Source organism: Pholcus phalangioides, unplaced genomic scaffold (genome assembly GCF_987345545.1).
Source record: "Pholcus phalangioides strain wild (caught in Gottingen) unplaced genomic scaffold, Ppha-v1.0 ptg000015l_1, whole genome shotgun sequence".
In the NCBI taxonomy this organism is placed as follows: Eukaryota; Metazoa; Arthropoda; class Arachnida; order Araneae; family Pholcidae; genus Pholcus; species Pholcus phalangioides.
This window is the reverse complement of record NW_028301608.1, coordinates 18,663,531-18,926,838: the sequence shown is the minus strand read 5'-3', so window position 1 is coordinate 18,926,838 and position 263,308 is coordinate 18,663,531. Positions and strand designations below refer to the sequence as shown.

Sequence of the window (263,308 nt, the reverse complement as noted above, 5' to 3'; positions counted from 1 at the left end):
TCACCCTTACTGTCATGATATAAATAAAAATGAAAAATAGTCAGTTATGCTCTCACATTATGATCTATGTCTTTGCACATGCATACCTATTGGAAACTTAGTGGAAACCTTGAGCATGTGGAGATTGAAATGAGTCAATATATCCAAAGATATTCATTCTAATAGGCAGTGTATGATTGGGCACAGCTTAAAAATATTTAGTGCTTTTGAAAGCATTTGATTTTAGCACTTTATATTTTAAAACAAGTGAAAGAGAGAGCAGATAATTCACCATCTGTAATAAACCATACCTTATATGAAGAGGCTTATTATAATTTTTATTATATGTATAAGGTAGGTTGATAGTATCAGCTGTTCACTATTGTTATATTCTGGGTGTTCTATTTGGTAATCTAGTTATTCCCACGCAGGGTTGAACCATTTTCACGAATTTATTTACTTGAAAGTGTCCTTCATTCATTGCAGTAGCATTTCAAACGGAGGTGGATATTCAAGAAGTTGATGTTTGTTTTTAGTTTATTTAATCGTTTATCTGTGTAAAATGGATTTTGCAAATGCAACATGTCTTTAAACTTTGTAGTACAGTCATTTTTTGATATGTTTTCCTGGTTGAAACAATATGTATTTATTAGATAAATGTGGTTGTCAAGTTTTCCATTCAATTCATAGTATCAAGTCCATTGGCAGATACAGGGGGGGGGGGCAATAGGAGGCAATTGCTCCCCCCCCCTTCACTAAAGAATAGTATTTTGGCAAGGGCAGGCTGAGGTGGTCTATCACCTCCCTTCACTATATATGCCCTTTGTGATAAGCCCCCCCTCCCCTCATTTGAAGAACACATACTCGTCAATGATCAAGTCATTTGCGATTTTTATTTCTATTCAAAGAACTTATTAAATGTTGGATGAAAGTTAGTTTTTTATGAGATAATCTTGTGCCTGTGTGACTTTACTTATTGTTGCTCTGTGCCTATAGTCAGCTGATAACAAATGTAAATTTGTGCCTTAAAGTACTTACTATAGCAATGTATTAATTTGTGTTTCAATAGGAAAAAAAAAGTGTATTCATTCTAGACATTTACTCATGTTATGGATGTCGATATATTGGCTTTCCTTATTAAATAAGGAGTTCATATTTCACTATATGTATTAAGTATAAAGAACTTACAGATCTTCATTTATGTGGTTTTATTTAAAATATTACTGTTGTAAGAACTTAATTGGAATACTAAATATTTTATAGCTAATGTGTGAAATTTCCAAACTTTGTTGTGACATCTGTTTGCTAAGACGAATGTGAAAAATTGGTAATTATGCACAATCACCAATTGTCTCGGTAAGTTTAACAAATTTCACTGCATTTATCACTTTCAATGGCAGGTATATTTAATTACCAAATGAAGTTGGCAAGTTTGATAAATATGGAAAAATCATACAGAAATATCAGTGAACCTCAACCACTTATCTGTTCTGCCTGAACGTGATACACACATTACACAGATTTTATTATAAAAATTATATTTAAATAACAAAGCTTGAAGAAGGTTGAAACGTAAAATTTTTTATGTGTCTTGTAATGTTGGCTTTTTTCCATAAACTTATTTGCAAACATAACCAACATTACCAATCAAATTCATGGTCCTAGACTAAATGTCTGTATTCATGTATAATGCCCAGTAAATTTAGGTATTTACTAAGATAAAGTCCAATATGTAATAAGATAAGTCCAATAAGAACTGTAGATTATACATAATTACCATTGAATGTGATAAATTTGCAACATACAACAAAAATTTATCGAACTTGCCAAAATGGTCTAAGATTATGCATAACCTCAATTATGTATAATCACCAGATTTATTAGATTTACCTTGACACGAACACTTATTTATATAAATAGCAGTCACACACATGATCACTTCGAGGTGATAAGCTGTGTGGTACAGTGCTTGCAACATGTTTGATTGTCTACATCAGTGTTTCTCAACCTAAGGACCAGTAAAATGTCTGAAACAGTTTTACGGACCTCTTGTGTCTGTCCTGTATTACTGGACATTTCCATAATTTTGGTGGTTCTGAGTTTTTTATGTATTTGTTCTGTTTTTTCCACAATGCTTTTATTTAAATTTATAAATTTACTAAAGTCATAAATACAGTGTTTTAAAAAAACAGTATGTAAATTTGATTATTCATTTCACATATTTGTCAGGTTCAAAATTTTTTCACAGTTTTTCAGCAATTTTAATAAAAATTAGTGATTGTGTCTACTTCTGGTGACATTTTTTATCACAATTTCTTATGTCCCGTATTTTACCCTATTCAAGATCCTAGTTTACCATATTTTTTTTCAATGAAATATGGTCACCTGATCATTTGAATATTTTTTGTCCTGAAGTACATTATGTTCACCATTATTTGTAGCAGCCCTTTATTTCCCCACCCTTCAGCGATTTTAGAAATAATTAAAAAATTTCATATAAGGCAATAAATTGAATTTTTTCTTCAAAATTTAGCATCTTTCCTGCATCTGCATTTTCTTTGATGATCTATAGTGGACCTAAGTATGAAGGCATATATGTAATTGAACCCATATGGATATGACCAATATCAATTACAATGGTTAAGTAATTTTTCATTCAGTGAGAATGAAGTTATCAAGTCTGCCTGCAGACAACTCATGATATCGCCCTGTCGTTGAGAAATGCTGGGCTACATCAATAACATTGCAATTAAAAACAAAAATGTTGGTCATATTCTTGAAAATCAAGCATTCGGGCTCAGGCATCTCAAATAGAATTCACAGATGCCTCCGTAGCATTATCTTCTAATTCCTTTATAATATTTAGGAAAAAAATAAATTTCTCTTGGATTTTTTGCATGTAATCAACTCAAAACTGCCAGTCTTTTGAGTTCATGTTAGTATTTACGTGATGGAAAGTATGTATTATATGTAACACTGATAATTTTGTATGTTTGTACAAGTGTATAATATATGTACTGTATATCTGGCTGTTTGAGACATGAAAATCATGTGAAAAGTAATGTGGTTTCTGGAAATGTAAAGTGCGTATAGCACCCGTATTTTGAGAAGTATATTTTTCTTTGATACACATCAAGTAAAGTTTTACATTGTCTGAATATGGAGTGTATTAGTATATATGGTATGTGAATGTGGAAAATGTTTATAGAAGAGACAGATTTATTTATCTTCTGAAGCAACGAATCTTCTCAGAGTTCTTTCTGAAACTATGCAAGAAAAGAGATCTTGGATTGATAAATTCTTTTTTATTAGTATAAATACATGGTTTTCACATACTTGTAGGTTCTTATATAGTGAAACCTGTATAAAACAGAAGTCAAAAGACTGAAATTATTTTCTGTTCCAGACAGGTTTTCGTTTTATAAAGGTGCACACAAAAATATATGCAATAATTTATTTCCGTCTTTTTTGCGAAACTTAAATTTTGAATATGTCACCCTAACTAATATAAACCGAGTATAAAACAGAGATATGCACATTATTATTTTAAATTCTTTCATGTTTGCTGTTTCAAATTACTATACATTTGAAATTTCATATTTAATCTGCTAATATTTAAACTTCAATATAAAATGTTCTCTTAAATAGAAATAGAATGAACACTTTTATCCAAAATGAAAATTTTTCAATATTTAAAATAAAAAAAAGATTGAGAAATTGTGTACCTTTTTAAAAATAGCGACAATGAGATCAACAACAAATAATTTTTTTTTTTTTAACTGAAATCCAGTCAAGTATAAAACTAAGTTTTGAACTGTAAATCCGCTTCTATCCAAGTTCAACCCCTTACTTCCAGAACCAGTTTGGATAGATAACAAGCATTCATTGTTTTTCTAAGAAGTAAAAGTTTCCTAATGAAATGGGGATAAGTATGAGAAATCTGTATTAGAGAGAAAAAAATGCTGACAAAAACTTGCACTTAGCCAAACATTCTTTCCGTTTTAGCAGGTTTTTTTTAATAGACTGAATATGCTTTCCATTTCTGCGTTAGATATTTTTTTAAATAGGCTCCCATAATTGAAAAAACATTAATTATTCACTAGACTATTTTTCTGTTTCACTCTCAATTCTGGTCTTCATTTAAGGGATTGAAAAAGTTGATAATTTAGTTACTTATGACACCTTGTAATTAATTTCTTGTGACAAAGGTTAAGGGTTTTTTCCAGCAAAGTTAATTTCATTTAAATTAGTAGGAATTCCTTCATTGAGTTACGGAAACAAAAATATGCTGAAGCATGTAAACTATGATAAGCAATCATATTTAACTTAATTGTGACAAATTTTTTAATGGAGTCTTCCAGGAAACTGAGGAGCAACTAGGATTTAAATTGGATTGTTCTTGAGAAAAATTCTCTTGCACAATTCTGCTCGATGATTTGTTTGGACTTTTGTTTGTTTGTTTCTATTCGCTTTGGAATTAAACTAAATTTTACAGTTCTCTCAAGCATGCATCATAGAATTTCAGTGATTATGAAGTGCATGTAAGAGTACACCTAAGTTTCTAGTATTGCAAGAAGTGGGCGAGAGAATGAACACAAATTTAAAATGCTGTATAAGAGTTATCTATGTCAGGGATCAGTTTTTTCTCATTTGTCTGTTATATGTTTACATATGTAATATCCAGTGAATGTTTTTATACAGTTTTTGCTATTTTTTTTTAAAATTATAATGTAATGTAAAGTATGATATTTTTTTCTGCATTTATTAACGTAAATAAGAATTCCAAAAATCTTCCATTCTTTTTATCTTCATAAATTGTTATGGAATTTCAAGTTCTGTAATTTACTGTGAATAAGTTGCTTGTAGAAAATCACAGGAGGAAAGAAAAAAAAATTGAAATACTGCCAGTTTGTATATGCCTATTTCTTTTATCTTCTTTATAAGGCCGCTGTATGCCTCTAGGGGCGGGACAGCAATATATATGATTGATTGATTGAGCTTCTTTATAAGGACCAGTAAAATGTCTGAAACAATTGGACATTTGCAGTATGTGGTTCTAATTTTCTATTTAAATCTTTTTGTTTGATTAAAATTAAATTTTTAAGTCTGCCTGCACACCACATCTCATCTGCCTGGCCTATAGCTTTATTAAAGCAGTTATGTGCCATACATGATTATGTAAAAGATGACAAAGTCTCTTTTAAGTGTGTGCAATAGCTGCAGTTGCACCAGGCCCCCCCTTTTTGAGGGAGATGGCCCACACTCAAAGTAAGAAGTGAAAAAAGTATATATACCATTAAATAAAGAATCACCAAATTTACCCTTTCTTTCTTTTCTTTAATCCAAAATTATGGAGATCAGATGAGTAGATGTTTGTTCTGATCACCAGATGCATTTTTGTTTCTAGTTGTGGGTTGAGGAACCCAGAGCCCCGAATCAAACAGTAAGTCCCAAAATTATTGGAAGCTTTCACCAATTCTGAAATTATTTCTTTCATTAAGTTCCAATTTTCAGGAGTTTTCAAGTTATCTCTTTCTCTCATGAATTTAAAAATTTCTTCAGTTCTTAATTTTTATCAATTCAAAGTTTTCATTGATTTTTGCATTAATTTGCATTTAATTATGTGTTCATATTTTTTTGAATGAAATATTCTGTTATTGTGTATGAATTTTCAGATGACTATTCCCTTCCCCTACAAAATATATAATCATCATCATCAATTTTAATCCACTACTGGATGAAAGTCTCCTCTAAATTCTTCCATTTTATTCTGTCTAACGACATCCAGTTGAATCCATTTACTTTTCAGATCTCGTCGATCCATCTCGTGTAGGGACACCTTTTCGGATGTTTAATACCACAGGGGTACCAACCCAGAATACTTGTGGCCCATCTGTTGTCATGTCTTCTTGAAATACCTGTATGTCCAGCCCATTTCCATTTCAAGTGTTAAATTCCTCCCATGATGTCACATACCTTTGTGATCCAAGTGATTCCTTATCCCAGTGATTCGTTTTCTGTCTCTCTTTGTGATGCCTAACATGCATCTTTCCATGCTCCTTTGTGTTGTCTGTAGCCTTTGCTTGTGAGTGTCCATGTTTCAGCTCCATAAGTCAGTTCTGGTAGTACACACTGGTTAAACACTTTTCTTTTCAGGCATAATGGCATGTGGCTCTTCAGAATTAGTTTTTACAAAAAGTGCTCCATCCGATCCCGATTCTTCTGTTTATTTCATGAATGATTCCATTGTCCACTGTAACTTCTTACATAGCTTTCTACTTCTTTTATCTCTGTGTTGTTGAGCAAGATTGTCTTCTTCAAAGCAAAGGAGTTGAACATAACTTTAGTCTTTCCCAGATTCATTTTCAAATCCACCTGGATACTTGCCTTCGCCAGTTCTTGTATCATTTCTTCTAATTCGTCTGGGTTACTAATGTCGTCTGCAAAATGCAAATGGTTGGGAAATTCTCCATTTATTTTAATTCCTTTCTCATTCCAATCCAATTTCTTGAATACAACTTCTAAAACCGTGGTAAAGAGTTTTGGTGCGATAGTATCATCAGTGTCTGACTCCTTTTCCAAATTTAATCTTTCCTCTTCCTTTATCCAAACGAATGGTTGCTATTGCTTTGTCATATATTTTCTTAATTATATCGATGCCTTCTTTACCCCAATTATACATCTAGAGCTTTCACAACAACAGATGTGAAGACAGAGTAAAACATTTTCTCGAAATCAATGAAGGTCATGCACAATGGTATTCGTGTTCCTTGTGTCACTCTATAAGTTCTCTGATTCATTGTACTAAATCCACTTCAAAAACCTGCTTGTTCTTTTGGATGGGCTTCATCTAATGTAGATTCAAACCTATATGTCAGCACTTTGGTGAAGATTTTATAAATTACTGATAAAAGACTGATTGGTTGATAATTCTTGATATCCTCTTTTTTGTAAATGTTGTAGTTGGTGAACAAATCCTTGCTTGTGTGTGAAATTTTTCCCTCCCCATACATTCTTATATGTCAATTTGCATGTATGTCTGTATCATCTACATGCAGCACAAATTCTGCTTCAACCAATGTTCTTGAAAATTGCATAAGCTGTAAAAAAACAGCATCAGACATTGGCAGGGCTGTCACTATTTTATATTTTTTAGGATAAATCCGAATTCTTAAGAAAGTGAAGATGAGTTTGTATTTTTCCTTCAAGTTATTTGGATCTTTCAATTGGTTTTTCTTATTGCTCACAGTATTTGCCATAGATGCAGCCCTAAGCATCAAGAGATTTTTGAACCCGAAATTGTTCTGTCCTTGCCGATACTCAGAGCTTATCAGTACTCAGCAACAAGTAAAAAAAAATGTGGCCACAGAGGCCAAAAATTAATTTTGAAAATACAACTCAGCTTTTTTACAGGAAATTATGGTAATTTCTATCGATCCATTCCATCTTAAGCAGTACCTTATTTTTCATATTCCACTAAAATCTTGATCTAAACCATTTTTAAGCTTTTTCGTTTTTTATTGTTTTGGTTTTTTTTAATGCTCTTCAGAAGCATTTTGTATTTTTATTATATTATTTCATGGGCAGACATTTTTTTCTGTTTGTGTATTTGAATGCTCAGCAGTATTATGTGGATATGTATTTTTTTTCCCCAATATAAGAGTAGTAAAATGTTCTTGATGCGAACTTATATTGATTTGTTTTGTGATTTCTAACAGAAACATTCTCATACTTTAACATTACAAATAACTAAGGCTAGTGACACACACACATAATAAGTTTTACACTTTTCAATACTTTTACATTTTTCACACTAATAAGTTTTCAGATAAATGTTCTAATATTCCAAATTTATTTGGAATGAGCATTTTTTGTATTCAGCGCATTTACTACTACTTAACCGTATGTGCACCTCGTTAATATTCCTGTGGGGATTTCTAATGAACTGAAACATGGCAGCTGGAACGTGCTCTGAGTGTATGTGTGACTGTAACGTATTCATATTGTCTAAATTATAAGTATTCTGTGTTCATGTGGTGCTGTCTTCCATATTTTGAAATTAAAATTAAGGCAACAGTGATAAGCTCAGACAAACTTTCTTCTGATGAGGCAGTAAGGAATAATTGTTTGGTTAAGGCAGGGGTGTCTAACTCACAATTGAGTCCCGGGACACTTGTTTTAAAATTACTGGTCAAGTGGACCTCCAGTTATTAAGAATTAGGAATCAAAAATCTACTAATTAGTAATTAAATTTTCGTTAAATAGCAATTGAAATTTTGTTAAATATTAATTAAAAATGAAAACATTTGGAAAATTATTCAATAGGAAACGAAGGGAAAGTGCAAGAATTATAAATAAACCATAAAATTAATTCTACCTACTTACCAACCAACATTTTTATTGATAAATTTTTATTAAAAAATGTGTTAGCTGATGTTTCCCTTGTATATTGAAGTCATTAAAATGCCCTGTACTATCAATTAAGGATGCTAGGTATCGCACTTGCGTCCAAGGATGTTTTCAATTTCATAGCAGTGCGCCTTCCGACATGGAAATGGGTCATGAAGTCTCGGAGAAGTCAATTAACATCATTAAGGGGCGGTTTCATTGAGAAAAAAACATGTTTAGCTTCAATGAAATTTGGGAGGAGCCTAAATTTTATTTCCGATTGTCAAGCCCTGCCTTTAACCCATCTGCATCATCTCTCTGGATTTACTACCAGCTTTTTATCACTACTAAACCACACATGCACCTCTCCATATTCCTCTTAGGAATTTCTAACGAATTGGTACATGCTGGAATGTACGTGTTGTGATCCTAACGTGAAGTTTGTTAGTAAAGCTTGTTATGCGTAGTGCTGTCATCTGTCGCCAAATTTTCTAATTATGGGTGAAGTGTAAGGATTGAATAATTGTACCGTTGTAGGCCTGTTGCTCTCTTTGGCAATACTTTTTTTAACGGGGAGATCGGCTCGCATTCGCACCTCGTAGTTGGGGACGACGGAAAACCAACTTCAGCTGACCATCACTGCAGCCTGGACCACCGCTGTGTAAGCGGCTTTTTATCACTGTATATCCATTAAAGCAGTGTTTCTCAACCGCCGGGCAGCGGCCCGGTACTGGGTCCTGACATCATTCATACCGGGCCGCGAGTGATTGGCCGTTTACGTTTTCCTCACTTGTTTTCCGTTAGTCGTTTGTTTGACCGGGCCTTCCAGTCGCAAAAATAAATGAGACCGTGCCGCGGGCTACCAAAGGTCGAGAACCACTGCAATAAAGAAACATGTTTTATGTATTATTACAGCGGACCATATTAAGATGGAGCTTTAGAATTCAGACGGATAATTATGTCCAACTACTCTAGAATTCTTAATAAAGAAGTAATTTGGTTCAGAAATTCGTTAATACGAAACAATTGACTATATAATATCCGTGTCCGAAAAATTCACCGCCATGCAATTCACCGATAAGAAAATTCATTGCTGACAAAATTCACAGACAACAGATCGACAATGAATAAATAAGCACTCACTCACTAGGTCGCTCATTATATCAGTCAGTCACAATGTTGCGCACTGTCAATCAATCTCTCAGTAGGTTGCTCACTCAATAACTCGGTCGCTCATTTACTTCCTAGGTCACCCATTCTATCACTCACTTGGTTGCTCACTCAGTTACAAACTAAATCATCTGGCCACTCTAACTCACCGGGTCGCTGTCTCAGTCAGTCACTCACTAACTAGGTCTCTCACTATGTCACATACTCAATCACCAGTTCCTGCACTTACTAAGTCACTATTCACTCACTAGATTACTCAGTTTACCACTGTGTGACATGGCCCACTCACTCACTGAATACTGTACATTTACTGACTGACTCATTAGGTCATTCCTGGTTAACTCACGGTTCGACTCGTGTCGAACTGTTGTTGGTGAATTTTCCTTTGCTGAAGTGTTGGTCGGTGAATGTTCTGGCGGCGAATTGTTGGTGGTGAATTTTTTCTTGTACAGCTATAATATCTGATATATCCAGAATTTTGAAAATCAGTTCAAAAATTGCCGCAGAATTTTTTGACAAAACGAGAGGATCACTATTGCAGATGAATTTGTGAGCAGATGAAAAAAAAAAATATATATATGTGAATTAACCACACCCTAGATCAAAACAAAATAAATACAAACGAAATAAGCCGTACGAAATAAGCCAGTGTGTGCAAGAGCTTTTATATTCATAATTTTTAAGCACGACACGGAAAAACGATCCATATTTCTTTTCATACATTGTCTGTTTCAGACTCTTTCCATATTTTGGGCTAAATCTGACTTTATTTTACCCCTAAACGAAGATTTTGAGTAAATGGATTGTGCTAATGAAATGACCAATTTTTAGAAGTTTCTTCACCACCAAAAATCCCATGTATAAATAGTAATAAAAAGACGCACACAAAATGTCTTTGTTATGCCAAGTTCTCGGAGTTATGAGACACTTTTCGAGGAGGTATTAAAGTTTTAGGAAACGCTCCTTGAATTCTTTTTTTTTGTAATGTAAAAAAAAAAAGGAAAACATTTTTCTCTTGAATATTTCTTGAGAAATGCTTTTGAAAAACAAATGAATGGAGGCATAAAATAAATGAAGTAAACGTCGTTGTATCGGAACGACTCAATTTTGCTTCGCTCCATAAAATTCGTTTATTACCTTCAGGAATGTCTTTTTTCTCATTTCTTATTTTTCTTTCAAGGTATTTCATCTCTACGTACACTGAACATAATCTGAACGTGGTAAACACTTGGTCTCCATATATTGAGGGTTTTTTTTCCTCTTCTTTAGTGAATGAACAGTATAAAAAAATAGAGAGAACAAAAGAGTAAAAGAATAGGTAAGATTTATTTATTTGTCTGCCCTTATTCTTCTCTTTTCCTACCGATAACACAGCGAGAAAGCGAAAGAAAAAGAGCGATTCATTGATGGTCTGCCATTTTTATCGGAAAGCTTCATTCGCCCCAGGGGACAATGAATATATATCGATGATGTAAAGGAAAAAAATGAGATCTTTTTCCTTTTTTTCTCCTCCTCTTTGAAGGCAGTGGCGTATATATATATACACGACACGTGAATCATTTCTCACGCTTCGTTGTTCCAAAGAAAAGATCGAAGAACGGAGTTCAGGTATTGAGCTGTTGGTATCAGCTATATAAGACAAATAAACAGTATTTTCTCTTTGGCCTTTATATATATTTTTTAGGTGGTACGTGAAGCAAATTACATGATCAATTAGTGTTACCAGAATATCGACTCGATAGCGCAAGGAAGGATTGAGAGGTTGAAAAACGCCATCATTTTGTGCGCCATCGAGCGGAGAAATAATTCGAGAGGAGAAAATTCTGTAACGAAGATGTTTAAGTTTCAATATTAAGTTTTATTTCACTATACGTAGTGTCCCACAATCGACTGACGGTTTTCAAAGGGGGATAGCAAGAAAACAGTGACAGATATTGAAGTTTTTCTTACGGAATATACCTAAATGTGTGATGTCAAGAATTTCAGCTACGTCATTTATGTTGCAAGATGTTGCAGTTATTAAAATAAAAAAAAAATTGACTTTTGTTTGGACACCATGTGCCTAAAATCCCAATCAGAAAGTTGTTCCTCTAACTTCTGATGCAAACAAAATTCCTGCGTTTTTAAGTGCAATATTGGCCGAGATATATGAATTCCAAAATCAAAGGAAAGTTGGGAAAGAACAACGAAAACTAACGGACAGCGCTTCTTTCCCAATTTTTCTCTGATTTTTGAAATCATTTATCTTTGCGAATATTGTACCTGGAAACGTGGAAACGTGTTTGCATCAAGAGAAACAGGGGAAACAACTTTCTGATTTTGGTTTTTGAGCACAGGGTGTCCATATAAAAAACAAAATTTTTTTATTTCAATAACTATACAATATCTTGCAACGTGAATGACGTTGCTTAAATTCCTGACTTCGTACATTTATATTCCGAAAAAATGACTTCAATATCCGTCACTGTTTTCTTACTATCCTTTTGAAAACCATCAGTAGAGATTGTGGGACACTATGTATATGAGTATCTTTAAGAAAACTCTCTCTCCTCCCCACTCTCTCTCTCTCTGTATACTTTACAATCTTGGGAAATGCATTTAATGTCACGGAATATAAAAATAGGTGCAAAGAAATATGAAGGCGATTTCCGAATGAACAAAAGATATACACTTCACTCATATATTTAACATGTATCAATTATTAATATAACAAACTTATCCAATACATGAATAATTAGCGTGAAGAAAAAATACTATTTACATGTGAATTAATTTATTTAAGAGTATGATTTCAATCTATTGGATGAAATGTCTTATGAATTTATCTATCTCTGTTAGTCAAACAAAATTTTTTTTTATTCTTTGGCCTTGATATACAGGATGCATAGCAAACGGGGGGTGGTGGGTGGGTATGGCCTTTTACTGGCGAACCAAGGAAAGATTGAGAGAGGCTGAAAAACGCCATCATTTTATGCGCCATCGAATGAAGAAATAATAATAAGGGGCCGTTCAAGTATTACGTAAGCAAATTTTTAGACATTTTTGACCCCCCCCCCCTTGTCAGCAAAAGTCAGCAAAACTCTGACCTCCCCCCCCCCTTGTCAGCAAAATTTCGTCATCAGCTCTGCCCCTCTGAATCCTAACTCATATTTTCATAAAAGGTGGTTGGTGACGTATTATCCAAACCCCCCCCCCCTGTCAGCAAATCGGACCCCCCCCCCCATCGATGATGACGTAATACTTTAACGGCCCCTAATACAAAATAATAATATAATATACAGAATTTCTGAGGGATCGCAGAATACCGTTCAAAAGACCAATATGCGATAATAATTTATATTAAGTACTGAATAAGTAAGCGGGAGTCAATGTGTAAATGTGCTAATGATAATTAAAATTAAGCATTTACGTATCGCTCTAAACCTAATTATCGCCTGCCTGAAACGCGAAAATGTTGCGTTTTGCACTTTTTTCTGTTGCGTGTTCATAGATTGAAGAATGATGATATCGCTTTTGTATTACAATATCTCAATACAACGATAAATTCATGTTTTGAAGTGCAATTCTTTGATTTTCTGCTCTGCTTATTATGATCTCGAACTTATAAAATTACTTCGCAGTGTACTATTTTTTTATTTATTCAGCTCATATTATCTACGATAACACATATGCTTAGTTTCCGTCATTTTCAATGAACCAAGATCCATTGTAGCGAATACAAACGTGAAATTCGAACTATCTCCAACGTAGTTCGTGAAAAACAAAGGATCCTAAAATGCAGAGAACAGACGAGGTTCAAAAATCAACCGATTCAATCAATTCTTTGAATCCAGGCTTTTGAGAATTTTCCGGATTTCCCGGCATGCCGGCTGTGGGGGGGGGGGGATATACGGTTCATGGAATCAATATTTTGCATCAACAAATACTTTTCCCTCTCGCGCAACCCGGTAGTTAATAACCACCTTCTATTTCGTACAGTTTATAATATGCTTTTATTGTAAGATTCATTGTAAATATATGTTTCCCGTATCTGGCGAAATGTAGTTGCTGGTATATATATTGAATCAGTTTTAAAATGATACAGTTGAAATTGCGTTTCGAATTTGTTCATCCTGAATTGCGGCGCTATTATTTGATCAACATCAACTGTGATTCCGTGTACCATAGCCAAGAGTTTCTGCCAGACTTTTCACGCGTTATCGTTTGTGTCGTTGTATTTTTGTTTCTTCGAATAAAACTCGAATATTGTAACGAATTTCGCCAATGACAGTCTCACCCATTACACATTGTATTATACGTGCTTCAAACACGCAACTAGGCGATCAAGTGTCTTGAAAAGCACCTACGTATCACGAAGTAAGATCACTTGATGTCCGAATCGGAAATATAACTCAGTCTTCGATATTGAACTTATAACTGTAGAAATAATGATTCGGTAAGAAGTACCGAATTCTTCGTTACAATACGTGCGTTGTGAACGCACGTATTTTCATATGCGTAATGTAAACAGCCGCGTCTATGACAGAAACAACACTTGAAAAAATTTCCCGAATTTTTCTCAATGAACTTTCATACAGTGTCCACCGCAAAAAGTTAAAATACGGAAAAAATTCTGGGGCTGAGTGAAAACTTTGACTCAAACATATATTCGAGCTATCGACGTTCGACTTATCGATAATTGACTGTATTTTTATATACTATAAAATTAAATGTATTTTCTAAGCTTTTAAATTCAACTTCTATTTTCATTTCTGCTTGAAATGAAGTCCTTTATATTTAAATAATTGATGTTTAAAATAAAGTGATACAGTAAAACCCCCTGTCAGCGGACACTCCTCAAATGCGGTCGCCCCTCTTTTACGGCCAAATAATAATTTCACTTTGTGTAATAAAACTATGCTTTTCAAACCGGTCACCCCCTCTTTTACGGACGAATTTCTTTGTCCCACCGGTGTCCGCAAAAGAGAGGTTTTACTGTACAATATTTCTATAATACCAAGAACATTTTTTTCCTTGAAGATACTAATACATCTTCGTTACAGAATTTTCTCCTCTCGAATTATTCCTCCGCTCGATGGCGCACAAAATGATGGCGTTTTTCAACCTCTCAATCCTTCCTTGCGCTATCGAGTCGATATTCTGGTAACACTAATTGATCATGTAATTTGCTTCACGTACCACCTAAAAAATATATATAAAGGCCAAAGAGAAAATACTGTTTATTTGTCTTATATAGCTGATACCAACAGCTCAATACCTGAACTCCGTTCTTCGATCTTTTCTTTGGAACAACGAAGCGTGAGAAATGATTCACGTGTCGTGTATATATATATACGCCACTGCCTTCAAAGAGGAGGAGAAAAAAAGGAAAAAGATCTCATTTTTTTCCTTTACATCATCGATATATATTCATTGTCCCCTGGGGCGAATGAAGCTTTCCGATAAAAATGGCAGACCATCAATGAATCGCTCTTTTTCTTTCGCTTTCTCGCTGTGTTATCGGTAGGAAAAGAGAAGAATAAGGGCAGACAAATAAATAAATCTTACCTATTCTTTTACTCTTTTGTTCCCTCTATTTTTTTATACTGTTCTCTGTTCATTCACTAAAGAAGAGAGAAAAAAAAACTCAGTATATGGGGACCAAGTGTTTACCACGTTCAGATTATGTTCAGTGTACGTAGAGATGAAATACCTTAAAAGAAAAATAAGAAATGAGAAAAAAGACATTCCTGAAGGTAATAAATGAATTTTATGGAGCGAAGCAAAATTGAGTCGTTCCGATACAACGATGTTTACTTCATTTATTTTATGCCGCCATTCATTTGTTTTCCAAAAGCATGAAAATTTCCCGCTCAAAAAAAAAAATTCTATTAAAAAATAATTTTTTTCTTTTTTTTTCAAGTTGATGATGAAAAAAATTCTGGAAATTTCTTTTAAGAAATTTTTAATACCTTCTCGAAGTGTCTCATAACTCCAGGAATTAGGTATAATAAAGACTTTTTGTGCATGTTTTTTTATCACCATTTATACCCAGGATTTCCCTGTAAGAAATTTCTGAAAATTGATCATTTCATAAACGGTGCAAGTTTTTCCTGTTTTGGAGAAAAGGGGAGTAACGTATAGCCTAAACCAGCGGTTCTCAACCTTTTCTACTCGCGGAGCCCTTTTTTAGAAAAAAATTCTATGGCGGAGCCCTGTATTGAAATTTTTTAATTATTCATCGAAGTTATTGATTTATTTTTACTATTTAAGAATATTTATTATTATTATTTTTTAATTTTATTGTATTTTTTATTTTTCTTGAGCGGCCGCGGAGCCCCTGGAGAGTGCACAAGGAGCCCTAAGGGCTCCGCGGAGCACCGGTTGAGAACCGCTGGCCTAAACTATGACAAGTATGTAAGCGTGATTAGGTAGATCGAATTATAAGCGTTACAGTAAATGCGATAAATAGGTTATTATACATACTTTGCTAATTGTCTTGGTAAGTTTGATAAATTCACTTTTACCGGTGATTATGCATAACACCCACACAAGCGTCGTTAGTAAGTTTGATAAATACTGAAAACATCATCACTTTTATCGGCGATTATGCATAATATCCGTTGGTAACTTTAATAAATACTTGAAATTTATCTCATTCCTTTTTAATTATGTATAGTAATAAATACTTGAAATTTATCTCACTTATTTGCAATTATGCATAGTGCCTTCGTGTAGTTGATGAATTTGATGAACATGAAAAAGAAAATCCAAATGAGAGATTATTATGTGGAATGAACTCTATTCGGACTCCGATATAATTATAATACATTGTACTCTCGTACCCTGATATAAAGATACAATGCATGTATGTTATGTCATACATAGCATAGTTTCCCAAACTTTTTGTTCCATCGGCCTCCTTCTTCAAAAATTGTTTCTTCTCATCTCCCCCAACTCAAGTCAACCCATAGGATCCTATACTAAACCCCTAAACTTTTACTGCCCCTCAAGACCCTTCCATCATAACCCAGGGGGTTGCCGATATTGCCCACTTTGGTAAACACTGATGTATATTAAGCCTATATCATATAGTACGATATATCATGTTTGCTAATGATGCGACGGCATATATCGCACGGTTGAAATATACGACATCCATATTCTTATGGGCATCTTTTTTTTCAGCCACCTCGTTGGGCATTTTGCCTGTTGTGGCGTTGTATTTGTATAAAAGCGATAATCTTTTTAGTACTTATTAAATTTATCAACGACGCTTAGGTACTATGCCTAATAACAGTAAAGGTGACAACTTTTTTAGTAGTTATCAAATTTACCAATGGTGCTTGGGTATTACGCGTAATCGCCGGTAAAAGTGATAAATTTTTTAGCAGCTATCAAATTTACCATTGACGCTGGGTAAGTATGCATAATCACTGGTGAAAGTGATTAATTTAGGAGAATTTATCAAACTTACCAAAATGCTTGGCAAGTATGCAAAACAACAGGTTACTATATACATTACAGCATTTATCATATTAACATATACACCAAAAAAGTGGTGAAACATGCTCCAAAAATATGCAAATATGCACTGAAAAATCCTGAGGAAGATAAAAAATCCGAAACATGTACCAAAATGAGAAAATATGCATTGAAAAAAAAATCACCGTGCAGAAAAAAGCAGATATGTTTTCAAAATGCATATTTTCTATCTTTAGTAGTGCATATTCATTTCGAAAAAATATCCCCACGTATGTATATTCATCATATGCAAATAACTTCTACATATTTTTTATTTGGCATTTTTAATTTCTAGTTTGTTGTAGCGGCGTCTCAGTAATGAAACACCAGTAACTAAAGATGACACAGATCTCCAGAAATAGCCTTACAATAGAACGGGTTGATATTTGGCAAATACAGTATTGCAAATATCTCTCTATTAATTCACTAAATCTCACCTGTGGGAAAAATACCCCGATGTTAAAAAAATATTATGATCAATATGTATTTACAAAAATTATAAAACAAAATTGATTGAGATTAAATAAAAATTCTAAAAAAAATATGCGACTGTTTTAAAAATTCTTAGATTTTACGCATTTATATGCATTAATGCTAAAAAAGGCCGAAATATGTAAATGCATATGCACATACATAGGCGTATTTATGGTTTGGCCACCTGGGGGGGCTACACGAATTTTATCGCCCTTCTCTCATTCTAGTCCAATTTTGTTAACCACTCATTCTTTGAATTCGCCGTCCTGTGATATAACACACGCCCAGCCCCCTCATCCGGGCAATGGCTAAAATTGACAATGGTCGATAGAGCTTGGGCGGTGCACGGAATGAAATGAAAATGAAAATGTGATATAACACAGCCCGCCTGTAAACCTGCCTGTGTCTCTAAGGGTACGTCCATAGTGCACCGCTTCCAACTTCTCGCTTTACTGCTTAAACCGCGGCAGTTGTAGAAAGCGAGATGATCCCGCGCGATTCTAGCTGGCGGTGGTTATAGTGCACGACTCGCGGGAGCGTCTGCCTGCATGAGCAGTTGGCATCATGGAGCTATCCCGTGGGGATCTATTGTGTGTTTTTGTTGACAACAAAAAATATTTATCATAAAATTAAACATGAAAGAATGACGAATGTACATGAAATGAATAGAACTCGCCTTGAAGTTGCAATGGGATAGTGTAATCACCAGTTATAGTTAATTAATTGATGATAAATCAGCGATTTTTCGCTTTTAGTGCCACAACAAATTTTCGATTAGAAAAACGAGAATTAATCGTTACAAAATTCCGTTTAATTTAGTTTTATCGTTAATTAGTTTATTAACGATAAAATTAAATCATGATCGATAATTAGTTAATAAACTAATTAGTTAATAAAGTTAATTAAATTAAAATTAGTTAATAAACTAATTAACGATAAAACTAAATCAAACGAAATTTTGATTAATTAGCGATATCATTTTTATTATGTCAACTAATTAACGATTAATATTAACAATAATTAGTTGTCATAAAAACTCCGTTGGATTTAGTATGATCATTAATGATCCTTAATTAATTAACGATTTCACTTATTATTGTCGTAACTAATTAACGATTAGTATTAGCAACAATTATCCGTCACAAAAACTTCGTTGGATTCAATATAATCGTTAATTAACCTTAATTAATGATTACTTAATGATATCGCTTTTATTATGTCATATCTAGTTAACGATAAGTATTAACAATAATTATTCGTCATAAAAACTCCAATTGGATTCACTATAATTGTTAATTTTCTTTAATTACTTAATGATTAACAATTTCGCTTTTATTATGTCATAATTAATCAACGATTAGTAATAACTATAATTAATCGTTACAAAAACTCCGTCGATTTACTATTCCACTATAATACGAATAACGAAACGAATACGAGGAACATATCCGTTTTAAAGTGCAAGCGGTGAGCCGGTCAAGCGAGAAAAAGAAATAATGATTAATTCCGGTTAAAGCGAGTAAAAGCAGTTTGAGCCGGTAAATGCAGGTAGGCGGGCGCAGTATGGCCACCCCAATGAGTTTTCACGATCTTTTTTCAGCCGCGATAAAGCGAGTAGCGAGAAGCGGTTCACTATGGACGTACCCTAACTCCTTTTGGTCATTCACATGCTTGCATACACTTTTGGTCACTCACGTGCTTGCGTAGTCTAGTAACTTTCATATTCACTCACTCTCTAGGTGCATAAGTACAGTAGAATAGCGGACACGCATGGGACCGTAAATTTTGTTCCCTAAGGGTAAGCGTCCGCTAATATGAAGGTACGATGTATAGTGGAACCTCGTTTATACGATTTTCACATTTATACCACGTTTGGTCCCAATTGGTTCCTATAAATTTAAAATTTAAAATCAAGTGCACACACACTGGTGCGGTGGTTATACATAATCAATTTGATAAATATGGAGAAAAACCTTTCTTCTCTTCCTAAAACTTATTAATTATATTTACCCGTACATGATATGTGCTCTACGCGTATTTTGCAATAATAATTGAATTAAATTAAGTGTAATGATAAAACCATTATCAGTCTTGTGATGTTACCTTATTTGTTCACACGTATCAACACATGCAAACAAAACCAAAGTTACCATCCTGAACCATAGTTATGCTTACTTATCACCTCGTTGGGCATTTTACCTATTGTGGCGTTGTATTTGTATATATCTATCATTTATTAATTGACGGATTATCATATTTACCAATAAGAGCTTGGGATTATACATAATCACCGTTGAATATGTTAAATTCTCGATTTTTGAATAAAAATTAATAAATTAGAATTTGGAAAAAATAATTAGAGTTTACCTGATTTTGCTATCAAGAGTGTCCGTTAACGGAGAAGCGAAATACACTGCTCAAAACAATTAGGGGAGCAAGCAAAAAAGTGAAGAAAACCGTGCGAGACAGCCACGTATTGGCATACAATGGATAGTACACGCGTATCAATGCGCAATACAGAAAAAAGACGTAAAAAAATTTGGAATTAAGCTTTAATTCTTTGAAAATATGAAAAAAACATGAAAAGATGATTTAGGGCAACAATTTGGTTACATGTAAACGATAAAAAAAAGTACTGTTTAGACATGATGCATGAGTTTTAATAGGGCGTGTGGTCTCCTCGAACAGCTAAGACTGCTGCACACCTGTTTGCCATGGATGCGATGAGGTTATCGATCAGACTTTGGGGAATACTGTTCCACTCCTCAAGAAGTGCAATCTACAAGTCTCGGACAGTAACAGGCGGCCTTGGTCGCGCAGCAATGCGTCGTCCGAGCATGTCCCAAACATGCTCGATTGGATTCAGGTCAGGAGAGCACGCGGGCCATTCCATACGCTGTATTGTTTCAGTTTCAAGCATGTTCTCCACCAGACGAGCTCTATGCGGTCGGGCATTATCATCCTGGAAAACAAAGGAATCTCCAATGGCTCCAGCGTAAGGGATGACATGAGGTCGCAGTATCTCGTCTGCATACCTTCGGGCCGTCAAAGTGCCATTCCGAATGATATGCAGGTCCGTACATCCGCCTATGCTGATTCCACCCCATACCATCCAACCAGCTCGTCTGTATTGTGACCTTTCACGAACGAATGCGTGGTTATTTCGAGTGCCCCTGTCCCTCCATACCAGAACACGTCGGGTGTCGCACTCCAGACTGAATCGGGACTCGTCTGTAAACAGTACTTGGCTCCAATCATGTTGCTCCCAATCTCGATGTTTAGCAGCCCATCTTCTTCGGGCCGCACGGTGGCGTGGGGTCAACGGAATGCAGGCCATTGGCCTACGTGCATAGAGCCCTCCCTCATGAAGCCGATTAGGTACTGTTTGGCTGGACACCCTTCCTCCTGTTGCCAAGAGCAACCGTCTTTGCAGCTGCGTAGCATTCTCTGTTCTGTTTCGACGGGCTGTTAACCGTACATACCGGTCATCAGTTGCTGTAGTGGCTGACCATGCCCTGGTCGACGTCTAACATTTCCTGTTTCTTGGAATATATTCCACAGCCTTGCAACAACACTTCTGGCGACTCCAACAGCGTCCGCGACACTACGTTGTGTTTGCCCGGATTCCAGTCTGCCTATAACACGCCATGCCATGGATTCCGGTAAATCACGTTGTTGAGACATCCTCAAGTCACCTTGTCTCAAAAAAAAAAAATACTGCGCAATCGAATTTCACTGTTACGGCAGTAAAACAGACGTTTCTGCAACATCCCGATTTCTGCCCTTATCTCCTTTTTCTGGTTTTTAACGTCATGAACTTTGATTTGCATATGAAGCTTTCTTCTTCCGTTTACTGCTAGGCTTTAAATTATGGATGATTCATTTTATGTTACTTATCGGTATACATCTTTGCGTAATTTTGTTAAAACCATGTGCTCCCCTAATTGTTTTGAGCAGTGTACATTAAAGCCCTATTCAACGGGACCGAGGATCAGAAAAGCGTCCGTAAGTGGGAAGTGTAAGTTAACGGGGAGTGTCCGTTATAGGGGGTTCCACTGTATCATAAACAACCAGTAATATTTTCCTAAATTATCATGTCACGAAAGTGCCTTAATCTGAAAGCTGAATTTTCATTCTTTTTTACAGATATTTTAATATTTTATATCGAATATTTTAGAGAATCAACCGTTGAATTTTTACTCCTTTCGATCACTTTCGAGAGACACTCCCTTATGTCTATGTTTCGTCGATTCGTCAGAGCTGCCGACATAGGACCCATCATCTTTCTCAACTCAAAAACGGTTCTTCACTTAACGTCAGCATTTCATGCAGTCAGTGTGTGAATTTTTTTTTTCATAGCACTATTTCACTCCCTCGATCTCTCGTGCCATCAATCTCATTTGCTGCCACTCTCATTCGAGACATCGTGATCGACCAGCCGCCAGGGCGGGATTCAAGAAATATCATATGGACAACAGATGGATTTCTCGAACGGAAGAATCAATCTCTTTCTATACCGATATAATAATCGCATCAAACGTGACAGTAGATTTTCCTCGAGATTCTTCTATTCAGGGCGTCCTGCAAGTCTTGATTCGGCATTTATCTCATCAACCGTTCGTTGTAGAGGCACGGTTTAAATTTAAAAAATGCTTAAAATGTTTTCAGGAATCACTCTGCATCAGTTACGAGAGTAGAAATACGTGTCAAAAAAAAAAAAAAAAAAAAAATCGTTTTTTTTTATACAGCCTCCCCAGGCCCTCTTACTTCCAATTAAAAAGTTGTTGCCCCGTCTATCCTGAGAATAAAAAAAAAGTCCATGTTTCTAAGTGTAATATTCGATGAGATATTCTCTCTGATTCAAAAATCTGAGAAAAATTGGGTAAGAACAGCAAACATGAGGGGAAAGAAGCATTGTCCGTAATTTTAAGCTGTTTTTTCCCCTTTCTCCGATTTTTGAATTTGAATGTCTCAGTGAATATTGCAGTTAAAAAGATGGAATTACTTTTGTTGGGCTCGGAAAAGACAGGGCAACAACTTTCTGATTGGAAGTTAGAGGACAAGTTGACTTTAAAAATTTAAGATTTTTTTTTTAATTTTGTGACACACAGTATTTTCACTCTCAAATCTGGTAGAGGGTAATCAAATTAATTACTCTCTACCAGATTTGAGAAATTTTCTGAACACATTCTGAGCATTTTCTAAACTGTAACCATACCTCTACGAAGGACGGTTGATGAGATAAAGGCCGCATTAGAACTTACAGGACACCTTATATAGCATGTGTCCGTGAACAGTGTGACAAAAATGACAAAAATTCGAATTTTATTAAAGAAATTAGTATTTTTATTAATTAATTTTTTTTTTAAACTGGACGTTTTCGCGTTTGAGAGAAATTTACAGGTTTGATAATGTTCTGCCATCTGTAAGAATTCAAATGAACTCTTCAAAGATTTTTTTTCTTGGATTTTGCAAATAGGAGTTTTCAATATTTTGTAGAGTGACAAGAGAGGACTCTCGGTATTCTTTTTAACGCATGAGCCTCATCCGGAGGGGGTGGGGACTCGGATGTGTAGGAGGATCTCATGATTATTTGAAATCCGGCAGTATGATTTAGGAGATAAAAATGTAAATTAGTAGGCCCTTCTTCTGAATTTCAACCAGACAGGGGCACCCGAACAACACTTGCCCGAGATACACATGATGCCCTAAAGACGATGCGTAGCCATGATGTTGCAGCACTGTGAGCCTATTTGGAGGCATATTCACGAATCAAGAGCTTTGATTATAACTAGAGCCCCGGATATTGGGTTTTTGTGCATAATATGCATTTGCATTTTTAGGCCTTTTTTTTAGCATTAATGCATATCTTCTATATATATAAAATTGATTTTCTGTGTGTGTGTGTGTGTGTGTATGTTCTCTATACAAATCTACAATTTTAGATCGATCGTCGCCAAATTTTGCATATATACCAAATGGGACCCGACTTGAACGATAGACTACTTTAAAATTTTGTCAGCCCAGGGCAAATGCCCCAAATGGGCAAAAAACTGTCCGGCAACAATGGTTTTTGGGCCTCAACAATCACTTTCCGAACGTTTACTTTGGTTACCGTGGTTCCCTAGCGATGAGTTTCAGACGTGTTTATGTCTTTACAATGGTTTGTCACTTCTTTAATGCTGCCAGTTATGTATAATAGTTTATGCCTTTATAATGGTTTGCCACATTTTCAATACTCTCAGTAATGAGCTTTTTTGAATAGAGTTTATAATCATCACCATCATCGCTTTGATGGTCAGGAAAAGGGTGATCCTCATAGAAATCAGTATTAAAATTGCCGATTTAACTGCAAAAATACGGAAATTTAGTGGGGGGGGGGGTTTCCTGCCTCATCAATCATTTTAAAAATTAAATATTGAATTCTCGATTTTTGAAATATTGAATTCACTTGGAGATACGAAGCCCAGAAAATTAAAAATATGAATAATTTGCCGGATCTACTTTTGAGTTTGATATCCATGTAATAACATTGATTTCAACTTTTTATTTATATCTTCTCAATCATGAAAATTAATGTCTCCGTATTGTCTTTTAATATTTATTTGCATAAATTCATATAGTTTAGGATGTTTTTAAAATTAGTTATGGGGCCCCGTTAAGTGCATCGAAAAACTTCCACAGCTTTAATTAAGCATTTTTGGAAGCTGAAACAGGCAGAGACGGGGATAACTTGAAGTTCAGGGGGAGAGAATCGAAATACCTAGCACCCATCAAAAAAAAAAGGGGAGGGGACTATTAATTTCTACGTTTCTTTAAATTTAGATTTGTTTATTTCATGAGTCGCGCAGGACGTCGCCATATTGGTTAACTTAGATACGGTTTGCATGTCCCTCAAAGAAAGAGGGAGATATCGCATGATCCAAAAAGCCTCATTGAAGAAAACCCGGGCAGCGCCGGGTATTGTAGCTAGTAAATGCATAAAATCAAAGAATATCCAGAATATAAGTGCATATTTTTGAAGGTTTATTTAAGCGTAATCACTGTTTTTATAATTTTCCAAATACATATCGCTAAAAATACAGTAAAACCTCTCTTTTGCGGTCACCGGCGGGACAAAAAATTCGTTCGTAAAAGAGGAGGGGGGGGTGACCGTTTGTTGATGAGGGGTTTGAAATGCATACTTCTATTCTACAAAGGGAAATATTACTTGGCATAAAAAAGTGGCCGCATCTGGTGGGGGGGGGAATGCCCGTTAAGAGGGGGTTTTACTGTAAATATTATCGGTTTAAACATCGGTTTTTCTGCGCAGGTAGAATTTAGTGAATTAATAGCGATGTCCGTATTTTGCAAATATTAAGTGCTCTATTTTTAAGGCTATTCCTAGAGCTATGTCAAAAGCGTTCAATTTTTTTAGAAATTCTTTTGCTACTGGTATTTCGTTACTGAGCAGCTGCAACAAACTAGAAATTAAAAATGCCTAAGTAAAAAATATGTAGAAGTTTTTTCCATATGTACTATTGTACTATATACATATGTGGGGATATTTTTTGTAAATGAATATGCACCAAAAAGTAGAAAATATGGATTTTAAAAGCGTATCTGCTTTTTTTGTATTGTGATTTTTTTAATTTCATATTTTCTCATTTTTGGTAATTTTTAACTTTTTCAGGATTTTTTAGTGTTTTATGCATATTTTGACACTTTTAAGTATATATTTGCATATCTTTAGAGAATATTTCGTTACTTTTTCAGTGCATATAATCCGGGCTCTAATTACTATAACCATCACCACAAGAAAAGCACCCGTACGAGAACTCTGACTAAAACTGAAATATTCATGATGCGAATCATTGAAAAACTGGGTGTTCATTTGAGTTGTCGGTGAATATCTCCGGAGTACGAAATCAAGCATCCATCCTCAATGGTTTAAGTGAGCACCATGACCCCCCCCCCCCCCGCCCCCACATGGGTCGGGCTGTCTTTGAAACTGAGCACAACTCGGGTCTATCGCTATAGGCAACTTACTGCCTAGTGAATTGTACCGGAAGTGTAAGTATGTGTATCTAACAGTCTGATCTAAGTGCGTATCTAGTGTTGTGTCTGATTTTTCAGTGCTGTCATCTATATTTCAGAAATGCAGCGAGTGAAGTGTAATGATTGAATATTTGTACCGTTTGCAGGCCCGTTGCTCTCTGTGGTGAGACTTTTTAAAGGAGAGTTCTGTTCGCCTTCGCTCCTCGAAGTTGGGAACCACAGAAAACCAAATTCAGCCGACCATCACTGGCGACGGGGGGGGGGTTACGTGGGTAGGCCGGGCTCTGGTACAAGGGCCGCGGCAAATCTTATTATTTTTGTTTGTCGTTTTACTCTATAAATTCACTATACAGGAGTCACACCAAAGGTATCAGTCTAGGGAGTCTGGGAGCAGGTTGTTGAGGGGGGCCACGGTAAGCACCGAAACGCCCGCGGGAAAATGAAAAATTTTATTCCTACATGACATACGCCTTTTTTCAGATAGTGGGCATATTCTCTTTTATTTCACCCGCACAGACGTGTTGTTTTCTCCTCACAGAATTTTGATATCTCGATATCTGTGCGTAATCACAAAATGAAATGCTACCTTGTACAATTTAGGGATTTTTGTTCTACATAGCAAAACAATCTGTACACGGAAGCATTTTCATTCTCAAACCCTAAACTTCCATATATTTTGTAAACTTATTCCCCATTAAGAAATAGTATCTTTCTCACTGACTTTTGTCCCTAACAAATAAACGGGTAAAAATAACATTTTATTAGTGAAAAATCAGATTTTGTACAGTATAGTATTATATTATGCAAGAAACTTCAGTGAAGTGGAACTACTGCTGTCACCTATAAAAAAAAAGCAACTGTTGCGATTTTTCGATTGAAATTGGGGACAGGTTTCAGATTGATGACTTGCCTGATGATTTTTTACATTTTTCTGCACAGAAAATTTCAGTTTTTTTTTAATTTCTTCATTCTATTTTAGTCTATGGCTAGGACCGCGTTGGTGGTCGAGTGGTCATAGTGATGGACTTGCACCGCGAGGTCCCGAATTCGAACCCCACCGTCGCCGTTCAGTTGAAGTAGGTTTTCCGTGTTCTCCTCCCAACTCCGAGGCGCGAATGCGAGTCGACCTCTCCTTTAAAAATCTCGACACCTACAAACGGTACAAATGCAATTCAATCATCACACTTCACTTCGGAAATATAGATGGGAGCACTGAAAAATCAGACTCACACTTACTTTCGGCACAATTTACTAAATAGTAAATTGCCCATAGATGGCTTGTCGCTGTGGTGGTCGAGTGGTTATAGTGACGGACTCGCGATGCGAGGATCCGGGTTCGAACCCCACAGTGGTGGTCGGCTGAAGTTGGTTTTCTGTGGTTCCCAACTTCAAGGCGCAAATGCGAGCCGATCTCCCCGTTAAAAAGTCTCGCCACAGAGTGCAACAGTCCTACAACGATAAATCATTCAATCATAACACTTCACTCATAGTTAGAAAAACTGGTGGCAGATGGCAGCACTACACATAACAAGCATTACAGAGAAAACAAAAAAAACTTCACGTCAGGTTTCACTACACGTACACGCACATTCCCGCATGTACCGATTCGTTGGGGGTTTCGCGGGGTGTGTGTGGGCGGGGTGCATGTGTGGTGTAGCAGTAGTAGGTAGGGCCTCCAAAAAAAAAATGGCTCGGGGATACATGATGTTCTTAAGTCAGCCACCTCGTTGGGCAATTTGCCTGTTGTGGCGTTGTATTTGTATTTGTATAGGCCTGAGTTGTGCTCGGTGTGAAGGAAGGAAAGTCTATGGCTAGGTATATACAGTCGAATCCCGTTTTAACGAATACCGTTATAGCGAAATTCTCGTTTTAACGAAATCTTTTCTAATCTTCCAGGTAAGTTTAAAAAGGAATAATGAAAAAACTGGAATTCTTTTATAACGAAATTTCGTTTTAAAAGGAAGTGATTTCTCCGGTCTTTTGGCGTTCGTTATAACGGGATTCGACTGTATATATATATATATACAGTAATGTATATATATATATATATATATATATATATATATATATATATATAACAGGCAATTACAGAAAATCGTCTTAATGTTTTAATTAAAAAATCTTAAAAAAAAGTTTTGATTCACTTATTAACTTTTTAAAAAAAAAATTATTACTATTTTAAAAATCTCTAGTTTGAGTTTTTTTGGTGTGGAATATAAAAATCTAGTTTCTAGATCGATTTTGTAACTGAACTAGATTATGTATATAGATAGCTTTATATTGTCGTTGCATGAAGCCATAGCGTTTGTGCAGATTTAGGTAAATGTTCACTTTTAGTTAGCGCCCTCTAAGGGCAAAGATTACGATGCCCGTGACAGGCACAAGTGAATTTCGGAAAGAAACGGAGTGTCTGACAAGGGCGAGTGGTTAATGTGCCGCATAAAAAATTCAACGTAATATGATATTAATAAATATTTTATACGCAATAATATCAATTGAATATGATAAATTTAGATGTGTTATTGAAGTATCAAATTTACTTTAAAACTTTAGTAGTTGTTTTTTGTGTGCGGTAAGTTATTATGGATACATGAAAAAAAAAAAAAATTATGTGTAAATCCTCGGATATTTTCTCCTTTTCGAGCCGTACGGTTTCGGCGGCAAAATTAATTGAACCTAATCTGCATTGAGAAATTAATGTTGAAAATTGCATAATTATACACTGCTGGCCACCCAAATTGCAACACCAAGAAAGACAAGAGATATCGCAACAATATTTATTTTGTAGATAACATGTTGACCAAGCATCAAATGATTAAATTTATAGACTTCTGTGAAGTGTGGTTCCTGCCAAAATCAGTGGCCAGAGTAGCCGCCATTGTTGGAGATCACCGCTGCCACATGCCTCGGCATTGATTCAAAGAGACTTTGGATGTGTTCTTGGGGTACAGCAGACCAAGCAGCTTCCACGCGTTGCCAAAGTTGATCTGGTGTGGCAGCTGGGGATGTAATCTGGGTCAATCGTTGAGCAACCATGGACCACATGTTTTCTATCGGCGAAAGATCCGGAGAGCGAGCTGGCCAGGGAAGCAATTCAATCTGGCGATTGACGAAGAACCTTTGGACAATGCGTGCCACGTGTGGTCGCGCATTATCCTGTTGAAATATGGCTGTCGGCAAGCCCTGAAGGTAAGGAAGGACAACTGGCTCCAACACCTCGGAGATGTAGCGCTGGTTTTTTAAAGTACCGGCAATGCGTACTAGAGGAGTGCGAGAGTGATATCCAATACCGCCCCATACCATAATACCCGGTGGAGGACCAGTGTGGCGGTGCATAACGCAGCTGTTCAGCATCCTCTCTCCACGGTGTCTCCAGACTCGAATCCGACCATCGTGGTGTTGCAGACAGAAGCGTGACTCGACAGTAAAGACAATTTCATTCCATTGTGCCGTCCACATCCTTCTTTCATCGCACCATTGGCGGCGGAGACGTCTGTGGTTCTGCATCAAGGGTAGACGAAGCAATGGACGTCTTGCGGACAGACCACTCTACTGTAAACGGTGTCGAATGGTACGCGCAGACACTGGATGATGCGGTAGAGACTGAATGTGCTGTGCTATGGTTCGTGATGTGGCTGAGCGATCCGTCACTGCCATACGCACAATACGCCTGTCATCACGTGAAGTGGTGCACTGAGGTGGATGCGATCGACCACGTCGGTCCGTCGTACCCTCCTGCATCCAACGATCACATATCCGCATTACAGTTGTTTGGTTTCGTCCAACACGACTACCGATTTCCCTGAAAGATAATCCACAATCTCGGTAGGCCACTATCCTTCCTCTGTCGAACTCGGATACTTGATCAAAAGATGATCGCTGTTTTCTACGAGGCATAATTGATCGTTTTTTTGAAAAAACCACAAGAAAAACACAATTGCCGTACTTCAAATCGTCGAAATCTCCAAGCCTTAAATAGCGCTTTGAAGTGGCGCCACAGGCGCGCGTGATGTGCGTCTGCGCTGAAATTCTAATCATTTGCATATCTCACCTCCGCTAATGCATGTTGTAAATTTCATATTATTTGCATGCTTCCTTCAGGGTGTTGCATTTACGGTGGCCAGCAGTGTATTTGAATTTATAAAGTGTGTTCGGATATTGTGAGATCCCCTTTACTAACATAAGTAAAATTACTAACAACCTCGTCCAAACATGTGGCTTCGAGATCTCCTACCGAAAACTGGATAGACTGGTTTATCCAGATTTCCCGAAAGCAATTACCCACTGAATAAAAGCGAAACTGACCTGGCTTGAGAAGAGCACTTCGGTGCTCAGAAAGTTATTTCAGGAAAATTTTATAAATCTTTTCTATACACACTCTATCTAAGTACATATGCCATTCGAAATTTTTCCTTCCCGCCACTTTCTCGAGAGACTTAGGGAATACCGAAGATTCAACCCTACCTTAAGACCCTACCTACTATTAGCTCAGTAAGCCAGCTCGTGATATTTTGGAATTGTAATCGAAAAACATGTAGAGAGACTAGAATCGAACTGATTCTTTTGATTATAATTACAAAATGCTCTAACTATATTGACTTTTTCTGTGCGGCACATTGAATTACAACAGTTTTATTTGATAGGTGGCAGAAGACGTTCCAGTTCATTGATGATTCTCACATGTAATACGATACTGTACTGCAGTAGTTCTTAAACTTTTGTCAGCCGCGGCTCCCTTACCCGATTCCTGGTTCAACTTGCCCGATTACTGGTTAGGGGTCATTCAAGTATTACGTCAGCATCGAGGAGGGGGAGGGGGTTTCGGATTTGCTGACTTTAAATGACAACGGGGGGGGGGGGTTTGAAGTTTGCTTACGTCATCAACCACCTCTTTTTGAAGATATGAAATATTCTAAGCTGCTGACGAAATTTTGCTGACGGGGGGGGGGGGGGGTGGAAATGGCTGAAAATCTGCTTACGTAATACTTGAATGGCCCCTTACCCAGAATAATTTGGTAGATATTTTCTTGTATGAAAGAACCATTTAAAAGAACCAACAGGCACGGAAACCAACATATCCAGCTCACCGCGACGCCCCTGACAAAGGTTGACGACCCTAGGAGCCGCGGTGCACACTTTGAGGAAAAACTTCTGTACTGCACCATGCCCGGAAAATTCCCTGTCGGAAAATTCACCGCCAAAAAAAATTCACTGACCAACAATTTTCTTAGCGACAAAGGTGAATTGCATCGCGGTGAATTATTGGCAGTGAATTTTCTGTAAACCGGACTTAGAAATTTTTCAATATTTTCTAGAAGCCACATTTTCACTGATAAAATTTTATTTTTACAGTTTATTGGCTATGGAGTAAAGTAACTAAGAAAAAGGCACCATTTTTTGATGGTGAGAAAGTTTACGAAAAAAAAAAAGGACGTTTATTAAGAGTCCAAGAAAGACCGAGAACGGTTCTCCTGCACACAGAGTTTTTTGCTCAGCGGAGAAAAATTCCCTATATTGCACAAGGAAGCATTTTATTTTGTCATTTCGCACAGATATCGAAATTCTGTGCGCAAAGAAGCAATAGGTCAGTGCGGGTGAAATAAAAGAGAATGCGCCCCCATTAGATAAAAATTATCCCTCGTATACCACCGTGACTGTTTCAGCAGGGGGTTCCAATGTAACGATATAATTTATTGCTCACGTATTCAGTATGCAAGTGAAAATGTTGAAGCAGGATTACCAGATATATTCCTAAACTTGGACATGAGGATGCATGCGCACTCATTTTTGACTATGTTCCTTACACGTATTTGTTACAGAAGGCGCTACTACACCAGTAATGAACGACAATTGTTTTTCAACCAAAACATAACCGCTTTTAATATGTATACATTTTTTAAAACGGTGCTTTTCAACAGCGTGTATTTAATTATTATCAGGCACTGAGTGTAGTTTCACTCATTTTTTTTTTGTTTCTGAGTTGAAGAATATGAAAGAAGATATAATGCCTCATTCTTTAACAAACCATCCCAGAACCGTCTTAACGCAAGGGCTCGCAGGTCACGGGCCAGGAGGGGGGGGGGGCTTCTCGGGTGCATAGGAGCACTCCACGGTAATGGGATCAGGTGCCGCTCGGGCAAACTCAAACTTTTCATTTTTCCGCGTGGAAATTCCACAATTGCCACATAATTTTAGGGCCCTCCAATTAGGGCTTTGTCCCACCGGAGTAGGATTTATGGTGTTGTTGCCATAGCCATGTCGGCTATACAAATTTTGTCATCCTTCACCCATTCTAGTCTAGTTTCCTTGACCTCACATTCCTTCAAAGTAGCCGCCTTGGACTACCGCGCGTTGCCACCCCCAACACAGTAAATATGACTCTATGTCTGAGTCACTCTTTTGGTCATTCACATGCTTCATACCCTATTAGCCACTGTTTTCATCTCTCGCTCACCAGGTTATTCTTTTGGTTACTCACATACTTGCATACTCTCCAGGTCATGTTCCCAACGTAAAACTTCTCGTGGAACCCTTGATGATAATAAGACTGTTCCACTTAAGGAACTTTAAAATGTTTTGAATATTTATAAAAAAAAGAAGAAAAAATTGCGTCCCTACTGTCGTCTCATAGTCTCAGGGCAAAATAAAAGAGGGCTTAAGCATAACCTCTCGATTTACATATTTATTGTCATAAATCATCGTGCCAGATCTTATCGTGGAAGCTTCTATGTAACTGACGTCACCACGCCGTGTCCGGGTGGGACTCATGCGTTAAAATGGCCGTGGGTGTCTCGTAAACCCCGTTTACATGGGAAATAGAAAAAAGCGGGTTTAAGAATTTCACCAATGACTGCTCCCCATTTCTTTCCTTACGCATGACAAAAAAGTCGTCAAGCCGGTGCTACAACTCTCAATGCTACCGCAATGTTGCACATGTAAACGGGTCTGCAATGTACTCGTAAATTCCGCTATTGAAGAGTTCTCACTCTCAAGAAATATCTCATTAGTGGATAAAAAATTCTCCAAAATACATCGTTTTTACAACTTACAATTTCTTGATGAAACGCAGAATGACGTTCATGAAGTTCTGGAGCTTCTGCTTTGAAAATTTGATGCTTTAAAAAAATGTAATTTTTTACTATTACTAAGTTGTGTTTAGACATCCAAAGAGGACGGACTTTCTTAAAAAGGACACTTAAGGTTACTTAAAAATTAGTAACAAGAAAGTTTTCTTCTCTCAAAAGTTTTCCGGGTTCCGGGATTTTTAAGGGTTCCGTGGTGTTTGATCATGCGGAACCCCTCCCCCCCCAAAAAAAAACAACCTTCCCATGCTGTATAGTGTGTTCCTTTTACATATTATTTCACGCTCTCTGCTACCATAATTAACATTCATTGGGCTAATTCTAGTTCGGAATTGCATTTTTGTATTTTTAATCAAAAATGTCAAATTCCCATCCAATCCTTCTCCTGTGGCTTGACAGCATTATTTGAACCCATTCTTTCTTCAAACAGTTTGTTTCCGGTACCGACGCTAATGTCAGAAATATTCACTGAATTGAAAGTATAAAATTATTATATTATTATTAACATTATTAATAATTATTAATATTAATTATTATTAAATTATTATAATTGAAGATTTTCGTCGTACTGCCCTTATTCCTAAATTTCAAACTTTAAATGTACTTAATTTTGATCAGGTGGTTCAAATGCAACCATTGCCGTTGCCTATGGAGTATTATAGTTCGTGCCGTTGTGTATGGAATATTATAGACATTGCCGTTACTAATCGTCTCCGCGAAGCATATCAGAATGAAATTAAAGGTGATTGTGTCGCTATATTTACTGCATATCAAGTATTTCTCAAGATGGCATCTATTTTTTTTTAATTGGATGTATCATGCATTACTACAGATGCATTGGTTACTGCGAGGATAATTAATCATATTCCAAGGGGATGTTTAGTTATTAAAATAAAAATAATTTGTTTATACCGACATCCTGGCTCAAAACCCCAATTCGAAAACTTTTTCCCTGCCTCTCCTCAGGCCAACGAAAAAATTCACTGAGATATTTGAAGTCAAAAATTGGAGTAAAAGTTGAAGAAAAAAGGAAAGCATAAACCACACCTTTCCTCCGACTAAGTATCTCTGCGAATATTGCACTTAGAAACGTGGAATTTCTTTCGTTGGTCTCAGGAGAGACAGGGCAACAATTTTCTAACTGGGTTTTTAAGCACAGGACCATATAGTAAGCTAGTTATTTTATTTTAATAACCATACAATCCCTTGTACTATGAGTGACGCATCTGAGATGGACGTATGCTTTTAAGATGAACGGTTCGCCAGTAAAATGCAGTAAGTAGAGATTAAAGTAATCAACCCGTACAAATCTGATGGCAGCATCTTCTGTTTGATACCTTTGATAACTTTTGCTTGATGAATTTCCTTCAATGAATAAAATTTATTGATTGAATCGGTCCAAGAGGAAAGAATTCAGTTCATTTTTGGTTACCATTAAGTTATTCGCCAAAAGGAGTTCTTCACTGATTCTTTCGTCGACGTGTGCAAAATAAAGATAGTAAAATGAAAAAAAAAGAAAGAAAAAGTAAAGAAAAAAAAATAAAGAGATAGTAAAAGGAAAAAAGAATCCACTTACACATGTTTATAAGGTGCTGTTTGTTTAAGGACAACCGAAAAATTACCGTATCTTGAAAATCTGTTGATGCAAATACATGAAAATTTTAGATTAATAATCACAAATGAAACTAAACATTTTCCACCGGAAATATTTCTGATGAGTGTTGCAATTTTACAGAAAACAAAAGTTGTTTAAATTTTAGTAAAGGTCAAAAACTGAAAAAAAGTATAAGGACACAAGCGTGTTTTCTGACGTCGGGGAAGAAATTTGCATTTTTCTCACGTTGGCCCAACAGTTGAGACTGTTTTGATTAGTCATGCACTGCGAAATTAATTTTTTTTTTTGAAAGTGTGAAGATGGAAAAAGACAACATAATTATTGGACATTGAAAAGGCAAAATACTTGCTTTCAGAAAGACTTGCGATGCCTAGTCATGAAATTCCAAGAAGGATTAAAAGAATGAAGACCGTTGGTTAAATTTATACAAAAATTGCCACGTTTTTAAGACAAATAAATTCAATTGGTCGAATGGTCGACGCGTTTCGGCTCTTCAATGGAGAGCCGTCATCAGGACTTCGTGGTCAGAATTCACACGAATGAATCGTGGAAGAGTGGCACTCTTCCACGATTCATTCGAATTCAATGGTGAAACGCGTCGACCATTCGACCAATTGAATTTATTTGTCTTAAAAACGTGGCAATTTTTGTATAAATTAAAACCAGGCAAAGTTACTCATAGCAAAGCTCTCTTTTTTGTGATAACGTTGGTTAAAGTTTCATAAATAGGCCCGAGAATTATGCAGTGAAAGCTGCCATGCACAAGAACGCTTATTTCTCTCACCATTCATCCAAAAAAAAGATGATTACTCACTGTTTTCACGTGTAAGAAAATAAAAAAAATCTCAATATAATTCAGAAGAAACACAACTTGCCTTGTACACTTTGAACTGTTCCTAATGTGATAAAAAAATTCAAATGTCTGGTATATGCAAAACCGAAGTACAACCTCCCCTTAGAAAAAAAAGCACTTTCAAAAGCGAGTTCAGTTCACCAAAAACATGTATTTTTTTCTGCCAAATGTTATGGTGTTGTTTTTTCTGATGAGAAGTTCAATTTAGATGGACGCGATGGTTTTAAATGTTACTGTCATCGCCAATTTCGAAACGCCAATTCGGAGGTAGATCAGTGATGGTTTGGGGAGGTTTTAGTGTCGTTAAATTTTAGTGTCGGAGCTTTTAGTATAGTTATATTTTCGTGTATCCCAAGGAAAGATTTGCAAAATCATCTCGGAGGCGTATTAAGACATTCTGGCAGAAAATCTACTAATTGAGGCACCTCTTATAACTTCTAGACAGTATTTGTTTCAACAGGCCAATGATCCTGTGCATGTTTCAAAGTCTACAAAATCTTTGTTTGAAGTCAGTTCGGTGGAACTCGATGACTGGCCAGCCAGACGTTCTGATCTGAATCCTGTAGAGAACTCTTGTGGAGCATTTTGGCACGAGAAATGTATAGAAATGGTACGCAGTACGAAAATAAACATGACCTTATGGCAGCAATCAAACAGGCTTGGAAAAAGATTCAACTACAAGTTATTTATGACTTATCTCGATCGATGACATCAGAATGATAGAAATTATAGAGGAAAAAGGGTGATTTTGTTTTTTTTTGTAATTAAAATGATTTTGTGCGGTAGATTTTTTTGGTAGAGGTTTTTTTTTTAGACAACAACACTTTTCCAAATGTAAATATCATATTTTTCTGACGGATTTGCTGCAATCAGCCATTCGAGTGTGCAGGGTATTGTAATATGGTAGGCCTCATGGTGCAACCCGAGCAATGCAAATTTTACCACAAGTCACTGTATCGCTTGATCATTGTCTGGCGCAACATAAAACATTACCTTAATGATCGTTACACCAATGAAAAACAAACTCCAATCCAGTCCGAATGTGCATATGTACCCTCGAATGGTTGATGGCACATATCGCAGAGAATCCGTCGGAAAAATATGATACAGTAAAATCTGTCTTAACGGAGTCGCAAGAGACCGAGATTTTTTTTCGTTGAACACAGGTTTCCACTTAATAGAGGTTCAATTGGCATAATGTGTAAAACTATGTGACGATCTCGTATGTAATTGGAAAAACAGTATAGTAAAAATATAAACAAATTGGAAATAAACTAATGTACATAATTTAAATGTACATAAAATAAAGTACTAAGTACATTATTTACTCTATAATTACTAAATATTTATGTTTTCACAGCATCCGTATGAAACTTCATCCCACACTGTTCTTCATCTGAAATGACTATATTCACGTTCTTTTTGACTTCTGAAATTTTCAATGTGGTTTTAAATATCTGTTGTGTTAGATTCAAATTGTATTGTCGTCAATGTTTATGCAATCCCGTGCATCAAGGCCGTAACTAGGATTTTTGGAGAGGGGCAACAGGATTTCGTTGTCCCGACCACTGTAAAGTTCGATGATTTTCCCAAGTAAAATCCACCTCCTAAATTTCGCCGCTAGAGCAATTCCCCCCCCCCCACACACTTTGCCTCCCTCTAATTCCTACCCTGCTCAGCACTTGCAATCACGGAAAGCCGCTTGCATACAATTTTGTAAATGTTGTATATCATTTGGAAATCTAACCATTACACTGATTTCTCTCGTAAAAAAGTCTGCGTTATAGAAAAATTTTGTTAAAATTTCACAAAAAGCAACTGCTTCACTACATCTAGCTTTTCGAAAACCATAGCGTCAAGTATGGTAGAAGCTTTATTACAAGTCTAAGGGCGAGTTAAGTAGTACACGTATTGGCAAGCAGTCATTGCATTAAAAATTTCGACAGAATGTACTAATTTTGTATGATCCTTCGGTCAACTTGTCACGAAACGTTCGAAGTGTTCGTGTGAAATTTTCCGTTTTTTTTTAAAAGATAAAATTTTACTTTCCGTTTCCACGTGAGACAGGTTCCGTTTGATCCACTTTTTTTAATTTATATTTTGGCGTTGAAATCACGGGACCACGATTTTTTTTCCGTTAAAGACAGATTTCCGCTTAATACGGAGGTTCCGTTGAAGTTAGGTTTTACTATATTCGTTTTTGGTGAAGTGCTATTGAGCATTCTCCAAAAACACCCTCTACCACCTTCGCTATTCTATGCTACCGCACATTCTATGATGAAAAATGCTTGTTTAGGAGTCTTATATCACCTCTTGAAGTTTGTCCCATGAATTTAGATGTACATCCATCACCCTGTCGATGTACCACTATGGTACTTTTTCATGACTTCGTAATTTGTGTTTTGTGACTACAATCCTGTCTTTAAAAAATACAGCGAAAACTCAATATAACAACATTCTGCGGATCAGGAAAAAATATCGTTGAAGAGGGATCATCGTTACATCAAGAAGCAGTAGTTTAAATGCAAGTTTTACGTTGTAACACATTGAAGTAATAATAAAAAAAAATGATTTCGTCTGGGCTTTAGAAACAAGGGGAAACTTAATTTTTTGGTGACCCTTAAATTTCTAGCTCCTCACTCAACATCAAAGTATAAGCATTTCCAAATAAGACTTGAGAAAATATCGTTACAGTGGGATTTATCCATGCATCAAGTACCGTTATATCGAGGTTTCCCTGGACCGTATTCTCTAAAGTCTATAAAAATGAGTCACGAGTGAAACGCATTGAATGTTTTGATTACATTATTTGGTCCATAGGAAGTTTTCTCCTAGTGTCTGAAAAGTTGAAGAACCCTGACATAGTGTGAGATTAATGTTATATTGCTTCGAGATTAATAGTTTGCTCTCTGGTTATCGCCAACGTCTTCAAGTAACATGAAATTAAAACTATGATCATGATGATAACACTTCGCGGATGAATAACGACTTCAATATACATCTGGAGAGCATAAAAATCATAGCGTAATATTATAAGGCAATCTAATATGAGCAGACAGAGAAATAAGTGTTATCATATTGGAAAATCAATTTCTATTAATTTTATCTATTATAAAACGGTACATAAAGCAGATCGACCCGAGACTGGAGATAAGAGATGTTATCCAGATTAAAAACATGCTCTTTTATATTTAGATGAATTCGTTTAGAAATTGAGAAATTTCGATTCGAATAGTTTAGTTATTTCAACGCCGATGCATATTTATATTTAGACATATTTCTTATTTTTATAGTGAAAGTTACTTTTTATATTTTCTTTTTTTAAATACATTTTCACGCTTCTATGAAATTTAATTTCTTTAAACTTGTAAAATACAGTCGACACTTGGACTCATGGAGCGGTGGCACATTATTTAAAATCATGGATAATGTTATCATTCAGGCACGGTCATCACTTTTGCAAACAGCAAAACGGACCAATATCGTAACATGGGAAAAAATTCGTTTTTAGTTATCGGAACTTCGGATAATGTTATAATTTTTTTTCCCCGTCAAACGTTTTTTTTTTTTTGCGTATTCTGAAATTAAGGTTTAACCAAACTTAATTTTTTTTCCTGTAAGCGATCGTTATCAGGCTGGCTGCAAGACTATGTAAGAGGCTAGAAGGTGTCCCCCCACCCACTCATTGATGAACATTTTCGTTCCTAATGAGTCCGTAGTATTCGTTGTGATTCGTGCGCGTGAGGAGTTGCTTTTGCAATGACTTTCCCATATTGAAGGCTAATTCTATGACAAAATAAGCCTTTTTGCTTCGTTTCTTGATCAGTTTCTTTCAGTTGACTAGATAAAATTTCTTTTTCCTAGAGACTTTCACAACGGATCAATGAAACGCATTACGCATTAAAAAAATATTGTAATTCGTGATATCCATTAGACCAGGGGTTCTCAAACTTTTTCCACCCGTGGCGTCCCCTTTCCCTATTCAATGATTATCCGCGAGCTCCGTCGGCTCCCCAGAGCGGTTTAACAAAGAATCTCTTCGAAAAACCTTTTTTAGGGTCACCGCTTCCAGGCGCCCCTGATAAAGCTTGGAGGCGTACCAGAGCGCCGCGGCACACAGTTTGAGGACCTCTGCAATATAAAGATGCCTCACAATGGCTGAATTAAAAAAATAAAGTAAAAAAATGCAGGGTTTTTTAGCAGCTTCTATGGAAAAAAATGGCCCCGTTTTAGAAGAATATAGGGGGGGGGGGGAGGAAAAGAACGAGATTCTCTTTCTCTCAAATATTTTGCAATCAAATTATGTGGGGAAATAAAACAGAGTTTTATTGTCTAGTTGCAAACGGGACATTTTGCGGATGCGGTTATCATTCGGTTATTGTTATAAGGAACTCCTAGTCCCGATGTGATCACATTAAGCGGCATGAACTGTACATGCTGATTCTCTAAACTCATCGCACAAACAGGGTGTGTGTGATAGAGAACATCGAAACAAACATTTTACTAAAGAATATAAGAGCAAAACTTTTTGTATTCAGTTTCTACAGGGCCATTTAAGCGCTCTTGAATTAGCGTGTTATTTGGTGATAGTGATAAGAATCGAGAGTCACCCAGGGTTTGTCACATTAGGTGATCTAAGCACAGTGTCCCACGGCACTCCGTTAAACCTAGCCATTTATTTTAGCTTGAAAAAAAAAATATATACATGGTCAGCAGAGCCGCCCTTGGGGGGGGGGGTGTGCGATGGGGCGATCACATTTACAGCAATAGAAGGGAAAAAATATACAAAAATCCAATAAATAAATTGTTTTCGTACTAAACAAGGTGTCTGAGCTTCAGCGGATTTAATACTGGAATTTGCATAAATTCTGGAATTATTTGTTTCGTCATTATGGGTTTTTTCTTTCATTAATAGTGAATTTGCATCAAAATTCTAGAATTTTTTCTATCTTTAATGGGAATTTCTCTCTTTAATGGAATTTTCTCTCTCATTAATTAGGAATTTTTATCATCAATTCTCTAGGATTTGTTTTTTGCATCATTAATTTTGAATTTTTATCATCGATTCTCTCTCTGGGGTTTTTCTCATTAATTTTGGGAGGTTTTCTCATTAGTTCTGGATTTTTCTCTCAATAATTACGAATATTTTCTCTCAATAATTACGAATATTTTCTCTCAATAATTACGAATATTTTCTCTCAATAATTACGAATATTTTCTCTCAATAATTAGGAATTTTCATCATAATTTCTATGTTTTTTTTTTCTCTATTATTCTGGATTTTTATAAATTCTGGGATTATTTTCTTTCTGAATGCTGAATAAGTATACGAATCTAAAATACTGAATTTTTATCAAAATTCTGGGATTTTTCCCTAATTAATTTCACATTTTCAACCACTCTGGGGGTTTTCCTCTTTCATTACTTCTGAATTACCATTAGTGAATAGATATTTTTCAGCATTCCGTATATTCTCAGATAATGCATGAATCTTTGGATGCCCATTCCCCTCCCCCTAAAAATATATAAAATTGCGGCTTGAGTCCCTAAATTATTTTCGTACCAAGCCTCGCGAGTTATGGACAGGTGCATAGTAATGATGGTGACAATTATGGTGCATGGGCAAGTGATAGTGCCAAGAGACGCCCAGGCTTTGTCACACTAGATGATGACAAATCAAAGCTTTTTTGAAAATTTTTAACTATAATTTGAAGAGGACCCGAATAGTTTTCGATAACTCTTTATCGAAATAAATTCCTTAAGAAATTATTAAACTATAATTTGAGGAGAAAAGGTTTTGCCGTAACCATTATCTAATGGAAGCCTTTGGAAAAACTATTTAATGAATTGAAAAGAAATTTTTTTTTTCTTGATGACTGTTGTCAAACCAAGGTGTTTATGAAAATATCAACTCTAACTAGAAGAGAAAAAATATTTTTCGATAGTCCTTTATGAAATTAAGGTGTTTTGAAATAATTATCCGATCATAATTTGAAAGAAGAAATGTTTTTAGTGGTCATTGTCGAATTAAGGGGTTTTTAAACAAATTATTTAACTATAATTAGAAGAAGAAAAACATTTTTCGATGGCCATATGTCAAATTAATGGTATTATGTAAAACTAATAAGTTTTGAAGTATAACTTTAAAAGAAAATATTTTTTAATTAACATTTGCCAAATTAAAGCCCTTAAGAAATTATTCGAATAGAGTTTGGATAGAAATATTTTTCAATATCTTTCTTTAACCTAAGAAGTTTATAAACCATTATTGTGAAAGAAAATATTTTTAGTCGTTATTGTCAAAATAAGGCCTCGTAAGAAATTAATTGATCATAATTTTTGAAAGGAAATTATTTCTGATGATTGATTATCAAGTTAAAGTCTTTTATGAATTTATTTATCTATAATTTGGAGAGAAAAAATATTTTTTGATCACAAATGTTTTTGCTAAATTAGGGCTCTTCAGCAAATTTGTATTCGACTATAATTTGAATAAAAAAATATTTTTCTATGCATCTTCACTAAATTAAGGCTTTCAAAAATTATTGAATCATAATTATAGAAGAAAATATTTTCTGTCACCATTGTCAAAGTTGTCTTTTCAAGAAGTTATTTGACCATAATTTAAATAGAAAAAATGCCTTTATGCAACCATTGTCCAATTAAGCTCTTTAAAAAATTAATGAACGAATAGAGAGATAGACGGATTTTTTCTTAGTCCATCATATAAAGGAAGCAGATATAATGCATTATGTACTATTATTATAATGTATTATATATTAATATTATTCTGGAAAGTATGCCGAGTTGAACTCGGAAAAAAAAGCTACCTGGTCTTCGCCTGGAATGGTGCCTTTCGTAGTTACTTTTGTCCGTAAGCAAAAAACGGGTAAAAATAAAATTTTATCAGTAAAAATATGCCTTCTGGAAAATATTAAAAATAAGTATACAGAGAGTACAGTGTTATACATGTTACATGTAAGAAACATCAATGAATTGGAATCTTTTCTGCCATCTATCGAATAAAACTGTTATTATTTTTTGATTGAAATAGGTAACCGGTTTTTGATTAATATGCCACATAGAAAAAGTCAGTACAGTATAACACATTAACTAATATTTTATAAATAATAATATTAATTAAATTGTCATGTTTGCTTCATAATTTTAGCAAGTGTTGTTTTTTGTCTGCGGTAAATTACGTTTAGTAAAACGCTCAAAACAAAATTGAGAAATATGTCTGTATTAGCTAATGTTAAATTTACATTACAATCATGCAATGTGAGTGGTTACTGATTTTCGTAAACTTAGTTTACCGTACACAGACTACTAAAGTTTAAGAACCAAACGTGGCAATTTAACTAATATTATAGTAGGTTGTCTTTCTCTTTACGAGACATTAATCAGAAACTGGCTACCAATTTCAATCGTAGAATCATAACAGTTTTCTTTCATAGGTGGCGGAAGAGGTTTCAGTTTTTTTATGTTTCTCGCTTGTAATATAATACTGTACTGTATACTTATTGAATCATAATTTTAAAAGAAAATATTTTCTGTCACCATTGTCAAAATAAGGCTTTTCAAGAAGTTATTTGACCATAATTTAAATAGAAAAAATGTCTTTATGCAACCATTGTCACACAGAATATCACTACTTATTTTCAATATTTTCTGGGGAAGGCACATTTTAACTCTGATAAAATTTTATTTTTACCCGTTCACTAGGTTTTGGACACAAGTAACAAAAAGAAAAGAACAATTTTTCATGGTGGATAAAAGTACAAAGTATATATGGGCGCTTATAGTCTGAGAATGACGGTACGCCTCCCTGTGTACAGAGTTTTACACGTAGTAAACACAGATTATACAGGGTGGTAATAAATAAACTGACACTACGCAGACGTATGTAGTGCCATTCTAATGGAGGTATCAAATACTTTAACTTTTGATCACCATGTGAAAAATGTCGACTTTTATTGCAGTTATCTTTTCCCCATTGTCCAAATAACGTATATACCAAATTCCGATAAAATACGTCCATCATAACCGGAGCTACATAGGTCCGAGTAGCGTTAGTATAATTAAGCTGAGTAGTCAGCTGGGTTGTACTGACAGAATCCTCTCTCCAGAATATCACTAGTGGATAAAAAATTTCCCAAAACGCACTGTTTTTACACTTATGATTTCCTGATGAAACGTAGAATGACATTCATGAACTTCTGGAGCTTCTGGTTCAAAAATTCGAATCGAAAAAAAAATGTCTTGTTACTATTTCTAAGTTGTTAAGTCATTCCAAGAGTGATCTGATTTTTTTTAAGAAAGACGTCATCTCGTTAAAATTCAAAATAAAGATAGATAGATAGAACCGCTCACAACTCCGGACTGATGCAAAGCATCTTACTTCCGTTACCTCAAAAGAGGCAGAGTTGTGTCGGAAAAGTTATCAAAGATTTATAGTGGTGGCTCCTCTTGCCCCGTGCTCGCAAGTTTCGAATTACTCGCTTCGTTCTCCCCATGAAGACAGCCATCAACTCAATGCAACATACAAGCCATTTGACAAAAATGGGTGACTGAATCCAATGGCTAGGGAGAAAAATTGCACGTGCGCCCAGTGGCACATAAGGGCCGGAGACCGCAGCCTGGGATTTCAAAAGAAGTGGGGAAAAGACTTGTGGGCAAGAAAAAAGAAGGAGCTGGCATATGTTGAAGTGGGAGAGCTTTGAGAATGGTCAAAAAACAATGTATACCAATTACATATATACAGCGCCTCGACTGTGACGGGAAACGAAGAAACAAAGCCTCCGTTCACAGTGCTGAGCAGTTTTGTTTGCCTTTCCTATTACAGAATATGCAATATACACACACACACACACACACACACACAGAATACACATAGAGCCTGCACTGCGACGGGAATAATCAAACAGAGCCTCCGTTGACAGTGCTGGGCATTCACATTTGAATTACATGCATACATTATTTACTTTGCAAAAATTTCTTATTTTTATACTATTGGTAATGCATATAAACATTACTATGAAGGTATTATTGGGCACAAATATCACCAAAATAAATATTATCAAAATAAAGAACAGCTCTGCGAGTTATTAGTAACAAGAAAGTTTTCTTCTTTGAAAGTTCTCCAGGTTTCGGGATATTTAAGGGTTCCGTGGCGTTTCATCATGCGGAACCCGTTGGAAACCCATGGTGTAGCATGAGTGAAAGAGGGCTTGGGTTCGAGTCCCGATGGAAACCACATGACTTTTCTTTCCGCGTTCTTCTCTCTGCATAATATCCAGAAAATATCTTTTTCCTTGATATTGAACCAACAATTTCAAGTGACATTTTTTCAGATACCATCGGGAATTAAGGTTTCTTAAAAAAATTATTTTACTATTGAAGAGGAAAATTTTTTTCCTATTGTCAAAATAAGGTCTTTAAAACAACTATTATTGTCAACAACTATTTGACCAAAATTGAAAAAGAAGATCCATTGGCAATCTAAAGCGTTCTAGGATATTATTTGACCATAACTTGTGAAAATAAACACATATTTTTGTGACCCATTGTCAAAAAATAAGGCACACGAAAAGTATTTAACCATTGCCAAATTAAGGATCTTCAAGAAGATATCGGGAGAGAATAATCATCTTTCCGTTATCATTGCCGAAATGAAGAATTTTAACGAATTATCAGACTATAATTTCAAGAAAAGAATATCTTTCTACATTCAAAGTTAAATTAAGGCTCTTACAGAAATTGTTTAATTAAAGTTTCAATAATTTATTTTTTTCAGTTACCATTGTAAAATCAAGTCATTCTCAGAACTTACTTGATCATAATTAAAAAAGAAAAATGTTTTCCGTTTACCAATGTCAAATTTGTGTTTTTAAGAACTTATCTGGGGGTAAAAAAATCTGCAACCTTTGTTGAAATAAGGCTTTTAAAGAAGTTATTTGACTATAATTTTGGAAGAAGAAGAATACATTTTTGCAACTATTGAAAAATGGAGGTCGTGAAAAAATAAACCACACAGTAGAACCTCAATTATCCCGACTAATAGTGAGCGAAGTGGACACGGGTAATCGAAAAACACGGTTAAACCACCGGGAGTAAAAAACAAAGATTTAAAATGACAAAATTGAAAAAAAAAATGAAGTATTTATATATTTTCAACTAACAAACAAATTTTCAACAAATTACTATTCACTGTATATGTTACTGCCAAATCCCGAAGTTGCCTACTTCGCGAACTGGCTGGTCCAGTTGATCTGGCCAATGTCCAAAATTCGGGCATTCGTCGGGTTTTGGCTTTCCCCTATACGTCGATCCCTATACATGGATATCTAAGATATCGATATTCAGATTCCTTGGATCACTAGGGTTGCCATACCTAACCATAATAATTATGGTCAAAGAAGGCTAATTATAAAAGGCTATAATTATTACAAGAAAATACGCCAACGTGGCGATGATCCTAAACCCATAGGAATATAGAGGGATCGGCCAAAGCATGGCGAAATCCCTATACTCTGGCTTTTGAAAGCCAGAGTATAGCGCCAAAGGCAGCTGTATACACATGACTAGAAATTATCAAATTAGAAGAAAAATAAAAAAAAATAAATGGAACAATGAGGAAGTCGTTCTCAAGGGGGAAACCTCCCCACATTGTCCATATAGAGGGGCGCACTTGGGCTCCTAAACCATAACATTTGAGTAATACACCCTGTATAATTTATGAATGTTTTTGTATATACAATTTCATAGTATGATGGTGGTTCAGTAACCTTGAATATTGTATGAGCTCATTATGGCATTTGTTGTGAATATGTGACGTACATAGTAATGTTTATGTGTATCAACAATTATTATAAAAATGGGAATTTATATTTTGTAATTAGTGTATATTATATAAATATATCATGTAATTAGCGTATATTATGTAAATATATTATATAAATATGTGTGGGTAATTCAAATGTGATCGCTGCCACCCAGCACTGTGAACAGGGGCTGTGTTTGATTGTTCCCGCCGCACTTTTATAGTATGATAGTAATTTGTAACCTTGAATATATATATTTGTATGAGCTCATGGTGATATTTGTGCCCAATACTACCTTCATAGAGTAATGTTTTTGTGCATTCCCAATAGTATAAAAAAGGGAAATTTTTGTAAAGTAAATAATATATGCATGTAATTCAAATGTGAATGCCCAGCACTGTCAACAGAGGCTCTGTTTGATTATTCCCGTTGCAGTGCAGGCTCTGTGTGAATTCTGTGTGTGTGTGTATATTGCATATTCTGCAATTGGACAGGTAAAACTGCTCAGCACTGTGGACGGAGGCTTTGTTTCTTCGTTTCCCATCACAGTCGAGGCGCTGTATATATGTAATTTGTATACGTTGTGTATTGTGTATTTTGATCATTCTCAAAGCTCTCCCACTTCAACTTGCCAGCTTCTTCCTCTTCTTTCTTGCCCACAAGTCTTTTCCACATTTCTTTCGGAATCCCAGGCTGCGGTCTCCGGCCCTTATGTGCCACTGGGCGCACGTGCAATTTTTCTCCCTAGTCATTGGATTCAGTCACCCATTTTTGTCAAATGGCTTGTATGTTGCATTGGTTGATGGCTGTCTTCCTGGGGAGAACGACGCGAGTAATTCGAAACTTGCGGGCACGGGGCAAGGGGAGCCACTACTATAAATCTTTGCTAACTTTTCCGACACAACTCTGCCTCTTTTGAGGGAACGGAAGTAAGGTGCTTTGCATCAGTTCGGGGTTGTGAGCGGTTCTATCTATCTATCCCCACATTGTTCAAAACAGCAAAAATGTTTCTAATGATGGTAAGCCAAGAATAGGCATAAATTTACCATCAGTTCCCCCGACATTTTTGCGAAAAACAAGCTTTGTAAGTCGAAAAACAAATATGAGGAAATAAAAAAATTTAAAAAAAATAAAAACTAGAAAAACCCGAAAAAATACATTATATAGTAGCACAATATTAAATGGACACCTCCATAAAAGTGTGTTTAAAAGTTGAAAAATATAAAATAAAAATGTAAAACCTAACCTGAAATTCAACTTTTTAATACTAATGTCACAAATAATGAGCCACATGGCTCCCCCAAATGACGGGCCTGCAGGGTAATTTTTGAATGCCTTTTGAGCATCTTTCATATTGAAGCTATACCACTACGACGGACGGTTGATGAGATTAAGGCCGCATTAGCAGTCACAGGACACCCTGTATAGTATAATTTGAATCGAAAATTAAAATAAATTTTTCCTCTAGAAAAATGTATTTTGTAGCTCAACCGTAAAATGATCTCCTCTGGTTACGCACAGACTCACGGAAAAATCATCAATAATTTATTAACGTATAAGCAAATTTTTAGAACATATTTTTAGAATGTATTTTTAGAAAAAAACGTTCAAAAAATTCATTTTCCCTGTAGGATTCGTTTTTCCTCGCCGTTATTCCGACAGATGGCGCTAAGAATCATCCGGCAAGAGATCATCTCGATTTCCCACCGCCGGCGGATGGAGAGGAGGTTAAAGTGGGCAGCAGCAGCAGCAGCGGCAGAATGCAGTGAGATAACCCCCTTTCATTCCGTAGCTGATGTCCGCACCGAAAGGATAGCACGTCGGTGCTCTTCAATCCCGCGATTTCTCAATACCCCACACACACATTGATATAAATTTCTTTCCCTGCTGTGCTCTTTTAGAAATCATCCCCTATGTTTTTTTTTATCGACGTGAAATACATGTTTTATCGAGAGGGGGAAATACACGGAGAGATGATCAGAGGAAAATTTCAGAAATTTGGAAACTAAAAATGAAAGAAATAGTGGAAAAAAAATGAAATTTTTGGATGTGCGATGGAAATTCCCGTTTTTTTTTTAATGCGGTGAATGAATCATTTTGAAGAATAACAAGAGACAAGATCTAATGGTGAATATAATATATATTTGTTTGGATTTTTGAATATTATTATAATATTCTCTCACTGAAATTATGAACTGACTGGATTGAGATTATTTAGAGGTTACTATAAATAGCAACTGGACGGTTCTTTTCAAGGTAGATTACTTTTTCTACCCGATATATTAAGGAGGAATTGATTTATGCATATTGGGGTGCTTAAATAGTAGATATCGCTATTAAAATTTTTTTCTTTCTAAATATTTTGTGGGAATATATTCGAAGATATTTTAATGCTTGCTTTGTGTGGTTACCGTAATTGATGGTGTCCGTGACCGTCCAGTTAATCTTTATTGTATTTCCCGTGCTTCTCACCTGCGGATAAATAGTACAGTGGCGTAGATGTTGTCATGATCTGTCAAGGATAACTCCGCGTAGTATCTCCAGCTGCCGCTGGTGAAAATAATAATAATAATAATAAAAAAGAAACCGTGGAACATTTTTTTGGATTATGCGGTACATATCTGACATTTCCGGACACACGCGCAGAACGCGGTGCGTTTGAATCTCGGATGTACAGTGACGGTCACCTCCCCGAATAGTGTTGTGGTGCTTCGTATCCTCGGATACTAAAGAGAGGTATGGAAACGTGAGATGTGAGTATAAGTGTATTTAGATGTGTGCGGTTTTTTTGTTGATTTCCGAATAAGTGTTAAAAAAAAGTGTGAATTCAACTGAAATCGACCAATCGTGGAGGAATTCAACGCAGCCAAAACGACAACCGTGGGCGATTACGAGTGCGACTGCTGGAGGGCGGACCCGGCCCTCACGGGTGCCGCCGGAGATGTCGGCACCCCGGTGGTCACTTCAGCACACATCTCCTCCCCGTGTGTCATCGAACTCGCCCTGGAGAACAAGACGCCTCCCTCGAAGACGCTGGCAAAGTCCGGCAGGAGGACAGGCAAGAAGAACAAGCCCCCGCCGGGTAAATGCCGGCACTGCTGCCAGAGGTTTATGGCTTTCCTGTTCTCGCACGTCGGCCTGTGTGCCCTCGTCGTCGGCTATTCCATCATGGGTGCTTTCACGTTCAGGGCTTTGGAAGCACCCTACGAGGAGAGGAAGGCCAACCAGGTCAGCCTGCTCAGACAGGAGACTGTCAGGCGACTCTGGGAGATAACTGACAAGTTGAACGTGCTGTACAAAGACAACTGGACGGGACTCGTCGAATCCGAAGTCAGACAATTTCAAAAAGACCTCATAACTGCCGTCAAAGACGGATACGACGGTAAAGAAGGAAGCAATCAGCAGTGGTCCTTCTCTGGCGCATTTCTCTACTCACTCACTGTCATCACTACTATAGGTGAGTCGATAACTTCTCTGTCGCAATTTCTTGCCTAATCTGTTTTCGCATGTGTGAGTGTGTGAAATTCATGTTAATTTTTTTTCCAGAGACATGCATTCAAGTAAGTTTCACGTTATAGAAATGCACAGATTCACTATTTCATGTGTTAATTTCATTTCAAGCTTTCATGTTTTCAGATCGTGAAATTTATTTTCGAATTTCTCAGAGTCGATTTAAATGTTTTCTCTCATTTATATTCAGTTGGATCGCTTAGCGAACACCAGAATATTATACAACGACTGTCCATTTAAGCGAGTAGCGAATCACGTTCAAAGACTGCAGTCAAACTAATCAGATCACAATAAATGTATCCGTCACAAGACCGATGGCGAACGTAATATAAATTGAATCGAAAATAAATAGCACATTTAAAAATACTGAAACAATTACGTTGTGCGCAAACATTTAATTTTAATCATTTATTAAATCTCCACTTCATCATATTAAAAAATATTACCGATTAAACTCTTCAATGAAATATACCCTTTCAAACAATTCATTTCGCATTAATAGAAATTATTCTCGTAAACCACTCAGTATGAAATTATAGTAAAAATTGATGAACACGAGACCAAAAAATAACTTAACCAAAAGCCACCCAAGATACAAAAACACAACAGTGCACTACCATCATCTTCGGCACTTGAGAGCACCTCGTGTGATGGGAAAACTCTTACTACATTCTAATTTATTATATATTTATAAATTGCATTTTAAAAGTTACTCCAGCCATGAAGACTCGGACCTCCCTACCCTTAACGTCCCGCGAAGAAGTGTGCGACACATCTATATTTCGAGCATTCAGAGATGCTACCTTCTAATTGGTCAATACCCTTTGGAAATGCCTTTTTGGATTTCGTCCAAATGTAGGAACCAGACAGGAGAGAATGTTTATAATTTGACTGCAGTAGCTAAGTGAAAAATACAACAAATTGGTATATTAACTTAATAAGGCTTTCGCCCAAACGTAATAAGTCAAAGACAGGCTGATCATCTGCAAAGGAAAGCAATGCGAAAAAGAAATGTCAAGTTTTACGATGATTAAAAGAAATTAAAAGTTCTTTACATTAAAATGTTCTTAAAACATGTCTGTTACGGTAAAAAAAAAAAATTATTAATAAATATATGATAAATTCCGTGCATCGACATTTTGGTAAGTTTGATAAGTAATGGAAATTTATCACATTTACAGGTAATTATGTATAATTCCAATGAATTATGTATAATAGTCAATGGATTAATTAAATTTATCGGACATTATGCTCAATCTTCAGTGAGGTCAGGAGGGTGAATTTGATTGATAATGTTGGTTGTGTTTGCACATGTTGATAAATATGAGGAAAGTTAACATTAACAAGACGGATACAAAAAAACTTATTTTTCCCTTTTTTCCCATTCATCGTAATTTAATTTAATTTTTATCTCGAAATATCTATTGTGCATGCACCACGTATTACCAAAACTGACCTGTGATCACGAAACTGACAAATTGTCGAATGATTGATTTCTACCATATTTACCAAACTGGGACGATTGATGTTACGCATATTCACGTGATTTATCAAATTTACTGTAACATATCGATAGACAAAAAATTCTAAATCACCGAAGTCCCGGACAACCTTAAGACAAAAAATAAGAATCCATGTTTAAAATTATCGAAGAAGAACAGAGAAAATCGCCAGCAATTTTAACACAAAACTTACCGTTTGCTTTCTATTCAAAATTCGCTTTTAAAAATGGAAACTTTTTGGAAGTCATAAATTTTGATTATAAAGCAGTTCTGAGCTTTAAGCAACTCTATTTAAATAGGCCATACATCATGTCAAAAAAGACTTCAACAACGAGAATATATGCATTTGTTGAAATAACGCTTAATGGACTTACATTTCCGTTATTTTTTTCATCACTCTCAATGGGCTTCAAGTATACGCATACATTTGCGTTCGCACTAGTAGTAGGATATTAGAGACCTTTTCTCACCTTCACCCTCTATAGCAGTGTTTCGCGGAACCACAGGGTTTAATGAATCGTTGCCAGGGTTTAAAAAAAAAAAACCACAGTCACCCTCCTCACCTTCATCGGATAATGGATAAATGAATACCCCGCTTAAACGGATAAAATCCTTATAAAATTTCTCCCGTAGACACTGTTAAAATTTCCTGCTCAATATGATAATTTCAACGACTTTTTCCTACTTCTTAATCGAGTATCACGCTGAAATATTTTGAATTAATGGAAAATATGTTGCTAAGTTAGATGAGAGTAGGTTCTGGCCTCCAAATATTCACACGCACGCACACACACACACACACAAGTTGTCTTTAATACCTAATTTAATTATTTTATTCTTGTTCTTCGTTGAGCCAATAGAGGGCGCTAAATTTTTTATTGAAAAGTAAAAATCTTAGGTATTGTGATCTCTCTCTCATTGTAATGCAATTAAATAGAATTTCATTTTATTTTTGATGTCTGATTTACTTGAGAAGCTTCATCAATATTGATCCTTCATCAGTTTGCAATGTACAAACTATACTAACATCGTAAAATGGCAGTAAATGGAATTGTTCCTGGCGTATCGGATAATCGGATACCCGGCTTGATCGGATATTGTGTGCTGGAATCGTTCATATCCGATTAAACGGGACCAACTGTACTGACAAAAAATAATGGTTGTGCAGTTCTATTAATGTTATAAAGAAGATTTTTTCAGTGTAGAGGGTTCCAGGGTTTTTGATGGCTTAACTTTCTGACACATTGTTGTCTTTTAAGGAAACCGATCGAAATTTTTCATGGGAATGGTAAGAGCGTTATTAGAAAAGGAAATGGAAGTTTAGGAGGTTTTCTATATAGAATAATGAATATTATTTCAAGAGTTTTACAAGAGCAAAAAAGTTTTGTAATGGATATGTAGGTTGAAGGCAGATACGTTAAAATCCCTCGCTGGCAAGACAATTTTTTGTTTGAGCTTCGGAATCTAAAGCATACTACAGAAAATAAAACTTGATACAGTCATACAGTCAACGCCCACCTTTGTTCAACGGAGAACGGACCTTGTATTGCAGGGTCATTATATCGAGCGTTTTGAAAAAATATTAAATTTAGCTTCTCCGGTAAATATTATTTATATGAATAAAAAATCTTTCATTTTTTCTCAGGGGAGGGGGCTGAGCTGAGTTCGATCGTTTTAATGGATTCTATGATATTCATTAAGCGTCATATTTGAGAAAAAAAAACAACATGGTGGAAATAGGAAAACATCTGGAGCATGTAGTACCAGTCGTTATAATGGAGTGATCATTATAATGGAATGATCGTTATAACGAGCGTCAACTGTAAGAAAAATATTTATTAAACATGGAACAAAGTTAAAAATATCCAAGATGTAAATTAGAGGGCAAGTAAAAACATGGTTGCAGTATGTCGACTTTTAACCGACCAGTGGGGGGGGGGGGGGGTGACAAATTTTAACGCAGCTCAAAATCTTGGCGTCTTGCATATTTATATTCAAGGTAGCACATGCATCGGTACTGTTGAAAACGCTGCTGTATATTACACTACACCTCTCTGTGGTATAAAGTGTCGTTTTGTTAGTTATCGTGGTATTAAAGTTGGAGTGTTCTAAGCTGTCTACATCCTCAACTAACCATCCGGAAGATATGAAGCATTGAGGATTACCTGATGATTTCTCAATGAAGAGATGTGAAAAAACTTTGAGAGAGAGGAAGTAAAAAAAATCAGTTCCAACATTCACCTCCATAGAGCTTCACATGCTAATTTTTTTTTTGTAAATGCATGATGAAACTACTTCATGGTACGGTATCTAAACATCTCCATCATAACTATTTCCCCAACAAAGCAAGTTTTTTCAATAATTTTTACTGAAGACATATTTCTATTTTTCTTCAGTAAAGATTGCTTTTGTTGGTAAAATTTTTTTAAGCATACTGTGATTCCGCACCAAAAGCTATTCAAAACTTTTCGGTATTCGAAGGAGAGTTTCGAAAATTCCACACGAACCTCTTTATTAAGACAACCTTAAATATCCATAATTTTCTGACGGGCAGATAATGTGCCGACATTAATTACAAACGCACTGTATGTTTTGTGTTTTGGTGTCCAACTGTTTGAGTTTTTCGAACCAAATTAAACAGAAAAACCTTTTTTGGGCCTCACTGATGTAAGGGAATCTACCTGAAACAAATTTGGAATTTGAGTAAAATATTTGTTCACGTTAAGTTTGAAAATGTTTCTTAGGTCTACATGTGGGCTATATGGGATCAACATCTATATAACACAGGGTGTCCGGATCAAATGACCCTAATTTCAAATAAAGGTTAGAAGTTAGTCACGTAGGGTGACGATATTAGAAAAACTTGGCTGCCCGACTCATAGAGTTTGACGACACATTTTCTGGAGGCGTTATTACTTACGCTGTCATCGTTACGAGCTAACAAAGAGAAAAATGGTGCAATAAATAAGAAAAGGGGAGATATTATAGATTGTCCGTGGAAATGTTAGCTCTCACCGACGGAACCTGATTTCCTCTCTACAATAATTTTTGAGATAAGGCAGCATTCAATATCTTTAACTGGGCAAATAAGCGCAATTGTCGAATTTGCGGTTCAGAAAATCAGCGTAAAATTTTTTAAGTGAGGATAAACAAACCCAAAATCATTGTGTGGGTGCGCACTTTGAAGTGATATGGTCATTGGACCATTTTCATTCGGGCAACAAAAGAAGCACGTCTATTTATAAGAAAACTTTGTGAATGTTGCTCTATCGATTTATATACAAAGTGCGTTCCGTAAGAACTATGAGTGTAATCATAAAAAAATCGAGATATATACACAGCAAAAATCGTTCATTCTTTTTCATTAATATCTTCCATCGGAATGATATCGTCCCCCTTATGCCAACGACTAAATTTTCACTTTTTGGAAGCAGTTGGTGGGATAACTTATTTTGCCACAAACGTGAATGTGCACCCCCTATTGCAAAAACATGTTGCAAAATATTTTAGGAAAATGACATCCGTAGACTAACATGAGGTAGAGTAAACATTCAAATTTCATTTCCCAATTTTCTGAAATTTGCACATTCGTGTTTCTAGCATAACGTGGACGATATTTAATTGTCTCATCGTTCGATCCACTTTTGAAAGCAAGTGAATAAGGCTCTTTATGGAAGTTGCCACAGTGAACCTTACACAATTGAAATAACGTTAGCAACTTCATTAAATTTTCTGCCACAAGGCTTCTTGTTTAATGTTGGATACAACCAGAAATCACATGGTTCTAGACGTGGACTAATTTTTTAAAGGAGGTTGTGGTGATTTTTTTTAACATTGCATTTTTACGCATTATGTTTCAGTTTCGAATTGATGCAAGCCGTATTGAGAAAAAGTCGTGAACTGTAAGGAAATTGGACGCTACATCACGATAACGCCCATCTGCATGTCTCTATTTCTTTTTAGCAATATCTTGGTATGTGCGATATTAAAATCATGTCACAATCCCCTGGCCGTCCAGACCTTGCACAATGCGATTTCTGGCGGTTTCCGTGGAAGTTGTTGGCCTTATTTCAGTTGTGTAGGGTTCACTGAGGCAGCTTCCAGAAAAAGCCTTCTCTTTACTTTGCTTTAAAAAGCTATGTGGACGTTGAGACCATCGCATACCATTCTGAACAGTGTTATCCAAAAATATAATTTTGAAGATTAATATCAATCCTCTCCAAAATTGTAAGGAACAATTTTGTAAAAAAAAAATAGGGATATTTCTTTTATCAGTGAGAAATAACCATTAAAAAATTACCTAAAATTTGAAGCATTATTTTTCACTCAATGAAATTTGGGGGAGTAAAACTGAATTTTTATGCGTGAAACACGCATCTGAACATTGATTCTGAAGGCATTGCTATACCCAATGTTCACCAATATTCATCTAAATGCGGGATTAACGCATCAAAACTCAATTTTACTCCTCCAAATTTTGTTGAGGAGAGAATATTTCTTCTTACTTGAGTTAATTTTTTTAAAGCGTTATTTGATTGTTTTTTTATGAAAAAATACCCTGTTTTTACAAAACTACCTCTTAAATTTTGGACAGGAATGAAATTACTCTTCAAAACGATTTTTTCGAAAAATACTGCCGGTACCGTGTATTTCTTGATTTTTTAAGATTTTACTTGTTATTTAAAAATGGTCAATGGTCAAACTGTAAAATAATTTTAGGTACTGGCATTTACATCGTATTTCCTTCTTTTTTTTTACTCGCAGTTTTTATGGAACACACCTGTACTTTTCTTATTCTTTTGAACTTCTTGTAAAGTGCAGGAACTGCTCAAAAAGTTGACATATGAACCGCACGTCCTGTATATCAACTTGGTATACTCATACGACTGCATCTCATACTTAAACATTTTCCCCCCCTAATATTTCGTTTGTACAAACTTTTTACAAATTTTGCTACAAAATTTTCTTTTCGACGTGTGAATTCGATCCCAAACACAAATCAGATCATCTCTATCCAGTTATCCATCGAATTATCTTGGCTGACATCGCATCCAGCGATAAATTTTTGTGGGCGACTCGTAGTTGCGACGATACCAATCCAAATGTCACACAATCTTTTCGCAAAATGAGGTTGAGCAACAGCCATTAATCTCCACCCTCCGTCTGACCTCAACTGCGAAAGCTGCTGAAGTAGTAAAATAAAAAAAAAATGAAAAACTTGGAAAAACATATCTTATATGCATGTACATTTTATATTTAGAAAGTAATCTCACACACATCTCAAGGAAAAAAAAGAACGTGCGGCAGGGATATGATGGTGTGTGGTGTCGGGACCTTCTCCCCACAAACTTCTTCCGCAATTATAGCGGATATGGAAAATGATCCTCTCTTCACTTCACTTCGTCATCAGTTTTCCTTAAAAAAAAAAAAAAAAAAAAAAACTAACGGCTTCGAGGTTTTCCGTAAATAGAAAGTGTCAGGGGTAAGGTGGCGCGCGTGTGTTGGGGTTGGTGAATCTTCTAGAAAACTCTTGAGTTTTGAAAAATTTTTCAATTTCAACATAAAATGAAGCGAAGTATTTTCCCCACTCGCGAGTTTTGACAAGTTCGTATCACCTTATAACTAATATTGATAGCTCCGGGGTAGTTATAAAAATTCAGTGGTATTAGCATTTTAATACGAAGCTGCGAAACATTGATTTCGTCGTCTTTCCTTCCGTCTCCGAACCAATTTCAATGTTTGATGAGGGAATGGGATATTAATAACAATAATAATAATAATAAAAAAGTTTGTTTGGAAAATATTCTCGAATATTTATATTTCAGGAAGAACGTTCTACAGAATCACATAGAGTTTAGAAGAGTGTACCTATGATCTTGACGCCAATGACTTAAGCGTTATAGATATTCAAGGACTATATTTTCAGTTTTTTTTTCAACAATACATGGTTGAGACATACAAATGTCCCACCATGTATTGTTCGCCATATTAATTGAAAAAAAACCTGAAAATATAGTCGTAGACATAGAAATGTCTCAACAACCTTTTTTTCCTTCGCTGTAACCTCAACCATTCTACTCGTGACGTCAGACTTCTCTGCAACCAAACTTATATTTTTCCCGTTCTTTCTTATGCAGCTGAGGTCTGGGACCCCCCACACCTCTAGTAACATCGACAAAGTTGAATCTATCCAAAATAAATCCGCCCGCTTTATTCACGACTGCTGGTCGTCTTTTAGTTGAGTTTCCGATCTTAAACTCGAATTTAATCTCCACCCACTCGCAACTCACCGACTTATCTCCCGCTTAGCCATACTTTACAAGATTACTCATGGCCATTTAAATTTGAATACGTCCGGTATTTTGACTAAGCCTTCCTATGTTTCCAATAGACTTGACCACCCCAAAAAATTAAAACCTATTTTTGCCTCTACAGATTGTTTTAAATTGAATTTCTTTCCTAGTACCATAGTTGAATGGAACAAGCTCCCCCTCTACTATTGTTAACTCCCCCAAGATTTCAGATTTCTTGTCACATGTTTCAAAGCGTATGTGTAATCTACCGCATCCTCTTGTATAGGCATTGAATGGCCAAAAATATTGCATAAATAAATAAATGGTAATTGTATGCAGACTGATGTCTGACGAAGTGTTTGATATTTTTGCAACAAGCTAGCGAGTAGCTTGTTACAATGAAAAGGTGGTTTTTGAAGGAGGCGGAAGGAACTAGGTTTTGGTGGAAAGTTTTGGGAGAAGGTTGGTGGGAAGACGGATAAATCAGCGGGAGAAGCGGAAGGTAACCAAAGCTTGGGGTAAGTCTTGACCTATTGCTTTCTCCATTCCTCTATCACTCAAATAGTAGTAGCATAAAATATATGTACTAATTTATAAGTGTGGAATTTAAAAATATCCTCAGATATACATTATTTGTTGCAGTTGTAAATAAATAATCTTTTACTCCGACTTGAGGACGTAATGATTGAATAATTCATAGTCAGAAATTGGTATTACGAGTATACGATCATGAGCCAGCCCCAGATGCTGAGAGCAGCTCTGGGGCATTTTTCGAAATTTGGAAAAAATGCAGTACGAATAAATTTACGGAAAAGGTTTCTCCCTCTCTATATTTGATGCTGGTTTCCCCCCCCCCCATTTTCTCTTCGATTTTTGAAATCAAATATTTCTCAGTAGAGACAGGACAACGACTTTCTGTTTTTTTTGGAGATGGATGTCCGTATAAAAAGTTAATTTTTTTATTATAATATCTATACAACCTCTTGCAATATGAAAGACATAAACAGTATATACAACTCAGACCACAATACATGATATACAATACATATCAGATATACAGTTGTATATCTGATGTCCACACGTTATTTCAATATTTTTTCTTCATTGTAAAATATATTTCTAGGATCAACGGTTCACCAGTAAATTGCGGTGTCAGCTGTTAGCTATGTATCCTGTATAATACTCCTACGCGTCAAGGGGGGTTGGTTAGCTTCCTGCGCATTTCTATAATTAACCAAATTTCTATGCATTTCCATGGGTACTTGAGGCAAGGAAGCTTGCGAGCGATTGCATAGACCAATAAATATTTCAATTTAAGTACAGTCAACCCTCAAGTAGGTACTAGTGATACCGAAAGCACAATATCAAATTAACCGGTTTATTAATTTATCTAATAATGCAAGATTCAGTGCAATTGCCTCATTTTATTTGCTTATTATGCAATCTATTACAAAAATACGCAAATATATATATTTTTTACAAGTAAATTTCTACTACAAACACTTTTTCTACATGATTTTGTGTAAACAGATGGACAAGAAAATAAATAGATAATTAACGGAACACCTATTCGGAAAAGACCCCAAACAACAGAATTATTATTCACAAACTAAACAAAACATAGACAATTAGGATGAGAACAAAATTTCTTGTTTAATCAATGAATATTCAGTTTAGTTGTTTGTCATGTTGTATACCATTGTATGCAGACTCATATATTCAATATGTCTTACGACATACACACGCACCTTCGTAATTTATTCATGTATAACGATACGATAGAAAAAAATTGCTTGACACGAAGGAAAAAGCGTTTTAATGCACCAGCAGCAGTTTTTTTGCGACATAATTGGCAAATCTGCAATTACGCATGCATTTTTTTTTTGCTTTCACGTGCCTTTACATCTTGATCAGCTGCAGGCATTCCTTATACTAATTTTTGCCTTTTTTTCGCTCAGCCCCGCCAATTATGTCCGTTCATCTATGAAAAAAATGTCTAAAAATTAAATAATAATAAGCAAAGGGGGGAAAAATTCTTTAGCCTTTTATGTGGAAGGCAGCTAAGAAAAAAAGATGGAATTATTTTCGCTCAGATTATTCTAATTTATTATTATAATTTTTCCCGTCTTCTTTTTACTTTTGTTCGTACATTTTTGTCGGATTAAGCGTGGAATCTTCTTATTTTTAATACTTTGTTAATTATTTCGTTCCGATGAGCTATTTAAAAACTTCACCAGCCTCAACGTATAAAAATTAAAGGTAATTTAAGGAAAAAGATAGAGGAAGCATTTGTTCGATACCATTAGAAACGAAGTGGTAATTATTTTTAATGTAAAAAATATATAAAATACTTGTTTGTTTTGTTTTTAACGATTAGTTTTCGTTCATCGTAGACATTTTATTAATCTTAATTCTAAGCAGTTGAAAAGCATATAAAGAATAAGAGATTACTGGTATATTCATTATCAGTAAGCCCCGTGACATAGCAAATAATGGTAATTTTTGAAATAAAAATACGAAATTCAAGTAATGCTTAAACAGCAATGGCTATTTAAAACAATTTTCTGTTTTTAAGGCACAAATCCTGGAAATGGTAAAGTCTTTAATGTGCCATGGAAAAATTAAAAAAAAAATTAATCAGTATATCTGTGATTGGTGAAAAATGATTAGGCAACAAGGCTGATTTTTGTAAACAACAACAGTTTCTGATCAGACAATAATAGGCTTTCTGTCTTTTTTTACGCACTAATCTTGGACATTTTTTTGGTCTTAATGGTGGAAAAAGGAATAAGATTATTCGGCATATCCATAATTGGTAAATTATTACCGGCAAACACAATTTTTAGTCTTTCATGGAAGGCAACTAAGAAAGAAAAATAAGAATTAGTTTCGCTCAGATAATTTTAATTATAACTTTTCCTGTTTTCTTTTTACTTTTGTTCGTACATTTTTGTCGGATTAAGCGTGGAATCTTCTTATTTTTAATACTTTATTAATTATTTCGTTCCGATGGGCTATTTAAAAACTTCAACAGCTTCAACGTATAAAAATTAAAGGTAATTTAAACAAAGATGGGGAAACATTTGTGTTCGATAGTATTAGAAACGAAATGGTAATTATTTTTAATTCTTTTAAAAATAAAATTCTTATTTGTTCTGTTTTTAACTCATTAGTTTTCGTTAATCGTGGACATTTTATTTATTTTAATTGAGAAAGCAGCTAAAAACATATAAAGAATGAGCTTAGTTGGTATGTGTGTATTGGTATATCCCTTATCAGTAAACTATGACCAGGCGAAACAATGGTAATCTTTTTTACAACACAATACTAGTCCATATATATAAAATTGATTTTCTGTGTGTCTCTGTGCGTATGTTCTTTATACATATCTACAAGTTTAGATCGATCGTCACCAAATTTTGCATATATATGAAATGGGACCCGACTTGAACGATAGGCTACTTTAAAATTTCGTCAGAGCAGGGCAAATGCCCCAAATGGGCAAAAAAACTGTCGGGCAACAATGATTTTTGGGCCTCAACAATCACTTTAAGAACGTTCACTTTGGTTACCGTGGTTCCCTAGCAATGCGTTTCAGACGTGTATATGCCTTTACAATGGTTTGTCACTTTTCTGATCCTGTTACCATATGTATAATAGTTTATGCCTTTATAATAGTTGGCCACTTTTTCAATCCTCCCAGTAATGAGGCTTTTGAATAGACATCATAATCATCATGAGCATCACTTTGAGGGTCAGGCAAAGGAATGATCCCTATAAAAATCAGTGTTAAAATTGTCGATTTTACTGTAGAAATGCGGAAATTTGGTGGGGTTTTCCACCACATCAATAATTTTAAAAATTTTATTGAATTCTAAATTTTTTGAAATATTGAGTTCGCTCAGATATACGAAGCCCAGGAGATTAAATATGAAGTAATTATCTGGAGCACTACTTTTGAGTTGGATATCCATGCACTAACATTGATTTCAACTTTTTATTTACATCTTCTCGAGCATGAACATTAATGTCTCTGTATTATGTCTTAATATTCAACTGCATAAATTCACATATAGTTTAGGATGTTTTAAAATTAATTACGGGCACATAGAGTACATCGAAGAAATTTCACAGCTTTAACTAAGCATTTTTGGAATCTGAAACAGGCAGAGATGGATAACTTGAAGTTCAAAAGAGGGGGGGGGGGGACTCGAAATACTTAGCGCCCCTTAAAAAAAAGGGGGAAAAATATATATATATTCATTCTATGATTCTTTAAATCTAGATTTGTTTCTTTCATGAGTCGCGCTGGAAGTCGCCATATTGGTTAACTTAGACAGGGTTTGGATGTTCCTCAAAGAAAGAGAGAGGTATCGCATGATCTAAAAAACCTCATTGAAGAAAACCCGGGCAAAGCCAGGCATTATAACTAGTTTCCTATAATTCTCAGACAACAATGGCTGTTTTTAGATCTATTTATTCGAATATTGGTTACAGCTGCTGAATGCTATAAGCAGGTCTGTTTATTTTATGCTCATGCTGTATTTTGATGTTTACTTTCTGATAGGTGAAATTAGAGGTGCACGCTCTGATATTAAAAAAATAATAATTAGGGGGGGGGGGCAGTGGTTTTAGGAATATCAGACGTACCATACATACAGAAATGAATTCGTACCATGAATAAAAGATTGAAATAATAAGAACATATGACAACTCACTTCATAATCTTCAACAGCAAAAGAAAAGAAAAGAAAGATAGTAAAATTTATAAGAAATAGACAACATGCTGACGCTGCTACAGACCAAATACTGCAGTATATAAGTAATAGTATATGACATTCATCGAAACAAAGTCGAGCAAAGGACAGTCTCAGGACACCAATAAAGACTAAAGATGGCGGCAAAAGAAGAAAACAATCAAATCTCCAGGAGAAAGAAGTGAATCGATGGGTGCCAGAACAAATAATTGCACTCAGGCCAGATTACTCAAACGGACTTCTATTTCTCTCCTTTTGTTTTATTCTCCTCCACCTCGTGTGTTACGCGTTATTTCTTTTTATTTGTTCCTGTTCGGCACCCGATGTAATCGAAGGACTACATCAAACGTCATGTGTTTGATGTTCCTGAGAACAAGCAGATAAAGAAACGAGAAAAAAAAAAATTTATACCCCTCTCTTTCTATTATTATTATTATTTTTTCGTTTCTTACTTACTTACTTACTTTACTATAGTTCGTTCTTTTATTGTCTTCAGTGCTTAAGGAGCTTATCGGATGCATTTAAGCGTGAGAGTTTCCTTCTGCTTTCTGGAAATATCAGGAAAAAATCAGTACGGGTTCGTACTTAGTTCTTATTCTTCTTCATCCTGGACAGATGATTGGTGGATCGATTTGATTTTTTTTTGTTCGTTCTCTGATGCGCAGAACTGATTCATTGAAGTATACAATCTTACCCTAAATCTGTTGATTATCCATCTAAATCTCGACATTGGCGTGGTTTATACTCAAAAATGACTGAAATCTATGTCTATTTCTACTGTGCATTTGCTGTTGATTGATTTCAAGAATTGGGAATTGGTCAATATACTGGTCAAAAGTTTTTCAACATTTGCGCAATTTTCAGTAAGTTCCATAACCGGAATTAGCGGCCGTATCAGTAGTATCCAATAGCTTTTGATCTCTAAAATAAGAGTTCCGGCGATAATCTGTGAACGGGTCCATGAGATTTTGTAATTCAACTTATATTTGACCAAGAAGTACCGAGGTCCTGTTTGACACTCGATATAATCGAAGGACTACATCAAACGTCATGTGTTTGATGCTCCTGAGAAACTTAAGGACTTTATCGGATCCATTTAAGCGTGAGTTTCCTACTGCTTTTTAAAATATCAAGATAAAAATCAGTACTTGTTCGTACTTCTTATTCTTTTTCATTCTGTATAGGTGGATCGATTTTATTTTATTTTTTTGTTCCCTTATAAGCAAAACTGATTCATTGAAGTGTAATTCTGTTTGTAATTCTTTGTAATTCTGGCGGTGATCTGTGAATGACTTGATAAGGTTATGAAGTTTGATCAATTCACGGATTTCACTCATGTTTGATTAAGCATTGGAGAAATCTGAGTTTCTCTTCAAGAAATTTTCCTTTGATTTGCATGAAATTCTCGTGTTATGAAAATGATAAACCACATATAAATTACTCCAAGTAATATCGACGCAACAGTAGGTGACTATATCTTTAATTTTAATTACGAAATATCAAATTATGCAAAATAAGTGCTAATAAATGCGACCATTCGAAGTTGTTGTCCTATGTATGAGACGATGCTGAAATATGTGGGTAAATAAACTACATACACGAACTGAACAGAATTGCGATTGATTCGCCGGTTCCGCGGCACTTATGTTTAGGCTGTTCCACCGGCCTTATCAGCGGACGCCTCAAGGAGGGTGAAACTACACCCGGCAAGAAAAATTGAAATGAATGGAATTCAAAACGAAGACCATAAAAATGAACATAGCTGACGTTATAATGAACAAAAGAAAATGAAAATTTGACAGGAGAACAATGGTTTTGTTGTGAGCGCCATTTTCTACACTCAATCCTTATCAATTGCAGAGACAGGTTTGATTATGCTTTAATCTGAGAATAACACATTCTTTCCCACACATTCACTCCTTTGCAATCACATCTTTGCTTAGAGACACGACGACAGAAATTGTAGCGCCACAACGAATTGGTTTATAAACTCATACGTCTCAGGGATCGCTGACAAAGGTCGAAGACATAAATGAATGAAATACGGCGCCACGGGACCTATGGACATGAAAATTCTAAAACGTTCCCATCATTCCTTTTCCTCAGCTATCCCTATCGTCTTGCTGCAGTGACAAATTTTCATTTTTATATTAACTTCAGGTAGTAAATAATTTTTAAAAATAGTATGTGGGTGGATATATATATTATTATTATTATTTGCGCAATTAGAAGTCGAAAATCTACTTCATCAATGTTTTACAGATTCACGGAAATTTTGAATAGAGTTTATATTGCTTCATTTCACCGAAATGCAAGTTTTGCATAGATTTTTCACGCATTTCTAATCCGGGATTGCACTATAAAAGTTTAATAAAAGATTTTTTACGAAACTTAAAAAAAAACAACCACCAACCAAGCTTATTGGTTGGATGCGCTCGAATGGCGGGCGGCACCAGCAGGTCACGACACAAACGCAGCTCTGACAGCGTTAATGCGTTAGGAAACACCTGTGCGCGCGCTCGCGCACGCACACACACACACCATGTTCCGCCATGTCCTGGTTCATTAGAAATTCCCCACAGAAAGGTCAATGTACAGTTAAAAAGTAGTAGAAGTGTAAACATAGGAAAAAACATTGGAATTACACTGATAATTCCCGACAAATCAACACGTATTTGGATTTCATGAACTTGATTAGCCCATCGCAATACAGTCGAATCCCGTTATAACAAACACCAAGAGACTGGAGGAATCACGTCATTAAAACGAGATTTTCGCTATAACAGTATTAGTTAAAACGGGATTCGTCTATATATATAGAAGATAACAAAAGTTCAAAACACAACTATAAGAATAACAAAATTTTTCAAAAAGGTATTTAGAAAAGAAACTCCATAAAAAAAATCTTACACCAAATAGAATCACAAATCTATGAGAAACCGAAACCAAAAACAACAACATAATCTGAACACGAACAAAACATAGATCTAACATAAGAAAAATCCTCTTATACAACGTACGAAGATTACATTCCAGAAAAGGAAAGACACGGGGAAAAAAAAAATTACACTTCACTAAATGATATCGAAACTATATTTTATCCGTTAAGAACATAACGGTATCAGTTATCGAATTTCTGAAATAGAAGCGAACGCTGTGTATTATGTAGGCTTTACATGAAAACACATTTCTCTCTAAGGAAACAAATTGCTCACGTTGTTGCTACGCCAAGCGACAAGAACATGCGTGTTATATAAAGTAAATAAGAAAAGGATTATGTATTTCCTTTCACTATAGAAAAATATATTTGAGAATTTTTTCCATCAATATTTCATATCTCTTTTATTTCGAGTTGTTATTTTACTCCCGAGAGCAGAAGATAACGCGGAGCTCTGTGCGTACGCCGAAGTAGAATGTTTACACTATACGGAGAATGATATCCCTGATGTTGTGGAACAAAAGCATGAGTTGACCTTATTCCACATGCGAAATTGTGCCCTTATAGTAAAATGTGATTTTCTGCAAAATGTAAATATGTATCATATTATTTACATAAAAATATGATGACATTCAGGTTGTATGAGTCTTTTTCCGTGAAAATGTGATGCTTAAAACGTGAAAAAAAGAGATCATAAGTTATGTTGGGCTGTTACGAAACACATCGACAAAGCGTAACAACTCAAACGTTTGACGGATTGATCAAGAGGTGGCAGCTGGCAGCACCAACTGGTCTGATATTAGTAAGTAAGGCACCTATAAATAAGAGCGGACTCGTCATCCATCTTTGAGCTGATAAAAGGGGTTACCGCTCCGAATGATGTCTCGGAAATCGCTATTATTAAAAAAAAATTGAAGAACGACTACCAAAAATGGTTACTTACGAGAACTTTACTGTACACTGCTGATGTATGTAGTCATTGCAAAGATCGCTGGTTCGATTCCTGCTCGAGTGGTCCAGTTTTATTTTCTTTCCTTTCATCTTCGTGTTTTGACGATCTTTGATTTATTTTCCTTCAGCGTGATTTTTTTTAAACCGTTGCACAGAACAAGAGCAGTTCTCGCCAAACTTGATACTATTACGTAGCCACTTTTAGGTTCACTTGTATTCATGGCCGATACTTAGCGTCCCGACATCCATAGAGGGGGGGAGGGTGCAGGGTCATGTTGCGCTTGCTGTGTCGGGTGGCGAATCAGTAACGAAACGCACCCACTGGCCCCACGCACCGGCGTGAGCAGCAAGCCGTCATGACTAAATAAAAGCGAAATCGTTAATTAATCGTTAATCAACCGTGACGTTTGGCGACAATTTGCCAATTGTAACAGTCGAAGACACACTTTTTTTGAAGAAATCTCCTCCCCTCTCATTTCACTCATGCGCGTTCCTATATGTTCGATTTTCCTGCGAGTTTTTCGTTGTTGAAATATTTGAGATATTATAAGCTATGGCTATGTTTCATTTGAACAACCCACGCACACATCTTCAAAATTTTTCCAGATCAGGTTGTTGCAATTTAACGTGACGCTATGAATAGTGAACCTAATTAGAGTCATTCACACATCAAAAAGGTGATTCGAATGTGCTCAAGTAAAGGTATAGAGTGTAATTAGCACATATAACCTGATCGATCCAATTTTTAATACTTTTGTCAGCTTAAAATCAGATTTCACGACACATGAAAATCTCCTTACATTACTGAGGTTAAGATAGAAGTATCGAAGAGGTTGAAATTTTTTGTTTTGTTTTAAATCATTTCGAGCGTAAAATGACAAGATTTATCAAAGAAAAAGAGAGAGAGAGAGAGAGAGCGGCCATCTCCGAAAGGTTAAGGAATTTCCACAACACTCCCACCGATTATCTCGAACTCGGAGTGAACGTCGCGTCGTGTCGGGGTGTTCGATGCTTATTGCCAGCAATAACTCTTGTACGTGGGTGTCGTTGGCAGGAGTCAGAAGCTTCGAGAGAGCGATATGAAAGAAAAACGACCTGTTTTGGTGATTTACTTGAATTTGGGGGGGAAGTGGTGAACGAGATGATAATTATCATGAATATAAACATGAAGCAGCCCGAGGCAGGAATTCTTTCTTAGAGCTCTCTCTCTCTCTAGAGAGAACTTTACCCCGCAATAAAATAGAGTCTTCATAGTGCCTCGGGTTGAATTTATGTATTTCTCTTTTGTGTGAAGGGTCTCAGTTGGAAGAAGTTGACATTAGAGATGCGAAACAAATCGTCGTTTGATGTAAAATAATATTTTTAATGATCAGTATATGTATGTTGGGTGTGTATAACTCATGGTATAAAGTGTAAATAGTAAACTTATTAACAAAATCGATCAAATTTTTAACACCTTTGTCAGCTTAAAATCAGATTGCATGAAACACGAAAAAAAAAATCTCGTTAACCTTCTACTTTACGGATTGGGTCCAGTAGACCCATGCACATGCATTTCTCTCATTCACCTACATTTGATCATTTTTGTCTCACCACGGTCATTTTCTGCACACGAGGGTTAATTAGACCGGGACCTACAATTTATTGCCGAGTCCGAACGGCAGGCTTGTTTTCTTTTTATACTCATCGAGAGGTTGGTGCGCTAACCCCTCGATGGGGACTCCCTGCGGTAGCAATTTTTTTGTGTGGTCACGGTGCCGTTTCTGTTGTACCCCTGCGTCAGGAAAGTTTTCTGACAAGGACGAACCGTGTATTGAACTCGCGACACTTCTAAACATCCTTTGGTACTTTAGGCGAGTATCTTTACGACCGGGCTACCGCGCCCCTCATTCACCTACAGGGGGTGGTAACTATTTTCTTGAGTTTCTCGATAGCAATGGTTAATTACTTTCAATTTAAGATCATAATATAGCTGAAATGATATGATCATTTTAATCAATTAAATTATTGTAAGCGAACGTTGTATATAGATACTTTGTAAAAAAACGTATTCAAAGATGGGTCTCAGAGTCCCACCAAATTTTCTCACTCTCGCACTGGAATTTTTAGTTACTGAGGTTAAGATAGAAGTATCAAAGAAATTGTATTTTTTTTTGGTAAATTAGCAAAATGTAGTGTGTAAAATGACAGGATTTATTAAAGAAAAAAAAAAGAAGAGAGCGTAGCATATATTGCTCTCTTATCTCCGAAAGGTTAAGGAATTTCCACAACACTCCCACCGATTACCTCGAACTCGGAGTGAACGTCGCGTCGTGTCGGGGTGTTCGATGCTTATTGCCAGCAATAACTCTTGTACGTGGGTGTCGTTGGCAGGGGGGTCAGAAGCTTCGAGAGAGCGATATAAAAGAAAAACGTCCTGTTTTGGTGATTTACTTGAATTTGGTGGGGGAGGGGTGGCGAACGAGATGATAATTATCATGAATATGAACATGAAGCTGCTCGAGGCAGGAATTCTTGCTTAGCCCTCTCTCTGTAGAAGAATTTTAGCACTCAATAAAATAGTCTTCATAGTGGCTTGAGGGTTGAATTTATTTATTTCTGTTTTGTGTGAAGAGGACTCGGAAAGGAGTTGACATCAGAGATGCGAAAAAAAAATCAATCATCGTCGTTTGATGTAATTAATAGTTTTAATGATCAATATATGAATATTGATTTTGTCACTAAATATTTTACGAGTTCGTTAAAATAGGTTTCATGATGGTTTGACATTAATCACTTTCCAGTGATTTTGTCTTTGCCAAAGTTATCAGCGATTTTGTTTCTGCTAATTTTTTTCAGTGATTTTATTTTTGCTCATTTTTCCAGTGGTTTCATTTCTGCCAAATTTTTCGGTGATTTTTTTGATATTTTTTCCGGTGAATTTGCTTTTGTCATATTTTCCAGTGATTTTGTTTTTGCCATTTTTTCAGTGATTTTGCAATGCTCTACCGCCTTTTTTCAAGGCTAATTTTTCTACTGCCTTTTTATTCTTGCTAATCTTTGTAAGGATTTTATTTTTCCCAATGTTTTCGGCAAACTTGCATTTGCCAATTTTTTCAGTGATTTTGCAATGCTCTACCGCCTTTTTTCAAGGCTAATTTTTCTACTGCCTTTTTATTCTTGCTAATCTTTGTAAGGATTTTATTTTTCCCAATGTTTTCGGCAAACTTGCATTTGCCAATTTTTACAGTGATTTTGTTTTTGCCAGTTTTTAGAGTGATTTTGTGAATGCTAATTTCTCTAACCATATTTTCTACTGTCGAATTTATTTTCTACCGAATTTTTTCACTGTCAATTTTTCTACTGATATTTTATTCCTGTTGATTTTTGTAGGGGTTATGTCTTTGCCAATGCTATCAGTGATCTTGTCTTTGCAAATTTTCATGTGGTTTTGTTTCTGCCGATTTTTCCAGTGATTTTTTTGGTGCAAATTTTTCTTCTGATTTTTTCACTGCTAATTGAAGTGGTAATTCTTTCACCACTATATTTTTCAGTAATTTTGCCAATAAAAGTTTTTCCCAAGTTGTATTGTCAGTAACAATTTCTCTATTAATTTTATTACAGTAGCCTTTACCACTGATTTTGTAAATGCTATTTCTACTGATATTTTCATTGCTTATTTTTCTGATGATTTGGTCACTTAATTTTCAAAGTGGTTCGTCGATGTAAAATTCTCTAACAATTATGTGACTACAATTTTTTTTTTCTACAGACTTTTTATTCGCAATTTTTTTAAAGAATTTATTAATTCAAATTTTCCACCGAATTTCTCTGTTCTAACAATTTTTCTACTAGAGATTTTGCCACTCCTTATCACTTCAGTGCTAATTTTTCTACTCACTCTTTTCGCTGCTAATTTTTTTTAGTAATTTTTCGATGCCAGAACTTTCAATGTGCTTTTGTCACTGCTAATATCTCCAATGAATTTATTATGCGGAATTTTTCCAGTGATTCTGTGACTGCTAATTTGTCTACAGATTTTGTGAACCGAAATTTTTCCAATAATTTCGTCTCTTACAGCTTTCGCAACGAATTGTTCAGAAACAAAAACTATATCGTATAGCATAGGAGCCATTCAAGTATTACGTAAGAAGATTTTCAGCCATTTTTGAACCCCTCCCCCCCACTTGTCAGCAAAAGTCAGCAAAACACTGACCCCCCTCGCCCCTGTCAGCAGAATTTCGTCAGTAGCTTAGAATATTTCATATTTTCACAAAAGGGGTGGTTGATGACGTAAGCAACCTTCAAACCCCCTCCCCCCCTTGTCATCAAAAGTCAGCAAATCCGAAATCCCCTCCACCCCTCGATGCTGACGTAATACTTGAATGACCCCATAACATGAATAGCACGCAGAACCTACCGATAGATGGATGAAATCTATCGATATCTCCAACAGACTCTTTATTCAAATGACCGATAAAAACCAGAATCCCCTCCAACATAACTTCCGAATGAAATTTCTCAAATCTCTAAATATCCAGCACAGAAGAAGCAAAGTACCTATTCCACTAAAAAATGTCGAAAAATGATTCACCAGAGAGAAGTCTATCGAAACGTATGTAAAAATGTGAAATTGGTTTCTATATTGCGTCCTTCATATACATCTCTCACTCTATCCGGTAACAGTATCGTATGTCTTGGAATCGTGATCAGTCAGCCAATCAGAGATGGTAATACCGGATTCCAGAAATCGTTTTTCGAATCGGATTGGTTGACGTTGGGGGGGGGGGAAAGATGGTGGAAGGAATATATAGAAATTTTTTCCGTACTTCTTTTTTTGTTGATTGCTGTTTCAAGACATAGGGTGGAGGGAACACTAGTTGTTGAAAGATGCAGTGTGGAATGTTCGAGAAGCAAGAGAAGAGGGAATTCTTGTAAATCCAAGTCTCACTATCGGTTTAGATTTGGGGGGGGGGGGCTGACGGCGGCTCGATTGTTGGAGTCGATTTTCACTTCCACCGTGTCTCCTCACTTTCTGCAACTCCGGTCTTCTTTACTGTTGCCACTGGATAGGAAAGAAAAATTCGAGAACATTCTACGTAGAAGAGGTAGATATATATAAGAAAGAAAAGATGAAGGCAGAGAGAGAATCACTATATGCTGATTACTTTCTTTCTTTTTTTTCTCCTCTGGAATTTGCTCCCGCTTACAGACTCTACCATACCGAAAGAGATTGCACTTTCTCTTACTCCCTATCCAATCTTCAGATTTCTCCGGTAGATCCTTAGAAAAGATATCCTTACGAAGGGGGGGGGGGAAACTCCTTTACTTTTATACTTCTTATTTATTTTCCGTCTCTCTCTTATATTTGAATCCATTCTGTAGGAGGAAAAGAAGTATTAGTGCCACTGTCAAACAGGGAAATACAGTTGACTCTTCTGTAAGAATGTCTGCGCGATCCATCTACGGAATTCTCGTAAATACTTACGACTGGATTGAATTTTTTTATTCAGGTTTTTCGAAATATCTATCAGGTAACGTGAACTGGTTTCATGTCTTCAATCTCCGAAAATAGGATTATATATGCATTTTTTAAACGTCAACAAATTCCTCTTGGCGTTTTTCGAATCGATTATAGTGGAAATAATGATTACCCTGCATTGAATAATCACATCGAATACATACCATGGACCAGTATCACAAGTTTCCGCGTGGAAACTATATCGCCTCAGAAATTTAATGCTTCAACGGATCTCATGGCGGAGCTTCATTACATAATTTTATTTTAAAACTGTATACAAATCACATAATCATATAAATCATAGCATATTCGTTTTTAATCGAGTGAAGTATGAAATAATGCATGTTATAATAATAATATAACCTACATTATTATTAATATGATTATATATCATATGAAATCGATTATAAACAAATTAATCACCTTACTAATAAATAGTCGTCAGTGTCTTCTGTTTCACTGTCTCAAAGTTTCGACGAATAATTGACTCTCTCATGCATACAGTGATTGATATCTGTGGTCTTGGAAAAAAATATTTTCATTGAATTAATTAAAATAAAAGTTACGATAAATTCATGGATCACTAAGGAATGCTTTTTCGAGAATTGTGAGTATTATATTCACTTATTATCCTTGAACAACATTTGGTCCGAAGATCAGTTCGTAAGGCAATTAATGTACTCATGTAAAATTTCTTTCTAATTTTCACTAAAAAGTGGTTCTAGGAATGGATTCTTGTTGAGGATGGATGACGGTACATCCCTTGGTTGCTTTAGTTTGAATTTTGTTTTCTTGTCAGAATACAAATAAGGTATCTGAAGGTAATATGGTGACGCTAAGGTTCAATGATTTTTTCTGAAGCAGGTTTTGGAAACTCTAAAAAATAGTAATAGGAGAAAAATATCTCAGAATGTTGTTAAAGACAATCTAAGGCTTCTCAACAGTAATCTTGAAAACATTTCCTTGAACAATAAATTTTGACTACAGTGATGTTAATATTGGCTGAGAGAACGGTCGTGTGGGCATCGTGATGGACTCGTATTGCGAGGATCCAGGTTCAAACTCGGAGGGTGGCACAAGTTTATTTTCTGCGGTTTTTCGAACTTCGAGAGTGCTTCGTGAATGCGTGCTGGTGTTCCATTTGGAAAAATTTCTCCACGGAGAGCATGCAGACCTTTAACAAAGAAATGCAGGCGTACACAATTTTCTCTAGGGTATGCAGAACAGTCAGCAACACTTTTCATACACGAAACACGCATGACATTTCCAACAAAAATACGTTAGGGGAACTTACGCACACGTTCCGGCATGTATCAATTCGTTAGAAATTCCACAGAGGAATGTTTTACGAGGTGCACATGTACGGTTTGACGAATCGAGTTATGCATTTATTAAGCTTATAGGATTTTAACAAAAAAAAAATGTTTTAATTGAAATTTTTAATTAAAAAGATGTGTGAGATGACTAATAATATAAAAAATAAACAATTATCCTAAAAATTGTAATTTTCGGAGCTTTCAAAACCAAAGTGGAAAAAATTGTGTAAAAAACAAAATTTTTTAAATAATTTTAATACCAACGACAGTGAAAAAAATGTGATTCTGGTTATGACACAAATGGAAAGAGGATAAAAATGACTAACTTCTGTACAGGAACTTTCTGCATTAAAAAAAAAATCGATAATGTACATTCATGTACAGCGAATACAGCTAATATGTGGAACTATCAAACTAAACTTAAAAAAAAATCAACCCGTGTAATCACAATCTGGAAATAAAAACTTTCATTACAGGTCGACTTTTAGGTCAAGCCAAATTACGATGCGTGCAATCGATAAACTATGAAAAAATGCACATTCAGACCCTTTGCTGTGCAGAGGATTTTTTCGGCACTTCGTTGTACGGTTCGTATTTTATAACACTTCCCACCAGCAATGAGAAGTCCCCTTGATGTTTGTAGCTTTGCAGTTTTTCGTATAGCTTATAAGTTCGACTAAGAAGCCGCATTTACAGGGGTGGGGCTTTCCATTATCATAAGGAGACGTTGTAATAATGAGGTAATGTTGTTTCCTGATGCGGTAAAATGTTGAGTCCACGTAAGACCGCAAATGGTAAGGAATAATCAATATTTTCAGAGAACAGAACCTAAAAAAATAATGGAAAACAAAAACAAACGTAAGAACATGGGTTCGTTGATGATAATTCGATACAGTACACCCCCCCCCCCCTAATGTGCATTCTCTACCCAAATTAGTTATGCCAAGCATATACAGCTGCACGGAAAATAAATACTATCGTTGAAATTCGTTCGAAATAAGAAAAATATTGAAAAAATTGCAGATTTCTAACCTAACCTTACAATCAGCAACCTTAATTGATGAAACGCACCCCCCCTCATAATTACATTATATTTTTTTCTTAATGAAAAATGAACGATTCACACCATAACGCGTGGAGACTGAGTTGCCCAACAGTCGAAGTCGGTAACCTGACCTAACCTAATTAAAAAGTTTAATGCCGGGCTCGAGGACAAGGCCTCTTTCAACAGCAACTGAAAGGGCCCCTCTGGGTGGGTGGTAAATAAAGCCGGTCGAAGCCGGTACTGGTATTTAATCATGCACCTGTACGTATACGAGTTTCAAGGAGCAGCAGCTATTCGCGCTTCCAATCGATCGACAGGAAGTTGCCGTTGCCCATCCATTCCGTACACACTCTCATCAGCCAATCTCCTTCCAGAACACACAAAACTCTTCGTCCTCTTCCTTTTTTTTTTTCTCATTTCCGTAACTCACACCGGAAATTTAACGTTTAAGCGATGAGCTGGAAAAATAGAATCACGAGCATCAGAAACAGCAGAAGAAGAAGCCGCAGATTCTGGTCCCGTGGGAGAATTCCCCGATCTCTGATGTGGGAATAATAACCTCTACACTCTGCCTCTGCTTGTACTTGGAGATTTAAGCAAAACACTGGGGGTATAGGCTACCTCGTAAAATATTTTTGAAAAATATCCAAAAGGATACTCACTTTTTACTGTATCGTGACAGTACCTCTATCTGAGTCACTGATAAGATTTTCGTGATCATCGTCAATTTTGAAAGGGTGGTATTTCAGGGCAGGTCCCGTCGGTTGTTCATTCTTTTCTTTACGTTTCCTTAACGATAGTGATTCACAGGAGGTGTCTAAGTAGCTTTCAAAACTAAGCCCGGTTGGGAAAATGTTTTAGAAGAAAATGAGCTCTTACCGACGTAATGGGCTTTTTCAATGAGAGACTCTCTTATTCTGTTCTCTCTTGTTCAGAGACTCTCTTACTTTCTTATTGAGTTTCAGATCCCAACAACTGAAGTTTTGATCAGAGTGACATTTTCAGGTGAATTGATTAATATCCGTTATAATCTTTTGGTGAATCAGCACCAAACGCAACTTTTCAAAAACGAAAATAAATATTGAATTTTTTATATCTCTCAGGCTTAAATTCCGACTTGGCTCGTTGGATAATAATATTCGGGTAAAATAAATTCAGTGAAACCTTGCTACAGAACAGAACAGACCGAACCAAGCTTTGGTTTGTGTCATTGGCATTAAAAAGAATTCGCGAACACCTGCAGCATAACTTGACGTTGGACAGGCCGTTCACCAGACACTAATATGCCAGTGTGAAGTTAGCAACGAAAAATATTTGGTTGTGTAGCACAACGTATGACAACCGCCGGTCTACGGCTCATAACCGGATCCTGACATCAGTCAAACTGGGCCCCCGAGTGATTAACTGTTTCATTTATTTTCCATCAGTTGTGTATTATATGACTGGGCTTTCCACTCACGAAAAGAAATCAACCGGGGCCGCGGGCTTCCAAAGGTCGACAACCACTGGTGTAGTAGAATTAAACAGACAAATGCGTGAGAAAGCCAGACCTGTATACTACAAAAAAAAAAAAAAAAGTCACCATAGGCGTTCAGACTGGCATCCAACTTTTTATAGGAGGAAGCATATACGAGGTATACCGTCCACAAAGACGGACCTTGGCCGGCCTTCTATAATGGAACATTACTCTAGCTGCATGAAGGCATCATGAGTAAGCATACTTTCCGATTTTGTTGCACGACAATGCTTGCTGTCGTGTTGCGAACATTCTCGAGGATCCTTCAGCACCGGAATTGTGCGAGGCTCCGAAACACCAATCTTATAGCCCCCGATCTGTCACCATGTGACTTTCATTCGTTCAGATCTCTGAACAAGGCTCTTGGGGAGTTAGGGAGACATAAATGAAGTGCAAAATAATGCGAGCTGGGGGAAGCATGATGATGATGACGATGCTAATTCAAATATATGCATATACATTAGTCTCCGTCATTGACGCTGGGGGGGGGGGGGTAATCCGGTGTCTCCGCCCTTCTGCCCAATGTGTAATTGTAGCGAACCATCCGAAGTTTTCATTCACGGACAATATTTGCTTTCTCCTTACTTGAAGAAAACCTCTCTGAGTCATCATATTTTCCCCTTTATTTCCTGAATGTTAATAGAGGTACCAGTTTCTGAGATATATCGCTGGTTCTTCATCTACCGGTGCCACACTGGCGGTCGGCTGAAGTTGGTTTTCTGTGGTTCCTAACTTCGCGGAGCGAATGCGAACCGATCTCCACGTTAAAAAGTCTCGCCACAGTGAGCAACAGTCCTACAACGATAAAATCTTCAAGCTTATCACTCATGGTTAGAAAAGTTGATGGCAGCCCTACACATAACAAGCATTACACAGAAACAAACTTCACGTTAGGTTCACAACACATACACGCACAGCCCCCAGCATGGGGACCCAAGTCTTTTTTTCGACTACCTTCTCATATCTCTTCACTGAGACAGAACGGCGGACGATGATGATCTGGTTAGGAGGAGGAGGAGGTACTTCATCTATACAAATCTGTTGCCAAAAACAAACATTATTCTGCATGTTTTCGTATTTCTCGCATATTTTTGTCTCCAAGAGAGTGCTTTTGGCGAAACATTTTATTGCCGAGTAGAAGTAAAAACGGACTCGGTCAAGTTCGCCTGACGTTTGCACAAAAGAGTAAATGTCCACCAGCCCTCATCGTCCTTAAAGCCGAGAAAATTACCTTTTAGCTAACGAATCTCTTTTCCCTACAGTGAAGAAATTTTTCCCAAAGCAAACGAAGTTCTTTTGTATTTGCGCTCTGGGAGTAACGCTTTTCCTCCCCGAACGGGCAAAAGTGCTTCTTCTTCTGTAGATGGAAGACTTAGCTTCGTAATTGGGGCACTCCTGGAAAACCCTATAACTGAATGAATGAAGAAGAAGAACCTTCTGCCTCTGTGCCACGCCCCCCACCGAAACAGAAACTAAAGCTTAAAACTTTTACGTGGAGTAATTGCTTGGGAAACAGGACAGTGGGATTACTGGAAATGAGATGAGGAACCCTTGCCCTCCCCCCCTCTCTTTCACCCTACCCAATGGGTAGTGGTAGAGGTGTCTCTCAAGGCACGAGGGGACGATTCCAAAGTCTCTATCTCCTAGAATCCTAGCTCTTGTTATACGACATTCCATTTCAAGTTTCGATTATAAAGTACTTTCACTCGACTTGATGGTGGAAGTAAGTTTGTTTGGATCCAGAGCAGCGTTGAGAAATTATTTCCCGCGTGACGAGACAATGGGTCTGAGATTACACGAAAAGTACAATATATATTTATTGTCGTTATTTATGTCGTGACTAGATGTCTCGGATTGAATGATCTTTCCTCGTAGGAATTGGCGATTTTTGATTTGTCCCAGAGCGCAAAAAAATGGGAAAACTTTTTTTGGCACTACTTTTTGGCACTAACTGAGCGATATCTGGTGAAGATAGGTACTATTACCAAGCAAAAGTTTGTGCTTAGCCGGAATCGGGGATGCATGGCTAAAATAGGCGATGGTTCTTGAAAATTGGTGATTTTTGACGAGAATTGGTTGGCTGCCGTGGTTTCGTCACAACTTAATATTTTATTTCATTTTCAAACGAGCACAACTCCGGTCTATCACCACGAGTTTTGTGCCCGAAGTGTGTTATGTGTACATAATAGTTTAAGTTTGTATCTGGCGTTGTGATACGAACTGTGAATTTTCAGTGCTTTCATCCATTTTTCAAACTATGAGTGAGGTCCAGTGATTGAATATTTTTACCGTTGCAGGTTTGTTGCTCGCCGTGGTGGGACTTTTTAACGGGGAGATCGACTTTCATTCACGGCTTGAGAAGTTAAGAACCACAGGAAACTAACTTGTGCCAACGCATATGTAGTTGTATTCGCGAGCAACAGGTTGAAAGTGTTTGCTCTAACGAACACAAGGTAGTAGCATATACCGGTAATGTGTTGGTGAATACTAAAAATATACGCACTTCTGCTTGAGGATATTCGGGTTATCACGAGATATTGCCGTCTATCTTAAATTAGGAATGAGAAATCATAAACGAAAGTTTTTTAACAGGAGGTATTTGCTTTATCGTGGGTCTGATTGAACGACGTGGCGATTCCTACTTCCACATGCTACAATACATGGCTATATAATAAATATAATTATGATTATTTATAATTATCCAAACGTGTTTGTGATAGGAAATTTTTTTTGGTAGCTTATAACCCATATTTTGCAGGGTTTCCTCGTGTTTATCATATTTGTTTAAGCCTCAAACAAACGTGGCAAATAATGGTGTGACAAAAATAGTAATTTAGATTACTTAAATTTACGCCATCTAAAATTTTTCATGAAAAATGTCCCAGTTTTAAAACAAAGCTAACTCGAATTCAATAGTTTGGTTGGAATAGTAAAGACATAGAATTTGCATGATTGTATGAATGCAATTTCAAATACGTTTTCCGGAGTACGTGAATTGTAATTTACTGAAGATGCTGCTGTGAGAAGTTTGTATTTAAATTGAGTTTAAAATTTCATTCCCCGCTAACTAGCGTTTTTATTCTAAGTTGGTTTGGTCGTTTCAGCAATAAATAGATACTGTATTAGTGAAAATAAGCGATATTACGTATTTTTCTGTGTATAGTACCTCAATCAATGTCCGAGGTGAAATACGGCAACCCTTGTCATAAATGACGACATTTGTCTCACGTGAATTTTCATCGATAGATGATTCAAATTTTGACATAAAAAATGTTCCGTCTGTTTTAATTGCTAAGACATATTCACTAGACAAGATATCTTTAATTTATTGTAGTCTAATCTCGAGGAACGGAAAATTTTTTACTTATAAATACTAAACAGAAATGAAGAGAAGAAAATTGGCAAACTTTTTAAGATTCATCGAAGTGAAAAACTCCTTCACGAGATTTGAAGCGTGTTTAAGAGAGGAGATGTAGGGTTTACGACAAAATTTGTTTGACAAATAATTCGTATTTGAAGTGCGTTTCGAAATACAGGTGGAAGAAGCGCTTCTAATAACGACTAACGACTTCACATGGTTTGTTTTTTTCCAACTCAACGCTTTCGAATAGAATGAAGAAGCTTTTTTTTTGAAGCGAAAAGTTATAATTATGTCTCGAATGATGAGAGAGAAAAATTCACCAACATAAAAAAGAAGTTTAAACTGCCAAATAATTCTCAAAAATAATGTTTTTTCCCCCCAGAAAATAATGTAATGAGTGGCGAATTATTTTTGTTTAAACATAACCTGAAAGAATTTACCAATAAACACGTCAATCTCTTGATTTTATTATGCTCTTATTCGTTGTGCCATCTACAGAGGAACTTGGATAATTTCTATCTTTTTAAATTCGAATTTTAAGAATTTCCCTTAAGTTTTCTATTCAATTTTATGTTAAAGTAACGTGTCTTAATTCGATCTTTTCCCTGATGTTTTGGATAATTCGAAGTTTGATGCAGATCTTTCGCCATTTGTAAAATTTCTATTTTCTGTGAATTCCAGGCAAGTTGTGGTCGTATTCTTTATTAAGTGATATACTGATCTTTTCTAGAACATAGCATGGAAATGTAAAAAAAAAATTACAATTAGCAAAATCTGAATTTTTTTTTCTCTTGTGGCTGTAAGAAACAATGCTTTCGTTATCAGTCCCCACACACACTGGCTTTTGTCTTTCCGCGGGCAGCCTGCAGATAGAAATGCTACTACTCAGCATATTCAAAATTTTGTGTGCACATGGGTAGAAATGCTCACCATCGGCCTGGTAAATATAATTCGCCATGCGGGATTTTTCGTAGGGAACATTTATTTTGTCCAGAGGAGGAAAAAATCAATTTTGCATCCTACCCCCAGAGAGCGCCATTAACATCTCGCGAGCAACAGTTAAGTGTCCTTGGGGGTTTATAATAACTATATTCTACAATCTTGCATTGAACTAAAACATTTATGTGCATAAGACACACATGTATGACTGACACAAATATATACGAATATTTATGCCAGCCATTAAGATTAATAGTTGGCGAGCAGGTATTTGGAGACGCTGAAAACTTCACTTAGGATATCGGATTACGTTGAAAACGTAATTTTTTGGAAGAAAATATCGATTTCAATTTTTTATTTTTATTTTTTTTAAAGCCCCATTTATTTGGACTGCAAAACAGTTCTTGTTTTATTTATATGGATTTAGAAGTTACATCGATTACGAAGGAATGACATATTTAGTGTCGTGAAATGACAATTTATTACATCAATTTTTCATGGCATGGAAATTACAAAAAAACTATATATTTTGGATTTTATGGGGAAAAGGTTCTCTAAATTGATCTATGCTGCAGAGGATCAGCGGAGAACTGACTTTTACTATCGGGGCGGGGGTTCTGCGATGCATAGCATAAAATTTCTCTAAAAAGGGTCCGTGGCATCAAAAGGTTGGGAAACACTGATCTATATTACGCTATTCTTCAAATTTTCAATACAGCATTTCACATTTTGAAAACAAAGTTTAATGGTTACATACAGGGCCCTTTTCTCGCATGGGCAAACAGGACATGTGCCCAGGACCCCAAAATTCGCTGCCTTACTTATTTTAGGCACAGCCCATATACCCTCCTTCCCTGCGTTCGCATGTGCCTCAAAGAAGACTACATATAAGAACACCAAAATTTCGTACTTGCCAAAGGCCCGAACATATGTGCGAAAATTTCAGTATTTCATTTCAAGCCTAAAAAGGGAAAAAAACGTGGGATTGAAAAAACCTTTTTAGGATCCAAATTTTTATTTTTTGCCAACTTTCCCATGGAATAGCAATCGCCTTTCCATTGTAGTGGATACGTTGTTATGAATTAAAGAATGTTGTTTTCCTGATTCCAATTTAGTAACCATATATAGGGAAAATAGAGGACCAATATTGGACACGGCTGTTTGGACGCAGCTGGTTGGAAGCGAGACATTTGGACTTGTGCCGTTTCAATGCCGCGATTCTGATGCGAGGAATACGTTTTCTAGTTCTTGTACAAATGCAGAATTGCACTGATATTTATTCCATTTATTAAAAAATGTAAAAGCAGCGTGGGCATTGTATAGTATTTTATAACGTATATATAGTTTTTATAGCGCTACAGTCGTCCACTGTTTGAGCCAGTAACTTAGTCCTGTTATAAGGGCAATGTGCATGACGAAGTCCACAGAAATGACTATGCAGAAGCAGCTCATCGAAGCTTTAAGGCAAATTCGTTGTAGACCACTAAACTTTGTGGAAATTCATAGATAAACGTATTTTAAAATTTTTATAAATTATCAATGATCGATTGTAATAATCCGGCCAAACGGCACGAGTCCAAGTGTCCAAACATCCAGCTCCGCGGATTCATCAACCACTGATCTTATTGCTCCTAAACCTAAATGCTCAAGACGATCAATACACAAAATTTCCTTCCTTAATTTTAGATAATGTTTATGATGTGTGAAACATATTTCCACAATCCATCTCAAAATTTGCAAGCAATCGGTGCGATAATTTTCTAATGGGAGGAAAAACAAAACAAAACAGGGCACTCCAACATTAAGAAATATCAAAGATTTACTATAAATATTGAAACCTCAAAGAAAGTGGCATATATTTTCTTGAACCTCATGAAAATATCGTTATTCAGGTGGCATTTTTTCGAAATAACGTATGAATGATATACCCTCGAATACATCATTCATCATTCTTGACGATATGGGGATGGTTGTTCAAGAGTTCAGATGAGGAGATAAATTGCCGACGAAATGCCTTTTCGCTAGATAATGTCAAACAGCATTTTCTTTCTCGTTTGCGGTTCGATAAATATTCAATAAGAAAAATATATTGTGTAGTCAGAGCAAAAAAAAAAAGAGAAATCAAACAACTTTTCTTGCCGACTCTGAACGTTTTCAATAGCCTCCCATTATCACAAAACAGCCTGTCGACACAAGACATAATACACACACACACACACACAACAGACATCGAAATCTGCCAGAGAATCGTTTCCGAATTCCACTACCAACAACAACAGCACACATACAACACATTCGGAGGCGTGACGCCCAGTTACATCCATTTCCATTCACTTTTCGCAGGCCCTGGAGAGCGCTCGTAACCCGAACAATCGACTCCATTGTACGAAAATGACAAAGAACCATCCGCACATAACATTGTTCCGCCGATCAACTCCCAAAAGAGCTCGCCTGGCAGATGCATCGTCGCGTATGTACTCCGACAGCATTCCCTTATGTCAAAGAAGGTGGCGGATGGATGGCTCGCTAGAGAGAGATAGAGATAGAGAAGGAATGCTTGGAAGGCATCAACTCGCATCACATCACCACCAGTACTTGCAGTGGTGGTACTGATGTTAAATAGGAGGGCAAGTCGGAAAACATGTACTCCACCTCCGGGCTCTTTATCACGAGAAGGGCTTTCTGCTGGCTTCATGCTTCCGATACCGCGTGTGGGAATTACGATTCCACTCTATGGCATTGCCTTCGGGGAGGGGGTGGGGGGTGGTGGTGAGGGCATTCTCCTATTTTCACGGTCCAACTGTGACCCCCTAGTCTTTTGATACGCGATCCCGAAGTCGTTAATACAGAATCGGAAGGCGTTCGTTACAGTTATTCGAAAGGATGCACGCATGCAAACACGGTTGGACAGCAGATTAAGGATTAAAACCAACGAAACACTTGCACATGTGTGTGTGTGTGTGTGTACATATACGGAGGTGCATATTTTACAGCTGAATAGAAAATGAACTCTGCGATCCCTCTGAATTGAAGTGAAATTGAATAAGTATATGCTGTGTATAAATCAACTCGCTTTAACTACAGATATGATCTGTATCTGGGAAGGTGTTTTCGATCTACTTTAAGATAGGATTCTTGTAATTTTAATACGCTTTTACGGATATTCATCGAAAGGACGCAGTATAGTATGGGTCGTTTTCATGCGTGTTAACATGGAATATCAATGTTTCTAAAAAATAGAAGAATTTTACATGAACTAAAACAACAAGATGTCTGGAATTGTAACTACATTAACATTTTGTTATACATAAATTTCGTGATTAGTTAATGCACTGCATAAATTTGATTTATACATATGAATATGTTACTATACAGATGTTATTATATAGATCATACATTTATTTCTCATTTCGAAAAATTTACTTCGGGGTAAATTTTGTATTTGGAGCAAAAAATTTGAATTTAAATGAGTTTCTTAAAAATTTACTTCAATTATCTCTCTTTACTTTCTCTCTCTACTTCCATTTTTCATTTTTTCATTTTAAAAAATGATTTTTCTTATTTTTTTCGCTATGGAAATGAAGAAAAAAAAATTAATTATAAAAAAGTGAGAAGAAACAGAAAAAATGATTCATTTCATTTAAAAAAATCAAATTTCGCAGAAAATATTGAATTACTTTTTGTGTTAGTAAGTTTTTCTATTTCTTGAATTCATTTTTTCTATTTCTATTAATGCATTTTATTTGGATTAAGTTTTTGAAATTTAATTGTTTTACTTGAATTTGAACTATTTTGCCGTTTCAAAATATATTTAGTACATAATATTAGTTCTATTTTATTTGAATTAAGTTTTTTTTATTTTATTTTTGAAACATATTTTTTTAGTTTTCATTTAAAAATTTTAGAGAAAAATAATTTTTCTACTCTAAATTTAATGCTTTTTAATAATAAACTTGTTTAATAAGGAAAAAAAAATCATATATGATAATTTACTCGAGCGTCAACAATAGTTATTTTACCCATGCTTGATTAAAATTCTAATTTCTAAATAATTTTCTTGAATGTGAATAATTATAGTTATTCATTATTTATGTAATAAAATTCACATTTTAGAGTGTGTTTATTCATTTTCATTGAATATAGAAACAATTGACATTATTATTTTTTGTATTAAGTTATGCATCGCATTAATTTTTAATAAATAACGTTGTTTTATCTTATGGATGAAAGAATATTTTATTTTAGCAATGATGATATTTTTTGGAATTTAATGTAATATTATGGTGCATTTTAAAGTATATATTTCTATTGCATTATCGTAGTGAAAACGAGAAGTATCTGGCTGTGGCAAGGGTTCTTATCTTTTTGCGTTACACGGACCCATTGTTTAAATAAGACGAAAGCCAGGGATGTCTTTGCCAATAGAATGAAGGACAATGGCCCATTTACAGAATAATATTCAACCCATAATAATATAAAAAAGAAAATCCACGCCCACGGACACCTGAAACCTCTCTAAGAACCTCTGGTTAAAAAGCATTACATCAGAGCAGTGTTTCTCAACTTATGGTCCGTGACGATGGCACAGGTGGTCCGAAGACAGACTTGGTAATTAAACTCTGACAGAAAAATTATAGAATTCTTGTAATGGATTATAAAATGGAAAATAAAATAACATCTTCATGCTCAGGTTCACCATACATCATCGAGGACAACGCAGGAAATTTATACAGGATCCTAAATACGAGATATCATTAGTATTCTTGCCAGAAATTTTAATTCATTGCTTTAAATGCAACTTGCTAATTACTGCTAAAATTGCTAAAAGGTATGGAAAATAAAGGGCTGCTACAAATCTCAATTATCTACAAATCTTATCATCCAACAAAAATGCGCAGTACCTCACAGAAAAAAACTATTCTATCTGATTAATACAAAATATAAGATATATATAATATAAAAATATGATCTGATTACCATATTTCACTGAGAAAAATACTGTAAACTAGAACCTTAAATAATAATCCTTCAAATACGGGACGTTGCCAATTGTTAAGAAAAAAGACATTGCCAAAAATAGTCACAATCGCCGATTGTAATTAAAATAGCCGAAAACGTGCGGAAAAATGTTAAATTTAAAACAGATATATGTGTGAGATGAATATTTATAATTTTTTGCCATAATTATCACAACTTTATTATGAAAATGCTGTGTATTACGACTTTTTAGTAGAAATTAAAAATCCAAATAATTACCGTTGAAGAAAAAGGGATGAATGTATTAAAAATAAAATCGGAACAACGAAAATTACAGGAATGTCCCGTAATACGGGACACAAGTGGTTCGTCAGATCGTTTCAGACATTTTTACTGGTCCTTGTTTTCAGAATGGTTCGGCAACACTGGTCTACGGCAATCCTCTAGAAACTTATTTAATGTCTTTCCACCGCATCTTGAAGACAATGATTACATCAAAAAAACTGGCGATGTCCAAGTTTTTTATTTCGCTCTTTTCTTTTGGCTCGGGATTCCGTGTTTTTTGTCTTTATTTAAGAGAGTTCTTTTACATCGTCACTTCTTTTTATTTTGCCATTTTGGCGACCGAACAGAAAAGGGATCGATATCGGCTCCATCCGACAGCATCAAATCGAATGAATGAATGAACGAACGAACGGACAGCCAACGGATCGATCGACAAATACGCCAATTCATTTTTAGTGTGTTCGTCTTCTTCCTATTTTTTAGTTATATTATTTATAGCGTTTTATTTATTATATATATCATTTTATTTTAGTTGAAAGATGGATTTTTCGCCCTTCCATTAGACCTATCCGATTGAGCGAAATGAAGTCGACCGAAAACGATATTCGATCAAAACAAGAGCTTTAATCGAAAAAAATAATAATAATCAATATTCGGTTCTTTTTTTATTCATATCAAATCGGTTTATTTGAATAAAATATTCGACTTTTATTACTGTTACGGTAAATGTGATAAATTGGTTATTATACATACTTACCAATCGTCTTGGAAAGTTTGATAAATTTATCACACCTTTACCGGCGAATAATCATAATACCCGCACAAGTGTCGTAGGTAAATTTGATAAATGCTCAAGAAATTATCACTTTTACCCATATATCAGGCATATTACACTAGTGAAATTGATGAATTTATTATGTTATATTGAGATCCGTTTGTAGAATTCGTCAAATAGGAGTTTGTTATATTGGGGCCTGACTGAAAACGTACGTAAACTTCTAAAAAATCGTGAAATAAAAAAAAAATTGTGAAATGAGAGTTATATCGGGGTATGATCGTAACATTTATCAAATGAGAGATCACTATTATCGTCAATGGGAGTTAATTCAGGGATGTTCGGAAAAATTCGTTAAATCAGAGTTCGTTATATCCGGTTTAGACTTTGGTCACCAAAATCTTGTCACGGCAATTGGACCGATTTATCATATTTACCAACAAGAAATGGCAATTATGTATTACATCCGGCAAAAGTGACAAATTCAGTACGATTTAACATGTTTACCAACAAGAAATGGCAATTATGTATTACATCCGGCAAAAGTGACAAATTCAGTACGATTTAACATGTTTACCAACGACGCTTTGGCATTATGCATAAACACCGGTAAAAGTGATAATTTTGGTAGCATTTACCAAATTTACCAATGGCACTTGGGTACTATTCATAATCGCCGGCAAAAGTGATAAATTTAGGGGAATTCATCAGACTTATACCAATGCTTGGTAAGTATGCACAATAACCAGTTATTATGTAAAACAACCGCATTTTTCACATTTACCGTAATAGTAGTTACTATCATTCAAAGGAGATGCACAAATTCATTAAAAACGATTTATTTCCTATAAAAGTTTCGCGATATTTGTGTTGACCTGTTTTTGATTAAGGTATAAAAATTTTAAATGTTTGTTAGATAATAGAATATATATATTATTATATAGAATTAATTTCGTCAGAATTGCGACAAAATTACCTAAAAATATGACTGTTTTGATTCGAAGAATGTATTTCTTCGTAATCAAAGTGAACTTTTAGTATATTCAAAAATAACAGACTTGTTAGGTACAAAACATAATTTGGAGTACTATGAGAGAAATTTTAATGCAAAATAGCGAGTCCCTTTTTATGCGTAGCTGTGCATTGTTCCAATATTCTTTTTGGACTGTTCAGAAGATTTTTTGTGTGCTAATATTATAAGTTTGACGAAAACAGAGGTTGAGGTAAAAAATGTGACTAAAAATTTGTGTTGAGGATGAGACGAGACTAAAAATTCTTGATGACGTCGAAATAAGAATGAAAATGTGTATTAACGTGGGAATAAAAATGTGTGTTGCGACGTCGCGATGTGACGGAAAACCGTACTCTTAACCCGATGTGATCGAAGCTTTGTGCTGATGTCGAAATTATACCAAAAATTCGTGTGCTGACGTCGCGATGTAATTGCAATTTTATGCTGACGTCAGGATGGGACTGGAAAAACGTGTGCTGACGACGTGATTTATATATATCGAAATTTTGTGCTGACATCGAAATGGGACTGTAAATTTATGATGACACCGAAATTTTGAGCGGACGTCCAGAAGGGACTGAAAATTCATGTTGACGTGATACGAAAGAAATTTTGTGTTGACATGGGGGAATTGGAAATTTATGGTGACGTGATACGACCGGAATTCTGAGCGATCGTGACGATGAGACTGAAAATATGGGCAATAACGTCGTTATGCGACAGAAATTTCGTGCTGACGTTGAAATGACACTGAAAATTTATGCTGACGTCGAAATAGGACTGAAAATTTGTGCTGACGTCAAAACGACACTGAAAATATGTGCTGACGTCAAAACGACACTGAAAATATGTGCTGATGTCGTGATGTGACTACAATTTTGTGCTGACGTCAAGATGAGATCGAAAATTCTTATTATAGTTCTCGACGCTCGTTATAACGACACCTCACATTATAGCGACCATTCCATTACAACGACCTATAGGATAAGAGTTCCAATATTTTCATAAAATGACTATCATATTTTTTTAATTTCGATATTACGACCCTCCCAATATAACGTCCGACAGGACCAAGGGGATCGTTATATTGAGCGTCAACTGTATGTCTTGATGGATCCGAAAAACCGTGCTGACGACGAGATGGAACCAAAAATCTGAACGTCGAGACGAGACCGAAAGTTCACGCTGATGTCGGAATGCGAGCTGACGTTGATACGGGACCAAATATTTCGTGCTGACGTCGATATCGAACCAAAATTTCGAACTGACCTCAAAATATGACCAACATCGAGATGGAGTTTAAATTTCACGCTGACGTTCGGATGTGAACCGAGACCGAAAATTGGTGCTGACGTCGAGATGCACTTGGAAAATCTTGCTTGCGTCGTGATTAGACTAAGGCGGAAACACACTACACATGATGTGACGTGATAATCATTTCTGTCAATTCTGTGACGCGGGAATTTCACGTCACAGAATTTCCCCGAATCAGAATTCACAACGTCTCTGTGACTTGACCTGATTACCACTTCACCTCAGCGTAGTGTGTTTCAGCCTATAAATTTCGTGCTAACGTTGTGACCGGAAATATACACCGACATCCGGCGATGGACAGAAAAGTCCATCTCCAATCTCTAGACTCTCGTAGAAGCGCAGTATCAATTCAGCAAAGAAATCTCTCGACTATCATGCGTCCCGTGTCCGAAAATAATGAACGGAACTCTAGCATTAGATCACGAAATTCGGTGGAGAGTATTCCTGAAAGCTGGCCGCAGAGTTCAATATGATGGACCAACCAGTTTCACACGTCATCATATTCCTTCATATAATTCATTCAAGAGCTACTTCATGCATATTTCGCAATCGATTACTGGATTCATATCTGTTGCCATTCGGCGCGTTAAATGTTTGAAGCATAGGAATCACCATAATAGAGGTGAAAAGGTGACTTCTAACTAATCTGGCACGATATTACACATCCGTATTTGGCATATTCGCGTTGGTGCGGGCAGTTTGAAAACGGACCGGAATAGCGAGAGACCACGACCCCAATTGAAATTAACAATTTTTTTTCAGAAACAATATCTCGATAGACGATGGAACGTTCGCAGTCAACAACTACCGAATTTACTCCAACGAAGAGCGGATTACCCTTCACTTCAGCAGTTGCAAATACAGCATCCGTATAATTGAACTAATAATACACCAAATGATGTAGATGGAATTACATCCTGATAATACGTTTCCTACCGTATTATTCCAATATAATTGCAAGCAGTACGGAACGCGGTATGTCGGAGAGATCCTTTCGAAATAATGATTAATTAAGCGGCATTAAATTTGATAGAATTATAGCTCGAGCATTCATAAACGAAGCGATTCGGCCGTTACCAATACCGGAATAATAATTCATCATCCAGCACCACATGGGCCGTGATGATTGATATAACTGTATATAAAAGCGAGGATGTGCATGTAGAGGGTGGGGGGGGTATGTACATGACACGTTTTATAAAAAGATTCATAAAAAAAAAATACACCGATTTCACAAACTACACGGTTGGCAATAAAATACTTAACATGCCGTGAAGTTTTTTTTTTAATTAAAATTAATTTGAAGTTTCACTCACAGATGGCGCTATGCTGCAAAAAAAAAACAACTATATATATGATAAATGTGACATCCCTACTTCTTGCTACACGACAGGAGAAACGGGGAAAAAAATCTCCGATTATAAGAATCCAAGAATCCAAAGCGGTTGATTCTTATAAGCGGTGGCTACTGCAACACAACTCAACTTCGCCAAATGTAAATTTCGCTTTCTTTCACCATGAGTGGCGTAATGGTTCATCACTCGCCAATCACGATACGCTAAATTTTTGTAATGCAGCTAGCAATGTAAGGCTTCTTTATACGCGGGAGGTACTGTATTTGAAACAAGATGTGTTATTGCAGATCAAAGAAAGTTTCACAACATGTTGGAGAAAAATTTTCATCTGTCGTAACAGCAGAAAAAACATTTAGAGACTAGTAGGTTCCATACAATCGGGTGTTAGCACTAGTTAAGTGTGTTTTGAAACTGGGCATCGTATATAGATCATAGGTTCCCAATCTTTTTTGTTCCCCATCGCCCCCTTCTTCAGAAATTTTTTTCTCCCATCGTCCCCAACGCAATCTAACCCATAGGATCCTATGTTATACCAGTAGTTTCTACCGCCCCCCCCCCCGGTACATTCCAACGCACCCAAGGGGACGTTAACACCCACGTTGGGAATCATTGGTATAGATTGTTCTCTTCAACCTTTTCCTACTGCCAGGATGGTGAAATTAAGTGAACAACTTCACAGACCAGCAAAAATGGGAGAAATAATTTATGAACGGGTGAAAAAACAAAATAATATATAGGACGAAAATTTGTTTACCTTTCGACAACAGAACCGCTATGTAGAAAAATACAATATATCTTTGAATACAATATATATTAATTTATCTAAATATACTCTACACCAGGGGTGGTCGACCTTTTCCCGAGAAGTGTCATTACCATAATTATTTTCAATGTGCATGATACTCTACATCAGCGTTTCTCAACCAATGGTCCGTGACGATGGTATACATCTGCGTTTCTCAAACTATGTTCCGCGACGATGGTATACATCAGCGTTTCTCAACCTATGGTCCGCGACGATGGTATAGGTGGTCCTTAGGCAGATTGGCAGACTTGACAATTTGATTTTAACTAGCTTCGATCGAGCAATGATACATACCTTCCTGCACCCCCTTGAATAATACGTTTTTTATCTGATAAGAAATTTAGGCTTTATTTCTTTAATTGATAATATTAATTATCCAATAATTAATTGCTATGAATTCTTTTATTTATTTGTTTAATTTCCTTTCGGCTATGTCTAATATTTAGATAGATACATAGAACCGCTCACAACCCCGGACTGATGCAAAACAACTTATTTCTGTTAACTCAAAAGAGGCAGGGTTGTGTAGGAAAAATAAGCAAAAACTAACAGTAATGGCCCCCTTGCCCCGTGATTGCAAATATCAAATCATTTGCGTCGTTCTCCCTATGAAGACAGGTATCAAGTCGATGTAACGTACAAGCCATTTGATTGGAAATGGATTGCTGAACTCAATGACCAGGGAGAAATATTGCACGTGCGCCCAGTGTCACATAAGGGCTGGAGACCGTAGCTTGGGATTTCAAAATAAGTGAGGAGAAGACTCGTGGAGCAAGTGAGAAGATGAAACTGCCATGTTGAGGTGGAAGAGTCGAATAATAAGCCATATAGTATAATATAGTAAGCCATAGTAAGTATTTTACATCAATTGCACTTTTATTACGTCATTTTTTTAAATGTGTCATGATCTTTTTGCCCACGCTGTGTAATTGAAAGCGCAATGCCGGGGATCACCACCACCAAGAGTACTGAAACTGATGGATGATATTTTAAGATTCGATCCCTCCTTTTTAGCCAACAATGCTGACATTTTTTTGAAGAACTTTTACCATCATTCCCACGTTTCAACCCCCCTTTCAACAATAGCCATCTTTCTTTCGCAAGCAGATAGGAAAGCGTTACAGACTTTTTTTCCGAAAAAAAAACTGGCGATAGCTCGCATTTTATGAAGATGTGCTCTCTTTTTTATCTCCATCTCTTTCGGGACAGCTTTAGCTCATACAACACACACACACACATACACAAAAATAAGAGATGTTCCTCGTTTAGTGATTTAGAAAGCGCAGAGCGATTTCCTCCTTGATGCCAGAAAGACTATATATTCTTTTTTTTTTTTTGCAACTGCTGGCTGTCCCATTTGCATAAGGGTACCATTTTATTTTGCTCGTGCTCTTCCCTCTTTTACGTCATGGGGCCCCATACATCAAGTTGGAAAACGTCTTCCCGCGTTAAAACTGGAAGAAAGAGAGCGAGACTTTGGAGACAGGAGAGGAAAAACTTGGGAGATATATTTTTAAAACTAGAGTACTAACACACACTACGCAAAATATAGTGCAGGGAACCTAGAAAATGTAGATGTGGGTGGAAGTTTGGGGAAACACGAGGCCTTCCTGCGAGATATTTTGGCGTTCGGATTTTATAGAAGCCGTTTGCTGCGGGCTCATAGTAGGCCGCCCTTTTGTGTTACGACACGTCATTAATGTAGTTTTTTTTTTCTGTGTGCTGGGAATAGCTTCCCTGTTTATTTACGAGAAAGGCTAGAATTTTTACTAGATATTCGGGTGTATTTGCTTTTTTAAGATTATCTTCCTTGAAAAATGAGCGTGTTGAAAATGACGATTACCGTGATTCGTGAAATGTTTGTTATTTGTTGCAAGGGATTGTCGCCGACGCTCATAAATGTTGCGTCACTTGTTGTGACTCTCGCGAAATTTTTTTTAAACACCGGTGACATTCTTTTAATCCTCTTGTCTCGTATTTATTTGAATATATATCGCAAATACATAGTAGAAAAAAACCAATTATAACTATTTCATTTCTCATTTTTTTTTAATTTCAGAAAGTTAATCTTTTAGTGCCATTTCGAGTACAAAATATGGCTATACAAAATTACAAAACTTTTTCCATCTAGAAAGAGGTGATTCCTTGTCAGTGTAATTTCTTGAGAGCTGCTGAAACTTTACATATTCAGAGATTACATGTTCAGCACCAAATCGAGGGAATCGCAAATAAAATTCAAGGCAAAAATATCCAACGTTGGTTAGCAAAATTTTATCTGTCTATAAATAATATTGAAGTTAAGGCAAACAGTATGTATACATACGTTTAATTTTTTTGTCAAAACTGTATATTAATCTTAATGTATTAATCTTAATTAATCATTTTAACCAATTAAAAATCCACTCAAATTGACTAAATTTTTGTGCTGAGATGCATTTCTTTTAAAATTAAAAATATGTTAACAGCCCCGATTTACATCAGCATTTCCTAAAAACAAAAATCAATGTGTTTTAGTGGGGTGAACCATGGGGGATCGCTCAATTCACTTGAATTTTTGTCTCTGAAAATGGATAAAACAGCTGGTTTGAGGTCGTATGGGAATCGTTAGGTCTTGGGTTCAATGAAGTGACACATTGTTGGTCACATGAAGTTGACATTCCTGAAGTAAATGTCAGCCGATCTTTAGGTTAAAAAGTTTCGTTAAAAAAGAGAAATCATGTCAATAAAATTCAAAATTCCCACGTAATACGTACAGGTAATAACTTATCGATTAATTGCTTCCGAATGAGGAAGACAGATGGCACCACTTGTTGAACACGTGATACGCATTCCTCGAATATCGCCTTCACGTTTGGTGCACAGCACACACACACACAGGACCTACCGACATGCATCAATTCATTAAGTATTTATTAGAGGAATGTTTATGAGGTGCATGTGTAATGTAGTAGCTGTCTGAAAATAATAATAATAATGAATCAAAAGAGAATTTAATTATCAAAATTAGTTAAATTCATGTTAAGAAATAATTTTCCCATTCACGAGGCTTATACGGTAATTTGGTCGTATGGTATATTTGGTAATATGGTATTTCCAAAAATTCGTCCGAAAAATGCGATTGTTTTTGGCAAGCCTTATTTTTCAAATTTTGAAATTAATAATAAGTGTCGACACATTTTAAATGATAGTGTACTGAGATACCCGTGTACACAAATGATGATAATTTGAAGTTTAGGCAATTGGTGTTATTTCAAATAGAGGCAGTATTGTTGTAAAACTTATACATATTCATGAAGTCTATGGAGTGGATGCTTCGGATGAATTCAGAGCTCGAAAGATTAGCAATGTTTTACATCCAGGAATTTCAGTCCTGAAGATTGCAGTGAATGATGTATTGCAGAAGATGACGTCTTGATGGTCTGAATCACAGAAAATTTAAAATTTTCCACTCGATAGTTAACAAAGCTTCTGAACGTTCGTAAAAGTAGTTCACAGACATGAAAATTGTTTTTTAAAAAAAAGGCGTAGATTGATATTGGGAGGATGATACGTGCAAATGATTTTATTTTTTTATAATACACAAGTTGCAATTTTTCTTTTGTCACCGAAAGCAAAATCCTAGAGATATAGACTGAAATATTTTTTTATGACATCTATAACATTGACCTCCTCCTCCTAACCAGATCATGGTCCGCCGCTCTGTCTCAATGAAGTGATTTTAGCAGGTGGTTGAAGAAGACCATGCTGGAAGCTGTGTGCATGTGTTGTGAACTTAAGGTGAAATTTGTTTCTGTGTTATAGTGCTGCCATCTACTATCAACTTTCCTAACTACGAGCTAAGTGTAATGATTGACTAATTGTATCACTGTGAGGCTGTTGCTTTTTTCTGTTGGTGAAACTTTATCACACTGACCAGACATCGCACCCTTTCTTCTTTATATGCTTCAAACAGTTGAAAACCATCATTTATGTGATAAATTATTTATTGATGAAGATGCCGTGAGATGACCCTTTTTCTTTAAATTGGCTAAGTTTCCCAAAAATAAAAGTTGCAGAAGGTTTACCTCGAGGTTGTAGAAAAAATAATGGATAAGCTAAAAAAATAGATGCAAAATCTTAGAATTTTCCTCAGAACTACACCGAATAAAAGCATGATGATTAAATTAATATATCGTGTTATAATACAACGTACTATTATCAATATTCCTGTAATAAATCCGCGGCTTGTATATCTTTTTAAAATAAAATTTTTTACTCTCTTGCGGCTAATTCAAAGCCACGAACACTCGCGCCTTGTACGCAACTGCAGCCACTGCGTTTCTACATGAATATTTTTTTCTGTGGTTTTTTTACCACAGAAGTTACGGTAATTAAATAAATTTACTATTGACTTTAATAACTATTAATGATTAAAACAGCTTGGACATAAGATTATTTACCAGAAATGGTGAAATCAAATTAATTTATTATTGAAATTAATAATTAGTACTGATCAAAAATAACGGATGAGCCAAAACTATCAGCATTAATTACATAAGCTGAACTTTTGTCCGAGATCGATATAAAGATATTTTTGCATAACAAAACAGACATCGTCATGAATAAATTGTAGACCATTTATTTCCATGTCAGTGACCTTCTTTCTTTAATCAGACGGACACATCTTTAAAATCCTTTATCGAATATGTATATTCTTTTCTTTAACCGAGATTTATATTTTTTCCTACTTTAAAGACACCATTTCTACCAATGAAAACTGTACGGTATCCGTTGAACTTCCAAATAACTTGTCATTCAATAGAAAAAAAAAAAAAACCCCGACTATATATAAGAAAACTAAGAAGAGTTTCTTCTAGTGCTGAATATAAAGTACATATTAACTGGATCGAGTCGTTTTTTTCATCTCAAAAGAGAAATAAAGAATAAGAAAGAAAGATTGGACGTCAGCCAAAGTTCTTTGAAGAAGAAGAAGAACAAGCATAAGAAAGCGGCAACAGTTAACGGGGTTTCATGGTGAGAAGTGGCAGCAAAGTAAGGACAAGAGAGAGAGAGAGAGAGAGAGAGAGAGTAAATGATTCAGAAAGGGAATGGAGGAGAAATCCTTCAACGCCATGACGGCCCGAAAGAAAATGAAATAAATTGAAGAAACAGAGAAGACCATGACTGACTGGCAGAAGCATTTCCAGAGCCAAAAACTTTCCTTCACCCGAGGAAAATCACTAATGTCTTCAAGCAATTCCGTGCAGTCTACAGCAGTGATTTGAAGATACCGAATACGGTGGAATCTCGCTACAACAACGCGATATAACGATAAATCCTTCTATAACGATGTCTTTTAAATCTTGTTTGAAATCATCTATGGTCTAATGTTAAACCCCCTCTCGATATAACGATTTGCTACGGTAAACTCCTTTACAGCCATATGTTTTTGAGGAGATTTTGAAATGGTTGCAAAAATATTTTTTTTTTTTGCATTTCAAACGAAATATTCTTCAGTATATTTTCAACCTCATCATATATTTTCGTTCTTCCGAGGACTTTTTAATAATATTGGCATTTGACATATACCTGATCACCGGAAGTGTTGATGATGTTTTCAATGTCACTATTTTTCCTGTGATACATTAAATTATATTGCTATACAGTCGAGTCCCATTTTAACGAATACCGTTATAGTGAAAATCTCGTTTTAACGAACTTTTTTCCAATCTCAAAGATAAGTTTACATAGGAATAATGCAAAAAACTGGAATTCCTTTATAACGAAATTTCGTTTTAAAAGGAAGTGATTTATTTATCCGGTCTCTCGGAGTTCATTATAACGGGATTCGACTGCATATCTCTTTGCAGGGATAATACAGTTAACTGAATTCTGTTTAGATGACATTTCTGTTTTCCACAAGAGCGGCTTTAATATTTGCCACCGTTTTCTTGCTATCCCATTTTGAAAATTGTCAGTCCATTTTGGGACACCGCGTATAAATAGAGATGATACTTACCATTACAAAGGATAATCCCAAAAAGTTTTGCATTTAACAGAGTTTACTGGGACCTAGCTTGGGTATCACACGAATTAGCAGCAAAACCAGGGGTTACTAAACTTTTGTGTTCCACGGACCATTTGTGCCAATAAAACGAACTAATCCCTTTGCCAGTAAGGTGAAGTGCGAAGGACCCTCCTCAATGGCTAATATTCAGCACATAATGATGTAAAAACAAAAAGTTAATTGCTATCTCATCCAAGTACATGAATTCCCTGAAACATCGACGACCTCCCAAGGTGTTCGTGAATCCCTGGTCAAGAACCACTGCTGTAAAAATAGTAGCAGAAATTTGGAGCAAATAGTTGAAAGTACTCAGCAAGTCCTTATCTGTTTGAGTAACTACCTCCTACTGCTACTCAACCGTACATGCGACTCGTACCCATTCCTCTACAAAATAGCAAAGCAATATTCTCAAACACCAGCTGCTACTTCACCAAACAGCAACTCTGGCTATATCGCTATATTGCAATTTACTGCCATTAATGAGATGGGTTGGAAATGAAGGTGCTGTCTATCGGTGGTCTCGCCTCAAGTTCGTTGGAGAAAACATCTTATCTATATCCTCCCTCGGATTCGAATCCAGGACCGCGACAGCAACCTTCACGGTGGTAGACGAGCATCTTACCACAACGCCACTCGGGCGCTTAAAAACCAGCTACTGCCAATTTACAATTTTCTTTATTGTTTCCTTTACATTTTCTTCCCGTTAATATAAGGCCTTCTATGCATTTGAGGCCCACGTGTTGAGACGGCCCTGTTTGAGCCACATTTAACATTTAAACGACACTATTTCACTAGATCCATTTGCTAACATGAACTCTAGCACAACCTCGATTACAAAGAAACATAAATCGTGTCTTAAGGTGTTCAATATTTAAACAAAAACAAACTTTACAGTGTCATCTGTGAGTGAAATGTTAACTATTTTCTAATTTTTCAAAAGTTTAACTGATAACAAAAATTTTAATGCAGACCACACTTGTATACATGGGTTGATTGATTTTATATTAACTTTTGAAATTTTTTTATGGTTAATTTTGTTTACCTTATAATTCCTATAAATATTCAGTTTTCAATATAATGAACAAAAAAAAAATGATTAAAAACTGGTAGAATAATTAAAAATATACAATTATGGAATAATGAGCAACAGTTGCATTAATTATGGAAATTAGTTTTTCAGTTTTCAATGTAAATATTGAAATTTCGAGAAACAACATTAACTATGCTTAAAAAGCCATCGAATACTGCTATTGAAGAGGAACGTATCTAAAAATATTGCGATTGATTGAAAAATTTATTTTTACATTTTTTGGAATTCTTTAAACATGGATATTCAAGCTCTTAATGGTGAATATATTCATCCCGGTAATGGAGGATCATTCAATAAACATGAATGTGTTGAAAATTGGTTTTCTTGCAATGGCATCGTTGTTAGGGTAAAGCGCACTTAACGTAGTTGAATTTCATCAAAAAATTAATGTGAGAGAAATTAATGACTATTAAAAAACAGCAAGTATACAATTTGTAATAAAAATGATTGGACCAATAAGTATTTTAATTTCTGAATTTTCCACTGTTTTATACACACGGTGGTTAAAAACTGTGCTAAAAAATTCATTTATAGGCAAGTTACTACGCACGTATTTCCTGGGTATGAAAGATTCATACACATGTCTAGGAAGAAAGTGCATTTGTTACGCATCTCTGAGAATACGCAAGTTAAAGCATACAAAAGGGGAACGCACACTATTCGCACATTTACTGGGCCTCATTACAAGCCTAATACATACATCTCGGTGGCAAATAAACATCCTATGCACTTCTAATAAGCGTTTTTCGTATGCATGTGTAAAGGGGGGGGGGTATGCATTCTACGCAATGACATGATACGCAAGCCTACACTTGTATAAGGGATATACACACGTATGCATGCTAAAAATTTTCAGATATACTTGAGATTTCAATGTAAATGAAGAAGTACGCACGCATCAATGCATTTACAGGATATGTTCGCCATCTATCATTTTTCCAGGGTACGTAAGCCTCATGCGGGGGAAGTAAACATCTTTAGTATTTCTGGGGATACGCAAGTTTCACAAATCTAAGCATTTCTGGGGGTACGCATTGAACGCCTCTCATGCACTTTTAGGAATACGCATTTCCAGAGACGGTGGGGGGTGGGGGGGGGGGGTATTTGAAGCATATGAAAGGTTGGAACCACAAATATGTGTAGAAATTTCATTTTTGTGTACTCAACTGTGTTAGTGTTGATATTCAACTCAACTGTATTAGTGTTGATATTCAACTCAACTGTATTAGTGTTGATATTCAACTCAACTGTATTAGTGTTGATATTCAACTCAACTGTATTAGTGTTGATATTCAACTCAACTGTATTAGTGTTGATATTCAACTCAACTGTATTAGTGTTGATATTCAACTCAACTGATATAGTGATATATATTCAAATGAAAGAAGTAAGGGTTTCACGACCATTATCATCAGTAGAAGCTTCTGGTTCATACAGCCGTAGAGAGAGTCCAAAAGGAAATTCCACAAAGGTTTCGTCAACATCTAGAGTAGAGATCTTCATTTAAGGAAGAAACGATCTCTTCCATATACAGTGTTGATTGATGTCCAGGCGTCGGACAAAAGATAAATCACTTCTGGAAGCCAAAAAGATCACAAAATCATCTCTAATGATGTCTACCATAAATATAGACGAAACTCGTGGAAAAAATTTATCTGAACCACGGTCTCTATAAAAGTAAGTTTCTATTCTTTTAAATATTATAACACAGAAAACTCAGACTCGAAAATGTAAAATTTTTACTCTAGTGAAATATCGTTCACGCTATTTTCGCAGCAATCAGCCATAATTAGCTTCCACATCACTCATAAAGAATTAAATCACCCACAAGGAAAAATCCCAGTCCAGTGAAAATAGTTAAAAATCAATTAGAAAGCATCGTGAAATTTTGCAAAAATCTTTTCGGAACGGATTAAAAAATCATCAAACCACCATTATGGTAATGGTTAAAAAAAAAAAAAAAGAGTAAAGCTCGACCCTCAAATCTATCATCTCTTAAATTATTAAAAAAAAAAAAAAACAGGAGAAAAAGACCCGGATAAGGAGACAGAAATTGTCGAAATGAATGACCATCAAATTTCACTCTTTTCCTCACCAAAATTAGCATCCAGGGGAGAGTGAGTTATATTTCCCAATTTCTGAACGAGTTTCGGGTGACATTTCTCACTTTCCGGGACAAATACAAATACTTAAAGCTATTCCATCACCATCCCCAATGGCTTTTGACATTTGTCATTTACAGAAGCCGGAGTATTTCTCCATGTCTAGTAGTCAAAGAATAGTATTTGGGACCGTCTGCGAAGTGTCTCCTGTCAGTGGGGAAAAAAAGAGGAGTCAAAACTCTCTCTCTCTCTACCGCTTGAGTCTCCATTGCCCAATGCCTCATAAATAAAGCCGAATTGTGTATTTCTACTCCACAGAAAGTCATTCGAGTGGATGCGAGAATAGGAATATTTTTATCCGTCCGTGCCCATGACAGTTCTACGTGGGACCAACAACAACAGAGATTGCCGCTGCTGTTATGTCTGTATGAGGTCCGTCTTTCTCGTGTCGCGTCTGCGCCTTTCATCACGCTTGTTTGGGTTGAATCCACAAATTTTACGGGTTGTGTGTGTTTTTCCTCCTCTCTACCAAATAAAACGACTGGAAAAACATGTTTTTCCTTCCGGATCCATTGGATGGAATATTTTTTCGGGACGTGTGTTGATCTCGAATTTTTACATAATTCAAAGAAAATATTTTTGTATATATTTTCCGGATATCTTTGTTGTACATATATTCGGATATTCTCATATATGTATATATTATCAATATTTACATATTATTTCATACCTATAATATTTTTTTTTCAATCGGCAACATATGCTTTGAACATGGCATGAATTAGAATTTCCTGTTCTGGTTTGTTGAATTTTGCTTTATTGTTTTTTGAACTAGACCAATATTTATCCAGGGGGTTGAGTAGAACGCAGTGGTATAGGGTGCTCATCTACTGAGAGAACCGAGAGACACCCACGCTCTATGACACGGGGTGATTTAAGAGCATTGTCCTATGGGAATTGCGTGCCTGCGGAGAGATTTATTAAATATTAAAATTACATCACAGGCAGCAAATACAATTTTTCATACATTGGCAGGTGCAGTCGTGCACATCGCCAGTGAGTTCAAGCTGATATAATCATATCTAAGTAAAATGTGTTAAATGAAACCAATCGCATGAATAAAAACAGTAATAAATCAATGAAAATCGACGATAAATCAATAAAAATGGGGCTATAAAGAGGACAGCGATTCGAAAATAGTACAGATTCGTTTGAGCACTTGTGCAACTGGCTGCACACAGTTAGCCATAGGCGAGTAGTGGAACTGTTCCACCATTGGCAATGACCTTCAAATGCTGGAGGCTTTTGTCATTTGAAGACTGGACACACCCCGTTTCACATGATCGTTGGTGACTGAGAGGTATTGGAAGTCTGGTCGAAAAGAACGACTAGTACCTTCCAGCTTTCAACCTAAGTCAAAGGAGTCGCCTTTCTTCTCAATCTTCCAATTTGTCTGGCCACATATTGGTCGATGAACGCCAACAGTTACATCACGGAAGGTGTTCTGGAAGCAAATATTCGCCAATGAACATTTGGCTATGCTGGGCCAGTGTGTAACTGGCCTATGCTGTTGGTGCTTCATTGCAGCAGTGGGGGAGGCAAACATTGGAAGCAAACACTCACGAATGACTATTGAACCAGGCTAGACATGAGTATGGCCCTGGCTATAACGAGGACAGCGATTCGACGATAGTGCAGGAGTGTTTGAGCTCTTGCGCGACTGGCTGCACCCACTCATTCCTCTTATTTCTTTGAAGAAGGGATTAAAAATCTGTCAAATCATTGGGAAAAATGAAGGCTAAAATCTGGGGACTATACAGGATGATTAAAAAAAAACATCGCCAAACTTGAAGGGCAACTCAGGCATACGATGACAATCCAAAATCACATATTAACATGGATGCACAAACAATCATTAGCCGCTACAGGGAGGTGTTGCGTTATTTAATTTCAAAGCAATCCCGAACTTAGCAAGCACGAAGTCGAAATTTTGACAACATAAATACGTTAGGGGGAGGGCAGACATACAATCAAAACACGCATTCCGGCGCGTACCGATTCGTTAGAAATTCCGTAGAGGAATGTGTACGAGGTGCTTGTACAGTGAAGTAGTAGTAGCAAGCATGCGGTCTATTTCTAACAAATCGGTACATGCCGGAATGTGTATTCGAGTGTATATGTGGCCCCCCTAACGTATTTATGTTGTCAAAATTGTGACTTTATGCTTGTTGAGTTCGGGATTGCTTCAAAAGTGTGTGACGCAACAACTCCCTGTAGCGGCTAATGAATGTTTGCTCATGTACGTATACCTGAATTGACCTTCAAGTTTGGCGATGTTTTTCTGAATCACCCTGTATAGAAAAGTAGTTTGTAATTTTTCACTTTTTTATTCATTTGAAAAAAAAAAAAACTGTCATGAAATAATTTTTCCCTTAGCATTAGAATTTTAAATTTCGCCAAATTCACCAGCAACAACTTGAATCGCCTTTTTAACGTCACCTGGAAATGATATCCACGCGCTTCCGCGTCTCTATAAAACCCTATATCTTACTACGTGATGATACCGGCGTTGAAAACTTTTATTTCATACGCAACTGGAGGGAGGGGGGGGGGATTCGGATGGAAATGAATGACAATGGCGAAACGTAATATTGAAAAAAGCCCACGTCGAGAGTCGAGTCGTAAAACTCTACTGTGATCATGGATGGCTTGTGTATGTATATGTTTGTGTTAAGTCTCGCGAGAGGAATTTGACAGCTCTCGCGTCCCGGGATAGGTTGGGTTGCGTTCTATATATATACACACACACACACGCATAATACTGAATAGCCACGGCTGGGGGGGGGTGCAAGGGGGGCGGGGGAGGTTATTTAATCGCCTCCGTTGATCATTGTGGCTTCCCATTGGACGCGAGCCAAGTTTTGGTACCTTCTTTTCTTCCGACACACCACAGCTCTTTTATCTTTTGCTCCAACTGGTCCTCCATCTTTTTTGTTTCATTTCGCCTTCTTTTACACATGGAACAATTTTCGTGTTTCCATTATATGAGTATTTTTTTTTATTTTTTTTTATGGGTATATCCAATGCTCTTTCCGTTCCAGCAACATATTGCTCATCATAATGGCGTGGCGGGACCAAAAAAGCAAAACAAAAATTGATACAGGAGACAGATGAAGGAGTTGGTTCGTTCAACGTATGGTTGGTTCATGGCGGCAGTGGTGGAGGTGGTTCTTGTCTATTTCTCTGTCTGTATCATTTTTTTTTTCCTTTATACTTTTCTCCTGATCCGAATTCCCCCATGGCTTCGGTCCAAGCTCCAAAATGTGCTAAATGAAAACCCGCCCGCCCTTCTGGGAGGTGCTTTTTTTTTGGATCCATTCGTGAAAGATGACGTTGTTTCTGGGATTTTGACAGTTGTTCAGATAAGCGAACGTGACTGGAAATTGATGCTGTGCTCAATCGAAGAATACTTCGCCGCGCGGTTATTATTATATTAAATTATATATATATATATATATTCTCAATGATATATATTTCTATGAATAAGAATATTTGGAGAAACTCTCGGGCAAAGAGTTAAGAGAGAAAGGCGATATTATTTCTCTAAATTCACATGGATCATTAGCTCTGATATCGGTAAGAAGCTTGAAGTTTGCGTGTGAAGACCAGATTACTACTACTACTACTAGAACCACACATGCACCTCATCCATGTTCTAATGAATTGGTATATGTTGTGAACATAACGTGAAGTTTGTTTCGGTGTAATGCTTGTTGTAATGCTGCCATCTTTCATCTATTTTTTGAACTATGAGTGAAGTGTAACGATTGAATATTTTTTACCGTGTTCGACCTGTTGCTGTGAAGGGCAGACTAAAAAACTATAATCAATCTATAGGGTAAACTGAGCACAGTTAACCTTGAAAAACTTATAGAAACGTATGACCTTGCAACTATAAGTGTTGTTTCAGCACTTCGTCTGGACCTTGACAGAGATTTTTTCAAATAGGCACATTTTAGTAACAAATTTTTTTTTTTTTTGTTGTGTTTCTTCTCAATATTCCAAATTTTGTGAACTATATTTAGTATTTGGGTGATTCTCACGAAAATGTGCCCTAAATTGTGCCTTAGAAATTTACGTTTGACATACTGCATAGAAAGTTTTTTCAACACATTCTATTTATAATCCAGTTTCTGACTCAAATTGCCACTATATTTATAGTTTTTTCATCAACAGATTTTTAAATTTCCTTGAACAAATTTCTGTTTCTTATGGAAATGCCCTTCACCTGGCTGCCGAAAACCCATTTTTTGAAATTTTAGAATGATAACATTCTATATTAAAACTAAATATATAGTCTTTTTTTCAGTGATATATATTTTTAGGACCAGTATATAATTTTAAATATATTTTATCAATAGATTACAGCTAAATGAAAATGTTACCATTAGTGATGTTTGGAAAACATTGGTTCAAGTACTACAACAGCAATTGCCGCCCATGAAATTTTGAGTTGAAAAGGTTAAGAAGAAGAATGTAGCCCTAACTAAAACTTCCTTTTAAATCAAATAGAATTATAAATTATTTCATAAATTAGATTTGCTCGGGAAAAAAAGAGATGAGTGTCTTTATTAAATGTCCTTCTCCTGGTTATTTTATTTTTGTGAGAAATGCATAATTTTAAATAATTTTCAATTTACCTCATGTTTAGAGACTTTTATTATTTCAGGAAAAAGCACGTTTTCAACATGCTTAGTTTTTGAATCAGTGTTGCAAAACATGTAGAAATGTCTTTCTCCTGGCATTCGGTAATCAGAAGCAAGGGTTAATCATAAGTAAAGAGGGAAAAATGAAACCAAATCCAAATTTCTTGGTTGTAACATCAAGCTGAAGTAAATACTTTTATGGAATGCGCTTTGAGAATGCAACTTGTGCTCTAGCAGAATGAGTTGTCTTGCACAACAGCTCTGGGCGTGAGCGGTCACTAATCAATCTAGCAGAATGAAGACAAATTAGAAATCTTTTGTTCCCATAAAATTGACGAGCGGGAGAAACAAATAAAAATTCAACTGACAAAAAAATTATTCAGTGTCAAGTGATTCTTCTAAGTTGAAAATATACTGCCAGATGTTGCGTGTGTATGTCAAGCATAAATATCAAGTGCTGAAATAGGCAAAATGCCTCGTCGGATCTCTTACAACATGGTTTCACATAAATGATTTTTTTTTTTCACCATCCATTTCGAACAAACTTCACTGCCAACTATATTTTGTGTATCAGCAGAAAAAAAAGTGCATGTAAGGATTTTTTTGGATTTTTTGGTCGACATTCATATTTGATAACTTCTTTTTCTGTCCAATTTCGTGAGAGTGACCCAATTATTATACTGTACATGCAGTCATCTGATTGAACATACCATGTACTAAATCACACCGAGAACTGTGAATGAAGTTTTTTTTTTTCGAATCAAATTTATTGTTATCATATAACAGTACAAAAAAAAAGAGAAAAATTTACCAAGGAGTCAATCAAAAAATGACCCATTCTGGTAAATGATAGTAAAAATTAGTACGGAAAACAAAATATTCAACTAAGGAATTTAAATTATTCAAATTAAAATAAAAATTCATGGCAATTGTTATTAACATTTTTCACAAATGGGGGAAACATCGTGTTTTTTCAAACAAAAAAGATCGTGTACCTTGGAATAGTATAAAAACGCTTGAAATTTTTCTAGTTTAAATACTCAACTTACGCTAATTTCCAATTCTTCTTATTTTGCGTTTAAATACAATTTATATTTAAAATTTTGGTTCTATGCTTCCCCTCCTACAAAAACTTCGCTACCTCTATGTCTACAGAGTATTTCGCAGAGACAATTGATGGGAAAAGATGAATCCGGGCATCACTGAGAAGTAGTGCTGATAGTTTTTAATGAAGGACCCGAGTCATCAATCTCAGATAAAAAAAAATCACGAAAGAACGTTGAGAAAGCCATGTGAGCATATGAGTGGCCCTAACGCATTTATATTGCTCGAGTTATGCTTGTTTCATTTATAACTGGTGCTGCCATCTATCATCCGAGTGGCGTGGTAGAAGATGCTCGTCTATCACTATGAAGATTGCCGTCACCGTCCCAGGTTCAAATCCGAAGAAGTATATAGATAAGATATTTTCCCTAACGGGACTGAGGTGACCACCGATAGATGGCACCTTCATTTCCACTCCAACTCTCATTAATAGCAGTAAATTGCAGTATAGCAATATGGACAGTTTCCTCGCGATGCGAGTTCAGCACGATGCCCACACGAGCAAGCACTAACTGCAGACAGCGTGAAAAAATCACAGAATTTCTAGGAAGGAAATACTTTAATGGATCCCTTTCACTTCAAATATGGAAGACAGATAACAGTGCTTCGCGAACACGAAACACACTCAGCACTGGCGTAATACAAATCCACACTCAAGACCCTGGGGAAAAGAAATATTATTTAAAAAAAAAAGTTTTATCACCAGGTGAAAAAGTGCTGATCAGTGCTGTCAGTTTAATTATACTGACACTACTCCGACCTATGTAGCACCCGTGGTGGTGGTGGACGTATTTTATTGAAACTTGGTATATACAGTCGGACCCCCCCCCCCTGTATTCGAGGGGGTTACGTTGTTCCGGGGGTGATCGCGAATAAGAGAAATCCGCGAATAACCGGAACCATAGTTTTTTGTTTATCTCGTTTATTGAACATAAGAAGAGCAGAGTGACGAAAAAGTATAAGGGAATGTAAAAGACGGTGCAGCGATTGTTGGCGATGTTTTCTGAAAGAACATTGTGATTTCTGTTTGCCGTTTCTTCAAATAATCAAGTATGTTGGAATATGATGCCAAGGCTTCCTCTGCCAGTTTTACTACATGTGAAGATCGTACCATAAAGGGATCTATGAAATTAAAACAATGTATTGCTGATTTGAAGGTGCGAAGCCCTTCCGCCATGCTACTCATGGTGAACTTGTCTTCTACTTCTTTATCTTGATCTTCTTCATCTGGTACCGCTTCAGTTTCAGTAGCGGTCAACTGCACTGATTCCTCCTCGATCAATATCTCTGAATTGCTATTAATTAGTTGTTCGACTTCCTCTATATCCATATCATTGAACCCTTCAACCACCCACCTGTTTCGCTAACGTGACAATCTATGTATATAAAATTGATTTTCTGTCTGTCTGTCTCTGTGTGTGTGTGTATGTATGTTCTCTATACAAATCTACAATTTTAGATGGATCGTCGCCAAATTTTGCATATATATACCAAATAGGACCCGACTTAAAGGACAGGCTACTTTAAATTTTTGTCAGAGCAGGGTAAGTGCCCCAAATGGGCAAAAAACTGTAGGGCAACAATGGTTTTCGGGCCTCAACAATCACTTTCCGAACGTTTACTTTGGTTACCGTGGTTCCCTAGCAATGCGTTTCAGACCTGTATATGCCTTTACAACGGCTTGCCACTTCTTTAATCCTGTTAGTATATGTATATGTAAAAAAAAAAAACCTTCGTATGTATATGTATAATAGTTTATGCCTTTATAATGGTTTGCCAATACTTTCAATACTACACAATACAATTACAATACAATACTCTCAGTAATGAGGCTTTTTGAATAGACCTCATAATCATCATCAGCATTGCTTTGAGGGTCAGGAAAAGGGTGAGGCTCATAGAAATCACTGTTAAAATTGCCGATTTTACTGTAGAAATGCTGAAATTTGGTGGGGTTTTCCGCCACATCAATAATTTTAAAAATTGTATAGAATTCCCGATTTCTGAAATATTGTGTTTGGTGTTTGCTTGGAGATATACGAAGCCCAGGAGATTGAATATGAACTAATTAGCCGGACCTACTTTTGAGTTGGGTATTCATGTAATAACATTGATTTCAACTTTCTATTTATATCTTCTCAAGCATGAAAAATTAATGTCTCCGTATTGTCTTTTGATATTCAACTGCATCAATTGATACAGTTTAGGTTGTTTTACAATTAATTCTGAGCCCATAAAAAGTACATCGAAAAAATTCCAGAGCTTTAATTAAGCATTTTTGAAAGCTGAAACTGGCAGATAATTAACTTAAGTTTGGGGGGGGGGAGAATAGAAATACATAGCGCCCCTTAAAAAATGAAAGAAAAGCATATATTCATTTCTATGTTTCTTTAAATCTAGATTTGTTTATTTCATGAGTCGCACAGGAAGTCGCCATATTAGTTAACTTAGACACGGTTTGCATGTCCTTCAAAGAAAGAGGGAGATATCACGTGTTTCTAACAGCCTCATTGAAGCTGCTACAGCTCTAGTGATGACAGTAATGTCATTAGCGAGCCGTCCTAAACATGCACAACTCAAATTTTGTAAACAAAACAAACACATGAATGACGATTTCTGAGTCAAAAGAAAAAATTGCAATAGAAAAAAAAAAAAAAAAAAAAAAAAAAAAAAACACGAATACAGGGGGGAGGGGGGTGGCAGCGACTGTACGTTTTTTGGACCATGGGAAAAAGCTAAAGGTGATAATAAAGCTCCACTTTTTTACTTGGTAATCAAAAATTGAGAATTATTTTGTTTTTGATTGAATCTTTCTTTCACCCCCAAAATACCTCCATCAGAATGCACGCTACATACGCCGAAGTGAATTTATATCCACCCTGTACTTTCAAAATCTTAAATGTCTGGGAATTAAGCTTTAAACAAGATGCAGCTGTATCTAAAAGCCGGCTGGAGCTAACTGGATTTTGAAAAAAGTATCAGACAATGAATAATGGGGAATTTTAGTGGAGACAGCAGTGGATTCAGAATGATTGATGGCGTATTCATCAAATATTTGTTTCATTGTTCTATTCAGGAAAAAAAAAAAAAGCCATTAAAATTACTCTCCGATGGAAACTTCCTCCCGGCAGTCGTCAAGCCCCCATTAAGCGAAGAAAGAAACGATACAATAATTTTACAGACACTAAAAATTTCGCCGTGACGTGGGCAAGGTGTTTTCAGAATTAAACGGATACTATTTATGACTCGGTGCGGAATAATTGGGAAGATTGCCAAGATAAGTACACGTTAATGATTCGTTTCGAATGAACTTCAGATAAAGTTGAAGGGAAAAAAAAAAATGTTTGCCAAGTTTTCATTGTGAAAGGATTTTTTTCTTTCAGAGTTAAACAGATTTAAGTTTCGGACCACACAATGAGACACAATGTGTCTTGAAACGGTTCAAAATTAGATGAGAAAAAATGGCGCCGTAATTAGTGCCACACACATACATAGTCTATTCTATTCTCAAAAAAAAAAAAAAAAAAAAAAATCCGTAAGAGAGCTAAGTTCAATATGTAGAAAGAATATTTTCGAACAAAATTGAATATGTTAGAAGGGATAGCTTTTTTATACACTTTAACTTATAAAATATCAATATACGTGTATTTACACATGAAGTAAAATTTATTGTACTAGAATTTATGAACGAATGTAGATATCCGCAGTGGATGCTGTTTCAACATCCTCTGCTTTCGTTTTATAACGTGTCCAGTATCTGCGTACATTACCTCAAGTGTAGCTAGGCCTTTCCCAATAGACATGATCTTCTGTCCCTCATAAGTACAGGTCGAGAGGCAGGGCCGTAACTAGGATTTTTGCCGTCAGGGGCAATTACCCCCTCCCCCCCCCTTCCAGTTCCTGACCTGTCGAGAGATGCCAGATTGATCGATGGAATGGGTTGTTAACTCAACATAGCACGTCCTCGACTTGCTGTTGATCATGCTATGAAGTATAGAAGATTTTCATTCAAATACATTAATAGAATTGGCGATTATCTTATTCTAGATGACATGACACGGTTAAATCATGGCAAATAAAACTCTAAAGTGTAGCAAGGACACAGAGCACTAGTGGTTTTGCATTAAATTTCAATTGCTTTTAATTTCATTTGAATATACATTCCAAATACAGGGTGCATAGCAAACGGGGGGGGGGGGTATGGCATTTTACTGGCGAACGAAAACGGGACAATGGTTACTAATTCAAATTGCAAGGCATAATATAAATTTCGTTTTCACGTTTTAAACGGCCATCAATGAAACAATTTTCTGAAAAAAAACAAAAAAAACTTGAGAAAATAATTCAAGCAACGTTATCTTGAAATTGTAATAACTTACACAACACAGGCTACGTACCATACATGAGATTTTCAACAACTATACAGGCCTTTTAACAACTGGCTGATGCGAAGATGTATTTAGGAAAGAGAGAAAATTCAGCTGCCCTAGTGCGGGGAATCGAACCAACATCCTCTCACTTTCCGGGTGAGCGCCCTAGACTACAAAGGTAACAGATATCTCAATCTTTCCATGGAGCTCGTGTGCACTGAACGGGCCCGTACATGGACGGTCAGACCAAACACGGGCCGAAGCTCACAATTGCTGCCACTGCCACCAGATGGCGACTTATCCGAGGATGATATTCCTCTCCGCTATCCATACGAAGGTTTTTTTCACAGCTGGCTGATGCGAAGTTGTATTTAGAAAAAGAGAGAAAATTCAACTGCATTTGCGGGGAATCGAACCCATGTTCTCTCACTAAGGGAGAAGCACATGAATTTTTTCTCTTTCCTAAATACATCTTCGCATCAGCCAGCTATTAATAAACCTTCGTATGGGGATAGCAAGGAGTGACATCATTGCCGAAACTATACAAGTGAAACTACACAAGTGAAAATGGTGAGGTGAAAAATATCCAAAATACCGTGTTTCCATGAAAATAAGACTCCGTTTTATATCAAGTTTTGCTCCAAAAGATGCTTTGAAGCTTATTTTCAGGTTATGTCCAATTTTTCTGATGTACGAAAATCTGTGTGTGTGCATCAATTATCTGAAAATATCTACGAATTTTGGCATGAATGTCTTACGACAGCTTCACTAAGAACGATTGGTTTCATGTTCATCCAGTGAACTCTCGTAATATACGTATTTCTTGTCTATTTGTTCCGCTCCTAGCGCACTGGCGATACAACTATTTCAATTTTTCACTATTACATCACTGATTCGATAACTGTGCAGGCCTCCCTGCCATAAGATGGCCCCGCTTTCAATAAGTTGTTTAATATTACTGCAATATCACGAATCTTAAGATAGGCAGTCATTCTTGCGCGAATTTCCCCTCTCGAGATGTTTATCTCTCTTCTATAAGGCACCCATTTGAGTATTTAGAATTATTTGATTTAATATATTGAATTTATTTTAGGTATAAATTTAGTAATCAAAATTGTAGCAAGGAATAAAATGTATTTGAAGCAACGGACGTAAAAATGTGTTCTTCTGGCGGACGATTTCAACTAGAGCTTATTTTCGGGGTATAGGGCTTATATTAGGGGCATGCTGAAAAAAATATAGCAGGCCTTATTTTTTACGTTAAGTCTTACTTCCAGGGAGAAACACGGTAAAAACGACAATAATAATATTTTCATTACCCTTCACCAGTAATTTTCTATAGACCACAAGGGACACACGCTATCAAATAAATTCCATTTTTACGAGACAGATTGAGAGTACGCCCATGCGCATGTTTCTAGTGCACGGACATTACTGGGGCAAAACTTATTTATTTATTTAGAAATTTGGGAAAATTCCTTTTGAACTTTTAAGTACTCGTTGGGAAGGAGAGTAATTTTGTGGCGGCGGAATAGCGCGCGGCCACTTAATTTAAAACTTTACGAACTCTTCTTATCAGCTCGTATCGACCTCACGGTGCGTCTCTAAAATAATAACAACAAAAAAAGGCAAGCATTAGCGAGTTTTAGGGGCAGCAGCAAATTACCACCTTCGCTGTAAAAGATAGTTTCTAGAGCACGTCTTATCACCCTCAAGTGCTTTCCATTTTCTTCACCCATTTCACCCCTTACCTTTTCCGTAAAGTATCTGCTAATATATTTAAAGCTGTTTTCGAGGGCTTCTCTCAGAGATATTGGAGCAATAAGTTTGTGTGTCGAGTGTCATCGCGTAAGCTAACGTATAGCTAAATACTCATACACTATCGACATAGCGATACGTATTTATTATTAAAAAAAAATATTATTACTATCATCGAGTGGAATATTATTCGTGGAGGTAAAAGGAGACGCAATATTTTCTAAAACGTTGACTTCAAAAGATTATTCTAACGCGAAACCGATATTTTTTCCGATCAATAAGTGCTTTTTTATTCGATTTATTCTACCGATAGACATGGATATCTCTTCAACCGATAAACTCGTAATAATATTTAAAAAAAATACATATATTCGATCGATATTTAAAAACGAATATCTTAGAGATATTTTCGGTCTTATATGTAAAAATTTGAAAATCCTCGATTGAAGTTCTGGAGGGTTTTTGAACAGTTGAAATAAATGTAAAATTAGTTTTCAGTGTCTAATAATTATCGGAGATAATAAATAAGACATTTACACATCGCCCCCTACAACAGATGGGATGATAGGCTGACAGGGCTCCAGCCCGAGGAGGGCCCGGAACGATTCTTATATATATTTATTGTTTTTCACACTATAAATTCACTGTATATAGTAGAGCCTTTAAAAAATATGATTAGGGGGTCCCGCCAAAGATCTTATTCCAGGGACCTTGCTACAGTATGTGGGGGGGGGGGGCATGCCTTCATTTAGTGCACTATAGTCCGTTTCAGGTTAACTTTGCAGTGAAGAGGAACGAAAAAAAAAAATATATATACAGTATACAATTGTGTAACGGAAAAAACACGACAGTGATATTGGCGGGGAAAATTTCTAGGATATCGCGCCAGAATGTCGTTGCCGTTGCTACGGATTTTTGATAATGGTAACCAATATTTTTTATAATTTAAAAATTTTAAACAAGTAAACAACGGTTCAAAACGATGTTTTTTCAGTATCTTTTTCAAAATGATAGAAAAAATTGAAATATTCTGTATAAATGTTCATCTTAAACTTCCGATATTTGAGAACTATATTTTGCGGCGAAGGAATACACTCTCTACCTTTCTCTTCACTGCAAAGTTAACCTGAAACAGACTATAGAGGGCATACTTGTTTTCAATTTCAACTGCTAACTTGGCACTCATTACTTAAAGACAGTTGAACCTTACTATATCAGACACCCGGGGTGGACCGCAAATTTTTTCAACTAATGGAGTTTATCCAATAGGTAGTACAAGCTACATAAGAAGTGAGAACAAAATCATAAAAAAATTAAGAAATATTTATTCAGCAAAAAGTAATTTATTCTCTTTCAAAATATCTTTCCTGAGATGATTTGCAACGGTTCATCAACATCGTTCAATGCATTTTTCAAAGCACGTAGCGAAGGGAAGGCATTTTCTGGAAGCAGCTTCAGTGAATCTTGTTATATATAGCTGAAATAACATCTCTCAGCACCTTCACTAGATTTTCTCCCACGGAGCTTCTCCTTCAACGTCGGGAACAGCCAGAAATCGCACACGGTACGAGATCCGTACTGTAAATTAATTGTGGAAGGATTTTAATATTGCATTTATACATATTATATGTTTCAGTTTTGAAAAGTTTGCGTGACTGCATATATCGAGAAAGCGTCGTGAACTGGTGGGATATTTCGCACTATATCACGATTACGCCCGCGAGCATGTCACTACTGCAATATCTTAGTAAATGCAATATAATATCCTACCACAAACCTATACAGCCCGGATCTTGCACCATGCGATTCCTGGCTGTTTCTGACGTTGAAGAAGATCCGTGGCAGAAAATTTAATGAAGATGCTGACGTTATTTCAGCTGTGCAGGGTTTGCTGATGCAGCTTCCAGGGGGGGGGGGGGGAAACTCCTCTACTGGCATTGAAAAGTGGATTGAACGATGGGGTCATTGCACACCATCTGAGGGAACACATTTTGAAAAAGTGTAAGTTATTTTTTTGCTGTACCCACATTTCTTGATTTCTTATGATTTTATTCTCAGTTCTTATGGAATGCACCTTGTAAAATTCATCGAGACTTCATTACACGCGATTCAGAGTCCCGCTAAGTGTCGGTCCTTAATGAGAGATTGGACTGTGATTGGGTGAAAAAAAATAACTCATCATGATCGTAAACCAATGAAGTATCAGAAGCATTTATGTGCAACATGCAATGTTTAATGCAAACGCAGAGTTTCTCAACTTTTCTAGACCCAAATAGGTCGAAATAATGGGAAGGAGGGGACTCAAAAATGGGAACGTCCAGGGCGACAGAGAGAATTCTCATTTGTAGTTGCAGCCCTTCGTACGTGAGCATCAGGTAATGGTGCGCGGTCATGTCATCCTTTCATATGGACAGGTAGTCTACTACTACTAAACCATACATGCACCTCGTTCTCATTCCTTCTACAGATAGTCTGCCTGATGCATGCAAAGCTGGTCCATCTTAATACCATCACGTGTTTACTCATTCCGGATTGGATTAACATAGATTAGTATTCGCCAGAAATTTTTTGTCAGATGTTTCACCGACACTCAGACCTATCGAAATGAAAAAAAAATATCGCCTAGCACAAGACTAAGTTAGCCTTACTCACATAGTGTAAGGAATGTAGGCTTAAAAAATTTCTGACGGGATAATATCGGATGTCTAAAAAAAATTGACGGACTATCAACGTATGTTGGTCCAACCAACCTACATGGGTATTACTATAAAATTGTCATAGTTGATAATTGGTTGGAAAATACAGGGTTATTCTTCCGGCCCAATCAATTCACTAATAACTCCGTAGTTGATGCATGCATGCAACCGCTAAATATTTGAACACATTAATCTCTCTGCTTTGTAGAGTAGAATAGTCGAATAATTTGCGAAAGATGGCTGCACATGCGGTGGTAAGTTGAAGGACACATAAGGTGTATAGGCTAGTTCGACCTCACGTAAGCCCCAAGCTTCCCAGACCCCAGAAGCCTCGATTTATTTTTTATGGGGGGGGGGGGGTTCCTGAAAAACAGAGTGGAACCAATCCTCATTGGACACTGAGGAACCGGACGCACCCTGCTTCACACCTCGAAAAGGTATCGAAGCGTTTCCGAAGGATGAGTGTATACCAGAGGGTACACAAGAAAACCTCACACTCACACGTTACAAAATTTGATAAATAACATTCCTGTTGTGATCAGGACAATCACCAAAGGAACAAACACTGCAGCACATCACAGAGAATATGGAATATCGAGTGGCCGCGTATCTTCAAGAAAAATTGGCACCCACTTTCAACACCTGCTATAATCACAATAAATTCTACCCGACCGTACAGTACACAATCTTTCATAATCAGTTGTATATCAAGCATACGATTATATATGTACAGTATCTTTTGTGATGTACCTCATTTTGTGGGGCCGGTTCTATATGAACCACCCTGTACTATTTTAGACGAAATTCAATTTTTGAATCGAACTGCAGACCACAGGTTAAAGAAACACTGCCCTAATGAAATTCCGAAAGCAGAGTTCAAAAATCTTAAATTCAGAACGAAACGATTCGAAGTCGTTTTATTGGACCATTTTCCGTAAGAAAAAATGGTTCAATTTGAAAAATAATTTTTTTTCCTCAAGTGTGTGTGTTGAGTGAGGTGGCGTATAATGTGTGTCGCGGTACAAATAGACCTAATTGGGACGTTACCAGCAGCAAGACTTCTCCGTGTCACGGCGAAAATGTTTGGCAAACGAAAACATTCGTTATTGAAGCTGGTGAAAACGAGGGTGACGAACGAACAATCTCTCATGCCAGAGACTCGCAAGAAGATTATGTTCTTCGTACAATGAGAGAGAGACAGAGAGCGACTCTCTCTCTCTGTTTTACTTTAGGAAAGGAGAGCGAGAGAAAGATCTTTGGCTTGTTAAATATCACCTCGGATATCCTCCACGTGGGAAAATCCGGAGCAAAGAAGATGGCGGAGTTAGAGGACAAGGTTCCTCGCTTTTAAGAAGTCGAGCTAATTAGAAAGGAAGTGATGCGTAACGATGGATCAATTAAATTTGCAAAAATTATAGAAGAACCCTCCCGTTTTGGTGAAACATGTAATAGAGAAACTCAAGACTTAAATTAGCATTAGACTGAGTAACAGGTTGAGAGAGAGAGAGACGTCGAGAGGCTCATTAAAAGAGTACGCGACAATCACCGTTTAGCACTTCTAACACTACTCCTTAGAAAATGTATTTGCTGTTTAATTCGTTTCAAAACCTCGCGTTTCTTCTCAAACTGAACTAAAATTTTGCAATTTTTTCCCCCCCACATTTCCTGAGAGATGCAAATTTCTATAATTAGGTTGCAATTCAGAACTTAGTATAAGTAGGAGCAAAATTCAAAGATTTGCCTTGATTTAATTAGTTTCGTGAATTCGCGATATATCTGTAGTGTTTTGATGATCTTTGAAGGATATCTGAAGATCTTCATTGGAATCTGTAACATTAACTGAGATGAAAAATTTTCGAGTGCTATCGTAAGAGTTTGATATTAATAACTACGGCTGATATACTAATGATTTTTATTTTCCCACCGGACCTGAGGTGACCACCGATAGATGGCGCTTTCTCAATATCTCTTGCAAAAGTTAACTTTATACGTTGAACCAATGGCTCGCGGGCCAAATCTGATCAACAGAGTCATGTTATAGTCCGCGATATCAAATTTAACTTTGAACTAAGCAGGCACATTTACAGATCGAGATGGGGGGGTTAACGTTACAGATCTGAAGTGAGTCGTGGCATATTTGCGGATCACTTGAGTGACTCACGGCACATTTCCATATCATTTAAGTGGCAGAACTTCACAAATCCCAGGCGGTAGGTCTCCATGGTGACTAAAAAAACTGATATTGGAGCCTGCGCGTGATTACTAGCTCGGGAAAAATGAATAGGATTTTCTCCTAAAATATTTATTTGGTGCCAAGATTTTTCCTTGATTTATCAAGCCCTGATTTAAAGGGAGTAGTGTCATATTTAGAGGTCACTTGAGTGACCTGCGTCACATTTATATAGAACACTTCCATAGCAGTGGCCCGTAATACATTTACAGATTACTTAAGTGACCCGTTGGTCAGTTTCGCATCACTTGAGTGACCTGCGACGTATTTACAGATCACTCAAGTGACGTATGGTTCAGTTCTAGAGCAATTAAGCGGTCCGCGGTGCAGTTCAACATCATTCAAGTTACCCGCGGCACAATTCCACGTCACTCAAGTGGCCCATGGAATATATCTACATGATTTCCCAGATCTTTTAAGTGACTCGCGGCGCAGTTCCAGAGTACTTAAGCAGCTTGCGACACGTTTTAAAACCAATGAAGTGGGCCGCACTCTCCTAAAGGTTGAGCACCCTTGCCTTACATCCTCAATAAATAGACAGAGGCACATCATGACTTCCTTTAGAAAGATATCCGACCTAACTGGCTCTGTAGTGATTTGACTGAAGTTGGTGTGCAGAAAAGTAGTAGTAAGGGGCCATTCAAGTATTACGTAAGCAGATTTTCAGCCATTTTTGACCCCCTCCCCCCTGTCAGCAAAGTTTCGTCAGCAGCTTAGAATATTTCATATCTTCAAAAAGGGGTGGTTGATGACGTAAGCAACTTTCAAACCCCTCCCCCCTTGTCATCAAAAGTCAGCAAATCCAAACCCCCCCTCTCGATGCTGACATAATACTTGAATGACCCCTAATCGTTATAACGAGCGTGGGCTTGCCATTCCTTTTCTGTGGTTCCCAACTTCGAGGCGCGAATGCGAGCCAATCTCCCCGTTAAAAGGTTTCGCTACAGAGAGCAACAAGCCTACAACGGTAAAAATATTCAGTTGCACTCATATACACATCACCCGTAGTTCGAAATATTCATGGCAGATGACAGCGCTATAACAAGCATTACACAGAAACAACCTTCACGTTAGGTTCACAACACATACATTCACCTCTTCCAGCATGGCCAAGTTCTTCGACCACCTGCTTGCATATCTTCATTGAGACAGGGCCATGGTTAGGAGGGCTCGTCATTCTTGAAGACGTATTAAAATAGGCGAGATATCTCGTCAATGCCGGTGAACAGTCGGCACGACATCATATTATAGCGACCATCCATTCCAAAGACCGGTAGGATAAGTTCAAAATATGGAAGAGTGGATCAACTTTGTCCAAGAATATTAAGGAGACACCAACGAATAAGGCAAATACACGAAAATACAAAAGATTTGACCATTCTGACCACGACGTGAGAAGAGAACAGACGTACTTTTTCCGCTGAGCAACCGAGCACTTGGTATTCAGCCCAAGAGGTAAACTCGGTCAGCGTGTGACTAGTAGTTAAATATTTTTTCCTCTGAAGACGACACCCATTGGTGTCGAAATGCATTAGGATTTTTGAACTTTCCTGTATTTGCCTTATTCGCTGGTGTATTCTTAATAAGTTCAAAATGTTGTCATACAACGAGCGTCTTATATGTTTTCCTTTCGATATAACGTCCGTTTCCGACGGAACAATAAGGGTAGTTATAACGAGTGTATAAGAACGAAATGATTTAAAAACCCATTCATTCTAAAGCAGATGAAGCAAGAATTTTGGTACAATTTATCGCATGACAAGAGCAAACTGCTCATCCTCTTTGCTCCATTTTGAACACTCTTTTAATGGTTTTAAATGGTTTTTCATGAATCTTTTTTCAAGTTATGACCTGAGTTACACATGTTTGAACCTAACTCAAATGGTCCTAGTAAAGATACCGCCTCGAATTAATTAACTAGATTCTTTTTAAAGGGCATTTTGACATGCAATAAACACAAATCAATCAAAATAGTTTGTTTTGGCTCAGGTGTGATATCAGCGAGAAGTCGATACAACGATAATTTTCCGTGATTGTGAGCTTTCGTTATACCAGACCGTATTTTATTATGTATTAAACATAGCTAGGATTTTTATGAAATAAAAACCGACAGAATATACTCAATATAAAATATATTTTTATACCCTAAAAACTTAAAATATGCCAAGCAAAACCTATAAATAGGCTGACCATATTTCCTCGAGATCGCCAATTATTGTCCGGAATGATGCCAAAGGCACACAAATGAAATTTCCAATCGTTGCTAATATCGCCGAAAAATCACCAAATCATAGCCAAAAACGATGCCAAAGGCAAGTAAAATTGTCAATCGTTGCTAATATCGCCGGAAAATTGCCAATTGTGGGAAATGAGGCAAGTGAAGAGTGAGCTTGGGGCAAAAAATCTTAATTGCTGTGCTGAAATATGCAAAATAATGCTCTAAAATACGAAAATATGCACCAAATTCTGCAAATAATGACAAAAATTCTCTATTCTGTAGAAATCATATTAAAAAAAAATGCAAAGCCATATAAATCCAAGTCCTAGTAATAAAACTCAAAGTTAATTAACAAAAAAAAAAAAAAGAAAAAGAGTTTTGCATATTTCCCCTAGTATACTTTCAGATTTAGTTTCGGTATCGATAAAGTCGAGTAAAGCACCAACGGATGTGTTGTGCAGGGAAGCATAAGCGCAGAGTCTCTTCGGAAATCAGATGCAGTCAGTAGCCCGCGCTGCAGTTAAGTTAAGGGGGGGGGGAAGAGCCACTGGTCTTCATAAAACCCAGCGGTGCATTTATAAACTGCCAACCAACCCTAACACGGGAAACCATCTCCTGCGAAATTTCACGGATGGATTTTCCTACGCAATTTGCCCACTCCTTCTAACGAAATTAAACGCTAGCCGCGCGCTATCTATCTCTCTCTCGCTCCCCTCTCTCTCTAGTTTAGTCCTCTAGCAAGAGAAGTCTGCTCAATTGGATGGCCGCTGCTGCTTTAGGATGCAAGTTTTATACGGTTTCGAGGAAGATAGTTACTCGAAAATTGAAAGTTGCACCAACTCACCTCTGAAAATCTTTTCTAACATTTCTAGTGTGTAGGCGACTAGATATACAAAGTCAAACACTATATTTTCTGTTAGGAAAATACATTTATGAATACCGTCTGGGTCGTTTACTCGCCGAGGAATCTTGCGTGGTTCATGCGATAAGCTTTAAGTCTGATGCATTGGATAAGTTTAATAACATACGGGGGGGGGGAGAGATGGAGGAAATGAGATAGAGATACTCAGGCCGCAAAGGTTAAACGGGACTTTAATGCTACGTTGTGTGATGGGATAGATTCCTGAGGAAAGGAGTTCATTGGTATTAATGGTTGTAATGATTTCTAGGAATTGATGGGATTTCTCAGACACTGGTAACTTTCATCTTAGACTAATTGAGGTATCGGTCCCTGATAGTCTTATCCCTTTCAGACCTGAGCATTTATTTTTTGAAATTTTCAAAATTTTTTTGCATTTTTGATACTAAAAAAAAGTTGCATTAAAATCATGAATGTCGGCAACTCTTTATTTTCTCAATTTGTTTTTCGAAGTTTAAATTTTTTTTTGTCAAGGAATAATTTACTACGTTCAAATTTTTTTCAGCTAAGATTATGCAGAATATATTCACTTTCACATTTTTTTTCGAAATTTTATGGCTAAATTTTATGTAATGAATCACACTCTTCTTGGAGGCACTTTTTCCTAGAAGCCATCTTAAAAACCCCCTCAAAGTTCAACTTTAATTGCTGTCATCTGATGAAAGATCTCAAAGTCTATATTCATCATAACTCAAAACTTACACAATTCTTTGGGTCAGGGCATAACTCCCTAAGGTAAAAAAAGAAAGAATTTCTACAGTGAGAAAAGCAACCCACACATTTGTGGCACCAGGGTCTGAAAGAGATAATGAAAAAAAAAATCGAATGATCTTGTTGGTTTGAGCCACGACGCTGGGGTTTCTGTCACCCGGGACAAACACCCATTTTTGTTAGCTCCCCCGACGATTTTGAACCAGAAAAACTGAGTTTGAGCAAGAAGGCATGAAATTTTTCTACGAAAATGACAATTTTAAGGTGTGAGCTTGTCTTGCGACTGATAGGAGACTCCGCATCCAGAGGATTGAACATGCATATTTCTATGGAGCTCCTCGCACGAGGAATATGGGCGTATTGGTGACGAAATATCACCGACGCGATGAAGTAACTGGTGACTTGACGTGCTAGCCGAAAGAAACATTTTTAGCACGACCCCATAGTATTTTTTTCATATTTTCGTCGGTCTAGGTTGTACGATGGGGTGACCACGCGTTTGATTTAATTTGTATTTTCAAAAGACAGGCTCTCTGATGCAGGCCCAAACAATCTCCCTCGACTGGAATGCGTGTAATATAAATATAGCTCATGTGCATGTGGGAGGCTATAGTGAAAACTCCATACGCCCCCTCTCCAAGATAAACACAGTTATATTTTTTCTCTCGGTGCTTTAACAACGTGGTCTGCTCTTATCAAAATAAAGCTTCTTCATCTTCTAGAACTTCCACCCGCTCAAAATAATGGATATTTGCTAAGGGAATTCGACTTTACTCTAGGTCAGGTATCATCGACCTGTTGCTCGCGAGCACCACGGTGTTCGCTGAAGCATCCATAGTGGTGGTGCTCTATGCCCGTGTCTAATTCCATGCCCATGAGCACTTAATCAACCTCCCGATCAAACGCCATGTACAAATAATATTCAAGGATTAAAATCATGCTGATTTCATGCGTACATCAAACTTTCAATACAAACCGTAAGGGTGCTCTTCTTTTGATGATGGCTACAGGCAAGCCTCGCGACTAGAAAAAGGTTGAAGGTCTCTGCTCTAGGTAATAACTTGCTATCAGGGTTCACACATTCCTTAAATTGTGATGTCTCTAATGTAGGTATGCCAGGACTTAATTCCAGGTAAGTATATATGATTCCGTAGAATACGATTCCCATAATTCTGCGGCAGAAACAGTACCGCGAGTTTCATGAAAATGAAATAACTTTCGAGAGTGAGAATGTGAATTTGTAGTTATAGGTTTCTAGCCAGGTGGAGGGGGAGGGGGAAAGCTCAGAAAAATTATTTATTCATTTATTTGCCCGGGGTCCACGATGCTTCTTAAGACGGCCCTGCACTGAAACGAATAGTCTGCAATAAACAATCTTTCCCATATATATGGATGCACCTACAATCTCCTTCTGCCTCGTCTTTTATAGCGGAGACAATATAGTGTAGGATAATAATTATTTATAATACAATACTAATAATATCATCTTCAACGTTGCTAGATTCGATAGAAATCTGATTTTTTTCTATCCCAGTTTATGTATTATAGGAATGTAAGAATGTAAACGTCGTTTTTACTCATTTTCCCGGGATTTGAGATTTTTTTTTTCTTAGTAGCGCCGTTGTGAGAGAGAGAGAGTGTAACTCGACTCATTCAAATCAACTCTCAAGAGTTGAGGCTACTCGAGTTCGATTTGAGTATCCCCCGTGTGAGTAGAAGCAACTATATGTTGCTTGTATGCGAGATGCATATTAGCCATCTCGACGTTCATGTGAGCCCAGAGTTAGCTCATTTGAGTCTCTTCAGATGACCATTTTACTTTTACAAACAACAACAAATCAAGTGGCAGACTTGCGAATAACGTCCCCTATCGATCAGAAATTACGTTTACGGATCATAATCGCCAAATGATCAATCTAAATAATACATCCCACTTCACCTCGAAATGTTTTCACGCATTTATGAAATACTTTGAATGTGGGGTAGTACAAATCAAACTCGAAATAAAAGCACATTAAATTATAAGTTGTGAGAATTTATTGAAATTTCATACTGCTTAATGGAAAAGTTCTAATCGATCCAATTGCGTAATTCGATTAATATTTGTTATCCCGATTAAAATCGATTAATCGTACTGATCCTAAAAATCACTACCCGAAGAGTCTTATTTTAATGCAAATCTCGTATGCAAATACGAATTCGTAACGGGGATTAGAATTTATTGATCCGATTCAAACTCGGATCACATACGATAGAATCTCTATACATATAGATCTAAAATATACAAAATATCAACTCTCTCTCGAAAGTATACACGTAGATACGCACTTTTCTTTCGGAGAAAACGAAGTTATCGGTCAAGAGAGCGTATCTATTAACTTTCATCGCTCGTGGTACGTATATCCCGTATCTGTTTCTAGCAGAATGACAAACTATCCTCCCGCAGAGACCCATGCCCGGGATTGTACGCACAACCGCGTAAGATGAAACTGGTTAATACATAATTCATCTTTTCGTGGGTATATCATTTTCCGCGCAGTATCCTTCGATTCTCGAACTCACGTTCATCCGCTTCCGAACCGCGTTCCTCGTGGCAGTGGCATTTCCAAGAGGGGGTAATACTGGGTAGAGGAAAGGGCACGGCATGGCAAGATTGATTCCCAATGTTTGATATTAACAAGAACACACAAGAATACATAACGAAGCAATCAATCCACAAGACAGATTAGATAGGTATAGGCTCCTTCTACTGGCTCCTCTATCTTTACCAGACGCGAATATACTCGACTGTTTCCGATATCTACAGAAGAAAAGTCAAGAGTAGATACATTTACAAAGAAAAGGAAATGAATTCATGTTTGTGTGTTTTTTTAGATTGAAAAGGTCCTGACAGACAGAAAGAAATCCGAAAAATCGGATTCTCGGGTTTTAGTAAGAAATAAAAAAAAAAAAGAACACTGGATTCAGGAGAGGAAAAATAGGATTCTCACAAAAAAAAAAAAAAAAAAAAAAAAAACTCTAAGAAAAAGGCGCTCTTGGGAAATCAAATTAAGTGAATCGACAAGGAGATATTTTTCCTTTTCCTCATGTTTTCTCAATAGTGTATCGTCTCTTTTCCTTGAAGAAACTCAATGGAAAACAATTACCAAGGATTTTTCTTTGCTTTTAACAATCGGGGTTTGAACCGTTGCATATTCACTTGTTTAGCTTTTACTGTTTACGCATGCGAATGACTTAGTGCGTAGAATTTTGACGTGTGAGGTTCATTGATGTCAGTGCTGTTTATGAGTATGGATGCGGGAAGAGAAAAAGGTCTTTCACCGTGTGCTATGTTTTCACTGTCATGGTAAATACATGGTAAAATGTGATTTTACAAATGTGTGTACATTGATTTTATCAATGTCATGATAAAATCAAGGTAAATGCAAGCTGTGAAACAGTGGCCGAGTGAAATTGGAACTTTCACATGTTTCACCCATATCTACGGTGGAAATTTCAGTGGCGACGGTAGTGGATCTCATTGCGTGTCCAGACACAACTGGGTTATTTTTCCTTGGGTCAGTTGTCGGTTTGAATTCTTCTGGAACGGGAAATCGTACTTCCCGAGAATTCTTGAAATCATTTATTTACAGTTAAAATATGACTCTTTTAATTTATACGACGTTTATATATGATCCTCGATTGCTATCTATACCTTTTGCTAAAATACTCCATTTATACGCCGCAAAACCTCAAGTACACGACGTTTTCAATGGTTACGGTCCTGGCACCACGTCCTAAACTTCATTCTAGTTTAACCAGGCTCCGAAAAACGAATACAAATTCATATTTTTTTTTCCTGTTGTAGATTTACACAGCATGGAATTTCATTTTCACTAATTTTTACACAGTTATCAAATGAAATTTTACCTTTTTTTATTTTCCTTATTTTCACTGTCGATTTAGACTGAGCAAAGAGGAAGAAAGAGACATGACTTTGCCTTTTCTTTAGCTTGAATTCTAACTTGACTATACTATGGTAGCTTCATTAAAATTATGCTGATAAAATGCTTACACATCTACACAATGCATACTTAACCACTACTGATAAAAGTAATAATTTATACACACACTAGCATTTACAAAGAAAAGGAATTAAAAAATAAGTATTCGATAATTTTTCCGCATTTCGTTTTAGAATCTTCAAGTTCCCAATTTTCATTCAGTTTTGAACCTCTTACAAGAAAAATATCCCAAGAGATACCCCATTTTTCTCTTTCCCTTCATCTGCACTGACCTGTTGTTTCTCTGCTCATAGAATTTCGACATCCGTGCGTAATGGAAAAATAACATGCTACCTTATACAATATAGAGAATTTTTCTCTGCTCAGCAAAACAATCTGTATATACATGGTAGCATTCTCAGACTCTAAACATCCATGCTTTGCAAACTTATTCTCTGAGAACTTATAAACTCAAAGGAAATAAACGGTGCGTTTCTTAGTCACTTTTGTCCATAACTAATAAACAGGTAAAAATGAAATTTTATCAGTTCAAATATGCCTTCTAGAAAATATTGGAAATAAGTATACAGTGCAGTGTTATATTACATATTGAAATAAAATGAACATATACTGCCACCTACGAAATAAAATTGTTACGATTCTTGGATTGAAATTGATGATAGGTTTCTGATTAATGTACGATATGAAAAAAAAATCGATGCAATATGATATTAATCAACATTTACGAGCAATAATATTAGTTAAACTGTCAAGTTTGTGTCAAAATTTCAACAGTTGTTGTTCATTTTGGCTGATTCCCAGCCGTATGGCCGCCTGTCAGCACACAAACTGGCCAGGAAGGCCTATGAAGAAAGGAAAGTATATATTGTTTGTGTATGTGTTTGATAGAAAGAAGTCAATCGGTTATGGTCTGTCTGTCTCCCTTAACACATTCAATGCCGCCACAACATACTCAATACCACCACATGACACACAATATCATCACACACATCACCAAGGGAGAAAGTCCATTCGCTCATAACACTCAATTCGGGTGGAAAGGGGAAAAAACCCCACATGGGTGTCACGACGCAAAAAAAAAAACCCGTCAATTTTTATCATCAAAAATTAATGTTCAAAATGGAGCAAGTATGAAAGTTCTGCTCAAGTATTCAGTGCAGTGCCTTCAGAATATATATATATATTTATTTAAACAATTCAAAAATTGTGCCAATTCGGTTAGCAAGTTCAACTCTCATCATTCATTTTTTTCCCTTCCCCTTTTCTCAAAAGTTCCATCAACATGTAATTATATGTGGTTAAGGACAACAGTATATGCGGTTAAATATGGCTAAATGCTGATAAAAGTTCTATCGCAACACAAAAATTCAAATGTATGTACTTGCAGGTATTTTCAATTTGCAGTATATACAATATTTACGAAATTTCCCATATCAGAGAAGAATAAAAATGACTTATAGCAATTCCCAGTCTAAGTGCATTATGTGCCTAGGTCTCGTATATTTCTTTCGGATCCCTATGTCGTAATTCACTATTTCTTTAAGATGTTCAAAATATGAATTTAGCATTCTATCGAATTGATCAGTTTAAGTGTTTGATGTATGTAAATATATGTGAGATATATTCAAATCAGTTCTTATGTTAGCTCCTCTTACATACCAAGGTGCAGCCACAAATCTTCTCAGGATTTTGTTTTGAGTAACTTGTAATTTTTTAATATTTGTTTTACAAGCCTGGGTCCACGCAGGTGATGCATATAGCATTGTTGGTCTTAAAATTGACTTGTAAAGAATTGTTTTGTTTTTTAATGTGAGTTTAGCTTGGGGGAAAATTATTCAATTTAACATTCCCAGAACTCTGTTTGTTTTGTTGCTGACATAATCGATGTGATCTGTAAATGACAAATTTTTGTTTAATATGCAACCTAGGTATTTAATTTTTCTTTCTGGCCTTGATATTTGGTTACCTATGTATAAGCGCCTATCAGGCAATTTGCGTCTCCTAGTGAACCAAATAAATTTGCACTTTTCAAAATTTAACTGTATTGCTGTGTGTTCACACCAATCCTCGATTTCATCAATTGTTTCTTAAAGATTATTGTATGCTTGGTTAGCGTCTCTACTGCTGCAAAGGACAGCACAGTCATCAGCGAAGAGAGATATTATTTCACGTTTAGGCGCTGGAATATTGTTGATATAAATCAAAAACAATTGGGGCCCCAAAACGCTTCCCTGTGGCATAGATGCTCTCATGGACTTTATTGATGAAAGGAAGTCATTTATTTTGACTTGAAAAGTTCCTCCAAGCAGATATCTGTAAAAGAAAATGATAGTATGAAGGGGAAAATTCAAGTCAGTTAATTTTTCAAGAAGAGTTGCATAATCACATTTGTCGAAAGCCTTTGAAATGTCTAAAAATAAATCGTATACAAATAACAGAATAACAGCTGTTGGAATTTTGACGTGAACTTGACAATTTAACTGATATTATTACTCGTAAATGTTTATTAATATCATATTGCATCGATTTTTTTAATATGGTACATTAATCAGAAACCGATCACCAATTTCAATCGAAGAATCGTAAAAATTTTGTTTCATAGGTGGCAGAAAATGCTCCAGTTCATTGATCAGTTTCTCACTTGTAAAATACTGAGAACTGTATACTTATTTCCAATATTTTCAAGAAGGCACATTTTTACTGATAAAATTTTATTTTTACCCTTTTGTTAGTTATGGACAAAAGTAACTAAGAAAGGCACCATTTTTTTTTCCATGGTGAAAAAGTTGACAGAATATACTATGGACGTTAAGGGTCTGAGAATGAGAATGATTTTATATAGAAATTTTTTTTTGCTGCGCAGATAAATAACTCCCTATATTGTATAAAGTAACGTGTGTGTGGAAGCGTTATTATAAGAGGGAATGCGCCCACTATCTGAAAAAAAAGAAGTTAGATGGCACATTTCATCGCAGACATAAGATTACATATTTATATATAAAGTCGCCCCCGTATTCGTGGGGGTTACGTTCCGGAGATGATTGCGAATACGGGAAATCCGCGAATAACCGAAACCATAGTTTTTTTTCCTATATCTCGTTTATGTGATTTCTGTTTGCCGTTTCTTCCTCATATCATCAAGTATGTTGGAATATGATGGCAAGGCTTCCTCTACCAGTTTTACTACATGTAAAAATCGTACCATAAAGGGATCTATGCCATGAAAATAATCTATTGCTGATTTGAGCTTCCTTCCGCTATGTTACTTGTGGTGAAGTTGTCTTCTACTTCTTTATCTTGATCTTCTTCATCTGGTACCGCTTCAGTTTCAGAAGCAGTCAACTGCATTGATTCCTCCTCGGTCAATACCTCTGAACTGCTATTAATTAGCTGTTCGACTTCTATATCCATGTCATTGAACCCTTCAACCACACGTTTCGCTATTTTGACAATGTATTTTATAGTCTCTTCAGTTAGTTGGTTTCTTGTTGTTACCAACTTCGAGGGGCAAATGCGAGCCGATCTCCCCATTAAAAAGTCTCGCCACAGAGTGTAACAGTCCTACAACGATAAATTATTCAATCATTACACTTCATTTATAGTTAGAAACACTGGTGGCGGATGACAGCAATACACATAACAAGCATTACACAGAAACAAACTTCACCTCAGGTTTCACTACACGCACACGCACATTCCCGCATGTACCAATTCGTTAGAGGATCCGCAGAGGAATATGGACGAGGTGGATGTGTGGTTTAGTAGTAGTCTCTTCAGTTGGCTCTGTAGAAATTGTTGTGTCCTTTAGCGCACATTGTGGCCAAAGGTTAATCCAACTCCAGGTGACTTTCTTTCTTGGTAGCTGCCATGGCTATAGCGATGACAGTAATGCCATTAGCGAGCCATACAAAAATGAGCCTACCTAAACATGCACAACTCAAATTTTGTAAACAAAAGACATGAATGACGGTTTCTGAGTGTTGCAAAAAAAATAGTAATAATAATAATTTCCAAATAAAGGAAAAAAAAACCGCGAATACGGGGTGGAGTTGACTGTATATATGCATAGTTATATATTATATATATATGTCATCCCATTTCATGTAGGAATCAAATTTTTCCTTTCTACGTGATCATCTCGGTGTACTTACCATGGCCTCCATAACCTGGACCGAGGCTCCCTATACAGAGATCTTTGGTGGGTGCTCGTCTATAGTGTAAAAAAAATGCCCCCATGAGGGGAGGGGGTTATGGTGCTCAGTTAAACTATTGAGGGTGGATGCTTGATTTCGCACTCAGGAGATATTCATCAACTATTCAATGATCCATGTTGTGATTATTTCCAGTTTCAGTCAAAGTTATTGTTGTGGTATATGTGGCAGTAGAGATACTTTTTTTGTATAAACATTAAAAATTTTATTCGAGTTCCGTAGAACAGCCTCATTACCATCAAATGTTCGAGAAGCGGGAAGCTTCACGTTATAAATCCCTGAGCCTAGTCAGTTGTGGTCTCTGTTGCCAGTTGTGTTTGTATGACGAAATACATAACATTCTCCATGCAACTTCTGTCGTTACCAATGATGAACACACCACCGCAGATATGGACGGGACACGTGACTCCAACTCCAGTAGACTACGAATCCTTGGCTCGGAGTCCGAACTTATATTTGCATGGTGCCAGGAACCAAATAAACGTGTATTTTTACGCTTCTTTTCTTCAACTGTTTCTTCAAATTTTTGATGCACGTGGTTGATCCTTTACTAACATGTCAGTATCCAAGAGACACTATCTCTAAATTGCACGGTTTAAGAAGTTAATGGTGTCTACATGTAGTTCTTATTTGTCTCTCGATAAGTTCAATACTCATTAATATGAATACGTTTTCAAGCTGAGATACCAGACTGGGGGGGGGGGGCAGCTGTGCTTTACTTAAAACCAACCCTCTATTTTTTTCAAATAAGTCATTTTTAATCGGTAAACAGTGAAATATTTTAGGAGGGGGCAGACATTTTGGGAATTTTATCACCGTAAGGCGATGTGGTCTGGCTACCTCCTGGCTCCAAAGATATTGTGGGTACAACATTGTATTGAAAGTTGTAATCGAAGGCTGTAACTCCCAATCAATACGTCATGACACTTTGAAGTGCCGCGTAATTAATAGAAACTTACGTTTTCAGGTGCAATATTCGCTGAGATATAATCGAATTGTAAATACGAAGGAAAGTGCCGCAGATTTAAGGCAGCTATAAAGGAGATCGAGCATGCCATCCATCTTAGAGCTAATAATAGGTTTGCCGTTCCAAGTGATGTTTCGGATGTAGTTAAAAAATCACTCTAGAAACAGTAATTCCACACAGAATAAATACTGAGACGTCACATTTTTACTGAAGCGCAAAAGTTAGTCTGGTATTTCAGGGAGCTCTTCGCAGAAGTTTCTTGAAATCTGGCAGGGGTACCGCGAAGTATTTACCAATTCTAACTTTATGGGAACTAACGTAAAAAGCTTAGGAATCGCTGCTTCAACCTCACTTATCTCTGAAAAAATACAGAATTGCTAGAAGTTACCGATGTATAAACCGGGATGAAAAAAATCCTGGGGGTACTCTTTAAAATTTTGACGAGTGATTAGACCATTTTGCACCATCACAAAAATCTAATATAGCATGCGGCATAGGTGATGTAAATTGTGTGCGATACCCAATCGATGCAGAAAAAATTTAGGGTTCCCGACAGGTCGTAATGTGCAGTGACAGGATGCAGAAGATGCTTTCACGTTCAAAATCGTAGCCATGTCGGTGACAGGGCCCACTGTAAACCCGTATGTTCAGTGGAATGAATCAAACATTTTTCCAATTAAAATATGACAACAATTATTCCACTAATCATATTACCCTAAATTCAATTTCTACTTAATTTCTAGGAGCGATAATATAATTAGCGTCAATTTTAAACCCATGAAAATAGAGCCGCATTCAGGTAATTGAATCGACAAATAAAGCCACAAAAATAACAGATAACTCCGAAATGGTTTCATTCATTTAATAGCGAAAATTCCTCGCATAACCAAATCAATTGTGAAATTTACAAGTCAAAATAATTTCTCGATAGAAGAGGAGGAGAAATTATTAATAAATTTTCTATCGGATTTAGAAACAAGATTAACCAGCGAATATATTGCTTTTTTTTTTTAAGTTGCAACATCTTCCTTTGAAATTTTGGTTTTTTTTTTTAAATAAGGGAAGAATTTATATTTTCAATCTTTTTCCGAAAATGTTTTTCTTCAAGAAAATAATCTTTCACATCGCGAGAGAAAAATTTTTCTTTGTACAAAGTTTTGTTGCGAAATAAGTTTCGAAGCAATTTAGCGTTTATAACGTGAACAAACACGTCAAAAAAATTTATTGCCGGGTGTCAAATTTTTAAAGCATATTTGTTCTTCTAGACTTCGATGCATGAGATTTATATGTTTACTAAACATTTCCGAAACTAGTTTATACGTTATGAATGTACGAGGTGTGTTTGCAATAGTTGCCTGATTCGTAAACCGTTAGTATTAGATGTGCATTTTTTATTAAAAGTATATTTTTTAAATGTTGGCAAACATCATTTTGAAAGCAAATAAGCATCTAAGAAATACGAAAAAAAAATTGAGAAATTTACAAAATTTAAATTTTTGTACCGTTCCGTGTTCTATAAGTTGCGTGAACTAAAAATATTTCCAAGCACTATGTGTGAAACAAGGGGAAAAACATTCTTTCATGACTAGGAATGACCGAGTTGAGCTATATAGCTACACTCTTATAACTGTTTAAAGTTGAAACATCTTTCTTTTCTAAAATATGCAATGTAATTTGATTCGAATAGCGACTAACTTATTCACTAACATGCACAGGATGCATAGGTAACAGCACGCACGGTATTTTACTAGCGAACCGTTGATTTTACAGGCATACTTCCAACTAGAAAAAAGTATCCAAATAAAACGTGTAGAACTCAGATACGCCATTCATGTTGCTAGGGCTTGTGTATAGTTATTAAGCTATGGAAAATTAACTTTTTATACGGACACCCTTTCTCCAAAAACTCAATTAGAACGTTGTTGTACAGTTTCGCCTGATGCCAAGAAAAGAAAAAAATCCACTTTTCTAAGTGCAATATTCACAGCCATATTCAAATTTTAAAAACGAAGGAAAGATGTTAAAATTTGAAAAAAATTGTTTTTAAAGGTATTTATGTTGTCGGAGTTGCGCTCTTGCTGTTGCTCTGTGCTGCCACCTGCCTTTCATATTTTCAAGTGAAAGCTAAATGATTGTATTTTCATGTTATGTAAGTATCGTGTTGAAGGTCTGCCTGCGGAGGGACTTTTTTAAACTGCCTGTTTTTTTCTGCATCTATTCGCACAGTGTGAGAAATATTTAAGTAATAGTGTACTTTTTGCACCACTAACGACTCAATAGAAGATTTTAAAAATATTAGGGGGCTCAAACGCAGTAAAGAGCTGCTTAACTACCTCGATGTATTTCAGACCCAGGCAGTATCAATAATATTCCATGTGAGCGTTAGCTACATCTTGTAAAGCCAAAAACAAGCTGAGAAGAAAAGCCTCTAAACCCTTTCCTTGCTGGGTCCTCACTCAAGCAATGCTAGGCATCATCGAATTTAATAAATACTTTTATGTTAAAATTTTTTAGAAGCAGTGCGTGCCGCTTAATGGGATCCTATCGGGACTCGTAGTGCCTGATAACAATAACCAACTGATACTATATCTGAAAAATATTCACGGCTGTAAATACAATGACTATGTCTCGTTTGGTCGAACAAGACGCACGCGAGAAAATGGGAGAATTCCATTTTTCTTTCCCACATAAGTTTCAAAATGTTAAATTACGCATTTTATTTTTCAGTTGTTTTAAAGCAAGATTTTCTCCCCTTTGTATGAGCTAAATTTTTTTTTTTTTAAATTCAGAAGTTGTGAGGAAGTAGAATGAAACAGTTTTATGTGCATCAAGAATTGCGATACTTTTTATAACATAGGTACGTTCCCCAGATTCCCTTGTGAAAATCTTCACAATGGAATTCGTCGGACCGAGAAACTGCGAATGTGATCAGTTTAAAGAAACTGACCAAGCACTAAATAAAGTGTCTTTTTTCTTTTACCTTACACATGATTTCATTATAGAAGTGGCTTCCAAAGTGTGAATTGTGGCGAGAGATTCTCCAAAATTAAAACGTCCGAATAAGAAATTTATTTCAATTTTTTGCAATGCAAGTAAAAATATTTCAAAGCTAAAAAATGCCTCAACTCAGCTGACAGTTACTTCCCATACATGTATCACATAATGTAATTTTATCAAACTCTACATGAACAATAATCAATATGTGGCAGGTTAATGCTTAAACAAGGTGATATAGAAAGAATCAACCGATTTTTAAATATTTTTATGCATTTTTAAAAATGAAAGACACACAATGATGATTAGATTGTGAATCTATAGAGGAATGTGTGTCTAAACATTTTAGATTATGAACAACCAATAACGCTAGTGGTGTCGTTTTTGAAGATATTTAGATGAAGCAGTGAAGTTCATTGAAAATATAGGGAGCATTTAAAAATATCAGAAAGGAAGGGGGGGGGGTTAAAATGTTAAAAGTATTCTGGGAAGTATACCGGGCACTTGCTATAATAGAAAATACTGTAGTTGAAAAATAATTTTGTAAGCAATGGTGGCTGTGCCGCAAACATGAAAATGTTATGAGTATTTAAAATAATATGAAAGTTCAACAAAAAATCATTCTTCTTACAAAAGAACCTCAAGAATATTTTTGCACCGTGTCCTGCGTTTGGTAATGGTGACTCTGTTTGGTTACAGAAAGCTATACACTCTGCATCATTGCAATGTGCAAGATGCATATTCCGACCTGCCTTATGGCTCTGTTGATGACACACATCGTCCGCAGAATTCAGAGCTAAAAAAGCATGCGGGTAGTTTTAAATCTCATAATAATACAGTTCGGCCAATTAAAAACAGAAAAATGATTTGATTTCATTCATCATTAATCAAGGAAATTAAAGCACATTCATTGATAAAAAATCAGATGTCCTGGAAAACGGGGAATATGGTCATACTATATGGGAGGTCACGTATGAAACTTTTGTCTAAAGGGGGGAGGGTTGTGCTTCAGAAAGTTTGGGAACCACTGCACTATGAGAAAGCCATCGCAAGATCCATTGCTACACGCATATGGATCATGGCGGCTACGTATTACCGCTCGATTAGGACGTAGCGAAATGAGTAAGGAAATTTTCGTCTATAACAGAGGCTTCTGACCTCCTACATTGTTTTGCAGACGGATAACGATAACTTTATGACGAAAAAATGAGTCTGCTCCAACGTTAGCTTCAAAATATACGTACAAAAATAAAAATAATAGGAAAAATAATAATAATATCAACCAAAGTTGGTAACTGAAACGAATTTCTTCCAATGTTATGATATTGGTAATGTATGATACAGAAAAAAAGTTATGAAACTACATAACATTTAATGGATGAACATTATGCCACTGGAACACATTCGAAAGATTAGATTTTCAGTCGTTTCACACTGATTATGAACGATTTTTTTGTTTTTCTCCACCATCTTTTCTTTTTAGGGACTGGAAACGCGCTCATTAAAAGCGATAATTTACATCAAAGCCCGAATCTTAAAGAAAAAAAAAGGAACCTAAAACTCCACTTCTTATATTTTATATATTTAAAACAATTTCATTTATGGTTATTTATGCATAATTCATGACGATAATCCGGATAATTCGTTTACCGAGGAAACGTCTGAAACACTTTGCATATTTAGGCGCAAACAACTAAAAAAAAAGATAAAAAAGTAAATAAAATTTTCCCATTCAAAATGTACTCCCCTTTTTTGTTTCCACATTTGCAATTTCACTCTATTTCCATTAAATACATAAAATAATAAGAGGAGGAGGAGAGAGAGAAACATTTTTAATGAGATGCAAGAGTTATTTGAATAAAGATGACAATCATTATCTTTTTTTTTTCTTTCTAGTTTGTATTTGCTGATTTTATTCCGAATAATATTCATTAATTAAAAGCTTGATCAAGAGGAAAGTGGTATACAATGTAATCTCTTCAATGCAATCAGTACGACTGGAAAAATAATAATAATTTTCAAAACATAAAAATGGTTTATTTCACGCTCCGTAATTGAAACTTTTACTCGTAAGTATCGGGGTAAATGCATTTTTGATTAAAAGGGTAAAAAGAAATGAATATTTTGAATTCTTTTTCGCCGTTGCGTATGAATCTTATATGTGCCGTAACTATTATTAATGGCAACTCGTTATCATTCGGAACTTTGCATGTATAATCAAAAGCAATTGCTTTTCATTTTGATTATGGAAGCAGAGACATTTTTTGGGTTTATAGTCTTGGGTCTAAATTATTTTTAAATTTTTTTTTCTGGATGAATATAAGGACGTTGTTGGTCAGTAGACCGAATTCGTATTTCGCCAAACTTGATGATTACATGAATTTACTGAGCATCACCATCATCATCAATTTATAAATGAATGAAGGTCTCTTCAGAGATTTTCTATTTCCAGTTGCTGGGATCTAGTTAGCTCAAGCAAATTTTTTCGTCTTATTTCTGAAATGATCATCAACAAACATCAGGAAATTATTACAAACTAAATTAATATCAAGGAAACGGATTTTTTTTATGGATTTTATGCTGAGATGAACTCGGAACGAAAAGTAATATGGTCTCCACTGGAATACTCTGATGACTGAATTTTCGACTAGATGACTTACCTTTCAAAGTTCATCTCGGCATAAAATAAAGCACATATCGGTTTTTCTGATATATTAGGCTGAGAAAAAGCCGTCTATCTTTAAAACTTAGATCGTTCACAGAAATATTGAACAATAATATGGGCCTAGTATAGATCCAACTGGCACAACCGCGATGTGTATCATAATAAACATTACTTAAGGTAGAGCAATATGATGCTTAATAGGGTCTAATACTGCAAAAAAACAACTAGCTAACAAATCTAATATCATAACAAATTCCAAGGATACACACTGTCAAATGCTTTCGAAAACTCTATGTCAATAACGCAAAGTTGGACCCGAAATATATGATCCAATTTCATAATATGTTGCACGCCACTTGATCGCATAGGGTCTTGGGGTTTGTGATAAAAACAACCGATTGTTAGCCACATAAGGAAGAAATTGAAAGACGAATAGGGTAACCATACGCCCCATTTGATCGAACGGGACGTATGAAAATAGGACAACTCAGATTTTCTTTTCCCCATAACTGGATGCAAAATGTTCATGCTTAATCCATTTTTTCGAAAACAGGACATTTTTGCTCAAAGTATGAATCCTGTGTGTTTTATAAATAATATTCAGTCATTATGAAGCGTATGGATGGAATCGTCTCATGTATTTTACGAATTACGGTAAATTTTTATAATGTACGGTAAGTTAAGGAGATCCCATGAGAAAGTTTTTCGGCCGAGTAACTGTGTATCTGGTCAACTGAAAAAAATCTGATCAAAAATTGAAGGAAGTGGCGTTTTCTACGTTACTTTTTGTCTATTGTCTCTACTATATGTGGGCCATTATAAAAGTATCTTCATGTGGCAAATCAAAATGTGTGTTAATAAATGCCAGGAGCTTGGGTAACAAGAAAGATTTTTTAGAAACTATGATAGTTGTGGAGGACTTGGATCTTATAGCCATTACAGAATCTTGGGCAAACGATGGGGATGAATCTTTCTTACACATCTCCGGATACGATACTTTTTTGAGAAATAGATCTGATAGGAAAGGGGGTGGAGTGTTGATATACGTGAAATCATGTTTGAAGGCTAGAGAGTGTAACGTGCAGGGAAGTGATATTGAAACCATATGGGTTGAACTTGAGAACAAAAGACGTCATAAGCTTATTGTTGGGGTTTGTTACAATCCACCGAGTAGGGATCAAAACTATATCGCCAAAATGCATGATGAAATTTCCTACATGTGTAAGCGAAAGAGGGTTCTCATACTAGGGGATTTCAATTACCCGGGTATTGATTGGGAGAACCTTTCATCTGGAAATCAGTATGAAAGAGACTTTCTTAAGTTGGTGCTCGAAAATTTTTTGTATCAGCATGTATCAGAAGCCACTAGGGGTACTGCTATTTTGGATTTAGTTCTTACTAGTTCTGAGGATCTAGTTGAACATGTTTCGGTGGGGGAAGAGTTTTCTTCCAGTGATCATCGTATCGTCAGATTTCTCTGTAACTTTTCCTCGGGTAAGGTTGATAACAAAAGACTGGTTCCTTGTTTTCGGAGAACTAACTTTGATGTTTTGCGAAGAAGGTTAGCGGAAGTTTTCAAAGACCGGTTGGAATCAGTAGGGGTGGTAAGTCAATGGGAAGAATTTAGTACGAAGCTGTCCTCTGTTTTGCACGACGTCATACCCTTTGTTCGAAAAAAGCGTGTTTGTACATCACACCATCTATGGTTCACGGATAGCGTGCGGAACCTTTATCTTGAAAAGAAAAGAGCATTCAGAGAGTATAAAAGTGGACGAGGTGACCTATCATTGTTTACTGATAAAAGAAGACTGTTGAAGAAAGCGATAAGGGATAGTAAAAAGCAAGTTGAATCTAGGTTGGCAGATAACATTGGCTCTGACCCAAAATCATTTTTTCGATACGTCAATAATGGATGTAAGGGGACAGTTGGCCCCCTCTCGATAGGAGGCTCAAAAGTAGAGAGCAATGCAGGCATGTGTAGTGCTTTCAATGACTTTTTCGCGTCGGTTTTTAATGGAGATAATGATATTCGATATACGGGTGTTGCATGGGGTAATAAAACGCTCAACGATATTCAAGTGGAAGACGTGGAGGTCCTAAATCTTCTAAGAAATGTATGTGCAAGCAAAGCACCAGGACCAGATGATATCTATCCCAGGGTTCTCAGGGAAGGTGCTAATGAATTGTTGGGGCCAGTCGCACAGATATACAGGAGTAGTGTTGCTGAGGGTATCGTCCCGAGAGATTGGAAACTGGCTAACGTTGTTCCGATATTTAAGAAGGGTAGTAGAGAAGTGGTGTCTAATTATCGTCCAGTGAGTTTGACGAGCTCCCTCTCGAAAATTTTGGAAATTATCATCAAAAGGCAGTTTGTGAAGTGGATAGACGAGAATAATGTATTGTCGGATAATCAGCATGGGTTCAGGAAGGGGAAGTCATGTGTAACTAACCTCCTTTGCTTCTATGATTACGTGACTAAGGCTTTGGGTAAGAGCAAAAATGTCGACGTTGTTTACCTTGATTTCCAGAAGGCATTCGATCGGGTCCAACATGGCAAACTCTTGAAGCGTTTACACGAGATTGGAATAGGGGGCAACTTGCTGAATTGGATAGAATCGTGGTTAAGAGATAGGTCGCAACGAGTTATGGTGAACGGGGAATTCTCTGGTTGGACAGACGTCACAAGTGGAGTACCTCAGGGAAGTGTCCTTGGCCCCATACTTTTTTCACTTTTTATCGATAAACTCGATCAGGGTATCGATGGAATTACTAGCAAATTCGCAGATGATGTGAAGCTAATGGGGGTAATCGGGAATGAAAGCGATAGGGAGTTGCTCCAGACCAACTTAAACAAGATTGCAGCATGGGCAAATGAATGGAGCATGACGTTTAGCGTAGATAAGTGCATGGTCGCTCATTTTGGTTCGAACAACCCACGGTTCTCTTACGAGTTGAATGGTGTCACTATCCCGGATGCAACTAGAGTCACCGATTTGGGAATTCTCATTGACGAGCGACTTAAGTTTTCTGAACATTGTTCAGCGGTTGTCAAAAAATCGAATAGAATGCTTGGTCTCATTTTCAAAAAGGTCTCTTCGCGTTCTCCTAAAGTCATTCTTCCGCTTTTTCGAGGCTTGGTTCGTCCTGGACTGGAGTATGCTGTAAGGTTTTGGAGACCATACCTACAGAGGGACATAGACTTGGTTGAAGGGGTGCAGAGAAGAGCTACGCGTGTCCTTATTGGCACACAGGGCTTGAGTTATGAAGAAAGACTTCATTTTTTGAATATGTTTACATTGGATGAACGCAGGTGTCGAGGAGATATGATCGAAGTGTTCAAAATTTTCAATGGGATGAATAGGATGGACCATGAACTTTTAGTACACCGCCAATCGACTGCTTTTACAAGGGGACACCAGTATCGATTGGTGAGGGACAATGCAAGGTTATGGTGTCGCAGGGAATTTTTCTCCAATAGGGTTGTTAATAAATGGAATAGCTTACCCCCGGAGGTAGTAAATTGTAACACAATTGACACGTTTAAAAAGAAATACGATAAACATGTTGGGGTAAATCGAGAAGCTATCCATTCTTAGAATAAGACAACCATAAGTATTCTTTATGGGCATTGTATAATATTTTATCATGTGTATATATTGTTTGTAATTTGTGTTAATTGCATTTTTAATTGGGTTGCTGTATTTGTGAAACATATGACAACCATATTTTTATGGGCATCTTTTTATCAGCCACCTCGTTGGGCATTTTGCCTGTTGTGGCGTTGTATTTGTATTTGTACGTGAATTATAGAGGCTACTACTGCCCGAACAGGGCATTGTGAACCAAATAAGGAAATGTTTGTAAACAAGGAGTGGGGGGGGGGGAAGGGGTTACATCTTCTGATCTCCAACCAAGTTATAATAATGAAGTATGGCGAAAAATATGTCTGGTTTCACCTTAGCTTCAAAATGCGTAAAAAAAACAAAAAAAAACAACTTTTGGCGAAAAAAAATTTTTATAACACAAACTGAAGTCCCGATAACTTTTTGCGAATTTTTTCCTATGTTATGATATTGATCCATTCCGTACTTTGCGAAAGCTGTAACAACGCCCAAATAATAATATTATTCATGATTATAATAAGCGGTGTCTCTAGTCTATATAAACACTACAGTTCTCGCATCTGCAACTTTCTCTTGAAAATTCTCGAACACATACCACGCATAAATCTGACATCATAAACAACATTAGGGCCATGCATGGTACACATATAACAAGTTTCGGTACACGTGATATATACACACATAACCGATCGCGAGGTGCATGTACGGTTCATTAGTAATTACTGAATATGGTTCTAGAATGGGCTGAATATTTGATGTCTACCACCTCTCCTGAAAAATTCCAGATCGGGTATCGAACCACCCTGTATATGTAAGCAACAAAGAAACAATATACGTACTTTTAATTTTTTCTCTCGCAATTTTTATTTGAAAAATGCATTTTTTTTTTGAAGAACGCAATACTCTATATTTCAATCATTCTGATCGATAACACAGAAATTTTCAATTTCTTCCGTGGACGTAAAAAAAAGAATACCCATCAAAAGTGAACCATCACTCATTGGTATTACTTTCCTGGAGAACACTTCCAAAAAAAAAGAAGCCAGATTCTAATTATTTTGTCTTTGGAACGATTTCATCATTTTTCACGCACAAAAAAAAATCTTTTTTCGTTTCTTTACTCTCTGACAACATCAAAATCTTTATTTTTTTTTTGTTATTTCTTAATTTTACAGCCCCGAGGACTATTTGCCAATTCCTTGTCAAAGAAGTCAATTTTTTTACTTTTTTTTTTTTTTTTTTTACAAAGTTTCAAGAAGAGCTCAATCTTAAACCTCTTTTTTAATTTACCAACGTGGGGAGCAAAATAGAGAGAAAAAATTTTTTTTAGTATAAAAGAGAAACAGGAAAAATAAGATGGTCATGGTAAGAAGTAAACACCCCCGCAGCTGTCTCTATCTTATAAGATACGTGCCGCTCTTTTTTTCATTTCTTCCACCGCTTGTCTTCAGACTTTTCTGAATACTTCCTGAAGAAAGCAAATACGATAAGGATATTGAGGGAAAAAATAAAATTCCAGGAAATTCACTTCTCGATACATCGTATATATTTTTTTTTAGATTCACGAGGTTTTTTAATAGTTAAACTTTGAAGAATATTTCTCTTGTATATATATTGCCGTCAGCACTTTTGTACTTATTTATCTACTATTTCTTCTCCCTTGTTTAATAAAAGACTTTTCTCAAATCGAGAAAGACTAATTTTTTTTTTATGTGGATAAGATTAAGCGGAAGGGACAGAAAAAAAAAATCTAATATTTCATCATATTTGTATAAAAAATAATAATAATTGAATAATTTGAAAAAAAAAAATTACCCTTTTATATTATGTTTTTTTTTTATTTATATAAAAAGAATCTATAGAAATTTTTTTTTATATTTCTGTTGTTTTGAATATATCTCTACATGGTGGATCGAAATTTCATGTTTCATTTAACTTTGAGAAGAGATGAAGAAATCAAAGTGGATGATATTCATTAGGTGAAGGATGAAAGGGAAGATCCCATTTCTACAAGTGAACGATTTGAATTTTATTTTTGCGGTGGATCTTCTGAAAATAATGGCACTTGAAACATCAGCTGAGTCTCGTAAAAATCAGTGCTAATAGCACGCCATAGCCATTATTAACACTTAGCGGTGATGAAAATGTGACACTAGTGATGCAGTGATGCATGGGTGACACCAGCTATACACTAATCAATTCACGACATTTGTATAGACTGAAGGGAAGAATGCCTGGTACAGGTGATGAAATGATGAATTAATGCACTATACAGGCTGTGATGAATAAATTCGCTATACAGGCTGGTACATCCGTGGTACCTTACCTTATGGCTGACAATAACTTTGGTAAGTTACGTCGGAGAAATTCCCGCCTGATAATTTGTGGCACCGGCGATGCATTGATGCATGCGGGACATGCTATGCATTGATGAATTCGTGAGTGATGCATGCATGCATGAGATGGGTGACGTGAAGATGCATTTGTGAGTGATGCATGCATGCATGAGATGACGATGGTGATGGGTGATCATGAGATGATGATGGGTGACGTGAAGATGCATGCCCGATACAAGTGATGCACTGATGGACTCATAACATCAGTGCTGCAAGATTTTTGACGCAGTAATAGATTAGTGACAAGGCGATGTATGGAGATATATGTTTTATTCAGGTGATGCAGGGGCGTATGCGTGAAACTATTGATGTGTTAATGTACGCGTGGAGGTAGTGATGTTGTGATGCGTGAACCGACGATGCAATGATAAATTCGTGCGCGACACTTGCAATGTAAATACGCATGCGTGACACCGGCAGTGCAGCGATTAGTAGAATCGCCTAAAACTACTCAGAAATTTACAACCTGATAATTCGTAGCACCTGCGATGCAGCGATATATGCGGGACACCGGCTATGCATTGATGAATTCGTGACACCGGTGGTGCAATAATGAATTTTTGACTCAGGTGATGCAATATTGGATTAGTGAGCTGGATGCAGTGATGCATGCATGACGCAGGAGATGTAGTCATGTATGCCTGATACAGGTGATAAAATGATGTCTTCATAAACCTAGAGATGCAGTGATGCATGTGAGACATCGGTGACACAATCATGATGTAAACTCATTGTGTTCAATGTGTGATTTAAATAATTTAATATTCGTCATATTGAATGAAGTATAAATAAAATTAATAAAATACTATATAACGTACTATTAAATAACATTTTGAATATTTTTTGAGCATCAATTGCGAGAGTTTCGCAATAGGAAGACTGGAAAATACCTATTTCCATGTAAACATTCACACAAAAATCACATATTCAGCACAATTGAGTAAATAAATCAATAATTATTCTAATATTAAGTACGAATAGACAATGAAACAGTATCTATTTGCTATAGATGACCGAGAAACGTAGTTATCCGAGATTACATGAGCTCATATTTTAATTTTACAATAAAGATTTGGCTGCGTAAGTACTGGGAAAATAGCGCAAGGAGTTTTATATCTGATAATGCCCTTCATCCTCTCAAATAGATATCAGTACGTAGTAAATACTTTATTTGGAAGAAGAAGAACAATATTTCTTCAATGGAAAGAATGGAATTCAATTAGCAGTAGCATCATCATCATCACCGTAATCAATTTTGTTACTGGCTTTGATGATACAAACCGCAATAAATGAAAGAATTGTTCTCGAGAGTGAGTGACCCTTGCGAGTGACCTCAGAATTCAGTGAGGTCTGCCTCTTTCGTGTTCGCACGTTCGAACCCTCACAGGACAAGGCCTTTATTTTGGTCGCAAGAGCCAGAGGGAAAACTATTAATTCACATCAGGCAATAATGTGGCACCTCTAAGAAGTAATCAATCAATTTACTCAATCCCAGGTTCTTTCTATTTTCTTTGTGTAGACAAAAAACAAAATATAGTTGTTTGAATTATCTCGTTATTTTAAGGTTTCTAATATGATAATAAAACTCTGTGCAGATCTTGCTAATCTGGCACGTATCAGATCGGGGTGTGCCGGATTATCGAAATCGCCGGATTACTGGAAGTTAGTTGAAAAAGTCCATTTGGATAATACAGTAGACGTTCCGCTTATTGGAACCATGAATAATGTTGTCATTCGGATACTGTTATGACTTTTGCAAAGTACGGAACGGACTAATATCATGACATGGGAAAATTTTCGTTTATAGTTATCAGGATTTCGGTGTATGAATTTTTTTGTTTTTCGTCGAATTTGTTTTTTGCTCATTTTGACGCTGAGGTTGAACCAGACTTTTTTCACGAAAAATTATTAACCTCTCAAGACTATATAATAACAGGTCAGAAGGTGTACCCTTTTCTTATCGGCAATCGTTTCCACACAGTCTCGGTCCACAATGCCGTATCGAGGCAGTAGTAATAGCTTTAGTCGTCCAATGCAGGCATGAAGTTTCTTTTACAATGGTCCACTTATGGCAGAGATACATGTAATTAAAAACAAAAAAACCGTTCCTCTTTAGTTCTTGGTCAGTTTCTTTCAGTTTCTCAATTATTCAGCCAAAAAGACTACGGAACGTACGGAATCTACGGAACGTACCATACATTAAAAAAAATTATCCGTACATCATAAAATACATCAGATAGTTCCAAATAAAAACAATAAACGCAGGATTTTATCTTGAAGCAAAAATATCCTGTTATGGAACACTATGGAAAAAGAAAAAGCACGATTGAGCTTATTGCAATCAGTTGTGTGGGAAAGAAAAACCAAGTTATCCCGTTTTCATGCGTCCCGTTCGATTAAACTTCGGATATAGTCAATTAGTTACTGTTACCAAAAACCCCCGAGTCCCGATGTGATCACATTAAGTGGCATGAACTGTATAAACTTCTACGCACAAAGATGCGCAGTGACATGTTTTACTCTAGAAAAAACGCTGGATTACTGGATGGGCCAGATTAGCGCATGGCCGGATTATCGAGAGTCGAATGTATTTCAATTTATAATGAGTACGCATTAACGCAGGGATGTACAACCTTTTCAGTCCGCGGGCCAGATATATATGCGGCACGTGTGCCGTTCATGGGCCTGAAATTTGTGGTGACATTATGACTCGTATTTTACGGAGCATTCCCGTAATTTTTGCCATCCCAACTTTCTTATAAAAAATGTCCCGTTTTTATATTTTCCCTATATTTCTTTCTCTCTCTCTCTTCAATAAGGTTAGTCGGTAACTATGAGGTACTTGTAAATCGATAATGAAATGCTTGTAAATTTACGTTTGAATGTAAGTCTAGCATGACTCCTTCTATCGGTAATTCGGCCGGATTTGTTTGAACATGTTGATTCATGTTGTCACAAGGCTGAATCGTGACATGTTTTAATTAAGAATATAAACATTACACAAACGCAATTAAATACCCTGAAAACATCTCGATCCGCATTTTAAACTTTGATTTAATTATTTAGGCTTCAGACATTGTCATCAAATAATTAATCAGCCATAGAAATTAACTTTTAAATGAACATAATTGAACAAAATGAGTAGATATTTGATTGTAATTTGAACTAATGTCAACTAGTTAATATTTCATAAAAAATAACCCCCATTCCTTGCGGCCGGTATTCGGCCCAAACGGTCCTTTGAACTACATTTTCAATATTTTAGAGGGGTCCCCTGTGCTCAGGAATCGTTGTTCCGGACTCTGCCGCGAAGCTGGGGTGGAAGAGATCTCGGCAACGGGATTAGTGCAGTGGTAAAGTTTTGGCGTTCATTCATTAATGCTCAAGAATCATGAGCATCGCAGGGAACTACTTAATACGCGAAGCCCTACATACGGAAAGCCGCAAAGAAAGTGTAACTAAGAGATACTTGTACGTATCTCTTAGTTACAGAAAAAAAAAGCTCTAATCTGATTGGTTGATTGAAGCCTGGGAATATTAGATATATATATATTTGAATTTGCATCATGTTTTAGTGTCTGGGCGCCATTCAGTATAAACTAAATAGTAGTAGTGCATCAGTTTTTGCCATGAAAAAGGCGCACAACAGTGAGCAACAGGTCCACAAAAGGTACAGATATTCAATCATTACACTTCACTTCTGAAATATAGATGGCACCACTGAAAAATCAGACACAATACTAGATACGCACTCAGACTGGTAGGTACACTTACACTTCTGACACAACTCAATAGGTAGTGATGGCAATATACTTGTGTTGTGCTCCGTTTAAAACAAAAGAATTTTTTTTTGCCAGTATATGAAAAATGAAGTGCCAAGTAAGAGCTGTCACAGACCGTATTTGGCCTACGGGTCGGAGGTCGGCCCTCCTGCCATAAAAGAATCTCTATAACCAAAAGAGGCTATAAAAATAAGATATTTTGACAAGAGCTTCATGAATCGATAAGCTTTAACTGTGACGTCATGTCATAGTTATATTCAACCTTTATTTACCGAAATAACATCTTAAAGGAATTATATATAGTTGTTATGAAACTTCTAGGTGTCAAAGCTTGCGCACATTGATACCCTATGGATTTTCATTTATATCAGCTATTGTTTGCATTTTCAAATAAAGGAAAAAGAGTCACGAGCGGAAGCAATTGATCTTGAACTTGATTAGATCAGGAAAACGTGAAATTTTTAGAACATTCGCATTCTATTTGGCATCGCGGTTCATAGTACATTCAAATCTCAGCAGGTAGCCATATTTCGTACTCCTGCTTGAAACGTCGAAAAGATTTGCATGGGTATGGCACCACATCAAAGAGCCGCCAGTTTCGATTACATTGAATGTCACCAGTTGCAGTCTGTCCGAAAATCGGCATCCAATGTCGTCATCATCAATGGCGATCTCCATGTCGATCGTTTTTCATGAAACGAACGCACCGTCTTCGAGAAGTTTTCGTTAGGATCGTGGAAAAGTACCTCCGTGAACATGCAGTTTACTTCAAAAACGGAGCCCATGAAGAAAGCCATGGAGAAAATGAAAGATGACAGTCGGGCAAAAACGACGGCTCTATTGGTGAGGAAGAATGCCGTCACGAAAGCAGATGAGACTCGCAGGAAAGAAGATGAGGAAAGCAAAGGAGAAGATGAGGAAAACAGGTGCGAAGATGGGTTTCGCAGGTGTGATGTGGCTCACAGGTGAGGAGATGGATCTCGCAGGTGAAGAGATGGACCTCGCAGGTGAGGGGATGAGGCTCGCTCGTGGAAGATTGAAAGAACCGATGATGGAAGGTTCCCATTCCGTGATGGTGAAAGGTCCCTTCTTCGTGATTCTGTGATAGAAGAAAAGGTCGAAACAAAAGAAAGAACGGGAAGTACAATACCTTAGATGTGACGCATCCAAACCACCCAACGCACATGAATCGTCAACGTTCCTTCAGACAGAACACTGAGGTGTCCCAAATCCCGTTGTCATTCTATATCGACTTTTCCATAATAATCGTAGTCCAGATCATGAGAAGCATAGAAATCCACCCAAGCATATAGTATCTGTGTGACTGCGTATCAATAAATAGCTTTGATCATTGTAAAAAATCTTGGAGATATCAAACTGACTTATAATCATTTTTCGATTTATTTGAGATACGATACCACTAGAGACTAGACTAAGGGCAGGAAGCGGGCCGGAGGTTGCGGCGAGCCAAGGTGTTCCGCCCGGTTCGTGAAAAGGTTTTCCGATAGAAAATCAAATGATGATGATGATCTATACCTAGGCTGACCATATCTCCGCTATAAATATTCCTTGCTAATTACAGCCATTCAAATTTCAAAAGTTTGTAAAGTTTCCAACTATTGCTAAAAGTTCTGAAAAATCGCCGATAAAACGGGCAATACAAGACTACTCCGAGTCGCAATGGATTAGGATGTTCAGAGAAACGATGTATAGGATACGTTATACGTTACATAATATATTTATATGACTATAATTAATTATTATAGAGTCGAAATTATCAAAAAAAATCTACAACTCATTAAAATAATCTTATTCATCTGATTTCATTAAAAAAAAAGTTAGAGCAAACTTCGTTGAAAATACGAGAAAAAAAGAGACATTTTATGAAAAGATATGGGCTGGTCACAAATTATGATGCCCCATAAAATATGAGTCTCTCCCTATTATACTGTACATATATACCAATTTCTGGCCCGCGAGTGACACAAACCGTATCTGGCCCATGAACTGAAAAGGTTGTGCAGCCTTGCACTACATCATGCATGCTCACCTAACGACCCGTTGCCCCAATGTGGCCTCAGATTCATCTGATATACCCCGCAACCGCAAACCCAATTTCGTAAAATTGAGCTGAGCGGTACATTGATAGATAACTTAAGTCACCCGCTGTGCAGTTTCACATTAATTAAGTGGCCACAGGCACATTTCCAAAATCATTCAAGGGACCAGTTGCATATTCACGGATCAAATGAGTGACCTGGTCACTAGAGTGATCTGTTAATGCGTCTCAGGCCACTTAAGCCGTGCGGAAATGGGTTGTAGGTCACTTGAGTGATCTGGAACTGTACTGCGGCGGCGTTACTTAAGTGATGTGGAACTGCACGGGGGGCCGCTCAAGTGCTCTGGAAGTATGTCGCGAGTCACTTGAGTAATGGGAAACTGCACCGAAGATCGCTAAGTAATCTGTAAATTTGCCGCTTAGTTCATTTTTACAAAGTTAAGTTTGAGGTCACGGGCCACATCAGTTGACCCCGAGGGGGGTCTCTTTTGGCCCGCGGGCCATGGGTTAAACATTATATGCACTGTACTATGATTCTCATCCTGATACTCACTCATCTCAAACATTTATCAACTTATAGATGTATAATATCTCTCTTACAGATGTATAATATCTTTATTATAGATGTATAATATCTTTATTATAGATGTATAATATCTTTATCATAGATATATATAATATTATAGATATATAGATATATAATACAGTCGAATCCCGTTTTAACGAACTCCAAGAGACCGGAGAAATCATTTCGTTATAATGAAATTTCGCTATAAAGGAATTCCAGGTTTTAGTATTGTTATTATGCTAACTTATCTGCGACTTTAGGAAAGTTTTCGTTAAAACGAGATTTTCGCTATAACGGTATTCGTTAAAACGGAATTCGACTGCTACTCAATATTTTGAATAATTTTCGTAACATTAATATATTAATAGATATATATGCATTTATATCGCTGATACTTTGCTTGATATCCGCAGTTCGTCTTATATATTATGCATGAATGTTTCAGATTCGTTCATCTGTTCAATTTAATATATGCAAGGAAATGTTTCAAACTCATTCGATACGAGCCCATGAATGACCATTCACTCCCTCGAGGGATAACGTCACGCGTAAACGTATCACCGTACAAATTTTTAATGGCTTTTGCAGGTGGAAACACACACTCTCCGGTGTGATAACATTGCCAACATGCTGGTTAGATTGAACGGTTACCTTCGGCACAAAGTTCGTGTTTTGATTAACGGTGGGGAAATACTGCTGTACAATTAGTAGATACACAAACACCAACAGCTCGGGGCCAACAAATAAACATTTCGAGTGTTTTGTTGTCATTAATGATCTGCGCGTGGACCTTTCCTTTCGGCGGAATAATGACGATCCTCCAAGATGCAGCGACATGCATGCATTCATTCCCTAGAATGGGAATTGGGAGACATGGTGGGCAAACTCGCTCTGTCTCGAACTCTAATGACGTACGCAGAGAATTAACTGTTTAGATCAGTCATTAATGGACATTAAATGAAAATAAATCGTCGCAGTGTGTCGCTCCCGCTGCTCTGGGCTATGACTACTAATAAGCAATCGATAGGAGGTAAACAGGTTTGTTTCCATTATTTTGTCCTTTCCGTGTTCACTTCCTTACTCACTTGCTTACGCAACTGAACTTCGAAATATGTCCCACCATTTACTCCATGTTAATGCTCGAAACACAGTCGAAAGCACATTCATTCTACAGGGCAATTCCATGTTTTCCTTTGCCGCATCTTACTCGCGAACCGTGTATCCTATGCTTACAATTAGGAAAGGTATCCTAATTACGTGTATAACTGGGATACGTCATTCACGTTGCAAAGGGTTGTATAGTTATCATCAAAATAAATGAAAAACCTTTTATACGGACACCTCATAATCAAAAACTCACTCATACAGAAAGTTGTTGTACTGTCTATCTTTATATAGGCCAAAAAAAAAAAAAAAATCCACGTTTCTAAGTGTAATATTGGTTGAGATATTTGAATTAAAAAATTGTAGAAAAGTTGGGAAAGAAGTATAAACTAACGGACAACACTTCCTTATCTTATTTTTATGCTGTTCTTCCCCACAATTTCTCCGTTTCTGAATTCTATCTCAGTGAATATTGTACTTAGAAACGTGGGTTTTTTTTTTTTTTGTTGACATCAGGAGAGACAGGGAAACAACTTTCTAATTGGGTTTTTGAGCACAGATTGTCCGTAAAAAAAGTTAGTTTTTTAGCTATACAATTCCTTGCAGCATGAATGACGTATCACAGTTGTACACGTTATTTGAATACTTCCTCAAATTGGAAGTATGCCGCTAGGATCAACGGTTCATCAGCAAAATGAGGCAAGAGGGAATTAATGAACCACCCCTGCGTAAATTTCTGCGTAAATTTGCGCAGTTTCATAAAAATGAACTAAGTAGCACATTTCTACATCACTTAAGTGGCACTTGGTGCAATTTCACATCACTTAAATATCTCGTGGAAAATTCACAGATCAGGGGATCAGTTGAATCACCCTCGACACATTTACATATCACTCGAGTGACTTGTTGCACAGTTTTAGAGAATGCTTTTCCCTTATTTATGATGTTCTTTTCCATCTTTTTCTCCGATTGTCTAATTCAAATATCTCAGCGGGTATTTCACTTAGAAATGAGGTTGTTGCAGAGGAATGGCAACACAACTTTCTAATTGGAAGTGAAGAATTGGGGGGGCGTATAAAGATTTAGATAATCTTTGTATTATATAATTTATATCTAGACATTGTATTTTCACTCTCGAATATGTTACAGGGATTCCTGAACACATTTTGAGCATTTTTCAAAGGGAAACATACTTCTACAACGAACGGTAGATGAGATAAACGCCAAATTAGGACTTACAGAATACTCTGTATAATATAGTTTCCTTTCTTTCTTTCAAACTGATCACAAATCCGGCCTACCGTCATGGGCAATTTACTACCGACTGAGTTGTGAAGGAAAAGCGCGAGAATGTGTTGTGTACCTAACAGTCTGAGTGCGTTCATAGTGTTGTGTGAGCATTTTTAGCAGTCCATATATATATATATTACAAATTCTGAGCAAATTGCGATGTTTTGTGAATATTTGCATCGTTGTCTGTTTGACTGTTGCTCTCTGTGGCGAGACTTTTTAACGGGGAGATCGGCTCGCATTCGCACCTGTATAAGATACTGTATAATACTGTATACATGCGTATTTTAATGAATATGAAACTTGCTTAGCAGAGTTCAGAGCGTATACGATAATCTAGCTCGTCACTGACTCATTTCATTAGGTAGATGGTGTCTAGACGAAAACGCTTACAGTGGCGTACCGTCCAGCTGTAATAATCAAATCCCAAATTTAATTACTGGATGGAAAATGTAATGTTCCAGCTCCATGCATGATTTCGGTTCTCGAATTATCGTGAACACGGTGTAATCCCTCGTTGTTTCCGTTCGTTATAAAAATGGGGGGTATTCAAATCTAATAATTTCAGCTTCACGTCAATGAATTATTATATATTTCGGGGTTTTCTGTAGATTCTTGGAACATTATATTGATTGAGTTTCAGAACATAATTCTAAGAAATCCGACACATTAAATCTGACAAAGATAGATGTTTATTTTTTTTAGGATAAACATCAAATCAAGAGATTTTGTGGAAATTCATCAAGACACTGCTTATTAGAATCACGAATAATACATTCGGGAATTATTATCACTTTTTGCATTGTTATCACTAGGGCGCGGATTTTTATCAACTGAAGATGAAACGCTACTGATCAATTAAAAAAATGAAATTCAGGTTTTCTTACCCATCAGCAACGACTTTTCCTCTTTAGGTCATAAAAATTCGAGCCTTATCACTTGTGAGTCCAAGTAAGGAACAGACTAATATTATCATAACATGGGGAAAAATGGGTTAAGACTTCGGTTTATGTTTTCGGGTTTTTTCGTCAAACGTTTTTTCCTCTTTCAATATTTGAAACTATAAGGTCAAACCAAACTAAATTTTACCCTATAAGTTATTGTTATCAACCTGCAAGATTACGTATGAGGTTAGAAATCTCCTTTGTTGACAAAATATCCGTACTCAATTCACAATGTCTTAATCGGGCTGTAATAGCCACCATGACCCTCTTGTGCGTGTAGCGCTACTTTTGAATTTTCTTTCTATAGTGAAGGTATGACTGAGGTGAAACAAAAGGTTCTTCAGTTCATTGCCAGTTCTTTCAACTCACTACATTAATAGTTTTTCGGCCGGAATACTGTCACAAAGGAATCTTATGGAACGTACCGTACATTATAAAATGTATCGTAATTCTTAACACACATTAAACAGTTCCATTGTAACTCCTCATTTATTATAGCTTCTGATTTTGTCTCACAGGGGATAAAATCCTGTTCTAGGAGATTGAAAAAAAATATATGCACGATATAACAGTTTAAAACGTGTTACAATGAAAAGAAAAGTGAAGTCGTCCGGTTCAACAAAATTGGATATACGGTCATCGTACTCGCAACCACGGTATTTTTTTGACACATTTATTAACCGCTATCAGAGACACTAAGTATCGATGTGATCACATTAAGCGGCGTGCATTGCAATAATACAGAAGTGAACATGGGGGAAAAAAGTTGGTGGTCTCAGAAGGAAATCGGGACTTGTGTGGACCTCTGGAAAACCGTTCAAGTTCTCTCTCCATTATACCACGAGGCAGAATTCTCTTCCCCTTAGCTGCGGTTATAGTGGAGCGAAGAAATACGAGTTCCAAGAATCGCGATAGGAAGAAAAAAAAATGCATAGGGGTGGAGAAGAGACTTCCGCGAATAGTAAAAGACGAAGAAAATTGCGAGATGCCCTTACTAACCAAAACGGTGACCCAGTCCATGTCCGAAAGCGAAGATGGCCGGAGGGGTTATGAGTCGGAGGAATGTAAGGATGTGACGATGATGCCTACGCAGAAGAGAGAGAGAGGGGGGGGGGGGAGAAAAAGGGAGGATACGAAACGGACTAATCAGTAGATAGCGAATTGTGGTCAGCTGAAGTTGGTTCTCTGTGGTTTGCAACTTCAAAGCGCGAACGCGAGTTGATAAATAGATAGATAGATAGAACCGCTCACAACCCCGGACTGATGCAAAGCAGCTTACTTCCGTTACCACAAAAGAGGCAGAAATGCGAGTTGATCTCCCCTTTAAAAAAGTCTCGCCATAAAGAGCAACAGATCTACAAACAGCAAAAATGCAATTCAATCATTGCACTTCACTTCAGAAATATAGATGTCACCACTAAAAAATGATACACAACACTAGATGCGCACTCAGACTGTTAGGTATACATACGCTTACGCGCTTCCGACACAACTCAGTAGGTAGTAAATTGCTCATAGATAGCGACAGACTTGAGTTTTGCTCGGTTTGAAAGAAAGCAGATAGCGAAAATACCCACCTCGATGTGAGAAACAAACACCGTTGTTCGAATCCCGCACATAGCCGAGTGCCTCTTTCTTTTCTTCCAGAGTTTGTGAGGTGGAGAACAAAGCAATACAATTGTTTTCTTCGCTAGTCGCTATTGCGCACTCCTACTGTCACTCCTGGAGGTCGATTGTTGAAGTAAAATCTATATTAAGCGATTCACACTACTGTGGGTGATGTAAGGGAAGAAAAATTTGTCTCTTAGGTATAGTGGTACAATCACCAGACGCGTTTTTGGAACGCCCGTCCATTTCGATGACGGGGGGGGGGGGGGAGGACCTGGGTTTCTTTATTTTCTTGTTCTCTTTAAGGCTGTCTTGGCGCGAATTGGTTGTCGCCAAGTCCTTTCTACCGTTCTCTGAATGTGGGTTTTGGTCGTGAAATGTGCGCTTTGGGCTTCGTATAAAACGATTCTTTGTACATTTTGAAATTTGTTACTTTCTTCTGTAACTTAAATTACATCAGTGATAATTTTATTTATTTCATCAATACCTTTTTTAATTTGAAAGGCTTTTCCCTGCTTTATTGAATACCATTATGAAAAACGGAGGAAAATTGGGAAAAAAACATAATTATATATATACATACATATATATATCTGGAAAAACGCTGTTTTTCCCAACTTTCCTCCGTATCTCAGTGAATATTTCACTTTGAAACGTGACAATTTTTTTGTTAGCACATTCATCAACTTTATAGATCTGTTTTTTGGTACAGGGTGTCCGCATAAAAAGTTAATATTTTTATTTTAATAACTATACAATACCCTTGCAAAATAAAGGAGGTATCTGAATTCTACACGTTATCCGGATACTTTTTATAATTGGACGTATGCCTCCAACATCAACGGTTCGCTAGCAAAATATCATACGCCCTGTTACCTATTCACTTTGTATATATTAACCGCTATATACATAATATTTTTCTTACCATTATAACTTTACGGGGATCACTGAGAAATAGCAAGTTTAGCCGTTTTCTTCGTAATAGTGGACAATGATGTTGTCCCAAAATTGCTTACGTAAAATCATTGGAAAGACAGCTGAAAGCTATCAGCGCCATTCACCATCAATCCCATTCTCACACACACAACTCTTCACAATCACTATCTCATCTTCGCCTTCTCTTCACACTCTTCATTTTTTAGAAACACACGCATGTCTTATTCAAGAATTAAAGATACAGTAAGTATACTAGGACTGCCTTTTTGCTTGCCCCTTCCTAAGTAAAATCAACATTTAAAGCATTTTGTAATGTTTTACGGATAATTCGAGTTTTTCGATAATCCTAGGTATCCTCAGTCCCATCCTCCCCCGATTATCGAGACTCTACTGTATGAGGGAGTGTGCTTTTTTCTGGCTTGAGATTGCAAAAGGACCAGAGTTTCATTCCAAGCAGCGACAATCAGCTGTTCTCTCCTCGGCATAATACCCAGAAAATCTATCTGTGTGCTAAATTTTGTACTTAAAGTCAGTCGATTAAACGAATAGAAAAATGAGAAAATGCAGTTCCCATTCAAATAATTATTTGAAATATTTATGATGACTCTCTCTCTCGTTCAGGTTAAATTCCAGCAGAAAACTAAGATTATCTCTCAAGAAGTCGTACACCTTCAAAAGAAATTTAACATTAGACAAACTATAACAAATCACAAATTACTGAAATATTAAGTGGCTCAAATCTCGTTTCACCAAGAAATCAGTACAATATTTGCACAATGATAACAAGTACACGTCAAGAAAAATGAAATATTAAAGAGCGAAATTAAAATTCAGGGCTCACGTATCCAACTAATTTGAATAACTTAGAGATAAATCGAGAAAGTTTCTTTCATTTTACACGTGATATTGAATGTTTTCGCGTGTTTTGAAACATGAAAGATTATGTGAGATTGTAAATATTAAAAAGGATACCTCTCGCTCTTTACACGAAGTTCTTATTTAATTCATTGAAAACTGAACGACTAAAAAGATTATAATTTAAAATGCAATAACATGAATCACTAAATTTTCATTAAAATTAAAAAGAAAAGAAATTTAAGAACACATTTTAGAGAAAATCCAAGAGCATATTAGTGTAATATTACATATTTTAATAATAAAACTATAATTCAATTTATAACAAACACGTGTAAACGCGTTTGCTAATCGCGATTAGCGAGAATAATACCACTTCTAATGAATGAAATATCAAGGAATAGATTTTTATATTTTGAACATATTTTAAATATTTGCTCTTATAGATATTTGGTGGAATATATCTTCTCTTCTCCATTTTGTTTTTAAATTTTTCATGGATTTTCAAAATTTTAAAAATTTATTAATTGATTTTATATAGACAGAAATCTATACCAATATTATCTGTTCAAAGTACCTAGATATAAAATCCATTCTTTGAAATATTTCATTCGTTATACGTGATATTATTCTCGTGTTTCGGGAATACGTTAGTACGGAGTGCACATCCTCCGGCCCGCGGGGCCTAATGCGGCCAGCCAAGGGCCTCCAACCAGCCCTCGAACGATGTTCCTGGAGAATCTCAATACAATCAATCCGATAAATGTCATATTTCCTGTGTAAAAACGAAGGAAATCGTTATTCATAAGAGATATTGTCAGTTGTCACAAAAAATTGTCAAAAAGAAGTAAAGCAATTACAGATAAGAAAACTGCCAATGGCATGTGAATTTGCCAATTACGGCATATTTATTACGATCTGGGGATTATGCATAATCACCGGTAAATGTGATAAATTCACAAAATTTATTAAATTTGCCAAAATGATCGATGATTATTCATAATCATAAGATTTATCACATTCAGTGTAACATATACAACGGTGTAAGCAGGATTTCGTATTGATCATCTCCTCCATGCACACATTACACAGTCCGAATTTGATTTCCTTCAGTGACATCTAATCAAACCATCTTTTGAACTCTCCTCAACGGCATGCATCGTAATTATGCAAAATTATTTACAGCAACGAAATTTTAAATTGGAATTTTTTTTAACACTACGCACAGAAATGAATATTTATTTTTTCCGCTTTAAAATTTATTAAAATTGTATTAATCATCTTCTTTCCACTCACTTTACGGTGTTTTTAGTTAATTTTTATTTAACAAACACCACGTAACTTTCATATTACGAGCAGTGTATCACTTCTAAATCACAATAAAATTTTAGAATCACATAAATTCATTCGTTGATCATCTAGTAAAAAAAATAAAAATTTTTTACTAAATTTTTCATCCATACTTCAAACAGAAATAAGTATGAACATTGAATAGTTTCATAAAGAAAAGTTCAAATAATTCAATTGAGAAAAGAGCTTAGGAATTTCATTCCGTCACAAAACGGTAGATAACTCAAATTCTTTTGTATTGAACATTTTTTAGAGAAGGTTTCCTCTTCCATCTTTATTTACGTATAAATGAGAGAAAGAAAGAAACACATTCTTCTCGGATAACGTCATCAGGGAAAATGAACATTTGAGAAACTTTTCTCTTTATTTATTGAAGGGTAAGAAATAAAAGACAATTTCCTTTTTTTTTTGAAAAAAAAATCTTTGTTCCTTAAAATATCTTTATCTTCTCATAACGACATTTGAATGCGTGGCATCATTTTCCAGAAAAGGCAATACTTTTTGTCTTCTAAACAACCCTTTTGTCTATTTAGATACGAAACAGAAAGAGACGAAACGTTATCTCGAAACGATGGCATTACTTGCAGTCGAGGAAAAACGAGATTTTTATTTAGGGGAAAAATGGGGAAAAAAAAAAAATTTGCTTCCCATTTCGAAATTTTCTTCTCGACTTCTTTGTTTTTGTTATTATTATTCTTTTTTATGTGCCATCTCGTTTGAATCTTTGCTTAGGTTAAGGTGTGGAGGGTAATAGAAGAGACGTTATGTGAGTATATATAGTTTTCTTAGCTATACTTACCTGTTTTTAAATGAGATAAAAGTAGAGAAAGAAAGAGAGAGAGAGAGAGAGAGAGATATTGCTTTAAAACGCTTTTGTGATTTGTCTGGAATTGAACGTAACAATTGCAGTCGTTTAACTGCCATTTCGAGTCCCTTTTGTTTTGAAATGAGGGGAAAATTTAAGCGAGATGGCATTTAGTAGTACAAGAAATTAGTAGTACAGTTGTACTTCGGCTAATGAAGGTTATTCTTTCCGGAATCACGTTCGAGAGCAAAAATATTCGTAAGTCGAAACGTATTTTACCGTAGCCTTCTATGGAAAATACTTAGTTGCGTCCCAGGTCCTGAAAGAAATTTAAGGTATCCGACTACGTTGAAAACGTCGTTTTGGAAAAAAAAAAAAAATCGATTTTTTTTGTATTTATTATGAAAGCCGTTCTTTTTTGTGATTTCCAATCAGGCCTCTTGTTTTGTTTATATAACTCTTAGAACTGGAGTCCACGTAAAACGTGAATGAAAATTTCAAACGTGTTATATATACGAAAAACGCTATTTTTAGTTCAAAATAATAATTAGTTTATTTTTATATTATTATTTTATTTATTATATATTTTTTTAATGATATTTTATTTAATTGAAATTTATTCACAATGCAACTGGGTGCTCGATTGCCCCACTTTAACTAATTTCGAACTTTACTTGACTCTGTACCAAGAAACAAAAACTAATAACAAAACTAACCTGCTTTGCCACTAGAAGTTCATTACTTTTAATGGACCAAAGTGTTATCAATTATTGCACAACACTTGACTCGTTTGAACATACTTTTAGCAATTAAAAATATCAATGAGATTTTTTTTTAAAATTAAATGTAGGAAAACCCCCATTTTAACTAAAATTTTTTTCATAAATATTGGTTGAAATTAACCACTATTTAACGTATTTGTATGCAGAATTGCATCTCGATTCACGCAAATTCGACTTGCGGTAATGTCATCCCACCTATCGCTTACTCCGAGTTATTAGTGTGCAATGGTATTTCATTGAGTGTTCCATCAAAAGTAACGGGAGTTGAAATGAAATGAGATTGTAAAAGTACTTGATTTTTGTGACACATAGTTATGATAATTTATTATGAAATTCAAGTTTATAGATTATTTTAATACTGATGTCCATGATCTCTAGATTTTTTAGGGGGAAAAATTGCCGCCGAAAAGTTTACGATGATGTATATCTATTAAGATATCCGACTACGTTCGGGAGAAAGATTTTATAAAATGATAACGGAGTGAACTTTAATAACATTTTTTGATAGAAAGTGTTGCAAAGTGATGAAAAAAATAAAATTTGAATAATCTATCATTTTCTATGAAAAAGTCATTTTTATGTCACATTTTAAACAAAATTCATGTGATATTCCAAACACGACTAGAAGAAATTCTATGAATACAATGAATTATTTGTTATTTTTACACTACATTTAGCTAGCAATGATTCAGGTTCTGATCAAAATCTAAAAAATTGTACGATAGTCTCATAATAATCTGTTGATGTACGTGGGAATTTTGTTGAAATCTCATTCTACAGATCGCGTATAAAACACTGTAATTAGACAAATACTGTATATGTGATGAACCTTCAGATTTGATTTATAACCTCAACAATATATAGCAAAACATCATATTAAACTTTCGTAACGATACAATGAACAGATTATTATAAATCATGTTATATAATCACTATTATATGGAGTCCTCACAACAATCTAGACTCACTGATACTAGAAAGAGTCCAGAACAGATTTCTACGTTACATGTTTTACAGGAAATTTCACGTCTACATAAATGACGTAAGTACACCGGAACTGCGACGTTTTTTCCATTTCCAATCATTGGAATGCCGAAGAAGAAGAAGTTACCCCTTCACTTTTTGTATAAAATTGTCAATAATATAATTGATGACTGCTACCTTCTTCAACTTGTTGATTTTTCTGTGGCAATTGGAAATAGGCCTGTTCGGCGAACTTTTCGCCTCCCTAATCCCCGAACAAATATTTTACGACGGTCCCCTATTTTTGAGATGTGCAATATATATAATCAGTGTGATGTGAAACCCGATATGTGCAATTCAACTATAAGAGAATTTCTTAAAAGTTATATGTGAGTATTGAATATTCATGTTATTATGCTTTTCCGTATGTATTTCTATCGTTCCACTCGTTTTTTTGTTTTGTTTTTTGTAGTATGTTGTATTTGCGTTTTTGTATTTTTCTTCTTTCGTCCATCTCTGTAATTGGGCAATCCTTGCCTGTTGAGACGTGAATAAATAAATAAATGTTTCAAACTCAAGTAAAATATCAAAAATAGTATTTTTGCTAAACGCGTTTAACGGGATGTGTTGTATACTTTGAATATGTGGTTTCATTGCAAATGAGAGACAACGGGTTACCTTTTACTGTGAAAAAATAAATAAGTATATTTTAATAATTTTATTCACATTTATATTGCATTTGTGCATTTGTGTCTCATTTTATTGCATATGCAAAATTTTTTAAAATCAATTTCTATTTAAATCCTCGCAATTATATTTTATATTTTCTGTATTCAAAAAAAAAAGAAAAAAAAAGGCACACATCCCTTATATGATTTTTTTTTTAAAACACTGAATTCGAAAACTTCTGTATTATTTTTTTGAAATATGTGGCCGGCTGGATAGAACCTCTAAACGGAACGCGTCTGGTCTGTGGGCTGTAGTTTGCTCATCACTAATCTAGCTATCTATATAGAGTACGTAGACTTCATTCATGCATATACTGACTCCGCCATATACTGTTGAAGACATCAAAAGGGAAATACACTGGCTCGGTTCATCATTTATCAACGTCCCAGAAAGCCCTCGATGTCGCATGATTATAAGTATTTATATATATATATATATGGTCACTAACTTATATATATTAGTTTAATCTCTCTCATTAGTCTGTCGATGTGTCAGTTGATTTCGACCACTCTCAGTCAAACTTATATCGCACTAAAGCTTAGATTTTGAACTTGTTCTTTAATTCGTGGACATAAATGCATATAATAATGTATTTTCCATATTATCTGCACAATGATTTATTTTCATGTCAGGTACTTACAGTAGATTCTCGTCTATCCGGACTCCGTATTATCCGGCCTAGTTCAATAATAATAATTCTCCGTGAAAAAAAAAAGAATAATTTACTTTGCCAAGGCGTTCCAAGTGTTACATTAATAATTGTGTAATCGTCACATATTTTTTTCTTTTCTGTTTATTTTAAAAGTTTGCGTATTCATACCGTACAATTTACATGATTTTATATTCCCTGCAAATAAATTTAAAAAATTTATCTTAAAATTTGTAAAATACATTTATTTTCGGACTTCCTTTTTCTGTGATAAATGCTTTTAAAACGTACATTACCATAGGCGTATGTCAGAGTGGGGTGGCTAAGTGCTGAGATTATGGTGTATTTTCGCAATAAAAAACGAAATACTATGAAACAATAACAAGAAAAACTGAATCTTTCCCCCAAGTCGTGCTTAAGCTATTGTACGGTACAGTACACAAAAATTACAAAACAATCATTCATACTAGCTTGTACTAAGAGGTTAGAAAATATGAATAAGAGCGGGTTTTGGTGTAATAAGAGTGTTTTTAATGGTATAGGTAGGGTAAGAGAGAAGTGAAGAATTTGTAGACCTCTGGCCTATCTTGCTTTTTTTCCCAGCTTGCCCTTCCGCCAGGTAGTCCAGAGTCTACTGTAGTATATACAATAACACCGACAGAAGGAAATACTTGATCTTTATGTATCTTAAACACAATTATGAAATCCGAAATGTATTCTAGTAGAAACTTATCCGGTTTTGAGGTTCTCCCAAGTGAAGTTTTAATTACGTCTTCTAGATTTTTTAACCATTCAAGATGATTAGTTCTATAGATTAAGGTTTCTATTATCGGAAGTTTTTGGTTGGCTATAATTACCTAAAATAAAATAATCCTAATTATCTTTATGGTAGGTAATGCAAGACAATGAAGACATTTATCATGCATAAAAGTACACTGAACCTGACTTGTATGTCTGTGGGTGTGCTTATTACCGCATTTTCCTCCGTATAATCCGCGGATTATACGTTGAAAAAAAAGTAAATCGGGGTTTCGTAATTTGTAATGAGGAGACGCCACTGCGTCTTGTCTGTAGAGTTTCTTTTCTGAGAGGTTGAAATAAATATTTAAAAACTAATTTATAAAAAAATAATTAAAAAAAAAATTTAGGATGGTGTTTAGATGTGAGTAGAAAAATAAACATTTTTCTCCACAGAAACTTGACAAACAACCTATTTTTTTCATTAAAATGTCATCAATGATGAATTAAATTTTCATACGTAGATTGTACTCCACTGTAACTGCCCGATGATATTTTTCTGAAATTATAGAAAAGAATTATATCCGAAGAAATTACGGATCACTATAAATTCTGATTGATCATGCTTCTTTTCGAGGCCAATTTTATTATAACATTAGTTATTTTTCAATGTAGTATTCATAAAACATCGTACAAAAAGCAGATTACTGTTCACCTTTGGTATCATGGATTATTTTTAACGCCAGACTTGTTTGCTAAGATAGCGAAGGCCTTGATGGGGCCATCATAAAAGGATTGAGACATTAATTTTGCTCAGTCGTAGCAAAAATCAATCTAGTCAAGGTAAAGCACTGGATGATTACAAAAGACCCATAGAAATCATTTTCCTCAAAACTATTTTACTCACAATTTTTGGAAACTCATTTCAGCGAAAACACGAAATTCAAAACTCCACAATAGCTTTGCAACTTTCCCTAAATCCCACGGCAAAGTTTGATTTCAATGAGAACGAAACTGAATTCATTCGAATTCCTCGAGGTGATAATAACGAGATAGAAAATTTAGTCAAAAGGAATTATTTTCAAAAAATGCGAACATAACAGAACAGACAAGACTCATTTCATTTCGTAATATTTCTGTTTGAACATGGAATAAATGCAAAAGCGTCGAGCGACTCTAATTAGGTCTAAGGAACCTCCCCCCCTCCCTGCATCGCCCCCAAGGGTTCATTCTGAATTGAAGCACTAAAGCGTGTTATTATTAATTCAAATAGAAGACTCTCGACAATACAAGAAATTAATCGTTTATAGGTCCACAGAATAACAAACACGGCCCTTAAATAATGAACAAACACAAGAATACAATTCCAATTTACACGCTTTAAAACTTTCATTTTCACTCCTAATTTCCGTTGTTAAGTTCGATTTCACGGGAATTCAATGATAAAAGTATTCTATTTTTCTTAAATGTTCTTTATAATTTTTTCGAATTGTATTTTTGGAATATTTTTAATTATTATGAATTTTGGTATAATGAAAGTAATAGGGTGTTTGTCAAGTTTCTGTGGAGAAAAACGTTGATTTTTCACATGTTGATCTACTCACATGTAAACACCATCCCAAAATTTTTTAAAATTCTTTTTATATTGTTTTTATTATTAATTTCTGTATTGTCGAGAGTCTTCTATTTGAATTAATAATGACACGCTTTATATCTCCATTTACTAGTTTTCTTAAGCATTTTCTTCTTTTATTCCTTTACTAAAATAAAAAAAAAACACTGTTTGAATAAGGAAAAACAGTGGTATTATAATTTCCACATTAAAAGTAGGAAAAAAGTAATAAAAATGTGTCTAACGGAGTGTATAAAAAGTGTTTTTAAATATTCATGAGTAGTGTTTCAGTTTTCCTACCGGAATCATGACCCCCATAGCTTTTTACAGGATTGCGACTGGAACAGAGATATTCTTAATATTATGGACAGTGGAGAAATACGTATGTAAAATTTTTTCTCTTCAAAATTAAAAATGAACAGTTTTCTGAAGTATTTCATTTATCTTATTTTTGTGTGAAGTAGATACGAGGGAATATAAAGCCCTGGGAAAAAAAAAGGGAAAAAAAATATTTATGAAAAATTCAAAGAATAATATTTGAATATTTGATGTTTGATACTTTTCAGAGATTCATATAGAATGAGGAAAAGGAAAATGAAGTCATTAGTTGCATTTTTAATTTTTTCTTTCCTCTGCTTCAATACAGTAATTGTTAATTTGTAATGTAATTTTTTTTTCTAGTTTTTTTGGAAGACTTTAGGTTTAAGGACTTTATTAGCTTATCCCGAATGGAAACACTAAAGCGTGTTATTATTAATTCAAATAGAAGACTCTCGACAATACAAGAAATTAATTGCTTATAGGTCCACAAAATAACAAACATGACCCTTAAATAATAAACAAACACAAGAATACAATTCCAATTTCCAATTTACACGCTTTAAAACTTTCATTTTCACTCGTAATTTCCGTTATTAAGTTCGATTTCACATGAATTCAAATGATAAAAATATTCTATTTTTCTTCAATGTTCTTTGTAATTTTTTCGAATTACATTTTTTGAATATTTTTCTTATTTCTATTCTGAAATAATAATCGTATAAATGTATCTATCTCCATTTACTAGTTTTCTTAAGGATTTTCTTCTCTTTTATTCCTTTACTAAAAGAAAAAAAATACTGTTTGAATAAGAAAAAGCAGTGATATTATAATTTCCACGTTAAAAGTAGGAAAAAAAAAGTAACAAAAATGTCTTTATCGAAATGTATAAGAAGTGCTTTAAATATTCATGAGCAGTGTTTCAGTTTCGGAACCGGAATCATGATCCCGTAGCTTTTCACAGGATTGCGACTCGAACGGAAATATTCTTAGCATTATGGACAATGAAAAAATAAAATTAAAAAAAAAGTAAAGGAAAAAAACCTAAAAATTCTTTCTCTTAAAAATTAAAAATGAACAGTTTTCGAAAGTATTTCTTTTATCTTATTTTTATGTGAAGTAGATACGAGCACATTAAAAGGCTTGGGAAAAAAAAAGGAAAAAAAGTGAAGATTCAAGAAAAAATTCGAGAAAAATATTTAAATATTTGATGCTTAATATTTTCCCACGAATGAGAAGAAAAAAGAAAAAAAAAATGAAGTCATTGGTTGTATTTTTATTTTTTTTTCTTTTCCTCTCCTTCGATAGAGTAACTATTAGTACGTGACGCCATTTTTTTTCCAACTTTTGGGAGGACTTTATGAGAATCTTTAGGCTTACAAAATGGTAATAATAATAATAATAATAATAATAAAAACTTACATTTTATTGCAAGGACAAAAGAAAGCCAGTGAAAAATTACACTGGGTACGGAAAAAAGAAATATATTTTTTTTAAAGTAAAGATGGAGGTAAGAAAAGGTTCTTAAGAGATGTTGAAGAAGAGATTATGTACTTTAGAAGAAAAATTACTGTATTTCCTGAAGGGTGTGGAACATGGTATTATACTAGATTTTTTCCACAAGATTGCTTCTTCTTTTTTTTTTAGTTCCATTTTCACTTTCAAAAGTTTCAATGGAAAAGGTGGAAAAAAAAATGCATTGGAATTTATAAAATCCCTTGGAACAATATTACTGTGAATAATTTAGAGTTCTAAGGCGATGTTTGAAGTTGTATTACTTTCATTTTTTTTTTGTTACCTTGTTCAACATTAGTGACGATGTCCGATTCTTTTGTGGGTGATCTTTGGAAAATTATTAATATTCAGAGTGGTTGATGTTGGTAGTTGTATAACGAATGAAAAATTATTCGATGGAATTGCATGTGGTTACATGCGTGGCATAATGTTGATGCATGGCATAATGTATATTGCCACCTGTGTTTTCTCAGCCACCTCGTTGGACATTTTGCCTGTTGTGGCGTTGTACTTGTATTTGTAATTGGGATGAAATTATTGATTCTGTGAAAATGTGATCTGTATCCAATGTGGCCGCTGAGAATGAGAAGTGACGAAATTGTGGTGGATGTAATTCATGAATTTTTTTTTTCAAATGCTCCTTATTGGCTTTTATTTTACTATATTATTGTAGAATTTGCTGAGACGAATATAGCGGTACCTGATGTGAGGTGATAGCAGACGAGAATCCCAATTTTCGATATGGGACACAATAGTTTCCTTACTTCATGTTTGCGACATTGTTGTGTTATCCGATTGCTTCATACTAACATCAAACTCTTACTATTAAAAACTTCGGATTTTCCTCTTTCTAACGAAAAACTAAACTGTATTCACATGTGTTACACAAAGTTATTTGAATTCAAAGTCTGACCTCTCTCTCTATTTTCGTGATGCTCAAAAATCGAGCCGATTTATAAAGCCGGGTGCACACCGGCCGTGAAACGCGATTCTGAGCTACTCAAAACCGGTTTTGGGGGGTGGCTACGTCAAATCGACCAATAAAATCACCCACGCTATGTTAGCTGCACCTAGAAATCGGCTTTTCTGTGGGGTAAAGCTGCGTAGTGCTGCGGATATGGATCCAGCTTAAGACGTATTCAAGCCAAAAGTTACTGAGCATTTTCCAGAGGATGTGTTATTATTTAAGTGGTTTCTATTAGGCTGGATAAGGGTTAGAATACTGTGAATCAACAAAATGAAATAAGTTGGATCTCATAGAATACTCAAGGATCACGACGCTCAATAAATATTCGTTTTCTTTGTGACCGAGAGGCGGTACACTGAGCTCGAACTGTAAGAAATATAGAAAACACCCCACATGTATTCAGAAACTTCATTTTAGTCACCACTAAGTCTCGATCTAATTTATTCCTCAAAAAAGTTTATGCATTTTTTGTGTGGGACTGATTGTTCTCTCTCTCGCTGAGGTAATTTAATGAATTTTATGTAGAGATTCGTTCAGAATTTTCATGACCGTTTTGATAACCAAAAACTTTTAATAACCCCATGTAAGTAATATACTGCCAAAAATAAGAAATCTTTATAAACTAACTATAGTTTTTTTTTGGAATGTTTTCCCGGAATCGAGATATTCAGACTTGATCTTAGCGAATATAAGGAGAAAAAAATTATTTGGCTCATTGAAATTATAATTTGATTCCAAAATCCCATATTTTAATAAATATTTCGCTGATGTAATAATACCCACGGATATTGCTAATTCACAAAAAATATCAAATCAATTTTTACAATTTTATTAATTTTATTTCTAGAGAGATTATTAACTGAAGTTGATCCAAATAAATATGTTATATTCAAATTGAGAACTTTGATGCACCTTGTGGCAGCGTATCATTTTAGTTATTAGATGTTTAACTAAATTTATACTTAAAATTAAGTTCTTGAAAACATAAGTTGGTGATTTTGCAAAAAAAGATATAATAGAATTCAAAATAATTTGATTTTTATACATATCTCATATTCCTTGAGGAAAAATACACTATTAAAATCCGTTGTTAATAGTGATGAAATTTTTTTTGACCCAATAACATAACCATTAAATTTTAATTTTTATAGCAATTAAGTCTACCGATATGATAATATATAGTCGGTTAATAGAGCAGTGGAAAGTAATTTTTCGTACAAACCATTCTTGTTTGACCATTCATAAAAAGTTAGAAATTTGTAATTAAATAATGAGCTAGTTCTAGAAATAGTAGTATTATCCGTGATTCGTTTAATGAGTTCGACTGTATATGATGTGAAGTCATGGTCATAAAACACATGCCATATTGTCCTCAGCCTTAGCTCATAGATTGGACTTGGAACTTGTAAATTTCCCAAGAGTGCGTCGAATGATGTGTTAAATATCAATATTCCATTTATCATAGTTAAAATCCTGTCAAACGATATAAAATTCTCCGATACTGATGCAAAAAAACATTCAAAGTATGCATGCATTTTTATTTCCAGTTGAAACGAGCGAAAATATTAACAAATCAGCCTTTTATATAATGTATAAAATTTATTATGTGAATTTTATTATGGGAAAAATTATTTCACATAATAAAATAGATGTCTTAAAATCATGAGTTTATCAGCATGAATTTGATTCACATAAAAATATACTCCAATTTAGAACTGGAGTTGAATTTCTAATTTATTAGCTCAATTTAACTTGAAAATTGCGTTCCTGAATTTGGAATAAATTATGTAAATACGAAATGGGATTAAAAAAAAAATCAACATAAAAATTAAACAAAACTCAACAACATAACTTATAGCTGATTGAAATTGAAGAAGACACAAAATTATTTCAGAGACAAATTATTTTGACTAATTTAATCTATTCATCAGAAGCTCCTTAACAACTACTAATATTATGACGAGTTCTTTTTGTTGTTTTTTTATAAATCCCATTCCTATTTACATAATTTATTCCAAAAGTTAGGAATGCATTTTTGAAGTTAGGTGGCTGTTAAAAAATGCCCATAAAAAAAAGGGATGTCGAATATATATTCACACTATATCAAAAATACGGGAACCCTATTAGTGCAATAAAAAAAAAACTAATAATTATGATAAAATATAAAGATACTGCCCATAAAAAATTATGGCTGTTTGATCTAAGTAAGGATAGCTTCTAGATTTATCCCAATATGTTTCTCGTGTTTCTTATTGAACGTGTCAATCGGGTTAGAATTCACGACTCCTGGAGGAAAACTATTCAATTTATTCATTAGGTGAATTTCGCAACCCTATTAGAGAAAATATCCCTGCAAAACAACAACCCAGAATTGTCCCTTACCAATCCATACTGGTGTGTCCTTGCCGAAGCAGTTGATTGACGATGTATTAATAACTCATAGTCCATTCTATTTGAAAATGTCCATCCCGTTGAAAATTTTAAACACTTCAGTCATATTCCCCCCCCCCCCCCCGACACCTGCACTTTTCTAATGTAAGCATTTTCAAAGAAATTAAGCATATTATCATCCTTTATCCTAAAAAATGTCTGAGCAAGAGAAAGTTTCGGAATTACATTTTTTATACAAAACCATCTCAAATATTCTTATAAAACATAGCTGATAAAAAAAATCGTGCACTGACGTGTGAAACAAAAAAGACTTTACTCTACGACCAATAATGCTTAGTAAATTATAGCTAATTGAAATTGAAGAAGACGCAAAATTATTTCAGAGACAAATGATTTTGACGAATTTAATCTATTTATCAGAAGCTCCTCAACAACTACTGATATTATGATGTTGAGTTTTCTGTTGTTTTTTTAAAAATCATTTTGTTTGTTGTGGCTTTTGTGTTTATATTTGTATATTTGAAAATAGAAATTTCTCCCTATGACAAATGGTTAGGGAATCAGCTATTCGGCCACGACAAATATACACAACGTGTATATAGGTCATGATAGTGCACAAATTACCGTAATTACTAAATAAAAAATAAGAAAATGCATATCATGTCGTTTATGTAATTACGTATACCTGCCCGATCCAGTAAAATATCATGCAATTTTAATTAAAAATAACTCGTACGTTTTCGAGAGTTTTCACATATATAACAGACGAAACCATTTACTTTTTTCCCCTTCGAACAGAACTTTCTAGAAGTGCAAAAGAAAATTGTTTTGCAGTTTATTTTTCTTCCACGCAGTTAAAAGACTATGGCATTCATTTAGTTGCGCTAATCCAAGAACTCGGAGGCGCGTGAGAAAACTCACGATTTCTTTTCCTATTTTTTTGGGTGCCACGTGAGTTTCTTAACAGAAAAACAAAAAAAAATGTATAAGTTCCAAAGCAAAAAAGAATCACTACAAAAATTTCTTTCTGAGAAGGAAAAAAAGGAATAAGTAAGAAAAGATATAAGAAATTCAAAGGTATAGTTTCTTATTATTTCTTTTATTCGTCGACGGTTCACGGGAAATTGCCTATTTGCGTTTTCTTTCTTACATTGCATTCTATTCCTATTTCTTTCCGAAGCTCAGTTATTTCAGGCTCTAAGAAAAATTCTGTTTTTCTTTCTTTCTTTCTATAATTTAGTTTCTTTTCTTATAATAATACAAAAAATAAAATAAAACCAGAGTACCTTCTTTTAAGAGACTAGAGAAGAGAAAGGAAAAAAAATTCGAATTTGAGGGAGAACAAGGTGAATTTCAAAAGAACTGACATGCGTGAGACATTTGGAAATTTGTAGTAAAACAAGAACAAAATTTCCTTCAGTTTTTTACACTATATAATCATTTTTTATACTTTATTTGTTGGGAATTTTTCTTGAAACAGTAATTTTTGGTTAAAAGCAAGCGTTTTGATTGATCTGAAACGATCATGAGAAAAGTTATGCATACTTTTTTTATATCAAGTTTTCGGATTGACTTATATTGAATTGAATGAAATATTTTTTGTGATATGGTTTTCTTGGAAATTTTTGAATTGTAGATGATAATGCAATCATGTAGATATAGCTCACACCTATTAGCATCTAGTTAAGCTCAGTTATAACGACCGTAGTTGCAATGACACCTCGGCGATAACGTCAATAATTGGCGGTCCGGACTGATTCTCATAGAGGATATTAACGAACGCTATAAGGATGTTAATGAACCTTGCTTATAACGTCAATTAAAAGCAATCACTTCGGATATAGCGACACTATTCTTTCCGTTTGAATGACGTTGTCTCAAAAAATTCCTTAGATTAAATGGACATTCCCTGAATGCTATCGACTCTAGTGTTCTAATATTCGACTGTTATATACATATAGCGTTGAAAAAAAAAGATTTATTGCATGTTTTTGGCTGTCTGACTCGCTCATTGACATGACCATACTACAAAACATTTCCGAATCTTCCCCACATATCGACTTTTTCTTCTAAAAATGCCCCCTTTTTTTTTTACCGAAGCTTACATCAATTTCTAATTTATAGTACAGGAGAAAAGATAATTTCCATGATTTTTAAATTGTGTTGTAATGCATAATACTATAAATATTCATCTTGCACATTTGCCACCCAAGTTTCATTTTTTCCCGTGAAACAAATTTTAGCAGACTTGCTGTATCACTGTATTTCTCGCCAAGTTTATTTACAAGCAATATTTGACAACTTCTCCGACATTTGGCAATATTTTTGAAGAAAAATCGTTTAATTATCCTAGTTTTCAGTGTTTTTTCCAATCAAATGTGGTCAACCTGATCATAAAGAAATAAAACTTCATGTACAGTAAGTATTTCATTGCTTTTCAATACACAATTAGTTAAAAAATTTAAAAAACGCCACCCTCGGTTATAATGACTAAGTTTAGCAGAATCTTCAATGTCGTTATATAACAGAGTTTAACTTTATAAGTATGGTGTATTCATAATCTGCACAGTATATGAAACGGCGTATTTCACGAAGAGTGCCCAAAACGAATAAAAAGTCTATTTCAAAACGAAAGTGTGAAATGTGAAAAATGGTCAATGAAAACAATGGAACTCAGTTGTGATAGTGACTTCTCAGGAAAACAATAATTATAAGAGTTAGAATATTTATACGGCCCCCAATAGGATATTGTCAATACGTAAAGTTTCACCATAATTTGTTCCGCATCATTTAAAGAAAAGTTTCCAATTTTTCCGAGACTTTGGTAACTTAGATTTTCGTGTTCCTCCATTTTTTTATGATAATATTTTATTGTTTTTCAAACTAATTTAAGCACATAAAAAGTGATAAAAAACAAAAATTTCAACCACAGAACTCTTGGTGAATTCTGCTTCGAATATTATAAAAATGCAGTAAATTTATTTCGGTTTTCTAAAGAAACAAATTTTGCTATAAAATTCAGGTTTTTTTTTTTTGATTTGGGAGCTTAAAAAAATTCAACTCCTATATTACATTTAATTACTAATTCACAAGACATGCATTATCACAGTTGTATTTCCGATTTTCTGCGGAATCTTTTTCACAATTTACTCTATATTTTACAATCAGCTTTAGAATTTTCTTTCTTTTTGACATTCGTGTAACATCCTGTGTAGTTTGATCGTTACAGAATATTTTTTTAATAATACAAAAATAAATTACATAAAAATTTAAAACTGTCCCGATTATTTACAGACAAAATACACCTTCAAAAAACTATTCACACAATTTATGTAATAATTGAGAAGAATAAACTTTTCATCATCTAAATGATAATTTTCATTGGAATAAATGAACGATAACCTGTGATGATTGGATAAATGAACGATAACTCCATCAGGCAATAAATCATCGACAGTATAATGATTTCTATTAATGCATAATATTAATATTTGTCAAGTGCTGACAGTTTAAAAATGGAAAGTTTAAAAATGGAAATTAAATCTATATTTCATTATGAAACTTCCATGAACATTATTTTATTATGAAACTTCCATGAACATTATTTTATTATGAGACTTCCATGAACATTATTTTATTATGAAACTTCCATGAACATTATTTTAATATGAAATTTTAACCAATATATTATTATGAAATTTAAATCCATATATTATTATGAAATTTAAATCCATATATTATTATGAAATTTAAATCCATATATTATTATGAAATTTAAATCCATATATTATTATGAAATTTAAATCCATATATTATTATGAAATTTAAATCAATATATTATTATGAAATTTAAATCAATATATTATTATGAAATTTAAATCAATAATTAACCAATTCTAATAACAATTAAACTAATCAATATCAATAACTGATTACTTTCAGCTATTGGACAGCATAAAAAATAACACAAAAATAATGAAAAAAAAAATCAATTACAAGCAAATAAGTAATACTGCCTAAGAAAATTTGTTGTTTACTCTATTTTCAAAGATCTTTGAAGACAACTTCAATGTTCCAAAGTTTTTTTTGTTATTCTAAAAAGCCAAAATTTTCAGATTGATTTCTCTCATCAATTTATGTAAATATTTATTTTGTGTAGTTTGTCGGATGAGTTTAGAGAAAAATATTTTTGTTGACGGAGGAAGAAAGCGAAGTCTTCTATTTCCTAAAATTGAAGATTTTCTTGGCAATATGCTAAAACGTATTCGTTAAAGTATACGTATGCTTTTACTTTGTTTCGAAGTAACAAGCAAAAAACTACTTTTCATTCTGTAGATATTAGATTGAGGAAAACACACACATATACCTACGTATCTCATTGATTAAATAAATGTATATATACATACACCATTATAAATATCCCTTCGTATTCGTTCTTGGAATTTAATTTCCCAAGTCAATGTGAATGAAAAAGCCTACAGAGCTAATCTTTAGCGAGTTATTGACAAATAAAGGTAGACTTTTAATGGGAGCATTTGATTGAATAGAGTATCCGTCTAATATAAATAAGAATACATATACTCATTGAGATCAATGAAATTTTCATATTTGTCGGGGTTTCACGTTGTACATTTCATAATTTAATTACTGTCTCACAAGTAAAAAAATGTCGAAAATGTATTTAATATATTTATTTATTTATTTAAAAACACAAAGAAACAGGTTGAAGCCCAATTACAGCTTGTGGTGGAACTGAAAATTAGCATAGAATAAGGACAAATAATAAAGTAAACAAGATAAAAATAAAGTAATGAAATTTACACAAAATACAAAAACTCTACACAAAGATAGATACGACACAATCAGAATAAAAATCTTCTAAAGTCGGTAACAGGCGAATGAAAAATAAGATGTCGAGGAAGCTCACTTTAAGATTCAGAAAATATGTTTACAGCATAGAGGGTCCTGTAAATGCTAGCACCGCCTTTATTTCATCATCCGCTAAGATATTTGAATTCGAATAACGAAGGAAATTCGAGAAAGAACACCGTTAAATGTGGTAAACCGTTTTGCCCGCAATTAATTCTGTTCTTTCCCAAATTTCCTCTGTTTTCCGAATTTGAATATCTGGGAATATTGCACTTAGAAACATGGAATTTCTTTTGTTGGAGAGACAGTTTGAGGAGAGACAGGGCAACAGCTTTCTAATCTGAAGTTAAAGCGTAGGCGGACCGTATAAAAATTTGGATTTTCTATTTTGCTACACACTGTATTTTCCGTCTCAAAAAACTGGTACAGAATAATTTTTGAACACCTGCCGAGCATTTTTAAATTGGAAAACACCTCTACGACGGACTGTTGATTAGATAAATGCCGTGATAGCACTTACAGGACCCCTGTATATTTACCAATATTAGTATTGAATGACTTGACGGCAAATAAGTAATTTGATCTTGTATTGTGGCACTTAGTATTAAAACTTATTTCGTTAAGAATGGATAAGCAATCCATATGGTTATTAAACAGTTTCTTGAAAGAAAAAAAAATAACGAGCAAGTGATCTCTCTGTGTTTTTGCAAACTAATGACATTGAAACTGCTGCGTCGATGAGTGGCAGATAAAATATTGTTATAAGGACCATGTTTTTTGATATATAAACACCATAGAAAATTATTTTGAATGATTTCAAGACCCATAATATAGCAAGTGTGAAATGGGTTCCAGGTGATTCCAGTTTAGAGCTTATAAGGGCATTACGGAGAGATATTAAGGTATCAAAATCATTGAAATCTCTCGACATTCTTTTAAGAAAAACAAGTTTTTTATATGGCTCAGAACAAAGATTTATAATGTGTTCAACTGAATTGAAATATGTACTATAAATAACCTCCAAATCAGTTCTTTAGAGGTTCTTCTATGCAATTGGATATTATTAATGATATACGTATAAGAGATTGGATTACTTTTGTGAGTGAATGAAAAACCAATTATATATATATAATCGCATCATATATAAATAAAGTTTTTCTAGAATGTGTTCTCATTTTCACCGATGACATTTCCAACTCGAATAGTATCATATTTATGCGAATAGTTTTCGTTTTTTTTTTCAATATTGGTATCATGTAAAAATAAATTCGATTTATTTATTAAAATAGTATTTGTTTTTAAGATTGCACTTTTTTTTTCTGATTATATGTGGGCATTGCGGAATTTAAGCATTTAATAAGAGATAAATTTATGATTGTTATTATGATTTTAATCAAGTTACGTTACGAGACTGGCATGATTTTTATGAGAAATGGGAGTTTTTTTTATGCAAATAATTTAACGAAAGTAAATGGAACGCAAATTGAGATCGCAATTTATTCCGAGAAAACAGTTCTAAAAAGAGATTTTAAGTAGTTTTTTTCGATAAACATTATTATTAATTAATATTTCTATTTTTAATATTAAGATAGCTATATCTTTGTTAATAAAACATTCTGTTTACTCTTTTGTATGTACTTGAATATTCAAATCTTCAATTTTATGTTAATAATTTTCATCGAAGTGATTTATTGAAATTTTGTTCCGTTTTTTATTTTAATATACGTTGTAATGAATTTTTACCGAAATTTTTTAGTAGATTGCTCTGTGTTTGTATACAGCCGAGTTCGCTTATAACGTATTCCTTCAATGATACGAGAAATACATGTTGTAAGCAAGGTCTTGTGTGAGGTTAGCTTATATATAACAGGCTTATACATGCATAAAGTGCATTATCCAGATTGTACTGGATGAAATAAGTTTATACAGCAGATTATATACAAGAGTTTTTGATTGATATCTCCTGAGAAATTTTGAAAATTTATTTGATTACAGCACATACAAGATACATAAAACATGCATATATTTTTTCTTAATGTATATCTTAACGTCTATTGATTGATTTCATCGGTATTATTTGATTGTATATGCTATGGATTATTTCTGTTACTATATACACAAGAGCAAAAGTTCAACGATCTGGGACCTTCAAATAAAACTGTCAAATAAAAAAAGATTTATCTGTTATTATTTTCGAAGTGAAATTGGTTTTTGGTTTTAAACCGGTGTGCAGTAAAAGATGAACAATTGTATGATATGGTGTAATTTGATCATTTTTGTCGCCCCACAGTTATTTTCTGCACATTAGGGGGTAATTACACCGAGACCTAAAATGTATTGCTGATTCCAAAAGGCAGCTTGTTTTTCATACTCATCGAGGGGTTGGTGCGCTAACCGCTTTATGTGGGATGGCCTGCGGCAGTAATCCCTTTCTGTGGTCATGTCGCAACTTTTGTTGTACCCCTGTGTCAGGAAAATTACTGACGAGGACCGAACCAGGTATCGAACTCGCGACACCTCTAAACATTCTTTGGTACTTCAGGCGAGTATCTTATCGACCTTGGCTACCACTCCCGTGGTATGATGCCGTATATTGTTTGTTTTTATACTGCATATCATATATATATATTATTATTCATATATATATTATACTCCAGAATACCGGTAAATGTTTTTGATGCTTGCAAGAAATGTTTGTGCCACAAACGTTGCACAATATTTTCCGAATCTTCACCCAATGTTTTTTCCAATTATCACAGTTGCGAAAACATTAATACAATCGAACTTGATAAATTCGAAGTCCGAAGTCACTGGAAAAGATTTCAAACTATCCAAAATTCGAATTACCCAATTTATCTATCTCGGATTCGTAAAATGACTACAAATTATGGGTGCAACTTAATCACATCAACATTCACATAGGATAATAACTAGCAATTATTAAAACGTTTATTACGATGCTTTTTCCCAAATTTTAATGATGTATAATTATGATAATTGTTCTTAGCAGCTGCATTATTCCACTGTTCTGGAATCAGCATCACTGCAGAATTTCTTGACCACGGTTCAAAGCCTGATTTACAGAAACAGATCACGATCATCAGTTACGAAACTGTTCCCAAAATTTTGCTTATCGTTCTTATTTGCTATCAAGGAAATATATTTTCACGAACGTGTATTACAATCAGAAATTTCCGGTACACCCATACTCTTAGTGACGACAAAAATTCAGATATTGAATATTACATCTTGATCTATATTTTGAAAAACGTAATCAGTATTATGTGTGTGTGGTACATTCTAGATGCACATTCCAGCTGAACAATGTTAAAATGAGCATTAAATATTATTTAAAAAATAGTTGAGAGAGAAAGAGAGAGAAAAAAAAAACAGAACTTTCAAACTTTTTTTTGCATTTAAAAATTGTTGTTTTGAAATTAATCGAGAAAAGTCTAATTTCCAACCAATTTTTCTCATAGAAAAGCTATGCTTTTTTCCCCCTTCAAATATATAAAACCATGAAATATTCAAAAACTGTAGTTTAAAACAGATAATAATGGCGCATTAACATTTATTAACTAATAACTATTTATGAAGAGTAATAGATCAATTCAGGAGAAAATATCAATATTTTTCAACTAAAAAAGCTATTTGTCTTAAAAATTGACTTTTGAATTGATTGAATTCTTTTGCGATAAAATTTACGTGTTTGTGTGTCATCATTTTCCAATGAACACAAACATATAATTTTTTTTGTAGTCTCAAAACAAATAAATCAGAAGAACAAAAATATTTGCATAAAAACCACTTGAAATTCATCAAGGAATTTCAGATAGATTAATTAAATCTCAAAAACCTACGCCAATCTTAAAAAAAAGAGACTAAAATGCATACAGTAGTTACAAAAATAATACGTGAGCAACATTAGAAATTCCGTTTCCACCCCGAAGCCAACGCATAATTGACTAACGTTAAATTTCATTTTTCCACGGTAAAATGTTAGATTTAAAAAAAAATATCTTTATTTCTAGTATTTCTTTAAAACAAACTTCCATTACAAAAAAGTTACTTTAAATACCTGAAAGAAATCTTTTCGAAGTATAAGAGAAATCGAAAAATATATATAAGCTCTTCCTTTATATCTGAAAATTCTTTAAAAAAATTAAAAAAATAAAATAAAGTACAAAATAACTTTCAGTATATATAACGTATATATATTTTCTGTTTACTTCCCGTCAAAACAAGAAAGTTTTTCTTCAGCAAGGCTAATTGCTGTTGCCTCCATTCTCCTCCTTTAAATAAGAAATAAAAGGAAAAAAGTGCCTTCACTTAGTAAAGTGCCTCTCCTTCCATTTTTCCACATTTCCTTTAGGCAACTATACCCTTAAACAGCTTATCCCAAACCTTCAACTAATTTTTTTCATTACGTTATTATTGTTACTATTTTTTTTTTCCTATCTAGAAGATTCCCAATTAAAGCAACGTTTAAGAAACAAAAGAAAAAAAAATTAAATAAAAATAAAATTGTTTCCGCAAATTAGAAATTTCGTGGTTTACGCAACTCTTAAGCTCTTTCTGGAGAGGAATAAGAGAAAAAAAAATGTGAAAGAAATTATGAGAGAGAAGGAAACGATGAAAGCGCAAGTGAAAATTTATTTTATTTTTTTAAAGACGATTCGTACTTTAATCTCTAACGGCCCAACTGTATGTTACAAGATTGAGTGAAATGGTATTTAATTTAGGGCAGCATCTTTCCACGAGAAAGGATTAAGCTTCACACACACACTCGTAGAAACAAACTTTTCGTTAATCTGTTATTTTCTCTTCTTTTTTCCCCAAAGAACATTAGAATTACTTCTTTTTACTTTTTTTTGTCCTTTCACACTAGTTTCATCTCTTCGGAGTTAATCTCATCGTCGCGCATTTTCCGGAGATTTTTTCTGAACTCCATCGAACAATGTAACCGACGCAATTCTTGAATTTGATTTTAAAAACTTGAAATGCATTCAAAGTTCTTTTCTTGCTGGACGATTCACGACAACACTATTCTGGTCAATCGTTATCCAGGCGCACTTTTTTAACCCATTTTACATTTTGCGCAACGGTTTCTCAAAAATTGTTTTAAAATTAATTTTGATGCAAGTTTTTGTATGAAATTAATATTTTTGGAAATTAAAACGTGTAATGAGAAAGAGGGAGAGAGAGAGAGAGAGAGAGAGAGTCATTGTACTTTTTAAAATTTGTTTAGGAGAAAATTTAATTTTTAAGACATTTTAAAAATGAAATTTTTAGAAATTTCATCCTTATTTTCGATATGGAATTTTTTTTCATGACCATGAACAGATATGTTTTTTAACGAGAGAAAAATAATTTTTTCTTTAATTTTTCAAAAGAGCTACGAGAAAGTTTTTCTTAAGAAAGGCTAATTGTTGTTGCCTCCATTATCCTCCTCTAAATAAGAAATAAAATGAAAAAGAAAGAAGAAAAAGTGCCTCCTCTCCCATTTTTCCACATTTCCATTACAGGCAACTTCTTTTATAGGCAACTTATTATTCAACTATACCTTTAAACAGCTTATCCCAAACCTTAAACTAATTTTTCTCATTACGTTATTATTTTTACTATCTAGAAGATTCCCACTTAAAGCAACGCTTAAGAAACAAAAAAAAACAAAAACAAAAAAAAATTAAATAAAAATGAAATTGTTTCCGCAAATTAGAAATTTCGTGGTTTACGCAACTCTTTAGCGCTTTCTGGGAAGAAATAAGAAAAAATAAAAGAAATTTCGAGAGATGAAAACGATGAAAGTGAAAATTTATTTTCTTTTTTGAAGACGATTCGTACTTTAATCTCTAACGGCCCAACTGTATGTTACAAGATTGAGTGAAATGGTATTTAATTTAGGGCCGCATCTTTCCACGAGAAAGGATTAAGCTTCACACACACACACACAGTCGTAGAAACAAACTTTTCATTAGTCTTTTGTTTTCTCGTCTTTTTTCCTCAGCGGAAATTAAAATTACATTTTTAACTTCTTTCACCTATTATTAATATTTTTTTTATTGTAATTTCTAATTTCATCTCTTCGGCGTTTGTCTCATCGCCACGAATTTTTCAAGAATTTCTCAGAATCTCATTTGCCAATATACAGTGAAACCTCGATATAACAACATTCTGCGGACCAGGAAAAAATATCGTTATATCGTTGTAGTATTATCGTTATATCGAGAGGCAGCATTATCTTTACGTATGATCAAGTATATGCTGTTGTCAGCTTTTCTACATTGGAATTGTTAATACCACTAGAAAAAATACGCTTTTCTACATTTATTTGCTACCAAACATTGTAATCGATTAGTTTATTATTAAAATTCACTTAGATGCATTGTCCCTGAAATATTTTCAAATAATTCTTTTTTTGAAATTTAATTAACACATCAAGACAAATACAGAACACAAATACACAAACACATATTACATTCCAATATTAACCCAACTTGACCAATCTATGTTGTATATCTATGGTAATGTACAATTCTGTTGGATATACTTAGTTGATATATGTTACACTGAAGGAATTTTGATACTTTTCTAAAAATTAATTAGCTTGCTAAAGTACATGTGCCTGAGTAAAAATAGTCTTATAAGTCAAATACCATGCGCAATATAGTCTACCACTACTAAACCACACATGCACCTAGTCCATATTTTCTGCGGAACTTCTAACGAATTGGTACATGTTGGAATGTGCGTCTACGTGTTGTGACCCTAACGTGGCGTTTGTTTCTGGTAATGCTTGTTGCGTATAGGGCTGCCATGTGCCATCTATTTTTCAAACTATAAATGAAATGTAATGATTGAAGATTTTTACTGTTGTAGGCCTGTTGCTCTCTGTGTCGAGTCATTTTGTGCACAATATAGTCTGGCTAATCAGTGTGTGTTCCGACAAATTTATTCAAAATTTTTCAAAAAACATCCCCAAATATTGTTTCTTGATTATTACTCATGTTAACATGGGAGATTTAATATTTTCCCTCAAATATTAAACCGTTGATAGCACGAAATATTTTCAGTTTCTTACTTCCTCACATTGTGAGGTAATAGTAAATCAGAATTGTCGTTCAATCGAACGGTCTGTTTGTGACAACAATTTATTACTGTAATTTAGATAATCACGTCATACATATGTGAGAGAGAGAGAGAGAGAGAATTATATTTCAAATAATACTTAACCAATCTGTATGTTGTATACCTATGATAATGTACAATTATGTTGGATATACTTGGTTGATATATGTTATATTGAAATTAGTCAAAACTAAAAAGTATCATATACACAGAAGTATGTGCTAGAGCCAATCAGAATTATGGAATTTTCACCAGTTCCAATCAAATCATGCAAATGAAACCAAAAACATAAAAATTCGTTTTCATTCTTTTTGTAAATTTTTCCAATTTTTTTAATGCAATACTCCGTAAATATCGCAGTGACAGTAATAATTTTCTTTCTCTCACTTCAGTTTTCAATTTTTTTCGCAAAACATGAACATTTAGCATTCATATTATATAGTTTTCTGATATAATAGCTTTTATATCATATATATGTTATGGTAAATGTGATAAATGCGGTTATTATACATCATAACCGGCTGTTATATGCATAACCGCTCAGCATTTTGGTAAATTTGCTGACATTGAAAAATCTTTTTTGTTAACCTCATGTGCATGGCATCTGAATTAACAACTCCACTGAACTCAAAATCCTCCTGTACGCAGGCGATATTGTGATACTAGGTGACTCAAAAGTGCAGTTGCAGGAAAAAATCAATCTTTTTGACTTATATTTTAAATCTAACCACCTTACTATTAACCTAAACAAAACCGAAATCATTGCATCCATACGCAAAAAATACCAACTTTTTCTGGGCAACGCTAAACTCGAAATAACCCGTAGCTATCGTCTATCTAAGTCTTCAAATTATTCGATAGCCTTGTACGATCGACACCAGTTTGGGGTTTTTTCTATGCTAATATGTTTTAAAGGGTTCACACGAGTTTTCTGAGAAAGTTACTAAATATAAGTAAAAGTTACTAAATAGGGTTGTTAATAAATGGAATAGCTTACCCCCGGATGTAGTAAATTGTAACACAATTGACACGTTCAAAAAGAAATACGATAAACATGTTGGGGTAAATCGAGAAGCTATCCATACTTAGAATAGGACAACCATAAGTATTCTTTATGGGCGTTGTATAATATTTTGTCATGTGTATATATTTGTTTATAATTTTTGTAATCGCATTTTCAATTGGGTTGCTGTATTTTTGAAATAAATGACATCCATATTTTTATGGGCATCTTTTTCTCAGCCACCTCGTTGGGCATTTTGCCTGTTGCGGCGTTGTATTTGTATTTGTAAATATTGTCCTGGTTACCTTATTAGATTTGAGCTTGATCGCCGCCCAATTGGCATTCAAATGTGTAACTAACTCATCATGTATTGGCTTATGTTCCGTTATCGAGAGGTTGTACTGTACATGTATTGTATCATTATATCGGGTACGATCGTAAAATTTGTTATCATTCCAGACTCATTTGAATTTCTCTCTCTTCATATTTATCAAGTTCACCAATTACACTAGAGTATTGCGCATAATCACAGATGAAGGCGATTAATTTCAAGTATTTATCAAATTCCCTACGACGCTTTGGCATTATGCATATTCGCCACTAAAAAAAGTGATAAATTGATCAAACTTACCAAGGCGATCGACAAGTATGCATATAATAACCGATTTATAACATTTCCCTAACATATACTCACATATCGCTAGGTATCATTACCGAAAAGCACGCGAATCTTTGTATTTCAAACAAATATCATTAAATACACATTCGGTAAAAAGAAAAAAACCCTGTTATTTTATGATGGAATATTTTCTTAAATATAATCTCCCATTTTATGTGGATGTGTGTGTGTTCGCAATCCAAAGAGCACCGATTCCGTGACTGACGTCAGAAACGATTCCGACTCGCGACAGGAAATTCGAATCCACAGCAGATTGTCAGCGGAATCATATAATCGAATACGTACCGATAAGTTTCTTCCAATTCTTGAACGAGATTGACATGAAATGCCAAGACTTATATATAAATGTGTTTGTGTGTGTATTCCCTTTACCCCGATTATTGCAAGTAATACCGTTTCTAGAGAGAGAGGGGAGGTAAGAAGTGGTGGTGGCTGGACGGAATTCGTAGCCGCAATCCAGCAAATGGTCTAGAATATTGCTGTTCCACTCCGCAGGACATGTCAAGGAATATCTCCCCAGAGCGATGTCAACAAGGAATGTCTTGCACAAGGGTTGACAGGGACATGAGATCCTCTCCTCGGGAACGTCTCTTCCCTTCCGCCAGAGATATATGCGCGCAACCACAAATCTAAATAATCTCTGCCACCGAACCATTGCCAACATTTCACATTTCTTGATGCGACCGGCGGCGGTTTTTGAATGTAATACGAGCACGCACTGAGAGTTTTGTCGTATGAGAGTTTCGATGAATATGTGATAGCGTCTTGTGTGCCGCAAAAAAATTCGTCTTAATAATTGTATATTTACCGTAAAAGTATTTCAGTTTTTTTTTTTATCGCAGTTCGTTGAAAAATATACATCGGTGGCACATGAATGACAAATTTTCATAACGTGAAATAATGCAAAATAATGCTGAATAATAATTTAAAGAAATCGTAAATGATGTTTGTAGATGTTGAGAAACTATTCGAGTACCGTTTCAATATACGAATAACTTGGCATTAGATTAATTTGCATAATTTTATTTTATTCACGCTTAAGTGCTTATCAGTACACAAGATGTCTCAAAAATTTGTTAATAGTTTAAGAATTCGTAAACATTGAAAGAATTGGTATAATAGCATGTGATTTGCTAAAAATTATTCTCACGAAGAAGGATTTCTTTTTGGTATATAAAGAAAAATTTAGTGTGTAAAATATTTGTCGATACAGTGCCCTCTATCGACCTGAATTTTTCTTCAATCCTTTCTATGTTCGAAACTTTCGTAAAGCTTCAGCCGTCGGTTCGTAGGTGAGGTAAAAAACTTCACCAATAGTGTTTTTTTCAAAAATGTCAACATCATAGTGAAATAGTTGTTTACTTCAGTAACAGGAAAATTCAGAAATAAGTTGTTAATCCTAAACGTTGCATTTTTTATAGGGTTTGGCTATTGTATACTACCCTAATTTGCATATTCATAGTGATTTGCTTTCGTGAAGCGCTCTCTATCGACAAAAGTGTGAACTATATTTTTCTGTAGCAAAAAGAAAAGAAAAACCCTTCTTCCTAAGAACACTGTTTACGCAAAGTGAACAAAATTCCTTTTAAGTCCTCCAATTTCTATGAATTTTTAGAGTATTTACGAATTTATGGGACACCCTGTGTTTAAAACTACCACCTAAAAATACCACTACTGCTGAATCGCACATGCTCCCAGGAAGCATTCCTCTGAGGAATTTGTTGAGAATTGATACATCATACTGGAACATGTGTTTCGAGTGTATGTGTGACTCTAACTTAATTATGTCGTCGGAATTACGCTTGTTTCGCGTTATACTGGTGTTGTATCTGTCTTTAATATTTTGAAGTGAAAATGGCGAATGCCTGAATTTACATGTTATATAAGTATCGTGTTAAATCGTGTCTGCCTAATCTCTGTGGAAAGATTTTTGAAAATGGGAGACTTTTCTCTCTGTCTGGCTCGAAAGAAAGAAATTCACTTTGGAATTCTAAAATCACACTGTCTCTCCTGAGGTCAAAAAAAAAAAAAAAAAAAAAATCCACGTTTCCGAGTGCAATATTCACTGAGATATTCGAATTCGAAAAACAAAGGAAAGTTAGGAAAAAACAGAGTTAAATGCAGAAAAACCGTTTAAAGATGCTTGCTCCCAAATTTCCTCCGTTTTCGAATTCGAGAATATCTCAGCGAATATTGCAGTTAGAAACGTGGAGTTTTCTTCGTTGGCATCAGGAGAAACAGGACAACAACATTCTAATTGGGGTTTTGGTCACTTGGGTACGGAATAAAAAGTTAATTTTTGTTTTATTTCAATAAGTATACAGCTTCTTGTAACATGAATGACATATCTTGAATACTAAACGTTATTTGTATACTTTCTCTAATTGGAAGTATGACTCTAGGATCAACGGTTCACCAGTAAAATGCCATATGTCCTGTTACCTATGCATTGCTCTTATCCAAAAACGCACACACACACACACAAAAACAATAAAACGGGAAAATATTTTTTGTTTCCTGAAGATCGTAAAACAGTACCTTTTTCAGAGAAGTCCAACTTCCTCGCGTATACGTAAAGTATCATGTTTCCGTCTACAGCTTGTACTTTACTTGCCACATCCTTGGCGCTTTCGGTGTTTTTTTCACTTAGATAATCACAAAAAATGATAGAGCGCTGGACAATTCCTAAAACACTGAAGTTAATTGCACAGCGCGGAGAAATGCAATAAAGAGAGAAAGAAAGAAAAAGTTTTATTTATACCAGTCGTATATTTCTCCCCCCTTCACCGATTTGTGCAGCAATTAGCAAACTTGTCATAAATTGCGTCTTTTGACAAAAGTGAGTGATATCCCGTATTTAGGATCGGAATTTCCCTCATTTTCCTTCATGAGGTATGGTGAACCTAAGTAAGAAAAGTGCAATTTTTATTTAAACCCATACGGATATAGGCAATATGAGTTACAACAATTGAATAATAGTTCATTCTGTTAGAATCCAATTATAACGTTTGCCTGCGGAGCACCTAAGTCATCGTTGCTGACCAGTGGTGGTCCACGGACTATAGGTTGAGAAACGCTGATCTCTGGCGTCACTGAATCACCTACAATGTGGATTTCCAACTGGTGTTCCGAGGATCACTGGGGTTATCACAAGCTGCAATTTTTTTTTATTGCCAATTTTCTACTATTTAACTGTACATGCAACTTTTGAACATTCCTCTGGGGAATTTTTAACGAATTGATGCACACCGAAATGGGTGGGATGCTCTGAGTGTATGTGTAACATATTTACGTTATAACTTATGGGTTATAATATGTCGTACATATTTTGGTGCAAAACACGGCTGATACGAAACTTTCAACAAATGGATGATGCGAAGATGAATTCAGGAAAGAAAATTAAACCAATTCTACGGGAAATCGAACCCACGTCCTTTTACTTGCAGGTTGAGCGTAGTAGAGTACTACACTATAGAAACAACGCAGTTCGTTCCTTAGAGCTTATATGCACTTAACGGGGTCGTACATCAACAGTTAGGCCTAAGACAGACACCAGCTCACTTACTCTGACATTTTGCCACCAGATGGAGACGTCACTCTCCTCTATTGATACGAAGGTTTTAACAACTGACTGATGCGAAAATGAATTCAAGAAAACAGAATGCCAGCTGTTTCGCCGAGTTAGGTCTGACGGCCCATGTACGGTCCCGTTAAGGAAAGAAGTTCGTCGCTTCAAAAGCGTTGTGTTCTAACGCGCTCATTTGGCAAATGAGAGTGAGGGGGTTCTCACTCTCATTTGTCAAATGAGCGCGTTAGAACACAACGCTTTTGAACTCCCCATAAAGACAATTTTCTTTCCTTAATTCATCTTCGCATCAGCCAGTTGTTAAAACCTTCGTATGAATAGCGGAGACCGACATCACATTTTCATGCAAACGGCTGAATTCTGAATTTTCATGTTCCATAAGTATCCTGTTAAAGGCTCTAAATCTCGTTTTAGATCCTGCTCTAAAACAAGAGCAGGCTCTCGATTTTCTTTTAGTGAAGGCATCGGCGGAATGGGGGCATTGGAAAAGGCAAAAAACCAACTAAAGGCCTAAAACTTCGTGTAATTTGTGTCGATTTAAATGTTTAAAAAAAGATCATGTTTAAAACATGAATCCCCGTAATCCACTTGCTTGATAATTTCCACAGGTCCCAATTTTAATTTGTTCGAAATAGTTGGGTTCTTCAAGTTTTTAAAAAAAATTAACAACTCTCACGGTCAAACTTCGGCATAGAAACTTCTACTGCTATCACACATTTCGGCACACACATTCAAGACTTCACGAAATGCTTGAGAACTCATTTTCTGGAAGACTGTTCAGATGTCTGATTTGAAATTATCTTTCTGTCCGGAACAGAAGAAATTCTGAACTCCTTTCATTAATAGTTTCATTTTTTGGGATTAAAAAAATCTCTGCATATTACAAATCTGGTTGAATGAGGTATTGTTTTACATCACTGTCACTTGTTACTTTGTGATTAATTGCCCCAAAGTTAACGCTGGGTTCAGGCCCCAGTTCAGGATGGAAATTAAAGCTTTGTTCTGCCACGAACATCATCAGTGATCAAGTATTCTTAGTCTTTATTGATATTCGGCTTCTGAGCAGAAATTTGCTGGTCAAATGCCGATAATTGATCACCTTCGAGAGACTGGCAAACATATTTGAAAAATAGAATTCTACTCAAAAAACTGCTCTTCAAAACATGCAGTCGTGACCTCGGGAAAACATCATCAACTCGTGATGATGTTCAATTCCCATTTTTAAACAAAATTCCAAAAACTCTGCTTATATCAGAAAAAAAGTGTCGAGGCATGAACTCCCAAGAAGATGAAACGACGAATAACTTACCACAGAGTAAGTCCCGTATAATCAAAAACCACAAAAAATTACTCATCAATAACATTTCGATACCAATCGTATATTACACGACTATATGAATTATTCATCATAGAAACAGATGCGTGAGTACATACCGGTATTTAATTATGCTCATTATAAAAATTTGCAGATCATCAATTCCCCTCTTAATTCCAAATACTCGTTATACACCAATTTTTCTGCCTTGCAGCTCCGGCAGATGCTGCTAATTACATTACGAAGTACTGTACGCATAACATACTTCTAATCGGATCTATGTGGAGGAGTTTGGGCTAAATACAAGCATTTTGTTGTAGCTAAAACAAGCAATATTTCTTTTTACAATTTTTGTAACTAAACATTGCAATTTTTGCCGATTCATAATTGAAGGGAACAGCACCCCGTGCGTATGTGACGCCTCTATGATCAGAAAAATTATCTTTTATCCAGTTATTTATCTTCGGAGTTGACGTCAGTGAAACTCCGAAAAGGCGTTAAGATAATTTTATTTGACCAGCGTGGTTGCCGAGATCATAGTTTCCCAAACTTTTCGTTCCATCGCTTTTTTTTCCTTCTTCAAATTTTTTTTCTTCTAATCGACCCCCCCCCCCCAAACTCAAGTCAATCCATAGGATACTGTATTAAACCCTAAACTTCTACTGCCCCCTGTACTCTTCCATCATCACGGGGGAGCTATATTACCCACTTTGGGAAACACGGTCTAGAGAGTGTAAATCCCTTTCGAATGATTGTTACGAGATCATAAGGAACATTATGGATAGCATTTATGGGTTAGTTTTGAATATTTTTTTTCCGCTTTTCAGCGTTCGAATCAAATAGATTATTTTAATAAGTCTATCGAATAATATATCATACTCGAAAACGGTGACAGCGAGAGTTTAAAGTCTCGTGATATCTGCATATGAGTTTCCATGTGGTGTGTGATGTGACCGCGTGACATCATTGCAAAGTTTACCAATAAAAAGTGGATATGTATATATTCCGGCAGATGTCATGCTGATAAATTGTGCATCGTTTAGTTCCACGTGGGATTTGCTACGTACAAAAATGATCTTGCAGCACAACTTAATTCGAGAATTTTTGCTTTATGGGTATGAATTGGGAAATTATACAGTAGAGCAACCATCTACTTTGTTAAAGATGGAGATGCCGTTTATCAAAGCAGAATAGCGAGATTTTATTCAAGAAATTTCGCTCAGATTGCAACATCCTAGAGAATAACCCAAAATCAGGTAGGCCGAAACTGTGAATTCCGATAGGTTGAGTAAGGTCATCATGGGTGACTATAGGTGATGGAGGGGGGGGGGGACTCGAGAGCTTATTACTTACGTTTTTAATTTTTTTCACTTTGTGGATTCACTGTAGACGGATCCACGGCGGTTTTCCCGGTGAAGTTCAAAAATGAACGTATATAGTACGGATTTATTTTTATTTTTTTCTTCTATCTACAGCTTTTTCTCCTTTCTCGTATGGTTGCAGATATTTTATTTTAAATTTCCAAGTTTTATTTGTTAATTCATCGAAGGAAAGTGAAGAAATACCAAGGCATGGGCAAAATAGAAAAAAAAAAAAACCCCATCATTCTAACCTCCACCTTAAACTTCGCTAAGAACACTGCCAATGGTGCAGTCTTTGGTACTTCTTCTTCTAAACCCCACATGCACCTCGTCCATATTCCTCTGTGGAACTTCTAACGAATTGGTACATGTTGGAATGTGCGTGTCGTGAACCTAACGTGGAACTTGTTTCTGTGTAATGCTAGTTATAGTGCTGCCATCTATCACATATTTTTCGACCTATGAGTGAAGTGTAATGTTTGAAGATTTTACCGTTGTAGGCCTATTGCTCTCTGCGGCGAGACTAAAATAAACCGATAATAAACCGAGAGCTATTTTTACGGTCAATATCCAGGGTGTCCTGCAAGTGCTAATGCGACCTTTATCTCATCAACCGTCCGTCGTGGAGGTATAAATCCAATTTAAAAAATGCTCAAAAGACGTGGAAAAATTACCTTGTACCAGTTTTGAGAGTGAAAATACAGTGCGTAACAAAAAAAAATATTTTTTTTAATTTATAAGTGGAATATTTGCTGAGGTATTCGAATTCGAAAAATGGAGCTGACCCATTAAAAAAAAGCGTTAAATACGGGTAAACCGTTTTACCCACATTTAATGCTGTTTTTTCTCAACTTTCCTCTGTTTTTCGAATTCGAATACCTCACTTGGCACTTGGAAACTGTTTGTATAAAAAGTTAAAATTTTTAATTCAGTAAAAATTATAGAAAAAAAACCTTTCCAACATGAATGACATATCTGGGTACTACACGTTATTTGGATAACATTTCCTTCCATCATCACCTACCAATCATGCATAGTACACCATTAAAATATCATACGCCCTGTTAGCTATGCACCCTGTACACATGTGTTACACTTATTCTCTTACTTCAAAGATAATTACCTTTTGACAAAACAAACTAAACACAATATTTTTCCCTCCAGGAAACGAAAGTTTCAAAAAAATCTCGAATAACCTTCATTCTATAAAAAAGTGATCTTCCATTAATAATTAATTAATCTGAAGAATGGATATAGAAACAGAAGCATGAAAAAAAAAAAAGTCCACTTCAAAGACATCCAAGACAAAGGAGCCTAAAATAACATGTAAAATCGAAAACACAGGGAATTTTTTCCAAGTAATCTCCTATTATCTTAACGAGAATTCACGTATAAAAAAATGTAAAATAATATTATTTAATGATTAAAAAATACAATTAATTAATAATTTTACTGGAGGGTGCATAACACGATGAATTCAAAATTACTTTCTTTTATTTAAAAAAAAAACTAATTGAAAAGAAACTGATAATATATATATTTTAAAATAATCGAAAATTTCAAAATTAATATATTTGGGGCTGAATAATATTGTTTTTTGATTAATTAACCTATTTCAATGCTTTCGACATTCATTTTTTTCTGATTATATTATTCTTAATATTTCAAAAAAGTTCTTCAACAGATCCACTGAGGGCTTTGAAAAGTGTTATTGAAATATTTTTTTTAGTATGTGTTTTGTTATCATTAGATTCCAATAACAATGGAGAACAATGGATATAGTTTTAGATTTTGCATCCTTCTGTGATTTAATTAAAAACTACGTTGTATTTTTCAATTAATATCAAATAAAAGAAAAATATTGTTTCGTATTTTGTATCATTTCTTTCCCACTTTTCTCATTTTTAGTGCTTGTGTAAATTTAATTTTTCTATCTAGATACATTTTGCATTATGTATTATTATATGAGTTTACACTTCATAGCAAAATTAAAAACTCACAAGAAATACACTCAGAAATTCTAAAAAATAAATAAACATTCTATTAATATTTATGAGTCTTTAATGTCTAATTTATAAATGCATTTAAACTGCTTATAACTAGTTGATAATTATTCAAATTAGATATTATATTGAAATATTAAGAGTAGCAAATTATTATATATTCATCACTTTATTTGATACAAATGAAATAGTTAACTTTAATTACAGTGTAAGTAGTTGGTTGCATTGTATCTTTAATTAATTTGAGGCTCTTGTGTGTGATGTTTATTCTTTACTCCAATTCTGTTTCGGTCTTTTTCTAATACATTGGATGTTTTATTTCTTTTTTCTTGTAGCATTCATTATTGGAGTTCGCAAAAATATATTTGATGAAAAAAATTTAAATGAGGGAATAATAACTATATTTAATTGAGAAAATAAAAGGACTGGGATCTTAAATACGGTAAAATACGGGACGCCGGCAATTGTTATCAAAAACATTGCCGTAAGTCGGTAAAATTCCTAATTGTAGTTAAAATCATTGAAAAATGGAGAGAAAAAAAGTCGAACCTGAGGAATACGTAGCAGTAATATTTGTAATTATAGTAATAATTATTATAACAATTATGAAAACACTGTTTATTCACGATTTTAGTCAACATTACAAATTTGAATAAGCATCGTCGTAAAAACTGGAGAAATATATAAAACAATTCGGAGCAACTGAAAATACTGGAATGTCCCGTAATACGGGACGCAATTGGTCCGTCGAATCGTTTCAGACATTTCACTAGTCCTAGGGTTTAGAAAGGTTGAGAAACGCTGCCTAAGATGACCCTGTACGTTTTTTCACACTTGACTCTGTGCTCTTTTTCAAGTGTTTCTTTTGAGACGTTGGGATTAGTGTGCACTAGTGTATATTCTATTACACCTCCACACTCCTGGAATCTTTTGTACGTATAGCCTAGAGTAAATAATACGTCCCGACGTCTTACAGTATATATTTTTTTGGTCCAACGTCTCTTTACTTCGCCCGTATAGAAGTATCTGAAGGCAAAATTTTCTTGAAAAAAATCTCCAGCGTCTGTCTGGTCTCCCTTTATCCACGTGCGGTAATCCCTCTTTCTTCATTCGCGAAGATTTCACCCGAAAGCGACGAATGAAATGGCGGAGAAGAAAGAATTGAAATGAAAGAAAGATAAAGGCGGAGAGGAGAAAAAAAAATCAGAATGATAAAAGAATAAGGGAAAAAGAAAAATATATAGAACTTGAATCGAACAAAGGTCGTTAATCTCAAACCAACCTATCACAAAACCCTCTTCAGACTTCTTGGGAAATTAAGTTTCTGGGAGGTAGGAACAGGAGGTAGGAATTCTGTGTGTCCTCTCTCTCTTTTCTTACTTCAATACAGATTGTAGTGAGTGGTGGATTCTTTTTTGCCAGTTCTTATTCCATCCTTTCCCAAGATTTCGGAATGAAAAGAAAAGAAAAAAGATAACAGAAATAAGTCGAATAGGATGAAAAAAGAAGAAATGGGGGAAAACTATCCATCGTCGAAATGTGGAGCTTAAAGAGATGAACTTTCGAAGTCAACAACTTCAGAGTCCTTCTTTCTTCGTCTTTATTTATTTTCTCTTACCTTTTACTTCTTATTTATTTCTTAAAAAAACCGATGGCCAGGGAACTCGTCCGAAACCACTTTCGGCGTTTCGATTTCGATGATTTTGGGAGAGAGAGAGAGAGAGATCTCTAGCCTAGTAACGAAAGCAGAGAGAGAACTCAAATATATTACTGTACTCCCACTATGGGTAGACAGAAACTTTCAGAAAGTATTTTTTTTCTGCAACTTTTTTTTTTTATATTTCATCTGCGTATGAGATTCCTGCGTTTCTGAATTTTAGTATTTTGAAGAAAAAGAGAAAGATATAGAAAATGAATAACACGTTAATTTTGAGAGATTAGAAAATATTACTAGAGGTCACCCGGAATAATTTTATTCGTTACCTTTGGGTTTCTCAAACTTTCCTAACCCACAGCGCCCACGTAAAAAATTTTTTAGCCGATTTTTGAGCCTCCTACCCCCCCCCCCCCGTCGGCAAAAGTCAGGAAAACTCTGACCCCCCTCCCTACCTTGTCAGCAAAATTCCGTCATCTCTGTCACACGGGGTGGTGGCACCCCCATCAGACGATCAAAAATTTATTTTTTTAATGCAAAAACTATTTTAAAAAAATTCGAAAGAAAATACATTTATATGTTATTATAATCAATTTATGTTAGTTTAAATGCTATTTGAAGGCTAAGAACACAAAATTTATTTTCAAGAAATTCATTGCTACCCATCTTCTAAGCCATGTACGGTTCTTGTTCTTGTCAGAAAACCTTCCTGACACAGGGGTACAACAAAAAACGGTGACTTGACCGCAGCAAAAAAATTGCTACCGCAAGGAGTCCCCGATCGAGAGGTTAGCGCACCAACCTCTCGATGAGTATAAAAAAACAAGCCTGCCGTTCGGAGTCGGCAATAACTTGTAGGTTCCGGTCTAATTAGCATTCGTGTGCAGAAAATGACAGTGTTGCGACAAAAATGGTCAAAATGGCCATGTACGGTAAACAATCCGCCCGTCGACCACTGGAGGTTTTATCTGATGTTGCTCGCCCCCCCCCCAACCTAATTTTGTAAAAATGAACTAAGCGGCACATTTACAAATCGCTTAAACGACCCGTGGCACAGTTCCAGAGCATTTAAGTGACCCATGGCACATTTAAAGATCCCTTGACTGACATGTGGCGCAATTTTAGAGCACTTAAGTGCCCCCCCCCCCAGTGTGGTTCTACACCACTCAAGCTACCCGCGGAACACATTCCCTGATTACTTGAGTGATCCGCAGCATAATTACGGATCACTTGAGTGATGCGTTGCACAGTTCCACAGAACTTAAGCGGCCGGGACACATTTCCAGAGCGCTTAAGCGGCCCGGAAACATTTCTATAGCACTTAAACAGTCTGGACACATTTCCAGAGCACATGAAGGATCTGTGAAACATTTAGAGATCGCTGAAGTGGCTCTGTAAGGGATTTATCATTAGGGAGAATGTTCAGGTGCCCACAAACTAGTGAAAGATTGTTCTCGTTTTTGGCGCACCGAGTAAGATGCCATTAAGAATATTTCATAATTTCATAAAGGGTGGTTGATGACGTAAACATCATCCAAACCCCCCTCCCCCCTTGTCATCAAAAGTCAGTGAATCGGGAACCCCCTCTCCCCAATCGATTCTGACGTAATACTTGAATAACCCCCCTAAATCAATTTCTTAATTTTTTTATATAATCTACTTATTTCCACATTTATTTACATCTGGCGAATAGGATAGGTGCATGAAGTGAACAAAAATATTTTTATAGCATCAATAATTATTATATAGTTACGACAAAAAATTCGATTCAAATTCGATCATTCAATTAAAACTTTTTGATTAACCAGATAAAAATTTTAACCGATTCCCAGCCCTGATAATCAACGGTAAATTGTAAATTTTTTAGCATTTATCAAATTTACCAACGATGCTTGAGTATTATGCATAATCGCCGATAAGAGTGATTAATTTAGGAAACTTTATCAAATTTGCCAACGACGCTTGTGTACTATGCATAGTCATCGGTAAAATTGATAAATTTGGGAAAATTTATCAAACTTACCAAAATGCTCGTGATTATGCATACCAACCGGATTTATCACATTCACCGTAACATATCTATAGCTGTTGACAAGAGCACTCGCATCTTAAAAGATTTTATTTCAATGAATTCTTTTGATGGTGATTAAACTTATTATTCAATTCTCGTTTCCCATTTCTTTTATCAATGACTTTAATTACGTTATTCTTACCAAAATGCGAAACAATTTTAAATTCATTATCAGAATTAATCTTAATTAAATTAAATCGAGCACAAGGACAAGAATTCATTCCAAATTATTTCCTTGTTCTCGGAAGGGTGAAACGTTGATTCCGCTTTCCCATACATTGACACTTATTGACATTTTTGAAAAAAATAAATTCTTCACTAATTCATTATTTATTCTCTTACAACACATATTGTATGAAGACACAAATGTATATGAAACACAATTAAGTGTATTTGGGAAATATGAATTCAAAAACTACAGTTGAGAATAAAAATTAATCACGTCATGTTTACTGTGGTGCTTAATTAGAATAAAGCAAGAATCTTTGAATAAATTAAGTTAGGAAAATGTTTTTCTTCCCAAGGGTAATCTCGAATTTGAATCAATCGAATGAGGGAATGGAAACATAAATTACATTTCAAACATTTTTCTCGATTTTAAAAGCGACGACACACGCTATACATTCCATGAAACTTAAAAACATTTCTTTGAGGTTAAGTCAGCATTCAAAATGAAATTACCGTAACATTTCGGTAAAACATACTTGTATGAGAGGTCCTAATGATAATGTAGGGTTGCGGCATCTCTCACATTCGTTCGATAACATCATCGATAAGCGATGATAATCACCGGATCAGGCTCCTCTAATTGTTTTCGTGATTCTCATTAAAAGACGGAACAATTTAAAATTCATTATCAGAAGAAGCTTCATTAAATTTTCTTTAACAGGTAACGTCTTAGATGTTGCTAATTATTTTCAGTGTATGTGCAACGAAGTGCGTTTGTATAAGGATTTTTCTACGAATAGGCTGTAACTCAATGATTGCGGCTGTCACTGGACGAGGCGTGTATTCAACAATCATGCAATATATGCCGATCTTACTTGGTTGGAGGGGCATTCGAGTATTACGTCAGCATCGATGGGGATAGATAGATAGATAGAACCGCTCACAACCCGGACTGATGCAAAGCACCTTACTTCCATTACCTCAAAAGAGGCAAAGTTGTGTCGGAAAGTTAGCAAAGATTTATGGTGATGGCTCCACTTGCTCGCAAGTATCGAATCACTTGCGTCGTTCTCCCCATGAAGACAGCCGTCAACTCGATGCTACGTACAAGCCATTTGACTAAAACGTATAGCTGGACCCAGTGATTAGGGAGAAAAATTGCACGTACTCCCCGTGGCACATAAGGGCCGGAGACCGCAGCCTGGCATTCCGAAACAAGTGTGTTGGAAAAGACTTCGATGGGGAGGAATGGGGTTCCGGATTTGCTGACTTTTGATGACAAGAGGTGGGGGAGAGGGGATTGAATGATGCTTCGTAATCACCACCTTTCATAAAACTATGAAGTATTTTTAATGACATCTTTAATTTGTGCATTTTTGTGTATGCATTTATTCTATTCCCCTGAAAACTTGACAACGCGTGGTGTGGGGCCCACCTTACGCTATAGTCAAGACCAGACACCATTCGCAATGATTGCATCAAATTGCATCGTCAGGTATATAGGAAAAAATCACCCCAAAATACTCAAATGGTTGTTTTTAAACAACCATCTTGACATTGACTGACTTACATCTCTGGAATTTGGAGAAACCCTGATGAAGCAGTGCCGTCCCAAGGCATGGGCCCACCCAGGAACGGTCCGGGGTCTGAAGGGGGGGGGGCTATAAAGCAGACATCTGGTTGAAATCTCGGATAATTTTCCTGGTAGGGCCTAAGAAAGACACTTGACCCGGGGCTCATGACGTTCTTAAGACGGCGCTGTGTTGAAGACGAGAGCTCAAGAGAAAAATATCCGAGGTCATTTTTGAGTCCGGTGGTAGCCTCGCATGGTTCTAACAAGGAATTCAAGATCCATGGTATAAGCTGCTCCCGTATTCATCCTATCATCGGAGACTGTAGTTAGACACGGGAAGCACTTCTCCACGCTACTTGTACATTATATAAATTTCCCTTTTTTATTACATTAGTATATAAATTTCTATTTTTTGTTCACGGTTTAATTGACACCCTTTCTGTTTATTTGGACATTCCGCGTGACTGTGCGGGTTGCACAAGGCCAGAGCCACCCCTGTTGATTTCCCCTCCATTCAAGATTTCTCACAGACTCAATCATACTAAGAAATCACTAAAAAATAAGGGAAATATACGGAAAATACTGTACCTATTTGTATTTGCCGTATATTTGCCATATTCGTTGGTGATCTCTTAGAATTCCTGGACAACGTTTATCTACTCTTTAAGACCTAATCATACTAACAAAACTAAATATCCATGAATGATACGCACTGGCTATAACCTTCTGATTTTCTAACACCCCCTTTTAAAATTTTGATAAGGAATTCGTTTTTGAAAAAAAAAAATTAATTTATTGTCTTGCAAACGCACATTATCGCATGATTTTCTGAATATATTTCAAAGGATTGGCCCAATTATTTATCCTCCTCATCAAGATTAACTGTAGCAGATAAAAACGCGGTAGTTTAAGGCCATATTGGCTGCCAAAAATGATATTCTTAAAGATATTCTCGAAGTCAACGACAACGTGAGTTATGAAGTACTTTTCCGCGAACATATCACTGACTCGAAATCTGCAATGTGACAAAGCAGGTAAAGCAAGCATAGAAAGAAAACTAATTTCTCACATTGTTTCATAACCAAACGGCACATTGTGGCCGCAATTTCGTGGCGTATGCGGCATGTACCAATTCATCCAATATTTTTCACTGTATTTTTAGACATAATCTGGACACTATGGAACGCGATAAGCGTATTCTTAAATTATTCACAACAGCCATGCGTCAGCATTTACCATTTGAGCATTAACAACGAAGTCAAAATCGCAAACTCCGCTTGTTGACAAGACTTTTTTCATGACAAACACATTACTGCTCGTGAATTTACCAAAAAAACTTCCTCACACGCACAGCTGTAACTTAGAGATTTATCTCCGCATATCCATAATTCCATGACAGTTTTATGTAGATAAATTATTCTTGAAGCAAAATTTAGAAAATATTCTCAAAAAGAAACATAATTGAACGAATCGCAATACATTCACAACGGAGACAAGATATCAACCTGTAATACCCGACACGTCGTCAAAAGAAAAAAAGTCTGAAATGATTACATCCATCCGTTGAACACGTATAATTTCTAAACAAAATCGAGCGTAAAACTTGACATGTTAGAAGAACAAATCCCATCTTCTTCAAGACATATAAGAGATACATACCTCCTTGTGAGATAAAAAAAAACTTCTTCGAAAGCAATTTCGTTATTAAGGACAGGGGAAAAAAGGGATTATAATGTTATCTTTAGCTTAATGACCTTTTCCTTATCTGGTAATAGTATATTTAAAAAAAAAAAAAGGGTTAAAAAAGCATTAAATACGTATAAAAAAAAATAAAAACCAAAGAGAAATATGACATAAAAATCTGGAAGCAGCTTTCTATCAAGTTTAAGCTAGCGAAAAGACATCTCTGGGACATTACAAACATTTTCCTCTTCGAATTAAAAAAAAAAAAAGACAGAAAAGTCCCGGATGTAAAAAGGAAAAAAAAAAATTCTGAAAAAATTCCCTTTTTTCAGGAAATATTTTTTTTTTATCCTTTTTTTTTTTCTCCTCGACAAGCCATTATTATCGCATCATTAACCACGTTCCGCCTACACTTTTTATTTTTTTTTTGGATATATCCAGCCCCAAAACCCCCCGGACCCCATCATCATCATCATTTTTGCCCATTCTTGAAATTCCCTTTTTGGGGAAATTTTATTTTTTCTTGAGGGGGGGGGGGGAGAGAAGAAAAAGAATGTCGTGAATTCTATAAAAAAATATATATATATATTTATTTCTGATTATTTTTCTTTCGTTTGTATGAATTAGATGAAGCAACATGAAGAGAGGAGGAATCCAATGAATCATAGAATGAGAGAGAGAGAGTTTGAAGAGTTCCTTCTCTCTATATATTTATTTTCTAAAATCAGAAATGATTCCCGATGGATTCTCTGATTCCTTTTCTCCCTAACCAATCATTAATGTGAGATGAATTTATTTACTTTAGATACTTTATAACGGTATGTTTTTATTCTTTTTCAAGTATGTGAATAGAAGCATTTATATTCAAGGATTCGATTCAATTCAATGAATGAAAGCTTTAATATTTGAAAATATGAAGATCGTAGATTACTAAAGTACTAACGATGAATATCTCTCCACCGGAACTTTTTCCACTAATGAGATTATTTATGTTGATAAGATACTTACGAGAAAGCACGTACTGTATTGAAAGCGTGGTTGCGATTCTCAAAAATTGCTGGTTATGCTAATTAAAAAAAAAATTGGCGTTGAAGGGAAAAAGCACTAGGGGGATTTAAGAAGTTACGGGCACCTCTGAAAATAAAAAATCAATTTTTCATAACCGGAGGCTTGCGAGTCCCTTGTCGATTATTGAAGCACGTAAGAGGGTTCTATTCCGTACTCGGGAGTTATTGATGACTCCTCCATTAAATACTCGAAATTCCATTAGAATTGCTTGAGCCCGAGTGGTGTGGGGGTGCTCGTCTACCACCGTGGAGGTTGCCGCCACGGTCCCAGGTTCAAACCGGGGGAAGAATGTTTATACGATTTTTCCCCTAACGAGCTTGAGGCGATCACCAAGAGATGGCGCCTTCAATTTCCGCCCAACTCACTAATGGTAGTAAATTGCGGTATGGCCAGTCAGTGTTATTGTTTGGTAAAAAAAAATGTAACATACTGCGACACTTTGTAGAGTCTCTCTTATCTACAATTATGCAGATATTACCAGTTAAATTAATTTAATATTAACAGATGTTTTGGCGTAATTATTAATGTTTTACCAAGATTGTTGGTGCACAAGGGCGAGTCGAATGTATCATTAGATAAGCCAAGCCACGTAGTCTCTCGATTGATTGGCTGCAGTGCGGTCGTGAGAGGACGGTGCTGGACTTTCATCGGGAGGATCCAAGTTCGAATGCCAATGACGGCATGGGGTGGTCAGCGGAAGTTAATTTTCTGTGGTTTTTCAACTTCGAGGCGCGAAAGCGAGCCCGTCTTTCATTTTTAAATGTCTCTCCGCAGAAAACGGGCAGACCTTCAACACGATATTTATAGAATGTGAAAATTCATGCATTCACCGCTTTCGCACTTCAAAATATGGAAGACAAATGGCCGCACTACTAGAAGAAGAAACACGCATAACTCTGTCAACATAAATACGTTAAGGCCATACCTAAGCTGAGAACACGCGTACCGGCATATACAGATTCGTTAGAAATTCCGCACAGGAATGTTTACGAGCTGCATATGCGCTTGAGTAATAGTAGTCTATCGCTTGGAGTTAGGGTGAGACTTTAACACCATTTTACGCCATTGAGATGGATGTGTCTTGGCAAGGGAATGCTCTTATTGTTAATAATTGCCAAGTTGCATCTTCATAGCGCAGGGGTTTTCAAACTGAGTGACGCCAAGATATGTCGGGGTGCCCTAGAGTGGCAGCCCTGACAAAGTGTTTTCGAAAAGATTCTCTGTTAAACTGCTCTAGGAAGCCACAGATAAACGTTGATTAGGAAAATGGTGTCGGGGATGGAAAAAGTTTGAAAACCCCTGCCATTCAAAATGTATGGAAATGTCCTCATATATTTTTTCTTACGGTACAATGGCCACCCGATAAAACGCCTGTTCTCGACGGAACGATGAGGGTCGAGCATCAAGTGCATTTTTCAACTAATCATCGAATTGTGCCACACCGCTTGGAAACAAGCAATTATGTTATTTTCAATTCACGGTTGATGATTTCGCTATCCACATTAATGCGTTTTTCCTCATTATTTAAACAATAGCTTTATATCAAGGAAAGAAACTTTGAGGACTTTGATGACGAGACGAATTTCGGAAATAAAACTTTGTAGTGTCCGCTGGAAATCGAACAACTGTCTCTTGCTATCACGACGAGTGCACATATAGCACCACGGAGAGAGAGAGAGAGAGAGAGAGACTACTTTGCATTTTTAAGGTATTACATTTACTTGGTATGCGTTGACCTTGAGGAGTTTACTCCAATTTCCCACAAATGTGTACGAAAGCCACGAAATACCCCATTGCTTGCCAAGCAACGTGCACTAGACGAATGTAACTTGGGTGGATTGAGTGACGGTCAGCACATTATAGAGACTTTTGTTACAGCACATTATAGAGATAGAGCCGCTGTGGTGGTCGAGTGGTCATAGTGACGGACTCGACCCGGGTTCGAGCCCCACCGTCACCACAGTGGTGGTCGGCTGAAGTTGGTTTTCTGTGGTTCCCAACTTCAAGGCGCAAATGTGAGCCGATCTCCCGGTTAAAAAGTCTCGCCACAGAGAGCAACAGTCCTACAAACAGTACAAATATTCAGTCACTACACATTACTCACTTCACTTCTGAGACATAGATGGCAGCACTAGTAACTCTAGATACGCACTCAGACTGTTAGGTACACGCACTTACACTTCCGGCACAACTCACTAGGTAGTAAATTGCCTATGGCAATAGACCTGAGTTGTGCTCGGTTTGAAAAAAAAAGAGACTTTTGTTGCGTCTCTAGGAATTAGTATGGTAAAAGTCTGGTGTATATCGCTGCCATTACAACCAGTTTGTGTATGGTATAATAAGAAGAAAAAATAAAGAAGAAAAGTAAACTGCCCTCGTCTGCAGAGAATGCCTGTGGTGTGACAAAAATCATCAAATAATCAAAAGATTACAAAACCTTCATTTGTAGAGAAACGTAGCATACATGAAGGTAAGAGAAGCGTATAGTACGTACTACTACTGGTATATAGTATAGATGTTTCTGATCAGCAATTTTCTTTGTATATGGGGATGTCTGATTCCCGGCAACAAAAAAAAAAAAAAAAAAGAGAGAGAGAGAGAGACAGAGAGAAAGTAGAGATAGGAGAAAATGCACGTAACCCCATAGGAAGGTAATGGCTTTTTATTGGCAGCCATTCCCGTTGTTTTTATGGACCCCGGATAAAGAGCAGAAGATCCCCGTTGTTGTAGCACCTTTGATGCAATTTCTGCGAAGGTGGAAGAAGGAAGCCAAAAAAAAAAAAAGTCTCACTTAGGGCGGACTTCCGGATTTCCGTGAAATACAATAAGCTTTTATCCCCCCCCAAGCTTCTATATTTGGTAACAGATTTGAAGGAAAGTAAGCAATAAGACTTTATTTCTTGGTTTTCTTCCCCACCCCCTTCCCCTATTCCTTAAGGGAATTTTTACGATGTATCATTGCAAACATATCGTTTTGTTCTTCCTTGAATTAAATTTCCAATTGTCTTTCAAGATATCATAGAGCTATTATTTGTCTACGGCTTCAATAAATCACGCTAATAAAGGGAATGGCTGACCATTTCCCCAATTTGGTTTTTTTCCCCTTTTGAATCAATTGCTTTTACGCGATAGAGGTTCTTTGACTTTTGAATGGAGTGAGAATATTCTCTTTGAATCGTAGGATCATCTCGAAAGATAAATGGTTTCATTTATTCAGATTTTCTATATGTATGTACTATTAGTTACAGCTGCAGATTTCTCTGAATAGGCCAACTTATTTTGTGCTCTCCTTGCTCTATCAATTATTCAGGCCCATATACATGTCTCTTTCTAATGATTGCCGAACGATCCTTTTTCTCATATTCGGTGAATTTATATATGTTACGATAGATGTGATTTTTTTTTCGGATTATCATGCGTAACTACCGGTTACTGTGCGTAATCGTCAACCATTTTGGTAGGAGTTTGATAAATTTATCAAAATTATCACATTTACTGGAGATTATGTGTAAACCAAAGCGTTGATAGTAAAAATGATAAATTGTACTAAATCACACACATTTGCCGGTTATTATGCGTAATCGATGTTTCGTATTATTAAATGTGATAAATTGGTCCCGTTGTCGCGATGTTTTATTATTTAGATAACCGTACTTTTGAGCTTGAAACTGAACCAAGTATAATGATCTCTGATTTGTTTTTGACGAATTTTTTCTGAACTTCCCCGAAATTACACTCATTGAACGAATTCTGAAATGGAACTTCGATATAATGAACTATATTGAACGAATTTTTTCGATCGTACCCCGATGCTCATATAACGAACTCCCGTTCAACAAGTTTTACGACCACACCCCGATATAACGATTTCTCATTTAACAAATTATACAATTGTACCCGAGATATAATGAACTCGTATTTAACAAATTTTATGATCGTCCACTGATATAACGAATGCATATGTGGAAGGCCTATTCCACTCATCTTATATCGTTTGCTGCCTAAATGTTGAAAAAAGTTAGTTGCCTGTTTCAAAATACCGCAGAACATTAATTTAACGAATCAGACAAACCAATATTTTTATTCAATAAATGGATAAAGATCATTATATCGTGGCTGAAATCGAGACATATTTGCACGGAGACAGGATTTAAAAAAAAGGATTCAATCAATCAATGCGTATTTAATTTTTTTTCGCAACTTTTCCCCCGTTTTTCAAATTCGAATGTCTCAGCGAATATTGCACTTAGAAAACGTGGGATTTTTTTTTTTTTTTTGCTGGCATCAGGGGAGAGTCAAGGCAACAACTTTGTAATTGGATTCTTGAGCATAGGGTATCCGTATAAAAAGTTCGTATATTTATATTGATAACTGCACAATCCGTTGCAACATGAATGATACATCTAGGTACTACACGTTATTTGTATACCTTTTGGAATTAAAAGTATGCCTCTAGGATCAACGGTTCGAATGTAAAATACCATACGCTGTTACCTATGCAACGTGCATAAATGCTGGTTTGCATTCCCGGCGTTCCGCGAATAAGGTGATTCAGTTGGTGGACTAATTTCGTTTCCTATTCGATTGAATTTTATTTTAAAAATCTGAGACTTTATTACGAGGGCACTGAAATCTTCATTAAGCTGGTCGAGTGGAATGTGTAGTTTCGTGACGAGAAGGCGCCGCAGGTATATCAATAAGTTCGGCCGTCCCGCCTTTACAGGCATACGGCAACGTGGGTTCGACGCAGCGATCACAGGTATAAAAGTTGCCAGCCAAGTATACTGAGGCTAACTGTCACCTGATACTCTTGAAGATTGTGAGCAAAATGTTCACATCTTCCCAGCTCGCTCTTGAAGGAATAAGGCGGGATGGTCGAAGAATAACTTCCAAATCGGAAGCCTTGCCAAATCGGAGGTCTATGAACAGTTAAAAAACTGGTATAATAAGAACAGTTAGAAGAGATAAATAATAGTGGGAATTAAGTTTGTAACAGAACATAGTGGGAAATAATTCAGTATAGCGACAAATTTTTTGTTTGCATTCTGAGAAAAGAAATGTATTTGATTATTTGAACCACAGAGTTTTGCGAAAAATTATAAAGACTTGATGGGATATGGGCTTCATTCGACAGGGAACGTGTGGGAACTTGAAGTCTTTATTCCTATTGGACTCGTCTTCTCAACCCACGCACGTGGACTTTTTCCTCCATCCGCTGAGTAGTTGGAGGTTGTAATTTTTATATTGCTGTCAAAAAAAAAACAAAAAAAAACAAGTCATTCTGGTCATAAGTTTGATTTTTTGGAAAGAAAACTGAATTTTCTGTCTAGCGACCCACAATGAACGTTTTCACGTGACTTTCAAAATGTCTCAACAGACTTAGTTGGAGCCAATGGCTGACCTTTGTGAAAACGAAATATTTAGTTCGAAGCGATTTTCGCTGCCAAAAATGGTGCAGACAAAGATATTCTTTAAATCAACGAAGTATGTTAGGTAGTAAATTTCAGCGATCATGACACTGACACGCAATTCATAATGTGATAAAACAGGTGAAAAGAACGAAGGCAGCAATTAAAATGAAAAGTACTACGGATGAGTTTTGATGCTGGAAATTAACTGACTTGTACGCTCTCATGTCAGTGCCTGAGATAACATTTCAAAGAATTGACCGTGAACGCTATCATTAATTTGTTCGCCATCAGTAATCAGTAGCATCGATATCTTTACTTCACCCACGAAATATCACTATATCAAGATTTCACTGCATACGTGTATACACACTTTTACCGTTGAAGAAAGAGCATTTGAGTTTTTCCAGACATCAGTCTCATCCATGCACTGCTTGTTGGAGGTTCTGGGAAAAAGAAGAAGTCATCGGGAGGATTAGTTATTACCCTATCCAGCGCTGCACACACTCAACATCTTCTCGACTTTCTTTTTTCGGTACCCAGTCTATTCCTGTATGGACAAATGCCAAAAAGATAAAAAGAAAGAGGCTAAAGAGGGAAAGAAAGAAAAAAAGGCTTAGAAAGCTGACCAAAAGGGAAAAAAATGGGAAGTGAAGGGGGTATATTCCCGAGGGCCTACTGCCAAAATATCATGTTTATGAGAATACCCGTTTTCTTAGAAAAGCCCAGAAAAAGAGGACCGACCCATGATCAAAGTATGCTTTATCTCTCTGTCTCTCTGTGTGTGCAAGTTCTTTATCATATTCATTGTATGTATACTTTTTCTTTTATGCATGAATATACCGCTTTTTTTCCCCCCTCGTTTCTGTTCAGATATTTATGCACAAAGAATGCTATTCGAAGGCTGTTTATTCTTAGAGCCGATATAAGGACAGGGCATTTATTTATGTATGATGTTGTTATCTCTGCCTTTTATGCAATGCTTTCTTATTTCTAAATAGCTTTTGCGATTGTCCGACATCAATTATGGTTCTTTATATAAGCTTTGATATTATATTTTTTATGTATTGAATGCATTAGAAAATCCATGTATATATTTGAGAAATATAGAATTTTTGCCTTCCTTATGCACGTGAATGAATTCGCGAAGTTTAATTTTAGTTTTAATTGAATGTAGGAGTGATAAGATGGATTCGATATTTTGAGACACGTGTATAATAAATTGTGTGTAAGGGATCATTCAAGTATTACGTCAGCATCGAGAGGGGGGAGGGTTTCGGATTTGCTGGCTTTTGATGACAAGGGGGGAGGGGGGTTTTGAAGGTTGCTTACGTCATCAACCATCCTTTTTGAAGATATGAAATATTCTAAGCTGCTGACGAAATTTTGTTGCCAAGGGGGGGGGGGGTCAGTGTTTTGCTGACTTTTGCTGACGGGGGGGGGGGTATCAAAAATGGCTAAAAATCTGCTTACGTAATACTTGAATGGCCCCTAATGGGCACACGAGATATTTCAGATAAGCGTTTTGTCGGGAAATTTTGGTTAGGACAGCGTGATTCTAAACCGGTAAAGCTTCGTGGTATTTTAAGATGACACTGGAACGCTTTGAGATTTGGCGTGGTGTAGCGAGATATATCAGTTTCTATACCTATGCCTATGCCCTCATACTGTGCCTTGTCCTTGAGTGATCCGTCGAGTTCTTGCATGCTTGGGATGACAGTCTGCAATGATTTACGGAACGTGCAATGAAAGTCGTACTTGTGATGATCCGTCGGTGATCAAAGAAACTTGTGTTGCGTTTCGTGAATTTTGTGTAGTGAAGGCTGTAGTGCTGCTATCACAACCGATTTGGCGCGGGCGGGAGAAAAATACGAATACGAATGCAAGGCATACTCAGCATGTTTATCGTATTTCTTTTTAAACGAGTCAATTGTGTTACAATTTACTACCTCCAGGGGTCGTTCATGTTTTCATAACAGGGTACTGAGAATACCGAAAGAGGTCGGCTTTGTGGTGCCTGATCGTGTGTCCTTCAGCGGATTCGAGTTGTAATAAAGAAAAATGACGGCCACTAATAGATCGGTGACGTTTAAGATAATGCGGTTTTGAATCATTGTCTGCGCTATTGATAATAAGGGAAAAAATCGGCAACATATAAACATCACTTGGAATATGTACCACATTACTACTACTTTAAAACCACACATGCACCTCGTCCATATTCTTCTGCGGAACTTACTTCCAACATGTACGAATTGGTACATGTTCGAATATATGTGTCCGTGTTGTGAACTTAACGTGAAGTTTGTTTCTTAGGAACGGTTCCTATTTGTTTAAATAGTGCTGCCATCTGTCTCCCGAATTCGGAAGCAGACAATGCTGGCCAAGTGAGACTTTTGAACGGGGAGAGTAGTTCACATTCGCGCCTTGAAATTTGGAAACCACAGAAAACTAACTTCAGCCACTGTGCCAACGATGGGATTTGAAACCATGTCTTCGTGACACGAGTCCGTCACTATGACTACATGTACAATACAGCAGCGATCACATTACCACTTCAGTTGATTTTAATGCCGCTGTAGTGGTCGAATGGTCACAGTGACGGACTCGCATCGCGATACCCGGGTTCGTAACCCACTGTCGCCACAGTGGTAGTCGCCTGAATTTGATTTTCTGTGGTTCTCAACTTCGAGTTCCCAACATTGAGTACAAGCACATGTTCTCAATGTATATATATTTGTATATATATATATACACCATTTTTAGTGTATTTTCAAAACCCAGGAGGGGGGGGGGACAATGGCCCTACCTGCCCCTCCCCTAAATGACGGGCCTGGTGCATATATGCATGTATATGGTTTAGTAGTAGTAGTTGATTTAAGTTAACGTCAAACTAATTGAAATCGCAGTACGATTGTACAAAAGTAAAATGCAACAAATAACCGGATTGATACCAACATCCATTCCTCTTTTGTCAAGTCAAGATTATTTGTAGTCCTTTCAACGATTCTAAAGAAATGAAAAAGGCGGGAGAAATATCGTGCGAGTGAGAAGCAAAACTTCATTAAGTTTCATAAATAACCTCCGCCTCTTCTGAAATTTTTTAACCTCAAGGAAAAGAGAAGCTTTTACTTTTTCCATGAAAAAGCACCTTCTACACATTCTTCTTCTTTTTTTCCCCCCTCCTTTGGCAGCTTTTCCTTTTTCTATCCTGTCACCTGTATTTGATTGATTCGATGAGCACTTAGCTCTCTCAAACTTTACAACCAATACTGATCCACTTTTCCATCAATTTTCTTGGAAGACACCATTGCTTCTTCTTCTTTCTACCCGACTTCTTATGCTTTCTTCATATGCAGCTACTTCTTTCCTCCCCCACCCCCTCTTCGACCTTTTCCTCATTTATTTTGTATTTTTCATAAATTTTCCTCTTGAGTTTCGGTTCTTGTGGAAATTTCACTTCGTGAGGATACGATCCACTTCACTTGCGTGAAGTTTGCTTTGATTATATCGTGTATTTCTTTCAGCGAAATATTTCGGGATAGGTATTTCTACTCAGAAAAATTGAAAACAGAACAAAAATTATACAAAATGAGTTCGTTCCTTAAAACTAATTAAAATGAAAATTTTTATGATTTTTATACGTGGAACTTTTTCATAATAAACTGCATTGGAACTTTCAGGTGAGTGTAGTTATTATAGATTTCATTTCTCACTTTGAGAGTTTTGAAGAGTTAAACGGAGTGAATAAAATAATTAAGCTACTTGGATATTTAATCGATCATGGTTACAATTATTTGCATGATTTATTAGCAATATTTGTGCTAATACCATTTTGATCATATCTCAGACGCTACTTATCCAATCGCAGTGAACCAAGAGTTGTTTTGAAGGAGAGTATATGTACTATAACTTATTTTGAGGTTTTGAGTTTGTATGTCTTGAATACTTGAAAAGATATAAGGCTGTAAATTTGAAAAAGTGTAAACATTTCCTGATTTTTTCAAAATTTCGTTATATATGAATGTTAGTGATAGAAAAAACATAACAAAACCGAGAGATACCCAGGTTCTGTAATATAAGCACATTGTCCCTGAGGACTCGGGTGCATCCGCGAAATATAATCACTTATTATGCCTGAATAAGATTCTTATTTTATTATCATACATGGGCAGGTGCCATTATGCACATCGCCAGTAAACAAGTATACAATTTATGATCGAAAAATAGTGTGATTGAAGTAAATATATCACAATTATAAATCATATAATCATCATAATCGAGAATAGTTCTTGGAAAAATTTGATGTGCTTCTCTTCAGGGATTTTAATCGATTGATAGTAACTGATCCAATCGTTGTATCGCGTGGTTTGATTTGGTCCAAACGGCATTAGTCAGACTCAACGATTGCTACCTTCAATCAGCTTCTCGGTAAGCCCGCGTGTTATAATCATATCTATTCTCGACTAATCTGGCTCCTCCTTTTCTTCCTCCTTTCTAAAATGATGTATGGGGTGGCGATATATGAGTGTAAAGTACAGACAAAATAAGAAAAATCAGGAACGAATGCGTAGAACACAAAAATGGCAAAGAGAATGACACCAAAACGCCCGAACCAAAAGCTAACGTGCAGTACTTCCGCGAATATAGGCAACGCAAGCGTGCTTGGGCAATCTGGCGGCATCTGACGGGGCTGCATCAAGTATGGTTGCGGATTCCGCTGCTGATGAAATGGGCAGTGTAATGGAGGATGACCCAGACCCATAGGACCCACTTGGCATTCCCAATGCGGCGGCGCAGGTCCAAAATTGGACTTGCACCGGGGCCGATAACTGCTTCAAAAAACATTCTTTGACCTGAAAAGATCTTTAAAATCGATGCCTGGTGATTATTATTTAAAAATTATAATTATAAAAAATTATAATTTTTCAAATTACTATCAACGACTAATGTTTTCACGAAAAACAGCTGCGGTGTCGGGCACTGCCTATCCCTTTTTTGAGCATTTCTTTTCTGCGCATTTCAAAGCTAAGGTTTAACCTGATCCATTTCCCCCCATAAGTTATCATTGTCAACTTGCAAGGCAATGTAGGAGGTTAAAAGGTGTACAACCCTCCTTGTTTACAAACATTCTCGCAATACGCTATTTGAGCAGTAGTAGCCACTATAATTCATGTACGCATAAAGCTATTTCTGCCTACCAAGAGTGAAGATAAATGTTCAGTTTTGGTCAGTTTCTTTCAATTGACCAGATTCGCTGTTACTCTGTCGAAAGACTTTCTTAGGGAGACCTATGGAATGCACCAGACATTATAACAATTATCGTAATTAATAAAACCCATTAGACAGTGTCGAACTACTCATTAATCTCTGAATAATAATAATAAATATAGGATTTTAGCTTAAGGCAAAAACATACTATTTTAGAACAATATGATAAAAGGGAAACGGCACGCTTAAACATTTCGCAACCACTTATGAGCAAAAGAAAAACGGGGTTGTCCCGTTTTAATGAGTCCCGTTAGATTAAACTGAACATTTTTATTCACTTATTAGTATACGTTATTATTCGTTGTAATATTTGCTTTTAAATTTCTTTCGGATATAGCTGCCAGTCGGTTATTGTTATCAGAAATTCGGAGTCCCGATGTAGTGACATTAAGTGGCCTGCACATCACTTAACCGTACATACGCCTCATAAACCTTTTCTGGGGAATTTTTAACGAACAGTCGCATGCCGAAACGTATCAGGTTCATATAGTTTTTTATTTGTCTTCAAACATTGCGAAGTTTATACTTTATTCGTTCTCTTTGGCTGCATTTGGCGTATTTTTTGTTTCCTCTTCAATTGACCTTTAGCAACAAATCAAACTTCTGAACCTTCCTATTGAGATCTTCTTTATAACTTTTTCTCTCATTTCCATATAAATAGCTCTTTATTTCCTCCTTTTTTTTTATCACAGCCGATGATGTTTTTTTTTCATTTTGATCAATCTTGAAGTTTTCGTTTCCAACTTTATTTTCCTCGTAGTTACTCTCTTCTAGTTGTTTAATCTCAATTCAAGACTCTTTTGTTGTTGAATTTCTTCCTCCAGATTTTTTTTGGGTTCTCTTCTTGACCTTTCAATGTTATTCGATCAAGTTTAGATATTTTTGACTCTCTTATTCATGTATTCTTCACTTTTCCTTATTTATTTTGTTCATTTCGGCCTAATACCAAAGTTTTAAGAAGTGAGTTCTCAGGGTAGCTGAATTTAAATCAGTGACGTGCAAAAACGCCGTGCACGAACTGAGTTAAGTGTGAAGCAGCGTATTGTGTGTGTGTGCCCCATTTTATTTGAAGCAGTGTATCTCACTGCACTACTTAATTTAATGACACCTCAAATACTACTATACACTTGGCAAGAAACCGGGAACGGTTTCAACACCTGCAAAGTCCCTGAAGTCGATGAAATTGAACTTCATTGACCTGCAAATGAATCTGAGGTGGTGCAATCTTCAATGTAACTTTATTTATTAAATAATTAAGTACAGTTCTCTCACTATAAGCTATTACTTTCGGATCCTTTTCGCTCGGATATCCTGTATAATAGAAGAGTAAACTTCGTATTCAAATGATAAGAGTTTCCCTTTTGATTTCTCCAAGACTAACTGGTAGCGTTCTAGAAATCTTGTACGTTTGCGAATTCGCTAGGGAAGAATATTTCGTGAAATTTGTTCTACATTAATTATTTATTTGAATACTATTCAGATAAATGAATAAACCCGTGTGTAGGAATTTTTAAGTTCACAAGAACTTTAAGAATTTGAAGAAATATATAGGAATAACACTTTTGAATCTTGAACTTTCGGTAAACTATTAAGGACTACCGGTCCAAACTATTTAGGTCCTCAAAGATTGGATTTAATTACTAGTTCATATAATTTCTATCTAGTTAAAAAGTTGCATGATATAGATATTTTCTGATCTTGAATAACATCTATGTGTCAAATAATCATTTCCTCAAGCAATAGCAGACAGTGGAAGTGGTGACAAACATATTTTCCGTTCAGAGACACAACCATCAGCAATGACCGCGGGTTTTGCAATTAACAGTAAATAGCATATAGCCAGTAAAAATATGGAAGACTTATCTGATATCTCAGGTATAAGAAGAATTATGATGGGGGGAAAAATATGGCGATGCCGCAAATAAATGATGAATTCGGTGATAATACCGAAACGAAATAGACCACAAGTGTATAAAAAAAAAAACCGCATGAGAATATTCATAAATAATATTCCCCCCCCTCTCTCTCTAGACATTGACAAACAACTCCAAGAGAGAGCGAGAGAGAAAAAAGCCAATATTAAATACCTGGTAAAAGGGGATATCAGCAGGTAGTCATGGGACAAGTCGACATTATCTCTTATACCCGTTTTCTTTAGCGCATGTTGCCATCCACAGCGATCTATTCCATTCCATCCACACTCAGATGCATCTCGCTTCAGGGTATTTGAGGGGGGGGGGGTTGGATACTTTTCCAACAGATCCGCTGAAAGCATTTCCATTTGCGACGAACTTACTTCTCTCCCATGAGGTTTCCATCACCGTGTCAAAAACAAAGCGCATATCTCTATTCCCTCCCGGACTGCAACCGTTCGGGTAACAGAAATGCTGCACACACGCACATATGTATGCGCTTCATACTCCATACATCTTCATATGTATGTTATATATATATTTTATTCTCTCTCTCTCTCTTATAGTTTTATTTTATTTTTTCTGTCCCATTCGCTGTGTTGTTGATGGATTTGATGCAATATCCATCTCAAAGGATTCACTCTGACAAATGGGAAGGAATATTGGAGGAAAAATTAAAGCAACAACTAATGCGCATTAGTTTAGACTAGGAGGAGCAGGAGTAGTGCAATCCGTCTCTCTTTTAGTGAATTTTGTTCAATTAGAGGGTCCAAAGAGGATACACGAAGTTTGAATACTTTCCGTGTCTGTTTTCGGAATTACGCGTAGAAGCCATTCTGTTATTTATAGTCCGAGTGCAGATTAAAGTGGTTGGGACGACGGAATTCTTTTGCTTTTATTATACGACTGATTCTTTTGCTTGATGGATTTTATCTTAAAGCTAGACTTTACCCCGTTACTTTCCGATTCGTCTCACGTATATTGCAAAGTAGATGCATCGAATGTAAATCAGAAAGGCTATGTGTCGTGGCAGCGGCCGATATGAATAAAACACAAGTTAAGTAGTTCATATAAGAAAAATATAAGTGACGTCTGCTTTGAAAGATTCAGTCGGAAAAATTGACAGACATCACAGTTTGATCAGCAAAACACAATTGAAACGTATGAACACACTCTCCCTCTCTCCTCCGAAACAAAGTTCCAATGTAATATATATAATCCAAAATAATATCGAAAAATTATTCCATGATCATCGAATATAAATGAAAAAAATATAAAACTCAGCATAAACATCCATAATGACTATGATAAACAAAAATCCTGCCATAAATATCAGTGGAACTTTGCAATTCAAAGTAAACATTACGATAGAGTAAAAAAATACGTAGAAAGTCAAGTATTTCATACCTGATACCCGATTATATGTATATTAATAGTAAAATAATGACATAAAGAGAAAGAAAAATATATTAGGAAGGACAAGTGATACATCATGCATACATTTCCGTTAAAATGTGAAATTCGTTATTCTATAGGATAAGTAGTTATTTCATGAAATAACTGACCGAGTAAGTTAAAAAGTGTGGGAATATTCTTATATTTTATACTTTAATTACTTTAATTAGTTATTTTATAGAGTAAAGATCTACACTCCGTTAAAATGTCAAAAGAAACATTTACATTTAGATTAGGTTGCGATTTAGGTTTGATGGGGCCCTAGATTATTGAAGGTAACGGGGCCCGTTATATGTCAAACTCCAGGTGTCCTATGTAAATGACTAATTACTGCTGTTTTTTGTGTTGAATATATGACATGGTAATTTATGGACATGATCTTTCATCGATTTCTACAAAAAATAGTAGTTTGAGATTTTTGAGGACGTCTGCAGACGTCGGGCTCCTGGCTTCTGTCTGTCTAGTCTATAGGATAGGGTTCTTAAACCTTTCAGATGTCGTGGGCGTAATTAAAACTTCCCACGAAGCCCGCGGGCCACCAATCTCATTACTGAGACATTTGGAATTAAAAGATGGACTCCAGATTTGGCACGGTGCCAACTTAAAAGAAGGGCCGACGGGACCTCCAAGTTATACAGGAGCACAATATAATTGGAAACCTCGTTTTTATTCTGAAGTTATTTCTTTCATTAAATTTTAGTTTTGGTTATTGATAAGTTCTGAAAGCACATCTCTTCCATCACTTCTGGTAAGAGATTTCACTTATTAATTACTTCTTTTAATTACTCTATATTTATTTTTAATCATTCTCTAATTATTTATCCCGTTAACTGTGAAATTATTGTTTTCAATGTATCTTGATATTATTTCTTTCATTATTTCCGAGATAATTTCTTTCAGTAATTCTGAAATTATATTTTTTATTGATTATGAAATAATTCGTATCACCAACGCTGAAATTATTTCTTTCACTAAATCTGAAAACATTGGTTTCAAAAATTACTTCTTCCAGCAATTATGGAATTATTCCTCCATTAATTAGAAATTTTTATGAATTACGAAATAATTTCGAAAATATTCGTAAATTATTTCTTCAAAACTTTCTGAAATATTACGTTTAGGAACGTAATTTACATCTAATCGGTTTCTGTCAAATAAATCAAGAATAAACTTCTAATAACTTTTCATAAAAATTTCAATGAAATTTCGATTGAATTGACAGAGAATTGAATTTTTGACCGGCGATAAACAATTGATCGATCTGATTAACTGATTAAACGTGCTAAGCCCTGATAGTTACCACGCTTTTCCAGAAAACACCAGATATTTTGCTGGTTTTTTAATAAATTTTAAGAGTAAACGTGTGCTGTCGCGTATTATTTTGTCAATGAAATACAACTGATATTCGTCTTATAAAACAATGGCTTCAGAAGGGAAAACAAGGAACTTGCGATATCTCGTCATTATTTATCATCACTAGAGATACGTAAATTTCGCAAAAAAAAGTTTTAAAATCAGAAATTTTGCATTTATTCGCAGTAATGAATTCCAAATTAAAAATTTCACATTCGTTCCCAAAAAAAAAAAAAAAAAAAACAAAAAGAAACCTATCGAATACATAAACCATAGATGAAATAAAAAAATTTCGCATTTAAAAAAAAACCAGCCGTAATACTGAAAAGTGTTAAAGTACTTAATTTTTTTAATAGTTGAAATCTAACATCTTCTTAATACGTAACCCGGATTTAATACATACTTTTTTGTACAGCATTTATTCTATGCAGTTGATATCTTGACGTTTTTCTCACCAAAAAGACCTAAATTTTTTCAATAATTTTTTCATTGCCGTAATAGTTATATTTCTCGTCACCAGATGACACGAAATATGACACTTTAGCGTTACCTGTCGAGAATAAATGCAACTATTTTGGCAAAAACATTTTTGTCATTTAATAAAATCTTGTCTTTCTGCGCAGAACTGTATCGTCTATGCTTTTCGAACTATTGGATTTTTACTTGTTTTTATTACTTTGTGATATTTTTATTGGTGGCTTTGATTGAAGAAAATTGTTGTAAATCAACTCTGCCGCTGTTGAAAATCTCTGCTAATTCAAGTGTATTATTGATTGGTGATATAAAATTCGTAGGTATCACAGGGGTTATTTTTTCTGAATTGTACAATACTGTCAACTTCAAAGAAAAAAACCGTTTGCATCTACTCGAAAAAGTCTCTCATTAACGTTTCCAAAAATGTCTGCATGTTGAATATCTTGCGTTTTCTAATAAATTTTCATAACTTTTCAGATATCAATCAAAAACTATATTCATGCTATATTATTCATTATAATATTACGTATTTCAGTTATGTGCCGCATTTACTCGTCAAAATTGGCAAATTTCGCATTTATCGCGGTTATTTCGTAAATACGAAATTTACGTATCCCTAATCATCACTAACCAGATTCATAGAAGAAAGAGGCAGATTATTGATATGCTAAACAAAGCAGACGCGTTCAGTTCTGGAATAGATGAATTTGTTGAAGCCATCGAGACCTATAAGTAGACGGAAGATGTCGACGATGTCTTCTTTTGAAGGAGACGCATAAAGACGATCGACATTTTCTGGAGGAATGGAATTGCTCAATGGGTGCCTCTTCAGAGAAAAGAGACAGTGGGAGGGATTCGAACCACATCGCATTTCCGTTGATTTCGTCAATGGTCCCTGGATACACATAATAGCAGCGACGGGAGATTCCCCTGGAGACGGAAAAAGACTTCTAAACCTATAAGCATTTCTTTCTCCTTCTCTCTGCATAGTAAAAAAAAAAAAGGGATGATTTTTTTTTTCTTTTTTTAGAAAATAATGTGCCTTATCTTGAAAGTACAGTTCCTTGTCACGGCATATTCATATCTAAGGCTGAAAAGAAAAACAAGTATGCACTCGGCGAAATCGGTCGAGTTCATAAATGAGAATAAAAAGGAATAAAAAAAGTGCATGTTATGCATGTATGTGATGTTAGAAAAGAAAGAAAGAGTTATGAATAAAATGCGAGTTAAGGAAAAAAGTACCGCAGGATAAGAAAGAGATGTTTCCTTCCTGAAATTTCCCGTTTTTTTTCCCCTTCTACGTTCCGATTTGCAGTGAAGCTCCAGGTTTGGACGTGTTCCAATGTCAAGCATGATATTTGAAGAAGTTGTTCATTCTGGATATCATCGATAATATGATAGACGATGATTGCGAAAGAAACCATCTTGCTCAAGTGCACATCTTATTTCCAGCTATTTAAGAAGAAAAATTAGAATTTTTTTAAAAAATAATTTATGAAAATAATTAGGAAAATTAAAATCTATTATTCCTTACGACAGTTTGAGAGAGGTATTTTATGCATGGGTGTCTTCGCATGTATTATATGGATTAATTGTCTGGGGAAGAACGTACAAAAATTCTGTTCTACTTATCAATCGTTTATGTGAAAATTTTTGATGAGATATATTTTGCAGATTAATAGTAATGTCTCACAAAAAAATGTATCACTAATTCATTTCAACGAACGCCAGCTATACTTTTACAAGGTATTGCTGTTCATGTACAGAAATACTGATTGGTATCCTAGCAGAACACAAAGAAGTACTGTACGAACGGAATGTTTATATCATACACCAATACCGATAAAAACAGTTTGCAAAAGATCTTTATGCTTCCTTGCTATATGCCAATGGTTATGCCATGAATTTATTAATAGGCAACAGCTTTCATTTAATGTGTTTAAAAATCTACAAAAAAAATCAATATTTGAAATAGTAGATATTGAACAGTTCATTTTATTTGATAAAAGGAATAATATATAACTTAAGGAAAGAATAACAGTGAGATGTAGGAAGAAACGGAGTTTATATGGAGTATATAAAAGAATGTTAAATTCATTATTTATCATTACTGTTTATTTTTATATACTTGGATGCAAGCCATAAATCTTGTAAGCTACTTTATATGACCCATGGGAGAATCATCCCTTTGGGTCAAATAGAGTTTGTATTTGTAATTGTCTTTTTATCTTGTTTTTTGTTGTTTTGTCTTGCCTTGTCTAAATAATAATAAAAAAAATAGATAGTGATTGCTTAAAATCTTTTACTGCTTTTAATATGCCAAAATTGTTAGTGCGTTTTTAGTATAAGTGTATCTTTCTTTCTATATTTTGTACTGTATCAGAATAAACGTACTATTGCGAAATGGGGAAGTTGGAAGTAAACCCATACTGTGCATTCAGTTTGGTTTTTATCGTAATCAGCATATTTTGAAATTTTTCCACGAGGTATATATATGACTCATATCACAATGTGACTGATCAAAAGATGAATATTCAAGTACTTTACCTTTTATCCACACTTTGATGTATACAACTTGTATTATTTGGCAATTTAATAGAAAGAAATACATTTTTGTAACAAATTTGAATAATTTACAGTTGGGGGTACTAGCGATATATCTCAGAAAATTGTATCTTTGTCAACATACAGGAAATAAAATGAATAAAAACAGGGGAAAAAAACAATGAGTGGAGCACAGGGGTCTTTCTTTCCCTTCTCCCAGATATATTTTTGTCATATATATGGTGGCGCAGAAGCAGTCAATCGTTCAATTAGCGTCAGTCCATTCTATGGAAATGACTTTCGTATTGCTAGTGCCTCTTTATTGTTGAAACTTTCAGTTGCCAAAGCATTTTAGTCGCTATGTTTATATTGCAATGGCAGATATAGATCTATACTTAAACTGACCACGGAATAAAAAAAATACTTGTATCTTATTTTTTTAATGTTTATTGACTTACATTGATTGGCTTCTGAGACCTCCATATGTAATCCTAATTTTTTTAAAACTCTAACGGGGTGGGGGACATAGAGAATAATACTGAGACAAAGGAAAAAAAAAGATTCCTTTCATAGAGTTAACAAGAAGCGACGCGATAAGACAAAGAAGTAGGAAGTTTGGACGTATTTCTTAAATCTACTCTAGTCCGAGATATCTCGCCTTTACACGGGAAGAAGTTTAAGGAAGGTAGTTCTGCTGTGTGAAATTGTACAAATACTCAAGTAGTCTATTTGAGATTGCGTTGTACTTGAATCAACAACTCGACGGTTTCGTAAAGTTTTTATTCGAAGAATTTCGTTCTAGAAAATGGGGTGGGAATGGATGACCTTCAGAAGTGGGCGAGGATGTGTTAAAGACAAAAATCGAAGAGAATCCATTTATTGACTTTTTGAAACTGAATAGAAATTCTAAGCATTCGTAAACTTGAAAATTATCAGGACAAACGAAATAAGTCCGAAGAGTATATTAATCGATAGTCAATGTGTGGATTATGCTTCCGAAATCAAACAAAATATACAAATTCCGACAGCCACATTTGTCTTTGATGAATAATTGCAAAAATATAGTAATTGTAAATCTTGTTTTTTGCAAAAGCTTTCATAATAATTATTATTAGTGGATTTTTTTAAGAAGTTCTTTCAAAAAATTCAATCACTTTGAAGTTGGAGCAGAAATATCATTCAACGATATTAAATATATAGAATCATGAAGACCAACATTTTACAATTGGACAGTTTAGAATCGGGCTACGTCTTTACGGGACAGGTAATCAAAAAAACGTTGAAATTGAAATTCCTACACACACATCTACGGGCATACTGTTATTCAGAACACAGAAAAACGAAAACTTCGGCAGGAATAAAATGACATGGAATCGAAATTTTGCTAATATATAAACATAACTATTTGAGATAAGCCGTTCTCTTGATTTCTCAAGTATACCTCTGAACTCATCGACATTTCAACAATAAATAGAATGAAACAAGGAGTTCCCATTTGTATGTAATCGGAACTATTATTTCTTTCACTTTTATATTATGCACATTTTTCAACTTCCTCAAAACGAAAATTCATTCAAAGGATTTTGTTTTTCATTTTTTCCATCAAAATAAAAAAGGATTTTTTTTACGTTTGGTGCTTGTTATTACCATTATCATCATCTTGGTACGAAAGGAAGAGAAAAAGGAGGTTCTTTATACTCTTATCGCTAGTTTAAGAAAGATGATTCCTAGAAATGTTGATGGTTGTGGATTCGAGAATTTCACACTTTATTCAGTTAGGATTCAGAATCTGCTAAGACTTTCTTTTCTTTCTCCGTATGTCTGTTCTAAACTTCTTCAAGTTCATGTTTTTAACATGACATGCTTTCTTATATCTTATATATTCTATGACTGTATGCTTTTCTATTTTCTTTTCTTTCACGTGTCTGAAAAGTTTGGAAAGAATGAATGAAAGTTCAAATATTTTCTTCGAATTGTTTTCGTTTAAAATATTCATACTGAAGCCTTTCTCAAAAAATCGTCCATTTGATGATGTTTTTTATTTAAAGCTAAAATGCATTATACAAAAATTGTACAGTATATCTAGGCTATTTTGGAGTAATATCTCTTATGGTGATTTAATATAATGCTCTTTTTGCGTAAAATCCGAATATTGTTTTTTGCAAAATTATTCAATTTTGTCTATTAAATTCTTTACTTACAAGCTGACAAATTCGTACCGCCGTAATTCAAGCGCTACTTGAAAACATGATAATTCAGACATTTACCATTTTCACTATCAACTGTCGAAGAAAAGATGGCAGCACTACTAGAGTATGAAACAAGCATAAATCGGAAAACAAATACGTTAGAGCCCCACGTCTTCGAACATGTTTTACGTTCATTAATAAATCGTTAGAAACTATTGGGGAGGCATGTTCACAAAATATGCATGTACGGTCAAGTAGTGTGGATAGTAATTACTCACCGTGTTCTGCAGGACTAGACAAATCTTCAAAAATTTACATTCCCGGTCAAGCATGTAACTTCGAATAATTGATGCCCGAATCAATATCTTACACGCCCGGAAAATATTATATACCTAGATTTACTCAATTTAAGTGTTTTTTAAACAAATTGATTTATTTACATAAATAATGTCGAAAGTGATATAATTCTTTTTTAAAATAGAAATTTTGAATGAAGGTACCGTAAAATGCCTCCGCGCGAAGCTCGTGATGTCCCGGAAGAAGGTCATTTCACCTATATCCATTGGATATACTATAAAAAAAGGTAAAGATGGCGCATATCCGATGGCTATAGGAGACACAACCTTCTTCACTGACGTCAGGAGCTTCGCACGGAGGCTTTCTGCTATAGATGGTGTTGGCCCATCACTATCTTAGGTAATTCATCCAAGATATAATTAATGTCCATGAGTCAGCTACGCTATCTGTTGGCAATACTTTATACTACTCCAACAGAGCAGTCTCGCAAATGAATCTTGAGAGTCCTGTCCCACAAATCCGCTGGCAAAACCGACGGAGTTACATTTTCAACACAAAACGTATTTCTGATGTACAGTTTTAAATTCCACAGGTCCATTTCCGGACAGGAAAGTGGGCAAATAACATGCTGAGGCAATGGTTTATTGGTGAACGGGCTTGATCTGAATGACGTGGTATATTTACGTTAACCTCAAAAATTCAAAACGTAATTAAAAATAAACCCCCTTGAAAATTTTCTAGCAAAGTATTGTAGAATACTTTCCGTTGAGTTCAAATCCGAAAGTAAAATCAGCCTCTCCAAAATTTAAAGCAATTGAAGTGCTCCATACGAAACGAGTCATGGCAGGCATATGTCCAGCTGAGGTGGTCGTAAATACAATTTCCCGATAAAGTCATATGCGTTACGAAAGAAACAATATTAGTCTGCATTAATGAAGAAAATGTAACGCGTGTGAACATAAAATTGGGATAGAAAACCGAATTTCTTGGAGTCATTATACGAATCTAGTCCCTCCTATTGTTCTGGAAAGAATGGGATAACCATTACTGTATATATGAATTGCTTTCGACGTATTCTAATCAACGAATTGGACTTTCTCGTCAAAGTGATATCAATGTTTACAAAGACCATGACAACAGCAATTCAGGGCTTACGTAACCTGGAGGCATAATTTTCGGGAGTCCAGATGCGTCCACTATCAACAACGATTCTCTCAAGCATTCTCCATACACTGCACTGTCTGTACGTACCGCGATATTGCTTTTAACGCGTCCTGTGCCTCGGGGCTCACAACTTCGATGCGTGAATGAGAGACAGACAATAACAGCTCGTGCCTCAGAGGAGAGTGAGAGAGTCTATTGTTTCTGTAATCTTTGTGTCTCGGTGTAGTTCCACCAATGCTTCTCATTTCCATCATTTAGTTTATCGCTAACGTGTACATGCCGTTCGGATCCAATGAGTCGTAATACGACACTTCTATTTCCATATACATACGCATGTACATGGACTTGGACAGAGAAGAGAAGGCTTCCATGAAAAGTAAAGGTAATGAGTATATGAAATTGACGCTGGAGCAATTATTTGTCCATTTTTACCTTCCGGTAGAATCGGATGAATATCAGCTGCTCCATCACACAACAGCAACATTTCCCTACTATTAAAGAGGATTTACTGTAAAAGTCCGTTGTCACGAGTGTCTCGTTATTACGAGCAACTGGCAAGTACTTGCCAAAGAGCTAATGTTAAATGTACAAAAAATGCTCGCTTATAGCGAGTTATTTATGAATGCAGATTGGAACTCTTTTTCGCTATAACGACAGTGAAATTCTCGAAAAAAAGTTTTTATTTCCCCTTGTATAAGAGTTATACAAAAATGAAGAGTGAAATGAAATGAGTTTAATTTTTTATAATGTCTTCACCCTATTCATAGATGCTTATAAACGGTGCATTTTAGTACCCCGGGCAGATAAGAAGACCACATGTTGTATATCATCGTCCTGTTATTTATATAGAATGTGGAAAAACACATAATTCTTTCCGTAGGTCTAATGGTTGGGCAGTTGGGACACGACCTCTGGTTTTGACATCATTGTTATTTCCCTTGAAAAATCGTTTTCCCCTTTCCTTCCTTAAAATTTTTCGTAACTGGACGCAAGGCAAACACGTCTTAATCATTTTCTCTGCCTTAAATGTTATTGGGCATGTTTATAGTGCAACGAATACTCCAGTTGCAGAAACTTGTGCATTCCATAGAGTGCCAAAATTTTGAGATACAATCAACATTGTATACGCATAAGCAGCTAACTCCAAATCCATATTTCAGCAAAAGTAGCTCAAAATAAAAGAAAAAAAAAGTAAATTTACCTACTTTGTTTCTTTCCCCATTTTCAGTCAGATATCAACCATTCCAGCACACAATATCCGATTAAGCGGGACATCTGATTATGTGGGGAACAAAAGTGTACTTTGTAAAAACTGACGAAGGATAAATTGGGCGCCTTAGCCAAGGTCGATAACATACTCGCCTAATATACCAAAAGATTTTTAGAGGTGTCGCGAGTTCGATACCCGGTTCGTCCTTGTCAGAAAACTTTCCTGAAATAGGGGTACAACAGAAACGGCGACATGACCACAAAAAAAGATTACTACCGCATGAAGTCCCAGATCGAGGGGTTAACTCACTCTCGGTGAGTATAAAAAAAGTGCTGCCGTCCGAATCGGCAATAAATTATAGCTCAATATCTAATTAGCCCTCGTGTGCAGGAAAGGACCATGGTGCGACAAAAATAATCAAGTAATCAAAATGAAGGATAAATATTAATCAAGATTCACCTACAAATCAGACTGCGGAAAGTAAATTAAAATTTTATTTTATTACAATGATCACACGCTACCTGATTTTAACTTTTCATTAGGAAAGTTAGCGCCTTCTATTTGCTCAACAGAGAACAAAAGTGGAATAATTAAATGTACGGATTGAAGAAAACTTGAATACTTGGTGGCCAGTACCTATACTATCAATTTTTTTTCTTTAAATCTTGACTTACTAACATAAATTTTCCATCAATTCCGAATGTTCCATTCAATAAAAACATTACGTGCATTAACAGTTGACACATAAAGTTTGATATGCGATGAAGCAAGAAAAAGTCGCTGTGAAATCGTATTAAGCAGAAATCTTAAACAGTCTCTACGGGAAAACTATGGTGCCGGAGGATTTTATCCGTTTAAGGGGGGTGAACCTTTATCCATTATGGTTCGTGGTCGGCTGAAGTTGGTTTTCTGTGGTTCCCAACTTCAAGGCGCAAATGCGAGCCGATCTCCCCGTTAAAAAGTCTCGCCACAGAGAGCAACAGTCCTACAACGATAAATCATTCAATCATAACACTTCACTCATTGTTAGAAAAACTGGTGGCAGATGGCAGCACTACAAATAACAAACATTAAACAGAAACAAACTTTACGTCAGGTTGCACTACACGTACACGCTCATTCCCGCATGTACTGATTCGTTGGGGGGTTCCGCGGGGGGGGGTGCATTTGTGGTGTAGCAGTAGTAGGTAGGGCCTCAAAAAAATGGCTCGGGGATTCATGATGTTCTTAAGTCAGGGCCTCGTTGGGCAATTTGCCTGTTGTGGCGTTGTATTTGTATTTGTTGTATTTGTATTTGATTAAGCGGGACTGACTGTATACGGTTGCACAATAGGAAATCATTTTGATCATTTTTGTCGCACCACGGTTATTTTCTGCACACGAGGGCTAATTTTAGACCGGGACCTACAATTTATTGCCGATTACGAACGGGAGGCTTAGTTTTTATACTCATTGAGAGGTTGGTGCGCTAACCCCTCGATGGGGTAGCAATTTTTTCTGCGGCCATGTCGCAGTTTCCGTTGTACCCCAGGAAATTTTCTGACAAGGACGAACCGGATATCGAATTCACGACACCTCTAAACTTAATTTGTTACTTTAGGCGAGCATCTTATCGACCTGGGCTACCGCGGTTTAAAAACTGAAATCTATTTATATATAACGGGAAGTCCGTTGTAACGAAAATTTTTCATAACTGTGAACTGTCGTTATAACTGTCTGTTACTGTAGTTCTTCAGTAAAGTTTCAGTTTGGTCAGTAAATTGGTAATAGAGCAAAAAAAAACACTTTTAGAAATTCTTTTATCTTCGCATAGTTTGGATCCTAGATCAAACATGGAACGAATCAAATAAATCCCTTGTATAGCAAATCCGTAAAAATTCATGACAACTGTTCCTTTTCCCTTTTGTTTTCATGACGACATGCTTAGTTCAGCCCTTTTTATTCCTTTTTTTTTTGTTCTTGCAATTACTTCCGTTGTGTCGATACATTGCCATTCCTTTGCCATACGCCATCTACCACTCCATGGCGTATAACATCCCGGAGAACGGTAACATCCATCCTCCTTTTTCCCCCCTGGAATCGACATAAACTAGGCTCGATATTATCGATTGCCCCCTACGTATTCCGGGGAAGTAATCTTTTCTCATTTCCGTTTGTCCCAGTGAAAAAAAAGAAAAGTAAAGTTTCGTTCGTTCGTTCGTTCTAGCGCCGTGTATAATTAACATAAACGAGGCAATGGGCATCACGTATTAAGGCGATTTCCATTAAAAAAGACGAGGGTGGAAAAAGCCTTCTAAATAATGTAAAACGTTATCATTCGAGATAGATAGACTCGGAGATTCTCCATTAAGTACAGAAAACGTTTGGAAATTTTCCGAACAGCGAACCAAAAAAAACAAAAAACAAAACCGTATACAGTGCATGATAATTTTGTTTTTCCGTCTAATTTGCATATTAGAAAGCGAAATGATAATTTTTATTCGTCTGTAATTATCACGGGGAGTAGTTAATTTGCGGGAGGTTTTTCAATGTGGTCCCCGTAAGAATTTATCGTTGTTAATATTTTATTGTTATTTGTTTTTTGGTCTTGGCTTTTACATTTTTGCGATCGATGATAAAAATTTACGAGATAAGATTCGGTTCGTGGCTGTAAAAAAAGTACTCCAATGTCCGGTATAAAAGCCTTTAGCTTTATGTAATCGTCGATGTATTTGAAAACTCGTCCTAGATTTTTATCGGTCTCGACTCAAATTTTAACTCCCGAATTTTATGGCGATCGGAGCTTGTAAGTGATAAATAGGGGACTAAGGGAATTATTGATTTTTTTTTTGCAAAGATAACTCTAAAAAGGAAGTTTCCCATCAACGAATTGGAAAATATTATCAATTATCTCTTTATTACATTATGACTTTACGAGATAATGGTTCTCAACAATAAAGGAGGAGTTGTTAATTTCTTCTTTTTTTTTGGATTTTCTCAGATACTTTTGATAATGATAATGTAATAAAGAGGACATCGCCTCATCGATTAGCTATAATATTTTTTGATATAGATCTAGTTTAGGTCATAATTTGGATGAACACCAGTTTGAGTGTGTTAGAGATCTTAATGAGGGAAGAATATTTTTTTTAAAAGTAGATGTTCATGGCTCTCTTAAGTATTAATGACTTTTCTGTCTATATCAGGGGCCTTTTAACCTTTTGTGGTTCATGGACTTTTGTACTAATAAAAGGAAGGTCAGGTACCCCCCAAGCCGATGAGATGAAGGCCATAGACCCCTCTACAGTATAATATTTAGCATATAGTAATTAAATGCAATAATGTAATTATCCGAAACCTCTCTAAGGACCACTGAGGTGGGTGGACTCCGAGCTAAGAATTACTAGTGAATTTATAAGACAACCATACTATTCTTTATGGGCATTGTATCATGTGTATGTATTGTTTATAATTTTTGTGATTGTTTTTTTAAATTGGGTCGCTGTATTTTCGAAATATATGGCATCCATATTATTGATGGTCATCTTTTTCTCAGCCACCTCGTTGGGCATTTTGCCTGTTGTGGTGTTGTATTTGTATTTGAATGATTGTGATTGATCGTATGGCGGTTTTACTAGTCCGTAGTTAGTGTAAATATAGTATATTTAAGTTTTACATATCGTGTCTCAAAAATGTATATTTGGTTTATATTTTATATACTCAAGGTATTTATTCTTATTTAATCAGCTGGCGACATAAAAATTTAGAGCTCACTATAATCACAGAATACATATGGGATCTTGAATTGTATAAGATTACGCAGCCACTACTAAGGCATAATACATACTATCTTCTGGGGAAAATTCTAATGAAGTGATGCGTGCGTACATTGCATAGCCCAAACGTATCTATGTGATGTCAGAGTTCTATGTTTTCTATATGCGTTCCGTATTTGAAAATGAGAGATAAATTTTTATATCGATAAATTTTCAAAGAAAAAAAATATATTTTACTCATTTTAAAATAAATTTCTACACATCTGGACATTAGAAAGTTCGACTTTATCTCAGTAAACAAAATCATGTCCACTGTACAGAATGAATACATACTCTTTCAACATTCATCGCCACATTGATGAGAGCATTTTTAAAAGACTCCTCAAAAAATCATTTTAGCATTAACGAGAACATATATTTTCTATAGACGATTTCTCATTGGACGCTTTTTTTCTATATCCTTACTTTGCAACTGCTGAAAACCAGAAAAAAGTCAATTTTATTGAAAAGATTTACGAAAGGTCTAGTGAATTTTATTATGCCGCGGAGAGGGTTAAAATATACAAAATACTAATGTAAAATGTTAACTTAATTCTTACAAAAAATATTTCAACTTATTTAATTGATAAACGATTACACGAATTGATTACATTTCCAACACACCTTGGCAAAGTAAGTTGTTCATCATTTTAGTACGGAGAATTATTATTTTTTAACTAGGCCGGATAGTACGGGGGCCGGTTAGTCACGAACTGGATAGTCAAGAGTCTACTGAATGAAATTTAAAAAAAATCTTATTATGACCCGCGTTGTTCAAGATCTCGGTAACCCCTGCTCTGCGTATGGCCTAATGTTGGTGGTACAAATTTATCCAATCCAATATGAACAGAGTTTTCGAGCGAGAGCTTCCTTTTACCGAAGTTCTATTTGGGGTTCATGCATACGTGGTTGAATTTGTAGGTTTTTATTCCTTTCCCGTAAAAACTTTGAATTGTATACATTTCTTGGAGCGGGACAGATGAATGCCTATATTGGTTTTTCTCAGGAAACCAGTTCCTATGAAGGAGGGGTTCAAGAACAAAACAAAAAGTATCAGCATCTCCCAACATTTCTTATGTTCCGGTAAATACAAAGCCAATGCTACAGTCACGGATCCAACTTAAGAAATTTCGCCAGTTTTTTGGAAAAACTGATTACAGAACTTTTCTTATTATTTTCTTTTTTCCCCTCCAAAATAAAATTTTCATCTACATCTTCGTGGGGTTCGAAGGTTTATTAGCCACTACTATTTTGTATTTTTTTTCTTTGGTTTTGGTACTTTCAGTCTCTCTCTCTCTATTCAATTTTTATATACATGCGTGTATTTTTACGAGTATTCCTACTTGGGAAATATAGATATTTGCTCTAGGAAAGTAAATAAAAATTTTGTAACTTTTTTTTTCCCCCTTGGATTTCCATCTGTTGCAATTTTGTAGAAACAAAACTACATAAACTGAAGAAAAGTAATATATATATACATTTTTAGAATAAAATTCCTAAATGTAGTAGAAACAGTTTTTCTCATTTATTTATTTATTATCAAAAATTGTATTTTATTTTCTATTCTGTAGATTGCATTTTACTAATATATGATTGTGATCGTCAGTAAGATCCTATGGGTTTCTTGGTGATTTATTTATTTTACTATATTATTTATTACTATAATTTCTTTTTTTCATGAATCTGTTTCATTTCAATAATCAATTTATGCTTTTTTATGGTAAAGTAAAACTACATACTAATAAAGTCATTTTCTTGTATTTTCTCCCTCGTCCAATCTACTTACATTGTACACGGTCATTTCTATCGTCTAATTCCTTTTGTGCAATATAATTTGGGGGGAGGGGGGCTAATGCACTCAAATTTTCCAAAAAGAAATTTAAAAATTTTCATTTTTTAAATAGTCTAAAATTTTTTGTGTCTAACTGTGTTCAAGTTTTTCGTTCTACCTGTACTAAAATGTTTTTAAAATATTTTAATATAAACTGCTGGCAGGCATTACACATGCTAATGCTTTTCACTAAAAGTTTTTTGTTGGATAAGGAAAATTTATTCCAACACCACTCATTCAAATGTCTTGGAACTTTGTATGTCTCTCAATACAATGGTGTTATATACTTTAACTCGAGCTTTTAGAATTTTAATTGTGGTATTTTTTTTATTGAATTTTAACTCCAACAACATGCGACTTTTTGAAAAATAACCAAAATTTACTCTTATTTTGTGCCATAATTTTTTTTAAATAATTTCAATAAAAATTCCTCATGTTAAAATATGTAACACCATAGTGTGTTGAGACACACACAAAATTTCAAGACATTAGAATGAGTGGTGATCGAAAAAATGTTCCTTATCTAACAAAAAACTCTGTTTTGAGGAAAACGCATTTTAGTGAAAAACATTAGCATGTGTAATGCCTGCCGGCAGTTTATGGTAAAGTACAGGTAGAACAAAAACTTGGGCCCAGTTAGACGCAAAAAATTTCATAGTATTTAAATATTAAAAAACTGGAAAATGTGTTTTTGGAAAACTTGATTTTGCACCAACCCCCTTAAATGTATTTTTTTAATACAAATATGAATCTACTTGTTTGTTTGTATGTAGATGAGTAAATTAGAAATTTAATTTACGTAAATGAATTATTTTTAAATAATTGGAAATCTTATTACTTAGGGCTGTATGGAAAGTTATTGATGAATTTAAAGACATTTAGATTCAATTTTAATTAATACACTTTTACGCACTGAATCAAGGATTACAAACATAAAACAATAATGAAATGTATATACAAGTATATAATTTACATGATGATCGCTCGTGTTCTTGAACGATACAATAGGTATACTTGCATTTACGAGTATATAAGAGTTCGAGTATAAATTCCAATACTTATTCAAAAATATATAAATATTAATGGGAAAATACCGTTCAGAGTTTGTACTTTTATTTCTGTTTTCTTTGGTTTTGTTCGTTTCAGACTCTCCATATTCTATTTACGAGTGTTTCTCTTCACGAAACATAGTTAGAAAAAATATTTTAACTATTTTTCCCTTTGATTTCCATTCGTTGCAATTTTGTAGAAACAAAACTATAGAAACTGCAGAAAAATAATGTATGTTTAAATTCTTAGAATAGAATTTCTAAATGTGATAGAAATAGTGTTTTTCCTCTTTTTTTTCTCTGAAAAATTGTATTGCATTTTCCTTTTTGTTTTATTGCATTTTCCTTTTTGTTTTATTGCATTTTACTAATATATAATTATGTGATTGTCAACATGAGCCATTCAGCTTCTTGGCGATTTATCGTGATTTCTATCATTTCTTTTTTCGTAAATAAAATATGTTAAAATAAAAAAAAACCAGCAAATCACTTTCCATTTCAGTAATGATTTCAGCATTGTTGAGGTAAAATAAATGCAAATTAAATTTTTGTTTTTAAGTAAGTAAAGTTGTTCATGAAATTTAACCACTTGCCTGATGATTTTTAATTTTTTTCGGCACGAAAAATGCCAGGTATTTCATTTACGATTTCATTCTATTCATATGTCTATGACTAGGAGTAACAGACAATTACAGAAAATCATACTTGATTTTTTTAAATTTAAAAATACTGAAATTTTGATTCACTTGATGGCTTAGTTGAAATTAGAAATTTTTCGGAAAAGTTCCTGTTTGAATTTTTTTGTATGGAATATAAATAAGGTAGTTTTCAGATGAATTATGTAACCGATATAAATAAATGTAATTAGATTACAAGATTATGGATCTAGATATCATCCCCCCCGACTATTGCATGAAGTCATAGCGTTTGTGCAGAGATTAACTTAAGTTTTTCCTATTTGTCAGCTTCCTCTAGAAGCAAAGTTTACTGCCCGTTCTACGCTTGGGCAAATAAATTTCGAAAAGAAGCGGATGACCATGTCTGACACGGACAAGTCATGTAGATTGATTCAACTTTATTAAATTTTTACGCACTGAATCAAGGATTATAAACAGAATAAAAGTTATAAATTGTTTTTATTTGTGAAAATATAAGCATCGTTAGAATTTCTCAATGCATATTAAAAATATACGTAAATATTTCCCAGAAAGTACTGTTTCATTTGGTTGCATTATTTCGATTGGAAACAAAGCACATCAAATGGCTATGCTTCCATTCAAAATACGTCACACCCGTCGAACTGGAGATTGATGCACCAATCTTTCCAACACAGGCGTGAGGATCACAAAATTCGTAAGCCACAGATATTGAAAAAAAAAAGGACATAATCTTACTATAGGCCGGCAAATATTTTCTCTCGAAATTCACGGAAGAGCTCAAGCTACGTGAGAGAGGAAAAACCAAAGCCGTCGGTAGATGTCTATACAGAATCGAAGACACCATTTCTCTCGCAACCATAAAGCATTTAAAGATCAACATAACATCCACTCTACCGAAACATTTCTCGTAATGTATGATGCATGCTACCATTATTAATCATCCGCTTGTATTTTACCTACGTCCAGAAACAGACGGTGGATAATAATAACAAAAAAAATGTAAAATTTTTTTTCCGGGGGAAAAGAAGGATAAGGATATAGAATTTCATCTCAACTATTTTTCACTCCGGCTAACATTCCTCTCGTTTCTTATTTTTCGTCGTGGGCTTATGTTTACGGAATTTTTCATGCTGTCTTTTTATCTAAGGTAATATTTCTTGCCTTGGTATTTTCTTGTTCTTCTTAAGTAAGGCCATGAGAGAGAGAGAGAGAGATGAGAATGTACGTTTTTCTCCGAATACTTTGTTACTAGTGAAAATTCCTATTTCTTTAGAATGTTTTTTTGAGTCTATTTCCGTTTTTTTAGATTTTCTTCCCTCAAGTTTTTGTTCTAGACTTGTGTGAAGACACGTAATTTCTTCAGTTTTGCGAAATTAGATATCTTGATGGATAAAAAGTTTTATTAAAAAATGCTGTTCGTTAATTTCGGGTTTTTTCCCCCAAAATTAATAATCACTTTTTTATTTCCAAACAGGACTTTTTTTTTCTTATAATTTTCTTTAATTTCCAATTTCAAAAATAATTTTAAATAGATGTTAATAATTAAAGACGGGAAGTTTTTTCACTTTCATCCTAAATCATAAAAAATATTCTATCGAAATAATTTAATGACATGATGTAACACGTACATCTTTTCTTTTGTGCCGTAGTTATGAAATATCATGTAAACGTATCTATAAGTACTAATTTAATTGGTTAATTAAAACGTTACGCCACTGCTGTTATTTGCTTCTTAAGCAGTTAAGTCTTCCATGCATGAAAGCCCCTGTAATTTCTCACAAAAATGTGTGTGATGCCGTTCGAAATAATCTGGTTTTAATTGGTGTGTATTGAAATCAAATTCAACGGAATAGTTAAATTAATAAACTTTTTAGAAATATTTTGTTGGAATTAATTTCATGTGATCAAATTTTATGAAAATAAATTAGTTTCTCAAACCGATAGATTCAAAGTCATTTAATAACAGCTTGTAGACAAAAGCAAACTTAAACTGTATCAGTGAAAAACGTTTTTGATAACGATCCATCATGGAGCTAGGTTTTGAGACTTTTCGCCAATTTCAGTAAGTCATTTGCCACCTTGAAATGATGGGAGAACATTTTTTTTTAATATTGCACACAATATTGTTTATATTTTTACGTTTCCTCAAGTCCATTCCTTAATTGTATAGAAAATAATCCTGTATATTCTATATACCAGTTTTCCAAAAAATCGGGAAATACAAGAAAATATCCATTCCTAAACCTTTTTAGCGTTTTTATAATTTCACTTTTCTGTATTATGATTGGAGCAGGTGTTCCTGATGTGTGTGTATAACAGAAACGGTGAAAATATGGCTATCGAAAAAGATTGCTACCGCAGGGAGTCCCACACTGAGGGGTTAGCGCACCAACCTCTCGGTGAGTTTAAAAAAAAAAAAGCAAAACGTTGAACGCTGCCGTTCAGAATCGGCAATAAGTTGTAGGTCCCAGTTTAGTTAGCTCTCTTGCGCAAAAAATGAATGTGGTGTGACAAAAATGATCAATGATCAGTAATTTGCACAGTGGAAATAACCACGCCCTTAGTAAAACGCTACATCTTTTTTTAAGAAGAAGATTTTTCTTGATTCTGTTCAGGTGATAGCACTCCCCCCCAGCTCCGAGAACAATAAATCCTCCGAAAAAAATTGTTTTCTATTATTTATACGGTACACAAAATCCTATACTATCCCAAAGGGAAGATATATATCAAGCTCATTGTTGCTCCCCTTCTGATCTAACAGGTTGGGGGAGAGGGGATAAAAGAAAATAGGTCCTTAGGAAAGGCAAAGTAACAAAGTATCTGGACTCGTCATGGTCGAAATAAGAAATTTCACGGATGCGAGATATCTTGTAATTGCCGTAATACACACTTTAAGCTAGGCGATATGTCTCGAGAATGCCGATGAGAAGGTAAAGGATGTTAAAAATTTTTGCCTTCCGTTGCGAATTTGATAAAGTTGATACAACTTACCGGGTGACCCATAAATTTGAAAATAATTTGAAAATTTATAAAAATCGAAGTGAATTGGTATATTTGAATGCAATTTGCGAAAAAAGTTATTCAAACGGAGAATAATTAATTTTGGTAAAGAAATGAATTGTAGAGGGTGCTGTGTAAACCAGTTCGGCAAGAGCGATTGGAGCTGAACCTTTCTTCAATATCTTCTGTGTCCCGAACGTTCGTAAAGCTTCAGCCGGCGATTAGTGGCTGAGGTAAAACAACTTTACCAATATTGCTGTTGGTAATAATTGGTGGTATTAGATAATATTCAACACGATAATTAATCAAAAACAATACGACGAATTCTTTGTGGTTCTTTTAACCATTTCATTAACAAAAATGAGACCGATAATTTATTTCTGTCGGTTCTAATCGTACATATCACATACCATACAATTTTTAATAGATCCTTATATATATGTAGTTTTTATTAATATAGGCAAGAATACATTTATTCATATATTAAGAAACAAAAGAGTTAAATTTCGTGCTTTTAAAGCAAATATGAATTTAATATGCGTTTCTAAAATCCAATTTCTTTCACGAATATTTTTGAAATAGTTTACGAACTTCTAGCGGAAGATGATGAGGTAGAAAAAAATTGAAAAGAAGGAAAAACATTTCCATTATACGATAGAAAAAAAAAAACACTTATCAAATACGGAAAATAAAATGACTTCATATAACAATGCTTTTTCTCTGAATAAATGAGTCGCAAAGAAAAATACACGTGGGCTTATATTTTGCTCAACTCAAATTTATTTGATTACGCGAATTTTTTTCCCCGACTGGGGTTTAATGAAAATATCGAAAGAAAAAAAATTATCTTATATTTTGTGAATTTAAAAAAAGAAAAATCTAGGTATTTCTAGATTTTTTTGTATTACTCGAGTAAGTTATTAATGAATTTTATATATATATATAAATTCTCCAGTGTGAAAATCTATTCATTGTATTGAATGAAGAGCTTCACGTGATGCTTTGTATGGAAAATAACAATTTTTTTTACGTTATTATTGTGTTTTTTTGTGTACGTTTTGGTGTATATCCATTTATCTGGGATATACAATATCATCGTTGTATGTGATGGAAGTACTGGTATTTCGATAAGAAAACTAAACTAAAAAATAAGAAATAAAAAAATATATATATATATTCTTGTGAAATGAGAATGTTTTCCTGGAAATACTGGTAAACAATATATCTTGGGTAAAAAAACGAACTTGACGTTCTGTCGAATGATTTTATCTTTTAAGAAATCAATTTTTTTTATGAAATTGCAAGAATAAAACAGGGTTATTAAATTTTTTGTTGTTGTGGATACGCAAAATTTAAATTTGAATCGGTGTTTTGCATATGCGAATGAAATTCTGATAGCTTCGAGCATTATATTGAGTTTGGAGGATGCCATTATATTTTGGAATGCATATGCGTTTTGGTGTATAAGTTATCATCAATATGATAATATAAATTTCGAGACGTGTGTGCAGGTAGAGTGTTTTAGAATTTAGAGGGTAGTCATTTACTTCCAGGACATCTGTTCGGGTGCAGGCTCATGGTGCTGCATGGTGCTGAGCTAAGATGGCCTTAATATGAGTGTAGATGAATAAAAGATTATAGAAACCAAAGATATAACGTTTTGTATTTAATAAGATATACTTTAAAATGTATTTTTAGGTAGAATAAAACGCCAAGAAATTATAAAATTGTATGTGGCATAATAATGTCTATTGGCATATATTTAAACGGACTGTATGTCCAACTCTTACTGAGAGGCAAAGATAACCAGTTAACGATATTCTTTGGTCTAGGTTATAAAAATGTAGCTTTGTGACGTTGTAACAACGAAACATGCGGTAATATATTACTAAAATGTACAGACAATTAAACTAACTAACTTGATGAAGTTTTGAGGTATGAAACTAAGTGATTTTTTTAATGGAAAAATGGCGACTGCTTCATACGTGGACAACAGTGCTGACTCACCTGTTCAAGACCACAGCGTGATAAGTTTGTCCGCCTTGCTTACATGGCAGCATTACCATGTTGCGGAACCTACTAGTTGATCAATAGCTACCCTATATTTAGACCATGACCCATATTTGGACCCTTCTTTTCTGTATCAAAGGATGTGTAATACAGAGATTATCCTAACCGGAGATGCACCAAAGTGTGAGTAACAAATTCCACACTATCGAGTGAAGTGTAACACATATAACACTATCGTAAAGAAGAACTAGAAAAGAGAGAAATTATTTAATCCCTAGGCTGCGGGAATAGTCGGGGAAAAACTTCTCTCAAAACAACAGTGTAAAAAATTCCCCTTTTTTCAGTTGTCTTTTGTGAAAGATAGATGGTACTCAAACCCCATACGTTGCAAATACAGTGAAACATATCTAAGACGGATACAGTATGAGATTGAAAACTGTCTTCGACGGAATAAAAAAAATGACTCCTTTATTGATTAATGCTTTTATGTGCACTTTTATGAAACGGAAACCTGCCTAAAATGAAATATTATTTCCGTCTCTTGACGTTGCGTTTCATACAGGTTTCACAATCGAAAAAAAAGTTGTGATAGACACAGAACTGTGTTAGAACCCACAATCACTGACAAAACATCACTTGGTTGGAGGGGGGACAGGTATGCTACCACCACTACACAATGTACTGTATTTCAATCCTTATTCACCAATGCTTAAAAGTTAAGCAACAAAATCAAAATTGCTTATAAAAGCAAAGGTTTGAATTTTTCTTTGGAGCTTGCACAGATCATAGAGTGAAGCAAAGGACACTCTCTGGTGAAATTACAAAGATAATAGAAAAACCAAAATAGAATAACTAGCTAACTGGCGTAGAAAAGAACAATCATATATTGAGCCACAGAAAGTTCAATGGAGAAGGTCGGTCTGCCATTAGAATGGGGAAAATTATCAGTTTGTTGCTCAACTTTTGAGCATGAGTGTAGTGTACAAGAACATGTGTTAGAAATATAAAGATGATAAAAAAAACCTACATATATATATATATATATATATATGTGTACGCCATCTATACGTAATTTTAAGAACTTCATGTTAAATTAGGGAAAAAAATCAGATCATCCCACGATGATTGATCGGCTCTGATCATTTGTGGATGATGGGAGAGAGTTGGAAGGGGTACAGAGCAGGACCTTAACTAGGTTTCTTGACGCCCGAGGCAAACATGATTTCAACGCACCCACAACTTCAAAATTCGACAATTTAACGATCGGTTTTCATCATTTCCACTTAAAATTGCCGCCCCTTAAATTTTGCCATCCCGGGCAGTTATGACCTCCTGCCCCCCCCCTCTAGTCCCGGCCCTGGTGTAGAGCAAAACAAGCCACATCACATTCCTTTGATGTGGAGTGCAAAAAGTTCTAGCCTTACGCACAGAAAAATATCATTAATAAAAATTTATTTGCCAAAATACCTGTAATATTAATACGATAGCTCTAGAAAAAAAAAAACAACATACCGTCTCGTAAGAGTGTTATCGAACCGAAACAGCTCAGTTTTCATGAGCAAAACCATCTATTCCAGTAACACATTATTGATGCTGTACATTACGTTCTCTATCAGAGAGAAAAGAATAAAAAAATAGAGCAAAAAAGGAAAAAAAGATGAAAGAAATGAGAAGACACGATGCAATAAACCTTAGTGATTAAGATTTCTTTCTGTTTCGTGTTGTTCCTTCCATCTCATAATAGAGAATCTCCTTATCTCACGAAATGCTCATCTTGTTATGGCTGTTGCTCCCCTCTTTTTACTCATCTCCTCCTCATCTTCCTCTGTGTAGTCTTGTTATACACAATCTCTTTCATTTCTCCGCGATCTTCATCCATTCCAATAACTGAGAATTCCCGGAGCGAATGCAGTTAAGAATTCTCTATTCGTCGTAATCTGTTAAGTGACTATATCGAAAACATTGGTATAGAGAGTGAGAGACGCTCTACATAACTTTTCGTTTAAGGGGACGAGGGTAAGAACTAAACCAGCAAATAATAACATTAAGAATCCAATGGTGAGAAAAGTACGCCTTGGGAAGGAAACAAGCAGTTGACTTTCGACTTCTTCTCTCCGGAATGTTCTACGAGTTTTCACCCCACTTTCACTTTCCCCCAGTGGGAATTCGCCCATGGTCTCGGTGATTCTCGACAGTCGTGACCATTATTCGCCCCATTAAGAAGCTTCGCGCGCGCGCGTGTGTATGTGTTCCAAACGTAATGAGCATTAAATTATGCCCGGCTGCTCGCGAAGAGGCGAAAAGTTGGTTAAAACTCTTAAACTGCGATTAGAGAAGCAGCGGCAGTATTACTGCCACTGGCTTCACACACAATATCGTCGGAAGGCAGGGTGGCGAACGGCATTTCTACTGCTATGTACCATAACAGGCATGTTGTACATGTGTGTGTGTATATGTATCTTACTGAGAACAGCAGTAAACGTCTTTTTAAGATCCACAAGCATTCGAGTCAGAAATCCTAGCTAGAGGGTGTCTTTCTATCCTAGTAAGGCCTGGAAATTCTGCAGTTTTGGCCAATGTAAGTACGCATGTCTCGTATACATAATGATCCGAGAACATTTCTGCCATATCCTTCTCCCTCCTTCACCACTAAGTCATAAAATATTTTACTCGAAAATTGCTTGGAAATTCCGCGGATAAGCAAAACTGCCATGATGCTAGAGATTTTATGGTCGTATCCGTAGCCTCGAGGTGAGATTTCTAGAGATGACATCTTTTTGTGGGAGGCATTCTCAGTGTGTTGTGAGGGGGGATTATGCAACTGTATTTTTGACCATAAGCTCGCTGTAATCATTTCGGGAAGTTCTGGAATGCGAAAATTTTTCCTGTTTCGTAGGGTATATTATTTTACCCTGGAGAGTTTCTTGATATTTACTGGGAAAATATATATAAATTTTTTTTTTTCATTGCATGTTGTTCACGGATATTTCTGGTATTTATATGGTGTCTTCTGAGAAAAGATACTATTCCAGTTTTAAGAACTCAAGTTGATGTACCTGAGCTGATTTCTGATTTTCTGGATTCAATTCAGCATGGGGATTCGTGGATATCTCGAGTGAAGAAAACTTTTATGACTTTCTAAATGTCAAAAAGACTGAATGACATCAAGTCGAGACATTTAGAGAAAGTACTCATAGCCTTTGCCGTCTTAAACAGCGGGCCCAACAGGACGCGTATTAACAAACCTATATGTATTATAAGGAATTTAGTGCATCATGGTTGATCACTATAATAGTTACGTCACTCCTAGTGAAATTAATATTGGGCGGAGTTTTGAGTGGTGTTTAATTCTTATTTTCTCTCTATCGTTTCATTTTCTCACGTGGTTGCAGATGGTTTTTTCGATTCTAGTTTTACATCTCATTTTATTTTATTAATTTAAAAAAAAACCTTTTTATAGGTCCAAATTAATTTTTTCTAATGGAGTTACCATCATATTTTGTGAATAGACGAGCAGCTCTACAGTAGCGTCAACTAAAAACCGCTTAGCGAGTTATTTGACGAAATTCAATGTCGGCAAAAGCTCTGCTCCTCGTGACGTCTTGCCATCTTTCTTGCTCGTAGTTACCAATCACTGCGTTCTAATGACTCTTGTGTTACTGAGAATGTAAGGAGTGCAATTACGCCAACAAGACACGGCCCGGACGGCGGGATGAAGGAGCGCTCAAGTGCATGAAGCAACTCGTGGTGCTGAGAATTTGTGTTATGATCGAAATTTGTATCAGGTACTTTCAGCTAATTAGGAGTCCCACTATATCATTTTGCCCGGGACCCATTGCGGTGTTAAGACGACCCTGCTTTCTTCGACCTTATGGACATGGGCACACTTGGACTAAAATATAATCGAAGTCCTCTGCAATTTATTTTATAATATAGTGAAAGTCGTTTGTAACGACACTCCGGCGGGTGGTCTGGACTGATTCCCAGCATAGAGAATAAAGTTAGCGAACCTTTCTTATAACGCCGATGAAAGGAACCACCTCGGATATAAGACAAAATTTTCGTCTCTTTTTTCCGTTTCAATGAGGTTTTCACAAGAAATGCATAAGATTGGAGCTTGATAAAATCCAGGGGATGTTTGTCTGCTGTTCTATGCATACCTAACGTTGTAATGAAAGATTTTTTACATGATTGATGATTTTTCCGATATTTGGTAAGAATCAGCGATAATCAATCTCCGTATTGATTATCCCTATTCCCCGTATCTTTCTCGACCAAATATGACCACCGAAATCATAAAGAAACGAATACAAATACAACGCCACAACAGGCAAAATGCCCGACGAGGTGGCTGATAAAAAGATGCCCATACTTTTTGATGCCCAACTTTTCATTCACACTATTTGATTGCCTCTGATTATGTTTTTCATCATAAAATGTCAATCTCGGTTGTAACGATACCTCGCTTATAACGACACAGCCGCTGTGGTGGTCGAGTGGTTATAGTGACGGACCTTCGATGCGAAGATCCGGGTTCGAACCCCACAGTGGTGGTCGGCTGAAGTTGGTTTTCTGTGGTTCCCATCTGCAAGGCGCGAATGCGAGCCGATCTCCCCGTTAAAAAGTCTCGCCACAGAGAGCAACAGGCCTACAACGTTACAAATATTCAATCATTACACTTCACTCACAATTTGAAGTATAGATGGCAGCACTGAAATATCATACACAACACTAGCTACACACTTAGACTGTTAGGTGTACACACTCACTTTGTTCCAGACTCTGCCTCGAAGCTGGGCTGGAAGAGATCTCGGTAACGGGATAAGTCCGGTGGCAGAAACCCTGGCGTTCATTCATTCGCTTATAACGACAAAATTTCATGGAATCTTCGATGTCGTTATAATCGAGTTTGACTGTAATTATCATTTTGTTATGCATGTCTTTTTAGATTCTGGCTTCCAATTTGTTCATATATTTTTTTTTAATTGGGGCTCAAGCACATATTGTACTTGATCTAGACGGATATGTACTAAGGGGGCTATGGGTGAAAATCAAATGGAAAGAGAACCATGACAGGTGGTTAAGGAGACCACAGAAAGCTATAAAAAAATTCAAATGTGAAGAAATGACAACAGCGACAGGACCACAGAGAAAGATAGCTATCGCAGGAAGTCCCACATTGATGGGTTGGCTCACCAACCAAAAAAAATTATACCATTCGGAATCGGTAATAAATTGTAGGTCCCGGTCTAAATAGCCGCCCTCGTGTGCAGAAAATGACCATGGTGCGACAAAAAAAAAAGATCAAATGTGAAAAAATGACGTTTTTAAGCAGTGCTTCCCTACGTGGGCGTTGACGCCCTCTTAGGGGTGATGAAATGTTCCAGAGGGGATGGTAGAAGCTACGGGTATAACCTAGGATCCTATGGGTTAGATTGCGTTGGGGGCGATGGGAGAAAACATTTTCTGAAGAACGGGGTGATGGGACAAAAAAGGTTGGGAAACTACTTTTAAGTATGAACGGTTTGTGAGTACTTTAAGGATCCAGCATAGAACCGCCCCTTAATACAAGGGCCGCGTCAACGCATGGGAACACTCGGAAGCCTCTAGCACAGGGGAAGATCCTCCCGGTAATGAAATTCGATACTACGATTAGCAAGCGTAAGTATGTGAATTTTAGGGTAACCGGCACACTTTGAACTACGTAGGAGAGTGGGAGGGGCATAGCATCGTTTTGCCCGCGGACCAATGTTAGGACAACCCTGCTCAGAGCTTTGATAAAACGTAAAAATTGCAGGTAATGAAGCAAGCTGATTAATTTATATATTTTGAAATTACACGAAATTGAAATAGTCACTTCATAAATTTGTAGGAAACATCTCATAAAGCAGGTTGCATTAAGAAACATCTCTATGTAAATATGATATTCTGAAAATTTTGAAAACAAAAAAAAAATGAATCTAAAAGAAAACACAAAACAAAGTATGTGTAAAAAAAATACCACAACAATAAAGGTACATCCCGCAACCATGTGCTTCGTGACTGCATTTTTCATGTGTAAACTTTAATATGCATAGAACGCTGGTAAAGTCTGGGCACGTTTCAAAGCCCTTCTCTAGATATGAAAACGTGCATAGCTTTTGTGTCCAATTCAAATTTTTTTGCCGCTTTCATATTTTATTCACATCTAGTCAGTCAACGTGACTTTCAGGTTTGCAGCAAAAATAACCAACATTTTCAGGAGTTTGTTTTGAGGAAAAAAAAATCTGAATCATTTATAAATATTTATCTACGTATTTTCTAATAACTATATGCTGAATGTGGTGACTTTTCATGATGTCTTAACTTTCAGTAATGCAAGAATGGGGATTTAGAAGATATAATTGCGGTGATTATTAAGAATAATCGTGTCTATAAAACTCATTGATATCAGTTTGGGTGATGCATAGCGGTCGAACATGCTTGATAAAGTGCTATGTAGGCACACATGAATGTGTGTTTCATGCATTATAACCCTTTGTTGCCTCTTACCAAACTTTACCAATACTGTTGGGCCCCTTTCGGCACAAACAACTATTTTACCGAACACCAAACTCCGGTCATATCCCCATAGAGCAAGTTGGTTTGGTAGGAAATGCAAGTCACCATAGAGCTATCTCTTGGTATCCCCTTCCTGAAGGATTCGATTGACTGTATATAAATAAGCTATGGTCTATCTTATATATAAAGTTGGAAAATTTATTCATTCATTTCCTTCGACATCTGCGTTCTTCGTGTGTAAACATGTTTAAAAAAAAACCAGGTCTCTCAAGGTCTCAGCCCAAGCCCCATGTACCAACAAGAGCCGCGTAATTCTTTTCTGCACAGATCGTACAAATTTATGCCTTTCTAAAGATATGACCTTCAAAACCGTTCGGCATACTGTATGCCTGGACGAACTAAACATCAGAAAAGTGAAAGGAGTGATTTTTCTAGGAGAAATAGAGGGGAACATTTTAGGATTGAAGAAGATCATTCAATTTGATTTTTTGACCACCGCTGAATCATGATTCTATCCATTTCAACGTTCGTGCAAAATTTCACCATGTCGAAGGCAGATCGAATGCCTTTTGGGAATCCAGGTAGACAACGTCGATATTCTTGCTCTTGCCCAACACCTTAAGTCACACGATCATAGAAAGAAAGGAGGTTGGTTGTTGCCGATCATCCATTCCTGAGTGGCATCAATAAGTATTACACGGTGCGAAAAAAAAAAAGAAGTAACTACAAAAAATTCATTCGGGAATGTATTTGTACAGTTGATGTGATAATAAAACAATTTGAATGCACCACTTATTTGATTTCGATTATTTAATGACGAAAAACTGCGAAAATCCTTACATAACTGCATTTCTTGTAAAATATTCTAAAAAAAGAACATTGCTGACATGTACAGACGTTGATAAAAATATACTAAATATAGATAAATCTAGTGTTTCAGTCGTAAGAATGCTTTTGAAACATCGAAGAAGTAAAAAGGAAATAGTAAATCGAGACGGAAAATGCTGAAATTCAATTTTGCAACATTTTCGTGTCCGCTTTCATTTTATTTATTATTAAATAAATAAATAATAAATAAATATATATATATATTTCCTGCACATGAAATACCAGATGTACGCGATGTTACTCGCCATACCGGCCAGAAAGAAAAAGGAAACAGATAGATAATAATTCCACAGAAGAAAAATTGAAAGAAAAACTAAAATTCCCAGCAGCAGAGTAGGATGAGTGAAAGTGACTTGAAGAAGAAGAAAAATTTCTTAAAAACTGAGATTTTTACGTAGAAAAGTTTTTTTTTGTCCCTTTTTTTTCTACGGAAAATAAATAGTTTCTTCAACTTATAGAAGCTTTTCCTGCTACTGCCAAGATGAAAAATATTGGATTTCAACCCCTTCTGGAGAAAATACTTCTTTATTTTTTTTGCTCCTTGTATTTTATTTCATATTGCTCTTTCTTTCTTTCTTCTGATGTTTCTGGAAGCATCCATTAAGTCCATGGTGTGAACTATGTTTCATTGATTTTGAACTCTTGTTATATATATAGTACGTACTTTCTAAAAGTACGTATTTACCAACGTGAAAAACGAAACTTCTCTAGAACAGGAATTGAATTTAATTATAGATCTGTTATTTTTCATCGGAAAGTTCTTGATATCGATCGATCTTGAACAGTTATATGAGGTTTATTATGTGTCAAGTTACTGGAAATTTTGAATCCAGACCAACCTGATTTGTTTCGAATGGGAGAAATATCAATGCAATATTATGGTGTGTACAGGATGGTAGAAAAGGCGATGACATGTTTCTAAAACTAATTTAATATCAACGAATCATCGAATGGGTGTAAGATTTGCAGTACAATGTTCAAAATACTTAACATCTATGGCAGCATTTCTGAAGCTATGGGTCCGTGGTACAGATGGTCCGCAGGCAGACTTGATTATTTTAATTCTAACTAAATGAATTTTTTTCTTCATTTCAGTAATATTATTATGGTTTCAAATAAAAATTGGACTTTCATACTTCGGGTAACCATATCTAATCGAAGAAAGTACTGAAAACCGTAGTACTGATTATGACGTAAATTGTAACCAAAAAACACAAATTATGACAAATTTCCTAAAGTTGCTGTAGAGTCGGGAAATAAAGGACTGGGCCATATCTCAGTAAATCAAAATGTATTTCACGAAAAAAAAGAAGAAAACCACACGTCATTACTGTGGATCACTTTCATAACAGGAAACTGCCATCTGAAATATCGGACAGCGCCAATTATATCCAAAACTAATGCCATAAATCGGCAAAATCACTAATTGTTGCTGAAACCGCTGAAAATTGTGAACCAGTGGAAAAGTGAAGAACTACTGAAACTTGTAGTAAACTGAAATATAGTTCACGGAAAAAAACGCTGCACATGACAAAATATGTAAGATCTAAGTCTTAAGACGAGTATCTAAATTTTTGGCATAATTATTATAGTATAATTTATGTTATGAAAGTTATCTTCATTCACTATGTTAAGTCAATATTACAAATTCGAATAAGTTTCGTTGAAAAAAACGGACAATTGTATGAAATCGGTAACGAGCAAAAGCACAGGAATGTGCCCTTAAAATACGGGACGCCACTCATAGTGTTAGAGGTCCGTAGAATTGCTTTACATATTTTACGGGTCCTTTGTTTCAGAAGGTTTGAGAAAAGCTGCTCTATAGTATACGATGTAATTATATGGTGCGTATCTGATTATACATGGCAAATACATGGCCAAAAAAATTAATTATACCAAATTCTTCCTCAAATTATTTGGTATTGTAAAAAAAGCATCTTTTTCTGTCAGTTCAATACAAAATACGGCTACAATATATTTTTTTTAAATTTAGAAATAGTGGATGTTATTTTTTTAGAGTTGCTGAAATTTTCTTAGATATATATAGCCGCAACAAATTGAGGAAATTGAATAAAATCCGAGGTAAAAGCTATTCAATCTAAGCAAGATTTTATCAGTTTATACAAATACTAATACAAAGGCTATAACAGGCAAATTACCCAATGAGGTGGCTGAAAAAAAAGATGCCCATAAAACATATGGATGACAAATTATAGCAACCCAATCACGAAAAAAACTAATAATTAATAATGTATATTTGATTTTCGTAAATCTTGAAAAATTTTTATGATATAATAACACATTAATTTTTTTAAAATTTATATGTAATGTGTTTATCAAAAATGTAAAAATTAGAGAAAATTTCTATATCGAGATAATTTTTAATTTAAAATTATATTGCACTGTATACGTTCATATGCACTAAATAATGTTAACTATGTATACACATCCTGTGTTTTTCCTAGATGAAGCATTGTTTTGTCTTGGTTGATATGTTTTCAACCAATTGAATGCACTATCTTAAAATGTAAAGGGTGACCAATAAATTCGCAAATAGTTTGAAAATTCATAAAAATTGTAGGAATTAGTACGATTCAAATTTTCGTCAATAAAGGAGGGTGCTGTACGTAGCTATTTAGGAGTTATTGAAATTGAACTTTTCTTCAATCACTTTTGTGTCGGAAAAGTTCGTAAAGCTTCAGCCTGCGATTCAAGGCTAAGGTAAAACAACTTCATAAATAGTGTTTTATTCACCACTGTCAACATCACAATAAAAGCGTGATGTAAGCGATAGAAATAAGAGAATTTAGAAATGAGCTGTTAATCGCACACCCTGCCTTTTATAGGATTCTGATTTTCTTATTTCCAGTAATTTTCTTTCATGAAGCACCCTGTATCGACAAAAATTCGAACGAATTTTTTGTTCTGTACCCAAAAAGTAAATCTCATTTCGTAAGAATAATTTTCTCCTCAAATAGTATGCGAATTCCTTAAATTTTTATGAATTTTCGAACTATTTACGAATTAGTTGGGCACTCTGTATCATCAGAGATCGATATAAAAGGGCATTTCATAGCGAGCATTTGTGTTATTCTTCATTATTCGATTCCACTTCCAATATGCTGAATGCATGTGCACGTCCTTTTACAAATGCAACGATCAAAGATGCACATATTTCTCGTAAAAATTTGAAAGTAAAATCACGGGAAAAAATGGAGAATGTAAAATTCAGACGATTTCCCCTCTCCCAATACGATTGAAGGTGCGCGAGTTAAAGGTCAGTACGAACATCAGGTGCAGAAGAAAGATTCAGGCATTCCCTCATATCTCTACTGTCAAAACTGTCGTTGAAGATGTTACTGCCCGTCTTCATGGACTTCAAAAAAGATGACTACGAATATGTACATATATAGAAATAAGAGGAAAAAAAGGGGTTCTTATCAAGCAAAGAAGACGAACCCATCCGCCAGAATCGAAGCGATAGAGTAAAGAAAACTAGTCACTGGTAGTTTTTTTGAGTGCCAAAAATAAAAAATGAAATGTAAGTCAAGCTATTTGTTAGAATTCTTTCGCTTGCCCGGATGAAATCCCCGGATGATTGAAAAGAAAATTCCAGGAATCACGCGCCAAGATCTGTACGCATTTTGTCGCGAGTTTCCAACAAAAATCTCCGGCGATTGCGGAGGATTTTTATGTTCGTGACAGCATTTGAGTAGATGACTTTCTTTTCCAGATTACACACTCCCTTATACTGCAGCAGCAGCAGTAGTAGAAGAAGTAGCTTCAGCGTCAAATACGTTTGATTTATCTCTTCTCTTTCTATTCTTTTTTGGATTTCCCGTCGTCGTCTTTGTCAGGGGGACGAGACCAGAAAGCCATATAAGAACGACGACGACGTCGACTAAAGCCTCCAGCAATATAAAGAGATGAAAAATAAAACGCTATAGATTGTCAATCCAATTTTTCTTTTAGAAATTCGGGAGGATGATCTTATTCTTGTTTACCGTTATTTTATGATATAACCAATCCATTGATTTCTTAAAAAAAATTTTTTTATTTGTTTATTAAAAAAAGGAGAAATTAGAGAAAATTTCTACATCGACTATTTTTAATTACCACAGTATTATACCCAAATATGTGAACATTTCTTCACGTTCATACACTAATTACGTACAGAGGGTGTCCCATCAAGACCTCCAAAACCCTGCCCAGCGAGATTCCTCGCTTGGAATACATAAAAAATGCCCAAAGAACTGTACCTGCACGACCCATAGTTTTCGAGAAAAATGCGGAAGAAAAGTATGACGTCATATCCGGTGCTACATCAAACGACGGCTTGACGTCATTCCACGGTGCGCGCAGGCATGCCTTGATATGCGCGTTGGATATTTTGAACATCTTCCTATGCAAATATATGTAGATACCGATGTTCATCCTTCCAATAAAGTTTTCCTTGCACCGGATATGATGTCATACTTTCCTTTCGCATTTTTCTCGAAAAGTATGGGTTGTACAGGTACAGTTCTTTGGGCATTTTTTATGTATTCCAAGCGAGGAATCTGGCTATGCAGGGTTTGGGTGGTCTTGATGGGGCACCCTGTATACCTGTTATATCTCACGTGTTTCTTTCTTGATTGAAGTACAGTTTTATCTTGGTGATACGCCCATTGAATGCACTGTATTACAATAGGCACGGTCATTTATAAATTCCTAATTTCCATATTTTACTTTAATTTTGGGGTAAATCGTGGGATTCGCATTTATTTTGAACCCTTTTTCTGAAACACGTTCAGTACGAATTCGGCGATAAATTAAAAAAGAAAAAATTCTAACTCATAAACTGCCTGAAAAGAAAGATGATCACAATCAATATCAAGGTACATTCGAAATGAGCACAAAACATTTACTGCATTAATATTTTATGGTATCTACAATATACAGCATATCTTATAAATTCGTAAATAGTTTAGAAAAAAAAATTAAGGAATTGGTATATTTGGATGCGGTTTGAGAAAAATTTATTCTCATGAAGGGGGTTTTCTTTTTGGTAGAGAAAAAAAAGTTTAGCTCAAATTTTTCTCGAAACAGGAAAATGCACAAAAGCAAATGACAGAATTCCCAATGAAAACAATTTCTTTAATCTCTAGAAGAATATTGACAATGTGATGAGGACAAATCCCAATTTACAGAACACAGACAGCTGTTTCGGCACTCATGTCCAGGGCCGCAACTAGGGGAGAGCAGACGGGTTTGGTACCCCGGGCGCTGTACCAGAAGGGAACAGCTTTCATCCTTTAACCTATCCTTTTCAACATTATAAGGGAGCGCTAAAATTGTCTAGTTGACCAAGCGTCTAGTAGCAGCCCTGCTCATAGGTGCCGTTTTCGAGGTGGAAAAAACAAACACGTTTTGCCATAACACGAGAGCGTCTGTGGTGGTCAGATTTGTTTTGTTCACATAACCACAAAACTTCATTTTGGTGCTATCCCCCGAGAACGGTCGGCTATGTTTCGAAAGGAGGGTTTTGAAGACCCCTATGAACCTTGCTCCGGTGCGGCGGATTATATTGTTCCTGAATGAACAACCCACACCGCATACATACTTAGAAGTCTGGTAGTGCGCGTCTGAGTGGTGACGAGTGATGACGAGTTGAAGCAAGCAGTAGCCCCAATGATTGATCTTAAGAAAATGTGATCTCAGACCACGTCGACGTCAACAGAAGTAACCGGTGAATTTCTAAGCTTCCGGTAACCGGGAAAATCTAAGCAAGTTCACCCGTGGAGAAAAATCAAGTCATTGATGACAAGGACGTTTCAAGTGTGATTTACTCAGCTATAATCATGTTAATCATTTTGATTGCCCATTGGCTTAGATTGTTTATATATTTTATTTATCCGTTATGGTTATACGATTCCTGATTGACGGTTGCTGATGTTTTAAAGGGGTTGGTGCTCGCAAATTTTCCAAAAATCATATCTCCAATTTTTCAATTTTCAAATACTATGAAATTTTTTGCGTCTGTGTTCGTTTTTGTTCCACCTGTACTAAAAATATCTTTAAAATATTTTAATATAAATTGATGGCGGCATTATACACATGCTAATGTTTTTCACTAAAACACGTTTTTCTCAAAACAAAGTTTTTGTTAGATAAGGAACATTTTTCCGCATTCAAATATCTTGAAACATTGTGTTTCTCTCAACACTATGGTGTTACATACTTTAGCCTGAGGATTTTCTATTGAAATTATTTAGAACATTTTTATGGCACAAAATATGAGTAAATTTTGGTGACATTTGAAAAAGTTGCTTGCTGTAGGAGTTTGAATTCAATAAAAAATAACTAACAATTAAAATCGTAAAAACTGTTGTTACAGTATGCAACACTATAGTGTTGAGAGACACACAAAGTTTCAGGGCATTTGAATGAGCGGTGTTCGAAAAAATGTTCCGTATCTAACAAAAAACTTTGTTTTGAGAAAAACGCGCGTTTTAGTGAAAAACATTCGCACGTATAATGCCCGCCATCAATTTATATTAAAATATTTTAAAGATATTTTTAGTACAGGTAGAGCAAAAACTTGAACACAGTTATAGACGCAGAAAACTTCATAGTATTTAAAAATTGGAAAATTGGAGTAAATGTATTTTTGGAAAATTTGCGTTCACCCACTTTTTAAGATGATTGTATGAATTTATTTATGCATTTTATATATATATATGTATATATATATATATATGTATATATATGTATATATATATATATGTATATATATATATATATATATATATATATATATAATCAGTAGGTTTTTCTTTGATTTTAATGAAACGTTCCGGATATACCCATCCTTCGGGAATGCTTCGATATCTCTCCGAGATGTGAAGCGGGGTGTGTCCGGTCTTTAAAAGCCAAAGGTCAGATTCGTTTCTCTCGCTTCAGTACTTTTATTTCTAGTGTTATCTCGTCATACTAGGTGTTCCATCTATACTATGTACGGAACATTCGTAAAGCTTAAGCTGCCGATTCGTGGTGGATCCACCAATGTTAATATCACAATGAAAACCTGAGATGAGTGTCATTAAAGGAAAATTCAGAAGTATCCTGCAAATCGCGAACCCTGCATTTAATACGTTGACTTGTATATTTCCAATGATTTGCTTTTGTGCAGTGTCGTCTATCGACAAAATGTTGAACTAAAATTTATTTCTGTATAAATTAAATTCTCTTTCGTGACAAAAAAATAACTTTCTCGCCAACCGCGCGCGCGCACACACACACACAAATAGTGCTTCTCAATTCATTAAATTTTTACAAATTGTTTTTAAACTATTGTAACCCTGTATTTTTAATAATGAGATGGAACATGTGAATGTATTTCAATTGTATATTCAATTGATTCAATTCATTCTATTGTATATTCTCACATTACTTACATACTTTGTATCTTCTCATTATTGAATTTTGTATATACACATATATTTCTCAATTGAATTTGACCTGCATATGACGTACATTTGAGAAAGGTGTAAAAAACAGTGCGAGAAGACTCTTTTTGAACTTTGGATTGTTTTGCTTACATAAAATTTGTCAATAGTAAATCCCCATTAATTTCTGATGCACTGAGTTGAAACAGAACTTTATTACCTGTATTGCATTTTTGATGTTATTGCTGGGGTTTTTGCGTCACGACTCCCATGTGATGTTTTCCCCCCCCCCCCATTCCACTTGGAATAGATGTTGCTAGCTGCAGATTGTGTGACCTGCTTCTGTGAACTGTGATGACATTTGCCTGCTTATAGACAGATCATGACTTTTAACCAATTTGACCAGTTCTTTTTACATACACTACACATTCATGCAAACACATATCTATCTACAAACATGTACACATTTTCTTCTTCACAGGCCTTCTTGGCCAGTTTTTATGGCCAGTTGGCCCCCGCGGGCTGGGAATCGGCTCAAAGTTCAATTCTGGTCTGGTCTGGTAATAAACTTAAAAATGTAAATGCATTTTTTTTCTATGAATTAAAGATATAAATATACGCTCTAAGCGAAACTGTATGTAAGCCGACGGACAGCGTCATTAGGCTGGGAAAGGGCGAGAAAAGTTAAATTCAGTTCTGTTGGTGTTATTCTGAAATATAATCGGGACAGTATGTGCATATGCAATTGAGTTATCAGACGTCCGTGCAAATAATACGTGTTTTATTAGTCCATAGCATACGAATCACTCTGAATGAACAAATTATAAAATTGTTGTCTACAATTCAAATCAAAGAGAAAGAGGGTATTGATATTTTAATAATCCTTACCCTCTGTTTTCACCGAATTTAAAGGAACTCATATATGGACAGAAACATGTAAAGAAACTTATAATATTTATTTAGTGTTCCACATTGAAATTAAAAAAAAAATACGCGGTATAAAAATTTGTTTTAATTTACACAGTATTAACTTTTTGATTTTTAGGTTACGGCAACATAGCACCAAAAACAAACTGGGGGAAACTGGTAACGATCCTGTACGCCATATTCGGTATCCCGCTCATGTTCCTGTACTTGACGAACATCGGTAACATCCTCGCCAGGGCATTCAAGTACGTGTACGGCAGATTGTGCTGCAAGAGGCGCAGTGACGTGCAGAGGAGACGGAGGCAGCAGCTGGAGCAGTACCAGATACACCACATCATGCTCCAAGACGCATCCCCGGCATCAGCACTGACACACAACACACAGAACTCTATCGACTCGTCAACGCTCATCAGGTAAGCATTTAATTTATTCATTGCTGATTTAGTCTGTGCATTCAAAAGTCAATAAACATTAACGATTGGCCGCTATAGAGATGTTACCTACTAATGTTCTACATTTTCTCATTCGTTATTAAAACCTGAAGATATAGTGCATTATTTCGGACAGTATTACTAAGTCTACGATGAAGTTAGTGTCGATAAAAAGTGTGAAAATCTCTCTCAACAGAGCAGCGAATCCCTCCCCCCCCCCCATTTCAGAAAAATATTTACACTCTCTTTTGCAATTTTTTATTTGCAACTTGAAAAACACATCACAGCAGCAATAAAGTCATAACATACTGAACTCAAAAAATAAGCAAGACCTGTCAAGATATCTAACACAACACGTGTACTACCGTTCCTTTGAAGGCCTTGCAGGGTGTTCTGAAATTGACGGGATCCATTTGAAAATGAATAAAGCAAAACTGGTAGCTAGAAATGCACCGTTTGCTGCATTGTGCTTGGCAAAACTAAATTTTCAGTAAGGCAGAATTTCGAAATTAATCCAAAAATATTTGCAACAGATAGCACTGCACACTGAAAAAAAAAACACGCACAACATTAAAATTTTGATATTGTCAATATACCCACCACCATTTGCAGCAATGACGTGATGTTGTTCCCTTGGTCAAAATTTTTGCAGGAAACCTGCGGAAATGACTACCAGGAAGTATTGAATTGAGTTCGGACAGAATTTCGAAATTAGTTACAAAGTTCGTTAACCAACGGCGCTACAGTTTTGAAATCGAAACAACGATATTTCTTAGATATCCTGGGACACAGGTTTTGCACGAGTGTCGGTGAATTCACATCTAAGACTACAACCATGCTGTTGCTGCAAATTTCGTGGATATTTTGAAAACATTGTACCGGTGTAGTTTACTTTTTCAGACTACAGCTATTTTTGGCCCATGTCTTCTTCGCCCTCCTGCTTATATCTCTTCATTCAGACAGAGCCGTGGGCCATGGTCGGGTCAGTAGGACGAGACTACTACTACTTTACCGTACATGCAGTTCACACACATTCCTCTGCGGAATCTTTTAGGAATTGATACGTGAGGGAACGTGATTGCGTACCCACGCATATACACAACACGTGTGTGTGTGTGTGTGTGTATGCGTGGTGCCTAACATATTTAAATTGTAGGAGTTGTTCCATGTTTCGTGTCGTTGCTGGTGCTGCCATCTTTTTACCATATTTTGAAGTGAAGATGATAAGATAAATGCTCAAATCTTCGTGCTAACTTACCATCACATTGAAGATGTGCCTGCTATTTTCGGAGAGACTTTTTTTGAAATGAGAGACCAGATCGTATTCGCGCCTCGCTGACCACCACTGCGACATCAACGCGGTTTGATTTTGTATCCTCACAATGAGGGTCCACTAGTTTTTCAGCGCCACCAGGTGTAAAAAATTGTAACTAATTTTGAAATTCTTTCTGACTAAAAATTTATTGGGTTCTTTAAGCACAATGCAGCAAACAATGCATTTCCTTCGCTACCCGTTCTTTTTTTAATTGTGCTTTCGAATTGGCTCTCAGATTTTGGGTATTCCTGCAAGAGCATGCACGTACTAGTAATATAGTCACAATCGTGTCATGTCTTTGGTGGAAGGGGGGGGGGGAGAGTAAATTTGTAATTTGTCAGCACCAGCAAGAACACGAAACAAGCGCAACTCTGTCAACATAAATGCGTTAGGGGCCACACACACACACACACTACTCAGAACACACATTCCGGCATGGACCAATTCGTTAGAAATTTTCTTAGAGGAATGTGCACGAGGTGCATGTACGGTTAAATAGCAGAGTGAATTCTGAAGATGTCAGTAAGGAATTAGTGAATTCAGCGGATTTTTTCTCCAAACTGGCGTGATTTCAACTTACAGACGGTGCTAGGAACAGGATCTGTTTGTAAGTCGGGGACGACGACGACGACGACGACTATACATTTTTATACACAATCAACTTCACTGAAGTCATACCCACGATTATTCCATGTTTATTAGTTTATTACTCCATTAATTATGAAATTTTAAAATGTAAACTAACTCAGAGGAACTCTGTATAACATTCCATATTCGCTTTCACTTTTAACTTCCTTAAAAATGAAATTCAATTCAAAGACATTTTAAGGTTTAGTTTTCGCAAAATATTAACGGAAGTTTCAAGCAAAAAAAAGACAACCATGAAAGTAACATGGCGATGACACTTCACCATCATTTAAGAGAGTATTTAAAGAGATGAAACACTGGTTAAATGGAAAGTTATCTTTGAATTCAGTTTTTCTCTTAAAAGATTTACTTTGTAGCCCAAATTTTATATAATTTCCTACTCTTAAATATTGAAACTCGTTTTGAAGACATTTCAAACGATTAAACGTACGGTTTTCTCTCTCCACGAAACAAGCATTTTTAAGTAATTAAACTGCAATCTTTTAAGGGGTGAAACTAATTATTATATTTACGTGCATCGCGTGGAATTTACACATTTTTTATGAAAAAGAGCAGAAAAATCTGAACCATTCGAAACTTATCTCAATTTCGGAGTTTTACGTAAAGTATCAGCTGCGGTTATTATAACGAGTTTGTGGAATTTCTATGCGACCTAATTAGAAATTTCCAAGAAATTAGTAGAAAATTCGTTATTTCCAAATGTTTGCTGTACCGGTTTTGTGAATGGCTTGATAAACGTCCTCATCTCCCACATTTCTGAAATTCTAATGTGTCTGTGGGTGGAATTAATCAGAATTAATTGAACCTGATTGGTGTAGACAGTTCCTAACTATGATTTTAGACTATTAATCAGAGACTCGGAGGAATAGATTGACTCTGGAAATGGGAGAAAGGGCAATTGTGTGCGGTAGCTCTTGAGTTCACATAATCAAATGGAGTTAAATCCTGAAATAAAGTGGCATTATCAAGCATATTGTAACTATAATAGTCGATCGATACCAAAATTATTGCGCATACTATCAGATAAATGCACTGAATGTCCAGTAAAGTAGAAACAACAATAATCGCTTTGATTTTTAAAATACTGTCCAAACCTCCATAACCCTGATTTTGGACAGTTAAAGACACCACTTTCGGAAACGTTTATGCTGTTTTTATAGTTAAAGGGTTCCTGTCTTCACAAGACTTTCTACTTACTGTAGAAAATGCACATAAACGTTTTAGAAGTGTCTTTAAGACTCAAACCAATTTATAATCGGAAGATTGAGATTTATTTACAGAACAATTATATATCAACACACTGATTCACAAACAGCGAAAAATATACTCTAAAAAGCACAGACAACGTCAGTCGGTTTCTCTCTAGCAAAAGTTATACACCGTTTATATCCGTTGCACACACATCTCGTTTCTTCTTGGCGAGCAACTTTTATACGTAAAAAAAAAATCGAGAGGAATCTCGAACATTCTCGCGGGATCCCGTATCATCAGCGACCTTCTACTTGCGTAATGACCTTATCGAAACATCAGAGTTGTCGCTAATCTCGCCAAGTTCGTAGTCAACTTGGGTCGAGATAGAAAAATGCGTATTTCGGCTCTAACGATTGGTTTTTACATTTGAATAAAGGCTAATTTACATTATTTAAAAACGACAAATGACATGATTAACGATGAATAATGACTATTTACATATATTTCGTAATAGTATGTTAGTACAATCAAAGGGTTTGTAATAAATTTCTTTGTTTTCACACGTCAAATTTTGGAACTTTTAAGACCAGTTGTGGATAAGTTTGTGACAGTTACGAACAGTTCTTGATGCCTTCAGGCAGTTTTAATTCTTTGGATTCTGACTGTAAAAATTTGGATTTTTTAATTTTTTTAATTTGCAAGTAATTAGTTTTTTTTGTGTGTGTGTGTTACTTTAATTATGTATTGTGTCCATGCCATACTTCGCCTTTTGAGGTTTTAGACACTTTTATTTTAGAACAACAGTTCAAAATTTTACTCATAGACTGTGGAGTACTGTTCGCATTTGGTTAGACATTGATCACGCAAGTAATCGATATCCCACAGCAATCGATGTCGGTAAACAGTCGAATTTAAGTATCGCTTAGGTATGGCTCGAGTTGCAAATGGGATGCACACATTGAAATGTGATAACTGATAAAACAGTAGATGTGTGTGTGTGAAACAAAAACATTTCAAACTCTTGTATGTGATGTTTTTTGTCACTTTTTGTGGAAGTTGTCACTTTTTATAGTGCATTTTGCACATAAAATTCCCTACAATCGTTTTCTATTCTAAAAAAAATATATATATACAGCCACCTTCTTAAATGCAATTTGCCTGTTGCTTCAGATTTTGTATTTAGTCCACCCTTTATAATTTGGGGATTTAGGGCATTGGAAGTTAAGGACGAATCGATAATGAAAGTGTTGAAATTATTTTATCAGTTTGTCCATAAACAATGCACAATCCATTTCCAAATTTATGATTCAAGCACCGGTAATTTTTAAGTACAAATTTGTTCAATTTTTAAATCCAAAAAATATGATTTTTATTAAAATCAATTTTAATGCAAAAATTCTCGCTTCATTTCCCTGAAAGTTTTCAAAATTTCAAAACACAGATTTGACAAACAAGTGGGGAAAGAATGGATAAAAAAAAGCTTCCAAAGAGCATAAAAACAACTCCGAAAAATATTAAAATATTTTGGAGCGTGGTTATTCACAGCAGTTAAATCCAGCGTAAAAGCAACAACAACAACCAAAAAATAAAGGCGTTTTTGATGGTTGTGAAACGGTATTGTCAAATTTATATTTATTGCAAAATTTTCCTCCCTTCTGTTTACGCAAATTTATGCAAAAAAAGAAAACCATTTCCACTTGAGGAGGGCGGAAATTTTAAGGAAACAAGGAGGAAAGAGAGAGAAAATTTGCGAGGAAATATATAATATATAAAAGGATAGAGAGGCAGGAGAGATGGCGAATTTGTGAGAACTTGTCACAAAGCGGCGATTCGTTCCTCGAACCATATTGAATGAAAATACGGAAATTCTTTTATTATCTGTACGAGGAATTTTATTTTATGTTATTTTTTTTGTTAGTTTTATATTTTCTAAGTGAAGGCCTTTTCAATTTTCGCTGCGAAACCCAGCGAATCGCGTTGACAAGTTTTCGAATCGCTTAAACTCTCGGTTTGAACATTTATATACGTTTCGCGTGTTATGGAGGGCGGAGAAGCGCAAATGCAAAACTGCGGGAGACAATCTCATTTCCTTTTTCGTATTAGATGTTGGAATCTGACAAATTTTTCTTTCGGCTCTTCGATTGCGATGTAACTTCCCGGAATTCGCCGCGTGAAATTCACAAGTCACTGGTTGTAAATACTTGAGTTATCAAGGATGAAAAACGCATGAACGTGCCAGTTCAGTCGAAACGTGCCGTGTTCGTTTCTGTAGACATTTCATCTTCGTGGATATATTAATCTCTGACACACACTATCTCTGTGTGTGACATGAAACGTCTAAAAATGTTTTCTTGGAAACTACCGTTGGAAAACGGTTGGAAAATCTTGGAAACTCAGCGAAGACACAGTCGGGAATAAACATTGGTGGAAAAGTTAATCAACGTAAAAAAAGACGCATTTTTCGAGAATAAAATTCAACTTTTATTTAATCACTGTTTTCTTGTAATTAAGAAATTAATATTTGTCATAAAATGTTTTAGAAACAGAAATTCATTTATTCACTGCAGGCAACTCTCAGGGATTACTCAACCCTTGCGATTCTCGGATTGCGGTTTCTGAGTTTTTCCCGTAAGACTAAAAAAAAAAAACAAAAAAAAATGGACCTACGATTTATACGACTAAAGGGAAGTATTGTTTTAAAAACATTTTGAATATTCAGATTTTCGAAAAAAATTAACTTTAAAAATTCATAAAATTATAACGAATGGTCAGATTTCCGAGTTCGAAGTTAATTTTATCATCACATGTCGTACAAATATTCCTACAAAATTTCGGAAATTTTGGTGCGGTTTTTTTTACTAATCATACGAACAAAGTAAAAAAAACTGCAATTTGAACGAAAATCACGTTCGTCGTGGTTTTTACGTGAATATGTCTTTTATATCATCTGAAGATACTGGGGAGCATTAGCAAAAATTTGCGTGTCAAAATCATTTAAGCATTCATATCTCAAGAAGTATTCGAAATATATAAATGTGTTTTATGTCTCATTTCATTTCATTCCGTGCACCGCCCAGGCTCTATCGACCATTGTCAATTTTAGCCATTGCCCGGATGAGGGGGCTGGGCGATGTTGGGTGCTTTATTATGCATATAAAATACATGAACATTGAATATAAAAACACATTTTTAAAAAAAAAATGTATATACAGATTTAAATATTTCTATTATACAATATACAATTTATTCCGATGAGCTCTTCCGATGTCTTTCCTAGCCTTATTGAGCTTGAGCCCTTTGTTTTTCTCTGTGGCCAAGCGCCAGGTCCTGAACCACGTTTTCCCTCATTGGCTTGTTGGCTCGGTTGAGCCCTCCGCCGTGGCCAGGCCAGGTCCTGGACCACGCGTCTTCCCTCGTTGGCTTGTTGGCTCGGGTGAGTCCCCCGCTGTGGCCAGGCCAGGTCCTGGACCACGTCTTCCCTCGTTGGCTTGTTGGCCAGTGTGAGCCCTTGTTTTTTTTTATGTCTACGGGGAGATCTTGTTAACACAAATCGAATAATATACCACCCTTCTTTTGATACCTCTTTTTCGGTCTCGGCAACAGGCTCACGGCCAGCTTTCGTATCGAAATCGTTTTGCGCTATATCTCGAGAGGTTCACAACGCAAATAGACGACAATGGCATCGTTTGTTAGCTATTCCAAACACAAATCCGATGATACCAATTTCATTATGTCAATATTTACCACACAAAGGTAGGCACAATGAATTTATTCACACTAAAACTTGCGGCCATGTGTACGACACAACTTACCCCATTTCTTCGGAAGAAAAAACTGACGGATTGATACGAAATTTTTTGCATTTGGTTTGCGTTGAATGAAATATTTTTCAAAGTCATTTCTTAAAAATTCATTTTAAGGGTCATGACAAACTTTCAATTCCTGGCTTCTACCATAATTTATTTTTAAAACTTCGTAAAGGCATTTCTGTAATGTATACCAAAAAATATAAATCAGTGGTGATATCAGTTTGAAACGGGGTGTAAATAATTGCACCAATGGTTGGCACTAAGTTCCTTTGAAGAAAGCTGTCGCGCACGCAGATGCAGAGAAGAGTTCCAATTGTCCATTTAATTTTGGACTAAAGCTAAAGAAAAACCACAATAACACTGACTAAATGAAAGCTTATGTCATCCCTTTTTCTCTATGAAGCTTCTGTTTCATGACTGAAATAATTATTTAATAATTTTTCGTTCTTTCTGGCCATCTAGAAACAAACTGAACTCGTCAAGAGATATAATGAAGGATGACGATGACCCGATGGACTGTCCCAAGCCAAGAGTGACTGTGCCGATCACCCTATGCCTGGCCATCATCGCGGGATACATCTGTGGCGGAGCGGCAATCTTCTCAGTGTGGGAGGGATGGGACTACCTCGACGGCTCATACTTTTGCTTCGTCACTCTCAGCACCATCGGATTCGGCGACCTGGTACCTGGGGACTCTGTCGTGTCCGACGACGGCAACCAAGAGAAGCTGGTGATATGTTCACTGTACTTGCTGACTGGGATGGCCTTGATCGCCATGTGCTTCAACCTAGTCCAGGAACAAGTTGTGTTCAAGCTGAGGCGTGTCGGCAGGAGCTTAGGACTTCTGAACGAAACGCACGACAGTGACGATTGAACGACTGTGAATCACGACGTAGACGAGAATAAAACAAACTTTAAAATGAATCGAAGTATATATGACCTGTTTATAAATATCCATTTTATTGAATGAAATGTTGAGGCACGAACGAACCAGTGATAAGAGTTTCAAATCCTTTACAGCCAATAAAGTTACGAAATATTATCAGTAGTTACGATGCTTTTTTTTGGTGATCATTTCTTATTTGCTTCAATATAGAGTGTCCCATAAATTCGTAAATAGTTTAAAAATTCATAAAAATTGAAGGAATTGGTATACAGCGAGACCTCGCTACAACGATACCCGATACATTGGTAATTCCTTATACAACGATATTCTTTCAGATTTTTTTGTTGAAATTGTCTGTAGTTTGATGTTAAACTCTCGATACAACGATGTTCTATAGTACGATAAATCCTTCTGTAACGTTATTTTTTAAGTGGATATTTCGAAACTCTCTGCTACACACAGCGATATTTTACATATCTCACTCTAAATTACCTTCAATATATTTTAAAATTCAACACCAGTTTTTCTTCCTTCCAGGTAGTTTATAACATAGGTATTTTGCACTATCCAATTTCTGAAAGTGTTAATAAAGTAGCCTTGGAGCTATTTTCTATGTTATACTAAGAATGTCGTGCGGTAAACTGCTTTACACGATGAAACAACTGATTGAATTTTATTCATCGAGTGATCAATTGCAGTTTTCTGCTGTGAATATACTCTTATAAATGCATTTTGTGGGTTAAACACTATCCTGACTTGCCCGCATCAGACCAACACCACCTATAGAAGAAAGTCTCCACACGAATGTGACGGTTCTTCAGTGACGTCACGAGCTTTATGCGGACGCCGCCTTCTACAGGCGGTGTTGGTCAGACACGGGCATCCGCTTTTTACCAAAATTGACTTGCTTGTGCCTAGCCTCTTGCCTCTTGAGACAAGAGGATCTTTGCCTCTAGAGAGCGCTAACGAAAAGTAAACATTTAACTAAATGTACACAAATGACGTGGCTTAATGCAACAATATAATGATATCTGGACGCATAATCTTGTAATAATGTATTTACCTCGATACATAATCTAAAAACTAGATTATTTATATTCCATGCAAAAAAAAAATCGAATAAGTATTTTTGAAAAGAATCATCATTTTTACACAAAGTGAATCACAATTCTTGGATTTTCAAATTAAAAATTTAAGTACGATTTTTTGTAATTGATCTTTATTCCGAGTCATAGATATATCAATAGAATAGACAAATAAACCTGACATTTTCTGCCAGAGAATTAAAATCTGCCAGGCAAGTGGTTAATGTGGTTTATAAGGAAGTTATTCTCACGGTATTCTCACGGATAGGAATTTCTCTGGTACGGGAGAAAAATTGGTTACAATTTTTGGTCGTTAGAGGGCGCTGCACAAAAGCAAATCAGAAGTGATTGCACCCGAACATTTTTTCAATCCATACAGTAGCCGAAACGTTCGTAAAGCTTCAGCCGGTGATTCGTGCTTAAGTTAATGTTGCTTTCTCCAGCAATGTGATCGGCACAATGAAAACCTTATGTCAGTGCCAGTAACAGTAGAGTTCAGAAATGAGCTGTTAATCGTACACCCTGCACTCTCTAGGATTACGATTTGCCTATTTCCAGTGATTTGCTTTTGGTGCGACGCTCTCTAACGACAAAAATTTGAAATACTTTTTTCCCCTTATCAAAAAAATTCCCCAACATAAGAAAAAAAATTTCCGCAAATCGCATTCGAACATACCAATATCCATCAATTTTTATGAATTTTTATGATATTTACGAGTTTATGGGACAAACTGTATAATTTATGACATTCCTGGCAACCACATGATATGATCTCGAAAATCTTTGCTTGTGCCCTTTGTCGTGTGAATGAAAATCATCTCATTTCACACAAAATTATCCAATCAGGTCCGATAAAGAGATCCGTGGTTGAATTTCATATAACAGATACAGCCACGTTGCGAAATTTATTTCGTGAAATTTTATACGTGTACGAACTGTTCCGATCCTTGATCAAAGATCGGTAAGACGAAGGAAAATAGTCTCCAGAGAACTTAATTGCATTTCCGATACCGGATTGCGCTGCACCGACACCAGATGCATTAAGCAAATCATATAAATCAGATTCACTCGAGCTCTAATAACGTGGCGGACCAACTAATTTTCGGATCGGAACTATAACGTGTATGGTGGCTTTTAGTAATGCAAATCCGTCCTTATCTATGGAAATTTAAATTCTCGAACTCCTTTCGACTGAATTGGGAAAATTGTAGTGTGTCGCCACTTTCCTCCTTGCACATACCGATTTTAATGTGTTCTCTTTTTTAAGGTTCTTTGACATGAAAAGAATTTTTTTACATTATTTTACCAATCATAACGTACGTATGCTAATGAATGGGAAGTAGGAATTGGATATATTTCATCATTTTAGATTTATATCCATAAGAAGATCTTTTAAACTCGAAGACAAATTTTACAGGCCAATCATAAAAATACTCAGGGTGGATACTATCGACCGTGATTACACACGTGATTCCTTGTGAAAACTAATCCGGTAAAGTGTTACCAGTTTTTTGATTTGACCAGTAATTATGGAGTTATAACGCATTAACAACTAATGACGTCACTTCGAATCCTTGGACATTCACTGAACGTGCACCAAATTTATAGCTTGGCCATTTTTTAAACTGTTAACAATGTTATAACCCAGAGAGTTGTCCAGAAAGCTAAAGTTGCGCAAACTAGTTTATTTCCCTTGCTATTTCCCTCACAAAAAAATTGACTTAAATTAGCAATAAAATTACCACAATTTGGCTAAAATAGATTGATTTTGTTCAAAAACTTTTTCCAGTACATCTCATTTGGCTGATGCTTTACAAATCTGGCGATAAATTTGCCAATATGGTGGGGCGAAGGTAACGTTCACAAGTTTAATATTCAACACGGAGGAAAAAGCGCCAATCGTGAAATAAGTGATTTTGGCTTCTAATGAGGTTGAATATATCAGTGCATTTTTTTATTAGCAAACCGCTACAGGGGAGTTTTTTTTTTTTCGTTTGGTGTTTGGCACATAACTGACCATTAGAAAACTAACATATCACAAAATTTCAAAACGTTTTAACTCCCTTAATTTTCGTTCGATCCTAAAATGGAAAACACTTTTCTACATGCATATAGAAACGTCCTCTCCACTCGTCAATACAAGATTCATCAAAAGACTGGTTTTTTGTGGAGATGAAGATTACGAGGAAGAAAATTCATCACTGCCCCCACGGGGACTCGAACCCCGGTCTCTGGCTTGCCGGACGAGTGCTCTACCATCTAAGATATGGAAGCAGATAGAATATTTCAACCTTGGAGCGTATACCAGTCTTTCGATGAATCTTGTATTGACAAGTGGAGAGGACGTTTCTATATGCATATGGCCATCTGGTTAGCCTTTGTCATTCACAAGCTATTAGCTGATTAATGACGCCGTCCATGTACGGTGCCCTTCAATATACGCCCCAAGGTTGAAATATTCCATCTGTTTCCATAGCTTATATGGTAGAGAACTCGTCCGGCAAGCGAGAGACCGGGGTTCGAGTCCCCGTGGGAGCAGTGATGAATTTTCTTCCTTGTAATCTTCATCTCCGCAAATAACCAGTTTTTCGATGAATCTTGTACTTTTCTACATTACCAGGAATTGTGTGTAATTATTGGGATGTCAATAGTATCTCTCTTGTATGCAAATATCTGTTCAATAATTCTAGAATGCAAAAAAAAGGTGATTGGCTGGTTTAACACATCCATATAACACCTATCAATTCACGTATTATTCACCGATCCCGAGTTAACTCGTGTTTTTATATTTAGCCGGTGTGTGGAGAGCTTTACTTTGAAGACAGTATATTGAAAAGATAAACTAAATAAATCCACTAATGCATCTGTTTCATGTGACACTTCTGAGAAAATTGTCACGTGGATTTTTTTCAGGGATTTTTTTTTTCAATTTCAATTCAGTGTATTAATATATAAGGTTAATGGAAACATTTCATTTGATTAATGAAAACCACCAAAGAGACACCAAGGTCCCATACTGGTAGACAGTAATTGTTCCCTACTTGCGCACATTAATGACTCACTGAACACATTTTATGGAAAAAAAAAAGAGTTTATATGAGTTTTCAGCTGATTATGTCTATGGTCAAAGGTTTGATGCAATTAGTAATGGATGTCAAGGAGTGTTCACACAGGTTAGGCTTAAAAAAAGGAGATTCCAACATTTTAGGAGTTGACACTTTAAGCGGCTCTTCCGGCCTTCAGCTGATGCAAACTAAAGGGTATAGAGGAAAAATGTTCTAATGAGAAATCAACTATAAAAAATATCTGAATTTCTCGTAGATAAAATAAAAAGCTTTTATGGAGGCAAGATATCTCGTCAAGGTCACTCAAAGAGTTAAAATAAATATTACTGATGCGTAAAAATTCTGCACATGAGTATCTTGTGTATATTTTTAAATGTTTTGGAGTAAATAGCAAATGTTCTACTCAGAAAACCTTTGTGACATACCAGTCATCAATGAGATTACTCAGTTTATGCCAAGCATTTTGGGGCGTATCCCTCAATATTATTAGCATAGATACAAAAGAAATAGACACTACACAAATTGGCAATCCCACAATTTCATTTCTGTCCAAGATGCAAGATGCCGTTTGATGTCGCCAGCATGAACAGAAGTTTGGAATCCCTTAAATGACAATTCAACTCGACGTTGCTTAAAGAAGTAGGCGCACACGTGAATATGGTACCGACAAGTTCGCCATCAAGAAAAACCGAACTTTTCTTTTTTGGTGGTTTCCGCTATAAAAGGGTTTATCAAGAATAGAATTTTTTTGCTCCTTAACTTTCTGTAATTTCAATTGAGTTAAACCATGGGAACACAAGCAGCTTTGGCGATTGTTGATATGGACATACTGTGTTTCAGTCATTTGGCATTAACTGGATTATGACATTGATATCTGCCGGGTAATTAAGTGTTTTCACATGAAATATACTTAATTCTTTCCACAAAACTTGAAAATATACATTCTATTGAAAACTCATATAAGCAATTTTTCACATTTTCGTAATGTATATATTTTTATTATCTGAATGAATTGATACCGAAATCGATACATAGGTTGATATCACTATCGTTGCTATTTCTTGTGAATGACTCGTGTTACGCATAATTAATTACCGAAGAAAATTTTTTTTACTCTCTGTGTGGAGTACAAGGTTGTTTCATAAATTCGAAAATCACTTCAAAATTCATAAAAATTGAAGGGGAATTGATTTTGGGGAAAAAAAATTCATTCTCACGAAACGTTTTTTTTTTTGGTACAGGAAAAAAAAAAATTAGTTTACTTTCTGGCCGACAGAAGGCACTGCACGAAAGCAAATCACTGGAAATATGCAAATCTGTGTGCTATAAAATGCAGGGTGATTGATGAACAGCTCATTTCCTGAATTTTCCTGCTTATGGCATTTACATTGATGTTGACATTGGTGGATAAAGCAGTATTGATGAAGTGACACCGGCTGAATCTTTATGAACATTTCGAAGAGAGATTGAGAACGTACCAGAGAAAAGATTGAAGAAAGGTGCAGCTGCAAAAATGTCGATAGTGGTATCGACAAAAATTTGAACCAAATGTTTTTTCTGTTCCAAAAAAAACACCCCGTATCGTGAAAAAAACTTTTCCCCCAACCTTCAACCAAATATATCAAATTTTTATGATTTTTCAAACTGTTTACGAATCTATAGGAAACTGTATGTAAAATGAGATTTTTTTTGGGTAAAATAAGGAATTTTTTTCTTCTTTAGGAAAAAGGACCAAAATTTTCCATCCAAAAATGAGATTTAGGTTTTCATTCATCTCTCGAAACCCCACCCAAAAATAGGTTTGTAAGAAATGTATATCTTTCACCGGATATTTCATTTGCAACCACATCCATAACGAATTTCCTCTGGAGGGAGCGAATGGTACAAATCCACAAATGTGGGCCAATACAGAGATGTATGTTGAAGCAGCACTGTGATGTAACACCAAATTTTCCCAATTTTCCCGAATATTTCCCTCTTTAGAGGGTTATACATGAGGCAGGTCATATGTATATATAAATATACTGTCGACTCCGCTTATTAAAATCACGGATTATTATTTGGCACTGTTATCATTTTTCAAAGGAACAGAACGGGGACCATTATTATAGAATAGGAAAAATTTCGTTTGCAGTTATCGGGACTTCGGATAATGCTATCAATTTCTTTTATCGGTCGTAAGTTCTGCGCATTCTGCAGCTAAGATTTAGTCAAACTTATTTCTCTCCCCGTAAAGTATAATTATCAGGATGCAAGACTATGTAGAGGCTAGAAAGTTTTCTTGCGGTCTTCCTTTGTTGACAAACATTTCCGTACTTAATGTCGTAATGAGTCCGTAATGTTCGCCGCGATTCCATGTACGTATGGAGCTACTTTTGCATTGGCGTTCCTATAGTGAAGGCAAATGTATGATGAAAACAAAAAAATAGCTTTCTTTCAGTTCTTGATCAGTTTTTTTCAGTTG

At 35.5% G+C, this 263,308-nt stretch overlaps 1 protein-coding gene across 1 annotated transcript; it reads left to right on the top strand.

Annotated features, from left to right (window-relative positions):
- The first annotated feature begins 47,652 nt into the window (after nucleotides 1-47,652).
- On the top strand, nucleotides 47,653-256,850 carry LOC149075606 (TWiK family of potassium channels protein 7-like). The gene is made up of 3 exons (XM_089243088.1): nucleotides 47,653-49,381; nucleotides 248,533-248,827; nucleotides 256,271-256,850. Exons 1-3 carry the CDS (start codon nucleotides 49,036-49,038, stop codon nucleotides 256,680-256,682), a joined length of 1,053 nt encoding a protein of 350 aa, XP_089099214.1. The 5' UTR covers nucleotides 47,653-49,035; the 3' UTR covers nucleotides 256,683-256,850.
- The last annotated feature ends 6,458 nt before the right edge of the window (nucleotides 256,851-263,308 follow it).

Coding starts and splice junctions, on each gene's coding strand:
- LOC149075606 (XM_089243088.1), top strand. CDS start 49,036: ATGGCTTTCCTGTTCTCGCACGTCGGCCTGTGTGCCCTCGTCGTCGGC. Junction 49,382..248,532: donor CACTGTCATCACTACTATAG/GTGAGTCGATAA, acceptor TTTGATTTTTAG/GTTACGGCAACATAGCACCA. Junction 248,828..256,270: donor GACTCGTCAACGCTCATCAG/GTAAGCATTTAA, acceptor CTGGCCATCTAG/AAACAAACTGAACTCGTCAA.